This window comes from Anastrepha obliqua, chromosome 1 (assembly GCF_027943255.1).
Source record: "Anastrepha obliqua isolate idAnaObli1 chromosome 1, idAnaObli1_1.0, whole genome shotgun sequence".
Taxonomy (NCBI): domain Eukaryota; kingdom Metazoa; phylum Arthropoda; class Insecta; order Diptera; family Tephritidae; genus Anastrepha; species Anastrepha obliqua.
The window spans coordinates 76328805-76566035 of NC_072892.1; the positions used below are offsets into that span (position 1 = coordinate 76328805).

Genomic DNA, 237231 nt, shown 5'->3' on the forward strand with positions numbered 1-237231 from the left:
TGCCGAGATTTTTGGATGGGAACTTGACTTTTATTTTACATAAGTGTTTACGGTACAATTTATTTCAGACTTTCTTATGAATATTATTAAATTTTTTAGTCACAAAACCAGGCAAAAATCTCGGGCCACAATAAATAGAACTACTTTTGACATAGAAAATAAATCCAATTTTTCGACTTCATTAGCAAAAAATATCACTCTCTATTTATCTTTGACTTATTTTTTGTACTGATTCATATTTATTCATTGCATTTAAAGGGAATTAATAAAAACAAACTTTAAATTCTTTGAAAAAACAACAGCTAAACCACAAAACCAAACTATTTCGACACTGTCAATAAACTGTTTTTACATTTTGCCTTTTTTAATTTTTTAGAATGTATTGCGCTATTAACTTCGATTTACCGTTATCTCTGCTTTGCACTGATCACTTTGATGCTTTTGTTTTACAATTCAGATTCATGCTTCATTCAAAAATGCTTGCCTGATTCGGACTTCAAATTTAAAATTGTGTTTCTGAAATGCCTGGCAAAAGATTATCCTTTAATATTATGCAATTATTATACTACAATTACCACTTGGGTAAAACTGTTCAGGTATTGTCTGAAATATAATATTTTCGGGAACATACCAGATAATGCTGTATGATAAAGATAATACATACATACATTTATACATACATACATAATTGGCGCGTACACCTATTTTGGGTGTTTGGCCGAGCTCCTCCGTGGTGTGCGTCTTGGTGTTGTTCCACAAATGGAGTGATCTACAATTTTAAGTCGACTCCGAACGGTAGATATTTTTTATGAGGAGCTTTTTCATGTCACGCTAATCACGCACACACCCATTCGGCTACGGCGGCCGCCGTAAAAAATGTTTCACACAATTTAAAACATTTGAAAGATTCAGCCACACTACAGAGACAGATTTCCCGTCGATTTTGCAGTCGAAACTTGAAGTACTTTGAACAATAATTTCGACACTCGTTTCTCAGACTTTCATGCCATTGCGAATGAAATTAAGCTTTTTCAAAATTCTTTTGATTCTGATATTGAAACCCTGGCTCCGGAAATCCAAATGGAAATTATTGATTTACAGTGCAGTGAGATGTTTAAGAACAAATATCAAAATTCATCTTTGTTGAAATTTTATAAGAGTCTTCCACTGGCACAGTTTGATAATTTGCATTAGTTTGCTCGTGGAATGTGTGAGAAAACGTTTTCCAATTTGAAATACACAAAGAATGTTTACAGATCTAAATTAATCGATCAGCATCTTAAATCTCTTTTAATAATTACTACAAGTAAAATTAATCTACAACTACAAACAATGGTCGGTGAAAAATCACAACTACATAAATCTTATTTTTTTCTTTTATTACTGGAACAAATTTCAATTAATTATTTTTTAGTTATTAATATTTTCAGGTAACTCATATTTCTGTCGTAAAGTTTTACCGTGCAAGTTAATAAAATGGAGTAATTATCATTGTGTTTTCATTCTCCTCCACTAAAATTATAACAGCAATAGTGGCAACAGTAAAACATTAGCTGTCGTGGTCCATATTGATGACACTAGTCTTAAGCTGTTGCGGGCCAGATGGATGCTACTAGAGGGCCGGATTTGGCCCGCGGGCCGTAATTTGGAGACCCCTGGACTAGAGCGTAAAACTGTCACAAAAGCGAAATAAAACTCACACGGTTCATTTAGGAAAAAAATCCGTTATGGTTTGAGGATGCATTTCAAGTAAATGAGTAGGAGACTTGGTGTTTATTGACAGCACAATGGACCCCCAAAATATTTAAATACATATATCGGCAATGCTAAAAAAATTGGGTTTATCACTGAGAATAAACCAAATTTTAAATTTTACCATGATAACAATTCAAAGCATAAGTAGCATAATGTGCAGATGTGGCTTCTCTACAATTATGGTAAAGTCATAAATACACAAGTCCAGAGTCCTAACATAAACGTGATTGAAAATTTGTGTGCCTTTTAAAGAAAAGAGTCCATAAACGGCATACAAAGAATGCAGCTGCATTAAGAACTGCAATAATGGAGGAATGGTAGAATATACCGAACGTATACGACATAAAAAATTGGTCCGTTCCATAAAAACGCATCTGCGAAATGAAACGCGCCTAAAACTAACGGTTATCATACCAAATGTTAAATTAATCAAAAAGTTACGTATTCACATTAAAAAAAAAAAAATAATAATAATTGGCGCGTACACTTCTGTTAGGTGTTTGCCCGAGCTCGTCCTCCTATTTGTGGTGTGCGTCTTGATGTTGTTCCACAAATGGAGGGACCTACAGTTTCAAGCCGACTCCGAACGGCAGATATTTTTATGAGGAGCTTTTTCATGGCAGAAATACACTCGGAGGTTTGCCATTGCCTGCCGAGGGGCGACCGCTATTAGAAAAATGTTTTTATTAATTTTGCTTTCACCGAGATTCGAACCAACGACCTCTCAGTGAATTCCGAATGGTGATCACGCACCAACCCATTCGGCTACGGCGGCCGCCGTATGTATTTAATAAAACAAAGCCTGTATTAAAGTTTGTAAACACAGTTGATATTGCCAGTGTCGAAATGGTGTGTTATTTGCTTTAGTTGTGGTTTTTCCAAAGAATTTTAAGATTTTTTATTAATTCCCTTCAAATGCTGTAAATAAATATGAATCAGTACAAAAAATAAGTCAAAGATAAATAAAGGGCGCTATTTTTTGCTAATGAAGTCGAAAAATCTAATTTATTTTCGATGTCAAAAGTTATAATTGACTACTGTATACATATGTACATATATAAGCATAAAGGAATCGGATAGAAAAGACATACTATACTTTTAAAATTAAATCTTTCAAAATTTGTTGTTGAATAATTTTTTTATGAAATAAAAATAATGATTTTAAGTGATAGAAATTTTTATCACGATACATTGCTTGTCGGTTTGTATACTGCAGCTGTCCATTTCATAAGTGTCAAATATGCTTGACCTTCGACGCCATTTACAAAAATTATACGTCTTTCTATAGGATGACTTATTTTGTATGTACAGGGTGTCCGATGGTAGAATTAGGTGTTAAATTTAAAGTAAAGGGGCCGCGTTAGCTCATAATTTGTGCGGGTTATGGGGCTGTCACAATGGGTCCGTTCCAGCAACGCTTTTGCCTGACGTGACGTGTAAAACGTACTGCGGTGAGACCAGAAAAGTATTTCCGTATATAAGCAAAAAAACACAGATTTTCTTATCGTGAAAGTAAATATTATATTTCGTTGTGCATAAACAGGTTCTTATTGGTAATGAAATGTATTTTAAAATAAATGCTTATTGAAGCGAAAGAGGTTCTTAATAGAATTTATGGTGGTAGTAGACGATGGGTGCAACCATAACTTCGAGACGGAGCCTAGCCTTTCCTCTACTCTTTCAAGCTTTTATCGAAAATATAAGGGTGTACGAATGTTTTAATTGAATCTGCACTGATGATATACTCGTAATAATGCATGCATGCAGTTTTGTGCATTCCGGCATAGCGTACGGCACATATGTGCCGCCTTCAACTCAAATACACATACTATATTTTGCTGTCAGTCAAATCTGTTGCCGCAGCGGTCGCAACAGACCCATTGTGACGGGCCTATTACTTAGTCACGATGCCCTAGTGGACGGGCGAACAAGTGCTCGTTGTATTGTTCACGTTACAATATTCGACTTGTCCCTACAAGAAATATTGAGAGAGGATCTTAGACTTCACTCCTTCAAACCTCAAATCGTGCAGCGCTTATTTTACAATTTGCGTAAAAATTTCTTCGAGACACTGTTGGAGCGATTTCGTACGGTAAATAGTATCTTTTGGAGTGATAAAACCTATTTTCAATTAAATGGAAGTGTAAGTATTGTAAAGCAATGGAATAATTGGAGCAGTTTTTTTTTAAAACCATTGACCCGATTTACACGAGGAGACATCTGGAAGGGAAACATTTTGTTCGGTGGCGAAGGACGGTCGAGGAAGAGAGAAGGGATTTTGTCTCCCGTACTCGGCGACACGCTTTGCTCTTCTTATTCGTATTTCCAATCTTTCCAATTTTTGACAGTTGCTTCATTCGTTTTCTTCTTTTTTGGGTGAAGGTTCTGAGTTATGTGTTGGTTTTCAACCAAACGGAAGATAACAAAGATGACAAACATCCGAACACTGCTTGGGAAATGCACGATTATTTTTGCTAGTAAAGTAGGTATAATTTAAAATATATTATGGGGCATGTTTATGTTGAATTCTAATTTTCCTCGCATTTCTAGTTACTCAAGTTAATTTTAAGTTAATTATTTACATATGAAGTATTTTTAATTTAATTTTTTTTATTCAAGTATAAGAATTTATAAAGATATTTCAATAAAAAAAAACAGCAAATTATTTATTATTTAACCAGTTGGCATTTTTCATTCATATATAATATTTAAGAAACTGTTGTCGAACGCTCTCTGCTTTACATGTAAGCGCGTGCTAGAATACATCCGAACCAGACGATGCTAAAGTGTTAAATGTCAAAATGTCGCGGAAACATTTTTGCCCGTGTGAACGCGAATGAAACTTCAAAAGAGAATTTCCAGTGTCTCCCTTCCAGATGTCTCCTCGTGTAAATCGGGTCATTGAGGGCAAAGAATTTCTGTGAACAATGTCTCTTATCGGCGTATGCGGAACGATTATTTTGTGACAATAATGAGAGAACATCTTTCTTTTAATACTCACACATGGTTACAGCAAGATAACGCAACGCCGCACACGGCCATGATGGTACTGAATTATTTCTTCTTTAACAAACTGATAAACCATTTCGGTGACATATATTGGGCTTTCAGGTCACCCGATCGACTTTTTTCCGTGAAGTACTTCAAAAATAAAGTATATGAAACAAATCCACCGACTATCGTATCACTAAAAGAAAATATTATTTGCAAGTTAATAGCATCACGTAGAGAAGGTCATACAACCCGCATTTTTCTCTTTGTAATAGTTAGTTATTGAAATAAACTTATATCATTAGTAATTATTTTGTAATTTAGCTTTTAATTCTTAATTCTGCCACCGGGCATGCATCCTGTTGCAACCACATATTCTTCTGTCCCAGTTCATCCAATTAAGAAAGGAGAAAGTTATTAAGCATGGTTCTGTAGCCTTCGCTCAATAAGTCGTTTGGACTGCGGTGTTTTCGAAAAAGTAAGTCATCTTCAAGTAAATTATTTATTTTACCAAAATTCTGATCGCCGGTTGGGACGTTTTCAGCCCGAGCTGCGATATCCTCGGCAGAACAGGGCTTTGGGGCTGGATAGGCCCAGCTGCACCTCATGTTGTTCTATATTCTTAAATGCGAGCGGTTAAACGCCGTAGTGTTTGTCGACCATCGGCGGAGTATTCCGCAATCAAATGGAAAAAATTATTCCGAGTTCCAGAATAAAGCAATACATGTCTTATTGGCATGTTGTTGGAACAGTTACATTTTTTTGTTTTTTGGCACAGCTCTTCCTTCACTACTTCTTCACTTCTAGTAAATATAATATTATTAAATGTATTGTAAATACCATATCTAACTTTCTTGTACTGTGTAACTTAGTTCATTTAATTTAATATACCTATACCTATACATACTTTATGTATAACACACATATTCCTTATTTTAGATATAAGATACAACAAATATTATATCTAATTCTAGTTTATTGTAAAAACTAGTTTATGGCTTTGAGCTAATGCTGTTCTTTTTTTTCTGCTATTTTCTGTATATTCATATGCTTAAAATAAAATGTGGTTCTGATTCTTTCATTCATTTACAAAATAAACTTAGAAAAATTTTAATTTTATTAAAATAGCTTAAAAACAATGTTGAAAAATGTTAATTAAAGATAAATGAACTACTTGCATTTGGTGGTTTTTTACTTTGGCATATTATACAATGAAAAATTGTAACTGATAACGCGGATGTGTGTAAAAATGTGTATGCAAAAATATAAATGGCAACATTGTCCGGTACATGTAAGTATTGTGTAAATATGTAACTAAAAGAACGTAGTTATTTTCTACGGGATAAGTTTTGCTCAATTTTGTATATCCTACGGGCAGCTGAAAGGGACTCCGATACTTTGTTGAGTGTGAGCACGATTAGCAAATGACGAATATATGAAGTACAGTAGGTTCTGTTTTTATGCGGCTTTTTTATGCGGTTTTGAAATAGTGCGGTTTTTTTTAAATTAAAAAATGCATGTCGACCTATCGGAAATTGTACATATAAACAGGATTCTAAACCAGCTAAGAAAAAACTCATCACAGATTACATCAGAAATGCTAACCCTACAAGTATGGAACCGCCTGCATAACCATCTAGATCAGACGTGTACATTTCCTCAAGTGACGAAAGTGATTTTACGCCAAATCCTAAACGAATGCGCAACATGCGGGTACTGTCTGATTCTATTTCTGACGTAAATTTATTTTTCGATTCTGATGTTTCTTAAATAAAGATATAATTTTCAAAAATACAATATTTTGTTTGTGCGATTTTATTTAATTATTTCAGATTTATGCGGTTCTTAGCACTTTTGAAACGTATCTATAGTTTTACTATAGAACTGGTAGCTTTTTTTATGCTGTTTTTTTTTATGCTGTTTCTTGCGGAGCGTATCTACCGAATAAAAACAGAATCTACTGTACTATAATTGGGGAATTGAACATAGGTATAAGTACCTATATTGGTGGCGCTGGAGAAGAGCTGCCAAAAATTGTATTTATCTGGAAACACTTAATGAGTAATAGTAAGACCGCGTTCATACAGAGAAACATTTGTTGCTTCACCTCGTTACTTGTGATGCTTGAGCTCTGTTAACAACTTTTGGGTTCTCGTTCTTCTCAATCTTGTTCTTGACTGTAGATTACAAACTAAACAATTGCAAGCAACGGGGTTGCGTGTGATCACGACGGTCAACACGGCAAGAGAATTCTTGAAAGAATGTTGGCAGCATTGAAAATAATGACTTATACCAGTTTTATGAGATGTAAGTGATTTACTTTTCGCCAAGCGTTAGTAAGTGGCGAATAGATGAAGCAACTCGTATAAATAAACAATTTGTTGCACACGGAAAACTTCGCTAATCGACTGACAGCAATAGCGAGCGAATGAGACGCCAAAACAAAAGCATGAATTGGCCTTGATGGCAACAGCAGATGGCGAGACTGAACTCGCCAGAAGATGCGAGGTGTAAACATGTAAGCGAACAAACGTAATAAAGTGATTCACTAAGGCAAGCAAGTGCGTTGCCATTAATTTATGACTTTTATTTAACAATCTAGTGATCGAGCTAGGAGAATTATTTGAATTTTAACGTAAGAAAATTTGTAGCAATATCTTGGCAGGGCTGGAACAAAGCTGCCCAAAATTACATATGTTTGTAAAATGGTGAATTGTACCAGTTTTATGAGGCATAGCCCCACTCGCTAGCGGCGAATCTTGCTCCATAACTTTATTGCTGCTTTCACATGCAAATCTTTCGCCAAGTGAGCCCACCGAGAGATAGCGAGCAGAGAAGCGGTGAAGGATTGTAACCATGCTCGCTTATGCCCACAGTTCGATACAAAATGGGTTTGCAAAATGTTCACGTCACATCAAATATTTTCCTATGAAATGCTAACTCATTCTGAAGCCGGGTAGAGAGCCATGGAATTACTGTAAAATTTGATCAACACATTTAATATAATGCAATACTAATACATAAAATTTATAAACTTATTGTTCGTATCTTCTATAAGAAAGATTCTATAAATAAAGAAACTTGAAGAAATACATTTTGAAATTAAGATAGCCCAGAATACGAAATAAAAAACTCTTTTTTGAAAAGATTGATAGATTTTTCTCTCTTCAATAATGATGTCTGACTCTTAGCAAGAACTATTTATTCAAGAAGATTTTCTGGAAAACACTCGAAGCGATATTCTAAAGGGGCTTTCATGTATTCATATGTAGTGCATACGAAAAGTAAAGTTAGTATCTGGTTTTTCATCGAAAGCCAAAATGTTTTTTCAGAGTTTAATTTCTTGAAGTAGCCGGTTCCAATTTGGCCTGCAATATTTCTTAACACTACAAAAAAACCGATCTTAGTTTGTCTGTTACAGGCGAAAAATTTACAGCCTTCATTTTTTCAGCTCGTAATAATTTCTATTCCCTAATAATGTGCCGATAAAGAAAATACATTTGCTTATATTCAAAAATTGACTCTGACAAATTTGTAGTTACTGTAAATTAAATCGACTATGAAATTCATTGTTGGGCAGCAAATCCTGTGCTACTTGAACCATCTATGAATCTTCACAATTAAGAGAGAAATTTGACTGATGGTATTTAAAATTTGAAGGAAATAACATAGCTAATGGCATCAAGCCACATCCCGCACCGTGTCATTAGTGAGCATGGGGGTCATAGATCTGGAGCGGACTCTATAAATATTTTTGCGGGTCCTGCTCATGTGAGAAAAATTGTATGCTCATTTGAAATACAACGTTCACTATATGCTGAAGTTCAAATACTTATAAAATATAAAATGTGCCGAAATTGTATGGAACACCATATGATAGGAAAAGTTTTTTCTAATAGCGATGGCCTCTCGACAGCCCATAGCAAACCTCCGAGTGTATTTTCGCTATGAAAAAAAAATCATTTAATCATTTAATCATCGCGTTCGGGGAAATCAAAAATCAAGTCGATGCTCGTTTGTTTTTACGATTCCAAGGGAATTGCCCACAAGGAGTTCGTGCCAACGGACCAAACCGTCGATGCAATTTGCTATCTTGGCGCTTGTTGCATGATAATGCACCATCTCATGGATCCACTCTTGTGACTGATTTTTTGACTAGAAATCGCTTTTTAACCATCAATCACTCACCGTATTCACCTGATTTGGCTTCCTGTGACTTCTACCTATTCGAAAAAATTGCATTTGGCCATGAAAGGAAACGTTGTGGGTCCGAAGAGCCCATCTAAAAGGCTTGAACTAACATCCTGAAGGTCATTCCGGTCAATGTTCTGAAACACTCTTTCGAAAAGCTTTCAGACCGCGCAAATCAGTGGATCGAGGCCATAGGGGACTATTTTGAATAAATAAACTCGAAGTTATCAGAGCAAAGCTCCTGTCGTATTATGAAGCTCGTCCGGCGGTGCCTCCTTTTCGTGTGACATGCAGCAGGACCCAAGAAGTAAAGCTTTATTCTTGCAGTCCTGAATTGTCACCACTGTCAGGTCATCCTGGAAGAGATTAGTATTAAAGTAGGAACAAACACTTTTCTTAACTAGTATCACTGCTCTTACCCTGTTTGTAACGATCGGGAAGTATGTATTGTAGTTTGGTGAGTCTAGTCCAGACACCAGGTTTCCCGAACCAATCCATCGTTCCTTGACCAGAGCCATATCGTAGTTGGCCCCTTCTAAATTCTGAAGGAGCTTAACTGAAGCTTCCTTACATTTGTGAAGATTTATTTGAAGGACCTTCAGCATCAGGCTCCGGCCCCTTCACCCCCTTCACTTCTTGTAGATTTAGGGCGGTTTCGAGGATGTACTGCGATCAGTAAGCGCCACGGTCAAGTGCTTCTTGGCCACCTCACTGACTGCCGCCGCTGCTTTAGATGTGGATGGTTTTTCACCGTCTCTGGTTGAGTGCTTCGCGATTAGCTTTACACTCATAAAAAAATTCATTGATAAATTCGAGCTCGAAAATATGGGTCTTAATGGGACAACTTGGCAATTGCAGCAAGATAATGGCCCAAGACATTCGTCTTATCTTGTGCAGTAGTGGTTGTTATACAATTTCAAACAGCTTAAGGGGTAACACCACTGTAGAAATTTCAAAAAATTGATTTTTTTTTTATAAGCTTAAAAAATTCTTTGAACCTTTTAAAATACAGAACAAAAAGTTTTATACGTTACCGAAGTTTATTTCATAAATATTTGAAGCTTTTAACCAAGCGTTAGTGACTGCTACCTAACGACTTCTCCAAATTTCCAAACTTTAAACGCGTTTTTCTCAAAACACGTTTTCTGAAATTGGCACGCAGCATAACTCAAATAATTTTAAATATTTTTAATCAGGTTTTTCACTACGTCTGTATAATAACCTTCTTAAGAGAAGAGCGTAGGGGATTTTCGATAGATTAATTTAAACGATTGTTATAATTATTTAAGTGCCGTTTTTTTAGTCCAAAATAGAGATTTTTCCTTCAAATACTTGCTAATTCCACAAAAATAAATATTTTTTAAATCCCTTACGTGTTTCTCTAGCTATTCTTATCTAGATTAAGAAAAAAAATGTTTCTTTGTTCCAGATTAAAATTTGCACCCTCTGTGCTGCGTGCCGCGGAGCTCCTTCAAGAGAAACCACATTACAAAAATGTCTCCAATGCCGCCATTTTGTAAAATTTTTCGATCAAACTTTGTAGTTTTGTATTTTAGTATATAAGTAATAACTTCCCAAATCAGAGTGATTGTTTTCCCTTCCCTTCTATACAAAAAAATTCTTTAAAAATCGTGTTTATTTTACGCGTGTACAGTGGTGTTACCCCTTAAAACACAGCTTGAACCACGCGTGCAAAACGAGTACCACTCAAAATTCTATGCATTTCCGACATTGAGACTTCTCTATACATTAACGTTCTCTGTACTATGTATAACAGTACAAAGAAATCTAGATCGATGTAGGCATATATCTAAATGTACTAAAATGCTCACTATCTGGGCTTAAGTTAAAATCCCGTTTTTCGGGGGCTTTATAATATTGGTCAGTCCATAAGTTCTTGCGTATTTTACCCATAATTTCACTTTTGGACGATTTTCGCATACACAAAATTATTCGGGGAACATAACGGAACTATTTATATTTTCTTTAATAAATTGTGCAATCAACAACTGATTTTAATCGCTAGGAGCACGTGTTGTTAAAAAATAAAATGGAATCTTCGAACGCTATAAGAGGCATATTTTGTATTTTTTTTATAAAAGTGGTAAAAATGCAACCACTGCTGGTGCATAAATAAACACTGTTCACGGAGAGGATACCGTGAGCGTAAGGACTACACAAAAGTGGTTTTCAAAATTCCGAAGTGGTAACTGCGACTGGAGGATGCCCCACGCGTTGGTCGTCTGGAAGTCTTTAACTCCGACCCCTTGTTCGAACTCGTGGAATTTTAAAACCACCTTTAAAAAACGCACGAACTTATGGACTAACCTGATACATGCCGCAATTCTGTTTGTTTCTACTTCACTAAACCTGAGGAAAAGTATATTAAAAAATATTTTTATTGCACAGTGTAATATTATAGTGAAGAATATAGTGAAATATTGATTTATATCTTTTGTTCAGACTTCCCAGGACGATACTTCAGTCGCCGAAACAATGTCGGCTATATTTTTAAGAACAAATTGATCCACCCTAATACATATTCATATATGAATAATTTTTTTTCATTTTCTTTATTTGTTAAATCTTTCTTTCTAGGCGGTCGCCGTAGCCGAATGGGTTGGTGCGCGACTATCATTCGGAATTCACAGAGAGAACGTCGGTTCGAATCTCGGTGAAAACACCAAATTAAGAAAAACATTTTTCTAATAGCGGTCGCCCCTCGGCAGGCAATGGCAAACCTCCGAGTGTATTTCTGCCATGAAAAAGCTCCTCATAAAAATATCTGCCGTTCGGAGTCGGCTTGAAACTGTAAGTCCCTCCATTTGTGGAACAACGTCACAAATACGAGGAGGAGTTCGGCCAAACACCCAAAAACGGTGTACGCGCCAATTATATTATATATATATATATTTCTTGCATAAGAAACTAACAATAAGTTTTCAAATCTTATGTACTAGAGAATTATATTTCCTTGCCAGTGCTAAAAAACTATCTATTTGTTCAATGAGATATATACATACATTCTGTCAAAAAAATATCGGGAATTGTTCTATAAAAAGGGCGCGTTACACATATTTCTAAACTTTTTTTGCTGAAATATTGGTACAACTGTCCTCTATAATGTTTGAGCGCGATCTATAAATTAGCTTGTTTTTGGCATTCAAGTACAATATGTCAGTCAACCGCAGGTGTGCTCTGCGACTTTCACTATGGATAAAAATATCGAATGCACCGATCTGGTCGCCCATCAACGTCTGGTGCTGGAAAACCATCATTTAAGTTTGGGGGAGGTAGCTCGTGACCTTAGCGTGTCTCACGAATCACGCGAGGCTGCTCGACTCGTTCCAAGAGAGTTGAATTTCTTTCAAAAAATCCATCGGAAGAAATTGGCTGAAGACAGGTTGAGCAAGTGAATTCGGACCCAACATGTATCCAGCGCAACATAACAGGTGATGAGACATTGGTATATAAGTTTGGTACATGAGCCGAAACCCAAAAAACTACCTCAAAGTCGGTCAAAAGTGAAAATCATGCTACTCGTTTTCTTTGATTATCATGGTGTTGTGCACTCGAAATCTCGGAATTCGTTCCATATGGTTCTACGGTAAATAAAGACAATTATTTGGAAGTTATGCGACGTTTGAAAGAGAATGTGCCTAGGAAACGGCCAAATTTGCTGAAAGAAAACTCATGGATCTTGCACCATGATAACGCACCGTCTCACAAGGTTCATATAGTGGACACTTGATCGACCAAAAACTCGACAGATATCATCGAACAACCGCCGTATTCACCTGATTTAGCCCCCTGTGACTTTTTCCTTTTCCTAAAACTTAAATTGCCACTCCACGGACGCCGCTTTTCGTCGATAGAGGCCATTACGGAGAATTCGCTGAAGGAGCTGAAGAAGATCTCTTCAAACGCGTTTAAAAGCTGCTTTGATGCCTGGACTAATCGTTGGCATATGTGTATTGCTTCAAATGGAGCCTATTTTGAAGGCGGCAAAACAAAATTTGACGATTTGATGACAATTATTTTGCGTTTTATTCAACAATTCCCGTGACTTTTTTGACAGAATTATGTACATATTAGATTAGATTTGTGTGGGGGCTGGAGAAGTCCAAGCACAGGATAGATATCAGTAGAAGGAATAGAGATAGGAAAGATAAAAGGTGGATGGTAAAAACGGATAAGTTAGTTTGAGGTCACTCTTCCTCAAATCTCTTGGATTCATTAATGAACTTTAAGAGATCCGAAAGAGTATGAACTTTGTCCATACTCAGTGTATCGCAACCCAATATCCTACGTCTGATTCTGGAAAATGCAGGACAGCTACAGGGAAAATGCTCTGCAGTGTCGTCATCTTCAAGACAGGATATGCGATATGCCTTATCGCGCTGTCCACGACCCCCATGGTAGCCATATGCTGACCACAGACGTTGTGCTCTGTGAGTACACCCACCAGTACTCTCAGGTCCTTCCTGCTAAGTTTTAGGAGAAAGGTTGCTGTTTTCCTGTTTGGTTCTTTCACAAAGCACTTGGCTACTCTGCACGAGTTCAACTCAGACCAACAACCTTTGTGGGTAGACCTCATGAAGTCATCAATCCATAGCTGAATCGTTGCGGAATTGACACCTAGAAACGGTTCAGGGCCTAGTGGTTTACTTGCAGAGCCTTCATTTGCCAATTTATCAGCTAACTCGTTCCCTGCAATATCACAATGTCCAGGTACCCAAATAAGACAAACTTTTTTGTGTTTTGCAACACTGTTCAGTTTTGTCTTACATTCACCGACTAACTTCGCAGCGTGGGTAAGCAAGGGCTTAGTGTCTTCGTCTAAGTACCATCCAGATACGCTTCCATCACTAGTTTTGGATCCGTCGGGGTAAAAAGTGTGCTGATATCCTCTTATTAGGTTCCCTGGACTTAACCATTGATCTCTAACTGGGATCAACACGTCATACTTCCTACCGAAGCTAACGACAGGCACCCGATTGTCCACCAGCATCGAGAACAGTGTGCACCGCTCTGACAACTGGTGGTATATCCGACTGTGGCCAGTGCTTACTTAATTTCCCCAGACTCCGTTTAACTTGAGCCTGTACGCCGCCTTCATTGCTTCCTTTCGAATTTGCAGATCAAGAGGTTGCAAGTTCAGAATGGCGTTAAGGGCATCACCAGATGTCGTACTCATGGCACCTGTGATACCCAAGCACACACTTCTCTATAGCCTGTTTAGGCGTTTGTGACTTTCCACCATACTACAGAGGCGTATGTAATAATGGGTATAATGAAAGGTTATCTTACACTGCCAGAAGACTTTTAGTGCTCGAGAGACCTTCTGATCGACGTCCTTCTTCCAGGTAAGTTTACTATCTAGGATTACTCCTAGATATTTAATGTGGCCTTCCATATTTCGTTTCCTAGTGAAAAGCATTAAGGTACTTTTTGTAGGATTCACCGAAAGGCCATGCAATTCGCACCAGTACTCAATCTTATTTAGAGCTACCTGCATTTTATTGCATATAACTTCAAGTGATTGTCCTGAGATTAATACGCACACATCGTCTGCGTAGGCTTGGATGTGTCCAATTTCCTGCAGATCATTAAGAAGAGAGTCCACCACGAAGCACCAAAGTAGGGGAGAGAGTACACCGCCTTGTGGGCAATCCTTTTTCACCTCAGCCCTGACTCCTTCATCGCTTTCTCTATCTATGGTAAGCAGTCTTTTGGATATCATAGAGTGGATCCATCTGACAATGAAATCTTCCACTCCATGATTTCTGATAGAAGAGCACATAAAGTCAAGGGTAGCATTGTCGAAATCTCCTTCAATGTCTACAAACACACCAAGAGTGTACTCTCTTGTTTCCAGCCCTTTTTCGATTATGCTAACGCGCTCGTGCAGAGCCAATTCGCAACATTTTCCACTGTGATAAGCATGTTGTCTGACGATGAGAGGGTTTCGACTTAGAACCCCCGTCCTAATGTGCTTCTCCACCATACGTTCCAGACCCTTAAGCATAAACGATGTCAGGCTTATAGGTGTGAAACTTTTTGGTAAAGCGTAGCTGTCCTTGCCTGGCTTTGGGACAAATACAACTTTTACCAAATGCCACAATTGTGGAACATAAGCGTGCGCAAGACATGTCGTAAAGATTCTTTTCAAAGCCTTTATTAGTTGTTCTCCACCTCGCTTGAGCATGATTGGGTAACTGCCATCGGGTCCTGGGGACTTAAAGTTTTCGAATGACGAGAAGGCGAACACTATCGTTTCCTCGTTAACTATCCTGGATGCAATAAACCAATCACGTCTGCTCGTAATTATATTGACATGGTCAGATTGATCGATAGAGCTTTGAAATGTGGGAAATTTGTTGAAAAGAGAACATCGTACCATTCTGATTTTGAGTCCGTATAAGTACCATCTCGTTTGAGCAGTGAGTCTAGCCTAGCCGTCCGGTCTCTTTGGATCGCTTTGCATAACCTTGTTGAACTCTTCCATTCCTCCAGTTCACTGCAGAAGGTTCCATAAGAATCCAATTTAGTTGATCTAAGAAGTTTCCTGGAAGTTTTTCGGAGTTTTGAGAGCTCGGCGTTCCACCAAGGGACTGTCTTACCCTCTCTTCTCCTACGTTCCGGGTACACCTTATTATAGCACTCGATCAAAGTTCGCCGCAATGAGTTTGTGGCTACTTCAATCGCAGTTATTGTCTGGAGTTTGGGAACATCACGGATTTCCTCCCTTAGTGAGATCCTCATATCGTGTCTAGTCCGCTTTTTGAGGATTCCGGCATGCTGGGGTCGAGGTTGTTTCGGCCGCAAGACTGAACTCTATATAACGATGGTCCGATAGGAAATCTTTATCGAGTACTTTCCAACCAGTGATATGATCTGATATTTTGTCGTTATTTAATGTCATATAAATCACTTCCTGCCTTCTGCTGGTCACAAAAGTTGGACTGGTACCAACGTTCTGTATGACCAAACGAGATGATAGAATGAACTCCATGAGTTTATTCCCCCTGAAGTTACATTTTGTGCTACCCCGAGTATGTTCTGTGAATTTGCGTCACATCCCACAATTAGACCTAATTCCATGGATTCAGCATATCTTACAACTTCCATAAACTGCCTCGTAGGGGGAGGGAGAATGGAGTCGCAAGGAAAATAGGCCAAGACGACTTCTTTCCCCTCTAATCGATACTTTATTTTGACTGCAACTAAGTCTTGACAGCAGAATTGTCTTAACAAATTGCAATCGACCGCTTTCGGCATAATAATACACGTACGCGGACGGACCTCTCTCTCTTTATAAAGGATAGACCCCCACTTTGTATCTCTCAAGCCTCGTATTTGTCCTTTAGACACCCACGGTTCTTGAATTAATATTATGAGAGGATTTGTGTGCAGTTTCGCTTGACTGCGGCATAAAAGAGCTCTAGCCGATATGCTATTCTGTAAGTTAATTTGCGTAAATGAAATATTTGATGTCATATGGACAGCCATAATTCCAACCTTACACTTTTCCTATATATGAGTCGAGGACGGTAACTAGTATCCGCCCCAGATTTAAATATAGGCGCATTCTATACCTCGACCGTATGACCTTCAACGATTCTGGATCCACACCAAGAACCAAGTGGGAACAGTTCCAGGATCCATATTTAGGATCCGTCCCCGCTTTGGTATGATCCAGTGCTTCGTATCAAGTCCCTCGTTCAGGGCATGAAGGCTAGAGATGATCGCATGCGGCTCCCTTGGAGGCCAGGGGATCAGCATGCTCACCCTCACCAGTTTTTGAATTTTGTTCGTTTGCCGAATGACAAACTTACATCCTTCAAACGCTGGCATCACAGCCACAGTTTTGGTCAGCCATACGAGCGAGTGGGTGTTTGACCATTGCACCTTGAGGATACCTTGCTCAACTCTCATTCGCTCGAATCTAGGTACATCTTTCGATTTCCCTATCGCCTCTCAGACTTGACTGTCGACAAAATCCAATTGTTTTTGGGACAATTGGATATGCCCATCGCCACAGATCTCCACCATCACCATTACCCTTCCTCCTGTTCTTCTTCCTCGTGCCAAATGGTGCGATCACAGTCGCTTCTTCTGTCAAGATGGCCAGATCAGATGTGTCATCATCAGATCTGTTCCTCTTACCAGATTCGGCCACAGGAGTGGACGAAGACAGATGAGCCGCAACTCCGGCTCGAGTGGCAGTTTGCATAGCTACGTTAGCCGTAGTCATACCTACTGTTTCTTTTGCCTTCTTCTCATTCCTCTGCCTTTGCCGCTTCTTCTCTCTATTAGACAGATTTTCTCCTGGAGCTGGCATCTGTTCCGTGGCCATTGGTGCGCTGGTACTTTCTGAGCGTGAACTCCGATTAACCATATCCCCAACAGTCGCCGAAACTGGTGCCAGGAGAGGAACCAATTTGGTTTTCTCAGTCATGTCGGTCATGTCACCACGACAGGCAGGGGTTACCTGCGTCATAACCACGTCTGCGTCCTCCAAATTGCCTCCTGCAACAGACGCTCTCTTTGTAGCCGTTCGTGCAGTGGTATTTTTCGGATTTGCATCCTAATTACCCACATTACTTCCGTCCGCAGAAGAAAGCGTCAGAGCACTGAGACGTAAATGAGCTAGCGCAGCCTCCCTAGGATCAGCTAAAGGGTTTGCAGGGGTCACCTGCATCTCCATTGCTTTCGCTGGTTCCACTGAGCCAAGCTCATTTTCGCCCAGTAACAGGCTCTCTATAGAGCCGTCCAATAGGTATCCATCATCAACATACAGTATGATTAAATAGGATGTGAATGTGATGGAAGTGAATAAGTGGACTAAGCTAGAAAGGCCTAGTTTCCAGTTTCCCTTAAAGCTTCCGTTATCTCTAGTGCTGATTGGTACAAGTTTTTTATTCCGGGGGTGATAGATGTTGATGCAGGGAGCTGAAAAGGACGAGTCTCCAGTCTCCAATGTTTCATAGCTGGGAACCCAGTCTCAGTTCCCGGTCTCCCTTAAAGCTTCCGTTGTTCCTCATTTTTTTTTCTCAATGACCCAGATTCGATTGCCTTCGAGGACGGACACTCGTGCAAGATGAGATAATTCAGATAGTGTTTTCAGTATGTCCTTTATTCTCCACTTTTTAAGTCATGTTTCTATTGCATCTCATCAACTTTGATGAGAGAATAAATACAAGATTATCATGCGTTGACTACGTAAACCTTGCTGTAAACAAGATATATAATATTCTTAGAAAGCTATATTGCCTACTTACTGACACGACAAACTAAATTAAAGCTTGTTAGATCACTCATTGTTTCTCATGTATCACACGCTGAATTAGTATATTGCAGGCCTGATAATAATTCCCAACAAAAATTGCAAATCGCTTTAAATAATGCAGCGCGTTTCGTGTTTAAAAAAAGGAAATAAGACCATATATCTATATATTCAAAACAGATCCTTGGTCATAGGCTGGGCTCAAAATACGTGCTATTATATTCCTTTATAAATTAATATACACACAAAAGCCAATGTACCTATAACAAAACTTTAAACAATGCCAGTGCATCCGACCATTGAATCTGATTGTTCCGACTTACACCTACTTTGAATCAGAGCGCATGTTCTTTGTTAGTGCCATAAAACTTTGGAATTCTATACCAACTACAATAAAGCTTATAAAACAAGCAAGGTGTTTTAAAACTGCAGTTTCTAACTACTTCTAACCTTTAATTTCCCTTCCTTTCTCCCATTCCCACCATCTTTCTCTTTTTCTCACCTACTATTCTAAGTTTTAGTTTATAAGTTTAATAGTTAAAATAGTTTTAAAATTTAAGTAGCATTTTTATGTATACCATCCTCGTATTCTAGAATTATGAGAAGATGTACTACCACAATACTTTGTCTTACTATGTACAAAACAAATCAAATAAATTGAAATATTCAGAGGAGTGAATAAAGATCTAGCGGCTCCGCTAGCTAGGTCAAGTTGTCCTAGTGGATACAAACGCTTCGGCTCTAAAAACATTCGATGTGATTGTAGTTGGTGGAAAGACGAAAAGAAAGGCCTCTTCTGCTTTGGAAAGATCAGGTAGAGAAGGACTTCGCTTCATTTTGTATGTCCAACTGACGCTGGTTAGCAGGCGAAAGAAATGACTGGCGCGCTTTGTTAAACTCGGTCAACATTGCAGTTATCGTACCAATCAAGAAGAAGACAAGAGAACCTCAAGTTTAAATTTTTGGTTTGCTCAACGTTTTGCCAAGGTTTCCCACACATTGTTCTTATTCTTTGTCCCAAATACTAACTACTGAGAACGCCTTCATGTTCCAATAAAAACGGCTGATGTAATACAATGATTTCCCTTAATATTTCACAAAAGTTGTATTTACTGTTACTTATATCACTACTAATTTGCTCTAAGTTTGTTTACTACAATACAATCTCACTCAACCACTCTAATATAAGCCGGAACAAATTATAGATGGTGCTTGGCAGTAACTAGTATTGCAGTTGCAAGGGCATGACAAACAACATCTTCGTATTTCACTAGAAAAAGGAAAGTTAAATGTAAATGAATGCCTTTTATAGCATAAACTGATTAAAGACTTACCAAAGTTCACGTTGCTCCATATGAGCACGAAGTATATCACATGGTCTAATCTCGTCATAACGGCTGGGCATCGAAGATCCATATCCGCGATAGAGTCCACCAACGCTACGAGAACTTCGGAATTTTTGTCTACTACTTCTAGATCCGAATCGTTCGTTAATGTGACCTTTCCTACTTTTAGATAGTTGATTTTGTTGACGTTTGCTTATTTGAACACTGACACTATGGCGATCCCCCGTTTTTCTTCCATCTTCTTGAAATGAGCTCGACTGATAATTATCTTTTCCTTTACGATTCGTACGGTTTGGAAGTATGTCATGGCCTTTACGTACTTTTGTACGTAAGTCTGATATTACTGGCAAGTCGGTTATGCTTTGCTTGTAATTTTTACGATTTGCTTTATCTGATTTATTTTTGTCGTTTGTCTCTCCATTTTCAAGACGTTTTGCGCCACTTTTATCTAAATTTCCTTTACCATGCTTCCCATCATCGTTAGCTTCGCTACTTCTTCGTTTACCTTTTTCCGACTTTTTATTGTCTACTTTATAATCAAACGTGTCATCATTTCTATCACCACCATCCTTTCTGTTATTTGAAGACTTTACTTTCCCTACTTTATCACCATTTCTTTTATTATCAGCATTTTGAATATTTTCGCCTTTGGTCTTTGTGTTTCGAGTTGCTGCAACGTCCTCATCTTGATCATTACCACCACCACCTTGATCAACTTTACCACCTTTACCACCTTTACGCTTGGCTAGTTTCACCTTACCATTGTCATCATCTTCACTTCCCTTTCTCTTCCCTTGTTTTACACTACTATCATCATCTTGATCTTCTCCCTTTCGTTTTTCTTTTCTTCCTTTTCCTATTTTACTACTACCGTCATTATCACCATCCTTCATACCCCTTACTTGTGATCCCTTTCGCTTCCCACTATCATTATCGTCACCCCCTTTATCTTTTCCTTTCCCTTGCCTTTTATTAACGTCATCTTCTCCTCTTCCGCTTTTCTTTTTATCTTTTCTTACACCAGAACTATTGGCTATGGAATTCAGGTCACTTTTTCGAGCTTTTCTTTTCCAACCGTTTGTTTTTGCTCCATTGCCGTCATCATCATCGTCAACCTTGTTTTTGATGCGACCGTTAGTTTTGTCCTTTTTTCGATATCTATCTTTACCATCGTTTTGTCTAGATAAGCTTTGGTCGCCAAGAATAGGTTTACATTTTCCATCTTCCCCTGGTGCTTTTGAAATAAATTTGCAGAAATATTATATATATATTATATATATATATCCATACAATCTATACTAACCAAATGATGAACGATGTATCCTTACGTTAATGCTGTTTCCACCATCAAATATTGTATATTTTTCTCGAGTTTGCTGTCGATGATAATCTCTGATGACTTTACGGCAGATCTTTTTGAGAAGGGAATAGGTATGGTCATTTATCATAGAATTTACACAACAAGGGCGACATTGACAATCTTGGTATTGGGGCTGGCAATTATTTTGGTTTTTTCTATGGCAGCCATCAAAAAAGTAATCCGTGCAACTGCTTGTACTATAAATAAAAAATCTTAGGATCTTTATAAAAGATATATTATGTACCGTCTTCTAAAATTTCACTTCATCCAACTTTTCAGTAATACCTGGATAGCGGGAGGTTATTGACAGCATTTAAATTAACAACCATGTCTATCCTATAACATTTTATCCAATTTAAAATTTTTGTTTTAATTTTCTTATTCAAAGAATAACAATCAAATTTTATGGAAACATTTATGACAACTTGAAAGTAACACTCAGTTGGTTTCAGTGATTACTAACGTTAATTCTAACTGTACGTACATATATACTTTTTCAATTTAGGGATATACAGGGTTCAGCACTCGAAGTGTAACCAACTTCAGACCGCTCACGCACTAGATGTACGGCCGTCAGCTGTCTGTTAGTTGGCTAAATGACAGTTGGCTGGAAAATCAAAACCAGCGATTGTTCGTGAGTTTGAGCACCTTAAAGTAAATAAAGTTTTTGTTTATCGCACCATTACTCGTTACAACGATACTGGCAGCATCGCGAAACGTCATGCAGGTGGTCATCAAAAGACTGCAACGTCACGTGAAATGGTTCAAAAAGTGAAAAAGCGACTTGAGCGCAATCCCCGACGAAGTGCCAGTCAAATGGCGAAAGAATTGAAAATATTTGTTCCGCATCCGCCGCGTACTGAAAACGATCTCAAAGTCAAGCCTTACAAGATCCAAATGGCGCATGATCTCACACCAAAGCAGCAACAAGTCAGACTTGAGAGAGCGAAGGAGTTGCTTCGCTTGGTCCAAAGCGGTCAATTTCCGAACATTGTGTTTTCTGACGAGAAAAATTTTCAAATTGAGCAATTCGTTAACTCCCATTACTTATGTACAGTGCAAAATATTTGCTGTGACAATATTATTTTTTTGGGGTAGTGTACGAATGTTACATTCCTGATGAATTGCCGCAAACAAAATTATTCGTACACTTTCAGTTCATGATATTGTTGCTACAAAGGTAACAGTAAAAATCGTTTGTGTTTTTACTAATATTGCTAAAAACGAAATAATATAGTTTTTTTTTTAGTTTTTCTCGCTGATTCAGTTTCATTTGCGCGTAATACCATTAGAAATGCGCGGATTTACCATTAGAAATGCGTAAAATTGTTATTAAATTGTACATCGAAAACAAGTCTCTGCACGAAGTCGACAACAAATTGGCAAAACGCATTATACGGTGCAAAGTGTTATTGCTAATTACGTTAATAAATTGGTAAATTGGAAGTTAATCACCACCAAGTCGGAAGACGAAAAATATTGACTTCACGTGCAGAATGCAACATAGTTACATCAGTCGCGCAAAATCCCTAAATAACCTCCACGGTACTATGCCGAAATATTCTAGAGTCTTTGCATAAAAAAAGTAAGCCCGTAAACAGTCCGTAATTGTCTGCACTGGTTATCATAGCAGAGCGTCGCAAGCCCTACATTTCAGATATTAACAGAAAGAAGATATTGGAGTTGACCCAAAATGACCCAAAACACTCATCTTATCTCGTGTAAGAATGGCTTATTTACCACTGTAAGTAGCTTATATATTCACCTCAATCACCGGATCTGAACCCAATTGAGCTTGTTTAGGAGCTGTTAGAAAGGAGAGTCAGAAAGCACAAAATAACATCAAAGGCGTCATTAAAGACAGCTTTAAGTGTTGAGTGGGAGAAAATTGCAGCTAATGAAACCAAGGTATTGGTAAATAGTATGCAACGACGTTTGGAAGCAGTTATTAAAGCTAAATACGGCCCAACAAAGTACTAAATATTCGTTTTTTATCAATATGTTTTTTAATAATATATTCCTTATATGGGTATGTACGAATAATAATTTGATATTGAATATTTAATTGAAAGTTGTTGTTCTTTAAATATTGAATAAATATGTTATTCTTTGTGTACCTGTTTATAAACTGCGAATGTACGAATAAATGGTGTGACCACTGTATGTATTATTGCGTTGGGCAACGAAATGGCGCAGTCCTATTTCAAAAATTAGTTAAGATAATTAAAACTTATGTTTTGGTAAATTCTTGTTCGTTATATTTGCAAATATAATCGTTTGCTTTAAAATCGTTATTAGGCACGGAAATGGGAAGAGGACCTCACTGGTCTCTTGAAAAGAAAACAATAAATTGGTACCTTTATGAAAAAGGTACAAAACAAAAAAATATTTCTGTGCCTACGTGAAGTATACAATGCCATCAAATGTGTTATACCTAATATATATATATATTGTAATATAAAATTAAAATAAATTAAGAATTTTTTTTTAATTTTTTGACGAAATGTTTTGTTTTTATTGCTTTATAATGTGGCATTAAAAAATACAAAAGTTTTACTTTTTTATCACCAACCCCTATTTTTGTATGGCCATTTTAGTTATTTAATCATTTATCATCCCGCTCGATAACTGATCAATTAGAGTGTTTTTTAACTGTACTTCGATTAAAAATCTAAAAATTTTTTTAAGAAAATAAACATATATTTTTATTATTAAAGTTTAATCCTGATATATGCTTAGTGTTCCCAATCTTAGATTCTTAAAATTTGCCGCGCCTTTACTGGTGAGTGAAATGCCACACTATACTATAGACTGAAGCCGGTCTCCTGTTTCACTCACACAATGAGACTTCTCTCACTCCCTACACAGTTTTTGGCTATCATTATTATTTATGTATCGAGTGTACTAGTAACGTTTACAATTATCATATTACTATCTCAGTGTAACTTTCATATTAACTATTAATTATTACTATTTTATTCATAATAATAACATTATTAATTTTAAGTATATTTTAAACTTATCGATTGAACAGACGTACTATATTTAAAAGCACACAGCGATATAGAAGCTTTAATACTACAACACAATACATCTTGTGCTATCTTAGCCCAACTTTTGTTTTGAAAATATATGTAAATACAAACAAAATAAAAACATAAAAATAATAAAAACAACTAGTGAAAAAATTTAGCATTTAAAATGCCTGTGGGGCGCTCTCCTCCCGAAGAGAGGTTTCGCTCACCAGCGCAAAGGCAACTAACAAGTCCTAACTCCAGCTACAATGTTCCGTTCTCGGCAAATGAAATAAAGAGTAAGTCATCAGCTGTACAACCTCACCTCGCAACCGCCGTTAACTCTATACCCACAACTCATGGAATGAGCAATGCCAAACTCCAATTGATCTAGTCAGCATTTCTCATCCCACCACTTTTCTGGTAGCTCTCACAAGTGCAACAACAATCACAACAGTTACAACATCAGCATCAACATGCAGAACCGCTACTACAGTTCAATTTCTTCATACTCGCCAATCATGTCTACACAACAAAAACCACCAAAAAACATAAAACATTAGCCAACCAAAAAACAATTACAACCTACTGGTTAAGTAAACAAACAAATAACAAATCAATCCCGCATACTCTGACATCAAACAGATTTGATATATTCTCTCTTGATGATGAAAAAGAAGAAGTAACACAAAACAGTGGGACAAACAATCTAAAACTCCAAATATTTGTTCAGAATGTTGAATACATTAAATATTTAACCGATGTGCTAAACAAACTTCCGAATTGCGTCTTTGAACTGAAAGTCCGGAAAAACAATGAAGTAAAAATTCAACCTAAAGAGTCATACCACTATACACAAATCTCTAAATTATTAAAAGAAAAAACCAAACCCAAAAACAAAGATATATACACTATTACACATCTACTACAGTGCAAAATTAAATTTGAGCCTCCACATCAAAAACGCCCTTTGCCTCAATGCACAAACTGCCAAAAATACGGTCACACAAAAAATTTTTGTTTTAAAACACCTGTGTGTGTCAAATGTGCTGGAAGTCATGAAGCCATAGAATGTCCAGTAAAGGACTTTAACGAAATAAAATATGCTCTCTGTGGTAAAAACCACACAGCCAATTACAAGGGCTGTATGATTTATAAATCATTAAAAATACAACAATTTTCAAGTATCAGACAGAAAAATTCCACCTCAATTACAAACACAGAAGAAAAGGCTGCATCACAAACTACCCTAGACAATGTGACAACCCAACACAGTACTACAACACCAAATTTATCTTATGCCCAAGTAACAGCCATAAACGCTAAAAATGATGCTCAATCTATTGGAGCAACTATACCGGAAAATAAGGAAATTTCAGAGTTGAAAGATATAATGAATTAATACAATTAATCTCACAAATGTCTGCAATGATAAACATGATCACGTTACTTTTTGCTAAATTGAATGAACAAACAAGATAAATTAAGTTTTGTCCTGTGGACCGCTAATGGTCTAAGCCAGCATACATTGGAACTAAAAGCATTCCTAAAAAACAATAAAATAGACGCAGCTCTAATATCTGAAACACGTTTCACAGATAGAAATTATTTAAACCTTCCTAACCATACTATTTATCACACCAATCACCTTGATGGCAAGACACATGGTGGAATGGTGGTAATTATAAACAAAGACATTAAATGCATTGATGTAAACCGCTATAGGCAGGACTTCTTGCAAGCGATATCTATACAAATTGAGGACAACATAAAAATTCTAAGACACTATACTCTGACTTTCTTAAAACTCTTCAAGGCCGTTTTATTGCAGGCGAAGATTTCAATGCAAAGAATACCTAATAGGGATCCAGAATAACAAATACAAAAGGAACAAATCTTTACGATGCAATAATAGAAAATAAAAGTAACTTTTTAAGCTCTGAAGAACCAATTTATTGGCCAACTGATATGCGGAAGCGACCTGATTTAATTGACTTTTACATTACGAAAGATGTTAAAAGTGAGCAACTAGAAATAACTCCAAGCTTTGACCTGTCATCTGACCATTCTCCAATATTATTAAGCTATGAAACCCGTCCTATCCTAAACTACAAGACACATAAATTTTACAATAATTATACGAACTCTGACTATTTTCGTGAAATTATAGAGCAAAGCCTTAACATTAAAGTTCCCCTAAAGACCGAAAAAGAAATAGACTCCCCAATCGCATACTTCAATGACAGTATAGTGTATGCAACAACAACTTCCACACCTATAGTATAGTCAAGATGAGTAACAACAAACACAAATTACCCCATAAAATCTTGGAAAAAATCAGGGAAAAACGAAAACTAAGGCAACAATGCCAATCTACACGTTCACCAGATATTAAAAAAAGGTTGAATATAGCAACAAAAGAAATTAAAGATATATTAAAAGAGGACAAGGACGAAAAAATTGAAAAATATATCGCATGGGAGCTACTAAAGCTACAAATTATACACTATGGAAGGCCTGCCAAAAAATCGACAACGCAGTTATGCACCAGCCCCCTCTAAGGACAAGGACAAATTATTGGGCGAAAACACCAAAAGAAAAAGCAAAATTACTTGCTGATCATTTGTATGCTTGCTGAAGCTGCATTGAACTGTGCAGATACTGCACACAAAAAAAATTTCAGCCGGTATTAAATGAGTTGTTAAAATTTTTTTTCGACACGTTTCGCAGCATCCCACGCATGTACCCACCGCTACTGGACCAGCTGACGGTTGGTTTCGTCATCCATTGGATAGCATCTGCCTTCAGTATTAAAATCAGTCGGCATGAAATGATGAGGTCAAAATGACCCCTGGCTCCCGGACTAAAAACTAGGTAAAAAAATTTAAATCGGCATAAAGTAGTTATACTTTTCAATTTTTTTTACAAGCTCACCTGTTCAGCTGAAAACACGTCAAAACTACCGCGCAGCTGAGTATTTTTTTTATTCTACTAAATGTCAACAATACATGAAAAAAATTTCAGCCGGTATAAAATGAGTTGGTAAAAATTTTTTTTCGACACGTTTCGTACCCTCCCACAATCACACCCACCGCGGGTGCGCTAGCTGACGTTCACTTTCGTTATTCATGAAAGCTAAATCACAAGTATAGTCAAGAATTTAACGGTATAAAAACGCAGTCCAAAATCGATATATAATAATAATAACTTGAAAATAATATCGTCCCCTTAGTATAACAATAGCCTATGTGCTCATAGGCTATTATTTTTTTATTGAATTTTTGGATTCTCCATCGTCGATTTTATATGTGGTCAAAATTTTGTCAAATTCTAGTTCCACAAAGTGGGTCAAAACGTCAGTCAAAAAATAATAAATATTTACAGACATAACGAGATTTGAGTGAGAGCTACTTTCGACAAAAAGTTTGAAATTCATTTTCTCAAAACATCAAAAAATGTATAGGCTATTTTATTACTAAGAGGACGATATTGTGTGGCGTTTGTTATTTTTATATTCCTTTATCGTTCATAGCGCTCCAAACTAGAAATAATTTATAATGCAAAACAACGCTTGCCGGGTCAGCTAGTAATATATAATATACATATGTAATTGGCGCTTACACCCTTTATTGGATGTCTGGCCTACAATGAAGCTGTAGAAGGCAATCGTTAAGAAAAGTAAGCGCAACCTCTTTAAGCCCTCTCAAGCGATAAGTCTTGAAATAAATGGGGCGGTAACTCGAAAGTTTGGGGATCATATTCTTTGAATAAAGTTGGGACAATAGTGAGCACAAATGGCAATATGGAAAAGTTTGACTTATGCCTTCGAGTTCGTGTCACTAAACTAGTTATTCATTCCGGTCCCGATATTAACTCCATTGAAAATCTGTGGATCGTTACTAAACCTAAGGTTTGGTACCAAAATTTACTGATATTTGCGAAGCATTTCCATGATAATTACAAAGTAATATTTTAGATAGACCGCAGTCTCTACACATATCGCGCAAACGATAATTCATATCATAAGTAATTCACCCGAAGAGTTTTCTGTAGGCATTGTACTTAAATATATATGTACCCACGGTGCATAAGCATATGCATGGATCCTTGCTAGTTGTGTCGCTGACTCTGGCGATTGCTGAAAGTCTTAGCATTGCGATGGGAGGCACTGAGTAGCCATCATGCCAAAATTGTTAGTAGTATTTTATGAAGTATTTTGATTTAAAGAATTTTATAAGTACACATGTTAGGTGTTAAAAACAAATCTTAATGGAATAATAATTTGTGTTCATTTAAAGAAGCGTATTTTTAATTTGCAATGTGTTCTAATAAACATAATTTTTTTCAACTTCTTTTTCTCCTTCCCGATTTTATTTCAGCATCTCTTCCATCGCCGGAAACTTGTCTTCCTTTTTCGAAATATTGCCTCCTGAATGATAACTCGGATGTTGATACCGTTCTGCTCGTGTTTTTGTTTTCGTTGTTAGTTTCACAGCTCAGCTCAATGGGAATTTATTCGAGGTGATGGCAGTCGAGCACCAACAACAGTTTTGAAACTACCGCTGTCAAGGGAAAGATAATAGACTAAATGAAATCAACAACTCTAATCACTCCACCTCCTATGGATACGTCTTGACTCATGCTTTTGTAATTATACTTACCTATTATATAATTGGCGCGTACACCCATTTTGGGTGTTTGACCGAGCCTCCTCCTATTTGTGGTGTGCGTCTTGATGTTGCTCCACAAATGGAGGGATCAAGCCGACTCCTATCGGCAGATAATTTTATGAGGAGCTTTTTAATGCAGAAATACACTCGGAGGTTTGCCATTGCCTCCCGAGGGGCGACCGCTATTAAAAAAATGTTTTTCTTATTTTTGGTGTTTCATCGAGATTCGAACCTACGTTCTCTCTGTGAATTCCGAATGGTAGTCACTCACCAACCCATTCGGCTACGGCGGTCGCCTTTTTGGTTTTTAGGCTTTTGTAATTAGGATTTTGTTATACCTACGCAGTCGCCTCTACATTACCGGAACGATTCGGATTTATATGCGGCCAAGGACTGTCGCTCCAGCAGCATTCCCCCAGAATGTTTATGCTGATAAAACAGCAACAACAATGGCAAATTGATAGTACTTCAATTTATTAGCTCTTCGAAATAAATTTCACGCCGATTTTTGAGTTCAAAATGTGTATTATTTATAAAGGGATTTCCAATAAAAGGTCTTGTTTTGATAATCAAAGAAAAATACTATTTTTTAATATAAATGATCGGATGTTTATTTCATTATAAAGAGGAAGGTGCGCCGTTAAAACTGGAAAATAACATCAGGCAAATACCACCACGACCACGCTTACAGGACAATATCCTTTTCATGAAATTTTCTATAACCGAATTGCAAAGTGGCTGCCCTATGTCACCTCTTCGGGAGATAATACGGTTCCGAAATTTTCCCCGTAAAATATCAATGGATTCGTTGCTTATGTGGCACGTAGAGCCGTCTTGGTGAAAATAAACGTTGTCCAGATCAATACCATCCAATCCGGCCATAAAAAATCGTTAATCATCTCTCGATAGCCTTTTATATATTTAAATAACGCCTGTTATTGGAAAGCCCTTTAGATCCTTCCAAATGTTGTGAATAATACAATACATCCCCATGTTATTACTACCAAAATAGAAGTTTTGTATCAGTGCTGCCAGCAACCATAAACATTGAACGTAATACTAAGCTGGATAACCCAAGAATGTGTGTGTTGATGTGTTAAGGGTTTAAACTTTATTTTCGCATCACCCACAATTTGGGCTCACCCTATTCCTTTCACCTCTCTATCTTCCTCATCGCTCACATTTCTTCTCATCGTTCATTACGCTCTTTGCTCCTTTACACTTTGTTGTTATCACTTACTCATCATTTCTTTGTGCAGAATTTAGTACATCTGCATTGCCAACAACATACATGCACATCGATACATATGTATACCGAAAAAATACACACTTCGCGTGATCTCCCCTTCACCTAGCATCGATAAAGGGATAGCGGTGCCGAAAACCATTATAAAAGGACCAGCCTAAGCACTTTTGATACAGTTTCGTTTCGTTTTCCATCACAGCTCCCCCGGTATCGGTAATTAAGCAATTAAGCATAAATTACTTCATCCCCCTTTTTTGCTTCGGATCGAAATAATTTACGTTTAAGAAAATAAAGAATTGTTTTTCAATCTAATTTCTTGTTTCAATTTGCGGATAAAAATTAAGTCAACTGGGTTGGCCAGTCATCATCCAGATGAGTTTGCTGAATAATAATTAAGTTAGACTTGGCTGCATGAAATCATGGCGGTTTTCCACATGATTTTCCCCTAAGAATTTGTAAAATCTGATATTGACTTCCTTTTTGCTAAGGTACGACGGCAAAAATCAGTACTGGGTTTCCCCCTTCTATGGAAGCAGGTTTTTCAGGTTATTACCTTCGGGAGATATCTGGTTTCATTACCAACTTCATTATGAAATGAAATTTCGAACGATATTTCCGCAATTACTTTCCCTACGGCAGCAACGTGCCGAATACCAGGCACATGATTGTGCGACAAATCTAAAACTATATGCCACCAGTCCAATTAGCTGTGGCATTTAAGCTTGATTCGAATCTCCGTGAAACACCAAAATGATTTTTTTTTTAAATAGCGGTCGCCTCTCGGGAGGCAATGGTAAGCTTTTGAAAGTATTTCTCCCATGAAAAAGCTCCTCAAAAAATGTGTGCCCTTCGGAGTTGGCTTAAAACTGTAGGTCCCTCCATTTGTGGAACAACATTAAGACGCACACCACAATTAGGAAGAGGAGCTCGGCCAAACATCCTAAAAGGGTTGTTTTTTGCTTTCTCTATTTGTCTTGGAGGTCCGTTTGTTTTTTGTTTTTTTTTTGTCATCTCATTTTCATGATATTTCGTTTTCTTATGAAACAGACGATTTTGTTTTCTTATTAAACAGACTTCACATGATTGCATAGAAGATTTTACACAAATTTACTACCAATTAAGCATTAATTTTTGAATAGTAAATTTGATTAAGATTCAGGCTTAAATTGCTGAAATGTACAATACTTAAATGCCAATTAGGTGTTCGTTCATAGTTTAACTCGCGGGATACAGGAAATGGACGTACTAATTTTGGAAAAAAATATTTTACTCAAATTTATAAAGGATTTGTATCTCTACAACACGAGATAAAGAAAAAAACATGCTCCGAATCAAAGTACATCTCTGGAGTTTTAGTTCCCTCAAGAACTCCCTTTGTACATATGAATGTATGTTTTAGTATAGTATTCCATTCCAAAAAAAGAGCAGAGAAAAGCGAATTTAATAACAATATCTAGCAGATTAAGCTCAAACCAAATAAAAACTATTCAAATAAAACCTTTTCATTTTTAACATTTTTTAATTTAACAATTTCGTTTTTAAGGACTCGTATATTTTAAATAAATTTTCAGATATGTACATGTATGAATAAATGTGAACAATAAAGTATGGGAGCATAAATTAGACACTTGCAACAGCCGCCTAGACATAGGCAAATCACTTCTTCTGACTGAATTTATTCATCATAGTATATAGGTAAAATGGTTGGATCCTATGGTAGGACGGAGTGTATATGTACCTACATACATATGTAAGTGTATTTATATTCAATTACTATGAATTTATTGAATAGTAGAAAACAAAACATTTTCAACTGGTGTCGATTAATTTCTACAGGATCATATCATATTATACGAGTATTTTTAAAAATAAGATGAAAATGCACTAAAACATTACCTAAGAAATCAAACCATTAACTTCGTTGCTAAATACCGCACGCTGGCATATATATGTATAAATATATACTTAGGTATTTACATAATTTTTGATGTAATTCTTCGTGCATACATATGAATGCATAGGCATATGCATACACGCTTATGCACTTATTAGGTTAAAAAATGTCTTTAAATTATTAAGATATAAACTTGGATATTTTTAAATACAATGTGTTAGATAGTATAGAAAGGAACAATGCATTATAGTATACGCTACAAAAAATTCAGCAAATAACCGTATTGAACACATTTTTTTCTGAATTCTATTCGGTTAGGGATTTACGTAAGTATTATATCAATTCTGAAATTTCACTCCTCTTCTTCTTCGTCTTCAGTAGAAGCTTCGGTATTTACATCAGATTTAATTTCGTCAATATCAGTATACAGTTCAATAACAGGTGCTTGTTCTGGTTGCTCGATGGGGCTTTCTGGTTGCTCCACAACGGGTTCGACTAGAACCTTGGCAGTGTCATCTAAATCTGATGAATTTGATTTATCATCTTTTTGTATGGCATTTAATTCTTGTGCAGCGATTTCGGCCTCTTGGCGTGCAATTTCAGCAAGCTCCGCAGCTTGACGAGCCAATTCTGCTTCGTGTTCTTCTTCAGCTTGCTTTTCAATTTCGGCCAAACGACTAATTTCTTCTTCCCGTAGTCGTTTTTCTTCTTCAAGACGAGCTGCTTCTGCTTCCCGGGCCGCTTCCTCAGCCAATCGCGCTTCTTCAGCCAAACGTACCTCTTCGGCTAAACGAGCTTCTTCGGCTAAACGAGCTTCTTCAGCTAAACGAGCTTCTTCAGCTAAACGCGCCTCTTCGGCCAAGCGAGCTTCTTCAGCTATTCTAGATTCTTCAGCCAAGCGTATTTCTTCAGCCAAGCGTGCTTCTTCAGCCAAACGTGCTTCTTCAATCAAACGCGCTTCTTCGGCTAAACGGTGTTCTTCAGCTTTACGCGCTTCTTCAGCCAATTGTGTCTCTTCAGCTAAACGAGCTTCTTCAGCTAAACGAGCTTCTTTGCGAGCATCTTCTTCGACTTGCTTTGCTATTGCTTCTTCTTGTGCTTCGCGTTCAGCTTTGAGTCGTTCGTCTAGAATTCTGCAATAACCCAATGAGTTAAACTATAATTACACAAAGTAGAGTAGGGACTACCCTATCATACATTTTAATTCAATTACCTAGCGCCATCAAGTAACCGAAGATGGTTCAGTGTGCAGAAGTTCACGCAAATAGAGAAATTTGTTAATTGTCATTCACATAGTTCAGCAATTGGCAATAAACAAAGAACCGTTTGGGGACGAGATGAATTTGGGAAGCGAGGAAGGTAGGGAAGCACTACATCAACTTATTCGGCTTAAAGGTTCAATAGAATATGCAGTGTGGGCAATGCGACGCCAAGTACAGTTGTCGTGCAGCAGGGCAAATTTGGTGTCGGATTTGTGGTAGGAGGAAGATTTTACCACCAAACCTTTAATTCGCCTCGGCAGATGAGTGGCATATAGAAGAATGATTTATTTTTGAGTTCCGTCGAGAGACGTTTATGTAAAATAATCAATTCAACCCAAAGATAAATTTGTTGCCAAAGTAGCCATACATACCTTGGCAACTAACAGACATATGTGAGACTATTCGTTTGATGACTTCGGTTTGCTCCCGTTCATCTCCAAACTGAATGGTTTATTTATGTAATCAGAACTTGACAGAATCAAGCTAAATAACTGTTTTCACGCATTCTTATAGTAAGCAAAAACATTTTACGCTATTTTTCTGGAATAATTCCCGTTTTTAACAAGTTGCTGAACAAGTTCTTCTGTAGTAAGGATTATTGTATTCCTTTTGGGATTAGTTTTCATATTGTTTGCTGGGTAGGTATATATAACATCTAAAAACTTTTATTATTAAAAAATATCTTTTCTTACTTTTGCTTACGCTGTTTGGCTTCATCTAGCATTTGGGCTTTCTTTTTTTCCAGTTCAATTTCATCCAATGCTTCCTCATTAACAGTCATGAGACGTTCCTGTCGAAGGCGTTGTTTTTCCTTCATTTCATCTTCAACTTTATCATCCAAAGATACAGCGGCAGAAAACTTACGCGAAGGCCGATAAGGGTCCAATTCAGGATCTATAAGTAATAGTTAGAAAAAATATAGGTGACATTCGCATTCGAAAGGTATACGAGTAGTTTTATAAACAGCAAATTTTTCACTAATTACTCGTATTCGACAATTGTTCTTACTTGGGTATTTCTGTGTACTAATTACTTACCTACTACTATTTGGTGAAATAGGTTGTTTTCTTCTTATTAAAAGTTATTTTTATTATTGTGTTCCTTATACGTATATAGTAATGGCGAATACTCATGTCAAATAAATGAATGTTAATGAGATATATCTGGTGAAGAATTGCGTGTTAGTTTTTTGTTATGTCTGTTATGTTAAATATTTTTATTGGTATGCATATTTCAAGAAAGCTTACAGCATGAATTTATGTGAATTTCAGTTCATTCGAATTTTGAGCTTTTCCTTCCTTCCTTGTTGGAAACCGACATTTGACGTCAGGGAAATGCAAATATCGAAAATCGTCATGATCGCCCTCTGATTTGACTAAAGGGATGCATTTTGCAATCAATTATCATGTTTTTCAATCCTCTAACTGGAGTAATATCAATTATCATGACATCGCAATATCATGTTATGCAGGCCCTCTTCTAAACTGGTTTACTTTTGTGAATCAACCCAATTATGACGTCATTCCTCTGCATGTCTCGATAAAATGTCAAGCATGACACACAATTTATACACATAAGTATATGACTCTTGTGTAGAATATTATGGCGTCCATTTTTCTCACAAACTTGTAAATTTCTTGAACACATAAACTAATGTGCCAAAAAGTCTGCGTTCTTTTTTCAAACTCAAATTTTCAACTTCGCGGCTATATTTTTCCATATGATCTGTATAATAATAATCCCATACGTAAAGGAGTATATAGTGTTTCTCAATGAATTTTAAATATACTGCCTATTGATTCAAGTGCTTTTTTGGTTGTCCAAAAGCAGACACACCCCTTTTTCTATAAACATACTCAATATTGAAAAGAAAAATAAGCCTTGTAAATTAGATTATTGATTCCAGCAGAAGCCTATCCCAAAAGTAAGGATCTAATTATTTCAATATCTACCTACAGAAATTAAGGGTTTTGAAATTTTCAAAATCGAAATGTCAAAGTCACATTTTTGTATGTATAAGCTAACGTGCGTGCGGCTTTCTTGCATATTAGAGGAATGTACACAAAGCAAAAACTGCTTAAAATACATATGTATATAACCAATTTTTTTGAGCATGATGAATAATTGATCCTATTTTATAATGTCATATTTTTCGAAATTGTTTCAACAACACAGTAGGCTAAAAAGTCCTGGGCCTAACAAAGAAATCACGTTTTTTGTTCAAAATTAACTTTATTCATCAACGTAATTTCTATCAAGAATAACGCAATCGTTCCACGGCCGCTCTAACATTTCAAAACCAAATTTGTTGAACAATTTATCCTTTGCCTCAAAATAGGCCTCAGTTTCAGCGATAACCTCTTCATTCGAGCGAAATTTCTTACCGGCGAGCATTTTTTTAGGTCTGCGAAGGTCAGCGAAGGTCTGCTGGGAGCCACATCTGGTGAATACGGTGGATGTGGGAGCAACCCATGTAGTTTTGCCATTGTTTCGATTGACTTGGGACACAGTTCGCTGTCTTGAAAATGAGCAAAAGCGGCAGAACAGAGCTTTCTTATAGTCAAATGCGCATACAATATAAAGCCAACACGTTCTTTTGATATCTTTACGATGTCACCTAACTCACGCAACTTTACTTTTCGGTCATTCAAAACGATTTTGAGGATATTTGATATTTTCTGGTATTATCGCCTTATTTGGACATCCACTGCGTTGTGCATCATCGGTGTCCCTACGACTACATTTAAAGTCAGCAAATCATCGTTTTCTCGTTGTTTCTGATGAAGTGGAGCCCCCATAACACTTTTGAAGCCATTGCTTCGCTTGAACGGCATTTTTTCCCATCAAGAAGCAGTGTAAAATTAAAACAACATTTTTTTTGATCAATTTTCTGAAAATAACAAAAGTAGCGTCACTCTTTGCACAATAACTCGTAAGCTAATGAATAGAATGTCATGAAATTGTAACAGCTGTCTTTTTAAGGTTAGTACTAACTGAAAAAAGAGTGTAATAAAACTAGTGCCATCTATGTGTTGGGCCCAGGACTTTTCAGCCCATGTGTTACACGGTGGAATAGTGCAGGTAAAGTAATAAGACAGCTTTCTCGGTTTGTTTTCTGACATTCGGCTGCCTTATATGTATTTTAGAATATCGACTTTTCTTGCATCTTTGGCCGCGGGGCATATCTATAAAGAGGAGTTATGCAAACACTTGTTTGAGCTTGCTAAAAGGCGATGGTTGCAGATGATTTACTGTGTTTAAATTGTATGGTTGGCCTCGAATAACTGAGATATGATAAAACCAAGGGAGTGGTCCCCACGGAGTGTCGCCACATGTTGCTCACGCCATCTGGCCGTGGGGGCTAAGACTTGTATCTCACGCAATGTGTTGGTCCAACAAACCAGCACCTCAAATAGGATCTGCACGGTTTCAGGAACTCACCCGAACAACAGCAGCAGAGCCAACTCCACGCATTTCTCACACCTCGACTCGTGACTCTCAACCCGAGGAGTTTTAAGCTCCTACAACTTAACGGCAATGGACTCTCGAGTTAGATTGGTAAGATAATCGACTTTATGAGTCGATATGGAATTTTAATAGCTGCGGTCCAAGAGGCAAAACTGCATGTTAGTTGCTCCTTGAACACCAGAGAGTCAGGCGATGCTGAGCTCGAAATAATTAATATAACATTTATATATCTGCTGCCCTTCTGAATATAATATGGTGCGCTCATTAGAGATGAAAACCGATTGCTTGTAGGTAACTTTAATGCTGCTGCGGCATTCAAGGACATACCTCCCAATTTCCCAGTCGAAGCAGCCGTTTTAGCAAACGAGCGTAACCACCTACGCCAGGCCGATTCCGGGGACCCCCGAATAAGGGATCTCAATTTGCAGACTCAGCAACTGGTCACCCATCATAAGCGAGCCAAATGGGAAGAGCACCTGAAGGCCTACAATTTCATCTTCGGTGTGAGTAAGCTCTTGTTCACCGTAAGGTCCCTGTAGAACCCGAACACAACGATAAGGTGGCAATCGCCTTTAGTGGTTATGCAGTCATTTACTTCGATGCAGTCCTTTACTCCACGCTTATAGACAATATCCAAGGGTCAACCTTCTCGCCGGAACTAAAGTGGTGGTCCGCGAACTACCTGAGTGGTCGGTATTCGTTAGTCATCTTTCGGGATCAAAGCTCAATACAAAAGAGGATAAAGCAAGATGTACCGTGATGTCCTTTCAGCCTTGCTTTTCAACTTCTACATACACATCGAAGCTCCCCCAACCACCACAGGGAGTCTTATTGATCTCCTGTTTCGATGACTGTTTGGTAATGGAGTTGGGCAATGACATCGATGACTTGTGTTCCAAGGTGAACGTTTACATCACCAGCCTTTCTTACTTTTTCGAGGAGCCTTCAGCTAAAGGTGAGAGTCGGTGGCACACCAATGCCGACCGTTAACAATCCCAAAATTTTGGGTGTACCTTCGAGCAAACTGTCTTTTTCAGAACATACAACCGCAATTGCCACTAAGGTCCAAAACCGCAACGAGGTGCTCAAGTCGCAAGCCGGTAGCACTTGGGGCAAAGGCAAATAAATATTGCTGGCGACTTATAAAACATTTAACCGGCCGGTTCTGAATTATATTGCGCCCGTCTAGTTGCCTGGCGCCAGTGATATGCAGTGGACAAAACCTCAGACCTGTCAAAATATTGTAATCAGGACACCAACCGAATGCCTCCTGATGTTCCGCCTGCAACACTTACGCATCGGGGCTTCCATGCACCCGGTTAAGGAGGAGCAAAATGCTGAGCGAGCAATTTCTGCTATGATGTTACAGTAGAAATCGCACCTGCAGACATTTGCTAGAGCCTGAGCAACCTCCTAGGTGAGTCAGGCGACATCTCTTCGACGAGATCCAGGAACGTAACAACTACAACCACTAGACCGGGCAGTACTTAAATTTTAAACGATATGCATCGGGAGACTTTCAACACATTCCCAAACACCCGACCCCCGAATGCCACCTATTGTGGACGAAGAAATACCGTGTGGATATTTTCCGGCATGCGAAGATGTGGAAGGCATGTGTAAGGCGGCCAACGTAGCCGATTGAGTTGGTGCGTAACTATCATTCAGGAGTGCGAGGGTTCCAAGCTCCGTACATAAAGCACCAAAATGAAAATGTTTGTTTTAATAGCGGCTGTCCCTCGGCAGACAATAGCAAACATCCGAGTGTATGTTTTGCTTAAAACTGTAGGTCCCTCCATTTGTAAAACAACAGCAAGACGCACATCCCGTGGCGCTTGGCCAAACTCCTAAAAAGGGTGTAAGCGCCATTTATATTTATATATGCTTATATGTATATATATGTAAAGGTACACCGCACGATACTAACTACCTATTCCCATTCCATCTTAAACCTATTCATGTAACTCCTCACTCCCACTGGACCCAACCTCTAGCAGATGAGCCAACCGTTACATGAGTTAGACGATGGCGATCGGTGAGTACACCGAACTGGCAGGGGCTAGTGAACAACAACAACGTTGAAGAAAAAAAACTGTAAAGTATTTTATTTATTGCTTACTTTAACCGGATTAAAAGTGATAACACAAATGGATTTATATACACTTTTTTTTCTAAGCTCAGCTAAATGCAAAAAATGATGAAGTATTTACAGTTTGCTTAGTAAAGGCGTGGCCGGCGGAATTCAAACTTTGAGTTATAAAAACAATGTTTATTGATACTTAATATACGCATTCCTTTTGCATTGCACGTTATGCAATTTGTTAATTTTGTGAAAATTGTAGAAAGCGTACGTTGCTTTTACAAAAGGAGTTCCGCACACAAACACGGTTTGAAGCAATGTTCCTATGTATACACCCTGCATCAGCAGCAAAATATTTGAAGAAGTCGGCGACGTTCATAAATAAATGGGTGTAATGGTTTACCGATGTTAAAAACGTTGACGACTTTCCCGGACGAAGTGAGAACTTATCGATTCGTAAAGCTAAAGCAGTTTGAAGAAAAAGTAGTGTTAATGTATCCAAAGACATGGTTCCTTGATCATGGTGTACTGCTGATAATCGAAAACTTCAATAAACTTTTAAGCATACAATTATGGTTCATGTTTGAAGCTGCTTCTCCGAAAAAGGATTTGGCCGTTTATTTGTATTTTCCACCAATTCTAATGCAGTTTCGATGAATAAAATTTACCGAAAAGCATTATTACTGCCTGTTGTAAAGATATTTGGAAGAATTAGTCAACCTTGGATGTCACAAGAAGGCAATGATCCCAAGCACTGAAGCCGAAGGTTTGTAGAGTGGAAACAGCAACACGTGATTGAAATGTTGTTTTGGTCTCTTAGTCGCCTAAGGCCAACCCTTTTGAAAATGTATAAGCAAAAATTAAAAGGAAAACTAACGTGAATTCGACTGATTTGGAGCTGATTACTTCCACAAGGTATGCAGAAATTAACACAACCTATGACTCGAAGATGAGAAGCCATTATAGCTAATGGTGGTAACTATACATTTTATGGAATATATTGCTTATAATAAATATAATATTATAAGCCCTTGGAATGCTGATTGTTAGAATCGAAGTAAGTGCGTACATACATACATATATAAATAAACATATATAATTTTTGTTAGCGAACAATTTTGTAGGTGTAAATAAGTAATATATGTAGGTCAAGGTCATTAATAAAATGCACTTAAAAAAAGTTGGTAGTGCATTAACATAATTTCACATAAATGCGAAGTGAAAATTACTTGCCATGCGGGTTAGTGTCACTTTTGAACAAAAAACACACACATAAAGTATACATATACATACTTATGTATAGGTATAAATATCTACTCTTGGCTTACTATTACAGCCCTTGTCATAACCTCGTTTGAAGAAAGAAACACAACATGTTGCTTATTCTGAATTAGCAATGACTTGCATATTATTTAAAATCACATACTTTTACATCTGCATATACATACACAAATACATGAAAATTGGTATAAATTGATTTTCTCAAAAATATATGTACACATACATATTTAATGCAATTGTGAAATTTTCACATTTTTCTGTTCAAACAAGTCTAATAATAAATGAAAAATAACCTGACAAAGATTGAAAATGATCCTCTTCTTTCTAAAATACGTAATTATTGCTTAATGAACGGTAAATTTTAGTAATATTTTTTCTGTTTGAATCGATCTTTTTTGTTTTTGATCATAGTTCCTCATCGTAGTTAATATAAACTGGTAAACTAAATCTGGTAATGTAAATAGTTATAAATAAATGTACATTGTACTTAAATATGACGGACATAAAAGCCCTATTTTTTTGTTATATATTGTATTAGCACAGATGTTGGTTCAGGATGGTTTCTTTCTGTTTACATAAATTTTTTATTCGAAAGCGTAAAGGTCTTTTGAATACAATATTTGGATGATATATAAATTACAAATCCATATCAAAAGCAGGCATAAATCATTTAGGCATCAACTTCAACAGCTTCAACTGTAAAGAATCAATCAATTATAAAAAGATATATAAACGTTAGTAAACCCAACTAAACTAGTTGATACATATTTAGCAATAGAGTTAGTCACAAATATATACAGTCAAGGACTAAAGTTTGCATACAGCATTTACAATGCTTTTAATTACTATAGCACGGGCACTTATTGACAAGTTTTGCAAATGTACATATTTGTTTCCTATATTTTTTTATGAAAATATAGTTCATTCCCCTACAAAAACCATGTAAAGTCAAGTTTAAAACTTGAAAAAAATTCAAAAACTTTTAATCAAAACTTTTTAACAGGAAAAATTCGAATTCGAGAATGCAGCTGCTATGTGCTATAAACCCATTGAATTTGGGTATATAAACTGCAAGTTTGAAATGGCTCAATACTCGCGTTGTCTTTCGACAACTTTTTTTCACGGCAGTCTGCGTGAACTACAAGAAAAACATTCAATGAGCCATAAAACTGCATATTCAAAACTTGTCTGATGAAAAAGTTTGTTGAAATTTTCTTCAATTTGCACACATCTCGAAACTTGAAAAAATTATTAAAATTAATTAAGAAACAAATAGATTGTTAAAACTTCTTAGAAAGTTTCTGTGATATAGTTATTAAACGCACTTTATGTGCTGTATGTAGACTTTAGTTTTTGGCTATAAGTAAGTATAGTAATAATGCGTGTTAAAAGTATGCTTGAGAAACATGAGTGCATATGCATACATACATACGTACATAATATGTGAATTCATTCCGTTAAAATAAAAATATTTATAATAGGGGCTACAAATTACCTCGTAATAAGTACCAAGCAAGTTAAAACGGCCAACGTAACCGAATGGGTTGGTGCGTGACTACTATTCGGTAGCGCTAGGCTCCGAAGCCCCGACCATAAAACACCAAATGATAGAAAAAGTATTTTTTAATAGCTTTTGGCCTTCAGTATTCAAAGGCAAACTTCCGAAAAAAACACCTCAAAAGCGTAGGTAGGTCCATCCATTGGAAAATACCATCCAGTGGAAAACATCAAGGCCACATCACAAGTAGGAGAATAATCTCGGCCAATCACTCAATAAGCTCGGTGTAACTCATGTGACTTATAGAATAAGAAATATTTCTTTCCAGATGTTAAAATAAATACTTACGATCGGAGATTGAGCCACTACGGCTGCGATCGAAAGTTAGTCCATTAGAATGTTATATCTATAGTACGTAATATGTCAATGGGAATACAGTGCTTATTGCATATAAGAACTATAGATTGAGGGAAAGCTAAAATGGCACATATATTCCTTGATTTACAATGCAGACTTAAAATCGGAGTATATTCAGGAAATTACCGGATTCCGAAACCACAGATCTGTAATCTGCGATCCAAAATTAAGTTTACTTGTCTAGACGTTTTTTATATCTTATCAGAATTTGGCACTTAACCTACATATAAGTATAGCTTTATAGCAAAATATAAGTAGTAAATTGGTATACCCATGTATCTTTAAAACAAAAAGCAAAAAAAAAAATGAGTTAGTTTTACTTTTAATCTTTTTTTATTTTATAAAATTTTATGAAAGCAAAATTTCTTCAATAAAATTTAATTCATAAAATTGTGTTATTAATTTGCATACTGTTATCTATGACCTATAATCCGGCCACTCCAGTAATCTGCAAGGCATCAGGATTCTGGCTGCCCAGATTGCCGAGGCAGCACTATAGTTGTTTTATTCGCAACTCGCTTGAAATTATGCAGTACCATTCAGTTTAATAGCTATGCATGGCTTAGCAACATACGGCTTATTATTACACAAATTTATACTTGTTTCTTTAATCTCTCTCGCCCTTTATTACTCGTTTTGAGCAGAGGTACGATCTTGCATTTGGGTTTAATCATAAGCACATGTTCAAACAAGCACAAATTTACTATTATTATTTTTCTTTTTTAAGAAAAGGTTTCCATTTCTGGTAAAATATGCGTTCTTATATTCACTCCCAAAATACAATCCCGAAAAGCAGTGCACCAGAAATTAATTCGTAAGGCTTAGAGTACAGCTCGCAAAAAAAGCACCTTGTAATAAATCTTTTACAAATTTTGAAACTTGGACTATTACAGAACGAACTATACTTCTTAAAAAAAAAGTAATTAAGAAATAAATAGTCAAAACTTGCCCAAATGTTAAGGTGCTATTTTTTCGTGGGCTGTTCCATTTCTCAATGTTGTACGCGCTATTTAAAATGTCCTAAAAGCAGTTCAGCCAATGTTTTAATCAACAAGCCAGATAAAAAACTTTGTCATATCAAAATTGTTTTAGGTCGTCAGAATTCTACAACATAGGTACTTGTATATGTACGCATCTATTTATAAATAAAAAGTTATTGATGGCTCATATTGCAGTGAGAATTATCTCATAACAATTAATAATAACTTGCCATAACTACATTGGTTATTAAAAGTGGAAAAAGATAATGTAATTTATATGTGCCAAGAATAATTTTCATATACAGGGTGGGCCATATAGCGTTTGCTTTTTTAACCACCTATTTTTTGGAGAATGGTAACACAAATGACATATCAAATGTGTTCATAATTTACTTGAAGGTTTGACATTTACGAAATGGGACGCTATACGCTTGAACAAAATTGGGAAATATTGAAAACCTATTTCCAAAATGGTGAGTCTTCTTCTTCTACAGTTAAAGTAAACGGCGAGCGTTACCGTGACATGCTCAACGAGTTTTTGTTTCCAAAAATTGAAGAGGATGACATGGACGACATTTGGTTTCAACAGGATGGTGCAACTTGTCACACTGCCAAAGTTACACTCGAACTTTTGTCTACCGTTTTTGAAAATCGAATAATTAGCCGAAATTCCGATATCAATTGGCCGCCTCGGAGCTGTGATTTAAGCCCGTTGGACTATTTCTTGTGGAGAGCCGTTAAGGGCAAATACTATGCGAACCATCCAGAGACGATTGATGCTTTCAAACACGAAATCGAAGTTGCCATTCATGAAATTGGAGCCCAAAAATTCGAAAATGTGCTTAAAAATTGGGTTGATCGAATAGCTTACTGTAAAGCCAGTCGTGGCAGTCATTTGAACGATATTATTTTTCATTCATAAATGACAATGTTCAATCTTCAAAATAAAAAAAAGTTTGAAAAAATATTGATTATTTTTTTTTTTATAGCCGATTCAAAAAGCAAATTTTACATGGCCCACCCTATACAATACATACCTACATATATGTACGTACTGTAAGTATTTGCCAGCATACTTACCTTTGTTCACGGAATCGTTCTCCTGGTGTTTTCTCTCACTCTTCCCTTGGGGATGTCTTAAATACCATGATAAAAGATTAATATCTGTTCGGACCTTATCCGAATCATACATTGGCCTTCTAATATTATAGGCCTTATCTCCACAAATCCTTACTGATGCAAGATGACTTTTGCCTTTATATTTAAATATGAATAGAGTGACTTAGTGGTAATAATTAGGACAAACATAAGTGCAATAGTTTTAACATTTTGGGAAAAACCAATAAAATTTTATATGTTCTTGAGTATATACTATGTACATATGCTCTGTACATGCATACAATTGCGCCTACCAAAAATATGAAATTGTTTACCACATTTCGGAATTTTTTTCCAAAGAACTTTTTGATCAAATGCCTAATTCAAAAGCTAGCAAAAGCAAGTTTAAAATAAAATAATGAAGCATTTCGATTGTTTAATAAAAGTGACAACACGCGTTTCGTTACGTACCCACATATTTATGTGCTGGTTCAGGGTAATAGGAAATTCTATGAACTTCCTTGGCAACATGGCGTACGGGATTGGTTATCCTTTCAACATATGCATCAAGGGCGAGTTGAGAAGTTGGCCCGTACGAGTATCTGTAAAGAAATAATTTTAAGTAGCTTGGTATTTGCAGCTTAAACTTTAAATATTCAATATTTTATTCCTCTTACCCAGTAACTGGAAACGGTGTACAGCTCCGCGCCCGACGAATCACTGGGGTTTGGATGTCGCGAATTAAGGACTGTGCGCGGTGACGAATCCGATTCGTTTCGTCTTGAAATGTCTGCAGATCAATAAGCCAATTTAAATATGGTAATTGGATTAAATTTACAAGTTCATAATACATACATATATAGTTATGGTGTTAGTTATAATATCGTTAAAAGCGTTCAAGCCAAATACAATAAGCTAAGAAACTTTGAAGAGTTTTTTAAACAGTTCTGTTTCAGTTTCTTATACATACATGTGTACTTAGATATGCATGTAAGTATGTATGTGTTTGTGAGCATGTATCTCTTTATAAAATTGGCTCTTACCGTTCTTAGTGTATAAGAAATTTTAGCTATTTATGGTCTTTCGATGCACGTATGCGTATATGTATATACTTATACGAGTATTCAATAATTAGTATGAATTGCAAGTAGTAACGTTTTTAGGTGGAATATACACGTAGCATGAGTATACTGTTATTGTTGTTAATTTAGGCGATTTAAAGAAATTTAACACTCACTGTAAAGGGCTCGGTGTTGAGATAATTTGTTAGAGCACGGGCGCCATATCCTGGTAGGGTTCTTTTCAGGTATGATGTTGATCGCACTGGTGAGGTAGTTATCCTAGGGCTCAGGGAGCGTGTGTACACACGAGATATGGGCGAGTAGTAATAGGATGGAGTGGAGTACACATAAGTGGATGGCGTGTACGAGCTGTAGGTAGTTGCTGGCAAATATGACAAACTCGAGGAGCTCGGTGTTCTGTAGGTGTATGAGATCGTACGCTCTGGTGAAGAAACAACCCGAGTAGTTGTGCGGACAACGCGAACCGGCGATGGCGAGTGTAAAACGCGTGTCACTACGCGGGTTGGGGAAGTTACAACTCGAATAGGCGAAGAAACAAAGCGCGATCCAGTGTATACCCGTTTAGGAATCGTATACGAAGAGTAAATTGGGTAACTCGTTCTATACACCTAAGCAAGATGAATAGGATTTGTTTGTTAAATAATAGAAATTTGTTTGTGTTTTTGTGTTGATTACAAGCATACTTACAAAGATATGAAACCATTTAAGCGTTAGTATGAAATTTCCCATTTTAATGTGTTAAAAAAAGGTGGTACTCAAAGCTACTTAAAGACCTTATGACCAACTTTCGGTAAATAGAATTGAGTGCGTCCAAAAAATATTTCTTAAGCAGGCATTACGTTATCTACGATTTCAGGTTCATGTTCCATCCTCTAATTCTCGGCTAAAGCTAATTAATTGTGAATCTCTACAAAAGAGGACAGTAATTTAACTTTCGTATCTTTTCGGATTTGTTAATGGCATCCTCGCTTGTTCGGTTCTACTCAAACGGATAAGCTTTAATGTTCCACAAAGAAGTCTTCGTAATTGATACTCTTTTTATGGGGGGAAACTTTAAGACTAAGTTTGCGAGTAATGCACCTATCGCTCGCGCACTTCGAGACTATAATTCATTTCCCACTTCCAGCTTCCTTGATTTATCTAGATCTCATTTTTGTAAAAATTTTAAATTTAGTTGCTTAATTGATTGCTAATTTGATTTGATTGCTGCATTTTTATTGATTGCTAATACTGTAGTTGCCAAATTTGGCTTGTTTTCCTTTAAATTTTTGTATAGTCTGCAATGCAGATTTGTACTGTAGTTTATAAAATTAAATTAATAAATATTTATAGTACAAATACAGCTTTATTAATTTTAGAAAGACATATTATAACAATCATGAGTGTAATACTGGAAAACCCCAGACCTCTTTCTTTTAGGCCTTATACGAGTAATTATTTAAAAGAATTAGTTGGAGGATGTGTGGTGTATGAAGCATTTTGACGCAATCATGCAAAATACCTAAAAAATTCGAAGTAACGAACGCCTTCAAGCCACCGAAGTACAAACCACACGAATTGATACTTTTGAATTTCAAATAGAGATACTATTTATAATAATGTCAGCCTTGAACTCCCACACATAATCTATCTTGCCAACAAGTGCTACTTTGGACTAAGGAGGCAATTGAGTAGTAAAGTTCTCTCTCGACGAACAAATCCACCATTTTATAAGTCTCTCATCATGCCCGTCCTATCGTATGGTGCAGAAGCTTGGACGATGACACTTGTCTATCATGGGGTGGATTTATGTGAACTCAGTAAGACCTGGCTAGTGCACAAACCTGTATAGTCGCGTCCGAAGGAACTTTATAGGCACACGAATTTTGTCGGTTTGCACCCGCGCTTTGAGACTTGGTACTGTTCTGACTCTTTTTAACCATAACCGTAGGTAGTCATCGTTCAAAGTTTTTTATAACCATCGAACATAATCCTTTCTCCCCTATCTTTTCTTCGAAAGGTAATATAATTATAATATAACCTAGTTGCCTTTTAGACAGTCACGATTTTGGATGAATGCATTTTGTGCTCTCAAGTCTAAATAAATCCTTTAAATCGAAATCAAAGATCAGAGTAGGTTTCAGCCAAACTTGTCCTTTTAATTTCGAACTATCCGTGTAAACGCAATAAAGTATTATACTAGGTACATCTAGTATTTATACGTGGAAACTCAGAGCAACAGCACGAAGGATTGTCTTTAAACAGTCAGTTGAACAATACATCAAAGTTATGTTATAAGTTTTATGAAAATAGTCTTTCTGTATGAAGTGTATTGCCTGATTTTTCCGATCAACATAACCGGCCCTCTAAGGCAACAATCAGCCGATTGGTTCAGTAATTTGAAGACCTGCATATGCATCATACGGCTGGAAATATTGCCACTGTGGAACAAAGTACGAGTAGGTATCAGGAGGAGACAACCTCAATTCATCATGCACGCTGTTACGATTAAAAGTGAACGTTATCGTAACATGATAACGAACTTTGAATGACCTGAATTAGATGACATGAACTTGGACAATATGTCAATGCCATAATACAATATGATACAACGACCTGATGTTATCGATGTTAAGTTTTGTGAAACCCTTCAGGACCGAACTAGCCAATAAAATGGCTTGGGAAGGTTTATTTAAGATAAACCAGAACATGATAACATGGTATACGGACGAACCCCAGTAGAAGGTGCAGGTGTCTGCGGACTCGGAAGTGCTAGGCAAGAATACAAGTGTTTTTCAAGCGAAAGTCTACGCTTACTTTATCCTGTAGCGCAGCAGTACTAACAGAAGTTTAGCTGTCCTTACTGATAGCCCGGCATTATCAAAGCGTTCAACTCCTTCCAGGTTACATCAAACCTGGTGCTAGAATGTCTTGATAAGCTGGCCGGAACATCCGGGTACGTAACCACAGGGAAAATTCTCCTCTCTTATTCAGAAAGTAGAGAAAAGACAATGAAGATCATCCTCAGTGATAGGTAGCTTTAATCTAAATCGATTTAAAGATTGTTTAATTAAATAAGATTCAATGTATGAACTAAATAAGTATAATTTTAGAACCATCACAGGTATTCCAACAGAGCATTGTAGATCGGTTTATAACCGTACTAACTTGGGAATATACTGCAATGGAACTTGCAGGTTCTGTAGGTAGGAAGATGAAACCGCCAATCATATGTCGTGCCCAGCACAGATGCATAAGCAACACAAAAAACTGAGTAAACATATTTTATCAGGCGAGGAAATGAAAATAGGATAAATACTAAAATTTATTGATAGATACCATAGACTAAAAATATTATAGAATAAAAAAATCATTTCTACAAATTTTGTTATTTTTTGCTTATAAAAGAAAATCTACGGTCTTATTGAACCACTTCATAGAGTAGCGAGAGACTAGAAGCTAGTAATAAATGTGTTAACAAGAATGTAGCGTAGCAATTTTATATTTTTCGTATGAAAGCTATCGCAGAAAAGTTGTGCAATTATAAATAAAGCAGGCAGAGTTATCAGTTGTGATTTGAGCAATGTCAATGTTAATAATTTATGCAGGTAAATACTTACACGGGAGACGGGATACTGAAAAATTTAATAAAATGTATTAGAACTATTAAAATTCAAATATAATATTATATTAATATAAAAATAAGTATAATTTATAATAAATCGGGCCATATCATGTGTGTTAAATTAATTACGTGACCGTATGTACTATTAGTCCACTTTTGAATTAATTTTCATCGTTTATTTGTAGTTACAATCCTAGCTGCCCCTGAAAGTATCTTGTAAAAAATACTAAATATTTGCTTAAATTAAATTTAAAACGTAAATTCGAATTAAAGAGATTCTCGAACAAACAGGAATATTTTACATATGTATGTACTTTATACTTCAATTTTCAAAGTGTCTCAAAGACAACTTCGCGAGAGATAACCCGCCAAATTCGCTAGGCAAAAACAAAATTAATGAATAACATTAAAACAATTATTGCAATGCTTTTAGATAAACAACATTCTTGTTTTTTTCACCAGCGCTCGTGTAAGCAAACAGTTCAGATTCTTTTCCAATTCAGTAGTGCCTCTTCAGACGCAAGAAACGAGAACAAGAGAAGCGTGAGCGTGAACTGCTAGAGGAGTACAGGGACAGGAATGATGCTCGAAAATTCTATCAACAAGTCAAGCATCTGACACAAGGTTTCAAGACCGGAGCATCAGCCTGCAGAGATAAAAACGGAAATCTGGTTATGGATACACAGTCCACACTGGGCATATGGAGGGAACACTTCTGCAATTTACTTGCTGGCGATGACGCACACAATTCCGACCCAGTAGAAGATGACCCGATACCGCCAATCGACGATAATTTGGACGTTCCACCACCTAGTCATGCCGAAGTCAGAGTTGCCATTCAGCGGCTCAAGAATAACAAAGCGGCTGGCGCTGACGGCTTGCCCGCTGAATTGTTCAAGACTGGCGGCGATGTGCTGATAGGGAGCATGCATCAGCTCATCTGCAAAATATGGCTAGCAGAAAGCATGCCCGACGATTGGAATCTCAGTGTCCTTTGTCCTGTACTGAAGAAGAGTGACCCGACGATCTGCACCAACTACCGGGGCATCAGTCTTCTAACCATCGCTTACAAGGCCCTGTCTAGCGTCCTATGTGGAAGACTTAAGCCGTTTGCCAACACACTGATTGGGCCTTATCAGTGCGGCTTCAGAAGTGGTAAGTCCACCATTGACCAGATTTTCACATTACGCCAAATCCTGGAAAAGACCCATGAAAAGCAAGTCGACACCCATCATCTTTTTGTCGACTATAAAGCTGCGTTCGATAGCCCGATAAGGGATTGTCAGTACGCCACCATGTCTGAGTTCGGTATACCAGCGAAGCTCATACGGCTTTGCAGAATGACGTTGAGCAATACAACCAGCTCCGTCAAGGTAGGAAATAACCTCTCCGAGCCATTCAGTACCGTTCGAGGTTTCAGACAAGGCGATCCACTGTCATGCAACCTCTTCAACTTAGTGATGGAAGGGGTGCTCCGAAAAGCAGGTGTGCATCGTAATGGCACTATTTTCTACAAATGTGTCCAGCTCCTTGCGTACGCCGATGACATTGACATTATCGGCCGCTGTAAGCGAGATGTCACTGCTGCGTTTTCTGCTATCGAAAAGAAATCATCACGAGTGGGTCTGGTGGTGAACGAGGGTAAAACGAAGTATATGCTGTCTACAACGCGGAACACACGGCGTGTAGGAACGCACGCCATTGCGGACAACTATACTTTCGAAGTTGTGCCAGAGTTTGTTTGTCTTGGCACCGCCGTTAACAGCAACAACGATATCAGCCTGGAGATCAAACGGAGAATCACTCTTGCTAATAGGTGTTACTATGGGCTAAGTAAGCAATTGAGTAGCCGAGTCCTCTCTCGCATGACCAAACTGACACTTTACAAGACGCTCATCATACCCGTGTTGCTTTATGGCGCAGAGGCATGGGTAGTGTCACAAAACGCTCTTGGGGTGTTCGAGAGAAAAGTTCTTCGTAAGATCTTCGGTCCATGGCGCGTTGGCGAAGACTACCGTTCAAGAATGAACCACGAGCTGTATGAGCTCTACGCCGACATTGACGTAGTTCAACGCATCGCCATCCAACGCCTGCGTTGGCTAGGGCATGTCGTGCGTATGGATGAAGAAGCTCCAGCAAAGAAGGTGTTCGAGGGCGAAGTCCAAGGGAGCCGACGCAGAGGAAGACCATTGCTCCGGTGGAAAGACCAGGTGGAGGAAACCCTATGCTCGCTTGGTATACATAATTGGAGAAGGCGCGCGCGGAGCAGACGCGCCTGGAGAGAGCTAGTGAGGTCGGCCGTAACTCGGTAACGGGTTGTTATGGCCACCTAAGTAAGTAAGTAGTATGATATTATTTATATTTGTACGCTCGGATAAATAGAACACCATTGACCAAGTTCATCATTGGAAATTCCAAGAAAATAAATGTGCAAAAATTTATGAAAACTTTCTGTACTAAATATCTGACTCTGTGGTATACCTTGTCGGATATTTCATCGATTACCTTAAATATAGGGTGGGCCATGTAAAATTTGCTTTTTGAATCGGCTATAAAAAAAACTAATCAATATTTTTTCAAACTTTTTTTTATTTTGAAGATTGACATTGTCATTAATAAATGAAAAATAATATCGTTCAAATGACTGCCACGACTGGCTTTACAGTAGGCCATTCGATCAACCCAATTTTTAAGCACATTTTTGATTGTTTTCATGAATGGCAACTTCGATTTCGTGTTTGAAAGCATCAATCGTCTCTGGATGGTTCGCATAGTATTTGCCCTTAACGGCTCTCCACAAAAAATAGTCCAACGGGCTTAAATCACAGCTCCGAGGCGGCCAATTGATATCGGAATTCAAAAACGGTAGCCAAAAGTTCGAGTGTAACTTTGGCAGTGTGACAAGTTGCACCGTCCTGTTGAAACCAAATGTCGTCCATGTCATCCTCTTCAATTTTTGGAAACAAAAACTCGTTGAGCATGTCACGGTAACGCTCGCCATTAACTGTAACCTCGGAAGAAGAAGAAGACTCACCATTTTGGAAATAGGTTTTCAATATTTCCCAATTTTGTTCAAGCGTATAGCGTCCCATTTCGTAAATGTCAAACCTTTAAGTAAATTATGAACATATTTGATATGTCATTTGTGTTACCATTCTCAAAAAAATAGATGGTTCAAAAAGCAAACGCTATATGGCCCACCCTGTAGATGTGTGAAATCATCTGTGGTAATATTCATTGCACCAAACGAAGTTATTTGAAAAGATAAATTGTAAGCTCGTATTTGTATTTATGGACAATTCAGTGCCGACAATTTGATTTTCCAATTTGCACAGCACAATCATTGTGTTTTAGTAGTGAAATTGAGTACCATGAATGTTCACAAACTTTATTCGTTGAGCCAATGGTCAGAGACTTGTATGAACTAAATATAATCAACGTGACTATCGTAATGGAATGTTGTACAAATGATATTTGTACGCTCATCTGTACTTCACTTTCATCTACTCTTGCAGTGGCTAGACTAAATTTACTTGGCATGATTTTCAAAAATACTTGGTAAAATACATAAATAAATATATTTTTCTTCTGCACAAGCATTAATATACAACATCACCCGCTCCGAATTGACTTTAAAAAATTCCAAATGTATCCAAACGATTTATTCGAGCGCAATAGTAACTCACAAAAATAAAAATGGCGTTATAGACCGGTCAAATTAGGCCAAAACGTAAGGGTGAAGCTACTAAAATTCTTAACAAGCTGAAAATGGATGAAATTGTTCAAAACCTATGTAAAAACAAGCTCCCAATCGATTCAGCTGGGGAAAAAATTCAACTCGAGGTCAATGGTTAAAACAATGGCTTTTTGTGAATTTCTCGAAAAAGGTCAGTTTTATCGCAAAATTAACGCAGACAAAAATTGTAGATTATACAATTATATACAAAAAAGGTATGAATGATTTTTTTCCGAAATACCACCGTTTCTAAGATATAACGAAGTAAAGAGTTGCATGTGTAATAATATGCATAAGCAGGCCACTTAGTATATACACTTTTGAAGCTGTAATATAAGTAAACATCCTTTTCTATCGGTGGTTTTAACTGAGATTTAAAATATAAAACATACACATAAGTAAAGGGTGTTTTTTTTAGAGATTAGGTTTTCAAAATGAAATAAAACGTATATAATTTAATGTTATGGCCAAGAATTTAGCTTTATTATAAAGATAAGGGTTTGCCATTATGTTTTAAAAATTATTTCGGGCAAGTGGCCGCCGCGGCTGGCTCGAATAAATTCCAGCCGAGAGGCCCAATTTTCGACCACTTTTTGCAGCAATCGGGGCCGTATGTCAGCAATAACGCGCCGAATATTCTCTTCCAAGACGTCAATCGTCTCGGGCTTATCTGCGTAGACAAGCGACTTCACATAGCCCCACAAGAAATAGTCCAGCGGTGTTATATCGCACGATCTTGGAGGCCACGCCACAGGTCCACGGCGCGAGATAATGCGCTCACCAAAAGTTTCCTTCAATAAATCGATTGTTGCGTTGGCTGTATGGCATGTAGCGCCGTCTTGTTGGAACCAAAGGTCGTCCACATCAACATCGTCCAATTCAGGCACGAAAAAGTCATTAATCATGGCTCTATAGCGCTCTCCATTGACTGTAACATTATGGCCGGCTTCATTTTGAAAGAAATATGGACCAATGATTCCCTCTGCCCATAGAACACACCAAACAGTGACTTTTGTGTGTAACGGCGTTTCAGCAATGGCTTGTGGATTATGTTCACTCCAAATGCGACAATTTTGCTTATTGACATACCCATTCAACCAAAAGTGAGCTTCATCGCTGAACAAAATTTTCTTCAATGTATCGCGCGAACCGAACCATTATTTTCGTAATAAATTTGCACGATTTGCAAACGTTGTTCAGGTGTAAGTCTATTCATTATGAAATGGCAAACCAAACTGAGCATAAATCAAGTGACAGCTGTCAAAAAGACCATCTACGAAAAAAGTAGTGCCAACTTGAAAACCTAACCTCTAAAAAAAACACCCTTTATAATTCTCAGAATATTAGGTATAATGAAACTCCCTTATTTTATGTGCTAGTGTAACCTTGAAGCGACAGCTGCCCATCTGTTCCATTGTGTGCGTGGCTACGGTCGTACAGTATACCTGCTTTATATGAGAACTCCCCCTAAATGAACTACCGTTAGTCTTGAGCGTCACTCCATAGTGAAAACAAGTGTTTATTCTAACCTATTTTATGTTGCTTTAATTTTTATTATAAAAATGTCAGAATATTGTTTTATTTGTGCTAAACTTTTAACTGAAAGTGCAACTGTTACTGTCGAACGTTATACTCGAAAATCTTCTATTGCGTCAGTTAAAAAAAGACAACGTGAAGAACAAGAAGCTAATACACCTGAAGTAATCCCTCCTCGTACTAGATCACGTGTATCCGATTTATGTTTTAAAAAATTATGCATATTTTGTGATCTGGAAACGAACGAAGAGCGCGAGATGAAAAAAGAAGTGGGACGTCGTTGTGGAATTAGCCATGTAAGTACACTTCAATTCAAATCTTAAAATAGCTCTGAATCGTTCCGATTTGTAGCAGAAGCTGTTGTCGCGCGAATAGAATTTGAATATGATTTAGTTGCTGCTGAAGCTAAATATCATCGTGATCACTGTGCTACTTTTATGAACCCTCCTCTCAGTGGAGCTAAAGTCTGTCGTCCTAAAGACGAAACTACGGACCTGGACCTATCAACTTTTGTAAAGTGTCAAAATCACGTATTATTTTTACACCCAATAACTGGTTATGACACAACATCTGCATTTTACAGGAGAGGTAAAACGACCGTCTTTGAAATGTTTAAAAAGGAAGATTTAGTTCAATGTGCTGAAGTTTTCAAAAAAGTTGATTCAATTCCACAAGAAGTTATCACCCGCGGAATTCGTTTTCTTCTCTGTATGTACGGAGCAGCTAAAAAAACTACCTGCTTAGATAAATATCGATATGCATGTTTTGTTAAGAATACTCGAAATAAAAAACAAGTGCAATTAACTTGTCTTCCTCCAACGACGGTCGCTGCTCATTAACATCTTTTCCGGGTGTATTGCCAAGTTCAAGTACGGCTTAACTAGACCCTACACATTGGGTTTGGAAGTTGGTCGATGATACATTAGAACCGATTCAGACTTTACTGCCACCTGCACCAGAGAAAATACTAAACACGATTTTTTGAAACTGTAAAAAAGGATGTAGTGCCAAATGTGGTTGCAAAAAAGTGAGTCTGTATTGTTCTCTGGCATGCACAAATTGTCAAGGCCGATCGTGTTCTAATGTTGAATCACCAACAGCAGAAGATTCGTTCGGTTCCGACGAACTGGCATGCGTTACTTCCTTGTTGACGCAATTTACTTGCAGACAGAATGAAGAAGAATAGAAAGAGGACTAACATACATATATGACTGTAACGCGGAATAATAAATTTTTTATCTACGATTTTTTCATTTTAATCCGTTTTAAGTCCGGAAAATCCTTTTTTTACTTTCGTTTTTTTTATTTTAATAACAACAGACCCGTGGAATTGGCCGACTGGGGAAACTACGTTAAAAAAGAACGCGCCAAGTACACTACCTCCGAGGTGGCGTGGAAATGTGTGCATATTATGACACTTGCAACTCTTTACTTCATTATATCTTAGACACGGTGGTATTTAGGAAAAATATCATTGATACCTTTTTTGTAGATAATTTTATGATCAACAATTTTTGTCTGAGTTAATTTTGCGATAAAACTGACCGTTTTCGAGAAATTAACGAAAACCCCATTTTTTTAACCTTTGACCTCGAGTCAATTCCCCCAGCCGGATCGATTGGTAGTTTTAAAATTTTGTTTTTACATTTGTTTTGAACAATTTCCTCCATTTTCAGCTTGTTATGAATTTTAGTACCTTCGAATGTCTAAATTGGCCGGACTATTATCACAACATCCATTTGATGTTAAAGTATTTCTTCAATAACTTGCACAGATTCATACGAAAATACATACAAATGTACAGTGGTCAATTCATTCGTGTGTGTGGGTGAGTAGTACGGAAAAAATTATAGTTTTGTGTAAAATATTTCCTGTGACAATACAACATATTTCTTTTGGGCCACTGTAAAAATGTTACATTTCCCTAATTGCCGCAAACAAATATCCCGTCATTTCAGCTCACACTGATGGGTTTCAAGGAAAGCAGGCAGACATAGCAAAAAGCTGCAAAACATTTATTCGTACACTTTCAGCTCATGAAATTGTTGCTGCAAAAGTAACAGTAAAAATCGGTTGTGGATTTACTAATATTCCTGAAAAGGAAAAAATAAGTGTTTTTTAGTTTCTCTCGCCGATTCAGTTTCAGGTGCGCGCAGTGATGGTAAATGTAGGGAAAATTCCCTACATGTAGGGATTTTTGTCGAAAAATGTGGGTGTAGGGAAAAGAAGGACAGATTTTTTTAAATTCTGTAAATGTAGGGAATTTTCAAGAAGGACAGAAAAAATGTTTAAATAGCGGGGTAAAATTAAAAAAGTTCATTTAAAACAAAAATTCGCAGTAGGATTTCATGCCAGATTTCTTTTCCTTATGGCAGCATACTTTTAAAAGCATTAATACGGCAACATTGGCTTTTTTTTTTCTTCGTTAACGCTAGCACGATTTTTTCTTTGCGCGAAAATTGTTAGTTGTCCCACGTTTTCTGGTGCTTTTCACTTTTGAAATAAGTTTGCAATTATTTTAGTTTTAGCTTTTTTTATATTTAAAATTCATATAATATATTTTACAGAAATGAGCTCCTCCTCTTCGACTGACTCTTCGGAGGAACACCAGAAAAAATAATGCAAGTATCGGAAACAAAAGTTCAATAACAAGTGGCTTGACGACGACAATTTTAGTGGATGGTTGGAAGCTGTGGCGTACGATCCATTCAAATGCAGATGCGCAGCGTGCGACAAAGTTTTGAGCTGTGGCAAGTCTGATTTACAGAAGCACGCCAAAACAAAAATGCACCAAAATATATGAAGGCGTTTAAAAAGACATCTAAAATAAACAGCTTTTTTTTAGAAAAAGCGAGTAAACCAAAAAGTTCCAGAAATTTCCTAATAAGACTTAGCATGTTCTTCGCTGAACATAATGTTGCGCTGCAAGTGGTGGACCATTTAATCCCACTCTTAAAAGAAATCGTGCCCGATTCTGAAATAATAAAAAACTCCGAGCTCGGAAGAAAGAAGTGCACCAGCATAATAAAAAATGAATTGGCAAAAGAGGAAAAAGACAATTTAGTTAAAAAATTAAAAGTAAACAAATTTTCCGTAATATCGAAGAGAGCACAGACATCGGACTCAATAAGCACATGAGCGGCTTGTGGTTAAGCTGCTGGATCTAATTCCAATAAGAAGTGATTGCACTGCAGAAGCTCTGTACGGAATTTTTAAAAAATCTTAAGCAAACAATTTTGACGTTGCAAGTGCCTCATTATAGTGTAAGAACAGGAGAACAAAATGTAGGGAATTTCGTAGGGAAAATTTGTTGTAAGCGTAGAGAAAAGTAGGGAATTTTTTTGGGCTGTGTAGGGATTTTTCAAAAAACCATTTACCATCACTGGTTGCGCGTAATATCTCGATTGAAAGCTACAAAATGGGACGAAGTGTGGATTTACCATTAGAAATGCGAAAATTATTATTAAATTTTACTTAGAAAACAAGTCCCTGCGCGAGATCGGCAAAACTATTGGCAAATCGCATTCTACGGTGCAAAGTGTTATTGCTAATTACCTTAATGCTGGTAAATTCGAAGCTAATCACCACCAAGCCGGTAGGCGAAAAATGTTAACTCCACGTGAGGAACGCAACAAAGTTGCATCAGTCACGCGAAATCCAAAAATGAAAACGCCATATTCAGTCAAATTTCAAAATTTAAATCTTATTCGTTCTAAAAATTACGCACATTTGCTTGCCCTATTGACGATTTTATAAGTAAAAAAAAAATTTTTATAAGTAAAATCGTCAAAAATGAAAATGCCTAAATATTTGCTTAATACAATTTTCAGCTTTGAAATTGCTAATGATTGCAAATCCATGATAAATCACCAAAACTTACGTGCTGACTCAAGCTCTCCGGATTCATCTGATGAGGATAACATTATTTTTGTATAATGAAGTTTAGTCTTCTACGCATTTTACAACATAAGTAATTTATTTTCCCAATTACTAACGCTGGAAATATTGTAGTCAACCAACCAACCGCAGCCGATTCACTTACAACGAAGAGGGATTGTCGTCTTTGTCTACAAGGAGGCGAAAAGCTTCGTCGGTACGTCAATAGCACTCAAAAATCTCTTATACATGTTTCCTTGCTTTCCATAAATCCATAAATAAATATCATTTCATGTTTTATCATAAATTTCATGCTAATCATTTTTTTTCTTCAACCTTCTTCGAAATGAGTCAAAATAAAGAACGAAACAAAAACAAAACTCAGCGATTATTTTTGCTCCGGTAGATAACTCAATGTATGCCAAAACAAATGAAAAAGGTAAGAAATTAAAAATATGTACATACTTATATGTGATGCTTAAAAATGGTGGCCGTATGTCCCACACTGAAACTCTAGGAATTTATGATGATGATTATACATAAAAGCGAAGTATAAATGTGGCTCATTTGCCTTTTTTCGTCCGGTTCGAGGATCCCTTTGAAAAGATTATATCCATAAATCGATAAAAAATAAAATTTTAGGAAGCTACCTGGAAGCTCATGTCGTTAGCTATAATAAATTAAATGCACATCCAAAGTCGAAAAAGGTTTGGCCAGACCTGGGTGCCTAACGGAGGGTTAACACAGCGAATTATGACTCTTTAAGGACTCTGATATGAATCATAATTAGATCTTTCGAGCTCTTAAAATTACAACATCGGTCAACATCTATTTACAACATGATTGCTTTCAATACATAGTATTCATAGGCTTCCATCCGTGTGCATAGAGTCCACACTAAAGCTGTAAAGCACAGAGTTTTCGTTTTTCCAAATTCATATCAATTTGATCCTAAAATTTTTAGTACAATACTTTGAACCGGCACTGATATCGATGCATATATGTATATAGCATTGTCCTATATCTGCAAAGCTAGTATTGAGCCATAGTTATTCATTTTTTATTCTAACAATGTGCGTACTTATGTAGTCAATACTACTTTTTGTTCCAGCAGAACGACGTGCTGTTCTTGAACCTATCGATTTATTGAAGAAAGTGTTCGGTGATAGAATCATCTCCACAAATGGCTATACACTGACTTCCAAGATGAAGTGATTTACATTGTTGTTGTAGCATCATAAAAATTCCCCATACATGCACGGTGAAGGCTGCTGGAGTGATAGTCCTTGGCCGAATATAAATCCGGGTTGTTCAAGTAACGAAGAACCGACTGTCGTGGGTCATTTTTTGGTGTAGTTGACCGACGGCGAAATTAAAAATAAATCTATTCACACCGAATTTTATCATATAATTTTCTTCAACGATAATCGCTTAGCGATTTGATTCTATTTATACGTTGAAGACCGCGTTCATAAAGGACAACTTATGTTGCTTCAACTTTTCAACATTTCTTAGATGTATCTTTATATTGACTTAACCTAACTGTTCATTTTGGCTTACAAATGTATTCTATAATTCTTGCATGACGATGTTAGTACTTTTGACTTGAAAGTTATGAAAGACTTTGTCTAATTGGGAATAAATGGCACCAACAATGTCAGCCTTCAGATCAGGCAAAGGACAATTATTGCTCCGTAATGCGTCGATGATTTCCAACTATGATAAAAAGTTATTTTTTACTTGTTGTGCATTGTACTCGTAAAACGCAATAAAATCGACTGACTATGTAGGATTAGCTATGTTATACGTAGGCATATAGCGATACACCCATACTAAGTTTAAAAAATTTGTCTGTGGAAACTTCCCAATCTATATATATACATATATATATATTAGGACGGGTCGATTTGTGGGGAGGCAAAAAAATCGCCCATTGCTCTGTGAAAATCATATTCTAGGGATCAAAATAAGAAACTTTGCCGAAGGAACCATACCTCTAAAACGAATTCTGATGTCCCCCAATTTGGGTCGAACTTTTTAGTTTCTTTTCTCATGTAAAGGCCAAAAATGGTGATATTTTGAAACGATTGTATGGGGAACCCCCCAGGGGAGTTCCAGGGGCTGTGCCACTGGCATGGGTGGATCGGCCGTCCAAAGTTAGTGGGCGTCGGTCATACATTTGGGCTTAATTGGAGCACTCTAAATGGGTCAAAGTGGGATTTTTCGTTCGACGAATATATAACATACATATATCTATATATACAGTCTGTCTTACAAAAACATGACTGCCATAACTAACTATTTGACCAATTCGATTCAAACAAATTACATTGTTAGGGCTTATAATATTTATAATAGGCAATATATTCGATAAAATGTACTCGTATAGTCACCACCCTTAGCTATAATGGCTTCGCACCTTCGAGTCATACGTTGTGTTAATTTCTGCGCAAGTTGTGGAAGTAATCAAATCCAAATCAGCCGAATTTGTCTTGATACTTGTTTGTCCGTCCTTTTTTGTTTATCTTAACTTTTTTCTTAACTATTGCCCAAACATTTTCAATAGGGCTGACATCAGACGACTGTGAAAGTCAATACATTTCAAACATTTCAATCTCATTTTCTTTAATGTTTTTCGTTAAATTTTATTCATCAAAACTTCAAATTGGTACTAAACAATAATATTATAAATGGCTAAATCTTTTTCCGAGAAGCAGTGCCAAACATGCCAACACTTACAGTTCGCTGAATTTGTCAATTATCAGCAGTGCACCAAGATCGACGTATGCAACAATTCGCTCAAAAGGAAGATCCATGGGGGAATATTACATTTGCCCAATTTCGTTCGGAATTCGCCTCAGCCCATGCAAGTCTTTTTTCAATGTGTGATAATTGAGGTCTTCTGCACGTAAGCGTCCTCTAATCGTGTCTTTGGCATATAACACCACTGATCTTCTGGCCTTTCTTTGGAGAGTGATTTTTTTTTGGGTCTCGTCCTGGGAAGTCGTTAACGTTTTTAACATCAGTATAACATTGCGGCCACCGTAGCCTAATTGGTTGGTGTGTGACTAACATTCGGAATTCAGAATTAAGAAAAAGTTTTTTCTAATAGCGGCCGCCCCTCAGCAGGCAATGGCAAACCTCCGAGTATATTTCTGCCATGAAAAAGCTCCTCATAAAAAATATCTGCCGTTCGGAGTCGGCTTGAAACTTTAGGTCCCTCCATTTGTGAAACAACATCAAGACGCACACCACAAATAGGAGCAGGAGCTCGACCAAACACCCAAAATGGGTGTATGCGCCAATTATATATGTACATATACATAACATTGCACTTATTTATTTATGAACGTCTTCGACTTCTTCAAATATTTTTCACTCAGATGCACGTGAAATTTTTGGACTTATATATAGTGTGCAAATCGATTTTCATACGCGGAACTCATTTTGTAAATTTCTAAAAAATTGTAATTTTCGATTATTATTATATAATATTATTTTGTATGTTGGTCCACTCATCTCGAAGATTTGTTCATGGTTTTAAAAATATAGCATCTTTAGTTTGTTTGTGAGAGGCATAAATAAGACAAGTGTTTTGTGTGTTCGGCGATTTTCTGTTGAATCAACACCTGTATGTCACTACCTACATTTCAAGTGTTATTGAGCGCTTAATTCCATTTTTTACACAAAATTCATTCATTTTTTTCGATAGCAGAACATCGCCGAACACGCAATTCTTGTCTTATTTATTACTCTCACAAACAAACTAAACATACTTTATTATATATATATATTTATATTACAATTTAGAAAGCGTTTTTACAAAATGAGTTCCGCGTATGCAAAACGATTTGTACACTATATATAGGTCCAAAAATTTCAAAATAATAATAATCGAAAGTCGAATGTACTTAGCCCACGAAGTTTGAAAATTCACCTTAATTTTGGAACACACCTCATCGCATGTTTTGAAATACCCTTTATAATTATGCGGAAATGGATGCACCGGGATTTATGACTCCTCATGATGACGATACGTTGGAAGTGATCATTCAACACGTACGCTATAATAAAGGTTGTCAAAAAAGTCTTGCGGTATTTCCGCAAGCTTGTCTTTGCAAGCGCGTAGTTCTAGTTGTATTCGTCGCATCGGTTCACGCTAGAGCTTTTTGGAAAGCTCTTTTCACGTGCTAACACGTGTTTGATTAATTGTTGTTTGCTTTTAGTCGTTCGTGAGTTATAGCGTCGCAAACATGGAGCAAAATAAAGAGAAAATATGGCATATTTTACAGTACTACTACGATAAAGGCAAAAATGCATCTCATGCTGCCAATAAAATTTGTGCAGTTTATGGACCCGATACAGTTTAGATTTCCACCGCACAACGATGGTTTCAACGTTTTCGTTCTGGTGCAGAGGTGATCGAAGATGCGCCACGGTCCGGAAGGCCTGTCGTCGAAAATTGCGATAAAATCGCTGAATTGATCGAAAGAGACCGGCATAGTAGCAGTCGTAGCATCGGCCAAGAGCTGGGCATGAGTCATCAAACCGTTATAAACCATTTGAAGAAGCTTAGATTCAAAAAGAAGCTCGATGTATGGATGCCACACGATTTGACGCAAAAAAACATTTTTGCCCGTATGGATGCATGCGAATCGCTTCTGAATCGCAACAAAATCGACCCGTTTTTGAAGCGGATGGTGACTGGCGATGAAAAGTGGGTCACTTACGACAACGTGAAGCGCAAACGGTCGTGGTCGAAAAGCGGTGAAGCTGCCCAGATGGTGGCCAAGCCTGGATTGACGGCCAGGAAGGTTCTTCTGTGTGTTTGGTGGGATTGGCAAGGAATCATCCACTATGAGCTGCTCCCCTATGGCCAAACGCTCAATTCGGACCTGTACTGCCAACAACTGGACCGCTTGAATGCAACACTCATGCAGAAGAGGCCATCCTTGATCAACAGAGGCCGAATTGTCTTCCATCAGGACAACGCCAGGCCACACACATCTTTGGTGACGCGCCAGAAGCTCCGGGAGCTCGGATGGGAGGTTCTTTTGCATCCACCGTATAGTCCGGATCTCGCACCAAGTGATTACCACCTATTTCTGTCCATGACGAACGAGCTTGGTAGTCGGAAGTTGTCCACAAGAGAGTCCTGTGAGAATTGGCTCTCCGAGTTTTTTGACAATAGGGAAGCGAGCTTCTATAAGAGGGGCATTATGAAGTTGGCATCTTGTTGGGAACTCGTCATCGAACAAAACGGCGCATATTTGACTTAAATCGCATTATTATAACCAATTTTATGAACAATTGAAAATTCAATAAAAATACCGCAAGACTTTTTTGACAACCTTATATGTACTCCACTCTACTGAGTAGTCAAAATTCTCGTTACCTGAACAATTATTTCTTTATTTTCAATTACCATAATAAAAAATACATGTTCCATTGGTTTCTAAGTTCCACTATCGGGTCAAAGGAGTTGCTGCTTCTCTGCATTTGACTATACCATACCCACTGATTGTGAAATGTTTCACTCTAAGTAAGTTTTGAGCCATTAAAAGCTAGTGTTCATTTTTCTTATTTTCATATGCAACTGAATACCTTTTCGAAAGTTCGGAATTGGTTTCATGCTCGAATCGAATAGTCGCGAATCCATCAGTGTCTTCTGTACTTGCGCTTTTGCACGCTCCAACTAACGCATGAAAGCTAATATGGTCGAATCCAGAGCTACATATATGCACATGTACCAAGTTTTCTTAAGTTTCATATCGGGTTCTAGGTTTATAATTAAGGACGATATTTTTTTTCCTCCTGTATTATTCCCCACCTTTTTTAATTTTTAAAAATATTTTATTATTTATTTACTTTCTCATGAAAATGGAACAAAATACTTTCTACTGGTCAAATAAAGATTTTAAATAACTTATTTCGCCTATTTTGTAAGATATGACTAATTCCTGATTCCAGGAAAAAATTTTACATCACATAAATTCGGTATAGTAAAATAGCATTCTTGTTCCTAAGGATTCATGAATATCGCATTGCTGTCATACTTATATGTACATTAACTTTTCGGTTTTAAATTAAAGAAAGTTATTTTTCTTTGGTTAATACAATAAGTTTTAGTTTATTTCTGGTTACAATGTTATATCACAAGTACACATGTTATGTTTTTTAACAATATTTTTGTTTTTAATAGCTACAAAAAAAATTTATTTAATAACAATTATGTGATTGTTTTCCTTAACATTTTAAATGTATACATATATATATATATATATATATAAATATGTGTATGTACCTATGTATATTAATGCTTCAAAAGAAACTAAGGTTTTGTAGTCGGATATTATATATATATTCTTGAACAAAATCGTGTTTAGTGTGATTGAATGTGAGTGTGTTTTAGTGACTTTCGACAGTGTTGTTGAATTAGTGTTGTTTAGTTAGAAAGTATAATATATAAGTATTGCAAGTATTAATTTAGTATTCATACTTTGTTGCAAAATATTACATAATTTAAACATGGTATGAAAAATGACGGTATCTAGTGCCACCAGGAAGGTTGCCAGAAGTTGTTGATGAATAACTGTAACCACCTGGTCCAGCGCCTGTGGTGCTAGTTCTCTCTGTGTTGTAATTGTAGGATCCGCCCGGACCAGAACGAGATGATGACTCAACCGTCGAGGAGTATGTGGAGCGTTCAGGCCTAGCGTAAGGATTGCTAGAGTCGTAGGAGTTCTTTTCAACATTCGACTTGTAAGAGTATGAATAATCATTAGAACTTCTTTGGCGGTGGGTACCTGGCCTTTCAGTACACAAGTCCAAACGAGGAGTCTGCGAATGTGGGTGGCAGAATTCAAACTGATTAAATTTACTGTTTCCTTTAATACTTTCACTTACGTACAAATTAGATAAATACGAATACAATTATGAATATAAACACTATTATATAATATTTTGATTGTTACTTTGTAATGAAAATAGTTTTTAAATTTCTTGAAAGTTCTAGATACATCTTGCTGTTTTAGTTAAGATACCAAAAAAAAGAAATATTTAATTTAAAAAGGAAATTGAAACATGTTTGAATTTTTTGAAAAAAATTGCTATTTCACGTAGTGTTCACTATTAATGTATGTTCTTTTCTCTGTGCTTGTAGTTTGCCAATATTTGCTGTATGTATATATCAGTATATGTACATTTGTAGTTTGCCAAATAATTAATCATTGTTTTCCATATAGTGCGTTAAAATATGCACCTGCTTATTTTTTTGTTGTTCAGTCTAATACAGAAGTGAAATGCATTTCCCTCCAACTACCCCATGTGGATATTAAATATTTCATACATACTGGTATGAATATTTTTATTAAAGCAATTTTAAGTTTTAACTGGAAAATATTAGATACCTATATTGATAATTATTAAATTGATTGATAGTTAAATAATATTTAATTGATTATTATTAATTGAGTAACTCATTCTTAGTCGTACACTTTTTCTTAATTTTTATGTTATCCCTCTATTTTTTTTTAGAAATTATGCTCGGTATATTGATGGACTTCTAACCATGCAATCTTGTTGATTGTAACGATTTTCAAAATTAAAGTAACCGATTTTATTCTCCAAAATAGGCAATCAAACAAAAAAATCTTTGTTTATTAATGTTTAAATATTATGTTTATTGTGTTTTTAGTGTATGTATGTAAATTTTTTGATTCATTAAATTACTTGTAATTTGACTTTTTTGTTTTAATAATAATATTTTGTGACAGTGGCACCAGAGCGCGCATTGCGGTAACTTTCTCGCCGAACAGGCAAACTCTCCGATGCAGCGCGATGTAAACGTGGTAATACTGCGTCAATGCTATCGCGTGATGTGCGAGCGGCGGTGTTGCCTCCAGCTTCTACGGTATCGATATGTTGACGAACCATGTTTAGAATCCGCTCCCTATTTTGATCTCTTGCCGGTATATAAGGCTTAATAGGCTCATTTAAAATACGATAGTTGGGCTTAATGGCTGCACGATTAATCGGGTCAAGAATGGAGCGTTTTCGTCTTTCGCTTTCGGGACGATGTGACCCGAAAGCGGTAACGGGGTCAGCAACGAGTGAGGGACGTGGTACATATGGGCATTTCTCCCAGTCAATTGGCGTTTTGCTCTGCAATGCCCACACAATGAATTTCAGAAAAGCATAGTCATAGTCAAAAACAAATATGTACTTATGTAGTTAGATTTGTGCTTATGAAGAAGTTTTAGAAAAGAGTTTTTCCTTAGTTTAATGAGGCGCGGGGTAGGCTGGCAAAATAGCAAGGCGCATTGATAATTTGTATGTACATATACATATGTATGTAGCAATATCAGAACAAATGCAATACAAACGTAATATGGAAATTATATACACACGTATTTACAAAAAATAAGTAACAAGCAAACAATTTATTTACAAGGTTTTCAACTTATATATTTTTTTTGAACCATTAAAATATCAGGTGTTATTGCAAAATAATTCTGCTCCTATACTCCTCAAGCATTTGTGTTATGTTTAGTTTTAGATATTATTTATTTACATCAACGACTCATAACTTCAGTATCTTTTTGGAAAGGGTATGCACTTTTAGTCATTAAAGTACTATTTTCATGTATCTATAAAGTTATTCGTAAATTGTATATACGAGGTGTGTTCAAAAAGTATCGCGAATTTCGAATTTTCGAAGGTTACGTATATTCGAATTTCGATTTTGTTTTGGCGATACGGTTTCGGCATGAGACGGGTCGCCGCATATTTCGTACCAAAACTGCTCAATTTCGATCAAAAGCAGCATCGCACGAACATTGCTAATGAGAAGTTGGACTCTGTTCTCGACGACCCAAATTAGCTCCAGAGGGTCATAACTGGGGACGAATCGTGGGTCTATGGCTATGACGTGGAAACCAAAGCTAAATCATCTCAATGGAAGCTGCCGCACGAACCAAGACCGCAAAAAGCGCACCAAGTTCGGACGAATGTAAAAGTTTTGCTTACCGTTTTCTTCGATTACAGGGGCGTTGTGCATCATGAGTTCTTACCACAGAGTAAACGGTGAAGTAAAATTACCTGCACGTTATGCGCAATTTGCGGGAAGCAATCCGTCAGAAACGCCCGGATTTGTGGAAGAACATAAATTGGATCTTGCATCACGATAACGCCCCTACTCACACGTCGTTGCTTGTGCCCGACTTTTTGGTCAAAAACAACACACTAATGATGCCACAGCCACCGTATTCCCCAGATCTGGCCCCCCGTGTGACTTTTTCGTGTTCCCGAAACTGAAGAGACCCATGAAAGGACGATGCTACGCTACGATTGACGAGATAAAGACGGCATAGAAAGAGGAGCTGAACAAGATAAAAAAAAGATTTTATGAAGTGCTTCGAAGATCGGGAAAAACGTTGGCACAAGTGCATAATATCTCATGCGGATTACTTTGAAGGGGACAAAATAGATATTAATGAATAAATAAATAATGTTTGAAAAAACACAAAATTCTCGATACTTTTTGAACACAACTCGTAGAGCGATACTATACAGCTCTACTGTTTGTTTATATTTTAGTGGTGAATTTAATTTTTTTTTCTAAAGAGAATTGAAGTAAAAAACGTCGATAAAACTTCGGAACAACCTTTCCCTCGAACACGCCAAGGGGAGTCTTATCTGATTCCAGGATATCAAAGACCGAAATTTGTTGAAGCCTATTGTACTAATTTTTATGAAAATATTTGTCACTGTTTTGAATAGTGCTAATGGAAAATAATGATATAATATAGAACTTTCTGAAGGTAACATACAGGAGGTCCGAAACCAACCACAGTTATCCGTCACCAACAGGGCGGAAACATTATGAGATTAACATACCATATGTATGTATACATATATTCGCATAATTATATTACAACTTTACTTTTGAAAGATGCGTATATAGAAACTACAAAACTCCGATTGTGTACTTTATGATTTTTAGGCTCTTCTTCTTCTTAATTGACGCGATAACCGCTTACGCGATTTTGGCCGATTTTAACAAAGCGCGCCAGTCGTTTCTATCTCGCGCTAACCGGCGCCAATTGGATACACCAAGTGAAGCCAAGTGCTTCTCCACCTGATCTTTCCAACGCAGACGAGGCCTTCCTCTTCCTCTACTACCACCAGCTGGTACCGCATCAATTACTTTCAGAGCCGGAGCGTTTATATCCATTCAATTTTTAGGTTAATCGATGGTTATTTACATGAAAAAAGGTTTACAGTTTCTTGATGTGTATTATGAAAGAAAGAATTAAAGTGAGCGCCGTGTGGTTTTACAAAATATAATTACGTACATAAGTATTTACAAAAAGAGCTCTGAAAAAAGCTTATTTTTACAATTATTACAGCTGTACAGATATACAGTTAGTTTATATCTTTTTGTTTGTATATTCATAAAAATGTCAAAATTTTTAAGGAAAAATATTTGCACAAAGACAGTAACTTGGCGCAAAAACTTAGTCCAAATTCTTGGATAATTTCAATAAATGTAAGAGTTGTGCTGAATTCACAACCAATAACCGATTGTGTAATTTGAATTTTTCATTGAAGCTGTTTAGATGATTCAATTTTTATGGGCGATTTATTGGATGTGAAGCTGAATCCAAAGTTGCCTATAGGTATAGGTAGACAAAAGATAAATCATCCTACAAAAGTATTGTAGTACTAAATTGTTAAAGCGGCGCTGGAATGATTGCGTTGTTTTCGATGGAAATTACGTTGATGAATAAAGCTAAATTCGAACAAAAAAACGTATTTTCTTTGGTAGACCCGGGACTTTTTATCGCATGTGTTAAAGTTATAATATTTGTATCTTAAAAGAGAGTTTGTGTTATTCAATTTGTACTCAGGCCAATTCGATATATAGAGATAACGATGTAAAAATATTAGTATCTTGGTACAAGTTTGATGTGCGTGATCCATAGAAGCGGTAAAAAAATGATTAAATAGGCTTTACGAACGCAGTGACATACCTCCATGTGCGTTGTAGCCATTAGAAAAGCTTCTCGCAAGATCCAACACAATTATACCCTCCTATTCCCACACGGGAATATTGGCTTATATATATCTATGTATATGTAATAGTTTGTGTATACATAATGGGACTACTAATGCGTTCAAACGGCTGCTCCCACAACGAGTCAAACATTGGTATGTAAATTAGTTTAGGTGGCATAATACCTTACTATAATACTATTAGAGTCCATTAGAGGGGTAATAAAAACAAATGACTGAATATTATAAAGATCGTTATTAAATTGAAGTTAAAGACGTAGTCTCATATGGACCGCAAATATACTCAGTGTTTAGAAAATGCAAATCAGTAAAAACCTTTTATTATATTAAAAGGAATACTCCCAAAGAAATGTAGGAGCTACAGCTATAAAATAGTTAAAAATTTGTGCAAGGCGATAGTCTTCACTAAATCAAGTAGCACGAGGTATGTCAATGCCTGTTAAGGGGCGCCACTATTAAAGATTTCCCTATAATTTGATATTAGCTCAGAAGGTAGTAACTAACATCTGAGTGCACTACCTTCTTATAAAATCCTTCCGCTTTTTCGAGGTGGCATGAAACTGTAGAGTTATCCGCCTCTCGGAGTCGACTTAAAACTGTAAGTCCCTTCATTTGTGGAACAACATCAAGACGCACACCACAAAAGGGTGTCAGCGCCAATTATTTCTTTATTTACTTTTATTCTTATAAAGTGATAAACAAGGTTAACTTGGAGTGTTACATAAACATGTAATTAAATATATTTATGTTGTTTAAGCGTAAGAAAATTTATACAAATCACTAACTTTCGCAAATAAACTGATTAAAAAAGTTGTATGAATAAGACCTCGAGTAAATACCACCAAGGAAAGATTATATTAAGTACCTTAATTTCCATAATAAACTGTCATGTTTTTAACAATAGTTTAAGGAATAATTTTGTAGTGCTACTCAGTTTATTTAAAGTTTCATACAATAAATTTTGCTTTTGAAAAAGTCAATACAAATAATTTTTGGATTATTTGTTTTTTTTACACACATGTGTATGTACCTATATATGTATATAAGTACGTGCGTAGATTTATGTATGCGTATGTACACACAAAAATTACATATTAATATTGTATGCTAGATTTTTATTTTCGCTTTATTTGATTTTTATTTCGTGCTCGCTTGATTTAAGCGTTTTGTTTACATTTCAATGGAATTTGGCGGGTATTTTTAAATCGTAAGTGTATCTGCGCGCGCAGCTTTGTTCTTCAATGGCAAAACCTCTGTATCCAGCAATGTACAAACATGTGCAGATTGATATATGGTACGTATGAATGTGTTTACGTATTCATGTACATATATGTTGTTCTCCTACTCTCTCCATAATAAAAGGCACTCAATCGGGATTCAAGTATTTGTCACTCATTATTTAAGCCATTTTGGCAAGAAAAACAAAACGAAGCTATCAACATTACAAAAAATACTCCCAATTTTGATGAAATAAGCTACATACACACATTTTCACAAATAAAAAGATGTTTGTAAATATGTAGGAATATTTAGGCACATTTGCAGGTACATACATACATGAATATATAATTATAAATGTAATAATAAACACAAACGTTGTTATTTTAAAGTTAATATTAGTATTTTCCCCATAAAATGGTAAATTAATCTTTGTAAAAATTAGACTGGTTTTACAAATATGTACATACATATACTTAAGTACATAGCTTTGGGAGGAAACGGTTGAATTATATTCTATAAGTAAAAACGGTTTTTAATATGTAGAATTTGTTATTCTAATCAGTTTGAGTTGTAATAACAAGTAATAACGATCCTTAGTTTAGGCAATTTAACTATACCTGATACAACATAGATGAGTTTTTTAGTCATTGATGCGTTCAAATTTATTATATGTAGGTTTAAAAACTTTGTGGTAGGAAAGCTATCTTTTACGGACTGGACACTAAAATACTTTATTCCATGCATGTTATTAAGTATGTACATATGATAAGGTATGACAAAGCGCAGGAGATTAATCATAGAAACTTCATATTACGATTATTCAAACTTCACATTACATTCAAACAAAATTATTAAGCATGTCGTCACCAAAATGCTTTACTGTGTTAAACTATTGTGCTCCTCTACAAACAAAATATTAATATATTAAAGTGCAATGCAACAACTTTATTTATAAAAAAATAACAATACGGTATTGCTTTTGTTGAAGTTATATAATTTCTCAATTAAGTGCCAATGGCGTGGCATCATGGCATTTCCAAATTACCAAGGCAACGAAACAACAAAATGTACATATATATCTTTGCCAACAACTTTTACAATGTCATGACGTCGGGCCATTTGCCTTAGTTGTAATTGACCTAAGTTTTTTCGATAAATTTAAATTCATCAAAAAATGTTCTAACTTTGGGCATTTTGGTAACGATATGTAATACAATACAAATCCTATTTTACTAATTCGCTTGTATTAAATATTCGGAAGCTATTTCTGCTAGTTTTTGTTTTTTTTTAATGAATATGGGGTTTGTATGTATTTTTGCATTATAAATCAACAACAAAATAATATTTTTGTCATAAAAAAATACGAATTCATATATATATTTTTTTCTACTAATGTATTTGTATTTAATGCGATATTCATAAATCACTCTTCACAACGATTGCCAATCGCAGTCTTTTTACATATGTAAGTGTTCTACGTATATATTCCTGGCTAATTAAAAAGTCAAATCCTTTTCAAACTTGTTTCAATTCTCCTCATATTATTGTTTGCAATCAAAGCAACTCCACCAGTTCTTTATTTTCTTTTTTAAACAAATTCAATTGTAAACGTACTTGTATGCAGACGTATTCAAAAAATTGCATTAGTGGATATTTTAAAAATACAGCAAGTAAAGGGGCACTAAAATTATTCACTTCTCACCAATGCCACAGTGAAAAATGTGCTAACAAATATTTGCACTTTTGCGTCAATATTTTTATTCAGCTTTTTCAACAGCCTTTACGTTATATATATAGAACAGATTTTATCTAATTTTGCTTTTGCACACGCCTCGTAACACATGTATGTATCTATCACATTGTTTGTACAAATATTTGAAAACTCATATTTCAATACGACACAAACCACAATACACTTTAATTGAGATATACAAGCATTTTTGGATTAAATTGGTTACTGCTCTAAACTTAAAGGATGCGCACGTCAACAATATGAGTGTGCAATTAATATTGTTAAATCCAGAGAGCTTACCGTTACGGCATACGAGGTAACGACAGGCCTGCTAGTGTAGGTCCTGCGGGTAGTAAATCCACTTTCGTAAACCATTTTCGTTCGTTTTAGTTTTAATTAGTAATTGAATTGACTTAAAGAAATTTCGCAAATTTTCCACTTATAAAATTTTATGTCCAGAGGATTATTTTTCTATTCGTTTCGTCTCGATGTCGTGTGTTCACTTAGCGCCCGCTCGAGTTCTTCTGGTTTCTGCAATGTTCTTTGTACTTGATTTTGAATAATTTTTTTAGAAAATTTTGACTGCGAAAATTCAGCGTCTCTGCCGCTCTCTCAATGCTAAATTATTTTTGGAATCACCAACACCCAGACAACCCACGTTATGAATATAGTATAAACACCAGTATATTAGTCTACAATGCTGACGCACTACATGACATACTTACATACGTATAAACTCGCTTATATATAATAATTTGTATATATACCAAATGTATACATATTATATATGTAAATATATGAATCCTAAACATAGGCTTTAGAAACAATCCTACGAGGTAAATTATTATACTTGTACAAGAAATATGTATGTATGTACACATATGTATATAAAATTATATAATAAACGCGGGCATCCTGTGTTAGGTGTTTCACTGAATTTTTCCCCCAATTTGGGTCTTAATGTTGTGGCACAATTGTTACTACACAGAAGTAAATTAAACTACTCTTTCAATAGAAGTGCGAAATCATGAGCAGTTCGAAATTCTTATTAATTATGTGTTATAAAGATTTAATTTTGAATTCTACACTCACTCAAAGGAAATATAATATAAAGCCACACATCAACGCACATCTTCATTATACGACTTACAGTATTTCTGGAAGGGTATTATATGTATGTACCATATGTGTATGTTACGTTCTATTGAAAGTAGTGCATATGAAGCAGTTAAATTCCTAAACGGCAGGTATGGTAAGGCCTCCAACTTTCCGAGATAGTTCCCTAACCTATTTTGTAAAATAAATTTCTCTTAAATGACTTTGTAAAGTGAAAGGTTTTGCCACTTTTGTGACAAACTATTAGCAAACACAATTTATGTTTCATTTAATATGTTTCACATCTGTTTTTAGACCGCAGTGAAGTGGTTTCTTGCAACAGGATAGGTATGAAGTATATAAAGGATAGATATATATAAAGGTGGTACCGCGCCCCTTTTAATGATGTGTGACTTATATTTAAAAATAATGACGCAATTTAATTTAAAGTCCCAAAGCGACGTCACGCCTCTTTGCTTTGATGTACACTATCACCGAAGCGGCTGCCATGACAATACAGTGTATCATTTTCCAAGTGAAAACTGGGAATCATAAAGGAAATAGCAGAGGTAGGGCCCTACAGAGTAAATCTATAAAGCTAATTTACATCCTGATGTTTCAGATCGACAATACTACATTTTAGAAGGCACGCTGGTGTAATGCTTTTTCACCAGGTCTCACTGGTGTACTATATATGTACTTAAATATAATATATACGTACAGAATTCAAAGAGCGATTATAAGGATTATGTTTTGTAGACAAGGCTCTATAAACCTCTTCACGTCCACGAGGTTGGGCTGTACTATTAGTGGAGGAACGAACAACTAAGTGGCAATAGGGACCCAGAATTTGTGATGATGTTCTCGAAACTAGTAGGAGAATGCCGGGCTTCCATGCGACCGCATCCGAATACTTCAATATTAGCCTCATTTGAATACCTGGTCACATGAACATTTACTTCTGGGCAAATAAGCTAGCTAGACAGGAGGTCCGTGAGGTGGTTTCCTTTCGAAATAACAAGATTTGGTTTGTCTTGAAAACCTGTGATCTACTCTAGGAAAGTTGAGTCTCGCGTCAACTCAGTTAGCGCTGGGAAAGTACACCAACGTGCAAAGTTGCAAGATTTTTCTGGCCACGGCCGGACTAGAGGCGCTCGGGGGAACTTTCAAAGTTAACAAATCCTGAGCTCTCGAATTTTTTGAATGCCCTTTTCGGACCCCTCCGTTAAGCATCCTTGCGGTTAGACTTGGTATAACTTTGGAGGATGAGGCGAAATCATACCAGCACCTTACTTCAGCTACCCTGCTCTCCATTTTTTGGTATAGCAGATTTGGTTATTACCCACCTGACTAATTTCACCATTGGTGTGAAACGATTAATATAAATAACATGGTTCGGTCTTCTCTATAACCAGTGAAACGACTACATACAAACCCGCTTTAATTAGTGCAAATTAACCTATTATCTGAAAAATATGACCGGTTTTCTTAATACTTCGTCAATTAACAACAGAAATGGTAAAATCCGCAAAAGCCGAAATTGGATCACTATGGAAACTAGTATCTGCCCCTTCCCCATGCTAAAAACTAAAAACGGCGGACAAAGACCATTATTTTAGACGGCTTAACAGCGTCACAATTTTACAAACGCGGTTTAGGAATGCAACAATTTCTCATACTTACTGCCCCCAACCCACTTCAGTTTACGTTTCAACAAAATTTAGAAAGTCTCGCCAACAAAAATCAGAAACCTCGATCTCATGAGTCAACTCACAAATGAATTCACACTCCATTCCAGATAAGGACAACTCTAGGATCGAAACTGTCAACGTTAATCTATTATAACAAGCCCGCCAATGACCAGCTGCTAATCGACGATGAACTCCAATGATTTCGAAACAGCGACTCAAGTCTACCATTGGTAAAACTTAATATCCCGGACCTTTCAACAGAACTACCTACGATACCAGCACAAGCGAAACAGGCTTTTTTTACAAAGCAAAATCGGAGAATAAAATTTGGGTCAATCCATGACTTAGTCACAGCAGAGCTGCTAAAACTTTTAAACTGGTAGACGAAAAGTTTGTCGGCCCCTTACTGTCAAATCGAAAGCCTTATCTGCAAAATCTGTCGTGTTCACAATAAAGTGGTAGCGAAATTCAGACGCCATGTTCAAGACTTTCAATGCGACAGAATTTTATTTTCCTCTTCTATTTTCTTCTTTGTCGTCGACGATTATATAAAAAAAAGATCAAGTTCTAAGATTCAATAAATACTGTAACAATTGCGCATTGTAATAAACACAGGATGTACTGTGCTAGAATTAGACATTAAAAACTAATTTAAAAAAGAATTACTAATGATAAAAACGTATGCAATAACTATTAAATTGAAGACAAGTTTGGATTTTATTTTTTTTTTTAATTAGTTCCTCTAAACTTTAAGCTTTGCATCCGACGTGACTTATTTTTAGTATGTACTATAATTCTGCTGACTTGTTGCTCAGTTGGCACCGCCTTTTAACGATTCTATATTCTATAAATGCCTCACTGTCCTTTTTTAACTAAGTTTTTAATTTGCCCAAGTTTTATATAAAGCGGAGATAATCTTTTGATTTATTTTTCTTCCAATTTAATTTTGTTTATAATTCCCATAAACAAAGAAAGTAGCAGCACTTGGTATACTTTGTACTATAAGCCAGTCAATAATCCAAGGACTTCGACGCATACATTCCAATAATGATTTTCATATTTTACGCATTTCAACATCGTTTTCATGATTTCATGTGTGTTTTTTTTTTTTGGGTTGACAGAATCAAGAATGAGCAATAAATATGCATGGTTTCTGATTTCCTTCAAGCAGCCAAGCTTTAAAGCTTATCTTATTGCTATACGCAAAAGACACCAGGGTAAGACTCCGTCAGAAAATATGAGATTTGCAAGTGGTCTTTCGATTTCTTTGAAACTTTGGGAAATATTAGTTCTAGGTAAGATACATTCGAGCCTAAAAGGATTTTGAAAAATTTTCAAAATTGAGTCATCTACGCCATGTTGAAAATCGGGGCCGTGTTTTCTTCAAAAATCAATATTTCTTGAACCGTTGGATGGATTTCAATGCAATTTACAGACAATATAGAAACAAATAAGTAGTTTAAATTAGTATTATGTTAAAAAAAAAATTTCGAAAATTTGACCAAAAAAAGTCAAAAAAATTTTTTGAATCAATTTTTAGTTGATTTGGCCAGTTTTTTAGATTTTCTGTTATACACGTAACGATTCCTTATGATTTAACCTTTATTTTGAAAAAAAAAAATTTTATGGTGTCTATAATAGTTCTCGAGATATTGCGATTTTAGTGGAAGCGCGCACCGTGAAGTTCGCGGTTACGCAGCGCGGGAGTAGAAAAACGCGCACAGACCTGCAGCAGTCTGCTCCAGTCACTTCATACAGGAACACATAACGCAGCGCGAACCGTGCGTGCGTACGCGAACCGTGCGTGCGCGCTTCCACTAAAATCGCAATATCTCGAGGACTATTATAGACACCATAAAATGTTTTTTTTTCAAAATAAAGGTTAAATCATAAGGAATCGTTACGTGTATAACAGAAAATCTAAAAAACTGGCCAAATCAACTAAAAATTGATTCAAAAAATTTTTTTGACTTTTTTTGGTCAAAATTTCGAAATTTTTTTTTTAACATAATACTAATTTAAACTACTTATTTGTTTCTATATTGTCTGTAAATTGCATTGAAATCCATCCAACGGTTCAAGAAATATTGATTTTTGAAAAAAACACGGTCCCGATTTTCAACATGGTGTAGATGACTCAATTTTGAAAATTTTTCAAAATCCTTTTAGGCTCGAATGTATCTTACCTAGAACTAATATTTCCCAAAGTTTCAAAGAAATCGAAAGACCACTTGCAAATCTCATATTTTCTGACGGAGTCTTACCCACCATTTATTTGGATTTGGAATTTTCAAGAGACATTATTAGCTTGTCTTTCTAGCTTGACACCCGCATTTTTGCTGTCCATAAAAAAATGTTGTAGAGATCTTATTTATATGTACTTATATGTAGTTTTATAACTCAAATTTTTTACGCCAAGTAATTTGTTACTAGGAAAACAAAAGTCTATTCTGTGTTGGCATACTTTATTTAAGTGTGATGCAATGCAAAAGTGAATATTTGTATTCTCATGCGTATAACTTTTATATCTATTGGAGGGAATTTCCCCATTATATCTTAAACGTTTTCTACATATTTTAGATTTAGAGATTAGTTAAAAATAATTTTCAGAAAACTTTTTCTTGCTGGTTTCTTACATTATAAACTGAAATATCTTGAAAGCGTTGAATTCTGATGAGAAATTAAGTATGAAAAATATAAAAAAGATAGTAAGTTTCATAACCTTTGATTTAACTAGTGTATTCTCCAAAACCGCTATTTGCTTTTGGTTTGGAAATCCCGGGAACTACATGACAGAAAAAACATAGGAATTTGATAATCGGACTCTTGAGTAAAAATATTAATATTTGTAAACCTATGTTATATAATATAAAAATATACCAACCAATATTAACGGTAATGTTTTATCCCGGGATTCTGTGATATTTTTATTTTTTTCAATAACTGAAAGCATTTAAACATGCCATGAAATAAAACCGCTCAAAATTTAAGAAAGACAGACAAAACTTAAACTTATACATTTTTAAAATAGTATTTCAACGCCCATGTGATGTAAAAATCAATATGAAAAACATTAAGCAAAAATTAAAAAATGCAAAACTTCTCATAAATAACAAAAGTTGTATAAAAAAGCATAAGAGATTAACATCATTTCATTTCAAATGTGTGGGTAAGAACAGCAAAGCATTTAAAGTGGAGACTTCAAAGCTTGACCTGAACCTGTTACATACAAAACCTATTAATGAAAAACATCTCTCGGCCTCAACTCTTATCAGCTGAACTGTCAGAAGGTAGTCATAAACAATCTAAAGATGTCATTATCTTTACCATTACAAAATATTATATAATATATCAGCGCGTCGGATACATTTAAGTTTCATTTAAGGAAGATTGCGTAGTTTGGTACAATAAATTGTGCAACTTTTCCTTAAAATTCAAAAACGCCATGAGCATATTTATTTCAATTTTCTTCACAAAAAAATTTTATACAATGGTCACACAATTTATTCGTATACTCATAGTTTATAAACATGAACACCTGATACTTAGCACACTTTATACAAAAGAACAAAATTTGAATATATTCGTAAAAAATAACATTTTTATTCACTATTTAAGGAATTAAAACTTGCACATTCATCTGAAATTAATACATAGCCGAATATTTTATATAGAATATTTTATTAAAAATATAATAGAAAAAAACGAGTATTCAGTATTTAGTTGGGCCGCCTATAGCTTTAATAAATGCTTCCAAACGTCGAGGCATACTTTTTATCAATACCTTGGTTTCATTAGATGTAATTTTTTCACTTAAGGGGATATTCTAGTGTGCAATTTTGTAAAATTCGAATTTTTTTTTTGCATATTTTCAAAGTTTAGACAGTTAAGAATATTTCATTAAGAAGATTTTTCAAAATTCCTATTATTTCATGAGGTATAGCCTTTTTGGTGGCATGACATCATCCGATCCGAACGCTTCTGAAAACTTTGAACGCGTTTTTCTTAAAACTATTTTTTTCGAGCTGGCGGTAAAAATATCTCGAGTTCTGAGAAACCGATTTAGTTCAAATTTGGGGAGGATGTTCTTTATACATTTTTTCATCGGACGACCCTAGCTCGAAACTATAACTTTTTGTATAGTATTTTTACAAATATCGGAATTGTTGAAAAATATGCAAAAAAATGTTTGTTTAAACAGCCGCTATATTGTGTAAAAATGTTTTTTAACTTGTCCAAAGCTCATTCGATAGCGGCATCTATAATAATTAAGAATCCGTTTTATTTTTCAGATCTCCAGGGGGTGACCCCCTACTTTGACTGCACATATTTTTTTGGGTTAGTTTTTAATGTAATAATTAATAATCAATAATCAAATGGTAAAAAAAAAGAGTCGTACAAATTTTTTCCCCTTTGTGCAGGGCTTCAAAAACCGGGCAAAATTCATGCCTCTGCACTAGAATACCCCCTTAAAACTTTGATGTTAATTTGTGCTTTCTGATTCTCTTTTCCAAGAGCTCCCAAACATGCTCAATTTGGTTCAGATTGAGGTGGAGTTTTAAGCTGCTTAACACTAACCGTAGCGGTGTATCACGTATACCTATTCTTACCACAACCGGTCATTTCACAAATTTTTAATTTTTTCTAATACATAATTAATATTTTCAAATAACAATAAAATAATAAATCATACATTTAAATTTTTTTAAATTATACATACATGAATTTATATAAATTTAAACTAACCAGAAAAGAAATAGTCAGTTTATATTTTTAAATTCAATTTTTTAACCGGTCATTTGACCGGGCGCGGTACGGTTAGTGTTAAAGTGGTAAATAAGCCATTATTGTACGAGATAAGCATCCAGTCGAAGTTTAACGGCACTATCATGATATTTTGCATGTTTAAATACATTTACACATTTACATTCATTTTATTATCAAAAAAAATAATTGTTTCTACTCCAGATGCAGCTATGCCCCAAAACCATTGCATTTCCTCCTCCATGCTTAGCAGTAGGAATACGACTTTTTTTCATTCAGTTCTGTAAATTTTTTCCGCCAAACTTTTGGAAGGTCATCTGATCCAAAAACATTGCATTTCGACTCATCACTGAATATGGCGTTTTTCCAAAAAGAATCTGGCTCATTTATATAGCTTTTGGCGAACATCAATCTCTTTGTTCTGTTCTGAGAACCAGCTTTATGCAGACAATTACAGACTGTATGTGGGCTTACTTTTTTATGCAAAAACTCTTGAATATTTCGGCATATTATCCTTCCTCACGTGAAGTCAATATTTTTCGCCTTCCGGCTTGGTGGTGATTAGCTTCCAATTTACCAGTGTTAACGTAATTCGCAATAACAGTTTGCACCGTAGAATGCGATTTGCCAATTGTTTTGCCGGTTTCGCGCAGAGACTTGTTTTCCAAGTAAAATTTAATAACAATTTTACGCATTTTTAATGGTAAATCCACACTTCGTCCAATTTTGTCACTTTCAATCGAGATATTACGCGCAACTAAAACTGAATCGGCGATCAAAACTAAGAAAAACCAATCTTATTTCGTTTTCAGGAATATTAGTAAGCCCACAACCGATTTTACTGTTACTTTTGCAGCCAAATTTCATGAGCTGAAAATGTACGAATAAATGTTTTGCAGTATTTTGCTACGTTGCCTGCTTTCCTTGGAACCCTTCAGTGTAAGTTGAAATAACAGCAATTCATTAGAAATGTAGCATTCTTCCAGTGACCCAAAATTAATATGTTGTATTGTCACAGCAAATATTTTGCATAAAGCTAAAATTTTGTACGTACTACGCAGGGTGTACGAATAAATTGTGTGACCACTGTATATTGTTCGCGAAGTTCATAGAGCACTGTGCAGCATCATCGATCTTTATTTCTTTCGAAATCTGCTGTTTTTCATTCCAAAAATTAGTCAGCTAAACATCTATGTACATTTGGTTCCAACCAGACGGCGCAACTTGTCACCCAAAGCGCTTAACAATCTATTTATTGCAATATTCAAGCTACCATTGACGGCATACGCCAGATTTATTTATTTATTTATTTAATCAACAAACACGAGTCTTACAGACTCTTACATAGGTAGATACAAATTAAGACCTTATAACAAGAGTCTTATAAGTAACTTCTTAAAAGTAAACTTAGAGTAAGAGAATTCAAAGGCCAAGGAAGAAGAATAAGCATTAAATTGAGCTAACATCCTTCTAAAAGGAGCATTCATTCCATAAACAGTTTAACCAATACCCACAAAAAACAGTTCACATTAAAATTAATTTTATTGAGCAGATACGGACAATCCATTGAGCCCGCACAAATATCGAAGGCAAAGCACATCGACAACAGAGCACACCTAGACTCTGAGGACATTAGATTTATTAATAAGCAATAAGACCGATAAGACGGAATTAGACGGAATTTCATCGAGCGCAAAGCAAAACGCACAAAAGCCCTCTGAACAGACTCTATTTTATTAATATAGACTGCATGAAGCGGTCTCCAAACGAATATCGCGTTATTGTAATCTGGACCAAACTAAGGAAGTACAACAGTTTAAGATTATAGGGATCAGAAAACGAAGAACTATTTCGACGAATAAATGTGGGTGGTGAAGTTGAGCTTGGAGTCAAAATAAACACCCAGGTCCTTTAATTCACTAATTGACTTTAGCGGCGAGTTCGAGATGTAGTAAGCTGTTGGAACAACATTAAAAGCTTTCGCATACGAAGTGTAATGACATAAGGGATGGGCCATGTAAAATTTGCTTTTTGAATTGGCTATAAAAAAAACTAATCAATACTTTTTCAAACTTTTTTTTATTTTGAAGTTTGAGCATTGTCATTTATGAATGAAAAATAATATCGTTCAAATGACTGGCACGACTGGCTTTACAGTAGGCCATTCCATCAACTCAATTTTTAAGCACATTTTTGCTTGTTTGGGCTCCAATTTCATGAATGGCAACTTCGATTTCGTGTTTTAAAGCATTAATCGTCTCTGGATGATTCGCATAATATTTGGCCTTAACGGCTCCTCACAAAGATAGTCCAACGGGCTTAAGTCACAGCTCCGAGGCGGCCAATTGATATCGGAATTTCGGCTGATTATTTGGTTTTCAAAAACGGTAGCCAAAAGTTCGAGTGTAACTTTGGCAGTGTGACAAGTTGCACTGTCCTGTTGAAACCAAATGTCGTCCATGTCATCGTCTTCAATTTTTGGAAACAACTCGTTGAGCATGTCACGGTAACGCTCGCCATTTACTGTAACCGCGGCTCCTCGCTCATTTTCGAAAAAATGCCGCCAGACCAAAAACCGCACCAAACAGTGACTCGTTGTGGATGCATTTGCTTCTCTAAAGTAATGTGTGTATTTTCTGAGCCCCAAATTGGACAATTTTGCTTATTGACGTAGCCACCGATGTGAAAATGAGCTTCATCAGAAAAGAAGAAGAAGACTCACCACTTTGGAAATAGGTTTTCAATATTTCCCAATTTTGTTCAAGCGTATAGCGTCCCATTTCGTAAATGTCAAACCTTTAAGTAAATTATGAATACATTTGACATGTCATTTGTGTTAACATTATCAAAAAAATAGGTGGTTCAAAAAGCAAATGCTATATGGCCCACCCTGTATATTAATGTTCAGTAGCAAACAATTACGATAATTACAAAAAGTAGTCAATCACTAGACTGTTCGAATCGTAGTCGCCATGCCATGAAATTATCTATCAAGTTATAATAACAAAATAATACCAACAATACCTTTATCTGTTTTATATTATCAATTTACGTTCTCAAGCTGTTATAAAAGTACTGATACATCCTGATACATCATGTTACAAAAGAGGAGGGTTATTGCATTTCGAAATTTTTTGACATAAATTGTGATTTATTACGTTCACACTTTTCGTAAACTGCTTAAGCAAAGATTTTGTAATTTCAAAACATTTTTATGAGAATTTTTTACGCCTTAAAAAGTATAAAAGTTTGTGATGGATTTTTTATACAATAAAAGAAAGACACTAAAAAATATTGAATTATCTGTGAACGATAAAAAGATTAAGAAGTAATTTACTGTCAGCATCAGCGAGCTCACCTTTATTCTAAATTAAGTAAAAGTACCTCCACATATGCACTAATTACCAAAATTAATCTACCCGTTCACATATGGCAGATTACCTGTAAAAGGTTTTTTTTCATAAAAATTACTTTGGTGAAATATTACGGTGTTTTTGGTTTGTTTAATTATTATTAACGATATGAAGAAAATACAAGGAGAAGGAATAGCTAATTTAATTGCGCAATTGGTTGGTAATAATAAACAGTTTAAAGAAATCCGTAAACGACGCTTACTGAGGTTTAAAAAAATTATGGCAGCAATACGCATTCGAAACACGATATTACATTTTATAATAAGCAATAAAGGCGAGCTCATTTTAGTAAAATTTAATTTGGCTGGCTGTTAATTTTTGATATAATAGTCAATGAGAGTAATAAATTGCAACATCAGATGAACGGCGAAAAAGATATAAAAATTGGCCGCGGTTGCCCGATCTCAATAATATTTAAATGGTCATTTGTACCACATTTGAGAAATTTGCTCACTTTGTAACAGAAATATCATGTTTTTTTTTCTTATTTGAAAATTACCGTTATAAAGTAGGTCGACGTGGTTATTGACCGATTTCACCCATTTTTGATACGAAAATACCTTAGTCAAAGAGTGATATTTCTACCAAGTTTCATTGAAGTGTGTTAATTTTTGTTTGAGCTATCGACGCACGAACAGACAAGTCTAAATCAACTCTTTTCCTCATTCTGAGTATTTTTATATGCATTTGTTTGTATTTATTCCGATTCCTTCATGCCGTTATGTGAATAAAAATGCAATGCCCTGGAACAAAAAGACGCGGGTATAATAACTAATGAGTAAAAGGCCAACAACATCTTTCAGCAACTTGTTCCCAAAAAGCTTCGAAACAGGACTAGAAGTATTTTTCTGTCAACTCCTTCTTTCTTTATCACTTTTGTTAAAACTAAAATTTTCCGACGAAGCAACAAAACAACTGTGCAATTAACGAAAACTATATGTATCCATACCGAATTGTTTATACCTACATATGTATGTATGTAGAAGCAGATGCTATTTTTAAGAAAATCAAATACATATATTTTTAAAAATTTGCATATATTTTATCAAGTTAAATCCTAAAGTACGTATAGTAATCACACTTTAATTTTATTATTTATTGTTTGAATTCTATACCAAAACGGCAATTCCTTTAATCATTGCAATTGTTTCAATGATTTTGACACTGTTTTCTTCGGCAATAATTTCAGTAGAACATCAGTGGCTGTCTTGTTGTCCATTGGACAAGATATGTACACTTGTTTACAGGGCTTCTCATTCACTCTCTTGCCTATTTCCAGCGCTTCCTTTATAGCAGTACCATCTATAAGGTAGTCCACAAGAGCATTTCTAAAAGAGATAGAGAACCAATATATTTAGCAATATTTTTAAAATAGTTTTGAGGTTGATTTCTTATTTTTAAATGCATAAGCATGAGGTCAAAGTACTACGTTTGCTCTTTTTTAATGCGAAATCATAATACGATTGACGGTGTTTCATGTATGTATACCTCTCCGAAGGTCACCCGCCCGAATGAAAATATTTTGAAAAATCGAGTAAACAATTTTTTAAACGCGCATCTCAAAGTGATGACGTGTACATATGTATATTCGTTTAAATATATATGTATGAACAAACATGCATAAACAGGGCACGCTCAATAAAGCGTGAACACCCCAAAACGTGAACAGACCATTTTATGCATTGACTACTCTAAAACGTGAACAAACCCAAAAAGCTCTATAACATGAACAATAAACGTTACAATTATTTGAATGCAGTTTACACTGATCTCAAGTAATTCTGAAATTGGGGAATCCCCTAATTATAAAATAGACATTTTATTCGTAATTGCATGTAAGGAGTAAAATATTTCAATCGCGGTTTTGGTTTTGCAAAGAGTGTTTCGTCTTATGTTGGTGAAAATGAGTTCTAAAAAACGCGTGTGCTTGACATTAAAACAAAATGCTAAAATTCTCGGCTTTTTAAAAAAAGGCTCATCTGTGACGATTTTAACAAGGAAATATAATGTTGCTAAATCAACAAATTGTAACATTAAAGCGAAAAAGCAAGTGATTTTAAAATGCGTAAACAACACGTATTGTGGACCTGGAAATAGAAAAACACTGCGTTCTTCAGAGTTGCCCAAATGGAGAGAGCTCTTTATCGTTGATTTATCCGAATGCGAGATAAAAACTGGCCAGTTAGTGTTCTAATGTTGAAAGAAAAGGCAAAAACCCTGCATGCACAATTCAAAGAAAATGAAGCAAACTTCTTTGCAAGTGATGGCTCCAAGGGTTCAAGAAGAGGTACGGTATTCGTCTTCTTAAAATATCAGGCGAAAAACTGTCTTCGCAACCTCAGCTAGTGGATCCGTTTAAAGAAAAACTTAAAGCTAAAATGGCCGAATTGGAGTTGTGTAACGATCAGTTATATAATGCTGATGAGTCGGGGTTATTCTGGAGACTTTTGCCAGAGAAAACGTACGCGTTAAGTTTGGAGAAGAGAGCCCCAGGGGTAAAGTCCGAGAACGCCACTGGATCCCACAAGCTTAAGCTTTTGGTAATTGGAAAGGCGGGTCGGTTTTTGGATGCGGCTAGGTTTCGTGTTGGTGAAGCAACATTAGCTAAGTGCTAGAACAGTATTTTAAATTTGGCGGTAAACAATGATGACCCCGAAGATAAGAAAAATGGGAAGCTGAACTTCGCACCTTGATGAGCAACACCGTCGATCTCCTTAGTAGTTCAAATCCTGAGGTTCATTCGCGTTCGCAGATATGCTCAAAGATATGTATGTGGGTTATTGAAAAAAACTTTTTTTTATTAAAAATTTCAGATTGAGTTCACGTTACCAGCCGTTCATGAATTGAACGGAGATATTGAGGAGGGCAATGCAGATGACGATCATCAACAAGAGGACGAATGCGATGATGACAGCGTATCAGAGCAACTGGAGAAAATTAAGCCGACTGAAGCAGTTGAAATTTTCAACAAGGCGTTAATATGGGCTGGTCATGAAGACGTCGATCAAAATGATATGAGTGTGCTAAGACGGTTAAGGGAGAAAGCTGTGCTTCAAGTTTTAGAAAAACAGAAGAAACAAAAAGGTGACTGATTTTTTTAAATAAAACCATCGTACACATATGACTTAATTTTCGATTAATATGTAACGAAAACAAGAATAAAATGTGAAATTAAATATGAAAACATATATTAACTTAGTCTTTTTGAGGATTCCAAAACGTGTCAGTTTGGTTTGTATTAGTTCACGTTATCGAGCGTGCGCTTTATACATATATATATAATATATATAAGTATTCCTTCATATTTAAATAATTTTATTTTCACGAACTCGATGTACATTCCGTTTTGTTTTTATTTTTACCACATATATATTAATGTATGTATTTATATATGTACTATATATACGTATGCGCATACATATCAATACACATGCCTTCATATAAAGATATCGCCTTTTCCTGCCATTAAATAGATATTTATCTCAGAAACACATACATACATATATAGACTTTAAGATTCATATAAACATCGATGCATCTCTGTATTTATAAAAAGTGACAAATGCTTGTATAAAAACTTTTACGAAGGAATGTGTTACCAGCTATAAACTAGCATATATATGTACATATACAGTGCCCTGCAGGGAAAAATACAAGTTGGGAACTATGATAGAATAGATCCAGGTCACTTTTGAGCTCACTAGTTCGTATTCTAACTTTTTTTATACTAACATTTGGTGTTTTAACACGGCGTTGTCCTAAGAAAAGTCAATTGTCTGGCCATACATCAGCAAAATACCAGTTCATACTATTCAAAAAAAAAAATCTAACAACATATTGATGCCCAAAACAACCAGTTTTATGCTAGCTGAAATAAAAAACGTATTGTATTTCAATAATTATATATTCTATTTCAATAGAATTAATTCATATCATAGAATTTCTTTTGTCCTAAAATTAAATGAACTTCTTTCAGGTACAGTAATTAGTTAAACATTTAAAAATTGGTTCAAAATTACACTATAGGAAATCCCAAAGAAATTAAAATAAAGTCCTCAATAAATGTAATAAAGACAAATAATTTAAGGTATTTAATTTAGGAACAGAAATAAAATTAATGTTGCTGCGAGGATTTTTCAGTGATAGTTTTTTTGTGAAAAAAATACCGTTTTTTATTCAATTGAACTAAAAGCCGTGGTAAAGCTATATATTCCGAAATAAAATACGGTATTAAAACATATTAACATTTATCTTGATATTATGTAAAAGTTCATTTCCCAAAAAACCGCATCGACATTTTTATTTTCCTGGGCTCTCCTTTCCGTGGATCCAGTCTATGTTGTACTCATCGTTATTTTAATATTTTTACTGATAGAATGGTCAAACAGACTCATTTCAAAAAGCTGTCAAAGGTAAACTTAATACTTTAAACTCTGCTTTTATGGTCGAATGGGTGCGTGACTATCCTTCGGAAGTGCATACGTTCGAAACATCAAATGTTCAAAAGTATTTTCTAATATCGCTCGCTCATCGGCAGGCAATGTCAAACCTTCGAGTGTATTTCTGCCATGAAAAAACTCCTCTTAAAAAACCATTTGCCGTTCGTAGTCAAAACAGTTTGGCTTTTCCCTACAGGGATTGGGATCATTTATGTACAGATATAAAAAAATAGTATTTTTGCTTTGACATGTCTACTTGTAAAGTTAGAAGACAAATGGCTATACAACCTTTTCTAAATACATAAATAAAAAAATGATTCAAAACTCCTGAATGGATTTAAATTAGCTTACTGAAATTTTGTTTGACGACATTGCAATTGTTGTTGCGCCGACAGATAGTTCATCGAATCTCACAGCGAGCAAAATTTTTTGCCATACACAAAAATGATTGAAGTTTGCATCATAAACCAAAATACAGAAAAGTAAATATCGTGATCTAGCGTGGCTACGGTTCCCCTAAATATTACGGCTTTCCCCATAAAAATTCTGTCCTAAAAGTTTGTTTTGCCTAATCCATTGTTTTTGTTATCCATTTTTAAGGGCTTTCTGACTAGTATGTATTCAATTGATGTTACTAATGAGAAATAAAAACAATGATGAACTAAAATCAATTTCTCAAATTGCTACTCTGTAAAACACTCAGTATGAACTGACGCCAAACAGGGTAAACATTTCTCGCTCACCGAATAATGGCGCTCACACTCACCAACGTATCGTAGTCCCTTTCCGTTACCCGTAGGATACGCAAAATTGAGCGAAACTTATCCCGTAGAAAACAACTGCGTTCTTTTAGTTACATATTTACACAATACATCGGTTTGTGTGTACTTGTGTTTGGTTGTATCGACACAATGTTGCCATTGATATTTTTGGATACACATTTTTACACACATCCGCGTTATCAGTTACAATTTTTCATTGTATAATATGCCAAAGTCAAAAACGACCAAATGCAAATAGTTCATTTATCTATAATTAACATTGTTCAATATTGTTTGTAAGTTATTTTAATAAAAATTAAAATTTGTCTAAGTTTATTTTGTAAATGATTTCGAAATGTACCATTTGGCAACACTGTGTTGTGAGAGAACAATCAGCTGACACGATTCTACGAAAACTATCCAAAATCCTACGATAAAATCTGCGATACTACGGAACGGAAGGGTAGTGAGAACTCATTTACATAGAGCTCTCATTAGTTTCATCGTGTCAGCTGACACGGTCCTGCGTTTACGTTGGTGACTGTGAGCTCCAATAGATGGGATCTCATGCAAACAAGGCAAATTGAAAACCTTAGGTGACGCCTTCGACAGTTACCTAATTTTTCGCGATTTTGACAAGTCTGACGTCAGCTCCCCTTTCCGATACAAAACAAACAAAAGAAGGTGAAAATATACATACATGTGTGTGACAATTCCGTGAATGACTTGGCAGTACTGTGAGATTAAAACTAAACAGACTAGTGCAAATGAAGTGCCGCGTGTTAAATTATCTGATCTTATTTAAAGCAAATTCATAAATAAAAATAAACAATAGAGAAAAAAAGACAAACTACATACGTATTTCATTTAACAATAAAAGCATAAAGTTTTGTGTTTTATAAGTAAATGACAGTTTTTATATAATATAAAGAATGCCAAATTTTTTTGACGTAGTATGTTTTCTCTTAGGTTTATCATGCGACACTTGTCGCTCAGAGGCGCTACTTAAAAACGTTTCTATGTTATAGTACGTTCACATATAAATAGATGATCTACGTTTTCGTGTTAAACTCCCAATCCGTAATTAAAAAGCGAGATTTCCCATACAAAATTTCTCTCCCAAAATCTGAGATTATAAAATAATCCTAGATAATAACTCTAATTTTGACATACAACCCTGTGTTTTCTGTGTAATAGATCATTATTTTTACGCGTGTAAAGAAAAACGTCAAAGTAAAATCTAAAAAAAGGGATGCCGGCAAAGAAAATAGTTTTGTAGACATAATTCTAATAAAATGTTTGTTAGGTATTATTAATTATGCATTCATAAAACAGAAAAAAGCGTGTGTCTTCTTATTACTTATTATAAAGTGTAATATCTAATTTCGAATTTTTTGAAACCTCAGTAAACGTCGTTTACGGATTCCCTCCAACTGTTTATTATTAGCAGCGAATTGCGCAATTAAGTATGTGCATTTTAGTTACAGATGAAAAAACCTTAAACATTTAATTTTTTTAGATACGCACAAAGTCTGATGCATGGAGCATTCACACCGATCTACAAAATGTTTACTGTGTGTGTAGATAAGGAAAAGAATAAAGATGATGGTAGTGATAAAATTAAATGTACGGATAAAGATCAAGCAAGATAAAGATAAAGATACAGTTAGAGATACAGAGGGGGTAGAGATAAAAATAAGGAGACAAAGTTAAAGTTGGAATTTAATAAAAACAAGGCTATTTATTATATATATTATCCATAATAGCACAACTATAGATTACCTATAACTTTTCCTCTATTAGTGGGAATCAAACATTGATTAACTGAATAGTAAAACGATTTTTTCGTTTCTGCTTTTTTTAATTTTCATTTCACGACGTAATTTTTTTAATAGTTATTCGATTTGTGATTCTGTTACTGTACAAGAAAACATATAGTTGCCAAGAAAGATTCTAAATTGAGATGCTACCGTTATATTCTTCTATATTCGGAGAGCAAAGGGAGATTCTGATACGCTTTTGTGGTCTTCTTTTGGCAAAAGCCGGCATGTTAAAAAACTTACTCAGATAGCATGTGAATGAATTGATCCATTTGGTCGGCCACTCCAGTCTTCATATTGTGCTCTGTTGAGCGAACATAACTGCAAACAGCACGCTGCATACAACTTGTTGAATCGATGTTGTTTTGGCCAAGTATATCATCAATTTTACTCATCATGGTTGAAAGTGATGAAAGATCGTTGTCATTCTCGCTGCGACCATAGCCAGTATACCCTCCGTGAAAAGCATTTAGTAGCTTCGGAATTATTATAATTGCTCCAATGCCAACCAATGTGCCTAGAACAACTCCCCCAAGATCCAGTTTGATAGGATTGTAAGCAGAAACGCCCGTACTTCCGGGATATCCCTTAGGAATGATTGATATGATTAATGTAATACATAACATAATTATACATAATATACATATAATATGTATCATACGTTAGCTTGCTTTCGATTTTTTTTAAATTTGGATACTCTATAATACGGATTAATTACAGCTCTTTAACTCTAATTTGTTTCTCGCTTATTCACAAGAATTACGAATTCTTGCAGTGGATGGAATTTCACAGATAACGATTAGTTAAAGGATGATGTTACTTATTGAGTTTTTCGGCCATAAGTTATGTGAGTTTCTCCATAAGCTAATTCATAAAGACACTGAGGCTTAGTGCAATCGTAAATTTTAAAATGTCAGGTAAATAATACATGTTCCTAAATATGTTCAGTAATAACAAATAACTCCTTTATTTCTGGAATTAATTATAGATTAATTACACTGATCGGCAAGGTTTTTGCCACACGGATTTTCCGTCATCCACAGATTTATTGTGGCAGCTACTTATAATTTCACTGTATTTTTCACTAATATTACTGTAGACAACGTCAAATTTCATCAAGTTCTCTTTTAAAATAGTATGAAACTTAGCGTGTTTCCTTGGGTTATCCAGTTCAGTATCACGTTTAATTCCGTAATGATCCGGAGCATTTTTATGGATGTAGGAAGCACTGATATAAAACTTCCGATTTGGTAGTTCTTCCACAAGAATTGTTGCCGAAAATGCATTCCGAATACTTAAAACAAGATTCAGGCGATTACCTCGTTTCAAAAAAGTACAAACTTGGAGTCAATCGTTAAAATATTTATATTTCCTGTTTTGAACATGACAAAATTGAAGATGAAACAATAATTGAAGATAACGATATTTCATCTGAAAATCGGCGAGCTACTAAATTCAAATGTTTTCAATTTTCTATATGCATGTATATACGGAATGTATCTCAGAAATAAAAGCTTTTCTAATTTCCTTCATATAACCTTACGTTTCTGTATATATGTATTTTATACTCCCACTTGTCAGTGCCACTAATCACAGAAACCTGTACTGCCAACTAATAACGAAAAACAATTCTCGAAGATTTGCGCTTCGATTATTTTTCCGTATTTTGCTCAAAAAATACGAGTGCCGGTACATCTGTTTTCTTAATTTACCGTTTTGGAGTTATGGTGCTCACAGTCACCAACGTAAACGCAGAACAGAGTCAGCTCGCACGATGAAACTAATAAGAGTCCCACGTAAATGAGTTTTCACCACCCTTCCGTTCCGTAGTATCGTATGATTTTGGATAGTTCCGTAGAATCGTGTTAGCTGATTGCTCTCTCACCACACAGTGTTACCAAACAGTACATTTCGATATCATTTACAAAATAAACTTAGAAAAAATTTAATTTTTATTAAAATAAATTCAAAACAATGTTGAATAATGTTAATTATAGATAAATGAACTATTTGCATTTGTTGGTTTTTGGCTTTAATTTATTAAACAATGAAAAATTGTAACTGATAACGAGAATGTTTGAAAAAGGGTATAAGCAAAAATATGAATGGCAACATTGTGTAGATACAACCAAACACACACGCACACAAACCGATGTATTGTGTAAATATGTTCTCTACGGGATGAGTTTTGCTCAATTTGGTGCTCTCTACGGGCTGCGGTAAGGGACTACATACGTCGGTAACTGTTTCCAGCATTAGCTTTGTTGCGAACTTCAAGTAAAGGCAGTGATTTCTGTGTCTTAAACTGAGTGAGTGAGTGAATATAAATCCCATTGAATTTACTGGCTATTGAAAGTTTTGGGTTTATATAGCTATTGAAGATTTGAAAATGCCATAAATTCTTACAAAAATTTATCATAAGAAAAAGAAAAACTCTAGTACACGGAAAAGCCCATGATTTGGACAGAGCGTGCAAATGTATATTCTGCATCAAGGCCAATTCTTCATAGTGTTATTTATGTATGTTATCGAGTTGCGTTAATGTAAAGCAAATGAAGATGAAATTCGTAATCTATCCTTCCGGGATATTTTTGTTGGACGCTTGCAAAAGGCCATCCTTAAGGGGTAACACCACTGTACACGCGTAAAATAAACACGATTTTTAAAGAAAACAATCACTCTGATTTGGGAAGTTATTACTTATATACTAAAATACAAAACTACAAAGTTTGATCGAAAAATTTTACAAAATGGCGGCATAGGAGACATTTTTGTAATGTGTTTTCTCTTGAAAGAGCTCCGCGGCACGCAGCACAGAGGGTGCAAATTTTAATCTGGAACAAAGAAACATGTTTTTCTTAATCTAGATAAGAATAGCTAGAGAAACACGTAGGGGATTTAAAAAATATTTATTTTTGTGGAATTAGCAAGCATTTGAAGGAAAAAACTCTATTTTGGACTAAAAAAACGGCACTTAAATAATTATAACAATCGTTTAAATCTATCGAAAATCCCCTACGCTCTTCTCTTAAGAAGGTTATTATACAGACGTAGTGAAAAACCTGATTAAAAATATTTAAAATTGTTTGAGTTATGCTGCGTGCCAATTTCAGAAAACGTGTTTTGAGAAAAACGCGTTTAAAGTTTGGAAATTTGGAGAAGTCGTTAGGTAGCAGTCACTAACGCTTGGTTAAAAGCTTAAAATATTTATGAAATAAACTTCGGTAACGTACAAAACTTTTTGTTCTCTATTTTAAAAGGTTCAAAGAATTTTTTAAGCATATAAAAAAAAAATCAATTTTTTGAAATTTCTACAGTGGTGTTACCCCTTAAGTCAAATACTAAAGCATATTATAATATTTTTTTTTTCAGTTGTTTTTTTCTACACCTATTTAGAGACCCAAAATAAAGTAAAAGATACAAGCACACCATGTGATAAATTAAAAATTCATTTTTGTCGATCAGTGTTATTCAAACTTTAAATTGAAGTAGTAGTTTTTGACATAAATGGATATATTTTAAGTTTCGCGGGTCCATTACTAGATAATTCACAGTAATCGTTAAAATCGACTATCATTAATCCGCATTGGCGAGTTTTCCCATATTACAAAAGTGAACATATAAAAGAGAAAAATATTACAAAATCTTACATTTATGGTTCCATATCCAGTTGTGTAGCCTAAACGCTGCAAGCGATCCTTAGTAGATTGGGCATTTGATTCGTAAGTTGAAGTTTTACTGTCATTGAAATGGTCCTGTCTCCAGACACCACTAGCAAAAAGGTATGTTTTGGAAAAAGCATTAATAAAAGAATAAAAAGTTCTTATTAACTAGCTATTAAAAACTACAAATCAGTCGGAAAATGTTTATTATTTATATAAAGGTTAATTAGAGATATACATATTTAATTATTTTGGACACAGATATATATATATATATATATATATAATTGGCGTTACATCCTTTTTGGGTGTTTGGCCTAGCTTCTCTTCCTAATTGAGGTGTGCGTCTTGATGTTGTTCCACAAATGGAGGGACCTACAGTTTTAAGCCAACGCCGAACAGCACATATTATTTTTTGAAAAGCTTTTTTATGACAGAAGTACACTCGGAGGTTTGCTATTGCCTGCCGAAGGGAGACCGCTATTGGAAAAAACATTTCCTATCATTTGGTGTATCATGCACGGAGATTCGAACCTGCGCACTTCCGAATGGTAGTCACGCACAAATCCAATAAGAATCATGGGTTGTTGTAAAAGTAATATTTCTACCAAGTTTTATTGAAATATATAAATTTTTGCCCGTATGGAAAAAATTGTAATACCGTTGGAAACAAATAAACGGTTATAAAATCGCTTAGTGAAAATATTTGTAAGTAAGTGTTTAAAGCTCGGGTTCGAAACCCGCTGTGGGCATGAAACAAATGATAAAAAAGGCAAACCTCTGAGCGTATTTCTGTCGTTCAGAGGCACATAAAATTGCAGGTCCCTCCATTTGTGGAACAACATGAAGATACACACCGCAAAATGGGGTCTTCCCCCAGCTTAACACCAACAAATGATAACGGGTGATCAATTAAGAGGAGTTTTTTTCATTTGCGTTTTTTTTACAGATCGCGCGCGAGTTGTGGCAAACTGTCATCGTGGATTTGTTGAACAGCGTTTGGCATTTCATCATGGAAAGACTCACACCGCAACAACGTCTACAAATTGTTCAACTGTATTATGAAAATCAGCGTTCTGTGACAAATGTTTTTCGTGCGCTTAGACCGCATTATGGTCAACATAATCGGCCTGCCTTAAACACCATTCGACATACCATCAACAAATTTGAATCCGAATATTCATTGGTGGATAATTCTCGACCGAATAGACCACGTCCAGCAAGAAGCATTGAGAATATAGCGGCAGTAGCAGAGAGTGTACGTGAAAACCGCGATGAATCGATTCGGCATCGTTCTCAGCAACTTGGACTGTCGTATGGAACAACTTGGTCAATTTTACGGAAGGATCTTCATTTAAAAGCATACAAAATACAGCTCGTACAAGAACTAAAGCCAAATGACCTTCCTGCACGTCACCGTTTTGCTGATTGGGCTCTTGAAAAGATTGAAGAAGATCCGCTGTTTTCGAGCAAAATATTGTTCAGCGATGAGGCGCATTTCTGGCTCAATGGTTACGTCAATAAGCAAAATTGCCGTATTTGGGATGAAGAGCAACCAGAACAGGTTCAAGAGCTACCTTTACACCCAGAGAAAACAACGGTCTGGTGTGGTTTATGGGCTGGTGGAATCATCGGTCCATATTTATTCAAAAATGATGATGGCCGCAACGTAACTGTGAATGGTGCTCGCTACCGTACCATGATATCGGACTTTTTGCTACCTGAAATTGAATCTAATGATCTCTACGACATTTGGTTTCAACAAGACGGAGCCACTTGCCATACAGCTCGTGAAACAATGACTTTATTGAGAAGTCATTTCGGAGAGCAGCTGATTTCACGTTTAGGACCTGTGAGTTGGCCACCAAGATCTTGTGATATCACACCTTTGGACTTTTTTCTTTGGGGATTCGTGAAGTCCAAGGTCTATGCTGATAAACCAGCTACGATTGAAGCTCTGGAAGCCAACATTACGCGTGTTATTCACGACATACCAGTCGAAATGCTCGAACGAGTGATTGAAAATTGGACCTTCAGAATGGACCACCTTAAGCGTAGTTGCGGCCAACATTTGAATGAAGTCATATTCAAAAAGTAAATGTCAAAGAATGTCCTTTCAAATGATAAATAAAGGTTTTGAACATAATTTACATTTTTGTTTTTTTTTAACTATTGAAAAAAGCACCTCATGATTGATCACCCGTTATAAGCGCCAATTATATATGTATATGTGTACATATATTTCTTCCATCTTACACATCTTATAAAATAAAGTCCCGAAATATATACATATGTATGTAATGTATTAACTCCGCACAAAATAATCCGATTTGCAAGTGGTTATTTGCATTTTAAAGATTAGCTATCTGGGAAGTATACTAAAAAGGAGTGGAAATATGCAAAAATTTAGTAAAAAATAATCAGTTGTTGTTGTTACATAAAAACGAATCAATTGATTGAAATATTTTTTCCTTGAAATGTTTACTTTCGTTCTGCATCAATAAAATTAGTTAATTATTTTCTAATATAATTATATTAACCAAAGAATTTGTTGTTTGTTTCTTACTGTTTTTACGGTTTTTACGTTAGGTCAACATTTTCCCAAAAAATTGTCTCTGCTGATTTATTGTCAGGCTGTCAGGCTGAATTAAATAAAATTGGTGAAAGTCTTCTTAGAGGAACTAACCGAAACTTACAGACAATACGCGCTCTGAAGCATCTTTATGTTCTTCATCAAAATCAATCTTTGGGAAATTCACATAAATAATATGACTGAAGAGTATTCTATTAAAAAGTAGCTTTATCAAATGAAATTGATTGTGATGAAGAAATATTTGATGAAGTTGAACTATACAATAATGTGTAATCTCTCTCTGGTAAATCTATACCAGATTTCGGGTTGCCTTTACCAGTAAATATAAATTTATTATTATGTGACTATTTAAAAGAAATTTCATATAATCATCCACGACTATTGCAAAATGTGATTCGAGACGTAAATCGATTGCGTTCTGAACAAACAAACGTTCATAATGCGCTATTATAATGCAAAATCAAAAACGAAAACCAGCTATTTTTCTTATGCTCCTGGAGGCACAGGGAAAACATTTTCAATGAACTTGCTTCTGATCAAAGTGAGATCTATGGGTTAAACAGCGCTTGTGGCGTACGTCTTGATGTTGTTCCTAGGAGGGACCTACAGTTTTAAGCCGACTCCGAACGGCAGATATTTTATATAAGGAGTTTTTTCATGGCAGAAATGCACTCGAGGCTTGCCACTGCCTGCCAAGGGGCTACCGCTATTAGAAAAAAAACTTTTTCTTCATTTTTCGTATTTCACGGAGATTCGAACCTATGTTCTCTCCAAATTCTGAATGATAGTCACGCACCAACTCATGCGGCTACGGCGGCCGCCTCCATTTTACATTATGTAATGTAAAAAGGCTGCAGTGCTGGAGAAAAGGTTTTGATTCCAAGGATCCCGCTAATACCGACTGGTCTGCCATTTCGATTTAAACGACTCCAGTTCCTCAGTCAAATTATGTTTTGTAGTGAGAATAAATGATGCTCAAGGTCTAACACCTAAGGTGGGCTTGTTTTACACATGTCCAAATATATGCACTTCCCTGATGGAAAAGCTGCGAATATAATATACACTGAAATTGTATAAAAAATTTAATAAAAAGTAACTTGAATGCATAATATAACCACTTATTGGAGTTCTTTTAATTGTGTACTCTGTTCACTCGTTTGTATCATCGTTCCAAAATTTTCCAAAAAATTATTTTTTTATGATACCTTAATTATAATTAATTTTATTTCCAACGATTATTTTATGATAAACCTGTGTGAAACAAAGTGCAGGTCGCGGGCCGGGAACTCCAAAATGACCCGTAAACACGAGTTTATGGTCAATGTGAACATAATATTACTCACCCAACACGGATGGGTTTAATAAGTATGTATATGCGAAACAATATAAACTTACTTTGAATTGTTGTCATATTTAGGTATGGCGGCACATTTCAAAATCAATATGGCAGAAAGCAGCAACCAAATCCTTAAAATGTTATATATTTTGTTCATAACTATATTCCTTTATAGTCTTTTCCGGTTAAAAGCTTTTGTTTTGTGTAAATATATGAGTAAATCACTTCGATTGAGGACAACTGAACTCTGTTGACAAACTGAGTGTCTACAAGAAATGGATAGCCATTTTATATGTCTATGGTATATGAAGAGCATGAATTCGAGAGCTTACCACATGGGTGCACATAATGGTAACAATCTGCAAAAATTATGAATTGGTATTCAATTGTTTGGAACCACGGTGACTTTCATTGCTACAAAATAAATGCACATTATATTGTATATACTCGCATTGTATGCACATATTTACAGAAGTATGTACGCTTTGTTAGTGGGTACATTAAAGCTGTTGTCATAATAGGTAATTTCCGTGCGCGTCTTAAGAAAGTCATTCTACCAAAACTGGCAGCAATTTACCACAAAATACTGCAATTGCGTGTTTATCTTTATACCATATGTATGTATGTAGATGTATGTGTATTTACAATATATGCCATGAATTTCTGCCATGAAAAAGCTTCTCATAAAAAACTAGCTGCCCTTCGGAGGTGACATACAATTAAAGGGCCCTCATATTAAAGGTAATATGAGACGGACACTCAAACTCAAAGAAACTAAAAAAACCAGACACCTATCAAAGGATACATGCACCAATATAAAAATATGTATATTATATTAACTATGCTTAACTGCAGAAAACGTTGCTTAACTGCAGAAACGTTGGCAGTTGCCTATAACCGAAGGAAAATTTGGTTTTATCTGCAACTATTACATAAGCGCGTAAAAAGCTGCGCGTTTCTTGCTTCATACTAATTGTAAGCCCAGACGCATATCGCGCAAAAACAAACACAGCTATTATCAGAACATACAAGGTGGGCCATATAGCGTTTGCTTTTTGAACCACCTATTTTTTTGAGAATGGTAGCACAAATGACATCTCAAATGTGTTCATAATTTACTTAAAGGTTTGATATTTACGAAAAGGCACGCTATACGCTTGAACAAAATTGGGAAATATTGAAAACCTATTTCCAAAGTGGTAAGTCTTTTTCTTCTTTTCTAACTTTCACATCGGTGGCTACGTCAATAAGCAAAATTGTCGAATTTGGGGCTCAGAAAATCCACACGTTACTGTAGAGAAGCAAATGCATCCACAACGAGTCACTGTTTGGTGCGGTTTTTGGTCTGGCGGCATCATCGGGCCATTTTTTTCGAAAATGAGCGAGGAGCCGCGGTTACAGTAAATGGCGAGCGTTACCGTGACATGCTCAACGAGTTGTTTCCAAAAATTGAAGAGGATGACATGGACGACATTTGGTTTCAACAGGACGGTGCAACTTGTCACACTGCCAAAGTTACACTCGAACTTTTGGCTACCGTTTTTGAGAACCGAATAATCAGCCTAAATTCCGACATCAATTGGCCGCCTCGGAGCTGTGATTTAAGCCTGTTGGACTATTTTTTGTGGGGAGTCGTTAAGGACAAATGCTATGCGAATCATCCAGATACGATTAATGCTTTAAAACACGAAATCGAAGTTGCCATTCGAACAATCGAAAATGTGCTTAAAAATTGAGTTGATGGAATGGCCTACTATAAAGCCAGTCGTGGTAGTCATTAGAACGATATTATTTTTCAGTTATAAATGACAATGTTCAAACTTCAAAATAAAAAAAAACAGTTTGAAAAAATATTGACTCGTTTTTTTTATAGCCGATTCAAGTCATGGTCCACCCTATGTATATGTTGCACATATAAATAAACAAAACCATGTAGTTACTTATCCAAGCTAGGTGTTTTTAACTTCAATGTTATGCAACAACAAGCATTGCTAGCATTTACTAACACTTACTTATAAATATACGAGTATGTACTTATGCGTAGAAGCAAGAGCACATGTACAGTAATGTTACAGTGTTAAAGTACAATTAATTTGCTACGTGCTATATGTATACGTATGATGTAGTATACTATACCTTACAACATTTGTGAAATGGTAGAGGACTGTCTAAATCGTTTTTTGATTTAAGAAATTGAAAAGAAAATCGTTAAGGCTTGAATCTTACATTACAAAACCCATATACATATGTATGCAAGATCCAGAATAAATAGCAAAGGAATAATTTGGAGTAAAATTTTAAAACTTCCAAAAAAAAAATTCAAGAAATAAAAATTATCAGGATGCTCGAATTAAATGGAAGCGAATGTGTGGTCATATAAAAATATCCCAGAAATGCGTGTTAACGCGCAAAACCATTAGGATTGATGATCGACACACCGTTCAATCCCACAAAGATAATTTTCCTACGCCGTCATAAGAAAAATACTTAAGGTAAGTGATCCAACTCTAAGTAAACTCTTTTGCAGATAAAATATACAAGTAAAATTTGCAGAGAGCCATGGATCCACAAGCGGATGTGCAAATTTTTAGTCGCTTTAAGTTTTCTAACTACTTGTTTTTTTGTAAATACTGAGATAAGTTAATCACTAGTTTGAACATTATATACATTGACTAGTTTAATTTTTTCTAGATTATTTAACATAACTTTAATACAATATATGTATGTACATATTACTTTGAAGATGGGATTGAATATTTGATAAAAAAATATTGAATAAAATTGGAGTTATTAGTAAGTAATTAAAACTGTTTTTTTTTAATTTGTTGAGATCGCTTCTATTATTTTTACCACATTTGTACAAATGCATTCAAACAAAGGTATACATTTCTTATGTGCATATTTACAAAACAAAACAAAAAAACAGTTACAATATACTACCGAAAATCACTTTATTGTTTTTCAAAATATTCTCCATGAAGATCTATACACTTTTGCATGCGTTTGAACCAATTGTCGAAGCACTTTTGCCACTCTGAATGAGGAACCTCCAAAACATGCATTCTGAATGCCGCAACCGCTTCTTCAGGTGTCGAAAAACGATGACCTCTCAGTTTGTTTTTTACGTACGGGAATAAAAAGAAGTCATTCGGTGCCAAGTCAGGACTATACGGCGGATGACCCATTAATTCGATGTTTTGGGTGCTCAAAAATGCAGTTGTTTGAGCCGATGTGTGAGAGCTCGCATTGTCCTGGTGAAGAGTGATCCGTCTTTGGCGATTGGTTTTCCTAATTTCTTGGAAGACAACTGGCAAACAAATGGTTGTGTACCAATCAGAATTTACTGTCCTGCGTTGTTCTAGTGGTACGGTTGCGACATGTCCAGTTTTTCCGAAAAAACAGGCGACCATTTGCTTGGAAGTGCTTCGTGCGCGAGCAACTTTTGTTGGATTTGGCTTATCTTGAAACACCCATACAGTCGACTGCTGTTTACTTTCGGGCTCATACGTAAATCCATGATTCATCACCTGTCACGATGTCATAGACGTGTTTCGAAGCCCCGCGATCGTATTTTTTGAGCATTTCCTTCGACCAATCGACACGAGCCTTTTTTTGAGCGATTGACAAATTGTGTGGGATCCAAGGCGAACAAATTTTTTTGACAGTCAAATGTTTATGCAATATTGAATGTATGCTGGTCCCACTTATGCCTAAGATTGTCTCAATCTCACAATAGGTCACATGACGATCTTGCAATATCAGTTCGCGCACAGCATCAATGGTTTTCGGGACAACAACTGATTTTGGACGACCTTCACGAAATTCGTCTTGGAGTGAACTACGACCACGATTGAATTCATCATACCATCGATAAACACTGGTCCTTTATGGAGCTTCATCGCCAAAAAATTAATTAAGTTCATCCATACAATGTTGCTGAGTTAATCCACGACAAAAGTTGTAAAAAATAATCGCACGAAAATGTTCACGATTTAATTCCATTTTTGAACCGAGATGAATCTTTTAAGTTACTGTAAACAACACAAATAGCGCTGGTATTTCAAAACGTTCTGAGTACGTAAAAGCCAAAAAATGTCAAACTTTGCGATACAGCTGTCAGTTGCCAGATTGCAACACCAGGGTTGCCAAATCCCGACATATAAAAGGCACCCCTCGTATATACACACATATTTGGATGAGTACATATAATATATTGGTATATATTTTGTTTTTTTGGTAAAAGCTGATTCGAAACCACTTTGTCGCCAAGAGATTTTGTCGCCACGTAGATATTAGATTTATACATATAGAGAATAATAGTGGTAATACGTATGCAAGTAAGAGTAGTTTGGAAATTAAATACTATTTATTTATATTGAGGAAAGGTCCCAAGTCTTAATTAAATTTAATTGGAAGCATGTCATGTGTTATGTATAAGAGGGTCAGTGCCGCCTTTTTTGTGTAAAAACTTAATTTTCATGTCATAATTAGGCATATACAGGGTGGGTCATATAGCGTTTGCTTTTTGAGCCACCTATTTTTATGAGAATGGTAATACAAATGACATGTCAAATGTGTTCATAATTTACTTAAAGGTTTGACATTTACGAAAAGGCACGCTATACGCTTGAACGAAATTGGGAAATATTGAAAACCTATTTCCAAAGTGGTGAGTCTTATTCTTCTTTTCTAATTTTCACATCGGTGGCTACGTCAATAAGCAAAATTGTCGAATTTGGGGCTCAGAAAATCCACACGTTACTGTAGAGAAGCAAATGCATCAAAAACGAGTCACTGTTTGGTGCGGTTTTTGGTCTGGCGGCATCATCGGGCCATTTTTTTTTCGAAAATAAGCGAGGAGCCGCGGTTACAGTAAATGGCGAGCGTTACCGTGACATGCTCAACGAGTTGTTTCCAAAAATTGAAGAGGATGACATGGACGACACTTAGCTTCAACAGGACGATGCAACTTGTCACACTGCCAAAGTTACACTCGAACTTTTGGCTACCGTTTTTGAGAACCGAATAATCAGCCGAAATTCCGACATCAATTGGCCGCCTCGGAGCTGTAATTTAAGCCTGTTGGACTATTTTTTGTGAGGAGTCGTTAAGGACAAATACTATGAGAACCATACAGAGACGATTGATGCTTTGATTTTGATGAAATTGGAGCCCAAACAATCGAAAATGTGCTTAAAAATTGGGTTGATCGAATGGCCTACTGTAAAGCCAGTCGTGGCAGTCATTTGAACGATATTATTTTTCATTCATAAATGACAATGTTTAATCTTCAAAATAAAAAAAAAAAGTTTGAAAAAATATTGATTAGTTTTTGTTTAATAGCCGATTCAAAAAGCAAATTTTACATGGCCCACCCTGTACAATATATTCTATATACATATGTATATGCAGTAGGGTTTTTTAATAAGTGGTGTTATTTTGATATTCAAAGAACAATGCTATTTTTTAATATTTGATATTCTTTAATCGGATGTTTATTTCATTATAAAGAGGAAGGGATGCCCTTAATAGTGGAAAATAATATCAGGTAAATGACCACCACGGTCACGCTTACAGGACACTATCCTTTTCAGGAAATTTTCCATAACCGAATTGCAAGGTGGCTGCCCTATGTCCTCGATAGCCTCACGAAATCTTCGAGGTCTTGAATCGACCCTGGGCTGTTGGCGTAGACCTCGTCTTTCACCAAAGAATAAAGTCACAAGGTGTCAGAAGACACAAGATCTCGGTGGCCAATTGTGATCACCTCTTCGAGAGATAACACGGTCCGGAAACTTTACCCGTAACAGATCAATGGTTTCGTTGCTTGAGTGGCACGTAGCGCCATCTTGTTGAAAATAAACGTTGTTCAGATCAATACCATCCAATTCCGGTCGTAAAAAATTGTTAATCATCTCTCGATAGCGCAATCCATTCACCTGCAACACCTGTTATTGGAAAACCCTTTATATCCCTCCCAATCATCCGCCTGGAGTTATAGAGCCGCATAACTCAAAATTACCAGAAATATCTATCTGTCATGAGATATAATTTTTTTATATTATTTTTTTTTTATTTATTACGAAAATTTTACTTTAAGCAAATAAACATAATCCGGTTTCAATATCACGCTAAAAAAATTTATAATATAAAAGTGCTAATGGGTCACAAAATAATGACAATACTATAACTTTGTTAACAGATTTTGAATTTATAATAAACATACATAAGTTCATTATAATTGCTTTCGTCACATATTTATTCCAATTAATACGACTTGTTCCTGTATCTATACGTTAAAAACCCCCATAATTCAATAAAAAGTTTTACAATAAAGCAGTTTTCCCGCTCCCACATGACAAATCGGCTCCTTAACTAAAAATGAATGCTGCTCGCTCTACAGCTTTAAGGTAGGTAGGTAGGGTGGTTGTCGTAAGACACACTTAGACCTTCGGCAGGTCCATTGTGATACCACTGGAGTTTCTCCTTACTCTATGTGTTCCCTTTCAAACCATCCGGTTGCTTTAATAAACGAGCTGAACTTCGTTAGTTTTAGATGGGCTATATCCGCTACATCGGTTAGAAGTGCTCTATCGAGGGTGCGCAGCCTTCTCCTAGCTAGGCTTTCACACTCACATAAAAGGTGTCTGACTGTTTCCTCTTCTTCTGTATTTAGACAGCTTCTACAGAAATCGAAGTAAGGTAGTCCTAACCTTCTAGCGTGGCTGCCTATTAAGCAATGACCTGTTAATACACCTATCATTTTTCTTATAGATTCCCTGTTGAATCTAAGCAAGATCTTCGATCGACCGCTGTTCCAGTTCGGCCATGTCTGTCTACTTAGTTGGCATGTTGTGAGGTTTTGCCAGATTGTATTTACCTTTTTGATGGTTTCCCTGTCTATGAGTAATTTACAAGTGGCTATAGCCATGGGTATCAGCGCCTTATCCGGTTCGAGATCGAGCGTTGTACCGGCTCTTGCAAGTTCATCCGCCTTACAATTTCCTGGAATGTTCCTGTGGCCTGGTACCCAGATAAGGTGCACCTTGTAGCACTTAGATACGTCATCTAGTAGTTTAAAACATTCTAGAACTGTTTTTGACGAGTGCGTTTTTGATTCCAGCGCTTTTATTGCTGCTTGACTGTCCGAGTAAATGAAGACTTAATTTGTGGATAATACTCTCGTTTTTTTTTTCTTTAAGCCCCTCTTTTATGGCAGTGACTTCCGCCTGAAATACACTGCAATGATCAGGTAAGCGAAATGATTGGCATACTCCGAGTTTGTCGGAGTAGACCCCTCCACCTACTTTGTTATCCAGTTTTGAGCCATCTGTGTAGATGTTTAAGTCATTCATCTTAACAATGAGCCCGTTATCCCATTCCTCTTTGGAAGGAAATACTGTGACAAAGGATTTATCGAAATTGATGTCCTTGGACTTACAGAAATCCGTTGTGCTGGGAATGCAGGGGAATTGTTCCAAAATTGAGGAGTGCCCTCTTTGGTACGTTCTGAGTAGGCCGATTTCTCTTAGTCTGAGAGTTGCTTTGGCAGCTGTTTGCTTACCGTGCTGCTCTATTGGTAAAATGTTAAGCATGATATTTAGTGCATCTGTGGGTGTGGTTCTGAGGGCCCCGCAGATACAAAGACTGGCCATTCTTTGTACGTGTGCCATGGTTCTTTTAATGTACAATTTATCTAAAGCTGGCCACCATACTAATATACCGTATGTTAGGATAGGTCTGACAATTGCTGTGTAAAGCCAGTATACGATAGATGGGGAGAGACCCCAACTTAGTCCTATCAGCTGTTTACAAGAGTATAGTGCTATTGCCTTCCATGTTAGCTTTCGGTCTAGTATTAGACCTAGCGGGCCTCATCACTAAATGACAGTGCCGTTCCGCCTAGAGTCGGAGGAGTTATATTTGGCATTTTGTGTTTCCTGGTAAATAGGATGAGTTCAGTTTTATTGGGGTTGACGCTTAGCCCATTTGCTTTTGACCAGCTTTCAATCATATTTAGTAAATCCTGCATTACTTCTATGAGTGTATTGGGGAATTTCCCCCTTACTACCATTGCAACATCGTCCGCATATGCTACTACGTGTTGTCCTCTCTCCTCTAGGCTCTTTAGCAATGAACCAACTCCTGTCCGGTTTTTGGAGGTATCCGGTGGAATTATGTTTTTTTGAGAGGATTTTGCGCAGTCTGGAAGCCTTTCCTAACTTCTTTTTTCTAAGTTTTTAGTTTACTGTAGTCCCAAGTACTTACAGTCCCAGTCTTTACTCTCTCGTGTCGCTTTCGCTCTATTAAACTGTTTTCTGCTGTCGTTTCTTAATATAGACAGGTCTTCTGACCACCAGGGCGGCTTTTTCTTCCCCTTATACCTAGTTAAAGGGCAAGCCTTGTTTAGCGCAGCTCTACAGACCTCCGTAAGAGTTTGTACGTGTTCGTTCAATGATTCTCTGTCTTCAATAGTAATATTTTGGGAATTTGGAAGTCTTTCCTTAAGTTCCCGCTTATATATATGCCAGCTGGTCTTTTTCAAGTTCCTGTTGGCGGGTGGAGCCCGTGGGTTGTTTCCCCCAAATTTTATTTCTATGTAGCGATGATCGGAGTAAGAGTGTTCATTCAGAACCCTCCACTGCGTCATCTTTCCGTAAAGGGTTTGACATGCTAGCGTAATATAATATCAAGAACTTCTTGTCTATTGCGCGTAATAAATTTAGGTTCGTTGCCTTTGTTACACACTAAAAGCTTACTACATATAATATAATTAAAGAGAGACTCACCTCGTTCGTTTGTATCCGAGCTCCCCCATATGGTATAGTGGTCATTGGCATCACCTCCTAGTACTAGTTTGCGGTTGTGAGCTTTGCAGTCTTCAACAAGGCTTCTTATTAGCGGCGACGGCAGTGGACCTGTGTCGTCTCCGGCAAAATAGAACGAGGTTAGCCAGGTGTTGCTTCCGCTCACTTCCCAGCTAACCGTCGTGGTATCTGCGTTACTGAAATTTTGAATCATAAATATATTAAGATGTACTTTTGCCATTATGCATGCTCTTTTAGTACCTTCACAATTGGTCTTGTATACTTTATAACCTGATGTCCTCAGACCGCAGATTTCGCCATTCCGTACCCAGGGTTCCTGGATGAGGACTACATCCGGCTGATCTTCTGCCAGACGATCCAGGAGGGCAAGGCAGGCTTCTTTACAGTGGTGTAGGTTTATCTGTAGAAGATGCATCAGCTGTTAACGTTACGTCTGGGTCTTCTATGCTTTCGTATAAAAGTTCCCTTTCGGAATACTTACGCTGTTGTGTGGGATACTTACCCTCCCGTTCGAAGTACAACCTCCCTAAGCCCATTTATGAGCCTGAAGAGGCGTATTCTTCTTCGGTGGGCTGGTCGCCTTCGCTCACTGGCTCGGTTTCGCTCATGGGTTCCAGTTCCCTCATGGGCTTTTCGCTTTCCTTCGTGGCGAGGAACTCAATTGCATCCGTGTCGGTTTTATATATGTGGAGCTTCACCTTTACAAAACCGTATCTCAGTTGCCCGTCGCATTTCGCTAACGGTTCAATTGAGTTCTCTGTGAGGAGCAGGAGAGCCTGCATGGTGGCGCGCTCTTTCGATTCATCCGCGCTGTTTTGGTTGGTAATAGTTTTGACGTACCTCCACTCCTGCGTTGGGATATCCGGATTGCAGACCCGGATGAGCTTCATAATCTCCACCGGGTCTTCGACGGTTGAAGGTAACCAAACCCTTGCTCGCGGCCTGGACGGAACATCCTTCCTGTCCACGACCACTAGCTTGGCATTTGGGTACACTTCTCCGACTTTGGAGATGGCCTCTTTGTACAGCTGAACCGATCTCTCATCGTCGCACGCTATTATTTTTATCTGGCCATGGTGCCAGCCTAAGTCTTCGCACGCAGGCGGGGGGCCGGGGTTCTCCAGAATAACCTTCAGTGCCACTTTCGTTAGCTCGGCCTCGATCCATTTCCATTGGGCCTTGGGGATCATACCTTCAGGATGGTTCTCGTCCAGGACCCCTATGATAAAGCGGTCTTTTGCAACCTCCGCAAATGATCTTCTGGGCGTCACGCCCATTGGTTTGTGCCTTTTTGAGCTTGGCTTATTATCCTCCAAGGACCGCTGTCGTTTTGGAGCCGGTTGTACTGGTTTGAAGTCGGGGTTGAAATCAGGAATGATCGCTTTCGCTCTTTCAATCGCCTCTTTCAACTCCTCAGACAATTCACCTTCTTTTGGGTGATTTTCGTGCACTCTCCTTAGGAGCCTGGCTGCATTTCTGCGATCCTGGTAGCTCGCTTTCGCTGGGTCTACCACCCTCACAAGCGGCCATCCTTCAGTACCGGAGCTAGCAGTAGCAGTGCTTCCGGTCGGGACTGTTTTTGGGGGCTGATTCACAGTTGACTGCCGGGCTAGTGCACCCCTACTTGTGCTTGAACCTGTGTCCAGCTCTGGTTGTGTGGCAACTGGCCTCGCTTTCGCTGAGGCTGTCGCTATGTGTTTCGATCGACTTTTTTGGCCGATGGATGGAGTTCTCTTTGAGCTCGGTGCGACCGTTGCTCTTATTGCGGAACTGTTTGTTCCTGTCGGTCTTTTCGAAGGAGGACCGATCTCCTTTTTTTTATTTGTTTTTGAAAAATCCGATTGCATTTTTGGACCCACGAGTGTCGGAGAAAGGATGTCCGCCCGTGCATAGCTCCGAACTACACGGGTAAGGCTAGTTATTACGGAGGGCGCCAGGTATCCGTAAGCTCCGTTCGAGACTTGGTTATTTGTTAGAATGGCCCCAAGCCTGACAGATTCTCGGCACGGGTCGCATCACACCTTAATCCAGCCCTTCACCCCCGACCACGTTAAAAGTACTTTGGGTAGTGCTGCACTATTGAGGAGTATCGAACCCAACCCATAGTACCTTTAACTTAGCTAAGTACCTCCTGTAAATAGGAAAACTGTGGTACTTATTACCAGCTGGCACCCTCGGGGAGGGTTCAGTGGAGGATTTCGCCAGCCCTTTAAGTTACTGTAAAAAGAACACTTCTTACAAATTGCCTTGGCACCACTACTTGTTTACGTGCTTTACTTTGAACTCATTCAAAGCATCACTTCTAAGCAGTTTGTCAGAATCGAATTTTTCAAATAGTTTCTAAGTTATGGCGATCACATTCTCGGTGAGGACCACGTATAAGTAATATTGTTTACATTCAACATTACTTAGTCCTGTCATATGTTCTGTTACAAGTTAAAACCGTTATAGATATAAAATTATAAAAATTTTTTAAGACATCCTTCTGGTACACTTTTGCCACGGATGGGGTCACGCTGAACCCTTGGAACAAGTTTTTTTGCGTATTTAGAAGTTTTAGCATATATTTTGTCATTTTGTTTATTAAATACTTCTTCAACATAGAACATTTTCTCATCCGTAAAAAGAATATTTTCATGAGCGTTGACCGCATGCTACCGAGCCTAATTTTATTTAAGCGCGTTATCAAAAGATGTCCAGGAGGCTTTCATATGGAGATCAAGACAAAGTATTAACAAACTATTGTTTTTAGAAAATTTCCTTTCCGCGCTAATTGTTTTGAGCTCTTTTGAGTAAGGGAGTCGTTCCTATAATCACCCGCACACGTAAGTTCAATTCAGAACTGTGATTATAAAACAAACGGATTTTATATGAACCGTTTTGTTCACAGAAGTCGTTCACCTTTTGATAACTATCAGCCCCAATGCAACGTCACTCGGATCACACTCGTATCATTTGCTCCTACTCCCGAATTGCAAGTATAGGTTAAGGCAGAGAATATCCAATTTAAGAACAAGAGATTGAAAATAACAGGGTTAGAAGTGAAATAAAATGATTGGTTAGATTTGTTTTTATATATCATTTTGCTCTATCTCTTTGCTTGCATATTTGATTATCAGTCTCATTTCCAATATCAGATCAGAAGTAATTTCTCGTTTCCACCGTTTCTGAACCAAAGTCAAAAACGGCTGAGAAATGCCTCATGTCGTTATCCACACCAACAAAGTGTTTGCCTTTGTCCGATCGTACCGTAAGGCGTGTAAAGACATCGCTTCCCTATCCGGCGTCCAATAGTCACGCTTACTATTCGAAGTACTCCATTCTTATAAAGGGGAATGCTCTAATATATTTGGGTTCTAATCGCCCACGGAAGCAAGATATACCATTTTGTCGGTACCAGCAGATAGCTGCTTCTCTGAAGTACGGCCCTTCTATGTAGCATTTAGAGTTCGTTGGCGAATAGGCTGTGTTGAGCTTGTTGACAAACGAACTGCTCAGCTACGTTCAGTTTGTCCGCAGAAAGAACGTATTCCGACGAAAGAAGTCCGTCAATGATAGAGAAGTCTATCAAAGTCGGTTTACTGGTTATTAATATATCAACCTAAAGACTTCTCGGCGACAGGTATTCATTCAGAGCAACTTATTTCGGACCAGCAAACCATCGGAAAGAAGAGCTAAAGTCGTACGTAAACTTGAGCAAGTCCCCTCGTGAGCAAAATTTCCATTAATAGGTATCCATCTCCAATTATGTGGTAGAGTAACATCTAGTATATCGGTACCCCTGTGCGCTACGAACGGAATATAGCAACAGTGCATGCTATTTATCTATCTTATTACTGTTAAAGAATCAATCTAAAGTACACAGTGGTCGGCAAGGAAGGAATAATTGCTGAGAACTGTTGACATTAAGCGGGTTCCCAGTACCGCGTGTTGCAATTTCAGCCGAGGCGCACAACCGCCGGGCATGGCAGCAACAAGGATGACGACTGCATCACTATAGGTACATTGAAGTCTTCAGTATGGTACGACTACGAAGGCTTCCTCAAGTACCTACTCAGCAACTCCCTTTTTGTTGGCGGATGGACACCTTCATCAACAGTCCCATCAACGCCGTGGAACTTCAGATTATAAGCGAATACGTGGGTTGACGGTTGTCTTGCACTGAAAAGTAATTCATTGTAACTACCGCCGAGATCCTGGACGACTTGTGACGAATTCGATTTATGAAGCTCAAATTCGACATTTTCATCGACGTAATGATGGTCAGTGATAACTGTGATAGCGCGGAGATCATATTCTTTATGGTCCAATGCATTAACATTTTATAACGAAATGGGTTGTGTTACAGCATTGCCTGAATAAGAAAGCTGTGATTGCCACAATACAATTGCTAATGGAATGTTCTTCATCTGACAGCGATGATGAAATAGAACAAATTATTAGGGAAAAAATAAAATCATGTGATACTAAGCTCGTTATTTTTAATTTTATTTGCTTTATTTTGGAAAACCCCATTTCTCGAGTTACGGGAGCAACACAGTTTAAAGGCACATCTGCTAAGAGAAGCAGCTTATGGGAAAGTTGAAGGGATTTTAAAAATTTTTGCAGAATGACCATAGACAAATTTGACCATAGAATATGGCAGCCGGTTCTACGTTAGCGGAATGACTCGGGTTTTTCCTGACCAAGGATTGCCGCCCCAGTAAACTAGCCCTGTCTAGTGCACCGTTTATCATCCCCCTTCTATCGTCACAGGAGCAATTCCATACAGCAATCTTGTCTCAAATACTTCTCCTTGGGGCTGGCATTGAATCCACCCCTGCCACCGGTGGTACGCGCCGCCCCATAAAGCAGACTTGTGCGGGCCACCGGTGGTACACGCCGGCGTGAACGTGTTAATATATAAAAAAGAATATATATCATATATAATATATGCATGATATAGTGAAAATTTGGAATAAAAAATCGCGCGATTTTTATATGTAAATATATATCATATATTCATATTGTAAATCGCGCCATTTTTTATTCCAAATTTTCGCCTGCGGCGCTATTTTTGTTTTAATAAAATATATATATATAGCCGCCGTAGCCGAATGGGTTTGTGCGTGATTACCATTCGGAATTCACAGAAAGAACTAAGGTTCGAATCACGGTGAAACACCAAATATTATATAAGAAAAACATTTTTCTAATAGCGGTTGCCCCTCCGCAGGCAATGGCAAATCTCCGAGTGTATTTCTGCCATGAAAAAGCTCCTAATAAAAATATCTGCCGTTCGGAGTCGGCTTGAAGCTGTAGGTCACTCCATTTGTGGAACAACATCAAGACGCACACCACATATAGGAGGAGGAGCTTCGCGCCAATTATATATATATACGTCTATATATATACACTGGAAAATTTTGTATTTTTATTCATTTATTATCTTCTAAAATTGTTTATTTTTAAAATGTCTGGCAGCACTTCTGCTTGTTGAAATAACCAAAATAGGAGTATTCTTGGTCAATTTTACAAATGAAATCAAATAACTTAAAAACTATAACCCTTCCTCAAGTGAGGTTTTCACTTTAGAAAGTAGAATAACCCCTCTACCCCCCTTATAACCCTTTTTTTTAAACTCATGGGGTATTACATGGAAATTTCCTCCTTTATTTCACCTTTCATTTGTTTAGAGCGTGATTCCACACGAAAAATTTGTATTCCATATGCTATTGACTTAACTACTTATTTTATACTGGCGGCACCAAATCGAATTTCGCGCTCAAATTGTTCAGCCTTTAAAGTTCCATCTATGCTTTCGCAGTTTTTGTTAAAAACACTGTAAGCGCTAATTTCATTCCGCTTTTTTGGTGCAGTCCTTGTGTTAAAGTAGATTCCAATTAACGCTGAGAGCATTAGATACACTATTCCAAATTGTAGTTTTATGGCAATTACATAAAGAGTTATCCAAAACGATGTAAACACTACCCTTAAAGTATATTTGAGAAGATTATTGTCCACATTCTCATCCTGGATAATATTCTCATCAGTTTCCTCATCTGAGCTGAGGGTCAATGAATAGCCAACCTTTTCAACAAATTCACCAACACGAGTTGTTTGTATTTTCTTTTCGATCACATCACCACAAGCTTCCTATTTGTATTATAATGTTATATCGGATTGATAGCCATTGAGTACAAATAAAAAACAATACCCACAGGTGCACTTTCCCTTTTCTCCTCTTTACCCTCCGCACTAACCCGTAACGGCCAAAAACAATGTAGTTTTTTCTTAAACTGCGCAAATTTCTCCTCCCTTTGTTTTTTAACACGATATTCCTGCAGCCTAGCCTTTATATCCTCTTCCATTGAAAAACAATTATCCGATGTGGGTTTTGAAAACATATGTATATAAGGGCACGAATGACTATTCGATATGATACCAAATCGATACTTTTGCCTCGATTCGATAGCGATATTTTTTAGTACTAGATTATTCAGCTTCGTATTTGTACCTTAATATCGTATCGAAGCTTCGAGGAAAAATAAATATCTTATGGATCTGTCACAAGGTAACCGTAGAGATAACGTATTTGACTAACGTGTTGTGTAAAACGCACCGAGGTGCCACAATTCAAGTATTGCGGCAATTAAATAAACAACAAAAAACTTAAATTTTCTTAACGAGAAAGCAAATATTATATTTCGTTGTGTAAGTAAATCACACACAGTTTTCGGTTTAATATTATTATTTCCATTCCTACGCAAGACCAGCCGTTAATGACGAGCGAGTTAATATAATTGATTGCCGCTTTTTATTGTTTCTTATGTTATTGCCTGCGATGCGTTTATATTATAATTTAGTTTTAGTTGTTGTTGTTGTTGCAGCAGCATACTTACGTACGGGGAATGCTGCTGGAGTGACAGTCCTTAGCCGGGCATAAATCTGGGTCGTTTCGGTAACGTAGGATCGACTGTCGTGGAACAGTAGTTGTCGTTGCTGCATACTGTTGAGGTGTATTAACTGTTGTTAACCAGAAGAGATACGTCCACGAATTCCTAAAGAACTTTGCTTAATATTGCAATGTTAACGTTCCTGTTGCGCGTATTTTTCAAGCGCGGCAGTCGTATTGTATTAAATTAAAAGCAAATTACTAACACCGTGCGCTTTAAAACTTTTTGTTCTTATTTTTTACGACTACTCCGATTTACACCAAGTGACACATATTTATAGCTGGTCAGAGTGGCCTGATATTACAGTTAATAAATAGCAATAGAGAATGAATGATATTTACTGAAATAAGAGAATGAATCATATTTACTGTTCGGCTGTACTTATCGTCGGTAATGCTGAAAACTGAACGCCGCACGCAGTCCCTTACCGCAGCCCCTAACGACACAATGTTGCCATTGATATTTTTGCTTACACACTTTTTCACACATCCGCGTTATCAGTTACAATTTTTCATTATTTAATAAACCAAAGCCAAAAACCAACAAATGCAAATAGTTCATTTATCTATAATTAACATTATTCAACATTATTTCAATAAAAATTATAATTTTTCTCAGTTTATTTTGTAAATGATTTCGAAATGTGCTGCTTGGCAACACTGTGTGGTGAGAGAGCAATCAGCTGACAGGGTTTTACGGGAATTTTCAAATTTCGCGAAATAAAATCTAGGATACTACGATACGGTAGGAAGGAATTTTTCATTTACACAGGGTTCACATTAGTTTGATCGTAACAACTGACATCGTTTACGGTGTTCACTGTTTTCAGCATAACACTCCCTCGCCAGTAAACAAGTCTGACAACACAAGTTTACTTAACTCAGTACCGACATCTAACACCGCCACTTTTGCAATCGGTGGATGAAGAATGCCTGATTAGGGTTTTACCATCGCGCTCCGAACTTGGCCATCCTTCGCTTTTACCACATCTATGATTTTGCTCTGGCCAGCAATTCCTCGGCAGGTCTTGGTCTGCAATTCGCCAACGCTTACTGGGCGTTGTTTTGTGAACCACTTGATACATCTAGAGATGACCGGTATATATTCCTTCACCCATCGATGCCAAAAGCGATCAGCGAATTGTTGGGCCAATTGCCAACGTTGCCGCAGATTAACGATGTCGCTGCATATTGGCTTGTGGCCATCCGATGACCCAATCAGCAAGTGATGGGAGTAAGGCCTCGTCTTCACCATTTTCCAAAGAAACAAATGTAAGCGGATGCGCGTTCAGGATAAATTCTACTTCATTCAATGCACTTCGCAAGCTTTCATCGCTGAAACTTGTTGAAGGTATTATCTCATAAAGCACAGTCTTCACTGATCTCACAAGCCTTTCCCATGCACCACTCATATAGGAAGCGCTTGGTGAATTAAATCTCCATTTTACTCAGTCGAAAGATGAGACGATACCATTCAAGTCGATATTTTTCAGACAAATTATTTTTTCAGATGTCTTGAAATTGGTGCCGTTGTCCGAGAATATCTCCCTGGGATACCCGCGTCGTAATATAAAGTTGCGTATCGCCATGATAAAGGAACTAGTATTTAAGCTGTGGTCAACTTCGATGTGTATAGCGCAAAGCGTTAGACATGTATATAGAACGCCCCATCTCTTTTCTCGCCTTCTTCCCACGATGACAAGCAATGGGCCAAAATAGTCGATACCTACATACGTGAAGGGTCTCTCGAAAGCGGCAATCCTTGCAGCTGGCAGCGCTGCCATTTATGGCGGCTGAGGAATGGAGCTATCGTTTTTACATTTTTTACTCTCTGCACACACTCTTTTATACAAGACCTTCAGTCAATTTATAATTTTTATATACCACGAATTTGATTGATTACAGACTCGTGCATCTGGTGATGGAAATTTTCGTGAGTCCAACGCACTATTAAAAAGGTGACATGATGAGAATGAGGGATCACTATAACATCTTCATGGTTGTTTAAGACTTTCCCATCTTATTATGCCACCTGTGTCTAAGTAAACGGTTAAAGTAAAGAGTTTGCTAGATTTTTCAATCATCTTACCACGTTTGAAGAAGACATTGAGCTTTTTGAATCATGTCAAAGTCGATGGATGTTTTCCGTTGCCTTGCTAGCTCAACTGAGAGTGATCGGTTGACGTATAATAAAAATGTAGCCACAGCTCGATACGAACGTTTTCAGCCGGAAAAGTGCTCCACGTTCAGCACCAGGTTGTTCATATGTTACTATTTCGTATGTAGAACATAATGTTTAAATTCCGAATCTTCACACTCCTCTAAGTTTGACTCTTCGCACTGCGGCCAAACTTCTGCGCTCGACCTTAAACAATTTGGGCCGGTTAACCACAATTGGTAGCAATGACGTGCAGTTGTTTTTGTAGCTAAATCAGCGGGATTACTTCTTGAAGGAACCCTTCGCCACTGGCTTACTCTTGATGCCTCTAGAATTTCGCCTATTCTATGCATCACGAATTGGTGGAAGTTTTTAGGGTGCATTCGCATCTATCTTAGCACCGTCTTTGAGTCTGTCTACCAATATTTCGTTTTTATGTTTATACATACGTTGCGTATTGCTTACCATGTTCGCCAGCCTCGCACCTATTACCGCCGCCTGCAACTCTAATCTGGGTATCGATAATGGCTTTAGCGGGGCGACTTTGGATTTTCCAGCTACTAGACTAACCATGACGTCATTTCCCTTTGATATACGCAAGTAGCAAACGGCTGCATACGCGCCCCGGCATCAGCAAAGGTGTGAAGTTGAACATAGTGAATAACATCGAGGTATTTCGGCAGCTGTTATTTATGGCATAATGGACTTCCACTGATTCCATTTGTCTAAAAGATTTTCCTGAGCGGGTCGTCCCAAGCGATACCAGATCGCCATACATCTTGCAGCAAGATCTTTAACACTAGTACTTAAGTCTCGCAAATCTACAAATACATTTCAAATTATCGCTTAAAGGGTCCCAAAACATGCCAAGGACTTTCGTGGTTGAACCCCATTCTTTGACGGATTGAACTAACACAGGATTTTCTTGGGCTGATCCACGACGAATTTGTAATTTGAAGGCCAGCCACGTATATTGAAGCCAAATTCGTATCATTCTCATAGAATTTAAAAAATCGGCGTAGAGGTTAGCTGCTTCATTGAGGTATTTATTTATGAAACTCCAAAGAGATTAGTTTTTATATTGGCTTCACAATTTAAAAAGAAGCTAAGACTTAACTAGGCAGTTAGCTTTTTTAGAATATTCTTTAAACTTTTAAAAATGAATGGATTCTTTGGTTTGAGGGCGTCTATTTATCATTACGACGAATCATAAGGGTCTGATCTATTATATCGCGCAGAGAACAGGCAAAGCTTCCCCACACCAGTTAACTCAACTCAACAACATATCCTAACTTACCACGGAGATCGTCTGTCTTAAAGGAGTAGTATGCCAACCTAAAGATGATATATAATATTATAAGGTTGGCCATCCGAGTACATCGCTACCCAACGAGCAACTGCAACTGCAACAACTGCCGACTAAAATTCCATCGCAATCGGATGAATTATTCAAGAATTTAAGGCTAAAAACAGAAAAACAACAACCTTTAATATTTATATACATATACGAAAATATAATTATGTTCCAAAATTCGTAAGACTGGTTTTCCTTAAATACAAATTTGAACAATTTTCATTACATTTTCAATTATATTTAGTTGCACTTGTCGAAAGTAATATCTACTTTTTAAACCGCTCTGAATTTGCCAAATCGTCCTTAACACCTTGCGACTTTCTTCTTTGGGGACACGTGATAGAGAAGTTCTACCCCAACAGCCCAGGGTCGATTCAAGACCTCAAAAAGGATATAGGGCAGCCACCTTGCATTTCGGTTATGGAAAATTTCATGAAAGGAATATTGTCCTTAAGCGAGGCCGTGGTGGTCATTTGCCTGGTGTTATTTTCCATTATTAACGGCATACCTTCCTCTTTATAATCAAATAAACATCCTATCATTTATATTACAAAATAGCAAAATAACACCTCTTATTGGAAAACCCTTTACAAATTTTCGTTTTTTCTCGTTTTTGTTTTTTTTTTTGTTTTTCAAACATTACATTTTCTAGAAAATAGTTCATAGAAATTTGCTAAATAGTATAAACACATTACTTCACGATAAAATTTTTCTTGTCTGCAAATGTTTTCCCAAAGCCATCTTCATAAATATTTTGAAAGCGGCAGTACTTCCTTTGCGAGTTGTCGCAAGCAAAATTAGAAGAAGATTCAATTCGGTCACAACGACAATTCGTAGCCAGAAGTCGTACTGTCGTCAAAATATAATAATTGGGTAAGACTCCGTCAGAAAATATGAGATTTGCAAGTGGTCTTTCGATTTCTTTGAAACTTTGGGAAATATTAGTTCTAGGTAAGATACATTCGAGCCTAAAAGGATTTTGAAAAATTTTCAAAATTGAGTCATCTACGCCATGTTGAAAATCAAGACCGTGTTTTTTTCAAAAATCAATATTTCTTGAACCGTTGAATGGATTTCAATGCAATTTACAGACAATATAGAAACAAATAAGTAGTTTCTCGAGATATTGCGATTTTAGTGGAAGCGCGCACGCACGGTTCGCGCTGCGTTATATGTTCCTGTATGAAGTGACTGGAGCAGACTGCTGCAGGTCTGTGCGCGTTTTTCTACTCCCGCTGCGTAACCGCGAACTTCAAGGTGCGCGCTTCCACTAAAATCGCAATATCTCGAGAACTATTATAGACACCATAAATTTTTTTTTTTCAAAATAAAGGTTAAATCATAAGGAATCGTTACGTGTGTAACAGAAAATCTAAAAAACTGGCCAAATCAACTAAAAATTGATTAAAAAAATTTTTTTGACTTTTTTTTGGTAAAAATTTCGAAATTTTTTTTTTAACATAATACTAATTTAAACTACTTATTTGTTTCTATATTGTCTGTAAATTGCATTGAAATCCATCCAACGGTTCAAGAAATATTGATTTTTGAAAAAAACACGGTCTTGATTTTCAACATGGCGTAGATGACTCAATTTTGAAAATTTTTCAAAATCCTTTTAGGCTCGAATGTATCTTACCTAGAACTAATATTTCCCAAAGTTTCAAAGAAATCGAAAGACCACTTGCAAATCTCATATTTTCTGACGGAGTCTTACCCAATTGCGTTCATAAAAACGTGTGTATTTTAATATTTGACATTGCTGTCTGTAGTCTACCGTCGTCAAAGTGTTTATGATATAAGATTACATGTACATATGTACTATATATGGAAGTGTCAAAATATGCATCGTTTTTTTTTAAGTAATTCTATTTATGTAAATTTCTTAGCACTGTTACTTATTAATATTATCACTACAATTGCTTAAAATTTTAAGCCCTTTTTAGTTGAATTTTATGGTATACACGAAATCTTTTTTCTTATTTTTTTTTTATGAAAACCGATGCATTTAAGATTTTACGAATAGAACGTTAATATTCGCGCATAAGCTGTTCATGGGAATTGTGGTGTGAATTCTGTTACCAATCTTAAAAAAAATCAGTTTACGTTCTCAGCCGAAAAATTAGAAAGCCTTGTGTCATTTGATCTTTGCCTATGATACGAGAATGTGTATACATATTATCCCCAACAATTTTTAGTGTTCCAAAATATTATTTGTTGGGGTGGGATACCTGCGTATTAAACATATAATATAACATATAAAATATATAAAACGAAAACATCAACTTAGTATTATATTTGTATTTGAACATTTTAAGATAAACATTCCATCCTTATTTATTTATTTCACATACTCAAATTTCAAATTTAATATTTTTTTTTTTAAGTTTTGTAAATTTCACCAAATAAAACATTTATCTTAACAAATTTGCATTAACAAATATTACCAGGACTATTTTTGTAACTAAAAGGAAACTTTTACAGACTTTCACCGCTCGGTAGCATAATAATTCATACTTAGTACGTACATATTGTACTTTCAGCTGCAATATAAACGAATTATGCATGTAAACTTTCCAACGTATGTATTTATTACCAAATATGTAAGTTTCTTATATCTAATAGAAGCCATTAAAGACATTTTTTAGTTACTGATCATTAAGTTTTTTGACATTTCCACTAATTTTTTCTCTTCTGTTTCAATCAGTGGCAACCACTTTTCGGAAGGAATTATCAGCTTTTGCTGCTTAAATTCTAGAATTTCGATTTTACTAAGTAATGTTTTATAATAATGTTGCCTTGTAGATAAGTTGTCCTCAATTATGTCTAATAATTGATTAGTTTCGTAAATAAGTTCATCAATAGAAGGCAAAAGAGCTTTCCAATTATATGGAACATATCCTATACTGCTACCCTGGTTAACACTTGTTAATGTTAAAGGCGCAAAACTATGCCATGGCCGATTTGCCTGAATAGTATATGGTACGAATTTGCTCTTATTTGCACCGTCGCCCACGTCCCCATAATTGAAATTCCACGATAAAAGTGTTGGTTGTAGAAGATTTGATTTTGTGCAGGGTTTTCGTGACTTTTCGGTACTATTGGGTGAAGAAAAAGAACATTTTGAATCTGGCTCAGTAAACAATTCCAAATTTCGTATTCCACAAATTTGGCGCGATAACTCCTTTTCATCGCTGAAATCACTAATATGCTTCGTTGTCCCGTCGTTAGCAAGATATGAATTCAAGAAAACATCACCAGGACATTTTGGTAGTAAAGTTTGAGTAGCTGCATTAGAGACTTTCACGGGATCCGTCGATTGAGAAACGGAGTATGTTAAAATAACTATTAAAAAAATGTTTAAACAAAAAAATCTGAGAAAAGTACGTTACATTAGAGAAGGATTCGATACATATATATACATACATATACGACAGAATCATTGCAATCATTCAAGAGTATTCAAGCTACGAAAAGCCATAGTAAAACGATATTTCTTGTCCGCAGTGGGTTTCGAACCGGAGCCAACCGAATAGTAGTCACGCACAACAAAGCTGAAATTAACTTCAGTTATGTTCCGTCGCGTTCAGGCCCTTTGTTTCTCCCTGGAACCATAGGATATACTATATGTGCCAAAAAGATTGACGGTCATGTTAATTTTAAAAGAGGGTAAAGCATTACACCCTAAACAACCAAAATAAATAGTACTTCTTTGAGACCTTCCCCCTCCTAATTGAAGACCATGAAGCGTATAGACGCCTACATAATTATCCCTATCACACCATAGGATCATTGAGTTTGAACTGAGAAGTCACTCAAGAAATATAGCTGTCAAAACACCAATGTGATAGTTAATTGGTTTCGATATACATATATACATATATATATATATATATATAGCAACGAGTTGCCAAATCTAGAAATTGCTATAGTTATTAAGCACATAACTATATATAAGCATAGGTGCATGCGCATAGGGTATTTAGGTGTAATTTACCGTGTGAGCGAGTAAACGAGAAGTAAATAAAGTGGCTCACAGGCAAGTAAATTGTGTTGCCATTCTTCGACAATCCAGTGCTCGAACTCAGAGGAATTATTTTGAGATATTTTATTTGGTTAAAAACGTTATAAATTCGTAACAATTGGTGCCGGAAGAGTGATTGTTGTATAACCCATAGAACAGGATCGTAAAAATGGCAAATCTTGGTGAATTTAAGATACAGCATCTTAAGGAAGAGTTGGAACAGCGTGGCTTGTTAACTACTGGAAACAAGGCGGAGTTACAAGCACGGTTGCGGGCGGGCTAGCGAGGCAGAGGGCGGTAGGATACGTGTATGTACATACATCCGAGATAGAAGCTGAGAAAATACATATGAGGTCCCAACTGGAAACGATTGTCGCTGAGGTATATGCAGTGAAGTCTCGCCTCTGTGAACTGCAATTTAATCGCCCGAATACATTAACCAGTGGTCCTAAAGTAAAAGCTCCACTCTTCGTGCTGAAGGCTCCGGAGCGCATGGGCGAAATTGATCTACTGTGATCAAGGGCTTTTGTGGGCAACCCCTTCATGTTCACCAACATGCATGCCAAAGCGAAAAGTCTTGCGAACCAGGTCCAACCGACCTTATACCAAAGATCGAAATGGGTCTGGAAGCAGGTGAGTACTCTATGGGAGTATTTCCTTATATTGAGGAGGCTTTTGACAACGTTAGCCTTGACTCGATATGCTCTGCTGCGAGGAGACATGGGGTAGGCGAAACAATTAAAAAAGTGAATTCCCGTCATGCTATCCAGAATATTACTGACCGTAGGAGGAGAACCGGCCTTTGCACCATGGCAGATCTCCCCTTCTTTGGGTGTCCTCAGAAGACCGTGAATAAGATTGATGAATGGTGCATCTGACAAGGTCTTACTATCAATCCCAGCAAAACAACCCTAGCCTTGTTCACGCGGAAAAAGAAATAGGAAGGTCTCAACCTTTCAGTGCATAGAGAGTGAAGTAAAATACATAGGGAAGCTAGCAATGAATGTATATGAAGCTGTTCAACGACTTGCCTGGCTGATGAATTGGTAAACTGCCGTTTTTAGGAGTGTCAGATTGGACCGGAGCCCATTTTAAGGAACAACCAGGTACATCAAGTCTCCCTTTGACAAAGCTTTTTAGAACCGTTGGTGGGCTACGCAAACGGCCTGACAAGGTGGTACCAAAATTCTGATCGCCATTCACTTGGGAGTGACCAGGACGATTCGTCTACATATGGTTCAAGCAGCTCACAACTTCCGGAATTAGCCCAAGTATCGTCTAGGTAGATTTCGAACACCCGTTCGAGAGCGAGCTAACGTAAGAAAGGGAAGCATCCCTAGATAGCTGGTTGTGCGCTGGGCTTGGGACCCGCCACATAAAAATCACCCGAATGAAAACACAAACAAAGCGTCGGATGAGAACTTTCTGTACCGATAATCAACCCTGCAAACTATAAAAACAGAAACGGCGATCTGGTGACTGACTTTCAGATCATACTTAAATTATGGAGGGAACACTTCTCGAACTGGTTAAATAGGGACAGCTGCGCATGCCACAGAGAATGTGAAGATCCCGATACCCCAATCGTTGTCGACGGAATTATCGTTCCGCTCCCCAACCATGACGAGGTGAAAATAGCAATAACGCGGCTAAAGAACAATAAAGCCGCGGGCACCGACGGATAGCCGGCTGAGCTATTCAAACATGGCGGCGAAGAGCTCGTAAGCATGCATCAGCTTCTATGCAAAATATGGTCGGATGAAAGCATGCCTGCCGATTTGAATTTAAGAGTGCTCTGCCCAATCCATTAGAAGGGTGATTCTGCAATCTGTGCCAATTATTGCGGGACTAGTCTTCTAAATATCGCCTATAAGGTTCTAGCGAGCGTATTGTGTGAAAGGCTGAAGCTCACCATCAACCAACTGATTGGACCTTATCAGTGTGGCTTTAGACCTGGAAAATCCACAATACGCCAAATCTTGGAAAGGCCCCATGAAAGGAGAATCGACACACACCATCTTTTCGTCGACTTTAAAGCTGCATACGACAGTACGAAAAGGAGTTTCCTGTATGTCGCGATGTCTGAACTTGGTATCCCCGCAAAACTAATACGTCTATGCAAGATGACGTTGATCAATACCAACAGTGCCGTCAGAATTGGGAAGGACCTCTCCGAGCTGTTTGATACCAAACGAAGTTTCAGACAGGATGACTCGCTGTCGTGCGACTTCTTTAACCTGATGTTGGAGAGGATCGTACGAGCTGGAGCAGGCACATTGGTTGTCGCGACCACGTAGAATTGTTCTCGTATGCCGATGATGTGGACATCATACAACATAATTATGTATGTTCTAGTGGTCGACGAGGAGGTTATAACTTGAATTATATAGGGCAACTTTAGTGAAAATAATGAATCTGATAGAGAACATGAAGACATAATTAATGCCGAGGTAGGTTAAACATCTAGGCACGAGCATATTCCAGATAAATTATACCCGTATTATAGAAAAAAATTAACAACATCTCAACGATGGTTATTCTCGCTTTCGTTCGACACTATCGGCTTTCTAGACATATGGTGCAGGTTTCTACTGTTCGAGTTATAACTAAATTTCGGGAACTTAATTAGCACATCACATATAAGACGCCTTATGCCACTGCTGCGGTGACAGGCGTATACGAGTGGGCTTATGCCTGACTACTATACGGATTTTTGCCGAAAACCCCTACTAACAAAAGACGATGTTAATTGTGCTCATGAAATATCAAATGCTAAGAAAAGCCAGACTCTCGAGTGCATTTCTAGCATAAACAAATTTTCCCAGAAACGACAGTCTGCCGCTCGGAGGTGGCATAGAACAGCACAAGACGTACACAACAATTTGGAAAATAATAAATGATATACGCATCAGCCATGATCCAATTATTAAACGTTTGCTCACTAGTGACATTCGATTTTTGACACTCCCTTACAAAAGGTTGTAAGAAGGTGCATAGAGTGGAACAAATTAAATCCTTTTAGGTAAAAATGGTAGCAAAAAAGTATTTTGTTACTTAAATGGAAACAAACTGCGAACGGTTTAAAAATAAGTTTCAATTAATATTTGAATGTAAATAATGGTATAGATAGAAGTCATTCGCGGAAATTGTCAAGACTAATATTAAAACAAGAAATTATTTCACATAATCCAAGATTTTATTTTGTGAATTAATTTTTAAATTTAAAACCGATCGCGAAGTTTCGCCAATATGAAACTATTTTGTTAAAAATAAATAATTGGCAAGTACAATTCTGTTAGGTGTTTCGCCGAGATCCTCCTCCTATTTGTAGCGCGCATTCCACAATTGGAAGAACCTACAGTTTTAAGCCGATTCCGGTAGATGGTTTTTTATGAGAAGCTTTTTTCATGCTGGTACTGTTCTTTGCTAAGCCTCCCTGGACACTTCATCCACCTATGGAAAGGTGGGCCCATTGGAAACAAGTTCTGTCAACCCCAACTTTTTTATAATGAGGTTGCAATGTTATCGATCGCGTCGAGACCATCCAATTATTCTCCCTGCTGTAACTCTTTAGCAAACGCTATCTCTTTGCAAAACATGAATTCCGTCTAAATCACCACAGAAATAAAGCTTTGTAAATTCTCCACTCATCGATCTCGGATTGTGTCAATTACTCTATCGTGTCCTGACTTAAGCGGTATCTATTTCATTTCATACTACGATAGTCCTGAACATACCGATGAAAACTCTTTAGCGAGTTGCTGCTCGTAAGCAGACCATTTTGAAAATGAAATGTTTTTCTACAAATTTTACTTTTCCTGCACTTTTACTCAAAATTTCTAGAGCTAGCAACCCAGTGTCTTGCTAAGGGAGCCGATTTGTCAAGAGAGAACAAGAAAGCTGCTTACTGAGCAAATCTTTTATCATTGAATCATGCGCGTCAGTTACGTACACATTATTTATACATGCATATGGATGTGCGTACATATGTATGTATATGGTATATAAATACATATTTTTTTATTCATTCAAATTTATTGGATCGCCTTCAAGGTAGGCCACTCCGAAATGGTACACTTTCGTCAACGAATAATTCAATAATCAAAATATATTTCCAACGCAATTTCCTGTATCGACCCTTTTATGTCTATATAAGTAGACTGAAAAAGAGAGCCTCGTAGTGGCATGCAATGGTTTTTTTTCCAAAAATCGGGCTTTATTCCATGATTCAATTATTAAAGGTTTGACTCGTGATATTCGATTTTTTGACATTCCCTTACAAAAGGTTGCATTTAAGAAGATGAGAAAGTGGAAAAAATTAAATAATTTTTGGTAAAATAGTTTAAAAAAAAATGTATTTAGTAATTAAATGTAAATAACATATTTTATGGGCAATGTAAATATACAAATTTCATGTTGTAGCGAATAGTGAAGTTTCGCGAACTTACTGACAACAATAGCGAACAAGATGCCAAAACAAAAACATGATTTAGCCTTGATGGTGACAGCCGATAGCAAGACAGATCACGCTTTCTGGGTCTATCGCTAGATGAGTTAGACGAAGACAACAGGTGACTGCATCGCACAGACAGGGCTTAGTAAGCTGCTACAACATCAGAACTCGCCAGGAGATACGAGCTGCCAGATCTATATTGATATTAAAGCAAACAAATCTTTTACTTAATCCAAGATTAAATTTTGTGAATTAATTTTTAGATTTAAAAACCGATCACGAAATTCCGAAGTTTCGCCAATATGAAGCTATTTTGTTAGTTTTTGAGTTTTGGCCTCCAATTCACGATTATTCTTACATTACTAACTACATTCCTGTTTTGAAAAAAACTTCTTGTCGTCAGCGATGGCAATAAGCGTTTCCCAGTAGCTATCGCATGCCGAATAGTTGTACCGTTAAACAATACTCAGAAAGATGGTACTGTGCTTTGCTAAACCCCCTCTCCACACTTCAAGCATCTCATAATGAAGTCTGCAATCGCGTCGGGACTATCTAATTATTCTCGCTGATATAACTCTTTGGGAATCGATAGCTCTTTGCAAAACATGAATTCTTTCAAAATCACCACATCATAAGAAATAAAGCTTTTTAAATTCTCAATTAATATATCAATCTCGGATTGCTTCATCCATTCTATCATGTCCTGCCTTAAACGGTATGTCAGGATGTATTCCATGTCATACAAGTCCTGAACATACTCGTACCTCCACTTTTACTAAAAATTTCTAAAGCTAGTAACCCAGTGTCCCAGCGAGCCCATTTGTCAAGAGGGAACGAGAAAGCTGCTTACTGAGCAAACCTTTTATTATTGAATCATGGCTTAATTCGACAAATTTGTTCTCTCAAACAACGCTTAACGTCCAGATAATATTTTTTATTCACATCTGACCTTTTTTGATTTTTGTCAATCAATTTTCGAAACTTTTTTGGCAGAATGCAAATATGTCATTGCCTTGTGTGAGCCGTCGATATTATGAGAACTTTCGGTAAAATATTTAGGATAACAAGTTGAAGTTGTACTATTTTTTCTAATTTATTAGCTCTTATTTACTGTTTTTGAAAAATCCAGACAAACATCATGCATGGAAGCCATGATCTTCTCATCAATGGGAGGTAAGCAATATAAAATAATATTCTGCTACGTCGACCGGGTGTGAATAAATATCGTGCGTAAAATTGAATAGCTTCTGTATATGTATACATATGTAAGTACTTATAGACACATATTTTACAGTAAACGCTTATTAGGGTAAATGAATATTTTACGTATATTACATTCATGACCGTCGTCTGTCTTCTTGGTGTAGGATCCATCTGTTAGAACTCCTTTATGCTTAAAAAACACCAAATCTGTTTGAGCGCCTAAATTAGCATCCCTTAATAGCTTTGTTGGCTCTAAATTTGTTTGTAATCCAATAGAAGTTCTTCCCGCACGTAAACGTCTGAAATACAATTTTATGATCAGAATTTTACTATGAAAATTTCATTATAAATACAACTGTAATTTTTAGACAACAACAACATATGTAGTTTCAAAATTGCAATAATTCAATTCATAATAATAATTACGACATATTAATAACTAGCTTTAACCCGCGGCCCCGCTCGCGTAGGAGTAGTTTTGAGGGATTTAGGATATGTATGTAAAAGAATTACAAACAATAATTTCATAGAAAATAATTTTTTATTAATAACCATAATATTACAATACCCGGCATCCGTTGCTATGCCTCGTTGAATAAAATCAAAACAACCAATCAGAAAAATATCAAGCAAAATTATTTTTATAAATTTTCTATCTCAAACCGTTTTTGAACTTTGCGTTTGGGTCATAGTTCAACAGCTTATGCGGATTATGAAGTCTAGAGTGTGCTATAAATAGTGGGAAATAGGAAAAACTAAGATTTTTTAGATTAAATTTAAGCAAATATTCGATTATTAGTGACGAATGACAGTGGTGGCGCGGCCTGGGGGCTGTGAGAAGGGAGTTCCATCATAAAAACATGCCTATAACTTTCATTGGGTGAAAATATTAATGTGGATGCTTTCCATTTCAATTCAACCGGGCTATTCGGGTCATGTTCTTCGATTTCGATGAAACTTAAATATGTTGCTCTCTGGTCAAAATAATGAGACACGTATTTTTTTGTTCGCCCGAAAAAAAATTTTTTCAAGAGTTATCGGCAATTTTGTTTTTCGGCTCAAACTCGATTTTTTTTAATTAATATATATAAGAAAAAATTTTTTTTAAACGCCCATAACTTAGTCAAATATGAACCGATTTTAATAATTCTGGGTTCAAAATGATCGTAATTACTTACACGAGCGACTTCATGTAGAAACAATTGCAAAAAAGTAGTTAACAATTTTTTATTTAGCTAAAAAGAAAAAAAATTGAAATTTTTTCGAAATTCAATATTTCAAAAAGTGTATTTTTTTTTATAACTTTTTCCAAATCAAGAGGACACCTCAAACTTCAATTAGGCTGAATGCCCAGTAGCTAAAATGAGTTGTTATTGAGTAATGAATTTTTGAGTAAAAAACCTATTTCGCACTTTTTGTTGTTTGAAAAATAAAAAATTTTCAACTAATTTTTTGCAACTGTTTCTACATGAAATCGCTCGTGTAAGTAATTACGATCATTTTGAACCCAGAATTATTAAAATCGGTTCATATTTGACTAACTTATGGGCGTTTAAAAAAAATTTTTTCTTATATATATTAATTAAAAAAAATCGAGTTTGAGCCGAAAAACAAAATTGCCGATAACTCTTGAAAAAATTTTTTTTCGGGCAAACAAAAAAATACGTGTCTCATTATTTTGACCAGAGAGCAACATATTTAAGTTTCATCGAAATCGAAGAACATGACCCGAATAGCCCGGTTGAATTGAAATTTTTTACGTCATTTAGTGTTGTCGTTTCGTAGTGATGCGCAGACAACGTACAGACATTCACCTTTATATGTAGTATAGATTACCATATGCTACAGACCCTAAGGCTGTAGCTCGGTGGCTCGCTTTTCGAAAAAGTTTAGCTCATCGGGATCTATCGGAATGGCACAAACATGAGAAGAAAAGTCCCCATTTACAATTCACAATTTATTATGTCTCCAAAACTGGTTTCTTATCGCTAAGAAATGAAACAAGATCAAGAATGTATGTATTCCTATCGCGCTAATAAAATTGGGTCAAAGGCCTTTAAAAAACGATTCCTACAATACCAATATTGCTATAATTATTGAGTGCAACATCCCCATGTTTTTCTCTAGACTTGTTAAGTTTATCATAAAATTATTTTAAAAGCGACAGTTTTAGTCAAGAAATGTTTGCAAAAATTGCACATGTCGCTGCTTACATACATGTGCGTAACAACTATTATAATTTCTAGCTCGTATTTTCTGGCAACTGCTTTCTTATCGCCTGGCATTCACGTTTTGTTTTAGCACCTCATTCGTTAGGTATTATTGCCAGACGTTTCCCGGATGTTAATGATTCGTCACATTGTTTTTTTTAATCCAAAGTAAGCAACACATCCTTTCAAATATTTCGTTTGAATGTAACTCAATAGGTACTCCCAACCGAGTTACCCAGTTCTACCCAAAAACTACCCAATGATCTTCGCCTCTTGGTTTTATAGAACGTATACCTACTGCAGTAGTGCATAACAACGCTCGAGTCACTAGTTGGAAATGGCCTCCCCCCATCCATTGCTACTCACTCAAATGGTGCCACCGCGTTGTATTGTTGTAATCTTCCACGACTTCTCTCTTTTGGACAATACACTCCGTGCAACTTCGAATCCATTCGGTAACTGATTATCTGTAGTTAAGTATAATCAGATTATGGGAGCAATTTCCGTTTTCGCTATCCCATACGCCCAATTACCCAGAAATCTATCAATTATTTTAAGGCTATTCCACTGCCATTTCAATTTTAGATGGTTTCTCTCCGCCGTCTTTCACTTCCATGATTTTTTCCGGTTTAGAATCATTCAATTTACCTCTTCTTATAGCAGTAGGTTGTTACTCATTATCGGGTTGCAATTGCATTAATCTGATGCCAACTATCCTCTCTGATCCCTCGACTTTGGAACAATACTTACTTTCTACAGTCGCCCAGAGAGTGCATCAGCATTTCCATGCTATTCCCCTTAGGAAGTTAAATCCCGAAGTCGTAATTTTCAAGTCTTTCGATCCACCGTGCAATTTACTCTTCTGGAGGCTTGAATTCTAGTAACCGTCTTAATGCTACATAGTCTGTTCTTCACTTAAATCGCTGTCTATACAGGTGTTTAAGGGAATGATCTGCTAAAGCAATAATTAATTTCCTGCCTTCCGAGGACACTGCTATAGTATACGAACATTTATTGTTGCGTATTAATGATTTGTGACAGTACTTCTCCCATTCCGTAAGCACTAGCGTCTGTATCCACAACGAACTTTTCTCCCGCAATCGAATACACTAACATAAGCGCAGTACAAAGAAGCTCTTTCAGCTGTTGCAACACTTCCTCTTGCTCCTTGTAACACCAAAAACGCAATCCTTCTTAGTGTGGTCATGGAGACTTCGACCAACATCTGCAAAACGAAAAATAAAACGACAGAAATACGCGCACAATTCTAGAAAACTTTGCATTTCGCGCACATTTCTTTGTGGTGATCAATCTTTAACTACTTTAATTTTTCCTCGTCTGTTAAGGTTATGACCAAAGACCTTGCAAGAAGATGTAAAAAAGTTATTTATAAGACTGCCTCTCCATATCTACTATCGTTATCTCCAGTGTGCCGCAAGGTTATGTCCTTGGCCCGCTTTTGTTGTCTTTTTGTCAATGATAGCATCCAGTTGTGCTTGTCCAGTCTTGTTTGTCTTATTGTCGTCACCTAAATGCTGCTAAGTCATGCGAGTATCTGTTGTCTATCAAATTTTTGCAAAAACGAAGCTTCTTGTATGTAACGGGTGCTCAGATTGGAGGTACTTTTTCCTATAGGCTTTTTTTTTTTGTCAGATCACGTGTGACTACTGTCACACTAAATTTATAGTTTTTTTCAGTTTTCATTGACATTTCATCATGGAAAGACTTATGCCTCAACAAAGTTTACAAATCGTACAATTACGACGTGTATTAAAAAAGTATCGAGAATTTTGTGTTTTGTCAAAAATTATTTATTTATTCATTAATATCTATTTTGTCTCCTTCAAAGTAATCCCCATGAGATATTATGCACTTGTGCCAACGTTTTTTCCAATCTTCGAAGCACTTCAAAAAATCATTTTTTTATCTTGTTCAGCTCCTCCTTCGATGCCGTCTTTATCTCGGTAATCGTAGCGTCGTTCTTTCATGGGTCTCTTCAGTTTCGGGAACAAGAAAAAGTCACAGGGGGCCAGATCTGGGAAATACGGTGGCTGTGGGATCATTAGTGTGTTGTTTTTGACCAAAAAGTCACGCACAAGCAACGATGTGTGAGTAGGGGCGTTATTGTTATGCAAGAGCCAATTTTTGTTCTTCCACAAACCGGGCGTTTCTGGCAGATTGTTTCGCGCAAATTGCGCATAACTTGCAGGTAATATTCCTTATTGATCGTTTTACCCAGTGGCAAGAACTCATGAAGCACAACGCCCCTGCAATCGAAGAAAACGGTAAGCAAAACTTTTACGTTCGACCGAACTTGGCGCGCTTTTTTCACTAACTCGTCGGCATGAATAAGAAACATGAGTACCAACATATCGCCACAAAAAAATCGAAATTCGAATATACGTAACCTGCGAAAATTCAAAATTCGCGATACTTTTTGAGCATACCTCGTATGTTACGAAAATCAGCGCTCTGTGAAAAGTGTTCATCGCGCGCTCAGGCCAACTGACGGTGTACATAACCGTCCTACCGAACGAAATATTCGGCAAACCATCGACAAAATTGAAAAAGTAGTCCATTTGTGGAACAACATCAAAGACATACACCACAAATACGAGGAGGAGCTCGTCCAAACACCCAAAAAGGGTCTACGCGCCAATTATAGATAGATAGCATGACTCAATAATTAATAATTGAATCATGGATGATAGATAGTCCACAGTTATTTTAATTCTATAAATTGGATGTGATTGCGATTGGTATTTATTTTTTCATTTGTATGATATGTAATTATGAGAACTATACTATACTATTATATATATAGACTTACTGGTTTTATCTTATATCTGTCTGTTAGTTTTAAGTTACTTTTTGTTGTACTAGATTTAAGTTTTTAAATTTTTTAACTTCCATTCTGTAGATGTAATACAAAAGACTAAATGTCTTACATATATAAATAAATACAAATAATTAATTTTTCTTAAATGTAATACAATTTTGTATTTTAAAATTTTTCCCAACATTCCTTACTGCTTTTCCTATCTATGACATTATTATTGAATCTTCCATTTGATATCATGCGTTCAGTTTTTAAATGTATTATTCATTTGAAGGCAGTGGCTAACTCTTAAAAGATCCTTATTAAGCTTCCCAGGCATTCGTCTGCTGCGTCACCAGGAACATATAGAATGGCATCGTCTGCAAATAGGTATACTTTATCGTTATTTAAACTGTTCTCCATGTCATTTATGTATGAGCACTTCGAAGATGGTGCCTTGTGAAACAACCAGGCTTGCTAACTGTTCATCTGGGATGCTTTCACCCACTTTTGTTCGCTGATATCTACCACTTAAATAGTTCGAAAGATACCAAACTTACAATGTCAGTTTTCTAATTATTGACAACTACGGTTATCAAAGTTTCACCGCTATGATTTTGTCTGAAACCGTACTGGGAACTTAAGAACAGGTTATTTCGGCAAAAATACTGTTGTAGTTCTGAGTATAAAATTTTCTCAAGAATTTCCATCATAAGTACATATATTCAAGTTCCACTGGCTTCTTAGCGTACTTCATTTTTTCGATTGGGAAAACTTTAAATTCTTTCCAGTTTTTTGAGAATACCCCCTTTGTTTGACAATTCAATAATTATTTTTTAGTAATGGTGGTATATTTGCTGAAATATTAATAATATTATAATTATACTTATAATATTATAATATTAATATTATGACTTATTACAGTTCCTTTAATATTTATTTTGAGTGTTTCATTATTCTCCTTATTCAGCAAAGCTCTTACATTTTTGCCAGAGCGTTGTTTGGTCCCTACATTGGTTTATTCAATGTATTAAACTTTAACTGATTGAATTTGATTCTAATAACTCTTTCTGAGCATAAGTATCGTAAAATATGATATTTTTGATACCCGATTGATGCTCTTTATGTGGAATTTGCGCCAGTCTATCTCTCTTATAGACAGGGCTTGTCCGACTGAAATGCTCCCTGTCTCTGATGATCTTCATTCCCAAAAAGTATGAGACAGGACTTTTTTCGAAATTTGTGCTTTGATATAAAATTGATCTTCCTTCTTTTGACAACTTGAGTTTGTCAATATGCATTCATACGAGGTATAAATTATTTTGATGATTCTTTTTGAAACCGATTTTCTCTAAAACTATGTTCAACTTAGTATCCCACTCTCTTCCGTATTACTTTGATCCGGGAAATGTTCGTCGATAAACTTTTCAGGATGGTTTATAAATACTGCACTATGAGCTCGCTATTGAGATACGTGCTACAGACACCCATCTGATGAGTGGTCATCTTAAGTTCTGCCCCATCTCACCTTAAGTTCTGAAGCCCAACATCAATTAAATGATTGATACCAGCAGCTGCATCAGGGAAGAACTTCTCCGAGCCATTTGATACCAAAAAAGGTTTAACCTGATGCTAGGAAAGAGTGTGCGAACCGCAGACCTCAATCGCTCACGCACCATTCATTATATTGTAAGATCGTACAATTACTGACGTATGCTCATGATATTGACATTATCGGCCTTAACAACTGAACTGTTAGTTCTGCTTTTTCTAAACTGAATAAAGAAAAAATGTGAACAAGGACAAGACGAAGTAACTCCTGTCATCAAACAAAAAGCCGGCGCATTCGCGTATCCGACACTCACGACACTGTTGACAGGTATAATTCTGAAGTATTAACTCCTTTATTTAGGAACCAACATTAACGCCACTGATAATGCCACTCTCGAAGTCCAACTGAGAATCTCTTAGAATTGAATAGGTCGTCGGTTTCTCTTCAGACGTCGTATAGTTCTTTTTTCTAGTTGTTAGAGTGTATTGTCTTCATTGTTTTTGTGCTGGTTTATTTCGTTAAAATATCTTGTTGATAACGCTTTTATTTCTTCGCCAATTGATGGTATATTGAACGTTGTATGGATGACAGACTTTTTGAAGTCCGTACGTCCAGATTGGTTTAATGGCCGCGTTGTATAGTAACTACTGAGCTTGGAATTTCTACCTACTAGCCAATGCAATTGTCGAAATTTTTTACTTTATTTGTTTTATATGAAATTAAATCTGTTGGAATTTTACCCGGTTTTGGTAGCGCAATGATTTCTGCATCTTTTCATACTTTTGGGAAGTATTGTAAGCGGAACATACTGTTAAACACGTTTCTAAGGAATATGTAAGCCTCAATTGGTAGCTTCGTAAGTGCTTTGACAGGCATATCATATCCGAGTGTTTTTTTATGTTTAATTCTAGTTTTGATGCATAATATCACTTCTTGTGTGCTTGTCTTTCTTATTTTTGTGATGGTATTAGTATTAACCGTGTCAATGTTTTTATCTTCGCCGTTCGATAGAACTTTTTCAAAATAATTTCCCATTATGGCTGCTTTTTCATCATTCGTAAAAGCCCATGTGTTGTCATCTTTTCTTAGTGGAGTTTGATGCTTTATCTGGTTTTTAAGTTTTTTTGTACATTTCCACAAGGAATAATTTGTGTCATGTATAGGAGTTAAATATTTTTCAATTTGCTTATTTTTTATGTATCATAAACAAGTCTTCAAACTTTTTTTGGCTAAGGTGAGATGACACATAGGGCAGCTTTCCTCTTTTTTGTTTTAGCATTTGATATATTTGAGTGTACGTTCCTAAGTCATTTGCTTGAACTCGTACTTCATTATTTCTTAGGATTTTTAGGACAAAATTGCTATTTGCTATTGCACTTAAAGTATTTTTTAGTGTATTGATGCATTCCACACCTTGCACATATATTGGGGGTGGTTTGCAACTAATATTTTTATTTTTTCACTATTTAAATTTTGAGCATTAGTAACAGTGTTCTCTCCACTGTGCGCTTGTGTATTTGTTTCGTTATTTTCATTTTCGTCATCAATAGCAAGAGATTCAATGTTGAATTTGTATCTCCGCTTAGCCAGTAGTTTGGTAATTTGTTTTGGCTCAAGATCGTTGCTGTTGACTTTATGAGTGAGTTTCGTGACCTCTTTATGAGAGGCTGCGGTGTGTTCATTTGCTCATTTAAAGCGTGAGGTTGTACATTAGAAGGAGGGGAGATGACAAGCAATGGTTTGTTTGGTACGGTTGTTGTTGTACAAAATTGATGTCGTCGTTGATGATGAGTTGGTTGTGGTTGTTGTTGTCATTCCGTTTGTGCTCACAGTTTGAAAATTCTTTATTTTTGTTACAGGCTCACTCGCGAATTGCTTTCCTCTCTGCGTGGGAGAGTGCCGCACACTCATCTTGCCTTCTGTTTATTTGTTTGTTCACTTTGTTTTTATTTTTTATTTTTATTTCTTATTTGTTTATTAACAAGAAATTGTTTGTAAGTACGTTTGAAACACTTGCAATGAGTCTCTGTCTCTTTTAAGCAGTAGAAAAGTTCTTATTAATACGGATGGAAATCAAAAACACGTTCGAATTAACGCACAGCTTAAAAAATTTTCGGACAAAAATTCTGCGGAGAGTATCACAGGTGATGGAACAATGAGCTGATGAGTTTACGGCGACATACAGATACTTAGTGCAAACTCTCCAGCTCTGAAAGTATTCGATTCGGTGCCAGCTGGTGATAGCATAGGAAGAGTAAGGCCTCCTTTGCGTTGAAAAGTTGAAGTGGAGGACTTGAGTTCACGTCCAACTGGCGCTGGTTAGTACGACAAAGAAACGACTGGCGTGCTTTATTAAACTCGACCAAATCGCTTAAGCGATTATCACGCCACTCAAGAAATGGATATTTGAATTCATTTCGTTTGTAATTGAGATACCTATCCTTTCGAAAATACCAAATGGTAAAGAATTAATAACAGGGGGATGACTGACAGTGAAAGAGAACATGCAATATTAAAAAAAGTCGCAAAACCCCAAAACTAACGAAAAACTAAAGGCAACACTTGACACTCAGGTACCTGATGAGACAGCGCGCAGAGTACTCAAAAGGAACAATATTCATGGTCGCGTAGCACTGTAAAAGCAGGTTAAATCAAAAGTAAATAAAGAAAAGGGATTTTTATTCGCCAACACCTATAAAACAAAAAGTTTTGAGTTTCGAAAAACCGTAATCTTTAGTGAGAAATGCAAGTATGTATAACATTTGTGGATCGTATGTTCATTATATGGAAAATCCGGAATGTAAATGAAGTGCTGTGAATCAAAAACCTTATATACACTGTAAAGCACTGTGGATATTCTGCCATGGTTTTGGTATGAAAGTTCAAGGCATCTATGTTTGTTATATTGCAATGCAGAAAAAATAGGAAACCAATATTAAAATTTTAAGATTTACTTTATCGTCTTCACATGCAAAATATTATTAATAAAACGAAATCATGTAAACTGTCCTCGCCTTGCACTACCTTGGAATTAGTATTCCAAACTACATCATTAGTGATACGATAGCAATTGACACTTCTTACACCGACATATTATTACATTTTATACAAATACTCGTACATCACCGAAATTTTAAATTGATTAAGTTTACCTAGAAGCATCGAGCAACTTTGCCCTTAACAAAGCATTTTTATCCGGTTTTGGCAATGTCGATACGCTAACAGCTCTCCAAGGAGGCCTCTTTGCTTCTTCATCCTTCTCTCCACCTTGATTGCCTCCAAGATCCTTCATACGTTTCCAGCTCTTTGATACTCTAATCGATAAATATTTATTCACTTAAAAGCAGTAAAATAGCTGTATAATAACTAACTGACCTGTTTTGTAAGTCGAAATTTTCTGAGAGTCTGATACCCGAAATCTTGTTGTTTTCCTCAGCACTTTGAGTTTCACTCGTCTCTGAAGACGTGCCACTATTATTCGAACTAGGTGAGTTAACTCTGCTCATTACTTCTCATTCACAATACGTCTTATAACAATTTGGAAAGAATTTATTTAACACCTATATTGTTTTGGTTTAATAAAAAAATTATATCCACGTTAAGTAAATGTGTGTTGGTGTTCAACACTGTAATGTATGCATGCATACCAGTGCTGGTATACGTTTGTTTTAAAAGGAGGGTTTACAATTGTGGGTTATAATTACATTTCCTACTTCTATTAACCATATTTTTAGAAACTACGTCATAATAACAAGGTTAATTTCTTAGAATCAGGACATTTTTTAAAACGCTACGTCAAGTATTGACAAATGAATGTGGCCAGTAATAGTTTGAGTCAAAAGAACCTTTTTTATGCTATTTCGTTTTACTAAAATAATTTGAACTTTCCAAAAGTGTTTCCAATCGTAATATAAAATATATTGGGTGCTCGTTTGAAATTGAGAAAACCTGATTTTTTGGGATTTTGATTTAGGATTAGAAAGAAGATTATTCGACGTACCATTGGTAAAATTGAAGCGTCAATATGCCAAAATGTTATTTGGAATTCTGAGTGTGTTCGAGCTTTAATACTTCCGGCAATGTTACTACTGCCATCTCATAGGCATCCCAGTCTGTTGACAATATGATGAAATTTAATATTGTTTATTTATTGTTTTCAGCATAGAAGTAAATTCCCATATTTTTGAACAACCCGTTTTGCAATATTGCAATTCAAAACAATGTATTAGTCCTTAGCTGCTAGTGCCAAATTGGATTTGTTTAAATTTAATTTATTATCCTAATACACTTGGCACGGTGTATTTATTGATATATGAAAACAAAATTTTCACCACGTCTTATCGTGCAGTATAATGCAGTTGACGCCGGAAATAAATACAGTTTCGATAGGTGGTGCACGAAATTTTTATTTAAATCGATAGTACAGTCTATATATTTTAATATTTCAAGATTATTTCATGTAAATGTTGACCGCGACTGCGCTTCAAATGGTCCATCCGCTTAGTCTAATTTTGACATGATCTTTCCAATGTTTCGGCCGGTATCTCCCATATAAATGCTTTATTGATGGCTTTAATGATGTCTTCCAATGCGTTAATTGAAGCAGGCTTGTCTGAATAGACATGAGCTTTAACATAGCCCTACAAAAAATAATCTAAAGGCGTTTTATCGCACGATCTGGGCGGCCAATTGACAGGTCCCGAACGTGAAGAAGAACTTTGAAGAAGTACGGTCCAATGATACCTCCAGCCCATAAACCGCACCAAACCGTGACCTTTTCTGGATACATTGGTAGTTCTTGCAATTCTTCTGACAGATCTTCACTCCAAAATCGACAATTCTGCTTATTTGCGTACCCATTGATCCAAAAATGAGCTTCGTCGCTGAACACAATTTTTCGAAGAAGAAGCGCGCGATAAACTTTCTTAACAGAACAGGCATTTTTATAATAAAATTCAATGATTTGCAAGCGTTGTTCGTTTGTAAGACGATTCATGGTTAAATTATAGACCAAACTGAATCTGTTTGACAGTGAAACAAAACACGAAACGTGCGTCAGCTGTTTAAACCAACTGTTTAAAAAGATAATAGTTAAAAAATCACCCGTTAAAAGCATGACCGGTAAAATTTAAATGAAAATGAAGTCTTTTAGAGATATGAGAAAATATCTTAACATACGTACATAAGTCGAGAACAAAAAAGCGCAAACATGTTTTTAATTTAAAGAAAAGAGAACAGTTCCGTGTGATCCGTCTGTTGAGTGTCGCATTTTAAATTTTATAACAGTGTTTCTGAATATGTGAAATGTAAGATCTTTGACGGAAACGTTAAGTTTTAAACTGGTTCTGAATTGTTTTGCAGTGTGAATAAGTGTGCAGATCATAACATAAATTCTAGTCCTTTTGTCGCGGATTTTGTGGATTAATGGACCTGCGAGCTTTTATATCTCAGGCCACTTACGATTTAATAATTAATAATATTCACTCCAGTGTAAAACCAGCGACCGAAAAACATCAAGGTGATGAACATTCGACAGAATTAACTGTATCTGGCGATGGCACATAGAAAAATCGAGGGTTTACTTCCTTGTACGGTGTCACATCATTGATCGGGTACTATTCTGGTAAAATTATTGATATTATTGTAAAAAGTGCCTACTGCAAACAGTGTGAAACATGGAGGAAGAAACTCGATACCGAAGAATATAATGAATGGTATGCAGAACATAAAAATACTTGCATTGCAAACCATTCTGGTTCTTCTGGGAAATTGGATGTTAGTCGTCGAAATGTTCCAACGTTTATTGGAAAAACTTGGAGTCATGTACAAAAATTATATCAGAGACGGTGACTCCAAAACGCACTCGGGAATTTTAAATGATGCACCTTACGGTGATCAAGAAGTTGTGAAAAAAGGATGTACAGAAACGAATGGGCACGCGACTCCGAGATTGTGAAAAAAAAAATGTTGAAACAGTTGAAAACAAAAAAGGGGAAAAAATACAAAAAAAAAATATCGATGGAAAAGGCAAACTTACTAGAAAGATGATCGATAAGTTGACAGTTTATTATGACTTAGAAACAAGGAGAAATTGTGTACCCGTTGAAAAAATGTATGATGCTATCTGGACCACAGAAAGATGTGTAGGTGGGTTTAATTAAAACCACAACGAGAGCTACAATCAAATGATTTGGAAAATCTCTCCCAAAGTCATTCCGGCCGGTTCGAAAACTGTAGAAATCGCTGCATACATAGCTGCCGGCATATTTAATGAAGGAATGGCATCACTATTGTATTATATGAAGGCAATAAGAATTACATTTGAACCCATTGCGCATTCATATGCCGAAAACGAAAATGAGCAGGGAGTGAACATTTCCGATCTCAGAGAGCGTAAGAGCATCCGAGATGGAAAAATGGCCCGCAGACAACATCAGATCAATTTATTAAAAACTGCCGAAGAGACGGGGGGTATGTTATATGATCCTGGAATAGACAACTCCATATAAGTTATATTAAAAAAAAATGATATCCTATGTAAAGTGCTTTCCAAACTTTAAACGCGTTTTTCTCAAAATGGTGTTTTCAACATTACTCGAAAACGGCTAAACCGATTAGTGTCAAATTTTAAAAGGAGCTTCTTAAATATTATATATTTATATAATTTTAGTAATTAATCGAAGATTTTGTCTCATCGATACATTTTTTTACAAACAATTTAAGGCTGAAATTTTGGTCAAAAACCAATTTTTGTTTTTAGAAACCGCCATTTTGTCAAAAAAACTTATTTTGCTTACTCCTTCGATTAACCACTAGATTTGACATTACTTTAACGAAATCTGTTTGGTTTTTTAATTTCAGAGGATCAACTTCAGACGTATAGTGATCACCGCAAAACGTCTTTTTTGAGACGAGCTCCCGAGGATCAGCTGTAGCTCCTTTCCAAATATATATTTTTACTAATACTAAGTCTTAAAATACATTTAAAAGTTAACATAATATGTGTACAAATTCTAGATCAATAAATTGAAGTTTTCTCAGAAAAAATTCTGGAAAATTCGCTTTTTTCGGCCTTCTAAGTGTGTAACCCCTTCCTCCATTTGTGGATCAAAATCAAGCGCACACTACAAATAGGAGGAGGAGCTCGGCTAAACACCCAAAAAGAGTGTAAGCGCCAATTATTTATATAATTTATATATACTTATACATATATTCAATAAAATTTATAGTCACCACCATTAGCTATAATGGCTGCTTATCGTCGTGTCATACTTTGGTTTTCAAATCAGCCGAATTTGCCTTGATAACTGTGTGAGCATCCATATTTGTTTTCCTTCTAATTTTTGCTTACATATTGCCCAAGCATTTTCAATAGGGTTGGCATCAGGCAACTGTGCAGGTCAAAACAACATATCAATCCAACTTTGCTGTTTCCTCTCTATTCACCTTCGGCTTTGATACTTAGAATCATTGATCTGTTGTAAAATCCAAGGTTGGTTAGTTCTTCCAAATATGTACCTTCGCAGCTAGCGGGAGAAATGTTTTTTGGTAAATTTTATTCATCAAAACTGCATTCAAATTTGCGGTAAACACAAATAAACGGTCAAATACTTTTTCGGAGAAGTCCCAACATGAACCTTAACCTCAACTGAATGTTAAACAACGGCCGCTTTCTAAATTTCCACGCGTATTGCGAAAAGGATAGACGTCTTTGCAACATTTACATTTTTTTATAACGGAACTTTAACGTTGAATTTTCCTGGTCACGTTTTTGTTACACAAACTGTACTTATTATATATTAGATATAGAGATAGAATGGCAATAAAAAAATATTTCTCCTGCATATTAGTTATCAGACAGCATAAAGAATAAATGTTTAGAAAAAACTCCTATCGGCAACGGAAAAAATATTTCCATCTGATAACTGTTATGAAATAACTTATTCGTTAGATTTCCGAATTCGGGTAATTTTTTCGATTTGTACAATAAATTAGAGATAACTGTTATTTTTGGTTCCAGATTTTTTCCAAATTCCTTTGACACAGGATAAATTTAGCCTCCAAACCCCCCTGTAAACCCACCAGTGCATGCATATACATACATATGTATCTCGTCGAGTGAAAAACTTTTACATTCACAACTGTATGCATAGGTAAATTCATATACTCGTACATATGTATGCACGAGTGAAAGTACATACAAATATGCACATACAGTTTGCCTCACAATTCTTTTCCCAATTTAAAATTGAATAGTATCACTATTTCCTTAGTATACTTGATTCCTTTTTTTGTAGCATAAAACTTTGCTAAAGCCTTCTATTTGATCATGTATATAAAAATAGTTATTTGAACACGCAATATGCAAAAACAAAAACGACAAGCCAAATGTGTCACATTTTGCGGTGTCTCAAAATTGTTGTACAACTCGATGAAACATAAACAAACACCAGAAACATAATTATAGTTTTTTTTGTATATTTTTAGTAGCTGCTGCACTTGTACAGATGAGCCAGGTGGCAAAAGTGATTCGTGATGTTCATTGTAAATATAAATAAGAAAACGTCTTTGCAATAATGCTGGGTTATCGTGTGAGTGAAAATAGTATACAATTGGCTTATTATATTACCAAAAAGGCAACAGCAAAACAAATGGCGGAAATGTTTTCTATTAATTCAAGGGCAGTGTCAAACATTATAAATCGTGTAGTAAACGAAAATCGGTTATAGTTAAAACACTTTAGTAGCAGACCAAAAAAGCTCAATCAAGGGGCATGTTAACCGTATATTTGGCAGACCACCAGGGTGTGAAAGTAGATCACGAAACAGTCCAAAAAGTTATCCTAAAACTCAAATTTTCATCAAGATACAAGAAAACAGTAATAGTAAGCTAACGTTGACAAACTAATTTAATTTCCTTAAATTCACGTTTCGCACTCAGTGGAATATTGGGATGATTTTTTTGTTGTTGTGACGATACAAAATAATACTAAATAACCACCATGACCCAACAGAGTTTGGAGAGAACCATTAGGAGCCCTACATAACATGGACATTATTTCCACAGTAAAATTTGGGAAGCTAAGTGTGATTATATGGGGTTGTATTGTATTTGTAGCAAAATGTTGGCAACATGGCAAAAGAAATCTATTTAGACATTTTACTTAACAATTTTCAGGTCTTGGTTTCTATATATGTGATTGCTCAAAAGTGCGATATATTTCTGTCCAAAGCCCAGATATCAACGCAATTGAAAATGGTTGGCTGTATTTGAAAAATAAAGCGTCAACAAGATGTCCTACAAACCAAAACTACTTGATACGGTGCATCAAAGAGAAATGGGAAAAGATTTCATAAGAATATGACTAAAAAAAACTAATTTTACCAATGCCCAGGAGGTTACAATCGGTAATAGATGATGCAGGCGGCCGCACTAAATATTAACATAAAAATAGTCATGTACATTTATTTGATATTTTATTTTGCCTAAATGCGAAAAGAGTTTTTAGACAGTGCCGAATATAACACCTTTTTCCAATTGGTTTTTTCCTAAATCACTTTAAGTAAATATTTCTGTTTTCCACAAATAGCACATTAATAAATAATTTTGTTGTGTTATAAAACAAAACATAAATAAATATGAGCATTACTTTCGAAATCCCCTACAAAAATGTTCCTTTGTCAAATATTTTCATATGAAAAGATTTATAAGACAAACTGTATGTATGCATGTTTCTATGGAATTGGACTTCTATCGATAAATCAGTCATCATTGTCATGTTTAGGGGCACCTATTAAGTAGTTATTTACGGAGAATTACTTACAGTTAGACGGCATTTGTATTTACATATATACATAGAATACATAGAATACAAACGTATTGAGAGTAACGGTTTTTCTTTTCTATTTTGGTTAAGTGTAAAATATGAAGTGTACTGATATTCTGTATTATTTTAAAGAAATAATAACATACATTTAATTAAGAAAGTTCTTTTAAATTTCTAAATTACTCTTCCGGAACTTCGTATTGAGATATTTGTTATTTTTGTAATACCTTAAAACGTTTTTTTCTAAAGCGGAACTATATGTAGCATTTATTAGCAGCATTGAAAAAGTTAACTAGATATTTTAATTAATCAATCTTTGCTATAAAAAACATAATCCGGTCGATTCTGAATAGAAACTTCCCGCAACATTTTTTTTTATTTCCTCTTATCATGAATATAAATTCCGAGCGAATTTTTTTCTTCTATCTGTTATTTATTACTAACGAACTTCGAAGTCGGAAAATGGCGTTTGGGGAAAAAGTAGGTATCGCGAAGGCAAAAAAAGGAAGAATGCTAAGGCACATTCGAATGAATTTTCTGCCGGAATGAGGGAACAATGTCAATAGTTATCTATTTTAGAAAAATTTAGGAAATAAACACATCAATTTGCGAAGCTAATTAGATAACACCATTTAGATTCTTAAAAATATTTAGCATTTAATTGCATTCAGGTAGAGAATTTTATATGGGCATAGAGGACCTATACACTAAATTCTATTAAATTTACTACTTTTGCAAATGCAAATATAAATTTTAAAGATTTCACACTTTCTTAACGTTTTCCGTTAGAAATACTTATTGAATTATGAATTGCTAACCGGCTCTCAGTGAATTTGGGCGAATGATGACGCAAGTGTTTTGTTTTTGTTTTTATTTACAGACAGCCCAGTGTATAGGTATATATGAATTTCAATTGAACATTCTGTTTAATAATTTCTGATTGCTATGCTTATTGCTATAAAGTTATTAAAATGTGATGCGCACCGTTGAATTGAGGCAATGACAATAAAAGTTCAGTGCAGTTTCTTTGCTTTTCCAATGAATGTGGAATTGTTGCAAAAGGCATAAAATTCTACCGGAGGTTAAAAGCATTTAATGCAAAGACTAACTAAATTTGTATGAGGCATTACGCTGAAAGCAAAACACTCGACAATTGATAAAATACTCTTGATAAACTCAATATTAATGGCATTCAATAGAATTATAACAATTGGACAATTCTGCTTTTTTGCAGCATTTAAATTAACCTAAAAATTACTCTACGATATTCGTATAATTATTGATTATCACAGAAAATCTCTACGCTTAGACATTACGAATGGATTCAATGATGAAACTACGAATTTCGAATTTACGTTAGAAGCTTTGCGAATTCAGTAATTGGAGTCAAATACCAGAGTCGACTGCTGATCTGTTGAATCTAAAGTATTTAATTCCAAATTTAAGTTATATATTTAACAGCCTAGAATTTTTCTTACTTACCCATTTCTAAAAGATTAATGGCATCTCTCAATTGAAGTATTAGGTGCGCAACTAAGTCCTCGCTGTTTTTTGATGAAAATACAACTTTAATCTGAAACAATGGTTGCAAGTGAATCATTGAAAGTATTGCCCACCGCTGGCTACTACTTTTTCCCATCTTTCTGGTAGATCTCGTATACCGTCGCGGTAAAACTGTTAATTTTTTGAGGCTATCCACGGATCATGCCATTTTTTGATATCTTCATATGAATGAAACTGCTAGTCAGCTAGACCATGTGCCATCGATCGAAACAGGTGATAATCGGAAGGCGCAATATCTGGAGAATATGGCGGTTGGGGTAGTGTTTCCCATTGCAGTGTTTCCAGGTAGATCTTAACAGGTTTGGCAACGTGAGGCCGAACGTTGTTATGCTGTAGAATCACTTTTTCATGCCTCTCCGGATATTGCGGCCGCTTCTCGCGCAGTGCTCGCCTCAATCGCATCAATTGAAGTCGATACCTATCCCAAGTGATAGTTTTGCTTGGTTTTAACAGTTCATAATAAATAACACGAACTTGGTCCCACCAAAGAGATGGCATAACCTTCGCAGCGTGAATATTCAGCAGAGGCGACGACGTAGAAGCATGACCGGGCAGTCACCATGACTTTCTTTTCTGTGGATTGCTGTAATGAATCCATTTTTCAGCACCCGGCACGATGCGATGAAGAAGACCCTTCCTTTTTTGCCGCTGGAGCAGTTGTTCACAGGCGAAAAAACGACGTTCAACATCCCTTGGTTTTAACTCATAAGGAACCCAAGTCACCTGTTTCTGAATCATTCCCAAAGCAAGCAATCGCTTGGAAATGGATTGGCGGGTAACTCCTAATACTGAAGCAAGTTTTTTTTGCGTTTGCCACGGATCCTCATTGAGTAATGCCTCCAATTCAGCGTCTTCGAAGGTTTTTGGCCCTCCTTCACGCGGACGGTCGTCAACATTAAAATCGTCGTCTTTGAAGCGACGGAACCAATCTCGGCCCGTTGTTTTACTTAAAGCAGCATCTCAATAAACTTTTTGTACCTCCCCATGCGCTTCAGCCGCCGTTTCTTTCGAATGAAATAGGAAAATCAACACTTCCCGCAAATAACGATTATTCTGCACAAAATCAGACATTTTTGCAAAGCTAGAAGTATATGATACCAAAACAAAATCACTTATGTAAGCAGTTTGTTTACCATATGTCTAAGCTTGGTTTATGACGTTTAGGTTATGTCAGAATCGACTAGCACACACTGTTGGCGGTATCTATTGACTAACAGCGGGAACGTAGTTGCGCACCAATATTATTAAAATTTAAGCCAAATAAAGCTAAAGAAATAATTTTAAAAAATTGCCTGTAAGTGTCGAAACATCAAAATTTGGCATTTGAGTTTGGCACCACTGTTACTTAGTTCAAACGGATTCCATAATAGTCGCATTTCTGCGACGATCTTAGTGATAAGGCTTACTTCCTCAAAATCACGTACTTGCTGCCGTGCACCAACATTACTGCTTACTTTATTTACACAAAGGACTCAATATCAACTCCAAAAGTAAACACGAATTTTCTAGAAATTTGTTCACCCCCCTCAGTCTAAAACGGCTTTCGTGAATGACTAAGTACAAACCGAGGGAGGAATTACGCCGAATAGAAGTTTCATTAGTTTATACACTCAAACAAGGTTCCAAAGTAATAGTATTTCGTTCCCCCCGGACAGTCGGTTCTACGTCACCGAAACGACCCGGATTTATTATATATCCGGCCAAGAACTGTCACTCCAGCAGCACTCCCCAACAACAACAACAACAGTAATAGTCTTTGTAGTATATATATTGACATTTAAAATATTTTCTTCCGTTATTTTGTTAATGGTCGCAAGTAACTGCAGGGAGATTTGAGAAACACTCTAAGAAAATCTATGCCACTTGGTAAAAATTGTAATTCCTCACTAAAAGCATACAATGGTGGAGATATAATATCCTTAAATGATACTGTTTGAATATTATTTAATTCTATTTGAAACTCAGTGTTGTTCACAATTGGATAATGACCCACGCCTTCATAAGCAACTTCACGTATAATCTTTCGAACAATAACTCGACTTGATACTCTGAAAAAAAGAGAACAAAAGTCGTAGTCGCATTTTAACTATGTATACGATGAATCAATTTACCTGATCAAAGCAGCTTCTTCACTGCAAATTAATCGCCATAAATTTAGACAATCTTTAAGCGCCTGAGTACAAACTTCATCAACACTTTGCAGCAGACCAAGGACGAATTTTTCATCGGCATTCCCACTGTAAAACGGTTTTAAACCAAACGACAGGCGAGTCTTTAAATTGGAATCTAAAAGATGGTCAATCGGCTTCCAAAGTTCTGCAATAAAATAATTAGGGAGCGTGTCATTATTCTGTATTACAAAATTCTGGGTGACAAAATTCCGTAAATTGCAAAAAAATTCTGCTTTTTAAAATTCTGCTTTTTTTAAATTCTGCTTTCTAAAATTATGCTTTTTCGAAATTCTGCATGTTTAATGCGAAAAATTCTGCTTTATTCAAGTTTTGTGATTTTCGTCATACAAGAAGTAACAAAATAAACATTTATTCCATAAATATACATATGTATATGTTTAAGCGATAACAATATTTTAGTTTAGCCAATTACAATATTTTTTGGAATTCTTTTTAAATATGTAGTGTGACTTAATTCATTTCTTTTCTTAATAATTCTTCGCAGCTGTTCGTTTTTTTAGAAGAGTTCTATGCAAAAATACTGTGGATTGCGTAGCCGGAGTTGGACTGATGAGGATTATTTTTTTGAAGCGCGGCCGAAGGCCGCCCACGCGAAAAGAAATTCTACGCAAAAATACGGTGGATTCCGTAGCCGGAGTTGGACTGATGAGGGTTATTTTTTTGAAGCGCGGCCAAAGGCCGCCCACGCGAAAAGTTCTACGCAAAAATACTGTGGATTCTATCGAAACTGAAGAAAAAATTATTATTATTATTATTTTTTATTTAATATCTCGAATAATAATAATAATAAATTAAATAATTACATTCCCTCTTTAACATTGTTAGCATTATATTTTAATACAGAATTTTGAAAGCAGAATTTTAAAAAGCAGAATTTTGTTTTTTGAATTTTGTACATACAGAATTTTGACACCAACCCAATAATTATTCTATAGTACAACAAATAAGTTTTTATACATTCAGAGGCAATTTTTTATTGCTTTAACTGGGACCGTTAGAATGACTTACTCGATTTAATACGACTACTTTGTAAAGAAATGTCTTGTATCGAAAATTGGTTACCAAGCTGATTTCTATCCTCGCAAAGCATTTCAATAGCAAACGAAATACATTTTTTGTGACTAAATTGAATTATTCCCCTAGCTATCATTTGATAGTTGAGCACCCAGTTTGGTAGTACTTTGCTGTAAATGAGTGAAAACCTTGTATTTTTAACGTGTATTTAACACTTTTAAATAAAGTAAGTATATCTTACATAAGCATTTTACTTAGATTCTTGGAAAAAACATCCGTTTGTAAAGGTGCAAAAATCTTTAATTCGTTGATTTGCTTTTCGATTCTGAAAAAATTAAATGAATATTTAACAACACTTCTACAACGAATATCAGTTTTATGGTATACTTACTCTTTAAGGACCTCCACAGAATCTTTAAAATCCTCAATATGTGTTCTACTCACACAATCCGAATTTTCGTCAATTGAATTATCAAGGCGTTTCTCAGCAAAAGTCGCCATATTTGCTTCTTTTTTTTCCAATGATCTTCTTCGCCAATATTCATGGACATCTTTTAATTTTGGACGCTTTCGGAATCTCTCTAAGCTTTCCAAACCAAGAGACGGCAATGGCGGCATTGATGGCAATGCAAATGACTCAGTAGTTGCTGACATGCCTTCAGAGGAAAGAGTCGCCTGACAACGTTTACATCGATGACATAATGTTGTATTTTGAACTTTCGCAATTTCATCGATATTACTTCCTTTCACACCTAATGAAGCAGAACAGGATTCTATAAGATTATGTGTAGTAGTAACGCAGTTGTGATTGATGCTCAATTCCTTTTCCGATTCTTTCTGATATGGCTCTTCGTCATTTATGTCTTCGTTTTCAGAAAGTAATGTTTCGACCAAGCTCAGACGTGTCTTGTCAATGTCATCCATTTCAGAAATACATAAAGGAGAGTTTTCCCTTTCTAGATTAATAAACTCCTTGTTAAAAACCGCCGTTTTGTTCGAATCTCCTGAACAACTCTTTTGGACGTTGAATCCAATATCATCAACAATGGATGGTTTTTGCTGAGCTAAATAATGTACAGATACATCAGATATCGTAATAGGGTTATCCTCGAATGCATATTCAATATTTTTATATTTTTCAACTACGTTTTCCTCTGTTATATCTTGTGTCTCAAGCGGCAGTTTAATAATTGAGTTTCTTGTTTCGTTAAATGTTACAGCACGTCGAGGCAGCTGAATAGTATCTACAGAATACTCCATTATACCAGATTCGTTTCTTTTAGCTGCATTACTGTTTGAAAGAATAGAACCATCCATTTCCCAACCACTGATGTTAGGCAGATATTCATTGCTCTCAGGCACCATCTTTTCATTTTGGTGTCCAATAAAAGCCTCCCCCTCATTTGCCGGGTCATATTTATCCTCTAGGTTATATTTTAACTCGTTGGAATTTCTAAAATTAATACAGAAATTATATTTTCAACTCAATAACCATTTCACATTTAATACATATTTCAAGCCAGATATTTTCATTGTTTCACATATACAATTGCGGTAAAAATAATAGATAGAAAATAGTTATAGTAATAGTTATACAATTTTGAGAACCAAATGTGTTTAATAACTAGTCATTATCTTTGTACAACATACAGATTATCACCCTCTAAGCTAGTCCTATTTTTGATTCGCTATTAAAAAAAAAAAGAAATATATGTTACACAAAAAGCACCAAGATGGCACGCATCCAAAATTATAGCACCTATATTCCAAAAGAGTGAAGCAAAAAATATGTATGAGGCTTTACAAGGAAAACATGTATTCATTTTATTTCCATTTAAATTTTATATCAAATAAACTAAAATTGAATATTTGAGATAGAGTATTGTTGATTGGCCATTTGAAAGCATATTTTTCACGTGTCAGATCTGTTCATGAAGCAAATAGTTTGTAACAATTGTTACAAATTATCACGTATTGGTGTTCATGTACCCAAAAAACTTACAAAGTAGGGGAAAGCGAGAGAGCAAAACGACATTTTATTTTGCAAATTTTTACTGGATAAATTTTTACTTGTAAGAATTTACAAGTGAGTAAAACAGCTGATCACAAAGTAAAAATAAACACGAATTAAAATTTGCGAATTTCAATTGCTAATGAAATGTTCTTCATCTGACAGCGATGATGAAACGGAACAAATTATTGTGGACAAAATGAAATCATATGACTACGAAGCTCGTTATTTTGCTTTTCATTTGCTTTATTTTCTTTTTAGTTTTATACGAGGTAGCAACATTTGTAATTTTTGTGATTTTTCCCGCCAACAATTTAATCAGCTGTTCGTAAAACTTGCAAACTTGGTTTTGCGTTCATGCACTTCTTTTTGATATTTTCCTCTTCGAGAGAGAGAGAGTTCTCGGAAAGTAAATTACTGGATAATTTTTACATGATCAGACCTATCGTCTAGTAAGAAGGTTCGTGGTCACGATGTTGCCACAATAAAATATGCTACGAAATGAGAAAATAGCTGTCAAATTACAAAAATGAGTTATTTTTATTTTTTTCGATACACTAATTTCTTTTCCTTTGGTTTCCATGTTTTCATATTATTATTTTAAATAAAATGTGCAGCTAATAACAAATAATGAAATGTGCCCAAAAAACGAAAAAAATCCCAATAAAGTAAATATATATATTTTCATGCCTATCGTTGCTTAGGAACAACGCCTTCTTACTGAGAAGGATCGCACAGATGGTTCAGGACTTCGCTAAATTTCGTGTGTGCGCTATTAACGTCCGCTTCCATTTGCTTGTTTTAGCAGTCACAATGCAAATAATGCGCAGACTGTTATGCGGGAGTAAGGATGGAAAGGATAAGCTTTTTTTAGGGTCGAGGAATGGAATTGGAGGATTTTTTTTTTTAACAGGGAAAGTATGTAATTTTGGAAAAATGCGAGGACCGTGCTTAACGTAGGATTATAACCCACAACCTCTGGGATGGCTGGCTAGTGCACTTACGCTGGACTACCGAGGTCGCTTGTAGCATACTTAAAGCTTTGAAAATATTTTGATTTAGCTATTTTTTATTTGGCAGGATTTTTTTCTACAATATAAGAGTTTTTGATTTTAATATTCTATTTATCTCATTATAATATTAAATAATTTTATACTTAATACATCTTCCCTAACGCGCCTGAGCCTATTTTTCTTGATGAATACAAATATATTTGGTGAACCGTCAATTTTTGTCATGGAAAATGCCAGCATCTCCGTACAGACGGTACCTTTTTTATGGGATTTGTCAAGTAGACAGATGTACAATTTTTCACAATAGAGCAAGGCGTTAAAATTATTGAAACTTAATTTGAAAATGGTCGATCTTTAAGAACATAACAAAAAAATCGTTATTTTTTTGGTAGAAATAATTGTCCGAATGAGTGGAAAATTAAAAGAAACTAGTTCTGTCGAGGATAGAAAAATGTCTCGCACAACAAAATTTGGGCGTTACGTGTAGCGCAAACTGCTCCTGAACGACCCTCTACATCGATATATCGACGTTCTCAATAATTAATTAGACATTCATGAATCGACTGTTTGCCGAAGTTTACCTGTAGACGTGCTCATGGTGGGCATTTAAATTATGTAATTTTTTACATATAATTGTTAAGAGCCATATTTTTGCTCGCTACAGTCGTAGGTGAAAGGCTTTAGCTGCTGCATACACCAATGCACCAAACAAGCAGAAAGTCAAGAATATAACTCTGATAAGATCCACAATTTAATGCTTTAGCACTCCGGACACCAACAGCTGAATATACGCCTTAAATAAAATTAGAATCTTGCAAAATTTATTTTTAAGATGGGCAGGATGAACTTCATAAAATCTCCATAAAAATCAAGTGCGTATTAGGAACCTCCTATTGAGCGAGCAATATGCCTTATAGCCCCAGAGTTAATAAAACTCTTTGCATGTAAAGATCCATAGGCTCCGCTGGCTAGTTCTTGCCGTCCGAATGTAAAAGGCTACGGCTCTTGAAGTATTTGCTGCGATATTACCAGCATGTAGAGTAACTATGTATAAAACAAAGAACACCACAACACAAATAAATGCTCTACAGGGCTTGATGAATCACCGTTGTTGCTTCGCCTTTGTCGCTCTCTAGCGCTACCGCCGACTCGAATGATTGGCGCGCAGGAATGGTAGAATACAAGAAGAGGAAGATTAAGCGAAAGCAAGTGTAAATTGTCAAACACAAGAAATTATATTTATTATTATTATTATTTTGTTTTTAATTAAAAAATCACAAACTTTACAATCACAATATCCAACGAGACATTCAGTGAATTATCCAGCAAGTAAATTGTGAACAAAGGTTTGTTTATTTTCTGTACTGACGTCACTCAATTGTCAAATTCCCCAAGAAGAAAGTAACGTCTTTCGGAAGGCGTCACCTTCTGTATTATCTACATCATAACTGGCGAGCCTCTGTAGTTCATTCGCATATTTCATTGTTAGGCGAACTCATACGGGACGTGTCCAAATTTGTTTACGCCGCATTCACACGTAGAAAGTTGAAAGCTAAACTTTTCGACGAGCTCAAAAACAAAAAAAAAAAACATAGCCCTGGAAGAAATGAGCAACGCTAGAACACTACATGTAGTGCATTTGAAAATAAAAACATAGTCCACATCAAAGTTGCATTTCACTCCTCACAATCTAATGGGCAAATGGAAAGAATAAACCTAAGTCGAGTAAGTACGCTAGCAGAAACAGCTATCCAAGATAAAAGTCGCTCTCAACAACTCAATAAATAGAACGATTGGAATAACGCCGAGACAGCCATTATTGATGTCAAACAAAGTGGCCCCATTATCCTAACGCTATGTTCTTAATATCAACTCGTGAAAAGCTCGCCGAAACAATGAAACGGGCTAGCAATTTGGGATCAGCCCCTTAGATAATGCCACTTAATTCAATTCAAAGATATTTTAGTTTATTCTATTAAGTATTACTAATTTAAATTTCGACTTTTAAAACTTGAAAAACAGTTTATTGGTTATATTATTTTCATACTTACATAACATTTTGATTTTCCGCGCATGGCTCCCTGCAATATGACTCCGGGAATTTGTCCTTTATAATGTCAGCTTCTCCTTTGAAGTTATTACTTAAATTTTTCAATGTCACGCTTTCAGAACATATTGTAGCTTCATGTATCTCACAGTCGGTGAATATAAGAGTTTGTCTTTTTTTAGGTAATGGAAAATTTGGAGTTAAATTCTCAGTAAGCCGCTTATTAGTACCTGAATTAAAAATAGGGCTCCTTATCAAGGAATTCTCATTTCTGTCACTTCCTATAAGCGTTAAGCCCGACACATCAAGGCTCCTGATTTCGGAAAAAGTTTCTACCGGTTTCCTAAGAACTCCCTGCGCTTCATGTTCAGGTGTTTCTCCGCCTTCGTTTTCCATTTCATTTTTCTTAATTTTTTCTTCATTTTCTCTGAAACTCATTTCATTTCCGTCCAAACAATTATATTCCTGCTGAGTTTCATTTTGAATTGCTTCAACAAGTCTTTCTGGTTCTTTCCCGCCTTCTATAGTATTTGCCTTCAAACATATTTGGCCTTGCTCGACTTCTTTTTCTAAAGATACAAACTCTAGAAAAGAACGATGTGGTGTACCTTCAATTTGACGTTTGCAGTTACTAGACAACGCTGCCCTTGCTTCCCTTAAGTTTAAGATAAACGACGAGTCACTGCTTATGTCTACATTTATTTGCCGCACTAAACGCCCTTTACGACCTGGTATCGGTGTGCAGTTTACTTCATGAAATTTACTTTCTACATCTCCCTGTGCATTATCATTACACTTTGATGTCAAGGTCTCCGTATCCAATACAGACACTGAATCAGCACTTAATGATTCAATATAATGATTAAAATAGATAGTTTTTCGCTTTTTACCTAGTTTTAATATATTTCGTGGAGTTGTATCAAATTTCATGATTCGACGGGAACTACTGGCGTTTATTTCAGATAATTCTGTTTTAAGACGTTGAGGTGGAACACTCGACATTAATTCAATATTTGTATTATTCAAACTCATGTCATGGACCATATATATCGACCTTCTCAAAGTATTGCACTCATCATTACAGTGTTGCGATGGTGTATGCTTAATTATACCCAATGCCTTGGTTTTTGTTGAACTGAGATAAGATGTTGATTTGGGAGTATCTAGCGTAATAATATTTAAGTTTTCAGTTACATATTCAACTTCCGTCTTTTCGCTGAGTGGACCCACATACGTTACTTTTGGGGAAATGGTTGTATCGATTTCTGAATTAAAATGGATAGTGTTTTTTCTGAATTCATCGCTGAGTTGTAAAGTGTTTCCTAAAATAGTCTCATCACCCACTTTTTCCTTCACCAGAAAACTAGTGCTCTCTGTTAGTATGTCTTCACACTCAGAATATGTTATATTATTTTTAGTATTTATATTACACATTCCGTTTAGTTTCAGCTCGGCCGATATGCCATTATTTTCTTCTTCCCCATGTTTTGATAGTTGCGTTTTCTTTCCTCTTTGGCTTTCATTATTAGGAGCATTAGGACTTGTATTAATGTTAGATTCAGAAAAAGTTACATCTCGATCTTTTACATTTTTATTAGGAAACACGACTCTTTTTCCATTTCCGATTTCAGCATTCAATTGTCGAAAGTTGAGGTTCTTACTCTTAGTTGGAGGAAATAAAGGCGAATCGCAACTAACACTGGGAGATAAAATGCACTGAGAACTATAAAAATCGACATTAAATCCAATATTTGAAAGGGAATAAACATTTAAATCGTGACCATGGGATTTCGGTGTAGCTACCGGTTCTTCACACGCGGACTGATTTTTCGTCTGTTTTGGTATTACATCATTCATAATATTTTTAGTTGGTGTACAAAGTTTTCGCAAGACAACTACTTTTGGGGTATTTGTGTTGTTTTTGTATTGCCCATGTCCGGATGACGCGGTTTCTGAAGTGTTTTTATGTTCTTCGTTTGAGTTACAAATGATCGCTGAAAATAGATAATAAAAAACTTAGTTTCCATTATCGGAGACCGAAAACACAAGTTTACAAATAATTAATGATTTTTTTTACCTAACAACCAGACCATCCAATTCCTATGTAAAATCTGTTGCCGAGTCTGAAAATCTACATGAATTTTTTTATAATATAGTTTTCGAGATATCGCCTAATAATGGTTTAAAATTAAGAACACAAGGTAGTTTGCAAGATGTAAACAAAGTTTAAACATAATTTTTTTATTATTTTGGAAAAATATAAAAGTTTTCGATTTAAATTGTAAGAAATACATGAGACAATAATTTTTGAAAATTTTTTTGTTTACTCCTTTCTTGAAACTAACACCTTACCTTTTCAAGTTCATAGTAAAAAAATTTAAGGTTATATTGAAAAAGTGAATTTGAAATGAGAATGCGTAAATTGAAATTAAGAAATGCAAGTTCAAAATGAGAAGTATAACATTTTATTGAGAATATACTTATATAGTGGGTACAGAGAAATGTAAATTCAAATTGAGAATGCAAAAATTCTAAATAAGAAAAAGTATATTCTGAAGTATAATATAATAATATATCATCCATCTATCAAACGACAGCAAAACAAACTTCAGACTGATTGGTAGGTTAGTTTGAATTTGGCAGCTATTCGAGTAAAACGTATTTCGTTATTTTCGCTAAGATGGACAAAGAGCAGTATCGTTCAGTAATTCGCTTTTTGTTATTGGATGGGTCTATGGGGATGCTTCGCCAAATATGACCACAGTTAGATATTGGTTCAACGAATTTAAACCTAGGCGAGCATCCGTTTTTGATGAGGAGCGACCAGGACGCCCGGCAGACGTGGTTGATGAGGAAATCATTCAAAAAGTTAACATGATTCTCGAAGTAACAGAGGCCATAGGTGTGTCGACCGGAACAGCAAATAACCTTTTACATAAGTTGGAGATGAAATAGTTGTCGGCAATTTAAGAGAGATCCGAAGAAATTTGTTCACTGTTGATGAAACCTGGATTCATCATTACACACCAGAAACTAAGCAACAATCAAAACAGTAGATTCCCCCCGGTGGATCTGCTCCAAAGAAGCCGATACAGCCCCATCTATGGCGACAATTTCTTGGCATGGATTTTTTAGAAAAAGGAAGAACGATCACTGGACAATACTACAGTGAGTTATTAGACAAAGGATTGAAGGAGGCGCTGGAGTTGTCGCCGCCAAATCGCATGAATTGCTGCCGCTGCCCGATTTTACCCTGGCTCGCGGGAAAAAATGTAGTTCAACGAGGAACTTATCGCCGAGGCAGATGCATATTTTGGAGAGATCGAAAAATCCAATTTTTTGGAGGGGCTAAAAAAATGGAAGAAGTTTTTCTTTCTAAAAAGGGACTATGTTGAAAAATAAAATTAAAAATTTTGAAAAAATGGTGTCTTCATTTCTAACACGGGTACTTATTGGACCCCCTTCGTATAGTTGGCGAAGAAGCAAGGGCTACCCCCGAGCTACGGAATTTACAATACACCCTGGTTTTGTTCTGCATTTTTTGTATATTACTTTTTACTTTTTTTTCTTTAAAGGAAGCATTCAAGCTAAAAAAGCGAATAGGATACTAATTCTATCAACTTCGGAAATTAAAAACCTCTTTTGCAGTTTCAACTTTTTGAAAGACATAAAATTATGCAAGTCCACACTACAGCGAAGCACGCTTTGTTTTTGGCGTTCTTATCAATTGAACAAAGCACACAGTCTTTCTCTAACCCTTTCTTCATTTCATTAACTTCTTTGCTTAAATCTTCTGTCATATAAAGGGTTTTTCAATAAGGGCGGGTAGATGTTGAAATGGAATAAAATGGCGTTTGCTGTGTGGCACGTAGCGCCGTCCTGCTGGAACCACATATTGTCTAGGTCCATATGGTTCAATATGGACAATAAGAAATTGGAAGGGCCACCACGTCTACCGAAAAATGGGCGCAATGCGCGCAGCGTTTGCGTTAATGAACACTCATTTTGATAATAAAGTTTCATCATTTGAAAGTGCTGTTCAAACGGCCATGATGATTTGGCATAAACAACTGAATAATAAACAAAAGATTTGACAGATGTCCCCAAAACAAAATGGCTGCCACAGGGCGCCAAAATCGACCCGCGCCAATTGAAAAACCCTTTACATATATAACTTGTTATAAAGAAACGAAATTTGTATGGCTTATTTGGTAAATACCGCAAATGTACCTTTTGGATACATTTTGCCTCGAAAAATATTGAAAACAAAACTAAAACTAAAATATTGAAACTTGTTTCGCAGTAAGGAAATAGCAAAAATACTAAAAGAAACTCCAAGAAAGACTTCTGTTAATTTTTTGTTGTTACAAAGTCTGTTATTAGCTACTTATTTTTTCGCTCTGAAATAATGATTATTTTGCAATTGTTATTTTCGATCAAAAACAATTTTTTTTACGAGTTTTACTTTTTAATTTTTCACAAAACGACATAAGGTCATACCACTTTTCTAGTACTCGTAAGTGTTTGGTAATAAATATTCCCATATATGCCCTCGTACTTAAAAAAAAAAATAAATAAATAATTGGCGCGTACACTTCTGTTAGGTGTTTGACCGAGCTCCTCCTCCTATTTGTGGTGTGCGTCTTGATGTTATTCCACAAATGGAGGGACCTACAGTTTCAAGCCGACTTCGAACGGCAGATATTTTTATGAGGAGCTTTTTCATGGCAGAAATACACTCGGAGGTTTGCCATTGCCTGCCGAGGGGCGACCGCTATTAGAAAAATGTTTTTATTAATTTTGCTTTCACCGAGATTCGAACCAACTACCTCTCTGTGAATTCCGAATGGTAATCACGCACCAACCCATTCGGCTCGTACTTAGTCTTGCCATAAATTAACAAATATTACAACGCATACGGCGAGAACAAATTCGCAGAAAAAAGTTCCGTTATTTTTGCTTTTGTTCGTATGCAGTGTCTACTCATAAATTATACTCAGTTTCGTGGCAAATTCCTCTTGTTAACAATGGAGTGGGTAGCTAAGGAAAATCGCATTGCAGTGATTGCATTACGTAAGTGTGGTGAAAGTTCAAGTGAAATTTACGAATTGCTAAAAAAACTTATTAATTCGAGAATGTTTATTTACCGCACGATCAGTCGTTTTCCCTAAACTTTTGAGGTGATAGACAGAAAAGGAAATTAGAGATGATCTCTGAATGAAAGACTTCCATGGCTCAACTGCTCATCTTTTGACAACGCGCTTGAAGAAAATTAGACTCGACAGATGCAAGCAACTTCGACGGGGGCACGCGGTCAACGGCCATGAAAATATTATTTTTCCAAATGAGAAAATGTTCACTGTAGAAGAAGTTTTTATTAAAAAATGTTGTTCCAATCAGCGTGGCCACCCTCCAGCCTCCGTAATGGTTTAGTGGTTTGAGCGAAAAAGGGGTTAAGACTGGGGCAAAAGCGTATCAGGAGGATGTCTTAGAAGGCGTGGTGAAACAGTTGAGCAGTACTCTCTTCAATGGAGAGCGTTGGATCTTCCAGCAAGATTCCGCCCCAGTTAAACACAAACCAAAAACAATACTCCTGGATTCATAGCCGCAGAAGATTGGCCGCCTAGAAGCCCAGATCTGAATCCATTGGACTACAGTTTGAGGTCAGAATTTGAGAACATGTGCTGCAAATAGCTGAATGGTCTAATCATTTGAAGGCGTGAGTAAAAGCAAATGGTGACCATTTCGAATGAAAATTAACATTGTTTTTAATATTTACGTGATTAAATAAAACTAACTTCATTAAGAAAAGTACTATGCTATCTATATAACGGACTTCTACTATATCTATAACGGACTTAACTTGTAACAGAATTTATGGCAGGGCTAAGTAGTACAATTATGTACAGAGAAATAGCGCCGTTATATAGGTAGTGTCCTCTATACGAATCGCTTTTTCATAGAAGTTTATCTGATATTCGTACATATTTTTTCCAATGTTATGTTGTAAATCACTTTTCTCTAATATCGGACAGTAAGCCCGTTAACTTTTCTATGTTCCTTTTTGCAATGTTTCACTCGAAATGAATATTATTGCGTCATTAGCTAAAATGTTTAAAGCAATTTTTTTCTGTAAATTCTTGTTTGTTGTAATTACAAACACAATTATTTACTTTGAAATAATTATTGGGAAATACGAAAATTTTGGAAATTGGATTTCCAAAGAAAAAATTGAATTTCTTGATTGGCCAGTACAAGCCCCGACCTTAACCTCATTGAAAATCTACGAAACGATATTAAAGTTAAAAGCAATTTCACTTGAGGAAAGGGATAAGAGGAGATTGCAAAGGGCAAAAAAGCGGGTTGAACTTAAAAATCCTACTGATTCTCTGGTAAGTACTGAATCTCCGTACAAGTCGAAACAGACTTTATCTAAAGCTGTTCAAAAGTCTCTAAAAGCACTACCTCAATCACCAAGAAAGAAAAAAGCGGTTGTTACAGAACTAGCGCGTAAAATGAACATTGCTCTAGCCGAAAGCCCAAACATTAGCACACCAGGTGACGATACACGTTATGACGATGTGAAAGCATATTACTATCGTCCGGATATTGTGTATCATCGTTGTTTGGGAAAACGGCATTAAGAAGAAGTGTCAAAAGCATTATTTGACTTTGTACCTACAAGAAGCCTTTTTCATTTTTAAAGAATTTTTTCCTAATATCGAAATTGGATTTTCAAAATGTTGTAGTCTAAGACCGAAAAACGTTTTGCTAATGAAAGACACACCTTCAGACCAGTGCAAATGTTTAACTCATGAAAATTTTATATTCATATTGAAAGGTTTGAAACAAAATTATTGTAACGACTGGTGGACTATGATTTTATGTGATCCTTCTTTGGATTCGAAGTGCTGGAAAAATGAATGTGATACTTGTTCTGATGGTAAAAAAATATTAATTTCTATGGATTTAAGTACAATCTGTGTATGGAAGGAATGGGAAAAAAACTCAGAAAATAAACCACGTTTAGTAAACCACGAAACAAGTTCAGGTGAACTTAAAGAAAAAATGATTGATTCTATCCATATTATGATGAAGCATGTAATTTAAAACGAGTTCAAGCCGGTGAATTTCAAAAAGGCCAACGCAATGAAAATGTGCGAATCCTTCAAGTTGATTTTGCGATGTCTTTTGGCTGTGAATACCAGAATGAAGTTCTTTATTTACTGCTGCAAGTTTTTACAAAGGCAATTGCCAAACGTATCTTATATGCTCAGATGTAAATTCGAAAGGCAAGGATACAGTTTTTGTTTTCATCAATAAGTTGTTTGACTTGATGCATAAAGAAAATGAAGACTTACTTTCAGCGGAAATTATTTGGAGTGACGGCCCTTCATCGGAATTTAAGAACCGTTATATGGTTAAACTAACATCAATGTTGAGTGAAAAGTACAAAAGGCCCTTTTATTGGAAATATTTTGCTACATCGCATGGAAAAGGTGTGATAGACGGAGATGGCGGAAATATCAAAAGACTAGTAAGAGAGAAAATTATGAGCCAAAATGAATATGTTGTTGTCCAATCAGCCAAGGACTTTTCTGATTCAGCTTCTCAATTAGTCACAAAAACCCGTGTGATTTATGTGCCATCCTCTGAAATTTATAAAAGGATTAAAAGTGCATCGCCGTGGGACAATGCCAAAGCGATAACTGGAGTTTCCAACTTCCATTTTATTAAAACTGAGGAGAAAGTTGTTGAGTGCAGAAAACATTGCCTTTCCCAAGACAAAACTGTATTTACCTATTGATTTTTACATATATTATAGATTTAAGTTGAACTATGTCCCGTACGTGACGCAACTTGTCTGTACGTGACAAATATAAAAAAATGTTTTTGAATTATAAATATCTGTTTTAATTAATATTTTTTTTCGCTAGTAGCAAGCTTGATTCTTAGTTATAATTTCCTTCGAAGACACTTTTTATGCACCTGTAATATATTCGCTGAAATCTGAATAAAACTATAACGATTTCGAATGTTGGTTGACTTGATGTGTCCCGTACGTGACGTGGGTTGTTTGCATTTTTCTTCAGTATTTCACGACTTATTTTAAATGTTTCTTCGCACTATTAAAGACTAGTATATAATCTATTAAATTAGAGAAAAAAAAGTATATATCTGATAAAACAATTAAATGCTATATGTAATATAAGCCGTAAAATTAGTTGAACTTGTCTGTACGTAACAGTGGAATGCACCTATAAACGCAATAAATTAAGTGAATAAAAGTAAAAATTATATAATATGAAATGAGCATTAATACAATATTTAATTAAAAACTTAAAGTAATAACATCGGTCAGAGTAACTTCTTTTTAGAGTAGTTTTTTTACAGTTCGGATATAATTTTCTATGTTCCTGGACACATCGCAGTTTTTGTTCTTTTTCAGCCGTGATAAGTCCGCTAAAATCTTGCATTAATTTAACAGCCCTTTCAGCAGTATCATTTACAACTCTCAAATGACTTATTCTTCTTTTAGCTTTTAGAAAAGCAACCTTATTATCCCAAGAAGATACATCTTCCTTTATGAAATGACAAATAAGACATGTAGTTACAAGTCACAGCACAGTACACATGCAACTTGTATGGACAAGTTTAATTGGAGCTAATATAGACTATATAGTGTTATTACGAAAATTTTAAGAAGGTATACTTAAAAAAATTTTGAACTTGAAATCTAAAGGGCACCCTAACCTTCACCTGTGTATGCTGTTCAAGAAGCGATGAACTTTGTTGTGGAAAACAGTCAACCTGCGCTCATAGCCTTAGACAGCTCCCCAACCACTTCAAGGGTAGTCGAGTCCTGTAAATCCAGGCTGAACTATGTCGGTAGACATAATAACCTGATGTTACCATGAGTCCCAGGTCACTAAGCAGAGGGGACTGTAAGAGGCTGGTTGGACGGATGACGGGCTAATTTCTATGGGCAAAGCACATGGAAAAGGTAGGCATCTCAGTCAGTGCACTCTGCCCAGCATGTGGAGAGGAGAATGAGACGGCGGACCACTTTCTGTGCGTCTACCCCGCCTTCGCTCAAATTAGGCTTGAGGTCTTTGGCACTGATGTGTTAAGAAGCGACCACCTTGTCTCCTTGGCACCACAAGATCTACTCAGATTTCTTCGGAGTTCGAGTAGATTTAAAGAAAATTAAAAGGGAATCCGAGTGCAGTACAATGGGCTCAATTGTGTCTGAGTGTATATGTGTGTTATAATTTTTGAATACTCATATTTACGAGGGTATTGCGAAAAATATATATCACATAACACTTATTAGAAGCTCGGTGCAAGTTTATGAGTTTTCGATTGGGCAACAAAACTCAAGAACTTATTTTTCTGAGAGATAAACGATTAAAAAATGTTTTTTAAACTCATAAAATAATTTTTAACAAAAATATAACAATTTGCAAAATAGTCACTATTTCATGGCGCAACTTCTAAAATCTTAAAATAATTATTGTATATTAGATAAACATTTTTTTTTGTAAAAACTCATAATGATTACGATCCCAGTTTCCTATGTATTAATATTTTTCAAATTATTTATACTCACATTTAGACCTTGACGATTCATTGAGTTGCATAGAAATATCCATGGGAACGTCAATATTAAAAGACGTTGATGCTTCCGCTCTTTTAATTTTTTCACTTTCCAAAATAGTCTTCAAATCACAATCACAGTCCATCGACTCCAACAGTGTTTCCGCTAACTCATTGCTAAAGCTTTGAGTAATTGCTTGGATTGGACCCTTATTTAAATTTTCCATATTTACAATTTTGTGATTTGTAGCATTTTCAGCAGAATGTTCTCCATCTTTTGTAATATCCATATCTGTGCATTGTAATAAACTTAATCTATTTCCGTAGAATGTGTCATTTGGTATTCCTTGTTTCCTCTCAATTACATCCTTTAAAATATACCAAACGCATTAGGAAATTAGCATCTTACATTATTTTAGCAAAGGAAATTATATAGTAAGGCTAGACGCACACTAGTTTTTTTGCATAGTTGCAAAATAGGCTTGGATTATGCAGGCTCTAATACCCATAATACCCACAGTCGGAAAATTCAGCCTGCTCAACGAAACATCCGGTAACGGACAGAGGCTGATCGACTTCGCCGGGGCCCGAAACATCGTGGTCTGCAGCACCAGATTCCAGCATAAAAAGATACACCAAGCTACCTGACAGTCTCCCGTTCAAAAAATACGAAATTAGATCGATCATGTTGTGATATATGGAAGACACGATTCTAGTGTATTAGATGTACGTACGATCCGAGGACCCAACATCGACCCAGATCATTACCTCGTTGCAGCCAACTGCGCACACGCCTCTACGCAAAGAATGTTTGGGATCGAAAATACGAAAAAAAAAATGCTGCTTATAGAGTCACGCTGCGATCGGACGCTTCGCGAGCCATGTGGGATCACTATCGGGAGCTAAAAAAGGAAGAGACGTATTATCAGACAGAAAAAACGAGAGGCCGAAATACGTGAGTGCGAGGAGCTTGAGATGCTGGCCAATAGGAACAACGCACGATAATTCTACCAGAAAGTTCGGTGGCTTACAGAAGGTTTTAAAACCGCCGCGTTTTCTGTCACTCCAGCAGCATTCACCGTATGTAAGTATGGGGAATGTTTATGCTGCTACAACAACAACCGCCGCGTTTTCTTTTAAGAACAAAGGCGGCGATCTGGTGACTGACATCCAAAGCATACTTAAATTATGGAGGACCTGTCACAGCTGCGCATGTCACAGAGAATGTGTGTGCCTGCCGATTGGAATTTAAGTGTACACTGCGGAATCCATAAGAAGGGTGATTTTGCAATCTATGCCAATTATCGCAGGATTAGTCTTCTAAATATCGCGTATAAGCTTCTTCTTAACAACCGTGCTGTTAGTTCTGCCTTCTCCAAACTGGATAAAGAGGCAAAACGAATGGGTCTGGTGATGAACGAGGACAAAACGAGGTACCTCCTGTCATCAAACAAATAGTCGGTGCACTCGCGTCTCGGCACCCACACCACTGTTTACAGTTGTTGAGGATGTAAAAGACTTCGTTTATTTAGGAACCAGATTTAACCCCGATAACAATGTCAACCTGGAAATCCAACGTAGAATCTTGCCAACAAGAGCTACTTTGGACTAAGTAGGCAACTGAGTAGTAAAGTCCTCTCTCAACGAACAAAACTAACACTCTACAAGACTCTCATCATGCCCGTCCTAACGTATGGCGCAGAAACGTGGACGATGACAACATCCGATGAAACGACGCTTAGAGTGTTTGAGAGAAAGATTCTGAGCAAGATTTTTGGACCTTTGCACGTTGCCAACGGCGAATATCGTAGGCGATGGAACGATGAACTGTATGAGTTTGACAACGACATAGACATAGCGCAGTGAATAAAGATCCAGCGACTACGTTGGCTGGGTGATGTCGTCCGAATGGATACGAACGCTCTGGCTCTAAAAGTAATCGATGCGATACCAGCTGCTGGTAGCAGAGGAAGAGGAAGGTCTCATCTGCGTTTGAAAGATCAGGTGGAGAAGGACTTGGCATCATTTGGTGTATCCAACTGGCGCCAGTTAGCACGAGAAAGAAACGACTAGCGCGCTTTGTTGAATTCGGGCAAAATCGCGTAAGCGGTTATCGCGCCATTTCATGGAGCCCAGAGGCAGGCAGGAGTGGTTTCAATGGTCCCCTCTGAGTTCTGTTACAAATTAAGTCTGTTATAGATATGAAATTAATGAAGCTGGTTTTATTTATTAATGTAGATATCAAAGCAAAAAGTTAAATTTTCATTCGATATCATCACCATTTGCTTTTACACAAGCCTTCAAGCGATTAGGCCATTAGCTATTGCAGCACCCAGGGTTTCCATGGATATTGACGTCGTTGCTCGAACCAAAGATTGTTTGAGACTCTCCAAATTTCTGTAAGGTCTTCGACAGGCCAAACTGTATTCCAATGGATTCAGATCTGGAATTTTAAACGGCCAATCCTCTAAGGCTATGAACCCAGAAATACTGTTTTTTAGCCACTGCTGGGTGGTTTTTTCCTTATGAGCTGAAGCGGAAGAAAGAAGAAAGTACTGCTCTACTGTTCCATTACGCCTTCTAAGACATCCATCCTACACATTTGCCCCGGTCTTAACCTCTTTTTCGCAGACATTTTCTCATTTGAGAAAATAATATTTTCATGGCTTCAAGGGGATTTCTACAAATTCTTTCTCGAACAGCTTTTATGGCTGCACTGGTTCGAACCACGCGAGCACGTCCACTTCTTTTTACGTCCGTCATTTCAGATGTTCACAAATATTCTCGAAATATTAAGTTTTTCCAGCAATTCGTAAATTTCACTTGCACTTTTACCACACCGCAATCACCGCAATGCGATTTTCCTTAGCTCCGCACTCCATTGTTAACAAGGGAAATTTGCCACGAAACTGAGAATTTGTTCTCGTCGTATGTATTGTCAAATATAAAATAAAACGTCACTTGGTCTCTGTCTTCGGGACCTTCAATTTGTTCTAGTAAAACCAAAATATTTCACGTACATAAAAAAGGATGACAAAATATTCAGGATTTATCCAAAACTTACTCTAAGCCTAAATTCTCTTATTGGCAGATACTTCCAATATGCCACCTCACGTCTGCGTCTTATTTGCTGAAATGCCGTTCACACCACACACTCTGCGATACACTCAACACTTACCCTAAGCAGTTGGAAAAAAATCTTTCATTAAAGATCTAGCTTCTTTACAGAAAAATAACGCGCGCCGTTTAGAGAGCCAAATTCTCTGAAACAATTGCCGACGATAAATTTAACGGCTAGCAATTAGGTTTCACTGACGGGTCGAGCGGATTCCTTAGTCCCTACGTTATGATAAAGGAAAATCATGAAGTTGTTGCGTACGGTCTCTTTTTTTCACCGCTGAAACAACCGCTATAATCACGTGGATATCTGGGCACTCCAGCATTCAGGGTAACACACTTGCAGATGATGCTTTCCATTTCAATTCAACCGGGCTATTCGGGGCATGTTCTTCGATTTCGATGTAACTCAAATATGTTGCTCTCTGGTCAAAATAATGAGACACGTATTTTTTTGTACGCCCGAAAACATTTTTTTTCAAGATTTATCGGCAATTTTGTTCTTCGGCTCAAAATTGATTTTTTTTCATTATATAAGAATTTTTTTTTGTTAAATGCTCATAACTTAGTCAAAAATGAACCGATTTTAATGATTCTGGGTTCAAAATGATCGTCATTACTTACACGAACGACTTCATGTAGAAACAATTGCAAAAAAGTAGTTGAACATTTTTTATTTTCCAAAAAACAAAAAGTGCGAAACAGGTTTTTAAAAAATTTTTTTTTTTTTTCAAAAATTCATTTCAAAAATTCATTACTCAAAAACAACTCATTTTAGCTACTGGGCATTCAGCTCAATTGAAGTTTGAGGTGTCCTCCTGATTTGGAAAAAGTTATAAAAAAAAAATACACTTTTTGAAATATTGAATTTTGAAAAAATTTCAATTTTTTTCTTTTTTGCTAAAGGGCGCAGCATAGTTCAGAACCGACCGACCAATTGCCTTAAATGTCGGTAGCAACAGTTCTTTGTCTTTGCCCCAAGTGCTGCCGGCAAGCGATTTGAAGACCTTGTTGCGATTTTGGACTTTAGTAGCAACTGCGGTTGTTTGCGCTGAGAAGGAGAGCAATCTGTCGAAGGTTACACCCAAAATTTTGGGTTTGTTTACCGTGGGAATTGGTGTGTCGTCGAATTTTACATTAAGGAGGTCATCCTTTGTCCAGGTGGTAAAGAGGGTCGCCGTGGACTTAGTACGGGAAAGTTGGAGATTCCAAGAGAAAGGTCAATGAGGTAGTTGTTCACTTTGGAACACAGGCCATCGATGTCATTGCCCGACGCCATTATCGTACAGTGGTCAGCGTATGAGACCAGGGAAACTCCCGCTGGTGGTTGGGGGAGCTTCGAGATGTAGAAGTTCAAAAGCAAGGGAGAAACGACACCATCCTGCGGTACAGCTTGCTTAATCTTCCTCTGCTTTGATGTTTGATCTCGAAGAATCACTGACGAGTGACGACCGCTCAGGTAGTTTGCGGGCCACCTCTTCAGCCCTGGCGGGAGTGTCGACTGGTAAATATCATCTAGTAGCGTGGAATGGCTGACTGTATCGAAAGTCTTCTTTGGGTCCAACGCTACTAGGACAGTCCTCTGGTAGCACGACGCTTGGTTCTGTCGGCCGGAGGATGCAGTATACAAAGTCGTCTAAAGTAGCTCGCGCATCTCTTCGGGTTCGACGAAGTGCAACCGTTGAAGGTGATAGCCACCTTGTCATTGTACTTCGTTGGGTTCCACAGGGACCTAACGGTGGACCAAAGCTTACTCACCCCAGAGGTGAGGTTACAGGTCTTCAAGTGCTCAACCCATTTAGTCCGCTTATGTTGATCTACCAGTTGCCGGATCTTCAAATTGAGATCCATTATGCGGGAATCCCCGGGATCGACCTGGCGTAGGTGGTCACGCTCGTTTGCCAAGCTGGCTGCTTCGGCTGGGAAATGAGGACGAATGTCCTTGAACCTTCCAGCAGGAATGAAGCGAGCCGCAGCAGCTGTGAGCACCTTGCGGAATGCGCTTTCGCATGCGCGCACATCGGTGGGGATGGGAAGAGCGGCGAAGGAGTCTTCAGTGAATTCCGTGAAGCCGGTCCAATTAGCTTTTTTAAAGTTAAAATAGGACCGGTAGTTTGCGGAAACAAAGTCGGCAGGCCTCTCAATCGAGACGATAATGGGCAAGTGGTCTGATGGAAGCGATTGCATAGGTCGCCACGTTATGCTATTTATCAGGCCCGCGCTAGCTATTGTTAGGTCAGGCGAGCTGCTGCAATTGTCCACTACCCTGGTGGGGCGTCGTCGTTCACAGTGCATTCAGCACTATCTATTTGCTTGAATGCCAAAGATCGTGATGCGCATTGAAGTCACCTACAACCAATCGATTTTCACCCCTGATGAGCGCACCTATATCAGGGTGATATCCTGCCGCGCTGACAGGGGGTATGTAAACATTACTCGTATATTTCGAGCACGAAATCGCCTGTCAGCTATGCCTTGACATTCAAAGGTGCTGTCCCTGCGGTCGATGCCCTCATCAATGAGACGATACTGCACTGTGTGGTGGACTATAAACGCATTGTCTCGCTCGCGATCGTGTCTGTGCACGTTATAGCCATCTCTGGTGATCAGAGAGGGCCTAGCGTGCAGCTTAGTTTCCTGGACCGCAGCTATTGTGATACTGTGTCGGCTCATGAAGCCAACTATCTCGTCGACCTTGCTCCTGAGTCCGTTGCAGCTGAATTGAAGCAGCTTGAAGCTTCTTGGTAAGGTCGTAGTAACTCGGGGGGTGAGGGACGCGTGAGGTTGCCTACGTTGGGCCTGCTGTGCAATCCGCTGTATTTGTTGGCCTGATGATGGTGGGCGGCCGCGCCACTTCACCGCTGGTGTGAGCAAGCTCTGGTCCACTGTAAGGTCACTGTCGAACCCGACGAAGCACGATGACAAGGTGGATATCACCTTCAACGGCCGTGCTTCGTCGGACCCGAAGAGATGCGCGTGCTATTTTAGCCGGCAATTTCTTCTACATCCTCCGGCCGACAGATCTTAACGTAGTGCCACCAGACGGCTGCACAAACTGACATACAACAGTGCGCCACTTGCTTTCTCCAGCAACGAGGTTCAGGGGGCCATCAAACACATGAAACCATCCAAAGCCATTGGCCCTGACAGACTAAACATGCTGATGTTGAAAAATCTGGGTCCATTGGGAGTAGAATATCTCACCAAGGTCTTCAATTTGTCCATGGCCACTCTCGTCATTCCTGATAAGTGGAAATGAGGGATAGTGGTCCCACTACTGAAGCCTAAGAAACCCGCCAACCAAGGCGTGTCTTATCGCCCGATAACTCTCCTTTCGCCAGTAGTGAAGACTCTTGCAGCCCTTCTACTACCACTCTTTACGAAAAACCTGACCCCAGCCTCACGCCAGCATGGTTTCCGAAGAGTGCACAGCACCACCACGGCACTCACCCCTCATTAACACCCAGGTAAACCGCGGCCTTAACCAAAACCGCCCCTGCGAGAGGACTGTCCTAGTAGCGTTGGATCTAGAAAAGGCTTTCGATACAGTCAGCCACGCCACGCTACTAGACGACATTTTACAGTCGACACTCCCGCCTGGGCTAACGAGGTGGACCGCGAACTACCTGAGTGGTCGTCATTCGTCAGTGATATTCCGAGACCAAACATCTAAACAGAGGAAAATAAAGCAAGGTGTACCGCAGGGTGGTGTCCTTTCACCCTTGCTTTTCAACTTCTATATCTCGAAACTCCCCCAGCCACCAGAGGGGACTACCTCGCTAGCCTTTCTCGCTTCTTCACTGCGAGGAATTAACAACTCTCCCCCACTAAATCCGCGGCGACCCTTTTCACCACCTGGACAAAGGAAAGACAAAATTGAAAACCATCTAATTTCTACTCAAAGTGAAAGTCGATGATACACAAATTCCAACGGTTAACAACCCAGAAATATTGGGAATTACCTTTGACAGCTTGCTCTCCTTCTCAGCGCATACAACCGCTATTGCAACTAAAGTACAGAATCGCAACAAGGTTCTCAAGTCGCTCGCCGGCAGCACTTGGGGCAAAGACAAGGAAATGTTGCTGTCGACTTTTAAAGCAATAGGCCGACCGGTTCTAAACTATGCTGGGCCTGTCTGGTTGCCTGGAACCAGTAATTCGCAGTGGACGAAGCTTCAGACCTGCCAAAACACTGCTTTAAGGACAGTGACAGGATGTCTTCTGATGTCACCTATACAACATCTACATAATGAGGCACAAATGCTGCCCGTTAAGGAGCATAACAAATTGCTCAGTAAGCAGTTTCTGCTACGGTGTTACCGAAGGCCTCACCCATGCACACACCTGCTCGAGCCTGAGCCACATCCCAGGCACATCAGGAGGCATTTCCTCAACTAAGCGGACGAGATCTCAGACAAAACAAACAGACAGTTACTGGATCGGACAGTGTACAGACAGTCCATGAACGACATTCATCGGGAGCCTCTCACCACCTTCTTAAGCTCCCGACCCCCGAATGCCGTTATCGGAGTCCAACCACCACAGACGAAGAGCTCCAACTTCCCCGAGAGTCCCGCGTAACCTTGGCACAATTACGTTCTGGATATTGTAGCAGGTTAAACTCTTACCTATCCAGAATCGACCCCGACATACTAAACATATCGCACCCTAAATACAAAAGGGTCACAACTCAAAATACTAAGATTTTCAGGAGAGACGAAAAACGTTTTATGTAAAAATTATTGTAATATTTAAAGAAAATATTGTTCCATCATGAAAATATACAACATTGAAGAAGGTTCTACTATATTTTTTTCAATTTTATATTATGTTTGCGAAAATAAAACAAAATTTAGATTTATGACTCTTTAACTGAAATTTTTTCGATTAACTAGTGATATTATCTTAAGTTGTGCCTTTTTAACTGATAAAATGTTTTCATTTTATAAGTTTCCTAACCTAATTGAACTCACTTTTCACAACTAAAGAGGCACAATGCAAAATAATATACCACGAAATTTATCACTTTGTACAGTTATAGAGACAGAATTCAAAATGAAACTCTTTATATGCAGCAGTTAGAAATGTGTACTCTGAATTAATTTATGCAAAAAACTCAGTTTTGGAAAATTTTGAGTTGTGACCCTTTTGTATTTAGGGTGCGATATGTCCAGCATGTGAAGGCACCCACGACACTTACCACCTTTTCACATGCCCTATTAAACCTACTCATCAAACACCCCTCTCCCTCTGGACGCAACCCGTGGAAACAGCTGGTTTCCTGGGCCTACCGTTAGATGAGCTAGACGAAGACGACCGGTGATTACGCTACACTGACAGGGCAATGGAACTGTTACAACAACAACAACAACAACAACAACAAGATGATAAACACCAATCGACCCTTCCGCCGCGACTAAACTACCTGTGTGGTCGAAACCCGTCAGTACCATTTCGCGATCAAAAATACAAACAAAGGAGGATTAAACTCAGAATGTCGCAGGTAATGTCGTTTTACGCTCCTTTTTCAATTTCTACATCTCTAACCATTGTTTTGCTTGTGCTCCAAAGTGATCAACTATCCCCCCACTGAACGCACGGCGGCCCTATTTACCACATAGGTCAAACTACAGTTAAAGATAAAAATCGACCCTAATAGCAATTATTGTAATATTGTATAATTTAAGGTCCCATCTTTCCAGATTTGACTCAGACATACCCATTCATAACCATCATACGTCCAGCTTATGAATATCGCTGGATGACACTAGAAACTTCTCCACATTCCCACCCACCAAACACCCCTTTGGTTTTTTGCGTCCTTGGTCTTCTCTTTTTGAACAACACTTGGATGTTGATTTAAAATATACATAACTCTTGATAACTTGTACCGACTATCGGAAATATTTCGGGGAGAAATTAACGGTTTACAGAAAGTCTGCTCTTTTGTTGTCAGATTGTTTGATGGCATTAACTTTTGCTTATTACTTATCACTTTTTTACATATGTATATCAATGTTTAATAAAATGTTTGTCATATGCATATCTGATTATGTTGCAGCTTTATATATGCTCAAATAATGACTCAGTCTTTATCCACTTATGTGTGTGACCCAGTGTGTATATAATTTGTTTATTGTATTAAGATTAATTTCATTGAAAACCATCTAATTTCTCGAATATTTTTTTCATTCTATGGTACAGATCCACGCACAATAAACGGAAAGAACGTGCTAAATATGTTCCCATGGCAGCCGGTTCTACGTTACCGGAATGACTCGGGTTTTTATTCCCGACCAAGGGCTGCCGCCCCAGTACACTAGCCCTGTCTAGTGCACCGTATTTTACCCCTTTTTACGTGCTAAATATTAAACTCAGCCTTAACAAATATTAAACTTTGCCTTTAAAAACATACCTTATTCTTTTCATCACATAATATTGTTTCATTGAGGTGTCTAGTGTTTTCCTTAGAAACATCACTCGTAAAATTTCTTGGCTGTCTGTTGGAGGCTCTTGTTTCAGTTTGGAATAGAGACAGAGCAAACTTTTTTTGATTTTTATTTTGTAGGTATTTGTCTTCAAACTTCGTTCCATTAGCCTGGATACTAATATTCTCCTTACAACCTAATAGATTGTGGTATTTTAGAATAGGTATTAAAACTTCTTTCGTTTTGTCTATTGACACATTTTCCAATGAATTGGTGTCCGAAATTTCATAGGAATTGTTCCAACTTTTTGGCTTTTCTTCAGCGTGGAATTCCCTAGATATGAAACAATTTAATTTTTGAACCAAAACAATTTTGTTCAATATTTACCGAACAGATTTCCTTCCACTGAAGCTAATGCGACGCTTTGGTTTTGAAGCAGCGTCTATACCACATAATCGGTTACTCAGTGTCGAATCAGCCTGTTTAAGCTAAAATAATACACAAAGTTTCAAAACACTGTTAATTTGTTAATTTTGATTTAACCCACAGTGCTTTGCCTTCCTTTCTTTTTCAAATCCATATTAAATACAAATTACGACTAAATCAGAATTTGATCACATTATTTCCAGTAAATCAAAATTCAAACAAATTTGATATAGATGAGCATATGTTGTATCGATGACTGTGACTTTGATGAACTTTTATATCGATATTTCCAAATTAGAGTATAATTGAAAAATAAAGGTAGTGAACACACGTTACAAACTGTTTGCCAACCAAAACCATTTTATTATGATGGTGCGTCATAATAATATTTAATATTTATTTAATTTTTACTATAACACAAAATTTTATGGGTAATCCATCGCCTATGTAATAGCTTTTATCAAGTTGTTTGCGTTAACTTCCTACTTCCAGTATGTAAAAAATTAAACTTAACAGAGCTAAAAATATGTCTTTTTATCTTTCCACGACCACTGGTACTTTAAAACTTAAAATTGCAAAATGCATGAGTATATTTTGCTTTTATACTTCCTACTGGATTACCAAATAAAACCCTTATCCAATCGCAATACAACCTGCTTTAATTTCAATGCCCTATCACTTGTACGTTCACACGTTCCACTTATGATACGTTCACATATAAGTAGATTATCTACTTTTTCGTGCTTATCTCCCAATCCATAATTAAAAAGCAAGATTACCCGCACACAATTTCTCTCTCGATATCTGAGCTTATAAAATAATTCTAGATTATAACCATACTTTTATACTTACAACCCTGTGTTCTCGATAATTATTGTTACGGATATGAGGAGAAACGTCAAAGTAAAGACTAAATAAAACGGATGCCGGCAAAGAAAATATGTTTGTAGACAAAATTCTTATAAAATGTTTACTAAATATTATTAATTATGCGTTCATTTTAGAGAAAAAAGCAATCGCACTGGTACAGAGAAGCAGTCGAATTTCTTTTGGAGTTATGACAGGAGAAGCTGCAATATTTCTTATGTACTTCTAACAATGATGTTCTTCTTCGCAGAGACGAGAAGAAGGTTGTTGCGCCTACAGGCCATAACCCATCTGCGTGGAAGTACTACAGTAAAGTTCATCATATTCTTGACGGATACACATATTTCAATTTAAAAAATTAAAAAAATATGTACTATTTTCTAATCTAAAAGTGCAAAAAACACCGTTCTATCATGTGTATGTTATCTTAATCGATTTTCAGGTGTAGGAAAATTTAGAAACATGAAAATTTCAAAATGCGATATCTCTGCGAAAAAAATTATATTTAAGCAAACAAAACGCCATTTCAAAGAAGAAGACTTGTACTTAAAGATGCCAGCCTATTTTTTTGGTGAAAGAAAACATCTGCAAGCCTATATAACCTCAAATATGGGCAAAAACGGTGTTTTTGCACTTTTTGGTTAGGATATCTCGAAAACCAGAGCTGATAGAGCAATTCTGAGGCCAGATTTGGATTCAGCAAATCAAAATCCTTCGAAAATATATAGTCCGGTTTCTGGGTCTGAGATGCTGTCGGCCTGTGTTATTGAATGTGTTTTGCTCTGAAATTGTGGTATTGATTACAGTGCGTCGGTTCTGGTTGCTCTTGTTGATTTGGGAATTCGAAATTTGTTAGGCTACTTTTGCTTTCAATTGAACGAACGCGTTCTACTACGCTCCTGGACTTGGAAAGTTGGTAATTAAAAACCGTTTCGCTGTATCTGGCCGTTGAGTTGTAAGGGTGAGGCTTCATTAGAAACTGTGTAAAGCGAAATGCCGAGGCTCTCAGCACAACGACTGGAACCTTGGTTTCGTGTTCTCGCTGAGAAGAGGGCTTTGAGGAATTTGCTTTAAGAACGACTGCTCGAAAATTTAAGAATCATTGCAGCGACCGGGTGCCCCAACATTTATATACATACACCTATACCTATAAAAACTAAAGGTCAGGACTACACCTGTGGTCAACGAGGTCTAGTAAAACCATTGTTACAACAATAATTTATTATAACTCGACAAGAGCATCACTGGCTGAGGGTCTTATAATTAAACCTATTTGAAATCTTTGAGTATTAGTTGAAGTATACATACTTACCGGCAGCAACCAAAAATTGTGGAAATCCAATTTTTCTGGCTTATCCTAAAGCACTCCTTAAAAAACTGGTCGGTGCTGGAAGAAACTGCTAGATCCCAGAACTTACCGTATCTCTCTTACAATACACGGAAACGCGTTGATTATTATATTCACTAATCTGCAATATATGAACCTACTTTTAAGGGTTATAACCTTGAGCGTATCCACCTCTGCTTATATACATGTGCTTAAAACTAGCAATTTCTCGATGTAGCAACTCATATTTTCTGGAGAAACTTGTGTATTGTCGTTTGACATTCATGCCTTGTTTTAGTAACGCATAATTCAGAATTGTTGTTGGATGCTTCGCGATTACTCGTGATACGTCACACTGCTATTGCTTAAGTCTGACCGTCTCGATTAGATACCGAATTCTTCTATCCAAACAGAGCCAGTCTCTCCAGGTTTAATACTTTTACTTTCTCAGTCCAGTTTTGTATTGCTGTATACGATACACCACGTCATTCATTCTTTTAAAACTTGATATGGAGCTTTCCAGGATTATTGCAGTTTTGGAGAAGCTCCTTTCTAAATAAAATGCACAAATTAATGGCACTGCTGGCTGCTATATTTATTTTTAATGCTTAACCATTTTAAAGTACGTACACATATGCATTAATTACCAACAAATCCACAAAATTAATCTACCCGTTCACATATGGCAGATTTCCTGCAAAATTGACAATCCGCTGTCAATACTTTTGTGAAAGGTTCTTCTTCATAGAAATTATTTTGGTGGAATATTACTGTGTTTTTGGTTTGTTTAATTATTATTAACGATATGAAAAAAATGCAAGGAGAAGGAATAGCGAATTTAATTGCGCAGTTGGCTGCTAATAATAAACATTTGGAGGGAATCCGTAAACAACATTTACTTATGGTTCAAAAAATTCGAAATTCGATATTACATTTTATAGTAAGTAATAAGAGAACACACACTTATGGACACATGCTTTTTTCTGTTATATGAAAGCATAATTCATTATACCTAGCAAACATTTTATTAGAATTATGTCTACAAACCTTGTTTCGCAATCTTTTCTCAGCCATGGACGCTGTGTCCTCCAGGTACGCCTCTGGTTGTATGTCAAAAAGTATTTATGATCTAGGATTATTTTATAATCTCAGATTTTGGGAGAGAATTTTTGTATGGGAAATATCGCTTTTTAATTTCGGATTGGTAGTTAAGCCCAAAATAGTAGATCACCTACTAAATGTGAACGTATTATTAGAGGGATTATAGAAAGGCGATCTATTTAATTTCTGAAACAATAAGAACTATACGTTAAAGTACTCGTATTCACTGCAGATCATATAAAACTCAAGCTTTGGGAATTCGAAAAATTGGTAAACAAAAGAAAAATTAAACCAGCAGATGGGATTTGCTCATAGTAAAAGAAACTGAGAAAATAAAGCCAATGACAGACCGTTATCCAGCTCTCAGCGAATTTGACAGAATTAGCTGATGGCCTAAGGTAGCCAGTGTTGTGAATCGGTTTGTTTACGAAAAAACTAAGAATGTGTTTGTGATATACGAAACAATGAACAGAAAGTTACTTCCTTGCCGTTTGAAGAACGACTAATTAGACGAGTGTGTAAATATGATATGTGTGAAGTTATCGTGAAAATTTTAGCTGGCGATAAGATTGTGTTAGTGATATACGAACAAAATATCAACAGATATCAGAGAAGGTAAATTCATAGAGAAGGCGCAGTCCCGGCCCGTTCCTCACAACACCAAATGTCATTCATATCTAGAGTTTCCTGCACTTTTCTACAGATATTCATAAGCGAAGGGCCCGTTATCATACAGGTAACGTTGTCCGCATATGCTTATGTGTAGACTCCAGCAGCATTTGAGGTGGTCAGTAGAGGATCGATAACCATGCACCAGAGCAACCCCGGACGATGGCAGCAGATAATCCTCCACCCGCACCGTGACGATTCTTTGGACTAGCATTGAATGAATCCAATTCACCAGCTGCATATACTGTCGAGAGTGGCATTTCCTAAGTGACCCCAGCTTTGCGGTTGGATCCCTTTTCAGGATCCAAACCAATTTCGCCGTGTCACTCAGGGATTCAATACCGCCGTAATATTCCCTAAAAGAAGCCCTTTTCGACTCACGAATTAGCTTCTTGTAGTTCCTCTAAATATGTCGGTATCGCTCCCAGTCCTCAGCAAGATTAGTCTTGAGGGCCCGGTTTAGAAGTTTTCTTGACTCCCGCCTCAAGGTTTGGAGCTCTCGGTTCCATTACGGAACGGGAGTCCGATCAAGGAGAGGTCGAATTGGACAGGCTGACTCAAAACATTCAACTAAGGTAGCGCTGAGTTTCTCAACTGCCACCTCAATTTCCTCTTCTTTTCGAAGTCTTGGTGGCGTCACGTCAAAGCCCCGCAACGCCCCCCTAAACTGCTGCCAGTCTGGTTTCTTGGAGTTTCTGGAGGGCAATGACATTTGTGCCTCCTCGCCACATTGAAACTCAATATACCTGTGGTCCGGGCACGAATCTTCGGCAAGGACTCTCCAGTTCCTTATTAGCCACCAAAAATTTGAATTTGATAAGGTGAGAACAATCACCTCCTGCCTTCTAGCAGTAACAAACGTGGCCTGTCTGACCTGGTTGTGTATGTTAAGGCAAGACACAGAACCTTACGAGACTGATGGCCTTCCCAGGTGGTGGCCCTTCCAGGGCATCGTAAGGAAAATAAGCAGATGCAAACCCAAATATCAGCCATCCGCTTCTACCCCTATAACACACCTCAGCAGCTACCAGGTCCTGACAACAGAATTGCTCAAGACGCGTCAGAGTGAGATGGGATGAAACTATAAGACCGGCCTTGGGGCTACTCGAACTCCTGTCATATTATACAGTGCCCCCTTCAACGCGATAAAGCCACAGAGGCGGCCCCTAAAGACCCAGGGCTCTTGCACTATTGTTATATGAGGTAATGTGTGCAGCTGGGAAAGCCGTCTACTTAAGAGTGCAGTAGCGGCTTTGGAATGCTGCAAGTTAATTTGTGTCACCGTCAGGGGGCGGTAACTATAGGAACCACAGTCTGAGCCACTCATTTGGGATAGACATGGAAGGTGAAGGTCCCAAAGAAGAGACTCAGATGGTTCCTGTACCTAGAGCCCATGACATCAGCACTGGCCCCATCCACTCGCACCAGAAGGGTAGCCCCTTCCTTTCCTTCCCGGTTGCTACTCTTGGTGTGCGAGAGGGTGCGCCAAAGCTTCGGGTTGATGCCCGGGTTTGGGCACGCAGGCAGGACAGGACATCCGCTGTATACAGATCTGGTTCCGGAATCTAGCAGATAGCCTTCCTGAATGATACACTCTCCTCGCTGTAGACCGCGAAGCGAGTGGTCCCCTTGGGGGCACGTTTCTGACAGTGGTCCTGATCCACTCGAAGTTGGCCAGAGACGCGCACGTCACCCTTATGGTGCGGTCCTTTGTCTCATAGCCCTTCGCGGCTTCAGGACCGGAAGCAACAATCCAACGCATCAGCTGGATTTTGCAGTATTTAATTTTTGCATCAGTCAGCTGATAGTCTGGCTCCAGTTTTCCGATCACAGCCACAGGTTGTGGGCCAGCAACCTTCTCGCTAAAGGATGGCTTGGCCACACCCTTGGATGTGCTCGAGCAAAGAACTAGCTCGCCATACTCCTCGCCGGGCAGGGTTGGACTTGTTGCCGAGGCGGCGGTTAGACCGCGGCGCAGTAGAACCATCGCCCGCCACATTGACTGAAGCCGATATCACGCTCGTACCTTGGGGAGTCGTGGCGCGGATATCCGCATCAGCATCCGGACAGGGAGGTGTGCTGCTTTCAGCCACCGTCTTCCTCCGTTTACGTCTAGAGCGAGACAATTTGAAACTACCAGAGTCCACCGAGGACCCGATGGCTTCTGTGGCTGTCACTTCCGCCGATCGAGGCCTTTTGGAGGACACAGACGCAGAAGGGCCGAAAGAGCCGCATAAAGACTTCTACCGCATGAGCCTTGCTCACCGCTTTATTCTTTCCCTTCTTGCCACGCTCTTCGATTTCCCGGCTTCTTTGGGAAGTCGTGCCGCCACTGATGCGCTCTCGGTCATAGAGCTGAGAGACTTGGGTAATGGTTGGGGCCTCCAGAATCCATGCCCCTGCCACCGAAGCGGGTGGATTGCTACTTGTGTGGGTTCCACCTGGAGTAATTAACCAATTGTTGTCCATTACCAAGGATAGTTTTTGTTCGGGACTCCTACCTAGCCAGTTTGGTTCGCGGATGGCACCGTGATTCTATGCCAACTTTGAGTCAACACACGACTCTTGGAAACTAACACAGCTGGGAAGGCCACGGCTTCCCTATCTACTACCTGGGATGCGCCCGATGGGAGATCAGGCAACTCCACACGGGTGGAGTTGGAGTGTGTGGAGCACGACGGTTTGGATATTCAGGCTAGATACAGTTAACATAAGCTGTAATCTAAGATCTTCAGGCGACATTTTGAATTGCAATTGCAGCGAAATAGGAAAAGTGCAACACTGTAACAAGACAATAAATGAAATGAAAAACACTGAGGTAGTCCGACGAGCTTACTACTGCATTAATTTTTTTGCCTTTTTAGAAAACGTGCTACAAAACCAAAGAGATTAAAAAACAAAAAAGAAAATTTTTCCAACATAACGTTTTTTTTCAACACATAGTATGTGTATTAGATATATCTGTGTCAACAAGTTTTAATAGCTCAATGGATATAATAACGTTATATTAAATGAACTATTAATTTGTATGGAATGTACAAATGACTTGTTAGCATGACACTTTTCTCAGAGGCTTTACTTACTTAATTTTAAACCAGAATATGTTTTACATTATTTAATAGAATTAAATATATGTATATAGATAGATAGATATAAGAATGAGGTTTGCAGATATATGAATGAGGTTCGCACCTCCACCTCATGGACTTGTGTGCTCTCTACTCATCACAGTACCTCACCCAAGCCCAGTTTCCTTATTAAACACAGGATGGAGCGGGGCGTATATGTCTTTCCTTGTCTGCAGTGGCCTGTGAAGGTGCCCGTGAGCATTCTCAGATTATCCTTGTGGAGGGTTATGAATTTCTTAAACCTCTCTATATTTATAGACATAATTAGCGCTTACCCACTTTTTGGTGTTCCTTTTTCAATTTTTTGGTGTGTGTCTTGATGATTTCCTCAAATGAAGGGGCCTACAGTTTTGCGCCGCCTCCAAACGGCAAATAGTTTTTTGTGAGGAGTTTTTTCATCCAGATTCGACAGTAATACTATTCATTCAAAAGAGGTTGGAGGTTTACAATTACATGCCAAGGGGCGAATTAGAGAAACACTTTTTCTACCATTTGGTGTTTCCTGCCCGGGGTTCCGAACCTGTGCGCTTCCGAATTGTAGTGACCAAGCTTTTCATTAACGGTGACCGCCAATCAAAAAAAAAAACAAGAGTTTAGTTGAGTTAAAGCGGACAATGGTTTTTTTCATGCCTCGAGACTAGTGAATCTTTTAGTTTGGACCTTGCTCTCCAAAATGGACTAAAGAGAATAATTTGTCGGATTCGCGTCTGTTGAATTTAGGATCCATTGTGTTGATGTTATGAAGTTGGGAACGTTATTTTTTTTAGCGATTCTTGGTTCACTCGAACTTTGTAAGAGGGTACCGAGTCCTGTTGAAACGTTCATGGTCTGCCACCAAAATGTTTGTCCGCCCACTGCTTCAAAGCAATCTCCAGAATACTTTCCCGATAATATTTCCCATTTACCTTGGCGCCAGGCTCGATGAAAACGATTGGAGAGCACCCATCTGCGGTTACAGGGGCCCAAACTATTACCTGTATGAACCTGTATGACTTATATGAACGGTCGGTCAAATAAACCCTATCGTTTTGGGAGTTTACGAATTGCTCAATTTGAAAAATTTTCAGAAAACACAATATTCGGAAATTTACCGCTTTCGGCCAAGCGAAGCAACTGCTCCGCTCTCAAATCTGACTTATTGCTGCTTTGGTGTGAGATCATGCGCCTTTTGGATCTTGTAAAGCTTGACTTTGAGATCATTTTTCAGTATGCGGCGGATGCTACGGCCAGATATTTTCAGTTCTTTCGTCATTTGATTGGCACTTTGTCGGGGATTTCGCTCAAGTCGCTTCTTCAGATTTTGAACCATTTCAGGTGACATTGCAGTTTTTTAATTACCACCTCCATGACGTTTCACTATGGTACCAGTATCATTGTAATGAGTAATGGTGCGATAAACAAAAACTTTTTTTACTTTAAGGTGCCCGAGCTTACGAACAATCGCTGGTTGTGATTTTCCAGCTAAATAGATATAATGAACACTATTAGGCTTGAAGTCCATTACTGATTTTCTTTTTTCGCGTTTACTCTCGGCAAAATGCTTCCGCGCGCTTGTAAACAATACTCTGGATTGTCATCAGCTGCGCGAGTAGTTAGAAGAGAACGTAGGTTCTTTTTTTGATATCTCGCTTAGTTTTCGAGATATTAAATAAAAAATAATAATAAAATAACCCTCATCAGTCCGACTCCGCCTACGCAATCCACCGTATTTTTGCTTTTTTTTATTCAATATCTCGAAAACTAACCGAGATATCAAAAAATGTTACTCACTCATTTCGTTTTCTTTTGTTGAGTTCTATAAGAATCCGCCATAAGATTGCGGCGCCACGGAAACAGCAGAATCCCCGGTTTTGCTAAAAGAACACTGCCTTGGATTACAGTAAATACAACGGATATTTACACTGTTTATACGCTTCTAGCTCCAGTTAATAATGACGTACGGTAGCGCAGCGCAACTCAGTGAATCGTAGTAATGGGCGTAGGCGACATTTATTCTTATTCGTTATGCGTTCTTATTGTATGCGTTGCACAAACATACAACACGTCTGACTGGAGCTCTATAAGCGGGCGGGCATGGAAAATTGTTAAATTTTAGTTTCGAAGCAATTACTTATTTATAGCGGTTTGTAAGGTTATGGATTTAAACCCTTATCTCCGAAGCGGAAAACGCCTCGCAACTGTAACACCATTTTTTCGGCACATGCAGCCCACTTCGTTCTTGGTTTCCGTTTTTTCACACATCTGTGAGCACAATAAATAGTTTTGATTTATATTAAATCATTTAATTTCATTCTTACGATTCCATATTTGCATCCTTTTCTCATCCAATTGTTAGCAGCATCACAATTTTTTGATGCATTCACAATAGAACTAAGCAGAGTTGCATTTTTCCATACTTTTTTTTACAGATTTTCCAATAAAACTCGGTTACTCCACCAGATAACTTGAGGTTAGCAGCCAATCTACTTGTATGGATACCTGCCAGGCTAAGACCTTAATTAGTGAGTGAACCCTAAAAGTGAAGATAACCTCGTTAACCTCGTAATATGTAAACGTGCTATTAGGGTCTCTTTATGGTGGTTAGATTATTCAATACCTGATACAGCAACTCTATGTAAATCAGCTGGAGTAATTGAATAATCTTGATAGAATACGTTTTGGTGTTTAGGTAAAATGCGGTTAACTAATAAATTATATGCCCAGCATTTAGGATGGACTTTCAAGAAACATTGGATCGTACAAAGTAAAAGAACGCCACGTGATACTGGTGCTGCAGCTGAGTTAAAAAAAATTGGAGTCTCCGTTAAGGATGTTGTTGATTTACCAGAACATGAAGCATATTGTAATCAAGAAAAGTATTTAAAATATAATATAATTTCATATTGCTTGTCTCAAATAAAATTATAACTAATCTTAGGTTGGAAGCAATTAATGGGGGAAAAACCTCGCTTCGGGATGATGAAACACATCCCAATTGGAATTTAAAACCGTGTCATACATTTGGAAATAGTAATGTATTACTTGAAGGTATGAGTCAAGCACTATTGCTTACTAAGTCTGTTGAGATTCCTAGTTTACCAAAGTGCATTCGGGAGTCCATGGACGGTATTAAAATTAGTGGATTGTTAGAGCGCAAAGTTAAAGAAGCTGTTATGGCTTCACATCTTTTCTCTGCTGATCAAGTAAAACTGCCTAAGAGAAGAAATCCATTACGACCTGAATACAATTTACCTCGAGATTACGGCATTCCACAAAAACGTAGAGTGTGAGTCTTTTGTTTTGTTTTATTTTATGTTTCGTTTACGAAATTCTTTTCCTAATTGAATGTTCAGCTCGATATTGATAAACAAGCTTCTCTCAGAGTGCGAGAAATTTGCAGGTCGGAATATAAATTCACAACGCCGCTTACTTGGCCAAGCAAACTTCAAAGTAACTGTACCGAAAAATGATGACTTATTACTATTTGATGTCAATGTACAAAAGATTATAACGGCAAGCCGACCTCTTGATGCAATTAAAGGCAAATATGATTCTGAACTACCAGATTTGCATCCTATTAAGTATACAATATCTATGCCAAAGCAGCATGTATATATACCTGAAACAATTTATCGTAAGATATTTAAAGATTTCCTGCTCGAGAAGGTTTGTTAAATGTAAATGATAATTTTCACAGCATTTGGCGGCAACCTGAACGGCTGTAATCCACATACAATATTTGTAAATTTTAACAACGAGGAAGTTAAAAATATGCATGATTTACAAATAAACGTATCACAATTCCAAAGTCGTAATTTGCTTAAAGCGTTTTCTGTAGCGGCAGCACGAGCTAAACAGCTATATGGGGTAAGATTACTTTAAAACAGATGATGTTTATACTAATGCCGTTTAATTTTCAGGATTTAGCGTACAAAAATATCTCTAGACCTATTGTTGTTCAAAGTATACAGACCGATGGACGAACATTCCACTTCGGCGTATTTCAACTGAATACCTTACGTCTTGATAATTTGGAAGGACCCAAAAATTATTGGTTTCACCAGAACAACGAAGACCTTTTTCAGCTATGTGAATATGGTTCTGGCAAGCCGACTTTAGAGGGTTATAATAAGGATGTTTTCCGATATATTTGTGCTTTTTATAGTAATGCGTAAGCATATACAAGAGTATGTCAATATGTGTAAACCTACTATGGAACTCTGTCTTTTGAATCAAATGATCATTATATACCCTACAAAAAATTTGGAGCAGGAAAATCGTTTCAAGGACAGCAGTCACCAGTCGCTTTTAGGACTATAATACGCTAATTTATCTGCTGACGACTGCTTTCTAAATTTAATAAAAAAGGGGCAAAAGTGTAGAAAAATATGTCTTAGATATGCCTTTCGTTAATTATGATTTAATTATTAGGGAATTCAAAAGTTATATTTCTATTTGGCAATTGCATTTGTAGAGGCTTAAAAAACTCCCCTCACGGGGTTTCTTACAGGCCATAGAAGACTGCGTGGTCATCTGTACATGATCGGGATATGGTCTACTGATTCTTGTCGATTCTGCAACCCAATCCAGGAGACTCCCATGCACCTTCTCCTTGAATATAGGACTATATGGAGGAGAAGGTTGAGACACCTCGGCCATTTGCAGCAAGAAGAAATGCACATACGCTCAGTCAACCCAGCTAATAAGAAAACTGGGTTGGATGAAGTACTGTTATAAGTAGAGGGTACACCGTAGTCTGATGAGTTATACGTAGCTACCATTGATAGAGATCAAACAGTTGAAAATGTTGTATTTATTAATTAAGGCCTCCTTCGGCAGCCAATAGCGGTCTCCCATGATGTTGTTGTAGCAGTTTACTACACACTGCCAGTGCAGTGTAGTCACCCATCGTCTTCGTCTTCCTCATGTCATGGTTGGCCCAGAAAACATGCTGTTTCGACAGGTTGGGTCCTGAGGTAGAACGGTGTTATGTGAGTAGTGGTCGCCGTAAAAAAGTGAGAAAGGGTTAAGCGGTAAACATCCACTTTGGAACACAAGTTATTGACGTCATTGCCCGAGGTCATTTTTGAACAATTGTCAGCATAGGAGACCAGTAAGACTCTCTGGTGGTTGAGGGGTTTCGAGATGTAGAAGTTGAAAAGCAAGGGTGAAGGACATCATCCTACGGTACACCTTGCTTTATTCTCCTTTGTTTTGCCCACCTAAGCCCACGAGCCTGAAAGATATAATTAACTAAACATTCCTTCAGCTGGTCCTGCAAATGGCGAATTACGTTTAGTGGGAACATAGCACATCCTTTTTGCTCGTGGTTACAGAGAACGTTTACGTAAGGGAAATTCGAGTTGCTTGCTATCGGTGATAGATGACAAAATCCGAAACTCTTTTTCACGTGACAGCGCTGTCAAAATGTATATTTTTTACAACTTCACAATATGTTAAATTTTGCATAAGTTATGGATTTTGATATACATACATATAAGGTTGGCCAAAAAGTCTTGCGGTATTTCCGTAAGCTTGTCTTTGCAAGCGCGTAGTTCTAGTTGTATTCGTCGCATCGGTTTACGCTAGAGCTTTTTGGAAAGCTCTTTTCACGTGCTAACACGTGTTTGATTAATTGTTGTTTGCTTTTAGTCGTTCGTGAGTTATAGCGTCGCAAACATGGAGCAAAATAAAGAGAAAATACGGCATATTTTACAGTACTACTACGATAAAGGCAAAAATGCATCTCATGCTGCCAATAAAATATGTGCGGTTTACGGACCCGATACAGTTTCCATTTCCCCCGCACAACGATGGTTTCAAGGTTTTCGTTCTGGTGCAGAGGTGATCGAAGATGCGTCACGGTCCCGAAGGCCTGTCGTCGAAAATTGCGATAAAATCGCTGAATTGATCAAAAGAGACCGGTATAGTAGCAGCCGTAGCATCGGCCAAGAGCTGGGCATGAGTCATCAAACCGTTATAAACCATTTGAAGAAGCTTGGATTCAAAAAGAAGCTCGATGCATGGCTGCCACACGACTTGACGCAAAAAAACATTTTTGCCCGTATGGATGCATGCGAATCGCTTCTGAATCGCAACAAAATCGACCCGTTTTTCAAGCGGATGGTGACTGGCGATGAAAAGTGGGTCACTTACGAATACGTGAACGGAAACGGTCGTGGTCGAAAAGCGGTGAAGCTGCCCAGACGGTGGTCAAGCCTGGATTGACGGCCAGGAAGGTTCTTCTGTGTGTTTGGTGGGATTGGCAGGGAATCATCCACTATGAGCTGCTCCCCTATGGCCAAACGCTCAATTTGGACCTGTACTGCCAACAACTGGACCGCTTGAATGCAGCACTCATGCAGAAGAGGCCATCTTTGATCAACAGAGGCCGAATTGTCTTCCATCAGGACAACGCCAGGCCACACACATCTTTGGTGACGCGCCAGAAGCTCCGGGAGCTCGGATGGGAGGTTCTTTTGCATCCACCGTATAGTCCGGATCTCGCACCAAGTGATTACCACCTATTTCTGTCCATGGCGAACGAGCTTGGTAGTCGGAAGTTGTCCACAAGAGAGTCCTGTGAAAATTGGCTCTCCGAGTTTTTTGACAATAGGGAAGCGAGCTTCTATAAGAGGGGCATTATGAAGTTGGCATCTCGTTGGGAACTCGTCATCGAACAAAACGGCGCATATTTGACTTAAATCGCATTATTATAGCCAATTTTATGAACAATTGAAAATTCAATAAAAATACCGCAAGACTTTTTTGACAACCTTATATGTAGATGTACAAGTCTATATCTATCTCAATGGATTTATGATGTTATAACCGTTACGTGAACAAAATTATAATACGCCTGTGTATAAATGTGCAGCATATGTAAAGGTAAAAGAAATTAATAGTAGAATAATAAAAATAAAATACACATATGGTCATTAAAATAGGTACGTCTTAGTCTATCGATACCATGTGCCGCTTGGAAAAATTTAAATCTATTATTGAAAAATCGCTTTTTTACAAATGGCATCACTGCTTTGTTGTTAGCGTATTAGATAGTTCTTTTAATAACTAATAATTAATATGAATTTCTTTCATAAATCGGCCGGGCGCAGCATTGCACAGTTGAAAAGCGGAGGCTTGTTATCAATCTTCGATGGTCAAACAATTTTGTTGTGATTGACCTTAAGACAAAAACATCCTCAGAACGACGCGATGGCAAAAAGAAATAAACTTGTTGATCATTTAATTGTGACTCTTGCCGAGGTAATTTTAAGTTATCAAAGGCATACATGAACCTACCAGGCAGAATAGCTCGTAAAGTTCCTCTGTTGAAATAAGCAAATTTAAGGAAGAGGAAAAGCTTTGCTCAAGAGCACAAACCATGGGTGCGAATAGGAGGTATGTAAAAATGGTATAATGTACTTGGAAATGATATTGGGCGAAATATCAGACGTCCTAAAGAACAAATGGATTTAGGAATGCTTAGCTTGATATGGAATAAAACCTATTCACCTCACAACCAATAAAATGGACAGCTTTACTTACAAGGACATACCTCAAGAAGTGATGCCATTTGCTGACGGGAATATGCCACATCTGTGGGCATTGAAGTCCTTGGTGGAGATTTAAAGAAGCGAACCCGGAAGTAAACATTCAAAAATAAGGATTTCTGGCAAAAACTCAAAGAACTATGGCATTTCACTTACATAGAAACCTGCTGTAGGATTATCAATTCTATGCCAAATCGAATACAAAAAGTCATTGACAATCATTGTGGACACGGTGGGTATTGATTAAACTCCGATAATTTAAACAGCATTTTTTAATAAAATCCCATGTTCTTTCTGTAACGTATTTATTTCTATTTCGACCTATTTTAAACACATTATTATTTCCTTTTTATTTTTTTTTGTCACTTGTTTAAATTTTAAAAGATCCTTTAATTACGGTTTATATTTGTTATATTAATCTAAGAAACAAATACCACATACATTGAATAATTATTATTGATTTAAAAAACTTGCATTTCCGTAATTAATTTTATGAACTAATTTGAATCGAACGTACAACATTAACACGTTCACGCTGGGACCAATTTTCATGTTTTTCGATCGGTGCAGCGTGCAAATGAATATACGTTACATTTCATTATTTTCTTTTTTCTAATAGCACAATCGAATGCGTACTACCGGTGGTACGCACCGCCCGATAAGACAATCTAGTGCGCGTTCCCACGACAGTCGGTTCTACCCAACCGGAACGACCCGTATATGTATGGGGAATGTTTAGGCTGATATAACAACCACAACAACAACAAGCTACAAGCGCCGACGTGAACGAGTTAAACATTTTGTTATGGATGGAGATTTTTTTACTATTAAATTGATTATAGTTAAGAAAATTACCATTTTAATTGTCCACTTTTTTTAAGTGTAGTATTTCGGCCAATCTATAATTTGAATGTATGTAACGAGCGCAAATGAAACAAATAAAGTTTTCATGCAAATTTTACTTTTTATTTATGTCCGATTATATATAACAATATCCAAATATTATTTTAGTATTTAATTTGATTAATCGAACCGTAGTGATTTTTCATTATCACACGGATCGTCACATCGAAAACCATTTTAAATCCTTTCGACGTACTAACCTAAATATTTGAATACAATTGTTATACATTACACTCGTGTCTTCATATGTATGGACTTTAAAGTAGTTGCTTAAAAAAATTGTTGGCATCAATTAAATCATCGAACTTATACTTTTTATCAACGCATCCTATACGTGTTATGCTCATGAACATCTGAAAGCTCGCCTTTAAAATGAACATCAATTACAAAGTCTAAATCACGATTATTGCGCTCATTTGGTTTCATTTTAAACGTGCCTACAATCTCTTCTCCTTTTTTTACTGTAAGATAATCATCCAGATAAAATACTGTTTGTTTCCAGTGGGTGTACGTAGCCTCAGGGGATGTGCTAAAGCCCAGACGTTTATGGCATTTTGTAAACTCTATATTGAAATACGTAACCAGCGCTTGCACGAAATCGTTTCGCTTGATAATAAGGTTGAACGGTGATGAAAATTCCAAGTCTTCTTTTTTTACGGTATACAAATCGACCTCTTTAACTAAATAAGATGTGGAAACAACTTGCTTAGGATCCACAACGTCGACAAGCGGCTCTGTTACGGCAACTTTTCGAATACAACTCATATCGAATCCATACACATCGTCCCACCAATTAATTTTTTCATCTTTATACTGACGGTCTTCAATTGCTGTTATATACAAAGTACCGCGGTCTGGAAACATCATACCATCTGGTTTAAGCCATTTGTCACGTGCATGCAGAACTGTGTCAAGCATCGATTCGTAGAATAAGCAATATCTGAAGTATTCAACAAATTGAGGAAATTTCAGATTTTTTTAAAACATATTATCTTACCCCATCCATTCTGATATGATTATATCAACCTTTTCTATACCTGGAGGTAACTCTATTTCCTCGATTTTGCCTTTTACAACACTGATGACGTCTTGAAGGTTATTATCTATGACTACTTGACGAGCATATTCTACGATATTTGAGCAATCTACCGCAATGACTTTCGCTGCTCCAGCTTTAGCTGCGAACATGGATAATATACCTGTTCCACACCCGACATCAAGGACGACCTTTAAATATGTAATGGATCAGTAGTACTTATGCAAAAAAAAAAACCAACTGTGTATTACTTTGCCTCGGAATAAATGTTTATTGTGATACATAGCGTTCCGGTATGTTATAGTTCGGACTTCATCTTTAAGCATCTCTTCGTGGATGCCGAAATGAGCATATGAATCGAAGTAATAGTCCCTCGAGGTCATTTCTTCTGCAGTAGCTGAATGTGTGGCCGAATTATCCGACGAATGCTTCAAATTATTAGCCATAGCAGCTGTCTCACTATTCGACTTGTTAGACGCGCCGGAATGCATTATCACATCGTCACACTTTAATGTAATATATACACGTACATAAATATTCACGGATCGATCCTAAGGGTAACAAATTCATGTTACTTACCATCTTCTTTGCCACTAATTTTCCTTAAAAGTTATACGAGTACTCTTGTTGTGCTTTTAGTAAGAACATTTACTTCGATCTTCTTAAATATTCTCGTTATACGTCCCCTGAGCACACAGTTAATATGGTCGTCAAATCAAAAAACAACGCCTCGTTTCACCGCATGCCGCAAATTTTGCGATTATGCCAAAATCCTAAATGCTTGTATAGAGCGAATTTGACATTTGCCTAGTTGCCATTCTGAAAATAAAGGGTTGCAATATGTAGGATTTTAAGCCAAGCACAGATCTCAACTCAAAACAATATAATAATAATACGTTCATATATGCATTATATATAATATATATATATAATTGGCGCGTAAGCCCTTTTTGGGTGTTTGGCCGAGCTCCTATTTGTGGTGTGCGTCTTGATGTTGTTCCACAAATGAAGGGAAATACAGTTTTAAGCCGACTCCGAACGACAGATATTCTTATGAGGAGCTTTTTCATGGGGAATCGCGCGTTTTAATTACGGATTTTGAGTTAAGCGCCAAAAAGTAGATCATCTACTTATATGTGAACGTATTATAACACTGATAATGGAAACATATTCATGTTCAAACTACACGTAGAATAAGATCACACTGTAACCTTTTTTTAAGATCACATGCTAATAGTTTAGTCTTGGTCAAATAAAACGAATTTAGCTTATTTTTTATAACTTCAGTTTTGTTGGCAATACCGTTAAAACATTCCATAGAGAAGTCTCAATCACAGGAACGTATGGAATTTTGTGGGGTATTCGTTTTGCGCACGTGGTTCACCACATACACATTTTCCCCAAAAGTTAACAGAAATATACTCAACTGGTCAAATTAAACCACAGTTAGGCAAAATTCATTTGTAATTAGGAACAAAGAATGTTAACGCTGTGAGCTAGCAAAAAACAAGTATAGTGACTTAGAAGGAGCAAATCATCCAAAATTGTCATTGCAGCGTTTTTTGGAAAGGGAACCATCTTAATATATCTCCACGATTCTCTAATGTTATTTACAAGAAAAGCATCACTTAGAGCTGTTATTTGCAAGAAAAGCATCATTTAGAGCGAATCATGTCACAGTTTATTCCATCACAGTCTCCTGCTGAGCGCCATTTTTTATTGGCATTTAGCACCGTGACCAGTTCATCATACTGAAAGACTAGCCTGGATACAGCAGTTGTATTGGGTAATTCCTGCCAAGCAGCAGAGTTAGATGGTACCTGGGATTTCAAATGCTTAAGGTACACATCATTGTTATCTGAGTTCCACTTAGAATCTGCAGAATAGCCATTTACACCCCTCACGCATTTTACAAAATTCCACGCCTCTCTCGAATTTCAATTACAATACATTCCAAAGCTAATTCCAAATTTTCCGGAGATGGGTAGTGTTTAGTTTTTTTGAAAGCAGCAACAAATAGACGATAGGACTTGGCTAGTCCCTCATTCCATCAAGCCATTGGTTTGCATTTCTCAAACCAACGGAAGGTGGCAGCAGATATTTCTTTATGAAGTTTGTTTTCAATCATTTCAAAAGATGGATCAAAGGAAATATCCCCTAAGGCATTTAGAAGATTCTTTTTGGCGAGAAATTTTGGACTGTTAATACTAACTTTAGAGAACTCTATTAAGATTAGAAAATGGTGACTACTACCAAGTTGAAAAGGCAGAAGATTCAAAGTACAGCTGCAAGGAACATTTGTGAAGGTTAGATCCAACACCAACCCATCGACCCTGTTTAGATCTCTTTTAAAAGTAAGACAAGAATTGTTCAGATACCAGAAATCGGATGAATTCACAAGCTCAACCAATATCTTACCTCGCTAACAGGTTTATGGATAAAAAATTCATTTCTAGCGCAAAATTCCTCGAAACCCTCTGTTGATCGCGATGTGTTGAGGACGCCATGGCATCACCTTTTTTGCGGCTTCCCGTAGGCACTTTTGCGGTAAGAAAACTCTCTACGTTCACATTTCAGGTATAAATTTCAGGCAATAAAAAATCACTTGGTTTTCACAGACAAAACTATTACAGCAATATGCACCGGATTCTGCCAAAAAAATGTCACTGTCTATTGAATCTTAAAAAGAAAGAAGCTATGTCACGATTGCGACTGCTGAAAAATTTTAGTTTAACAATTTTCGGCTTTGGTCTCTGTTGTTATGAACAGTGCTGCACAGCTCACAGAAGCTTCAATATTAAATATTTGGCAACTTGGGCTTTATCCGAAAGCTGAATATATGTACAGTAACCTCCAAAGAAGCCGCACTCTGATTTCAGAGTAAGTTTCTGTGCAGATATTTACATATGTATGTTTTTGTGCACTTTTCATCAATTGAAGAACTACATACGCAAAGTAACATACTAATTAATTACACTAGCTTACGAATTTTCACTTTCAAAAATGGTCCTCGACCAAAACACGTTTTTCAGACTAATTTGAGGTCGCTGAAACCCAAAATAACTTTTATTTTTTTTTTTCAAAGAACTGTTTCCGAGATATTCCCAAAAAACCTGTTTTTGGGCAATAGTGCAGTTATTATCTGCAATCTCGAAAACAGTGCGCGCCATTTCTTTGAAGTGCATAAATTTCCAAAGGCGCACATATAACCTACATGGCAATATATAATTCGTGTCAATGGAAGTCGTAGCTTTCGCAAAACAGCTGTTGAAAGTAAAAAAAGACATTTTTGACGTTTTTTACTAAATATCAAAGTTTATTAACTTTTTTCTGGAACAAAAAATCTTTTTATATCGAAATAAGATAGGTTTTCTGAAAGACAATTTTGTCACCTACCGATTTCATCAAGATATTGCTACGATTGAAAAGCGTTATGAAGGCTTTTGGGATCAAGGAATGATGAGCGACTACTACTTCGTACTCACACGTGTTGACTTTATGGGTCGTAACTTCTACCCTTTTGTCTTTTTGTCGATTCAGACAAACTTAGGCGTAAAATGTAGGTGATAAAATTGTCTTTCAGAGAACCTATCTTATATCGATATAAAAAAATTTTTGTTCCAGAAAAAAGTTAATATACTTTGATAATTTAGTAAAAAACGTCAAAAATGCCTTTTTTTACTTTCAACAGCTGTTTTGCGAAAGCTACGACTTCCATTGACACGAATTATATATTGCCATGTAGGTTATATGTGTGCCTTTCGAAATTTATGTTATTTGTCTACCCTCAGAGAACAAAAAATAGTTGTTTCGAAATTTTCTCTAGTATCGAAATGTCCGGGACAGAACTTTTTTATAAGCTACTTCTTGCTGCTACTTCTTCATGCGCGCACTTGACGAACAGCAGCGCAGCTGTCGAGCATTTAGAAGACATATTTATTCATTTATTAATTTAATTTTTTAATAGCGTTTGAAATATTTACATGTTGGACCCTAGAATGGTCTAAATTCAAAAGGGGGGAGAGATAATTAAGGTCAGACAACGTTCTAACGAGAGGCGCATTGGCCCTACATATAGTTATAATGTCATACTAAAGCCAACGCGAAAAATCTTGCAACGGCGAAAATTTCTGCAAGGAACATTAAACTGTATTCTTTCTAGAAGAACCGGACTGTCAATTTTGCCATTAATGAGATCAAAGATAAATGATACTGCCTGAAAAGTACCTCTGCCACTTAATGGAAAGAGACTAGCCAAACGACAGCGGGATTCGATGATTGTTTCGGGTCTGAGAAATTGAGTAAATGATTTATATGGACTGCATGCTAAGGTCTCCAAATAAAAGCAGCATAGTCTAATTTTGACCGAACAAACGCAGAGTATAATATCTTAAGAGTATATGGGTCAGTGAAGTGCGATGAGTGACGTCTAATAAAAGCGAGAAAGAGAATTGGAAACGGCATGATTTAAGTGCGTGATAAAATTAAGCTTTGAATCAAAGAAAACCCCTAAATCTTTTATCACATCGGACGCAGCAAGATATGTATAATTGATATGACAATAGGTATTAGGGGGGTTTTGAAGGTTGGAAAATGCGATTTTATGACATTTTTCAATATTAAGAAATATACGATTCATAAGGCACCAGGAAAATAAATTATTCAACTCGGACTGTAGGACGGAGAATTTTTTATTTCAGCGTACACTTTTACATCATCAGCATAGAGAAGAAATTTAGCGAAGGAAAAACACGAACAAATATCATAAATAATCAAAACAAATAATAAAGGTCCTAAAATACTACCCTGAAGTACAAAGTTATAGCGACACCTAATCTTTATAATATAATATAGTACCACCCTATTTTTTTGTATAAATAAACGCCTTCCTAACTTTCCGTACACGCGCAAACATATTTTTTATTTCGTGTGAACGCAAAATTCCTTACGTTGCACTTTTATAATTTGTATTTAATTCGTAAACAGTTCTGTGGAATTGTGCAAGTACATTAACACTTTCTTTGCGAGTCAGTTTTTTTTCGTTCCCTGTTTACAATTGCAAGTGCAATTTTTTAAGTTTCCTGTTTACCAAATAATTTTGAAAAAGTAGTACAGTAGTAAACCGTTCACTAGAATTGTTTACCAAAATATTTAATTCACTTTTTACTGCATTAAATAAATAAATATATATATATATATATTATAAAAATTAAATAAAAACTTTTTACTGTATTAAATGAATAAATAAATATATATTTTTTTTTTGTAAATATTAAATAAGAACTTTAACTGGCGCAGTCGGTAGGATACCGCAATTATCATTCATATAAGTGAAGATAAGTGAATTTATATTTCTTAGTGCGGTACCGAAAACATTTCTATGGTGACGTGTGCATGTAAAGTCAAGCAGCTAAGTGATGCAAATGTAAAGCAAGTGGTGTTGCCATTCATTTTTTACTTTTATTCGACAATCTATGTACCGATCGATTTCAGAGGAATTATTTTGAGATTTATTTGAGCTTTAACGTAAGAAAACAATATTAAGTATCACCCTTGGGCTCATGAAAAATTGATTGTCGAAATGGCGGACCACCAGAAATATAACATCAAAAATAACTGACGAAAAAACTTTGTTTTTCCGTCAATGGAAAAATGTCGCGATTTAAATGTGTATAATTATTTGTTTTAAAATGTATTTAATTGAAATATATTAATTTAAATCTAAGATTGTTTTTAGAATTTTCCAAAGCCTCTTAAATCTTTTTCGGCTTCTGCTTTTAATACGTCTTGTGTACATATATGAATACGTTTTACATAGATGTACATTTATTGAACAGTTTAATTATGTAAATATGTAGATATGTAAATATTGTATTGAAAGGTGTAGGTAAGGGATTTGAATTTGAGTTTGAGATATTTTACAAACACGCTTTTTAACTATTTTTAAGTATTAAAGGTTATCGCTTTAATATATTCTATTCGTTGCTTCTCAACTCTGTTTTTTCTTACCCACTTTTCATGTTATATTAAAAAGTTGCAATACTTATGTATGTATCTATTTATAAGTAATGATTTATATATACAAAATGTTGGGTGTACACCAATTTTTGTAACAAGGAACAGACAAGAAGTCCTTGGTGTGATCCTATGTATGGCTGAAAACCTGGTGTCGGGTTGGATAGTTTTCCCCGACCCTTCCTTATCTGACCAGAGAATCATTCAGTTTGAATTAGGAATAGAAGTCACTCAAGGAAGTACGAGAAGAAACCCCAGGAACACAGACTGGATAAGTTTAGAAAAGTTACCCGACATGAGTAAGTGGTCAGGTACTAACTATATGATGCTGCAAGCAAAGGTAGAGAGTCTTAACGACAGTCGGTTCTACGTTACCGAACGACCCGCATTTATAGCCGGCCAAGGACTGTCACTCCAGCAGCATTCCTCGTACACAACAACAGTCTTAACGACTCCATTACTACTGTTTTTGAATGCAGCTGTCCTGAGACCAAACCAGAAGACAAAACAAACACGTCATGGTGGTCAAAGGAACTCTCAGCTCTTCGGAAGGCGGTGCGAAGGCAATTTAATAAAGCCAAACGCACCGGGTGCTGGGACGAAAACGCTACACTTCTAACCACATATAGTAAGGAAATTAGGAAAGAGGGATAGTTCCAGAAAGTTTTACGAGGAAATCACCTCAAATCCCGCTGCAACTAGGTTCCATAAACCTGTGGCTACGGAGAGAGTGGATATCCAACTAGGTATTAACCAGATTGATGGCACATATATCATATATGCGATGAGGTAGAAAGAGCAAACGTCTTGCAGGCCACACATTTTCCAGGAGCTGTAACTCAGATCCCGGAGTCCTGTACGGTGTTTTCGAGGGCGACCCAATCGGACTGGAAAATGGCTAAACAAATGTTTACCCAGGAATCCATAAGATGGGCCGTTAGCATCTTCAACACATATAAGACTCCGGGGGCTGACGGAATCCGTCCGGTAGTACTACAGCAGGGCGAAGAGCTAATTACACCACACCTAGTTGGGATAATGCGAGACAGTCTTGAGCAAGCACACATACCAACATTGTGGAGAAGAGCACATGTGGTTTTCATAGCTAAGTCCTTCAGACTAATCAGTTCCACCTCCTTTGTATCAAAAGCAATGGATAATAGTATCGATAATGAAATCAGATCAAACACTCTGCGTATAACACCTATCAATACAAGCATGCGTACAGGGCAGGAAGGTTTACGGACACTGCGCTGTATCAGCTGTGTACGGAGATCCAGTGTGCCTTTGCCTGTGAGGAAACTGTTCTTTGTGACTTCCTCGATATCGAGAGAGCTTTCGACAATGCCTCTTACTTAGGGGTATGTCGGACACTAGAAAAGAGAAACGTGCCGGTACCCATCTGCAGATGAATAAATTCCCTGCTACAGACAAGCATAGTCGAAACCGCAACAGCGGACAGTACTATCCAGTTACAAACAAGTAAAAGGGGGGAGTCTTATCACCCCTCCTGTGGAGCCTAGTAGTAGACGACCTGATTCACTTGCTGACAAACATCGGAATACGCTGCCAGTATCTTGGCCTTGTTCTGGATGCCAAGCTTAACTGGAAAAAGCATGCTGACGCAACTATGTCCAAAGCAACAAAGGCTCACATGATCTGCAAACGTCTAGTAGAAAAACTTTGGGGCTGTAACCCAAGAATCCTGAGATGGATGTGCATCTTGATAATAAGACCAATGCTGACATATGGAGCAGTCGCGTGGGCATCGAGAGTCGATCTCTCTCGACCTAGCGTGTGCATCGCGGTAGCGATCCGGACCTGTCTGACAGCTGCGATGTAGGTGATGCTCGAGCTAGCACCGCTCCATATAGTCGTTCAGCAATCCCCCAAGCATACTCTGCTGAATATTACCAAGGAAGGTTTCGTGAGAGGAAAAGTGTTGTCATCTAAAAACAAGGAAGTGCTAATAACTGGGAACGAAGTAGCGGACGCATTGGTGAGAGAGGCTTGAAATCTCATAACCTCCCCAAGCATAATCTGAGAATGCTCACGGGTATTGTCACAGACCCCTGCAGTTTACGAAGTCATCGGACTCTTGCCGTTTTTGCGACCAATCCCAGGAGACCAATGCACCTTCTCATGGAAAGCAGTGCTATAGCGTGGATAAGGTTGAGATATTTTGGTCAGTTGCAGCCAGAAGAAGGCACATACGCTCAATCCAACCCAGCTCTATCCTGAATTTAATAAGGGAACTGGGCTTGGATGATGCACTGTGATGAGTAGAGAGCACAAATACCATGAGGTCAAAGTGTACACCTCTTTCATATATCTATCTATTATCTATACTTATGTTTTTCAGGTTTATTACTTTAATACTTTTGCATTTCAATTTCGAATAATATCGTCTAAATATGAATTTATAATTTTTTTGCTTGTTTTTGGAACTGATGTCAGGCTTGTCAAAATCCCGAAAAATAAAGTAACTGTTTTGCCAAGGCGCCACCTAAAGTACTCAATTTTCCTAGTCATCTATGATTCAGTGGGCAACGAAGTAACAAGATCGAAGAATGTTTGATTATCTCACACTTGTCCAATCAGTCGTTCTTCAGGCGGTAACGAAGTGAGCTTGTGTGGATTTTTTCGTATATGACCAACACAATCTCATTGTTTTTGTAAACACATCTCAAATGACGTCAACCTATCAACTGACGCTGTTAAATAGAGTCGGTCCGTTATTTAGTATACCTCAATGTTTTTCATCATGAGTGGAACCGTATAAATAGCTTTTGAAGTAAACTCTAAGTTGCACAATATTATCGTTCATCAGAAATAAAGGTATCGTAAATATCGATAAAATATGTAGATATATATAGTATAAATTTTAGGCGGGAATAATTCTAATGCAGTTGTAAGCTTATGGTTAAATAGAAGGGCTTGATTTAGAAATGGAAGGCTTTGACGAAGCAGGCGTATTTTTCTCCGACAATTTTGGGGGAGAAAATCAACAAAATGGAGCACAACTTAATATGCAAGCCGTCAAAAAGAAATACAAAGATTTTCTTCGCACATTCAGTGAAGATAACTTTTTCTACAAATACAGGTAAGGAGTATACCTATTTGAAGAATGATTTGTGATGCATTTTGGTTGTTTCAGAGATACTTTAAAAAGAAATTATTTAAATGGACGATATTTTCTGGAAGTTGAATTAGAGGATTTAGCTGGCTACGACGAAGTTTTGGCAGATAAATTGAGCAAACAACCAACGGAGCATTTAGAAATTTTTGAAGAAGCAGCAAGAGAATTTGCAGATGAGATAACTTCTCCTAGACCGGAGCAGGAAGAGCAGTTACATGATATTCAAATTCTACTTATGTCGAACGCAAACCCAACAAGTGTACGCGATTTGAAATCAGATAACGTTTCGAAACTGGTGAAAATAGCTGGGATTATTGTGTCGGCTTCAGGTATCAAAGCCAAGGCTACTCGAATGTCTATTATGTGCCAGTCTTGTAGTACAGTCATACCAAATTTGAAAGTAAATCCAGGTTTAGAAGGACTTTCACTTCCCCGTAAGTGTACATCTGAGCAGGCTGGACGCCCCCAATGTCCATTAGATCCATTCTTTATAATGCCAGACAAATGCAAGTGTGTAGATTTTCAACTGTTAAAGTTGCAGGAGTTACCTGACTTTGTGCCGCAAGGCGAAATACCTCGTCACTTACAGTTGTTTTGCGAAAGATCGTTATGCGAACGTGTTGTACCAGGTAATAGAGCTCTTATACAGGGCATTTATTCTATTAGAAGAGTTGGAAAGCCTTCTCGTCAAGATGGTCGCGAGAAAGCCGTCGTGGGTGTTCGAGCGCCTTATTTGCGCGTTATAGGAATAACAGTAGATACAGAAGGCTCTGGAGCTATATCGCGTTACAGTAACGTTACCACAGAGGAAGAGGAAACGTTTCGTAGGATGTCAGCGTCTCCTGATATATATGATCGTTTATCCAAATCACTTGCTCCAAGTATTTTTGGTTCAGAAGACATAAAGAAGGCAATAACTTGTATGTTATTCGGAGGATCTAGGAAAAGGTTACCTGATGGTTTGTGCAGGCGTGGAGACATAAACGTTTTATTATTGGGAGATCCGGGAACTGCAAAGTCTCAACTATTGAAATTTGTCGAAAAAGTTGCTCCTATTGGGGTGTATACCTCCGGCAAAGGATCCAGTGCTGCCGGATTGACAGCTTCTGTAATGAAAGATCCAGCCACGGTATGTATGCCAAATTTAGTTTCCACAATTTCTAAAATTATACTCTTTATTAGCGAAACTTTATAATGGAGGGCGGGGCTATGGTGCTTGCTGATGGTGGCGTTGTCTGTATAGACGAGTTCGATAAAATGCGTGAAGATGATCGTGTCGCCATACATGAAGCTATGGAACAGCAAACTATTTCTATTGCGAAAGCTGGCATTACTACGACGCTAAATTCTCGATGTTCTGTATTGGCAGCTGCTAACTCTATATTTGGTCGGTGGGACGAAACAAAAGGGGAAGAAAATATTGATTTCATGCCAACCATTTTGTCTCGTTTTGATATGATTTTCATTGTAAAAGATGTACATAATGAATCTCGAGATATAACGATGGCGAAACATATAATTAATGTTCATTTGTCATCTAACAAGAATATTCCGATAGAACGTGCAGAGGGGGAAATTTCGTTAGGAATATTTAAAAAATATATTCATTATTGTCGTACACATTGTGGACCCCGATTGAGTGAAGAAGCTGGTGAAAAGCTCAAGAGCCGGTATGTTCTAATGCGTAGTGGAGCCGGTCAACAAGAAAAAAGTAGTGATAAACGTCTGAGTATACCAATCACTGTACGTCAATTAGAAGCAATTATTCGGATATCAGAATCTTTAGCCAAAATGCGACTACTTCCCTTTGCGACGGATGAGCACGTAAATGAGGCATTACGATTATTCCAAGTGTCTACACTAGATGCTGCAATGACCGGCAGTTTGGCTGGAGTAGAAGGATTTGCCACAGAAGAAGATCAGGAAATATTAAACCGTATAGAAAAGCAATTAAAACGTCGGTTTGCTATTGGTTCACAAGTTTCTGAGCAAAACGTGATTCAGGTTGGATTGCATCATATCCTTAATATGAAAATTTGTTAATATATTTCTTCCAATAGGACTTTCTTCGCCAAAAGTACGACGAACGTGCTATTTTTAAAGTAATCCACACAATGATTCGTCGAGGAGAGCTACAACATCGCATGCAGCGTAAAATGTTATACCGTCTATGCTAATTATTTTTTAATAATTTGATAGTCTGTTAAAGGATAAAATGTATACATTTCATTTTTTACTTAAACTACAATAGGTTTTTGTTTTTTGTTTCTCTACCAAGATAGAACCAAGAAAAAAAGAATAGGAATGATATCAGTTTTACAAATACTACAATATTTTGGGCTATGATCGAAAGAAAATATAAATACTTCTGCTTTGGCCACGAGGTCTAAATGGGATGATGTAGCGACACTACGTTGTATAGATTCGCCTTGGTTGGGTGAGTAGGACTCTGTCTCGATCTAATTTTCAGCTAAGCTCCTACCTTGCTGTTAAAATGAACAATGTGTATTTTTTTTACACATTTCCTCAAATTTTTTAGTTGTTGTTGTTGTTGTTGTAGCAGCATAAACATTCCCCACACTTACGTATGGGGAATGCTGCTGGCGTGACAGTCCTTGGCCAGATATAAATCCGGGTCGTTTCGGTAACGTATAAACGACTATCGTGGAAACGCAAACATTGTTCCAAATTTTGTAGTAGTTTTTAATAGTTGTGAAAGTTTTATTTTTCGGAGAAGTATAAGAGAAGAAGAATATAAAAAGTGGCGCTTTCCCGAAACCGTTAGTTTTTTTTCTCGCGATTTTGAAAAGTGTGACGTCAAGCACCCTAATAATACAAAATGGAGGAGAGATCGTTGTAGAGGTCCATGAGGAGAAACGCACTCACCTGGTTGTCAAAAATTGCTCACAGCTGAGATCATCTTGTTTCAAAACGTTTTTTATGTAACATGGTTTCATAAAAAATGATTAAATTTCATAGAAAATCGTACTAAAAGTCTAACAAATAATTTAATAATTCAGGTATTTCTCAATAAAAAGCATTATTATAGCTAAGAAATATATTAAAAATATTTGTTAATATAAATTTTCCAATTCAAAGATATTATTTTGGATTTTGTTTCTATTATTTTTGCTATTTCTATAAAAACTCTAATTTGATATAGTAACCCCGCCCGTACGCCAAGCAAAAGCCCAAGCAATCACACACTTGACTGCCTGGCAAACTGATCAAGGCTGCCTGTCAAAAAATAGGAAGAGGAACCGTGTTTTTACTTGTATTTTTGTGCAATGGGAGAAATAACACACAGAGCACGTTAACCCTGCTACTATGTTAGAAAAAAATACACATGTTATGTTCGGGTCTTATTTTGACCCCACATTTTTTTATTGAGAAAATTCAAATTTGTACAGTTCAAAAATATTTTTTAAGGCTTGTGATCAATGCAATATGTCGTCGTTAGAGTGGTTGTGTGTCGGTGTGACGAACAAACATATTTTTTTTCCTTTTTCGACGGGCAAAATTTGCACCTTTTCCGTTCACTAGCGCATTTTCGTTTTGGAGAAGGCGAATTCATAGATGGTGATGCACTGTCTTCTTCTCGAATTCTTCGTACCAATGATGCAGAGGCTTCTGCGCGAGGAAGCCGACTACGCCTCTTGATATGTTCTTGAGCTAAAACTTCACCGAGTTGCTCTAAAAATAGGCGCCTTTTGTGCAATTTATTTGTTTGCCATTCAGGATATATTTCGGTCCATATTATAAAAGCGTTTAAAGCAGAAATATCTAATAAATTAGAACACAGGGCAACTGGCCACCGATTGGTTTTCCTTTTGCACGAATATGTACGAACCAATTGGTCCAATGTGTCGACTCCACCTTTTGTCGAGTTATAGTATTCAATTATTTCCGGAATTTTTTTTTGGATGATCTTCCAAAATGTTGCTATTATGGTGAAGGGTGCTAAGCAAATAAATCATTCTGTATTTTTTAGGCACATACAAACTACAGTTTCTTTTTCATGAAAAAAAAATTTACTTGAGTGTATTGGAAGCTTACGCAATTCTTGTGATGTTGCATGAACCGGCAGAAAACGTTTGTTGTTCCTTACTATGCCAACAATAGTAATTTTCTGCTTTAGCAGTTCTAATGCAAGGTTATGACTCGTAAAAAAATTATCGGTAGTCACATTTCGTCCACGGTATGAAGACACTGAGTCTAGAACAACCCGTTTGCCTTGATTCCTTTCAGCATTGTCTCCTACTTTGCCCAAGTATGTTTGGAACTGTAAGCAAAATGCGGTGTCAGAATCCGCTGCTATCCACGCTTTCATGCCATATTTCCCAGGTTTACTTGGAATGTATACTTTGAAAGGGCATCTACCTCGGAACGGAATAAGCTGTTCGTCAATCGTTATGTTACCACTTGGAACGTAAAGCAGCTGCAAGTTTTGAGTCCATTGCTCATAAAATGTGCGAATAGGAGCAAGTTTATCTCCTCTTTGTTCTGATCTTCTTCTTTGCCTATCGTCAAATGCTAGTACACGAGAAATATTGCTAAATCGCTCCAAAGACATGATTGCTCTCAAAAACGGACGTCCATGAAACTCGTCCCACAGGGAGTTAAGACTTTCACCGTATGACCGGTAGACTCCTAAAAGAATAATATGTCCGTTATACAATTATAATAGGAAAAATATATTGTAAATAAATACCAATAAGTATAAGAAGTCCCAGGTAAGCATCGAACTCAGTAGCATCTATAGCTAGAAAATTTTCGAAAACAGCACTTCCTTGCAAATTGCTGTAGTGAATTATATCCCTTTTCATAGCTTATGTAAGGCATACATCAAAAGTATCACGAATTTTTGAAATACGATGAATGACATAAGAAGTCACTCCAGGTTTTCCGTGAAGAATATTCTCACTTGCTGCACGACTGAGACATTGCAAAGAAGGTATTGTTGTCCACTTTATCATCCGATCTTTATCAAAAACTTCTGTGCTATTAGTTACGGTCAATGAAGTGAAGGCTTCTGTGCCACTGGAAATGGATTGTTCTGAAGATAAATATTCGTCTTCCTCAAGTACAAAATTAGCATCACAATCATCGTCTTCAAGGTCACTCAAGAATGCACCAATGTCTTGCTCAGTCATTTGTCCACGCTGACATTATGGCCAAGTAAATACAACAAAGAATTTTACCGTATAAATACTAGTATGAATTTAGAAAAAAATGTATATTATATACATATACTTACAGTATGTTTTATCAAAATCTATCGCCTATAAACTAAGATTTACAATAGCAACTGAACACTACAATATTTAGCACAGAACTGAAAGTATTTGGTTTCGTTGTTATTGAATACAAAAATTGTAACTGTAAACGCATTCCAGCATTCACAACAGAGAGGTGTTCCAGACGATGACTCTGCAACAGGGGATATAACATTATATATTTACTATTCGTTTTACAAATATGATAGGGGTCATAAAATGACCCAAACATGATATGCGTAAGCACTTGAAATAAACAATTTTCTAAGCCTAAAATGGTGATAAAACTGATTGAATTCAATATAATTAAACAATTGATGCACTGAGTAGTAAGAACTTTCCAATATATTCCACCAGTTAGAAATACGGTGATGTTATAAGCAATTTGGGTCATCAAAAGACCCTAACGTAGTAGCAGGGTTAATGTATAGAGAAGTGTGGTGAAACTTTTAACAGAGCTGATTACAGTGAATTCTCTCTTTAGTATATTGGCTCTGCACATTTTTTGGCTTTTGTAGGAAATCAAATGGACGAATAGCCGACGGCATTTTGCAAGGAATTTGCTTGTGCAGCTCTATGTTCCCTTGATAAACGAAATTTTATTCAATTTATATTTTTAAACAAACTTAAATGTACATTCAAACATAGATACAGTGGTCACAAAGTTTATTGGTACACCCTGCGTAGTACGTAAAAGACTTAAGCTTTGCGCAAAATATTTGCTGTGACAATACATTTGTTTTGGGTCGCTCAAGAGCTCCAAGAAAAGCAGGCAGACGTAGCAAAATGCTGCAAACATTTATTCGTACATTCTCAGCTCATATTGCTGCAAAAGTAACAGTAAAAATCGTTTGTGTTTTTGCTAATATTGCTGAAAACGAAATAATATAGGTTTTTTTAGTTTTTCTCGTTGATTCAGTTTCAGTTGCGCTTAATGTCTCGACTAAAAGTGGCAAAATAGGACGAATTGCGGATTTACCATTAGAAATGCGTAAAATTGTTATTAAATTGTACATGGAAAACAAGTCTCTGCGCGAAATCGACAAAAAATTGGCAAATCGCATTATACAGTGCAAAGTGTTATTGCTAATTACGTTAATACTGGTAAATTGCAAGCCAATCACCACCAAGCCGGATGGCGAAAAATATTGACTTCACGTGCGGAACGCAACATAGTAGCATCAGTCGCTCAAAATCCCAAAATAACCTCTATGATTCTATGACGAGATATTCGAGAGTCTTTGCATAAAAAAGTAAGCCCACAAACAGTCCGTAATTGTCTGCATACCGCTGGTTATCATTGAAGAGTGACACGCCGCAAGCCCTACATTTTAGATATTAACAGAAAGCAGAGACTGGAGCTCACCAAAAGCTATATACAGTGAGTCACACTCAAAAATGGACACTTTATACTCATATGAAAACTTTTAACTGCAATAAGAAACTACAAACATATTTAAATTCATTTCTGTTTATTTATGTATACTAACATATTAGAAGTACAATTACAACAACAAACTCCCCTTCTAACAAAAACAATAACAATATATATTATAAGTACTCAAAATGGGACAGTTAGAATTCATCGGCGAAATACCGTTATCTAATGAGTGCAAAAACATAAGATATATAGGATTATTCAATAGGTGCGCTTGAACTTTTTTCCAATAGGGAGGGCGAACGACGAAATATTTTTTATTTTTCGCTTGTCATTTGTAAACTTCATTAGTATACATTTCATCATGGAACGCTACACACTTGAGCAACGATTGCAAATCGTGCAAATTTTTTATGAAAATAATCTTTCCGTTGCTGCTATTTTAAGAGCATTACGGCCATTTTACGGACCATTTAACAAGCCGTCCCGTTTTGGGGTTATGTGAAGTCCTTGGTCTACAGTAACAAGCCGGCGACGATTTGTGAGCTCAGAGCCAATATTGAACGCGAAATTGCTGGAATTTCGGCCGATTTATGCAAAAGAGTGGTCGAAAATTGGGTTCAACGATTGGACTTCGTAAAACGTGCACGCGGTGGTCATGCAAAAGAAATCGAATTTCATACTTAAATGTATATGTTCAAACTCGATAATAAAAAAAAATTAGTTAAAAAAGTCAAACCGTTTGTGTTTTATTCAAAAAAGTTCAAAAGTTGAAGCGCTCTTACTGAAAAACCCTATATATAGTAGGTAGGTAGCAAAGATGGCAAGAGTACCCCAGGTACACTGCAAGTAGCATTTGCGTGCCGTTTTGATACCATAATGTAGACCACTACTTGTGAAAAGATTTAGGGAAGAGAAAAACCGTTTACAGCCATCCAGTGCTGTTGATGTAGTGGAGGAGAGAAAAGGGAGCTAGGCTGGAGAATTTCTTCAAATCATCCCCAAAGGGCACGCTAAGGTATCTCAAGCGCCTAGCCGCCAGAGCTGGACATTTGCAGAGAAAGCGTTATACAGTCCCTTTCTCTGCAGGATCCCCACAGCTTCTGCAAATAGGGGTTAGCGAAAAACGTTGCCTGTTTCCGGCAGCAGACCGAAATGCTGGCTGATTTAGAGTAAGCCCCCGCTCCCACTCCAGACTCCATCTTGGATCCGTCAGTGAACACCGAAGTATCTATATCCATACCGACTCTCCCCTCTTTTCAATCCTGCCTGCTCGGAAAGATAGCTCTAGCACAACCCTCAAAGCACAGTTTGCAGATGTAGAGGTCAGTGCGAAGAGCAGAGAAGAAGATCTGCTTCAAGATGCTACTATGTCCTACAGGAAGTTGTCTCCAAAGGCCAATCTCCTTCAATTTAATAGCACTCTGGGCACCAATGGATTTAACCTGCAGATCCACAGGAAGAAAGTGCAGAACAACGTTGAGCGCAGCAGTGGGACATGTTCTACAAGCATCAGTGATGCCCACACATGCAGTTCTCTGAACTCTCTCTAGTTTAGTGGTGTTGTAACCCTTCTGTAACCCAAACTAGGCAACCGTATGTCAAACTTGGCAGAACCACTAAGTAGTACATCGAAAGTACGACACGTGGCTTGAGACCTCATTTTTTGCCGAACATAGATTTACAGGTGTAGAAAGCTATATTGGCCTTCTTAACTCGATTTTCTTTATGCAGCTTCCAGTGGAGCTTGGGGTCAAGTATTACACCAAGATACTTGACTTCCGATGAGAGAGTAAGACGCTGGTTGATTAGTCTTGGAAGCCTAAAGAGAGGCTTGTGTTTTCTGGTGAATAACATTAACTCCGTTTTGTCAGAGTTGACTCTGAGACCGCGACTGGCAGCCCTCCTATTAAGTGTAGCCAGTGCACCTTCCAAAATTTCAGCCATTACTGATGGGAAGGGACCTGAGACCATTAGGACCAAGTCATCGGCATATGCTACCACCTTTACCCCACCCCTATTTAAGCGAGTTAAATCTTCATCCATAGCTACTAGCCAAAGGAGGGACGAGAGGACGCCACCCTGCGGTGTACCCCTATGTACAAACCTAGTGATTCTATCCCTTGCCACAGCCATAGGTCTTTCTACCCCTAGCATATTTAGAGCAGTGCCAATTGACTCAGCCGTAATATTATGAAAGGCGCCCTCTATGTCTATAAAGGCCGCCAAAGTGAACTGTTTTCCCTCCAGAGATTTCTCTACGGTCCCTACTACCTCATGTAAGGCTGATAGAGCGTGTTGGGCTGGAGAAAGTCTGGTTTCAAAGAGCTCTCGGATGTGATAGTCGATCCCTAAACCTTGAGAATTACAGGTCTGAAGTCCTTGGCCAGGACGTGGCCCCTCCTTCCTGCCTTAGGAATGAAGACCACCTTGGTTTTCTTCCAGTTTGAAGGAACGTGGTTTAGCGAGATACACGCCCAAAAAATCTTTTGAAGAACGGAAACTACCAAGGTTTTAGTCTTCTGAAGCAATTCTGGCATGATATCATCGATACCTGGAGATTTGAAAGGGGAAAAGCTCTCGATTGCCAAGTTTATTCTGTTGACGGACAGGACTGGTGTCAGGAACATCTCAGGGAACCCCTCCTGTCGGTTTCGCGTTACAGACTGGAGCAATTGAATTTTCCGGGAAATGGGCATCAATAAGGATTTTTGAAGATTCGCTTGCAGATTCAGCCCACTCCTCATTCTCTCTTTTGACAAGAGTGTTACAAGAGTGGTCCTTGGATAGGACCCTGCTGTGTATGGCCGATTCTTTTACGGATTCCATGGATTCGCAGTACTTTTTCCAAGAGTTGCGCTTCGCATCTCTAATGGCTTTTTTATACTCTTTAAAAATTTCTCGGTAACTTTGAAAGTTCCTTATTTGATAACATTTTTGAGGACTAACCTTATCTTTCAAGTCGGTCAGCGTCTCACTCCACCAGGGAGGAAAGTCCTTCTTGCTGAAGGATACTGGACAGGCCACTTTAAAGGCAGTCTGATAGGACCTCTCTAAGTGTCTAGCTTGCGTGTCCAGTTGTTCCCTAGTGGTAGTCAAAAACTCACTCTTGTTCAGCTTCTTGCAGAAAACCCTTTGGAAAAGAGACCAGTCAGTTATTTTAGGGTTCATAAGTGGTAACAAGGTTTACCGAATGAAATCGATTTCGAAGAGGATCATCCTGTGGTCCGAAAAGATTTCTTCCGGGAAACCGTCCAATTTTCAACCCTAACAGCAAATGAGTTTGTCGAAAGAGAAATATCAAGAACTAACCTCTTGATATTTCCGATGCCGGGAAAACAAAAATTGGCGTGTTGCTCTTGTTCCAGATAAGTAAATTATGGCTAAGTATAAAATCAAATAGAGACTCACCCCGTTCATTGATCTCGCTGCTGCCCAAATGGTGTGTATGGCATTCAAGTCGCATCCGATCAGGATGTTCTCTTTCTTGGGATGGAGAGTATCCACTAAATGCTGAGTCTCCTCTGGAGGCGCCGATCTGTCATAGGCCATGTAGGCCGACACCAAGCAGAAGCAACTGCCACTGGATCGTTCTACCCAGACCACAGTCACATCCGGTGAACTGAAGTTTGATAGCAAAAAGGTATTAATTGTGTTTCTAACTAGAATACAGGCCCTAGGCTTACCATTAGCTTGGACATAAAATAGGTCATAGGATCTGTCCCTCAGTCCTATGATTTTTTGCTGCCAGATCCAAGGCTCCTGTATCAGGCAGACATCGATGTCCTCCTCACGGAGGGTGACTGGTATGTTATCGGTGGCTAGTTTAGAGTGACGAAGGTTAATTTGAACTACTTTAAGCCAACTGCTCTAAAATTCTAGCTCGTGGTCGCCTTGGAATTTCTGAGGCAGGGATGAGCTTTAGCGAAAGCCCTTCCCAGGTGTTGCTAACCGTAGCAAGGCTCTTCTCCAGAAACTCCTTCGAGAACTGATTGACACATTTTATAACCCGACAACCTTGACAGATTTCACCGGAGTCGAAGAGAGGTGCTGGTCCCTTATTGTCTATGAGGTGTCTGACGACCATACTCAATAGCTTTCCCTCAATAGCATCCCAAAGGGGCAATACCAACCTTCGACTATTGGTTTCTGCTTCCACGAGGGCAACTTGGAGCTGATCCCTGGCCACCTCACTGTAAGCTGACCTCGCGGCCGCGGCTGCCCCCCTGGTTGAAGGGCCTTCAGCCCCCTGGGCTGATGAGTATTTGCTATTTTTGGCCTCGCGTCTACACACATCCTGAGAGCGGTTACTTTTAGCCGAGATCCGTGCCGATTTAGGCTGTTGTGGCTGGTTAAGTTTTGCTGCGGTCGCGGCCTCATACTCACTGATTGCGGCCTCGCAATTAAAACGGTCCTCGACATCCCGCTCGTGCGCTTTACCGGCTTGTTCATTCTTGGCAATCTTTGCTAGAATGAATTTCGCCCTCAGGTAACCCGCCTTGAGCAGGGCACCGGATGACTTCTTATTTTTCTTCTTGGTGACCTTCGCAGTGGTCACCGGGGCATCATTGCCAGGGGTCGCCTTGGCGGCCTTGCTAGAGGCCCCCAAGGAAACCTTTTCAGAGGCCGCCTTGATTACCTCACCAGAGGTCGTCTTGGAAGCCGACTGAAGTAGGCTTGGTCTAAGAAGCGGGGTGCTGTGTCTTGCACCTCTCGTACATGATTCGACAATCGTTTCCTGGCTGGAGGCCAGTAGATCGTCCTCAGAGAGCGTACCCAGCACACTCTCAGTTTTATCCTTAACTTCTTCTTTTTCTTAATTTATGTTTGACTCCATTCGCTATTTGGTCCCACGAGTAGGCACGGAAGGGGTCGTCCGCCACGGCAGAGTCGGCATGCCTAGGTAAGGCACTTAATACAACCGACCTTGGCTGGGCATCGGAGGGGACCGTTAAAGACTGGTTATTTAGACACTACCAGCCATGCAGCTCTCGGCTCGGGTACCTCGACACCTTAGCTTAAAGAGCTGACAAGGTTATACCGCCTTGTCACCGGTCGACAGAGCCTCGTTAGCGAAAACAAGGAGTACCAAGTCCAGGACATCAAGTTCTGGACAGTGGGTAGAGGTGGCCATTTGGAGAAGAGTGGATATATTGTTCGCATCACTTTCTCATCTAACCCTCCTAAGATTTACTTAGTATAAATAAAAAACTAATCTTTATTCGAGTGTGTGGAACTGTGCAAAGCATTCAGGACAGAGAGACATATTGTATGAAATTCACTTAAATCAAGCCCTTCGGTTGCATCCCTATCGACGGCATCGGCTTGCGAAATTCTTATTTCCATGATGTGGTTTGTGATCACCTGCAGATAATCGGATTCATCCACCTTGCGTATTTTTTACGCTTCGTTTTATACTCTGCCTATTGGATCGACAATAAATTAGACCGTTTGCAATCTCAATTTTGAATTCCAGTAATTCCTTTCGGCCGCCGTAGCTGAATTGGTTGGTGCGTGCCTACCATACGGAATTCACAGAGAGAACGTAAGTAGGTTCGAATCTCGGTGAAACACCAAAATTAAGAAAAACATTTTTCTAATAGCGGTCGCCCCTCGGCAGGCAATGGCAAACCTCCAAGTGTATTTCTGCCATCAAAAAGCTTCTCATAAAAATATCTGCCGTTCGGAGTCGGCTTGAAACTCTAGGTCCCTTCATTTGTGGAACAACATCAAGACGCACACCACAAATAGGAGCTCGGCCAAACACCCAAAACGGGTGTACGCGCCAATTATATATATATATATATATACATATAATTCATTTTTATCAGAAGGATGCATCTCTTTCCCCAAGATCCAGGCATTCACAGCCGAAATGTTCAGCATATGCTAGAAGATTCGGATGTACTATACAATCTGTGGTTAGTGGTATAATGTCAATAGAGGGCCACTAATGAGTCCATGAGGTTTACCTATCGTTTTATTGTATTCTTTAACGATTGCTCAATAAATTGTTTCGTTTTGCTGCAGTGGCGACGTACGTCCTTAGGTTGTCCTATACCGACGTACGTGGACAATAATTGTACACACTTATTATCGTACTAACGAATCACTGAGATATTAATGTTTGACGTAACGTTGAATGATGAACCACGGCCTTCTCTTTTAAAAACTTGTTCACTCTTTCTTCTTCTTCTTAATTGGCGCTATAACCGCTTAAGCGATTTTGGCTGAGTTTAACAAAGCGCGCCAGTCGTTTCTTTCTCGTGCTAACCGGCGCCAGTTGGACACACCAAGTGAAGTCAAGTCCTTCTCCACCTGATCTTTCCAACGCAGAGGAGGCCGCTCTCTTCCTCTGCTACCACCAGCTGATACCGCATCGAATACTTTCAAAGCCGGAGCGTTTGTATCCATTCGGACGACATGACCCAGCCAACGTAGCCGCTGGATCTTTATTCGCTGCGCTATGTCTATGTCGTCGTAAAGCTCATACAGCTCATCGTTCCATCGTCTGCGATATTCGCTGTTGCCAACGTGCAAAGGTCCAAAAATCTTACGCAGAATCTTTCTATCGAACACTCCAAGCGTCGCTTCACTCTTTAGCTTTGCATAAATCTTCGAATTTTTTCAAAGCGGTAGAGAGGCGTGCCATTAGCAATGACGCCACAACGCAAGCCGGAGTTCTCAATACATCTTTCACTAGGGTATTTTATATATGACGTTATTAAATTTATGCCGAGAAAGATTCGCATTTCACCTATATTCGGGAAGAACGAAGAACAATGCAATATATAACGTTTCATTTCTGCGGTAATCATTGTCTGCATTTCGAAAAGAATAAAAAATACTCCAACTCCCTGTCATGTTTACTTTGTTTTCTCCTTTGAATGTTTCTGAACAATCTTCGTTATTCCTCTCCGAGTAGGGGAGGGTATTTCGAGTTCTTATATTGAATACAGTTCTTTTCTTGCCATATTGAACCTTTTTGATAAAAAGTTGTTGTAAAGAATTCATAATGGATTGTTGTAAAAAGGCAGAAATATATCCAGAAAATGAAGAAAATGATACGAAAATTAGGCTGTCCACATATGTGTACGTTTCCAAATATTTCCCCATTTCTTAAATTATACACATACATACATACATTCTGTCAAAACAATATTGGGAATCGTTCATTTAAAAAGACATATGTACATATGTCTAAAAATTTTTTGCTGGATTGTTGGTACAACTGTTCTCTATAGTGTCGCAGAGTTTGAGCGTGATCTGTCAATTAGCTTGTTTTTGGCATTTAACTACATATAGTATATCAGTCAACCGTAGGTGCGCTCTGCGATTTTCAATATGGATAAAAATACCGAACAAAGAATTTATCTTAAATTTAATGTTTTGAACGGGATTTCGTATGCCGATTTGCCCCGATGAAAACGTCGACAAACTCAACGAAATGGTGCTGGAAAACCATCATTTAAGTTTGAGGGGTTAGCTCGTGACCTTAGCGTGTCTCACGAATCGATTCGCAACATTTTAGACCATTAATTGGGCATGAGAGGAGTAGCTGCTCGACTCGTTCCAAGAGGTTTGAATTTCTTTCAAAAAATTCATCGGAAGAAGGTGGCTGAAGACATGCTTGAGCAAGTGAATTCGGACCCAACGTTTAACCCGCGCATCATAACAGGTGATGAGTTTGACATGCAAACCAGTCAACAGGTGGCTGAATCGCGCTATCCACATGAGCCGAAACGCCAAGAAACCACGTCGAAGTCGGTCAAAAGTGAAAGTCAAGCTACTCGTTTTCTTTGATTATAATGGTGTTGAGAACTGGGAATTCGTTCCAAATGGTTCTACGGTAAATGCGACGTTTGAGAGAGAATGTGCGTAGGAAACGGCCCAATTTGTGGAAAGAAAACTCATGGATCTGCACCATGATAATGCACCGTCTCATAAGGCTCATTTCGTGACACTTTTTTGACCAAAAACTCGACTCCTGTGACTTTTTCCTTTTCCCAAAACTTAAATTGCCACTACGCGGACGCCGCTTTGAGTTGATAGAGGCCATTAAGGATAATTCGCTGAAGGAGCTAAAGAAGATCTCTTCAAACGCGTTTAAAAGGTGCTTTGATAACTGGACTAATCGTTGGCATACGTGTATTGCTTCGAGTGGAGCCTATTTTGAAGGCGAAAAAATAAATTTTGATGATTAAACAATTACTTGCGTTTTATTGAACAATTCCCGGTACTTTTTTGACAGAATATATGTGTACAAACTGTCAAGAGCACAGAGGAATGTTACAATGTTTTGTATGTTTGATTGTCACGGGAAGTATTGGCCAATTAAAACAGGGCTTCTTAAACTGTGGGTCGCGACCCCCAGGGGGGTCGCGAGACTACTGAAAGGAGGAAGAAATTAATTTTTTAAACTTAAAAGCACAAGAAGAATTTGCCGAATTAACAAGTGATACTACCTTCCGACTCAGATTTTTTTAAGTGCCTGTGCATGAATTTTGGATAGAAATCAAATCAGAATATCCCCTACTATCGGAAATGGCAATGAACAAATTACTGCCATACATAAATATGAATCAGCCTTTTCCACATTAACTTACATAAAATCAAAATACCGTTCAACTTTAATAAACGTTGAAAATTTATTACGATCTGCACTAACTCAAATTGAGCCTAGATTTAATTATTTGTGTAAAAATAAACAATCACATCCGTCACATTAATATTGTTTGATGTTAATAATATGTTTTTATTAAAAAAATTGTTAGAAAAGTTTATTTTTTCTATTGAATAAATATATATATAGTTTTATGTCATTCTATTTATTGTGTTTTATTACGACCGATATCCCGTCAACGTTTCCAATTATATATATGTGAAATGAATGGGTACGTATTCGCTAATCCTTATTTTATTTACATTGTAAAATAGTGCGATATTACATCTACATCTACGGTTAATATATATTTCATTATATGGAGGAGGGGGTCGTTTAAAATTTCCTAAGCTTGAAGGGGGTCGCTATATAAAAAAGTTTAAGAAGCCCTGAATTAGAAAACAAAGAATGAATTCTTGTTTCATTCTGTGCTGACAGACACATGAACACGGCGAAAGAAAAAAAAAAACACCAGTCTAACGGTTAGACGCGATAGAAGTGAAACCTTCCGTAAAACAAACTGAGAGAGAATAAGACGAAAGCAGCATTAGGAGCAAGATAATTATAGGTTCATTATAATATTGCTATAACGTTCATATTTTATTTTCTTCATTTTATTATTATTCATCCTCAATGTTTTCAATTTCAACAAATGATACGAGTGGCTTATGATAGCTAAAATATGATACAAATGCTTTCGATGTTGTCAACATATCTTTGAAATACCGCGTCAAATGTTGTTTTTGATCGTGTTGTCGATTCAGTGCGATTGTTACACATTTTTAAATTGAATGTTGTATTGAGAACGTCAATTAAAGGAACCGCTGTGTCTAATGCAAAATTTACGTTAAAATCGCCACTTAAAATCATTGGAACTTTATTGTAATCTTTTCTAAGTATCCACGATACTTCTGGTGTATACTTTATTAAATTTTCGTGAATGAATTCCGTGATGTTATTTATTGATTTTTTTTCTGTCGATATTCACGACACTTTTCTGCATTATTTTTCGGCGTAATTGCGGTAAATATTTAAAAATGAAAATATTTACGAATATAAAAATACACACGCGGTTGCTATTAAGAGCGTCCCCAGCAAAACCTGCGTGACCGAAACTCTAACACAATTACATTTGTTTGAATGTTACAAACACATATGCACGCAGGTTTTGCTGGGGCGTGACCGAAACTCTAACACAATTACACATATGCACTCGTATTTGTTTGAAAATCGACTTTTTTTTTGGTTCTCCGTCACCTTTGGAAAATGTGTAAACAGTAAGCAAACTTTATTCATATATTTTTCCTCATTTTTGCATCAGTAAAATTAAACAAACGCCGTAGCCGAATGGGTTGGTGTGTGACTACTATTCAGAATTCACAGAGAGAACGTCAGTTCGAATCTCGGTGAAAACACCAAAATTAAGGAAAACTATTTTTCTAATAGCGCTCACCCCTCAGCAGGCAATGGCAAAACACCGAGTGTATTTCTGCCATGAAAAAAAGCTCCTCATAAACATATCATAAAATAAAATAAAATAACTGTATAAAAAAAATTTTTTTCTTGTGATTCGAACCAAGGATTTTGGATCGGAAGCTCACATTGCTAGCCGCTCGGCTATCGCGCCATGCTGTCGGCGCTGGCCTAAAAGTTATTTAGTTCGTCGCTACGTGTATATGTAATATTCGTAGCCAAGAGTGTCGCTTTTTTCGTTTCACTTTTTCTCAAATCACTCCCAACGATTCTAAAGAAGTTTTCACTTCAAAAATCAGCCTATTTACCGATACCACCTTTAATACATAGATTCGCCTTTGAAGAGAACAGAACAACTAAAAAGGCAGAGCCAACTTTATGTTTCTAAATTTTAAACCAAAATCAAGAAACATTTTCAAATTCTTGTACAGATATGTGTATGAAAATCGCGAGCGGGTTAATTTATAACTGCATCAATTACCCATTAAACTTCTGCATTGCCTTAGTATTATGAACTTTGTAATATTTTTTTGTTGTTTGTTGGGTAGGCCTACACATGTACGCGAATGGATACGAACATATTTACATATGTACATCTATGTTGATGAAAAAAAACAAAAGCACATTTTTAATTAAAAATTGACGTCAGTGTAGGTAAGTAAAACAATAAATAAGGCCACATAAGAAACAAAAGGTACCCAGTTGATATTATCGCTTCAATTTATTTAAACAGCCAATAGTTGATTGGGAGTTCGTTGACAGTTCAATACAAGGAGAGACAAAAGTTTAGTATTCAGCTGCCGCCACCTTTGTGCGGGACCTCTAAGCATTTGGATAAAAGTTGAAAATATTGTAGGTCTAGGTAGATATGATGCCTATACAGGGGACTTAAATTGTAAAAAAAAACGTTATATGTACATACGAGTACATACCTTTCTCAACCATCCTGACCATATGCTTTTAGAATTCATATTATGCATTAAGGTACTTAAAGTTAACATGTTAGTGTTTTTATGTAATTTTTTTTTCTTTTGTTTTAATGTAAAACTAGAAAAAATAAAAAAATAATCCTTAACTCACTTAATTTTTTTTGTATACGTTGCACACATGATTCAATTATTAAAGGTTTGCTCACTTGTGGCATTAAAGTTCTGACCCTCCCTTACAAAAAGTCGCATTTAAGAAAGTGGAAAAATGAAATACTTTTCGGTAAAAGGTTGCTACCCCGTAAGTGCTTTTTTACTTATGTAAGTGTAAACAAATTTAAATTAATATTTGAATGTATATAAATAACATACTGTATGGTCATTGTAAATGTGCTTATATTTTGTATATGTAAATATCGGCCGCCGTAGCCAAACAGGTTGGTGCGTGAATACCATTCGGAATTCACAGAGAGAACGTAGGTTCGAATTTCGGTGAAACACCAAAATTAAGAAAACGGTTTTTCTAATAGCGGTCGCCCTTCGGCAGGCAATGGCAAACCTCAGAGTGTATTTCTGCCATGAAAAAGCTCCTCATAAAAAATATCTGCCGTTCGGAGTCGGATTAAAACTGTAGTCCCTCCATTTTGTTGAACAACATCAACACACCACAAATAGGAGGAGGAGCTCGGCCAAACACCCAGAAAGGGTGTACGCGCCAATTATATATATATATATATATAAATATATAAATATTTTTATGTACAAATAAATATATAATATAAAATGATACAAATGGAAATTGCGAAATGTGAGATCAAAACAAAAAAGGTTTACTTAATCCCATAAATATATTATGTGAATTAATTTTTAAATTTAAAACCTATCGCGAAGTTTCGCCAATATTAAGCTATTACGTTACCAAAGCAGTATGACTCTAATGAATTTTTTCATAGGAGAAGCGGATTCACCACAAATTTAGTTGACAAAACAAATTTTGAACGTACTCACACCTTACCAAACTACACTACTGCACTAATGCTGAAAACAGTCACTGACGTATCGTAGTCTTTTACCGCAGCCCCTAGAGAGCACAAAATTGAGCAAAACTCATCCCGTGGAGAACAACTGCGTTCTTTTAGTTACATATTTACACAATAAATCGGTTTGTGTGCGTTTGTGGTTGGTTGTATCTACACAATGTTGCCATTGATATTTTTGCTTATAAACTTTTTCACACATCCGCGTTATCAGTTACAATTTTTCATACCGCAGATGGTTTTTATTATGAGCTTTTTCGTGGTTTGTCATTGCCTGTCGAGGGTATAATAATAATTCATTTATATAAGAAGAAGAAGTTCTGAGGTTCGGAGGCGAGATAGAAAAATTGTAGGTTTCTCTATTTATAGAAAATATCAAGACGCACGCCACAAAAAGGAGGAAGGACTTGTTGTATATTGCTTGTTACGCATTGCTAAACGAACTTTTGTAGGTAATTTATGTATTTTCAAATCAACTTAAAGTAGACCAAGGCATTCCGCATAGCTCGAAAAAAATGCTGAAACTATGATATCCTGAATTAAGCGCTATGTCAGGCTGTATTCCATATCGTACTGATCCTGGACATACCGAGTAAGTTCTTGCTCATAAGCAGAGCCTTTTGAAAACGAATTTCTAGAATTAGTAAGCCAGTGCCAAGGAAGCCGATTTGCAAAGATTTGTCACGAGAAAGCTGCTTACTGAGCAAACCTTTTATTATTCGATCATGGGTTGCACATAGGGTAAGACTCCGTCAGAAAATATGAGATTTGCAAGTGGTCTTTCGATTTCTTTGAAACTTTGGGAAATATTAGTTCTAGGTAAGATACATTCGAGCCTAAAAGGATTTTGAAAAATTTTCAAAATTGAGTCATCTACGCCATGTTGAAAATCGGGACCGTGTTTTTTTCAAAAATCAATATTTTTTTAACCGTTGGATGGATTTCAATGCAATTTACAGACAATATAGAAACAAATAAGTAGTTTAAATTAGTATTATGTTAAAAAAAAAGTTTCGAAATTTTGACCAAAAAAAAGTCAAAAAAATTGTTTGAATCAATTTTTAGTTGATTTGGCCAGTTTTTTAGATTTTCTGTTATACACGTAACGATTCCTTATGATTTAACCTTTATTTTGAAAAAAAAAATTTTATGGTGTCTATAATAGTTCTCGAGATATTGCGATTTTAGTGGAAGCGCGCATCGTGAAGTTCGCGGTTACGCAGCGCGGGAGTAGAAAAACGCGCACAGACCTGCAGCAGTCTGCTCCAGTCACTTCATACAGGAACACATAACGCAGCGCGAACCGTGCGTGCGTACGCGAACCGTGCGTGCGCGCTTCCACTAAAATCGCAATATCTCGAGAACTATTATAGACACCATAAAATTTTTTTTTTCAAAATAAAGGTTAAATCATAAGGAATCGTTACGTGTATAACAGAAAATCTAAAAAACTGGCCAAATCAACTAAAAATTGATTCAAACAATTTTTTTGACTTTTTTTTGGTCAAAATTTCGAAACTTTTTTTTTAACATAATACTAATTTAAACTACTTATTTGTTTCTATATTGTCTGTAAATTGCATTGAAATCCATCCAACGGTTAAAAAAATATTGATTTTTGAAAAAAACACGGTCCCGATTTTCAACATGGCGTAGATGACTCAATTTTGAAAATTTTTCAAAATCCTTTTAGGCTCGAATGTATCTTACCTAGAACTAATATTTCCCAAAGTTTCAAAGAAATCGAAAGACCACTTGCAAATCTCATATTTTCTGACGGAGTCTTACCCCATACATAAATGTAAAGCCTGTGAAAAGACGAAAGAACCAAATTTTTTTCATTAAATTTCGTTAAAAATTGTCCAAGGAATGGGCAACACTTTTAAGAAAGGTATGTGTGTTGTTTATTTTAAATTTATGTCCTCTGCACGTGTATTTATGTCACCTATAAAAAAAAAAAAATAATTAAAAGTGATTTAAAATGTCTAATTTTTACCTCGTGGCAGCCATCTTGAGTTACTTAATAAATCCTTGAAGTCCTTTTAGGAAATCTACTTTTTATTTCAGAGTGAATTCTAAAGAAAAAGTACTCAAAAGCATAGAAATTTAACTTTTACAAAAAAGATAGTAGGCGATACTGATTTTGTTGTGCCACAAAACGTGGCTTGCTCACGGGCCGTTAAGTTTGTTCATATGCTAAAAGACAAAATGAAAAGAAAAGATTGGGTCAAAACGTACGGCACTTCAATGAAACTATACGAAAAAGTTTGCGTGTATAATTTTTCATCAACAGATTACGAGATCAGGCCAGGTCGGAGGATACCGAAGTTGGCTAGTGATGCTCTTCCGATGCCTATCGAAATTTCGCTTTGCTGCCGGTAGACGCTTCTACGTAAACATGTTAAATTCTTTTTATTTTAAAAAGGGTAGATTTATTTAAACGAAGTTTTATTCAAATCATAAAAAAAAGTAAGATGTACAAACAAAAATACCATGAAATACAGTATGTATATAATGAACTCGGTAACTAGGCACATATACATACATAGATCCCAATCACATGCATTGCCAATATGTGGCAAATTCACGGGCATGGTTATCATTCATAAAATAACATAAAAACTCTTAACTAAACTAAAACTACCTTTGTTAAATTGAAGTGCATTTGGATATTGCCGTAAGTTTCATTAATAGAAGGTACAATACATAGCAGTATTAACTTCTTTACACTTGTAAGTATAGCATTCCGAAATAAAAGTTATTATTTTTTTCTTTCGATGCATGTACTTCAGTATCATCTGACCTAACGACAGAATAATCTTCATGATGAATCGTCGTGCTCACTTTAATCAAATCTTGGCTACCATTTAACAACAATTTAGTAAGAATTTCTCATGTTATGCCACGTTTTTTCATTACAGCTTCTAATACGAGGGGTGCCTTTTATATTTCGGGATTTGGCAACCCTGGTATTGCAATCTGGCAACTGACAGCTGTATCGCAAAGTTTGACATTTTTTGGCTTTTACGTACTCAGAACGTTTTGAAATACCAGCGCTATTTGTGTTGTTTACAGTAACTTAAAAGATTCATCTCGGTCCAAAAATGGAATTAAATCGTGAACATTTTCGTGCGTTTATTTTTTACAACTTTCGACGTGGATTAACTCAGCAACATTGCATGGATGAACTTAATTCACTTTTTGGCGATGAAGCTCCATCAAGGATCAGTGTTTATCGATGGTATGGTGAATTCAATCGTGGTCGTAGCTCACTCCAAGACGAATTTCGTGAAGGTCGTCCAAAATCAGTTGTTGTTCCGAAAACCATTGATGCTGTGCGCGAACTGATATTTCAAGATCGTCATGTGACCTATCGTGAGATTGAGACAATCTTAGGCGTTAGTGGGACCAGCATACATTCAATATTGCATAAACATTTGACTGTCAAACAAATTTGTTCGCGTTGGATCCCACACAATTTGTCAATCGCTCAAAAAAAGGCTCGTGTCGATTGGTCGAAGGAAATGCCCAAAAAATACGATCACGGGGCTTCGAAACACGTCTATGACATCGTGATAGGTGATGAATCATGGATTTACGCGTATGAGCCCGAAAGTAAACATCAGTCGACTGTATGGGTGTTTCAAGATAAGCCAAATCCAACAAAAGTTGTTCGCGCACGAAGCACTTCCAAGCAAATGGTCGCCTGTTTTTTCGGAAAAACTGGACATGTCGCAACCGTACCACTAGAACAACGCAGAACAGTAAATTCTGAGTGGTACACAACCATTTGTTTGCCAGTTGTCTTCCAAGAAATTAAGAAAACCAATCGCCAAAGACAGATCACTCTTCACCAGGACAATGCGAGCTCTCACACATCGGCTCAAACAACTGCATTTTTGAGCACCCAAAACATCGAATTAATGGGTCATCGGCCGTATAGTCCTGACTTGGCACCGAATGACTTCTTTTTATTCCCGTACGTAAAAACAAACTGAGAGGTCAACGTTTTTCGACACCTGAAGAAGCGGTTGCGGCATTCAGAATGCATGTTTTGGAGGTACCTCATTCAGAGTGGCAAAGGTGCTTCGACAATTGGTTCAAACGCATGCAAAAGTGTATGGAGAATATTTTGAAAAACAATAAAGTGATTTTCGATGATTAAAATTTGTTTTTGTTCTCTAATCCCGAAATATAAAAGGCACCCCTAGTAATTCAGCTGTATCAGCCCATACAACCTGTTTTTGCTTTTACATATTTTCTCAGTATCAAAGTCATGGATAGTATTTTTGTAAATATTTTCGAGCAATTTACTCAGACACGCAATCGCGATAACGGAACGCTTATAAAATTAATTAATTTCTTCATATCATTAGCTTAATCTATAATTATCTAAACTTGCAGTAATGAAACCAATCTTTTCTTTTTTTCCGGATTAGCAGTTTAATGCAAGCCCTGGTTTAAACTGTAATTTGTGTGTTTACTTTTTTATATACTATACATATTATACTATATATTTAATATTATTATATTAATTTTGTAATTGTATTTTAAGATAACAGATAATGAGGTGACGACATATTATTGAAAAAAGAGGATGCGGGAAAATAAATTGCTTTATGTGTTTGTATATCTATATTTCAGACGCCAGCAGCCAATTCCATTGTCTCGATATTGACAAGCTGCGAAACATTGCTGCACATTTCGATAAGAATGCAAAAAAACAGAGAAAAAATTACGTGAATGCACTATTGGCACTATTTAAAATTGAAATGCAAGCAAATCTGTGAAAAAAATGGTTTGAAATTGGTTTGAGCTATCATATTTATATATAATATTAAGTGAAATTATGTTTATGTAAGGTACATATATTTAAGTATCAGTAAGCTAAAGCAAAATAAAAATTTAAACTACGATTAAAAAATGCAACATTTAATTTTTTATAACTTAAAAATAGTTAACAAACAAAAATTAGTTCAAGCATAACGGACGATTGTATCGAAAAAAGCTCTGAACGATCAAAACTACATGCGCCAGCAATAAAAGCGTATGTGGATAGCAACCATTGGTCTTAAACCGAGAAATGTATTGTTTTCATAATACTGTATGATTTTTATTGATTGCGAAGTTGATTGTTTATATATTTATCTCAGCTTAAGAAGCAGGCAGCAATCAAGCCGACGTCCACACAGGGAGCAAAATACCAGTAGTGCGATTCACTAACTTTCGATTCTAACTATTTGACAATTGTTATTTTTGTATACAATATTTGTCTTTTGCACTAACGATCGTGGTATTCACAAACTTATGTAACTACTACTGTAACACTAAACAACTGTATTATTATATGCCTTTTCGCCAAGAATTAACAAGTGGCTTATAGATGAAGCAACTGGTACAAAAAAACATATGTTGGCAACGCCTTCAATTACATCTGTTGGCAAGGCAGTGCGTCTAATGAGCTATAGCCATACCCGCTAGCGGAGAATCTTACTCGAGAACTTTGTTGTTGCTTTGGCATGCAAATTTTTCGTCAAGTTAATCGAGCATATACATATATAGCGAGCGGGGAAATGGCGAATAGAAGAGGCCTTATATTTATTCAAACTGATAGAGAGTGGCATCTTTGCCAATTAAACATCAAAATGAGCGAATAACGCGAAGAAGAATAACAAAAAGGCAAACTAGCCAAGCTGTTAAATCAAATAGTGTTTTTTTTCGATTATACTTGCATAAGGTACGTAAAATGAAAGAATTGTTCATTTAAAATTAATATTTACTTAATACTTTTTGTACGCATAACGCTTTAGGATATCAACGACAGCTTTTAAAAGAAGCCGTGTCACAGCCGAGCAATTCGAAAAAAAATGTCTTATGCCGCTTGTTCCACTTGGATCATAGAAAAACTCAACTTGGCTCATCGATATTCTACATTGCCCAACTACGGGCAACGCAGCTAGAAACTAGTAACGTAAAGGCAGAATTTAGAATTCTATTAGCTTGAAGGTTACAAACAGTCAAAATCGCTGTTATTCTGGAACCTCGAAGATGACTGTCAGACTAAGAAATTAGGTCCCCAGTCAAGTTTGGAGTTAACCGTGTTCCACATAACCATGTTCCGTCACATCAATAAACCAAATTATTCAACGGCAAGAGACTTGCTGTTAAAATGTAATCGATCAACAATTTACAAGACAAATACAATGGCGAGGTGTTTTGATTCTGAGCAATCAACTCATTCTAAGCGACCAAGAATGATAGAGAAGATTGCGTCTTCCGAATAAAAGCCCATCAATAAACAAACGAAAGGAGTAGGCGAAAGCAATGGAAACTACCAAAAAAACAGAAGGTCCGCATAAAAACGTAAAACAACTGCATTTGGAGGACTTATATTAATTTGTGCATTAATTTGTTTAGTTTTAATCGCATAAATCACAATATTACGAAGGGAGCTGACGTCAGACTTGCCAAAATCGCGAAAAATAAAGTAACTGTTACTTACTTACTGTTCTAATGGTGCCACCTCTACTACTCAATTTGCCTTACTAAGCGACAAGAAATTTAAATTTAAATCACGGTGAATTGAGTGTTTGTGTGTGTATAATTTCTTGTGGTTGGTAGTTTAAATTACTTTCGCCTACTTTTCCTCTGCTCTTCTAACCGACTGCGGTAGGATTTGCGGGACGTCGTGAAGATACGATTGCAAGAAACGGACCACTAAGATTTTCCAAATGACTCTGCCATTCTTCACTTGTGATTCCGCACTCCGTGATTTCTATGCTGACGAACTAATCTGAACTCTACCACCTTTGTAATCGCTTAGCTTGATTGTGGAGAATTAAGGATTTTCTCTAAAACGAATTTTTTTCACAATTCTCCGCACAATAGACTGCCACCTTACGTAAAACACGGAGTAAGGCAATTTATATGCCAAAGCTTCAGGGAAGGTCTGTGTAATTAAAAACTTCTTTGCTTTGCTTTATTTGCGCGCCATTAAGGGGTAACACCACTGTAGAAATTTCAAAAAATTGATTTTTTTTTTATAAGCTTAAAAAATTCGTTGAACCTTTTAAAATACAGAACAAAAAGTTGTATACGTTACCGAAGTCTATTTCATAAATATTTTTTTAACCAAGCGTTAGTGACTGCTACCTAACGACTTCTCCAAATTTCCAAACTTTAAACGCGTTTTTCTCAAAACACGTTTTCTGAAATTGGCACGCAGCATAACTCAAACAATTTTAAATATTTTTAATCAGGTTTTTCACTACGTCTGTATAATAACCTTCTTAAGAGAAGAGCGTAGGGGATTTTCGATAGATTAATTTAAACGATTGTTATAATTATTTAAGTGCCGTTTTTTTAGTCCAAAATAGAGTTTTTTCCTTCAAATGCTTGCTAATTCCACAAAAATAAATATTTTTTAAATCCCCTACCTGTTTCTCTAGCTATTCTTATCTAGATTAAGAAAAAAAATGTTTCTTTGTTCCAGATTAAAATTTGCACCCTCTGTGCTGCGTGCCGCGGAGCTCCTTCAAGAGAAACCACATTACAAAAATGTCTCCAATGCCGCCATTTTGTAAAATTTTTCGATCAAACTTTGTAGTTTTGTATTTTAGTATATAAGTAATAACTTCCCAAATCAGAGTGATTGTTTCCCCTTTCCTTCTATACAAAAAAATTCTTTAAAAATCGTGTTTATTTTACGCGTGTACAGTGGTGTTACCCCTTAATAGAAAAATTTTACTGTCAAGAGATTTTGATTTCAAGAATGTTTTCTGTCATATGAAATTGACCTAATTTATGTAAAACTATTGCTAGTCTTGGCTAACAAGCACTTACTGATTCGGGTTTGTTGTCAGCCCAAAAACGGAGAAGTGAGAATTTTATTCCTCCTGAAAAAAGCTTTGGAAAAGCAAAAATATTCTTCAGATTTCATCTCCTTTTCTAAATGATTGCACTTTAACATACTTAATAATTTTAATGACTTAGGCTTTGTGAAAACTTAAATTTGACGGCATAACCCCCATCATCTTGCAGTCCTACTCGAACCAGCAACTTTGTTACATAAAATTCATAGTCTTCTTGGGATAAAAAGTCCTAATATGAAATATTACTTTTCTGCTTTTACACTCTCTTGCACTGAAGATAGCAGATAAGTAGTTCGCATTTGGATAAATCGTACTAGTTCTGAAACAGAAATATCTTTTACTGCTCTGCAGGGTACGCGTACATGGACATACATACATATGTATAGACAGCCAGAATGCCAGCCATCATATTATGTTATATACAATTTTTGTATACGTACGTATGTCCGTCCAAATCTGTACATTTATTTTCTATTAATTTCAATGAGTGCGATATGAGGCTACCTCTTAGTGAGCGGAGCATTTGTGGCATCATTCACGGATTTTAATTGGAGCAATGTGGTTGTTTCGAAACGTAGTGCAGTGAGTGTATAGCAAATCAAAACAGTCAACGGGTAAAAGCGTAGAGACGAATTTGTTGTCAGAAACGTACTATATGCAGCATATACTTAAATAAGTGTTTGAAAAAAAAAAAACAAAAATAAATTTGTGAAGCAACGGTAAGCATTTCATATTGCTTACGCAATACAAGAACTTATTCTTGGAACATGTAAGAGTATGTATGTATGTATATATGTACATATTTCTTTTGTGCTGCATTCAAAGAAATAAAAAAATAAGAAATCTACTAAGCCAAAAATGCATATTCACCCGAGCTCGCCCAACGTGGACTTTAATCCAACAATTCAGACGGAAGAAAATGCCGCCATCAAAATACAAGCTGGATTTCGTGGTTATCGCGTAAGAAAGCAGATGCAACATCAGCCACAAGCCAATGCACCAAATGGTCAATCTCAGCGCTGTCAGCAGAAAATTCAGGAACCGTTCCATACGAGCATAAATATTCCTACTCCACAAAATATCACCTCAACCTCGAGTTCAAATAGATCAACTCCAGACATTGAGAATCGATGTGCAACAAAAATACAAGCAAGTGTCCGAGGATTTTTGGTACGAAAACAGCAAAAGGTTGCTATTAATGCAGCAACAAAAATACAAGCGAGCTTTCGTGGATTTAAAGCGCGCAAAGAGACAGATAAATTGAAACAGAAATAAAACTAATTTAAATTCCAATTCTGCGCATTATCGGCTGTGTGCCATTTGATGGCGTCAGTTAAGATTTATTTCTATTCCTCTTCATTGAAATCGTTTAAGCGCTATGTACTCCGATACATGTATATTTGTATGTATAAATATAAATTTAAGATATAACTCACTTTTGTATAATACGCAATAACAATAATAGTTGTAGAATCCCCGTCAATTTAACCTATGCATATGCATACGCTAAGAACTTAAAATTATATATAATACATACATCAATAGCTTTTTAAGTTTGGGTGCCTCTGGATGGATATGTCGAGTGTTAGCTTGTTAGAAAGTGTGAGCGTTTAAGTTTTTACGCTTCATATATGTATGTATGCATATATGTAGCTTTAATGGCAAGACATATTTCTTACTTAAATGTTCGTCAATGATAACATATCTGTCAAAATAAATAATGATGTTCAATACATATATACGAACATCCATATGTTTCGTCATTCTTATTTATTTTTAACTACTGAAGGTGAGTCAAAGCTTCCTACACTTTGTTAACAACTCATATCATATAATTAAATACATATACTTATATGTATATACCGGGTTGGTGTCGAAATTCTGTATGTACAAAATTCTAAAAACAAAATTCTGCTTTTTAAAATTCTGCTTTTTTAAAATTCTGCTTTTTTAAAATTCTGCTTTCTAAAATTCTGCTTTCAAAATTCTGTATTACAAAATTCTGTATTCAAATATAATGTTAACAATGTTAAAGAGGTAATGTAATTATTTAATTTATTATTATTATTATTTTTTATTATTATTCGAGATATTAAATAAAAAATAATAATAATAATAATAATTTTTTCTTCAGTTCGATAGAATCCACAGTATTTTTGCGTAGAACTCCTTTTCGCGTGGGCGGCCTTTGGCCGCGCTTCAAAAAAATAACCTTCATCAGTCCAACTCCGGCTACGCAATCCACAGTATTTTTGCGTAGAACTCCTTTCCGTGTTAAAACCATTGAGGCCTTCCAGCCTTTTTTTATTCAATATCTCGAAAACTAAGCGAGATATCAAAAAATTTTACTCCTTCATTTCGTTTTCTTTTGTCGAGTTCTATAAGAATCCGCCATAAGATTGCGGCGCCACGGAAACAGCAGAATCCCCTCGTACATATGTATGTACATACCTACATTAATTATAGTTGATAACAGTTATACATTGGTATGTATATACATATGTTTGCAATCAAATATTACCTGGAGATGAGAACTTTGACTCTCTTCTTGTATGACGAAAATCACAAAACTTGAATAAAGCAGAATTTTTCGCATTAAACCTGCAGAATTTTGAAAAAGCAGAATTTTAGAAAGCAGAATTTTAAAAAGCAGAATTTTAAAAAAGCAGAATTTTTTTGCAATTTACAGAATTTTGTCACCCAGAATTTTGTAATACAGAATAATGACACGCTCCCGTATATACCGTATTGTGCTAAATCAGATAAAAGACACTTTCATTCATATAAATTTTAAATCAAATTAACATTAAATATATTTATTTTAAATTAAAAATGTGACCACCTTTTGCCTTGACTATAGCCGGTCCAGAGACGAATCGCAAGCTGCCCGAATGTGACTTGCAGGTATGTTGTTTTCAGTGCCTCGAAACTGGTGAATCTTGCTCTCCAAAATGGCCCAAAGAGAATAATCCATCGGATTCGCGTCTGGTGAATTTGAGAGCCATTGTGTTCACGTTATGAAGTTCGGAACGTTGGTTTTTAGGCATTCTTGGTTCACTCGAGCTTTGTGAGATGGTACCGAGTCCTGTTAAAACGTTCATGGTCTGCCACCAAAATGTTTGCCTGCCAAAGCTTCAAAGCAACCTCCAGAATACTTTCCCGATAGACACTTGACTACATTGTGCCCATATTCCCAACCATTGAAGCACTTCATTAACATTGGCTTCATGTTTTGGTCTTAGTTGCTGTTGAATTGGTGAAGTGGGTGCTACTGATGTACTTCCGACAACAACTTTGGTAAGTGCAACATCGTTGAGACCCCTGATGATGTGCCTGGTAGTGGATACATCGTTCAATAGTCGATAGTGGATACTATTCCAAGTGGTGTTCGCCCTTTTTACGTGTGCGCTTCATAAGCGACCTTAAATGCGACTAGTAGTGCGATTCACTAATTTTTAGCGATTCGACAATTATTATTTTTGCCTACAGTATTTGCCGTTTGCCCTAACGATTTTGCTATTCACAAACTTATGCTAACTAACACTTAATATCCGTATTTTTGTATTTATTCAAAGTGATAGAGAAAATCAAAATGAGCTCAATAGTTGCATGTTTGAGTGCTTCTTCAATTATATTTCCACAAAGTAAGTATATTAAAATAAAATAATTCTTTATTTGAAAAATATTTACTTAATACTTTTTCTACATATGATATTTAGGATATCAAAAAAGCTGCGCCACAGCCGAGCAACTCAATCAAAAATTTCTTTTGGTGCTTGCCGCCAAAAAAATGCAGTGCAACTAGAGCCTTGTAATAAAAACGCAGAATTTAGAATTCAATTAGCTTGATGATTGCAAGATTTACCTACTTTTCTGTCGGAATCGGTGTTATTCTGGAACTTCTAAGATGATTGTCAACCTGAAAAATTAGGTCCTCAGTCAAGTCTGGAGTTAACCGGAATAGTTATTGGAACTTCCCAGCAACCAAATAGAAAGGATTGTCCATATGCCGGAGCAAACGTCGATCCACTGCTCGAGAGTTCACGACTACCTCTCCACACGATAAGTCATAGGCCAAATACTCGAAACACCGGGCTCGAAAACTAAATATTTCTGCATCCAGCCACTTAAGGTATCCAGCCTTTTCTAAAACTATTGGATTGCCTTTGTAATTCATTCATGCTATCTTTGAGCTCCATGGAGCCTATTTCATCAACACCCGAAACTTCTTGACATCTTAGTTACTTGGTTCCTGTTCTTCGCAAATCTTTAGCTCTTAACAATGTTCAACTGACTGAACTATCAACTTGAATTTAAAAATAATGTGTAGCTGGAAAAGTAGGCAGTTCCAGAAGCTATTTGGGGTAACTATGACACTGTAATGTCAGAAACAGTCACCGGAGTGACACCAGGCAACCAATTTCCAAGAGGGTACTGGCAAATCGCTGCCGAAGGTGAAATAAGACCTTGCGGGAACACGAAAACTACCGACCAATCACAATCGCTGGAAACGATTTAAGGCTTCCGGGTGATTTAGCGTTCGGAGAGGTGTCATTCTTGCAATGGATGAAGGTAGCCATTGGATAACACGAAATGTGAACTACAGCATCATGTGAGGCAAGATAGTTAGTAATAGAATGAAAGATCGATTTGGCCGAGCTGTGAACCCCGAAGGATTTAGTGAAGGTATCTTAATACTTCTTTATAATCCGGAAAGAAAAAACGGGGCTTCTCCAAAACTGCAAATATCCTGGGAATACCCATACAAAGTGATTAAAAGAATGATGTAGTGTACCGTATACAGCATTGCAAAACTGGATAGGTGAAAGACAAAGTAGTTTATCTGAAGATATTGGCTCTGCTTGGATCGAATATTTGGGTCTCAAATCGAGACGAATCATGAACACACGCGGATCGTCTGGCAACAAACGAATGATACTAAACCAAATAGGAATGCAAGACGACAGGACAGAAGTTTCCAGAAAAGACGAGTTGCCACATTTAAAAATTACTATAGATGTTTAGAACAATGCAAGTTTATTTGAGAAAAACGTTACAGTATAATTATAACATTTCATTGTCGAAAAAAATGAAAGCGTTGACTACTTTTTACTTCACCTAAAATGTTTACTCCTTTGAAAGACGTTTAGATGTTTTTCTGCTTTCGTCGGCGCTTTTGTTTCTTTTACGCATATGCTTTGGAATGACACGAAAAATTTCGGAATCGATTTGAACAGGCATTGAATTTTGTCTCATCGAAAGCCATTTTAATTTGTACGAGGTATGTTCTGGCACATTTCTTTCTGGAAAAAAGATAATGCATTGTTATCATTGATATAATAAATAAGTTCAAATGTACATTAATATACTATTGTAAATATATAATATATATATTTATTTGTATGATTACGTGTGTACATTTGTATTTGTATTCGTACCTGTAAACTTATATTGTATATGTGCAAGCCCGCAACCAGCATTTTTTTCACAGGGGGAGTTTTGAATAAAATCTCCTCAATGTTCTAAAAAAAATTAAATAAAAAACAAATAACCCCGTTATTTAATGAAAGCAAATTAAATCCAAATCACAAAGGAGAAAATAAATATAAAATTTGATCGTTGTCAGCGAATTTTTTTATAATTTTATCCATTTTTTGCCAATAATTTAATTTTGTTCTATGAAAAGTGATTGCTAAAAAGTCCTCTCCCGAGGGAAATTGTAAATTAAAACTCAAGCAAATCCTATAGAAGCAACTTTTCTATATCGAAAGTGCATAAAAACAAGCCAGTGAATTGTGCTGCAAAAATAGTGAATAGTGCTACAAAAACAACAAAAAAAAATTAAAGTCACCTGCGAGATCCACTCAATCAGTTGAATATGCGGCCTAAAAGTATGCAAACTTATATGGTTTCTATTAAGAGTTGCCAAAGGACTTTTCAACCTAATAATAATTTAAGGGGGGACCCTCATTTATCGGGTCAAAAAAATCGATTTTTTGGAAATAATTTTAATCTATTCTACAACTATTTAAGAATATACTTTCAAAATTTCAAGTCGATATCTGTATTTTTGAAGGAGTGACAAAATTTTTAACAGGACGCGACGGGTGGCCTGATCGCCTGTATCCAAAACTTTAAACGCGTTTTTCTCGAAACATCATTTTTCGATTTTGTGTACACAATTGAGAACGCTGTATTGAACCAATCAGGCTTTATAATAGCTCATTTTAAAGATAATTAAATTGTTTTCAATGTGACATTAAGTGTTTTTTTAAAAAAAAAAGATTTTCATATTTTTTTGTAATTTTAAAGTCAATTTTTATGCATGAAAAATCACTTTTAACATAAAACTGGGTAAAAAATATCAATTTCGACATTTTTTTTTTAAATCAAAATGTCACATCGAAGGTATTATCCTAAAGTTTTAAAAAAAATTTGGTTTTTTTATTTCAGAAAAAAATTCAGAGCGCTAGAATGTACACAGATAGAATGAGGTGCCATGGACGAGGAGTATATTTCCATACTTAAAATGTTTTTTTCTTCTCCGAAAATTTTTGTAGACAGTGAAGACATTTATTAAAGTACTTTATGAATTACAAAACGTTTGAAGTTATTTTACCTGAGAAAAAAATTCCCAAAAATGATGCATTTTTCGACCGTCTAAATGAGGGTCCCCCCTTAAAAAAACGTGGAAATTGGTCACTCCCCGCCCAAAGAGGGTGGCCTCTTACAACTAAAACAACCACAATAATAAAAATAACCACTACAACAATTACAGCAACAAAATCAACAATACACTACCCTAGGGAAAAACGCAAATGTCTCAACAAAGGGAACCACATCAACATCAGTCACAAAAGCAATATTCATCTGGCTCGGGACAGACCCCAAATTCTTCGAGCACGAAATGCTTTACCCCTACACCAGTTGCAAACAGCCCAAAATAGCCCAAAACTCAGTATAAAGCAAAAGATTCAGCAGCTACTGCATCTACTTTATCAACAACAGGAGTTTCCCGTACAGCTTTCACCCAACAATTCTACAGGTAGGGATTGGCAATCCGTTATAGCCCAAGCAAGCTTAAAATAAACCAAAAACAAGCCAAACTTGACTAGTATCGGCTAGGCAGCTCGGAACCAACAGAAAATCGATTTCCCCCTTAGAAATCGAGGACGAAGATGGTAACCCCAAACCCCCACCAATATTCGTTGACAAAGTTAACAATATTACCCCACTGATGAGACTCCTAGCAGAACAAGCTCCAGCCTCGTATGCCCTAAAACTCATAATAATGAGCCGGGTAAAATATAACCGCTCAACCCCGACGCCTTCAAAGCTATAGTTACTTTCTTAGAAGAAAAACAAACAGAATTTTATACATACAAGCCTAAATAGGAACTTTAAAGTTATTTAAAAAAAATATACATCACTCTGTTGCACAGAAGACATCTCGCTTGAACTTGCAAAATTTCGGTCACAAAGCAATAAATATACATACATATATAATATGAAACACAGAACCACTAAAAAAACTTCTATCAATGTTCATCATTGAATTAAAACAAAGTCAAAATAATAAAGATATTTACGGCGTCAACAATGTTCTAAATATAAAAATTACATTTGAGCCCCCACATCCTCCATGTGTTAACTGCCAGAAATATGTACACACTAAAGCTTATTGCCACAAAAAACAGTCTGCATAAAATCTGTAAACTATTCACGTAAGACGAAAATCACGCTTTGTGCGAAGGCAATCGCCCTGCCAACTATAAAGTCTGTATGGTATATAAAAATTTGCAAAAACTGAAGTATCCGCCACTAAGAAGAAATAATGAAATATCCGCTCTTGCCACCCAACCACGGGACTCATCCAAATTCATCTTTGCCACTCAACCATCCCATCACAACTCAAATTCACCTTCCTATTCACAAGTTGTAAAAAATATTCCCCAAATACATACACAAAAATACCCATACAAATGCCCCCATCCTTTCAGCCCAAAGAAACAACATCAGAGTTCTCAAGTGAAATGCGAGAAATGATCGCGCTCCTCAAGCAAGCCTTGCAACAGGTCTCATCTATGATTAATCTGTTCGTAACTCTCACGACTCAAAAGTTCAACCCTTCAAACCCATGAATTTTCTCCTGTGAAATGCCAATGGACTCTCAAAACACGTATTGGAAAATAAAACGTTACTCAAACCCCATCACATAGATATTCTTCTTATATCTAAAACTCATTTCACCGATAAAAGCTATTTCCGAATACCAAATTATAAGCTTTATCACACAATGCACCCTGATAAAAAAGCACATGCTGGCTTCACTATTTTAATAAAAAACGGAATTAAAAACTACGGCATTAACTCATATTGTACGAAAGCTATACAAGCCACAAGCATAGTTGTCGAGAATTTACAGGGTCCCATCACAATCTCATCTGTGTATAGCTCACCCAAGCATTCTATCAAAGCAGAGGAACGCGAAAAATTCTTTAAAACTCTTGGTAATAGATTTCTTGCTGGAGGTGACAATAACGCGAAACACACGCAATGGTGATCTTGTCTCTCTACCCCAAAAGGTCGGCAACTCTTGGCCGCCATCACAAAATTGAACCTCTTCACAGTGTCCTCAGGCTCTCCAACATATTGGCCTAGTGACACAAACAAAGGTATTCCAGAAAATGAAATAACCTGTAACTCATGTTATGAATTAACCTCTAATCACTCTCCAGTAATGATCAAATTAAATAAAGACATAGTTGAATCTCTTATCCCTTGTACTCTTCACAGCAAAATGATTGGCAGTATTTCCGAACTTTAATTGCCTCAACAATTAACATGGGGCTTCTACTCAAGTCTAATGAAGACATAACAATTGCAGTTGAACATTTCAATAATTGCCTTCAGCAAGCAACTTGGAACTCAACACCCTCGATAACCAAGCAACAACGCCAACAGATATCTCTCGAGTTTCAAAAAAAGCTAAAAGAAAAGCGCCAGGCGAGAAAAAAATGGGAACAAAACAGACACCTTGAAGACAAAAAAACTCTGAACTCGCTCGCACAAGAACTCAAAAAATCCTTGAAAAAGAACATAACGTTCAACTTCAAAGCTACCTCAGTAACCTCAATGCATCCTCATCCTCTGAATACTCTCTTTCGAAAGCAGCAACAAAATTCAAAGGACCAATCTTAACAGAGTCAACCATCAAAATGGAAAATAATAAGTGGGCTAAATGGGATCTTGAAAAGCCCATACATTTGCTCCAAGTCTTTATACCACATGAAGTCGAACCCTCGCTAAGCATTGTCCAAAAAGTTAAAGGCACCCCGCAACTTATTCACCAGATGGACTCGCCCATGAAATTTTTTTTCGACAAAGTAAAAACATCAATAAAAAGGCTAAAAACAAAGAAAGCTCCCGGAAATGATCTCATCACTGGACAACTGCTCAAGCAACTGCCCGATAAAGGAATATCTTTTCTCACGTATACATATAATGCTATCGTTTTTTGTTTCCCCCAATGGAAATTCGCACAAATAAAAATGATCCTTAAACCAAGAAAAAGGGCAGAAAAAGTGGAATCTTATCGCCCCATCAGCTTATTGCCCATGGCCTCTGAACTTATGGAATCCCTTTTTCTCAAAAAAAAAATGATGCCCATAATTGCCCGACACTTCTTTGTTAAACAAAACGAAGAACAGTCTGAGCTGGAAGACTGGAATATAAAAGCTTACGGGACGAAATCTGCTCAAGTTACCTTTACACTGAAACGAAACACTTGCCCAGCCGTTAAGATCAATAATGTAATCATTCCCAAAAATAATGTTACAAAATATCTTGATATGCACCTCGACAGCCAGTTTAGTTGCAAAACGCATATTTTCACCAAATCCAAAGCACATGGAATTAAACTCCGAAACCTATACTGGTTGATTAACCGAAATTCTCATGTTTTTTTCAAAAGTAAACTATTAGGTTAGGTTAGGTTGAAGCGGTTGTCCATTGTGAACACACTCAGGCTCGTAGCCCATTGTGATGCCGCATGGGGAAACTAGCCCTTATCCCTCCTGAAACCACAGTGTACTATTCAAAAATTTTGCTAGATCCTTGATTTCGACAGAGCCGAGATCTTCCAGTTCATTAAAGAAATGTTTGCCCAAATTGGCGAGTCTACGTCTGGATAGAGCAGGACAATGGCACAGAAGGTGCGGAATCGTCTCTTCCTCTTCCTCGTCTAGACAACTTCTGCAGAAGTCATGTGTTTGCACACCCATTCTCTGGGCGTGCCTACCAATTAGGCAGTGCCCAGTTATGACTGAAGTCAGTATGTTGAGACTATGTTTGTCTCTCCTTAGTAGTATTTCTGTGCGTTTAGCATTGAGAGTCGGCCACATCTGTCGGGCTATTTTGCAAGTGGCTTCGTTTCGCCATCTTTCATTCGCTATGCTTACAATTTCCTCGTGGATATGTAGTCTACATGTTTGCAAGGGTATACCTATATCAGTGTCTATGTGCTCATCAGTCAGTTTGGTGCCGATTTTCGCGAGTTCATCAGCTCTGCAGTTCCCCTCTATGTCGCAATGGCCAGGAACCCATGCTATCGTTAGGTGAAATGACTCAGCCATCTCGTTAAGAGATGTGCGGCATTTCATGGCTACCTTAGAGGTTGTCGACTGTTTAGTGAGGGATTTTATCGCCGCCTGGCTATCAGTGAAAATGTAGATATCATCACCAGATATCGCATCACACTGTACCAGTGTCACGGCTTTCATTATTGCCATCAGTTCAGCCTGAAAGACACTACAGTAGTTGGGGAGCCGAAAACTGAAGGAAATCCCCAGATGCTCGGAATACACACCCCCGCCCACCCTGCCATCGAGCTTTGAGCCATCTGTGTATACATGGATGGACTCGCCCTGTCTTACCACGTCACGCTCCCACTCTTCCCTCGTGGGTAGGAGGGTCACGAACGTTGTAGTGGCAAGTGTAGGCGGAATTGTGTAGTCCACCTGTCTGGGAAGTCCCAACGTGCCATCCAGGATTTTGCCGTGGCCATAAATTGTGTTTGACCACTTACTTAAAGTGCTCAGCCTTATTGCTGCACTGCGCGCCATGTACTTTGCCTGCAGGTCTACTGGAAGGAAGTTTAGTATCACATTTAGTGCTTTCGACGGTGTGGTTGACATTGCACCGGTGATAAGAACAGATGCAAGTCTTTGGACCCTGTCAACCCTTTTGATGTTCACGCCCTTCTCCAGGGCGTTCCACCATATTGCAATACCGTAGTAGAGAATTGGCCTAATTACTGCTGTGTACAGCCAGTGTATCATACTGGGCTTCAAACCCCATTTTTTCCCAACGAGCCTTCCACAGGAGTATAGCGCCGTCGTAGCTTTGCGTACTCTGTCTGCGACTGTGAGTCCCCAATTTAGCTTCCTATCTAGTACAAGTCCTAGGTATTTAGCGTTTTCTGTTACTTTAAGGGGTTTTCCCCCCAAAAGAATTTGTTGAAGAGCAGGTGTTTTGTGTTTCCTGCTAAACAGTATCAGTTCCGTTTTTCCCGGATTTACTTCTAGTCCTCGACTCTTGCACCATAGTGATAGTCTGTTGAGAGCTCTTTGTTGAAGATCACACATAGTTGGAAGGTGTTTGTCAGAGATTGCTATTACAATATCATCTGCGTATGAGATTACCTTACCTCCCATTTTTTCTAGCTCCTGAAGGAGATTATTGACGGTCAGGTTCCATAGAAGTGGAGAGATTACCCCACCCTGCGGTGTGCCCCTGATCGGAAATTTCTTGATGAATGTTTCACCCAAATCTGCGCGAATCGTCCGCCCGACTAGCATTCGCTCTATGAGCGAGACGAGCGCTCTGTTTACTCCCATTTCTGTTAGCGATTTGGTAATTGCTTCCGGGTGTATGTTATTGAAAGCACCCTCGATGTCTAGAAAGACAGCAAGGGTGTATTCCTTGTAGTGAAGTGATTTCTCAATCGTGTCGACCAGCGAGTGAAGCGCCGTCTCTACTGATTTGCCTTTGCTGTATGCATGTTGGGAAGGTGATAGCTTGTTGCCAATCTTCCCCTTGATGTGCCCATCTAGCAATCGCTCTAAAGTTTTTAACAGGAAGGATGATAGGCTGATCGGCCTGTAGTCCTTCGGTCTCGTATGTGTGGTTTTTCCTGCTTTGGGAATGAAGACCACTTTTACTTCCGCCCATTTCTTGGGGATATAACTAAGTCGTACTACTGCCTCAAAAATTGAGACGAGTCTAGGTGCAATTATACTAATTGTGTGTTGCAGGTCGGCGGAGATGATTCCATCTGGTCCCGGCGATTTATAAGGTTTGAAACTGCCAATGGCAGATTTTATATTGTCCTCCGTAATAAAATCTATTGGAGGACCCCCATTGAGAACTGTAGGATGAGTTCTACCATCTTCATTGCATAGACAACCTGGGAAGTGTGTCTGCAATAGTAATTCTAGTGTTTCTTCACTATTAGTTGTCCAATTGCCGTCCTCTTTGATGAGGTAACTAGGGTTGCTGTGGCTCATTGATATAACTTTCCTGAGTCTACTTGTCTCAGAGGTACTATCTATCTTTTGACAGAAATCTCTCCAAGACGCCGTTTTAGCTGCCCTAATGGCATACTTAAATCTGCGTTGACAGTCTTTGTATCCATCCCACGAGTTAGTTCTTCTCGCTTCGTTATACTTGGTTCTGCATTCTCTTCTTAGGTCTGCTATGTCTGTGGACCACCATAGAGGTTTCGGTTTGCCTCTTTTCGTCCTCGGAGGGCAGGCTGCTTTCGCAGCCTGTTGAAATGCTGAAGTC

At 36.9% G+C, this 237231-nt stretch overlaps 9 protein-coding genes and 1 long non-coding RNA gene across 18 annotated transcripts; 3 read left to right on the top strand and 7 right to left on the bottom strand.

Moving 5' to 3' along the window:
• Positions 1 to 19295: 19295 nt before the first annotated feature.
• LOC129235739 (uncharacterized protein DDB_G0290685-like) lies at positions 19296 to 21363 on the bottom strand. Of its 3 annotated transcripts, none has more exons than XM_054869750.1 (4): positions 21218 to 21363; positions 20876 to 21129; positions 19561 to 20806; positions 19296 to 19496 (listed from the first exon to the last, which is right to left on the bottom strand). In XM_054869750.1, the coding sequence occupies exons 1-4, from the start codon at positions 21259 to 21261 to the stop codon at positions 19406 to 19408; spliced, it is 1635 nt and encodes a 544-aa protein (XP_054725725.1). In that variant the 5' UTR covers positions 21262 to 21363; the 3' UTR covers positions 19296 to 19405. The 3 variants fall into 3 exon arrangements, with proteins under 3 accessions (XP_054725725.1, XP_054725724.1, XP_054725726.1); XM_054869749.1 differs by having other exon boundaries at positions 20876 to 21144; XM_054869751.1 differs by having other exon boundaries at positions 20876 to 21152; positions 21218 to 21359.
• Positions 21364 to 31361: 9998 nt separating this feature from the next.
• LOC129240928 (protein anoxia up-regulated) lies at positions 31362 to 72254 on the bottom strand. Of its 4 annotated transcripts, none has more exons than XM_054877006.1 (7): positions 72004 to 72254; positions 48522 to 48536; positions 45078 to 45530; positions 44518 to 44630; positions 44312 to 44442; positions 33711 to 33912; positions 31362 to 32889 (listed from the first exon to the last, which is right to left on the bottom strand). In XM_054877006.1, the coding sequence occupies exons 1-7, from the start codon at positions 72076 to 72078 to the stop codon at positions 32109 to 32111; spliced, it is 1770 nt and encodes a 589-aa protein (XP_054732981.1). In that variant the 5' UTR covers positions 72079 to 72254; the 3' UTR covers positions 31362 to 32108. The 4 variants fall into 4 exon arrangements, with proteins under 4 accessions (XP_054732981.1, XP_054732989.1, XP_054733005.1 ...); XM_054877014.1 differs by lacking the exons at positions 31362 to 32889; positions 33711 to 33912 and adding exons at positions 39943 to 40543; positions 43823 to 43996 and having other exon boundaries at positions 72004 to 72249; XM_054877030.1 differs by lacking the exons at positions 31362 to 32889; positions 33711 to 33912; positions 44312 to 44442; ... (1 more) ...; positions 45078 to 45530; positions 48522 to 48536 and adding an exon at positions 63771 to 64514 and having other exon boundaries at positions 72004 to 72241.
• An 11430-nt stretch (positions 72255 to 83684) lies between these two features.
• Positions 83685 to 108738, bottom strand: LOC129240966 (uncharacterized). 3 transcript variants are annotated; one of them, XM_054877067.1, is made up of 5 exons: positions 106346 to 108718; positions 106067 to 106281; positions 93337 to 93457; positions 89930 to 90273; positions 83685 to 83994 (listed from the first exon to the last, which is right to left on the bottom strand). In XM_054877067.1, exons 2-5 carry the CDS (start codon positions 106093 to 106095, stop codon positions 83802 to 83804), a joined length of 687 nt encoding a protein of 228 aa, XP_054733042.1. In that variant the 5' UTR covers positions 106096 to 106281; positions 106346 to 108718; the 3' UTR covers positions 83685 to 83801. The 3 variants fall into 3 exon arrangements, 2 of the variants coding, with proteins under 2 accessions (XP_054733042.1, XP_054733033.1); XM_054877058.1 differs by lacking the exons at positions 106067 to 106281; positions 106346 to 108718 and adding an exon at positions 97337 to 97685; XR_008582112.1 differs by lacking the exons at positions 83685 to 83994; positions 89930 to 90273; positions 93337 to 93457 and having other exon boundaries at positions 106093 to 106281; positions 106346 to 106505; positions 106608 to 108738.
• Positions 108739 to 119054: 10316 nt separating this feature from the next.
• Positions 119055 to 136379, bottom strand: LOC129240996 (uncharacterized). Its single transcript, XM_054877108.1, has 4 exons — positions 136187 to 136379; positions 135964 to 136125; positions 126364 to 126530; positions 119055 to 119896 (listed from the first exon to the last, which is right to left on the bottom strand). The coding sequence occupies exons 1-4, from the start codon at positions 136315 to 136317 to the stop codon at positions 119196 to 119198; spliced, it is 1161 nt and encodes a 386-aa protein (XP_054733083.1). The 5' UTR covers positions 136318 to 136379; the 3' UTR covers positions 119055 to 119195.
• Positions 136380 to 145950: 9571 nt separating this feature from the next.
• Positions 145951 to 172298, bottom strand: LOC129240977 (uncharacterized). 2 transcript variants are annotated; one of them, XM_054877084.1, is made up of 10 exons: positions 172167 to 172298; positions 172007 to 172107; positions 171607 to 171952; positions 162088 to 162442; positions 152482 to 154471; positions 147798 to 148859; positions 147648 to 147731; positions 147401 to 147576; positions 146312 to 146516; positions 145951 to 146248 (listed from the first exon to the last, which is right to left on the bottom strand). In XM_054877084.1, exons 1-10 carry the CDS (start codon positions 172197 to 172199, stop codon positions 145996 to 145998), a joined length of 4605 nt encoding a protein of 1534 aa, XP_054733059.1. In that variant the 5' UTR covers positions 172200 to 172298; the 3' UTR covers positions 145951 to 145995. The 2 variants fall into 2 exon arrangements, with proteins under 2 accessions (XP_054733059.1, XP_054733054.1); XM_054877079.1 differs by having other exon boundaries at positions 147401 to 147594.
• Positions 172299 to 181688: 9390 nt separating this feature from the next.
• Positions 181689 to 183505, top strand: LOC129240986 (39S ribosomal protein L37, mitochondrial). The gene is made up of 5 exons (XM_054877097.1): positions 181689 to 181992; positions 182055 to 182402; positions 182470 to 182750; positions 182814 to 182983; positions 183037 to 183505. Exons 1-5 carry the CDS (start codon positions 181811 to 181813, stop codon positions 183289 to 183291), a joined length of 1236 nt encoding a protein of 411 aa, XP_054733072.1. The 5' UTR covers positions 181689 to 181810; the 3' UTR covers positions 183292 to 183505.
• Positions 183506 to 187613: 4108 nt separating this feature from the next.
• On the bottom strand, positions 187614 to 189385 carry LOC129244869 (protein arginine N-methyltransferase 1). The gene is made up of 4 exons (XM_054882763.1): positions 189188 to 189385; positions 188860 to 189114; positions 188570 to 188799; positions 187614 to 188512 (listed from the first exon to the last, which is right to left on the bottom strand). Exons 1-4 carry the CDS (start codon positions 189188 to 189190, stop codon positions 187891 to 187893), a joined length of 1110 nt encoding a protein of 369 aa, XP_054738738.1. The 5' UTR covers positions 189191 to 189385; the 3' UTR covers positions 187614 to 187890.
• An 8117-nt stretch (positions 189386 to 197502) lies between these two features.
• On the top strand, positions 197503 to 200010 carry LOC129244860 (DNA replication licensing factor Mcm5). Its single transcript, XM_054882751.1, has 4 exons — positions 197503 to 197726; positions 197781 to 198891; positions 198945 to 199766; positions 199823 to 200010. The coding sequence occupies exons 1-4, from the start codon at positions 197572 to 197574 to the stop codon at positions 199937 to 199939; spliced, it is 2205 nt and encodes a 734-aa protein (XP_054738726.1). The 5' UTR covers positions 197503 to 197571; the 3' UTR covers positions 199940 to 200010.
• Positions 200011 to 224888: 24878 nt separating this feature from the next.
• LOC129248412 (abnormal spindle-like microcephaly-associated protein homolog) lies at positions 224889 to 226138 on the top strand. Its single transcript, XM_054887957.1, has 2 exons — positions 224889 to 225104; positions 225211 to 226138. Exon 2 carries the CDS (start codon positions 225244 to 225246, stop codon positions 225658 to 225660), a length of 417 nt encoding a protein of 138 aa, XP_054743932.1. The 5' UTR covers positions 224889 to 225104; positions 225211 to 225243; the 3' UTR covers positions 225661 to 226138.
• Positions 226139 to 229474: 3336 nt separating this feature from the next.
• LOC129239857 (uncharacterized) lies at positions 229475 to 230268 on the bottom strand. The gene is made up of 3 exons (XR_008581967.1): positions 230237 to 230268; positions 229824 to 229907; positions 229475 to 229688 (listed from the first exon to the last, which is right to left on the bottom strand). It is a non-coding gene; the product is annotated as an uncharacterized LOC129239857 (long non-coding RNA).
• Positions 230269 to 237231: the final 6963 nt, after the last annotated feature.

What these genes read in the sequence shown, in the direction of transcription:
- LOC129235739 (XM_054869749.1), bottom strand. Translation starts at nt 21,261, where the DNA reads ATGGTTGTTAATTTAAATGCTGTCAATAACCTCCCGCTATCCAG. An exon ending in AATAACCTCCCGCTATCCAG is followed by an intron (nt 21,145 to 21,217) that starts GTATTACTGAAA and finishes AAAGATCCTAAG; the next exon opens with ATTTTTTATTTATAGTACAA. An exon ending in GATACATCGTTCATCATTTG is followed by an intron (nt 20,807 to 20,875) that starts GTTAGTATAGAT and finishes TTATTTCAAAAG; the next exon opens with CACCAGGGGAAGATGGAAAA.
- LOC129240928 (XM_054877006.1), bottom strand. Translation starts at nt 72,078, where the DNA reads ATGGTTTACGAAAGTGGATTTACTACCCGCAGGACCTACACTAGCAGG. An exon ending in ACCAGCACATAAATATGTGG is followed by an intron (nt 33,913 to 44,311) that starts GTACGTAACGAA and finishes TATTACTTATAG; the next exon opens with ATCCTGAATTGGACCCTTAT. An exon ending in GCCAAACAGCGTAAGCAAAA is followed by an intron (nt 32,890 to 33,710) that starts GTAAGAAAAGAT and finishes GGGTTATTGCAG; the next exon opens with AATTCTAGACGAACGACTCA.
- LOC129240966 (XM_054877058.1), bottom strand. Translation starts at nt 97,434, where the DNA reads ATGAACAAAATATATAACATTTTAAGGATTTGGTTGCTGCTTTCTGCC. An exon ending in AAATATGACAACAATTCAAA is followed by an intron (nt 93,458 to 97,336) that starts GTAAGTTTATAT and finishes CCTTTTTGCTAG; the next exon opens with TGGTGTCTGGAGACAGGACC. An exon ending in CTGGATATGGAACCATAAAT is followed by an intron (nt 90,274 to 93,336) that starts GTAAGATTTTGT and finishes ATCATTCCTAAG; the next exon opens with GGATATCCCGGAAGTACGGG.
- LOC129240996 (XM_054877108.1), bottom strand. Translation starts at nt 136,317, where the DNA reads ATGAGCAGAGTTAACTCACCTAGTTCGAATAATAGTGGCACGTCTTCA. An exon ending in AATTTCGACTTACAAAACAG is followed by an intron (nt 136,126 to 136,186) that starts GTCAGTTAGTTA and finishes TTTATCGATTAG; the next exon opens with AGTATCAAAGAGCTGGAAAC. An exon ending in GACAGACGACGGTCATGAAT is followed by an intron (nt 119,897 to 126,363) that starts GTAATATACGTA and finishes TTTTTTTAATAG; the next exon opens with TTATTTTAACATACTCCGTT.
- LOC129240977 (XM_054877079.1), bottom strand. Translation starts at nt 172,199, where the DNA reads ATGGATTTGAAAAAGAAAGGAAGGCAAAGCACT. An exon ending in AGTGGAAGGAAATCTGTTCG is followed by an intron (nt 171,953 to 172,006) that starts GTAAATATTGAA and finishes TTTCATATCTAG; the next exon opens with GGAATTCCACGCTGAAGAAA. An exon ending in AATCTAAGTAAAATGCTTAT is followed by an intron (nt 147,595 to 147,647) that starts GTAAGATATACT and finishes TAAAAATACAAG; the next exon opens with GTTTTCACTCATTTACAGCA.
- LOC129240986 (XM_054877097.1), top strand. Translation starts at nt 181,811, where the DNA reads ATGCGGTTAACTAATAAATTATATGCCCAGCATTTAGGATGGACTTTC. An exon ending in ATTCCACAAAAACGTAGAGT is followed by an intron (nt 182,403 to 182,469) that starts GTGAGTCTTTTG and finishes TTGAATGTTCAG; the next exon opens with CTCGATATTGATAAACAAGC. An exon ending in GAGCTAAACAGCTATATGGG is followed by an intron (nt 182,984 to 183,036) that starts GTAAGATTACTT and finishes TTTAATTTTCAG; the next exon opens with GATTTAGCGTACAAAAATAT.
- LOC129244869 (XM_054882763.1), bottom strand. An exon ending in AACATTTATTCCGAGGCAAA is followed by an intron (nt 188,800 to 188,859) that starts GTAATACACAGT and finishes ACATATTTAAAG; the next exon opens with GTCGTCCTTGATGTCGGGTG. An exon ending in ATCATATCAGAATGGATGGG is followed by an intron (nt 188,513 to 188,569) that starts GTAAGATAATAT and finishes TGAATACTTCAG; the next exon opens with ATATTGCTTATTCTACGAAT.
- LOC129244860 (XM_054882751.1), top strand. Translation starts at nt 197,572, where the DNA reads ATGGAAGGCTTTGACGAAGCAGGCGTATTTTTCTCCGACAATTTTGGG. An exon ending in AACTTTTTCTACAAATACAG is followed by an intron (nt 197,727 to 197,780) that starts GTAAGGAGTATA and finishes TGGTTGTTTCAG; the next exon opens with AGATACTTTAAAAAGAAATT. An exon ending in CTGAGCAAAACGTGATTCAG is followed by an intron (nt 199,767 to 199,822) that starts GTTGGATTGCAT and finishes TTCTTCCAATAG; the next exon opens with GACTTTCTTCGCCAAAAGTA.
- LOC129248412 (XM_054887957.1), top strand. Translation starts at nt 225,244, where the DNA reads ATGCATATTCACCCGAGCTCGCCCAACGTGGACTTTAATCCAACAATT.